Here is a 214,848-nt window from a genome sequence, read left to right as displayed (position 1 = left end):
GAAGGGAGGGGTAAGGGGCGGTTATTATTATATTTATATTTATGTGTGTGTGTGTGTGTGTGTGTGTGTGTGTGTGTGTGTGTGTGTGTGTGTGTGTGTGTGTGTGTGTGTGTGTGTGTGTGTGTGTTTGTTTTTTTTTAATATGAGGAACCGAGTCGGGGAGCTTCTCACTTGGATGACAAACGCACTCCGCCCTCTTCCGACCACAGCAAGCATTAAGCAGGCCTATAAAAGCTGTGAAGAAGCAGCACCAGGATCTGTGCGCTTTCAAAGCCCGTCTTCTTCATCGTCTCATAGGGGCTCCAGAAGCGCCATTGATCCGCGTATGGCCGCTTCTTCTGTCAATCATGGAGCAGTGTTTGGTGGAGCGGAGAAGGAGCTGTCCGGTGCTGAAACAGATGAAGCACTTAAGGAGCTGTCCGGCGCTGAAACAGATAAAGTCACCCTCAGCTGATTTATCAGAATTAAGCACTTAATTTAGATCAACTGATGCAGATTAAGGGTTGTTGTTTTTTTTTTCCTGTTATCAATGAGGGTGAAGCATTATTAAATCCACTTTATCCAATTTGATTTACAATTTTAACCCCCCACCCCCCCCCCCCCCCCCCCCTTTTTTTTTCTTTTTTTTAATCTGCTGATGTCACTGTGGAACAAAATGCTGGATTCAACATTATTCATCATTTCTTAATGTTTCTCATTTAAAAACATCATCTACTTTTCTGCCTCCCGATCCCAAAGCTGAAAGCATCTGACCAATAACTGGAGAAATCTCTGTATGTTTCTGATCGTCACCTACCTCTAAAACCATTTGGATAAGCGGCTCTAATGTTTTGGCGAAGTCTGCAGCTCCACTCAGTGCATAGGGGGCGGAGCTTACATACATACACACACAGAGAGACCCGTTATTTATCTTTTCACTGACAATAATGCAGATAATGCTAAGTCTTGTAATCCAAAATTTTAACAACGTGCTGTTTACCATTGCCCTGTGATGACGCGTGGATTGCCGTCAGGGTTTTTTTTTTTTTTAACTTGCTTTCATGTAATTTAATTCAGTGTTTTCCGTTTTGTTTCAGTGTGGTTTCTGTGCCCTTAGTTATGGGTTATTGTTAGTGGGTTTGTTTTTTTTTTCATTGTTCGAAATATATTGTGAGTATTAGTTCTTGCCTTCAACACCATCATCCCTGATCTCCTCCAAGACAAGCTGTCCCAGATGAACGTGCCAGATCCCATCTGCAGGTGGATCATTGACTTCCTGATGAACAGGAAGCAGCACGTGAGGCTGGGGAAGAATGTCTCGGACTCCCGAACCATCAGCACTGGCACTCCTCAGGGCTGTGTCCTCTCTCCTCTGCTCTTCTCCCTGTATACCAACTGCTGCACCTCTGACCACCAGTCTGTCAAGCTTATTAAGTTTGCAGACGACATGACTCTCATCGGACTTATCTCAGACGGGGACGAGTCGGCCTACAGGATGGAGGTCAAACGTCTGGCGTCCTGGTGCAGCCACAATAACCTGGTACTGAACGCCCAGAAGACAGTGGAGATTATAGTGGACTTTAGGAAGCACACAGCCCCTCTACCCTCCATCATCCTGACTGACACCCCCATCACCACAGTGGACTCTTCTCGCTTCCTGGGAACTACCATCACCCAGGACCTCAAGTGGGAGCCCACCATCACCTCTGTCATCAAAAAGGCCCAGCAGAGGATGTACTTCCTGCGGCAGTTGAAGAAATTCAACTTGCCAGCAAGGACCATGGTGCAGTTCTATACTGCCATCATTGAGTCCATCCTCACCTCCTCCATCACTGTGTGGTACGCTGGAGCCACCACTAGGGACAAACAGAGACTACAGCGCGTTGTGCACTCTGCTGAGAAGGTGATTGGCTGTAACCTCCCATCTCTCCAGGACCTGTACACCTCCAGGACACTGGGGCGTGCAGGTCGGATCACAGCCGACCACTCTCACCCTGGGCACAGACTTTTTGACCCTCTCCCCTCAGGCAGGAGGCTACGGTCCATACGGACCAGAACCTCCCGCCATAAGAACAGTTTCTTCCCCTCTGCTGTTGGACTCATGAACAATTACCCTAAGACTGTTACTACCACCCTCCACAAACGCTGATGACCCTATGTCTATGCACCTGTCTGACTGCACTGATGTACATATTAGTGGAATATAGTCTACATTCTTCTATCTTTTAATTAGTCTCTGCACTGTATATTTTGTAATTTTGTAATATTGTGCTATAGTTATAGCTCTAATATCTCTGTATATTTGCAATTTGTATACTTGTATATTGTCTTATAGTTTTTATACTTATTTGTTTCTTTCTGTAAGCACGAAGTACCGCAGCAATTTCCTAATGCTGTGAACCTGTTCACCCATATGGCAATAAAAACCTTCTGATTCTGATTCTGATTCTGATTGCAACACTGAGTCTTTGTTTCCTCTCTCTATGTTAATTCTAGTGGAGAGTTTTACTTTTTGTGTTTGCTTGAGTTTCTGTTTCTGTCTTGACTTTATGATTCTAGCATCACCAGTGTCCCTTTGTATCTTAGTCAGTGCGAGCTTTCTTTGCTCTGTAGTTAGTCTTGGTTTCTTGACATTTCCTGTTTTACTTTGATAATTTCTTGGGTTACTTAGCACCTCTGCCTCACTTTGAGTTTTATTCTCCATTGTGATTGTCTTGACTGTCTGCATTTCCCCATTTTCCCCAGCTGTCCCCACTTCCTTAATCAGCCTTGTGTATATAAATAGTCCTGTCCTTCCATCAGTATGGGGCACAGCATGTGTCTATCATGCTGTTATGTTTCCAAGTGTGTTACCCTGTATAATCTTTTTGGATTTCTCTTGGTTTCTGGACTTTGTTTATGGCCCAAATAATGGCTCATACCCTCTGCATCCTGCCTTTGGGTCCATATAGATATAGATATAGATAGATATAGATAGATATAGATAGATAGATAGATAGATAGATAGATAGATAGATAGATAGATAGATAGATAGATAGATAGATAGATAGATAGATAGATAGATAGATAGATAGATAGATAGATAGATAGATAGATAGATAGATAGATAGATAGATAGATAGATAGATAGATAAATTATTTTACAGCAGCGGTAAAATAGTACAGTTTCCAATAAATAAACAACAAAGTGAGAGTAGAAATACCACAGGCACAGAGTGCAAAACCATACATGTGATAAAAACAAAATAAATAAAAATATAAAAATGTAAGTAAAGAGTACTACTAAGACTGACATTGTGCGAAAGAGAAGTGCAAATTGCCTTAATAAATAATATGTATACTAGGAATCTGAAAGACCTTTGGAAGAAGATATAACACAGAAATATGTGTGTGGGATCTTATGTCCCCACAAGTGTGTTCACCTGTCACAGAAAGAAGAGTTATTGTACAGTTTTATAGAGAACAGTAGGAATGATTTCTTGAAGCATTCTTTATAGTAGTGGGGTTGAATCAGTCTGAGGGAGAAGGAGTTCTGCCGCCTCAGCAGTGTGGGGTGGAGTGGGTGAGATGGGTTGTCCATGATGGAGAGCAGTTTGTTCAGTGACCTCCTGTCCCTCACTGACTCAAACACCTCCAACTTCTGACCAATGATGGTTGCAGCCTTGTGAATCAATTTGTTGATCCTGTTGGCATCTCTGGCATGATATTGATGGACTTAGTCACAGTTTTTTTTAACCATCTCTTTTGTCTTACTGACATTCAGAAGGAGGTGACCACTGCTGGACCACTCCACAAAGCTCCTCCACCAGCTCTCTGCACTCTGACTCCTGCCCACACTTAATACACCAAACAACTGCAGTGTCATCAGAGAACTTCTGCAGGTGGCATGTTTCACTGTTGTATTGGAATTCTGAGGCGTACAAAGTAAACAAGAATGGAAATGTCACTTGTCACTCTTACAATCCACAATTCAAACCAGTTCCCATAAAATATAGTTTGGTACAAACAACTTCAGTCACTCATTGACAACGTCTAAACAAACACACACACACATTCTCTGTGAGCCCATGCTTACAGCAGGCCTCTTTTCAAAGCAGTATCTTCACATTTACCTGCATTTGATGCATTTAGGAGAAACCTGTAAATTGTAGCTACTTAAGAACTCTAGGGTTCTGCTTCAGTGGGAGGTCATCTGTGTTGTTCCATCACATTCAAATGACAACTAAACAACCAACTGATTGAGCAGAAACCTATGGGGCTGACAAGTAAAGCCAACACTGTCCAAAAACCTTGTTGGCACTCAACCCCTTAAGGCTGCAAGTCCCTAAAGCCTAGTCCCTGGAAAACCCTCTTGAGAAAGAGGCTTACAGTAATGGTCCATTTCTGTCCCTACATGCACAATCTACATTAATGCAGCACCAAGGGCTCATTATTTGGACCACTAATTTCCTTTTTGGGGGCAATTACATGTCTCCAAGCCGTAAAAAGTACACATATTCAAAGTTTCTTTTAGATTTTAATGTTCAACATGAGAATATAATCTTTTCCTGGCCCAAAATTTTAAATGATAAATTCTGACAAGTATTTTCTGTATCTGTCTTTATATCTGTGACACAGTACTGCAGAGTTTAACACTGGTGCCTCATAGCAAAACGATTCTGGAGTTGAACTTCCCTAGGATCTTCATTCTACCTGTGCACCTATCATGCACATCTAAAGGCATGCATGGTATGCATATTCAAAGACATGTCATTTAAATTAGGCATGTAGACACTGTCAAGACAACCTGCTGAACCTACCATGCATGTACAAAGATATGCATGGTAAACATGCAGTAGGAGCACATATGAGATCAGTAAAGTTTTGAAGCTTTGCTTAAGAATAAAAAACACTACACAAATGCCAGTTTATTTTCAAGTGTCTGAATGAATGATAAAAATTATGTAATATGGTATAAATTAATGGGTACCCCTATTTTCAATGTTATACCATTTTTAAAGGACCTTGCATAACATTAAGGTTCAAATTTTTCAACAGATAAGAGAAGTACAGATAAACACTCGGGGGGGGGGGTGACAGCAGCAGTGCCTTAGCAGGTACCAACCCAGTGACAAGCTGTTGCATCACTAAATGTACAATAAGGTACTGTATTTCATGAGAGAATAGGTGAAATTTGGAGGTGTCCCTATATTTTTTGATGATAAAATTAATAAAATAAATAATAATAAAATTGGGCTCCTTTGTGTGTTACTCATGCGAAAGTGCACTAAAGGATGTGGGATTTATCATTTCTTTACTACACAGGAAAAAGAAAAACATGACCAGTTTCATTACTTTATCACCAATCCCTCTTCTTATCAGTTCATGCTCTTACATCCACCCTCTCTCTCTATCTCTGCCTTCCTCCTGGGTGTAGGGCCATGTCACGTCATGCAGTGTGGTCCAGAGGCATCTCGTCTTGAAAGCAGGGCGAGGGAAGACAGGCGTGACGGAGGGTGACAGAGCTGTGCGGTGGCCATGAAGGATGCAGAAAGTTAAAACCTGAAGACCTCTTGGATTGGATTGAGGGGGCTGAGTTCTACTTACAGTACAGCTGCATCCAAGGCTTTTTGCTTGTCTTGTTCTCTGTTGAAATCTTGATATCTGCAAGCAAAGAGCAGGCAACAAGACAATCAGCAGCTGCCATTACAGCACCGCTGCACAGAAAGCACTTGATCCTAAGCAACTGCGTGGTATTCACTCTTTTCCTACAGTGGAAAAAGCAAAAAGAACCACTTTATCCAGTTTATGTGCTGGAGTCCCATTTAAGTGTGTTATTTTCTGTTTGGAGCGTCTTCAAATAAGAATATTCACTGTTCGTATCCTAATAATTGAAGTTAATATGCTCACTAAATGTTGCCCTATCTGCAGCAGTGAGCATAAAGCATATATGTATGTAATTTACTTCCCTTCTATTTCCCTTTAGAAAGTCTCCAGTGGTTTATTATTCAATGCAAAATGCTAAAAATTAATAAAATTAAAACAATAAAAAAATGCTAAACATCAGTCATGATCACATGGATGGTGGTGGTGGTGGTGGTAGCTTTGGTGGACATAACGCTTCCTTTTGAGGTGTGAGCCATCTGCATGGGTTCTTGCTTTTAATGCGCTGCCAGTTGGAGGCCATTATGATGAATATGCCACCAACACCATTTCCTGAAACTGAGAAATTGTGGTGCAGCTTAATTATGGACAGCTTGGAATAATGTGACTTTTGAATGGCATATAAATGAAGTAAAGAAGAGGGGGGAAGAAGAAAGACAGAGATTATTGTAGCAGTTTTCAGACAACTTCACACTGCTTCTGAAATATATGATGGTACTTTGAGGCGCATACTGGCAGTTGTGGCTCAGGAGGTAGAGTCATCCACTAATCGGCTTCTCCAGTCTGCACTTTGAAGTTTCCTGAGGCAAAATACTAAACTCCAGACTGTCCCTGATGCATCCATCGGTGTGTGAGTCTGATAAATAAAGAGCTGTATGAATGTGTGGGTGAAAGGGGCTTGTAGTATAAATTCCTTTGAGTGGTCCATAAGAGCGATAAAGCACAATATAAATGCCACTCTCCATTATCTAACTAGGCAGAGATGATGAGAGTACAAAAATAGAAATTCACGATAGTGACTGGTACACGTTCATGTAACGTTTGTGGCCATCCAGGCAAACAAAAGTCATCTTATCTCTCTGAGAGTTAACCAATAATATCATTAACACACAATAACTAGCAGGATTTCCTTAATTGATTCATTTTAGACAATGCCATGCATTCACCTGCCTCAGTTCTTTGTTGTATAAATTCAACAGGGTGCAATTTTGGTCCATACTGACATGACAGCATCACACAGATGGTATCATCTCATGCAACTCTCCTGTTCCACCGCATCCCAAAGCTGCTCTACTGGAGATCTGGTGACTGTGGAGGCCACCTGAGTACAGTGAACTCATTGTCATGTTCAAGAAGCAAGTATGAGATGATGTGAGCTTTGTGACATGGTGGGTTATCCTGCTGGAAGCAGCCATCAGAAGATGGGTACACTGTAGTCATAAAGGGATGGACATGGTCAGCAACAACACTCAGGTAGGCATTTGCCAAGAAACTATACACCACAATATTACTAGCTACTAGCCTGAACAGCTGCTACAAGGCAGGATGGATCCATCTTCTGTTGTCTAATTATGATGAGCCTGTGACCATGTCTTCACTGAATGCACTGAGTCACTGCCATGTGATTGGCTCATTCGAGATTTACATTAAACATTTGAAAAGGTGAACCTCAAAAAGCACCCAGCGTGTAAAGAAAAGGTAAAGAATTTCAACTGCCCTTTTTTTTTTAATTGTCACACACATTCATGATATAAATGCACATTTGACAGTTTCAGAAACTGTAAAATGTACATATTGTCAGGATTACTAGGATGAAAACAAGGACGTGAACCATCCTGATAAACATGACAAGAAAAAAGATCTTAAAGAACGTTCTCAAAGTGTTGAATTTTGATACAGACAACAGTGACACCCCTAAAATGCTGGACGAGGCACCTTGATGGATGCATACCCCAGTTTTGAGAGAGCATGGAGATGAAGGCGTAACACACATGTCCGGAGAAATCGACAGTGAAGCCAATGCAGACGGTGAAAATGATCATGGATATGGAGTTGAGACTAACATGCCAGAGCGCCATGAAGCTGCTCACACCTGCGGTCACCGAACCAATTGAACAAGTCACCAGTAACGAGCAGTGATCAGCAGGAGGGAGATGGTGAACATCACAGCTGCAATCACGCTAATATTTTTGATTGTGCTGCTCACTACAATGTCATACTGGTCAAAAAAGATTAATTCCTGGTTATAGACTAATAGAGAAGCTGCTCTGCAGCCACCTGAGGTGAACTGAAGACCTATGAGTGTATGAAATTCCATGCTGCCACTGGAGATGACATCTCTGGTGAGGTTCACATCTTGCTTGTGGAAAGAAAATAAATTAAAAGACTGCAGAAGATTTTTGAGAAAGACATCTTTATCATTAAGGGTTAAATTATTTATCTGCCCATATGACAATTAAGAGTCCAGCCAGGATGAAAAGATATCTTTATCTACAAACTGGAGCCTTTTAAAGTCCTCAATGTGTGCCTGGAGTTAATAGCGCTTGGTCTCATCCCAGTGTGCAAAAGCCTCACTGAGAACAACCATCACAGAGGTTCATAATCAGAGAAATACTGCCTATCTTTCCTATTGAATCAGTTAATTTGGGAGTTATCAGCTGCTAGGTCATACACCTCAATCCCCTGCTGTACATGGAGCCATCCATAAATGCTTACAGCTACATATGCCACAAAGAGGACGATTACCACTCCCTTAACCTGGGGTTTGATCAAAATTGGGCCGTAGTAATCCTTACAGAAATTACTCGCTGGTTGCTTCTTCTCTGCGCCAGTGCGCTTATCAAAGTCACCTCCCACGCAGCAGATGCTGTATAGCTCAGAGTGGTTTTCAGGTCTGTCTGATGGGATTTGCTTGCAGGTCAGCCCGTGCCTGTTGCTGGCTTCCTGCCGCCTGTTTAGAACCAGAAAGGCTCCAAAGAAGGTAATGGTGTAGATGTAGCAAAATATATTGGAGGTGCTGGTGTACAAGCAGAAGGACTGCACGGATGTTAAGTCAGACATGACGCCTATGAAGAACTTGAGGACATTAGTCACAGTGGTGATGGTAATGGACATGATAGCTTCTTTGTGAGTGAGAGCCATCCTCTTTGGGACCGGGTTTTTCACAAAACAATACTGGAACTTTTTTTATATATATAAATTTTGTCACTTCTAAGTTAATTATTTGGTCAGTATTGCACTTCCAGCTGAAACCTAAAACTAATCTGTGGAAAGAAAGAAGCCAAGAGTGAATTTTTCTCACCAAGTAAAAGGAAAAAGGAGTTTGCAACAGTGATAACAAACGGCACTCCAATGTAAAGTAGTGGGCCAAAACCAGAGAGAACTGCCAGCACAGCAGCGAAGACGTGAAGACAGCCACCCACACCTTGTTCCTCTCATTGTCCAGCCTGCAAAGGAGGATGGTATTGCATTTAAATCCATGCAGCTGATAAAGATCACAATGAACTGAAAGCAAGGTCCAATTTTTCTAAAGTTTGTCAACCTGAGCAGCCTGAAAGGATCATTGCTGAATGTCTTATCACAAAACCATTTTTTTGTGAATATTCTTCTAAAAAAAGACTGTTGTTTATAGTCACTACATTGGTACTTGGCAGCTGCGGCTTTTCTAGCAGCCTCTTCATGGTTTCCATTTGCCTGTGGGATTCCAAAGTACTTGTAGCTATCCTCAATACCTGCAATGTTGCCTTCTAGTAGTGCCATCCCCTCAGTCCTGACTACCTTCCCTCTCTTTGTTACCATCCTGCTATACTTCACCAGTTCGAAAGACATCCCGATATTGTTGCTGTAGATCCTAATGGTGTGGATCAGGGAACTGATATCTCGTTCACTCCTGGCATAAAGCTTAAAGTCATCCAGGAAGTGGCTGATGTTTGTTGCATTCTGTAGTTGGTATCCATAGCCAGTCTTGTTAATGATCTGGTTGAGGGGGTTCAGGTCTATGCAGAATAGCACTTGACACTTGATGGTAACATGTGCAATTGGCTGAAGGTTGGCCCTTGGTGTAAAATTAATAATTTTGTAAACACAGACAGTTTTTATGTTAACATACCATGGCAGATCATGTTCTAACAATACTGAAAACAAAGTAAGAATTTTATTAAGTGTACAGTGTATTAGGGATTAGCTAAACTTGGTAAATTATAGTAACATGATCAATCTTAGTACAATGAACTGAAAAAGCTGTTTTTTTTTTTTAGTTCATTGTACTAAAATTTATTTGGATTTTGGAAATATAGCAGTTCACCATACTATTTAAGCTAGACAGTATAAAGGTAGAGGCAGCACATGCCTTGCCTATAAATGAAAACTGGAAACACTATTTGGGATACAGCTGGCCTGGCTCTGATAAAGGTAAAAAAAATAATGCTGCCTGTCTGTATCTCTGATGTGCTAAAGCTCAATAACTGAGATCCTGTTTCTTCAGTTGGATCACGAATCAAAGCATAATAGCAAGTACAAAAGGTTTAAGTGAGATATTATTTCACTTTACCTCCAGACAGAAATAGGCCAGCCAGCAGCTTCTCTCTTTGACTAAGATTCTGGCTGCAGTTTCATTTTCAACAACCAAGCACGGCAGTGCTATCAATGCTCTTATTTAACTTTTACCAAACAAAGAGCAAATCTTCACATTTCTTGTAACTATCTTGAACTTTTTCAAGATGCCCTTTAAAACTCAGTGATAAAAAGAACTGAAAACTAAAATATGGTGTAAAAAACTAAAACAATACTACGTAATGAAAAAGAACAGCCAGGTGGTGCTGATAAAATACACTTGATTAACTGATCATCAGCAAGTCTGACCACCTCTATAAAGGCAGATGTTTTGGTAGTTTGCTGATCTGGAGCATTCGGGTGTGTGTTAAAAAATGCCAAGGAGGAAAGATATCAGCGATGACTTTAGGATTATAAAGCCATTTCTAAACAATTTGGAAACAAAACATAATTCAGTGAGAAAGATTATTCAAAAATGGAAAACATTCAAGACCATTGCCAATCTTCCCACCAGTGGACGTCCAGGCACATTAACCTGAAGGTCAGACCGTGCAATGTTCAGAGAAACTGCAAAAAAAACAAAAAAAAACAAGAGCTACATCTCAGACTCTTCAGGCTTCAGTTAACATGTTAAATGTTAAAGTTCATGTGACAGTACAATTAGAAAAAGACTCAACAAATATAGCTTGTTTGGAAGTGTTGCTTACTGAAAGTTGCATCTGAACAAACTACAAGACTTCTGGAACAATGTCCTTTAGACAGACAAATTCAACGTGGAGATGTTTCACCATAATGCACAGCACCATGTTTGGAAAAAAACAAGCACTGCATGTCAGCACAAACACCTCATACCGACTATCAAGCACAGTGGTGGAGGGGCGATGATTTGGGCTTGTTTTGCACCGCATGACCTGGGCACCTTGTAGTCACTGAGTGAGATTAGACTCAAATGTGAGGCCATCTGTCTCACACCTAAAGCTTGGCTGAGATGGAGTCATGCAACATAACAATGACCCAAAGTACAGCAGCAATTCAACAACAGAACAAAAAAAAAAAAAAAATAGAATCAAGGTGGTGCAATGGTCTAGTCAAAATCCAGACCATAACCTGATTGAAGTGCAGTGGTGGGACCTTAAGAGAGCTGTGCATAAATTAATTCCAGTTAACCTCAATGACATGAATCAATGCAGTAAAGAGGAGAGGGGAAAAAAACTACCTCCACAATAATGTGAGAGACTGATAAAATCATACAGGAAAGGATTACTTCACATTATTTCAGATTATTACCGGTAAGGGTGGTTTTCAAGCTACTGAATTAAGGTCTTTACTTAATCTTTCACACACTGCATCTACACTTCACATTAGTTTTTGTTAAATTAATAACAACATGGTGTAATACATCATGTAAAACTTGTTTGCTGTTCACTTCAGTTGTATTTATATCATTTTAAGTCCAGCAAAGAACCAGATTATTTTTATTATGGCCTTAGAATTTAAATAAATTAATGTTTATTGTTTTGTACACTACTGATGTGTTGGTCTCATATTGATAAACGCTGTCTGTACCCTGGATTTTGCCACTCACTGTGCAACAGTCACTGATCACTTCTTACCTCAGGCATAATATCACGGAGAAGGTGATGAACAGGCATAAGTGATGAGGAATAGCGGGAAGCCATCTGTGGTGTGACTGTCAATCTCCTCCTGCTTAGATTTCGAGGTGTAGTAAGACACCTACAAAAGAGCACAGCAGAAGGAAGTCAGCACGAACACTTAAGTCAGAAAAAAAAATGTTTGCATATGGAAGTCATGGCAGCTATTACACCAGTGTGGCAGCTTTGATTTTAACGGACAGTATCCCCTTAAAACCAAATGTTTCGATTTTTTCCTCTGGCTTACAGTGCTAGCCTGTTTCTCCACCTTCACTGTTTTGGATTGAATTGTCCAGTTTTGGAAGACAACTATAGAAATGTCTGCCTTCACTTGAATATAATGGCACTAAGCGGCATCTCTTTACAGAATTCGCGCCATGTTAGTCCAAAAATTAAATCGTCAAACTTAGTTGGGAGTTGTTTTAATATAAGAACTACTTTCTCCCTACTGGCTACACCTGCCAACTAAATGAAATGTGCAACTAGTTAACATTACAGCTGTTTCCAGGTCATAAATGACTCTGTTATAGAGGAATGGTTGGTTGGTGATTATTACAGGTATCCATCGCAGATATTGTAAAATGTCATAATGTCATTAATTATGGTTTTCAGTCAATTTTATGCAAAACTGAGCTAAAAAATTACATTGCAACCAAATTTAGACAATTATTTCCTATTTATTTATTTATATTAACACTAATACTAATGTAAAACCTTGGGTATACATAAGTATAAGTGAGCAAATTATACATTACAGTATGGTAGTGTTAAATATAGATGAACTGATAACTCTGTAATATTTCAATCAGCAAATTCTAACAAAATTGTCATAATCAGGGTGTTTTGTTTGTTGGTATTTAAGATATTCTATCCAGATATGCTGGTAATATTTAGATTAATGAGATTTCTGAAAACTATCACAGTCAAGATAAAACATTTAATCATAGAAAAAAGAACCAACAAATTGTAAAACACAATAAATACTAAAGCCTACAATCTTTAAAGCACATATTTCTGAGGTTATAAATAACCCTACATAACATTCCAGTATCCTTGCCACACCAACCGGCCACTTCCTGTAAAAAAAAACTAGGAAAAGTTGTAGGAGTAGTAGATTGACAAATTCATGGTAGGAAACAACTTACATTTAAAAATATTGAAATGGCACATAAAAATATGACACTGGGGTCACTGCACTCGGTCACCTGAAGATTAAAAAAGTTATTTTACAAATAACAATACAGGAGAAGGGAAACAAACTAAAGAAGCTTCAAGGTAAATTTTTCCAATCAAGACATTCTTCAAGGTGCCAAAATGAAATCATGCAATGACCAAATCTGAAATATTTCTTTAACTCTGCATCTTTGTTTTAGGTTCAAAGAAACAATTGCAATATTTAAAATACACTGGACCTTCTACAAGGCACCCGCGTTCCCTCTCCCCCGCCTTTTTTTTTTTTTTTCCCGGTCTCTTTCAATTTTAATTTTCCATTTTCCATATCTTTCTGTAATCCCTTTGTGGTCTGGACAACAGATGCTCTGCAGGTAGACAGATAGTCCCCTGCTACCCACAGACTGCCAACGTACTGCCAACATGCTACCACCACTGAACTATAATTTCCCCTTGAGGTGTCAAGGGGCAAGTGACGGTCAATTATAGAAATGTGCTGGGAATTTAGCAACACCTGGCCTCTACAAAGTGTGAAAATCCAGGAGGGTCACTTTTACACCTCCAAGCTTGTCTGCCTTGATGTCATTTAACCCCTGTCAGTCAGCTGTCAGCTGGAGCCCTGCCTCCGAGCCGCAGCCCATATCTCATCTCACACAGTTCCATCTCAGGGTCATCGATTTCTCATTCTCTGAGTGAGAAATGGATTCTCTTTCCATCATTACGGGGAGGAGAAGATTTAGGCAGACAGTTGGCAGAAGCCTGATGTAGGCATCAGTTAAATGCAATCTTTTCTTCACCTTGCTTTTTGTCTTTGGAGTTATCAAAGACCATTAACAGTAGACAGACACTGGTGTCTGTTGTTTATCCTCAAGTTTGAAGCAAATCGTAAAGAAGTTGTTCTCATACTCCAAAAACTAACATCTTCAGATGGCAAGTACAAGTTGACACCTTCATTAGCTCCCCTTTTCTTTCCCTCATCTTCCTCACACTTTGTAGAGGTGTGCTGGGTTGTAGATCAAGTCATGGGTAATTAGCTGGGAAACCTCAGGTGAACCGTGATTTTGAGATGTGCTAACTGATTGTTGTGCTCCAGTTTCCAGAAAGATACCATTGATCAAGAACACTTCACTACGCAGCCATATGCTTGATAAGGTAAACACAACAAACACACTTAACATGACTCAGATTGGCCTGGGATAGAAGAACTCTCTTCCACCTGAGCTAACTTTAAATCTTATAAGTCACTTTTACACTTCCACAGTCAATCATGATTACATTTTCTTTACCAAAACACAGGGATCATTAGACATTAATCCAACAAAAGTATTGGTTTAGAAGACAGTGGTCTGAAGTGAACTAAAGCTGAAAATTCAACAACAGTTGTGAAATTTAATTTACTGATTTACAATCATGCATCTGTCTGCCACTTGGAGCCCCTCCATCAACTACCACCCTATCATGGTGGAGAGATGTGTGTGCCCTAGTGTGTGCCCTTGGTATGGCCCCCCAAGACAAACTGGTCCTGGGTGGAGGGCCAGATGAAATCTTTATGGATAGAAAACCAATGGAGCATGGTATATCACCTGGTGGCTGGGCATTAGCGCATCAGACTCAGCTGGGCTCCACATGAAGACAGATGGGCCAGCCTTCCTGTTGACCCACCACCCATTGGTGCGGCAGTGCAGTGCAATGTGGATCTCTATTTTGATAAAGGTTACTAAAACATCATCTGACAAAACCTGACATGCTGAATTTTGCAATATTAGAATCCCATCAATAACCAAAACCAGATGATGATGATGAAAATCCATATCTCTTAAACCCATACAATGTTTATATTAAACTTAATTATTAATGGCTTTCCACCCAAACACTGTCACCAAAGCACTCAGCCAGTTGGCAAGAATTTAGCTCAGATCTTTGCAGTGGTGGGCGATTGTTTTTACCTCTGCTTCAGTACCAACATTTAGTGCCAGAATTATATGCCAACATTTTTTCTTTTTTTTAACATTTTTTAGTTTTGTGTGCCAAGATGGACAAGGATTAACTGTTCCCCCTGTGGGCTTCATCCTTGGCAGAATGGAGAAGACTCTAAAATAGCATTTATTCAGAGAATCAAGGGACAGTAAAATGACACTGAAGCAATGCTAATGACTTTCTGTGGGGATGTTTGAATTACTTTTCTAGAAGAAGTGGAGCTTCAAACAACGAATGACTGTAAAATCTAAAGAGAAAAGGGAAACATTTACATTTTTACACAGATTACACTTAAATATGAGAAGGTCGAGATGACCTGCTGAAGTTCAAACCCAGCATCAGAATGGGGAAGAAAGATGATATAAGTGACTTTGAACGTGGCACGGTTGTTGAAGCCAGATGGGCTTGTCTTAATATTTCAGAGACTGCTGATCCAGTGGGATTTTCCCACACAGCAGTTTCTGTGGTTTAAAGAGAATGGTCATAAAAAGAGACTATCCACTGGGTGGCAGTTCTCTGGACAAAAAAAATGTCTCGTTGGTGTCAGAGGTCAGAAGGGAATGGCCAGACTTCTTGGAGCTGACAGGAAGGCAACAGTAACTCAAAAAAACCACTTGTTACAACCAAGGTATGCAGAAGAGCATCTCTGAATGCACATGTTGAACCCTGAAGCGGCTGAAGCAGGAGGCCACACCGGGTGCCACTTCTGAGGCTACAATTTGCACAGGTTCACCAAAATTGAACACCTTAAGAGTCACAGCCTACCTGAATATTGTTGCTGACCATGTCCATCCCTTTACTGACCACAGTGTACTCATCTTCTGATGGTCACTTCCAGCAGGAAATATATTCAGTATGTTCAGAAATGGTATGAGAACAAAATGAGTGAGTACAAAAGGTACAACATGACTGCATACACCATTTATTTAACCCAAATTTATTAACATATTCATTTATAATTTGGCTTGTAATTAAGCATGCAATATCAAAGCTGGGCACATCTGGGGACGATATGATACAGGACCAATCATCCAAATTGTGCTGTGTTCATGTAAAACATTAAAACAGAGGAAAAATTAAATGTATTAACCAAAGAACAACATCACTGCTGATCTGTCTGACCCGGCCCTTGAAGTTATTCATTTCTTTGCAGCTCTGCTGTTAGTGATTCGTGCAGTGTCTACCCACTTCCTTCACTAATCTTATTCTATTCCCATTTTTAGTCTTCCTCCTCCATTCCTCCATGTATTCTTGTTTTTTTGTTTGTTTTTTTTAAATCCTATTTCCTGAACTGAATAGAGCTGACCACACTCATACAGCACTTCCTCACAAACACCATGGGTTTAAAAAAAAAAAAAAAAAAGATCTGGCAGTGCTGTTGTTTGTTAGGTTATATAAAAATGTATTTCACCATGAAGGAAAGGAGCTAGAAGCAGAGATCTCAGAAGCACAATCCCAAATCAACCCGGTTCACTGGATTTTCTTTCTAAACTCCTGCGATGCATTCATCTCCTCTTCTCTCTTTTCTATTTCCCTTCACTGTTAAAGAGCAGTTTCCATTATGCCACTGGTTCACATTAAGGAGATGGGAACAGGCTGCTACCTGCAATTATCCTTGCTCACACAGCCGTGGGTCACTAGGCACTGAGCAACAGCTGGCTCTCTCTTTCCCTTCACCACTCACACACACACTCACAGTCACACACCTGCACGCCACCCTCCTGTGCCTCCAGACTCCTTCCCACCCATTCTTCACATTCACCTGCCAAGCAGCTTGATTAATAAGGCCGATGCTTACAGCGATGCAAACCACAGACACAGAGGAGAGGGAGAGATAAAGAACAAGCACAAAATCAGTACAAAGAAGCCTCCAGTATGTGAGCATGTACTATGTAATATATTCATGCACAGAAAAGCGATCAGTCATCCTGTAAGCATGGAAGAACAAACACAGCCAAGTGATGGTTAAGGAACAAAACTGACCCTGTTAGGTTTAGGGGGATTGAAAAGCACTGGGAAAAGGTTGGGAACACCAATGCGCATAATCTTGCAGTAACTGTTTTTATACATAGTCCTCTGTCAATGCCTGCCTGAAGTCTAGAACCCATGGGCATCACCAAATTCTGAGTTTCCTCTCTTCAGATGCTGCAGTTCTTTTTTTTTGGCAAATTATTCACTCTCAATGTACGAGTGCAGTAACGATGAGAGAGAGTTGTAACTGTAACTGTCCAAAAACGTACAAAATGAACAACTGCACTTAATGGACAGTGATAAAGCAACCAGAAGAGATGATAAACTTTAGATTCAGAACACCTAATAAGAACTATACACCCACCTGTCATATTAGAGTGCTGACCATATTGTTGCTATTAAAAAAAAAAAAAAAAAAAAAAAAAAAAACCCCCACAAGGTTGCAGAAAACACTTCTCACTTTCTGCAGACAGTGATCCAGATCAGAGGGCATGCTAGCAAAGTGCTTTGTTAAATCCGGCCTGACTTTCCATCTATTTTAACAACTGCAGTCATAAGCAACCCTGGAGATCTATGAAACTTATCTTCCTCTCGCCACGGCTGCTGAGGCAGCACCTGGATTTAAATGACTCAACTGATGGCCACAGAGACAGGATTCATTTCTGAACGCCTGCTGGTATGGATAGTGGCAACAGACAATGCAAAATTACCCACAGACCTGTTTCTGTTCTTTCTCATATGAGAGGCATCTGGAAAAAAGTGTAAACGGTGTAAATCATATAATTTCTATACAACCACCACTTTAACAAGATCACGAGCTGTATGTTCATCATTGTAAGCCCTTTGGACAGTCGCTGTCCAAGGATAAACTTTGAAAGACTTTCATAAGGAAGACTGGAGAAATACTGTTCAAGACCACTTTTAAAAAACTTACAAGAAAGTCTGACTCCTTGGAAGCAAATATATAAAGAAACAAGGGGTGGATCAAGACTTTTGCACAGCACTGTATATGTCAGAAGCTCCATTTTTACTGCTACTGAACTGCTCCAGTTTTACATGGTCAGTACTGGAAAAAGTGCAAATTACTAAGAAAAAGATGACGTGAATAAAACATTGCTTTATGATTAGAAAGCAATTTAACTGTCAGATTTTATTATGGTAGAAATGTGTTGATTAAAGTGAAGATATTGATTTTACAAGATATTTTACTAGTTTATTTGACCTTCCCCCTACAGCTACATCCATATACTGTTAATGAAATGCAGCAGTGGCCAAGAGGTAGACATCCCCATCTAGTGGGCCAGGACTCCAGATTTTGATGAGAAGGACTGTTGCAGTCAATAAAAATGGGCAATAAAGCTGTTTAAATTATGCTCTATTACAGCATAATTTGTGTCAAATATGCGCATTTTTCTCAATTCTGGAGGCTCAGACAGATTTACCATTTTAATTTGTGTTTTAAATGAATTTTCATTATGATGCCTGCTTATTTATTCCCCATTATTGACACGTTTATTAAGATTTTAACTTTTTTTTGTTTTATAATGTGTTCAGTTTGCAGTAAAACTCAAATGCATGAAACAAAGAGGACACATAAAGAGTATTTTTGTATATTTTGACAAACTAAGCTGGAGATCAATAAACGCTGGAATAATTCTACATAACTTTAAGGAAGGAATCCTGTATCATGCTCTCCACCTGCTCTACCAGCACGCTATAATCTGCTTCACAAACACTGTGTTTCCTCCTGGCACTTTCCTTCAGGCATTTTATCATCTCTCTGTGTATTTTTGGGCTGGATGAAGTGAGTCCCAGCTTCGTTAGCTGCTCAATGGGATCCTCTGGAATATTTGGGATTTGTAAAGCTTTGAACACAGCGGGAGCAAATTTCCCATAGTGAGCCGTGGAACAAAACACCACGGGGTACGAGCCATCCTGCAGCCTATCAGCGACGACTTTAGCCACAGCAGTGTGTGTGTCCATGACGTAGCCCGTCTGTGTGTGAACGCTCTGGATGGCGGCCAAGCAGTCATCCTCAGTGCACCAGCCAGCCAGCACTTCCTGCTGTATCCTGCCAAGAAGAGGCTCAGGAACCTGAAAGTGCTGCTGTCTGTCTAAGCGTGTGAACAGGTCCTTGACAAGATGGCTGTTTCCGTCGGAGACGTGGTAGATAAACCTCTCGAGGTTGGAGGACTTTAGGATATCTATAGCGGGGGAGTGGGAGAGCATCAGCAGCCGTCCCCGCAGATCGTACTCGCCTGTAGCGATAAAGTCGGTGATGACCCGGTTGTGGTTGGATGCACAGATGACTTTTCTTATCGGGATACCCATTTGCTTGGCGTACACAGCGGACATGGCATTGCCAAAGTTGCCGGTAGGGATGCAAACATCGATGGGCTCTCCGAATTTGATAACACCGTCTCTGCACAGATCCAGATAGGCCGAGGAATGATAGACCACCTACAAGAAGAGGAAACATCAGAAACAAACATTTGGTGTTTTTGCCTCGTGGAACAAATCACAACAACAAAAACGGAAAACACAATAAAATTTCACTTTACAGAAAAGTTAGAAACAAAGTTTCTTGTTTTTGTACAAGAAACTTTGTGCAAGGTTTTGAGATACTTTCCACAGCGTTGCAATATTTAAACTTAGTTTGAAAAGATGGAAGAGGCGACTGATTATTTTCACACAGCACATTCAGTAGAACGTCAAAACTATAGAACGTGTGAAAGTTATTATCATCATTAAACCTGCAGAACTCGACTCATCTGCATAAAACCACCCAACTGCTGAATCCTAATTTATTCCAGCATGCTTTCAGGGTTCAGAGGGGACATTTTAATAATATGCTGAAAGCATATTGAGAAATAATCATATAAATCATCTCGGTTTTGGACCTCACGTCTAACGTACAGTCAAAAAATTGTAGCTTTTATGAAGGACTGATGATGTATGTTTAATGAAATGATAGCCAGCTGTGTTGTAGCCTTAAATAAATCAACATGTCTTATCACACAGATAATGCCTGATTCATTACAAAAACAAAAGTAGTCCGTCTATTCTGTCACTACAAATCAGCTCTTTAATGGGCCTGGAAGCCTCATTAAATGCCCCAATTACAATGTTGAACATTTAATGACCTGAAAAGTTGACACTCTACAACAGGAGTTCAAGTATAGGGGACCAGATTATGAAAAATATTTTTTAAAATGCACTCAGCACACATTTTTATTTAGTGTTTCTGAAGTGTCCTTTTATAGGATAGGGTCTATGTTGGTAATTGTCATTTTATTTAGTTATTTATTTTTTAACATTGGTGAAGCAGCTGTTATAGTTCTCAATAAAGTTCTAGCTTGCTACGACAGCCGAAACTAAATTGTGGAAATTAAAGGGAAATGCTCCCGACATCCCTTTTCCTATTTCTCTCTTATTCCTTCCAGACTTGGTTGCTTTAATGCACTGTATTGAGGCATCAGTTAATGTAACACACTAGCCCACAATTAATTCAAAATGCTGTGGCCAGGCTTTTAACACACAGCAAAAGGAGAGACCACATTACACCCGACCTTACAGCCTGTCACTGGCAACCTGTTAGTTTTAGAATTGATTTCAAGATTTTACTGCTGGTTTTTAAAGCCCTTACACGGTCAGGCTCCTGCTTTTATCTGTGAGACGCTGACTCCATATGAGCCTGGCTGCTGCCTCTTCTATCGTGGACGTATTAGTAACCCCAAAGGTTTATCTAGTCACTAAAGGTGACAAAGCCTTTCCAGTCCGGGTCCCCCAACTCCCTGCTTGAGGATCTCATGCAGACAAACTCTGCAACCTCTTTTAAATCTCTTCTTAAAGCTTATTTTTATTGATTGGGTTTTTATATCCACCAATTCCTTTTTTTCAATTTTAATTTAATCTATTCTATTTTAATTTAATTTTTTCTATTTTATTTTCCAAGAGTGTATACTGTATGTGCTGATTATTCCTTCTTTCACTCCTTATTTCACTGAATTTCAAATTACTTTTAATTCCATTGTATTTCTAATTTTTTTTCTTTTCGTTTGGTTTTATTATTGTTCTGCACTTTGTAACTTTTGAAAAATGCTATATAAATATAAATAAATAAAATAAATAAAGGTCCAAAGCAGGTGACCAGGTCATCTGGATCCTCAGTGTGTCCTGTGACTGCTGAGCCAAACAGCTGCACGGGCTCTGTGGTTCACACAAATTGTTAACAAAGCTCGCTGTTGGCCTATGGGTTACACTTTGAGAACCTGGCTATACAATTACAAACTAAACTCACTGGATTCTGACTTTCTTTTTGACTCAACATATTTGGTGTTGACCGTTTTAGGCAAAAAACAGACTATAGCATTCAGGCAAGCCAGGAAGTCCAGCTCAGCTGCAATCCTGACATATCAGCTGATCTCAAAGCTGTTGGCTCAGCTCATACCCTCCTACATATTCAATTGGACCAACAAATTTAACATAGGGATGACTATCAAAGCTGCTTTATCCTGTTTAAAGTTACTGCACATTTATAAGTTGCTGTGGAACCCTGTTGCATCCCAGCTCCTCCTTTCATGCTGTTTCTGACTTAATTAAGGCTTAATCTGCTATCATTGATCTGGGCTCTATCCTCTGCAGGGGTCTTACTTCTGCTCCACCAACCTTCGGTTTCCCACATGGAAAGGCTGGGAGGTCCTAGAAGGCCCAAACCCATGTCATGTTCACATCACCAATTCATGTTAAAAACTACTAGCGCAGATGAAAACAACAATGTTATTATGACTGCAGTGGTTCTTACTGAACCTAATTATGAGGGATGTGAGAAACCCCATCAATAATTACAATGCTGTCTATAAAAAAGCTTAATATAAAAATGAATCTTTTCTTGCAGAGCTACTCAGTGATCATCAGCCTACCTGTGGCAACAGCCGTGCCCAGTTGATGGAGTTGGCGGTGCTGAGGACTGTGCCATACTCCACAGCGAGATGCCCCGTCAGCTCCGCTTCTCCAAACATCCTCTTGATGTTTCTCTGGCAGAAATCAAAGTCTGACCGGACACTGACAGCCCTGGCATTGCCCTCCCTGTAGCTCATCATCTGGAGCTTCTGAATCTCACTCACTCCTTCCTCTGGGAAGAACACCAGGACACCAGTGCGGTGTCTGTCAATGCCGCTCAGCCTGCTGAAGCCACTGAGCACTGCGCTGCCAGTGTCTCCAGATGTGGCTACAAGGATGAGGTAGTTGCACATGGGTGGGAGGCAGTAAGCAAAGAGCTGAGGCATCAGCTGTAAAGCGAGATCCTTGAAGGAGGCGGTGGGGCCGTGAAAAAGCTCCTGAACATACTGATTGTGAGTGAGGTGCTTTACAGGTGCAACAGCCTTGCTGGAAAAGTTTGATCCATACGCCTTAAATATCATTGTTCTGAGATCCAATGCAGAGATGTCCAGAGGGTGGATACACTTTTCAAGTAAAACTAATGCTCGCTCTGGGTACGACATCTCAATTAACCTCAGCCATTCACGTGCATCGATCTTTGGGAAGCCATTTTTGGGAACATAGAGCCCTCCATCTGGAGCCAGGCCTTCCACAACCACATCACTAAAGTATGTTTTCTGATTGGACGATCCTGTGCTGTCACACCTGGTTGACACAAATGTTTCCTCATCACTCTTCCAATATCTCTCCACAGCCTTCAGCACCTTGTCCACTATTTCTTCCACTGTGTCTCCTGTTCCACACAACACCCGCACATCGAGCCATTTCTCATAAAACTGTTTCCTGTAAAGCAGAATGTCCTTCATTGATACCCCTGCCTCCTGGCCCACTATCCTGTTCACCTTCATGCTGGTGAGTCTCTGTATGATGTCCTCATTGTCCACATCCAGATAGATGACCAGCCCACTCTGTTTGACATGCTTCATTGCCTCAGCATGAAGAGGGTTAGAGCCTGTCAAGGAAATAACGCACCCAGAGGCTGAGAAGTTACACAAAGCTCGACCTTCTTCCTCCAAGAAACGCTTTCCACCAACTGCTGCCAATTTAGCGGCAACGGGCATCTTCCACGTCATCTCCAAGACATCATCATCAATATCTATGACAGGCAGTCCCAGTTTGTGGGCCACTATCTTCCCCACTGTAGTTTTTCCTGCTCCTGGAGGACCCATGAGCAGGATGTTCTTGTCCCCCAGGTGGGTGGATTTGCTGGAAAGCCATGATTTTTGTGTTGACAGTGGACTCAGGCAGCACCTGGCAGCTCTTACTGAGAGCCGGCTTGCATTCAGTAAACCCATTAATCAGAAAACCCACGAATCAAATGACAACAGCCTTTACACCTGTGAAAAAGAAAATAATTCAGTTCAGTCAGTGGGAGGTCTAAAATTATTATACACTTAAATTTGCAAGCCAGCACATTAGTTTTTCGACCCACTTTAAAAAGCAGCAGATGATCTCGTTTATGAGTTCTTTAATATAAGAAGACACCATTCTGACCTCATTATCTCTAACACTTAGGACATAACTCTTCCTGGCTTTTTTTTTTAACTTTTAAATTTCAATTTATTGCGAGAATTATTTATTTCTCATAATCTATAAAGTTACAAGCCTTATCAGCATCAATAGAAAGCTAGTTTAAGGCATTCAAATTCATTTGCAGTTTTAATTGCTTATCTCATAAGGTTTGATAAAAAATTGTAAGGCTGCGAAAACCTCTCGTGTTATTCGGGACACACACAGATTACCTAAATCAGATTTAAAGAGCGACACACTCACGTGAAACGCTGACTTTCCATGTAGAGTTTGTTGTTTTAGGTCTGTTTCGATACTACCGGTCTCCACTACGGTCAGCCTGGAGGGACAAAATTCTTATTCTCACTGCAAAAAAAAAAAATTATATATATAAACAAAATATACATATATACAAATTCGTTGATTTATTTTTACTATAAACTATTTTTCAACTGTGCGTTGAAGCGCTGAAGCCTTTATTTATTTATTTATTTTGCAATCGTGAAAACCTCCTTGCAAGATTTAACTTTTTGCTGCTTTTAAGTTCGCCTCAGAATCTCGTACTTTAGTCCACTAATCTCAAAATGGACTTTACATGGAAACAGCAATTAGCCCTTGTAATCCTAAAGCAAGAAGGCAAACGTAAAGGGTTAAACAACAAGGCTTGCGATTTAAGGAATTACATGTAACATTTAACATGTTCACTGTTCAAAAATAACAGGATGTAAACCTAAATAAGCCACTTTACGACCGCTCAGGAACGCAACATCTGCTGCTGTTTCCTAGCAACTACACGTTGCCAAACAAATCTTAACTCGGTCGATGTGGAGAATTTAAGGCCTGCAAAAGAAGCTACTGTGCTCATTTAAACATTTAATTATCTATGATGTCTGAAGCTCTTCATCCCCCAGAAAGCGCCTACAATCTTATTCCGGTGGAGGAAACAAAGAAAGAAAAAGCGCCCAGGTAAATACGTGAAGTTAGCCCAAAGTAACTAAAGTTTTTATAGTTTTGTATTTTTCATTTGCTTTCTAATGTGTGCTTTCACATTGTTTCAGATTGTTTTCAGGCTGTGTTTGTTCATTGCTGTTTTGTTTAAATTTTTGTTTTGTTTTATTAAAGGTTTCTTGACATTGATAGTTTTTTCCTGTTTTTTTTTTTTTTTTTTTTGTGTTTTTGTTTTTTAAGATAAGGTATTGAATATTTGTGGAAGTTAAAATTTAATACTATAAATTTAGACTAGGTAGTGACAACAGAACCTCAACTTTAGGAAGGCGTTAGAAAAAAAAAATCCTACAAAAAATAGCAGAATGTATATGTATAGTGTGAAGATGCTTTAGATACAAAGGGAATCTGTGGCTGCAGTTGACGTGAATTGTCTATTATTTCTTTATTTTTCTTCTTTTGTCATGATTAAAGATGTAGCTAATTTAATTTTCCTTACCTGTTGATTGTTGAATCAGGGGTAGATGTCATATAAGCTTTCAGTTTGTTGTGTAACTGAACAGAATAAAGAAAAAATGAAAATTTAATGAAAATTAATTGTGTTGACAAATTTGAATTAAAAATGACTAAAGAAAAGATTCAAAAGAAAAATGTATATTATTTAGTTTTATGAGTACAGTATATAACTTCATTTTTCTTTTATTCTAAAGTCTAGTTTTCATTACTTTTTAATAAAATATTTTAATCTGTGTTTTTTTTGTTTTGTTTTGTTTTGTTTTTTTTCTATTTTGCCTATCAAATGTATTTGAAATTCAGCGATTGTTTGCTCTGATGTGCTGGGGGGCGGGGTTTGTTGTTGCTGTTTGTTCGTTTTAAGGTATGTATCAAAGTTCAGGCCTGCAGTTATACTGGAGAAAAAGCTGATAAAAGAGCCAATAAGGACGATGGGACCTGCCAGAGTGGAGTTGCCGTCTACAGAGAATTTCCTCAAAAAGCATTCAAAAGAGCCCAAACTGCCTGAAAGTGAGTTCACCTATTGGACCATTTTATCAGTACGTGGTTTTGCCTTTAGGCAGTAAATATGAGCTTCTTGGCATTGAATGTTTCAGAGACGCAGAGCTCCAAAGATGTTCATAAAACCTGCTCTTTCACTGAGAGGAAGCCACCAGTCCCCACAAGGAATGACAGACCACTGATGGGAATTCACACCAAGAGGGACTTTTTAAAGGAAACAGCTGTAGTGGTGCCAATGAAGCCGCACCCCACATATGTAGACACCAACAAAGGGCACAAGCAGGTGCTGGAAAACTCGGGGCTTGTCCCAAAGTTCATCATGAAAAAGGTATTTTCCTACAGCTGCTACTCACAGTCTTTCAAATATCAATATAAACAAGTCATGCTAGGATAATGTCATGTTTATATTTGCTGATAAAATATACCCTGTATGCAGGACTATGGTAGAGTACCAGTGTATCTGCAGCAGTACAGCAAAGAAGAGAAGAGGGCTCGAGAGGAGTACGAAAATTTTGTAAAAGGAGAGTGGGAGCAGAGAGCCATGAAACACCTGACAGAGGAGGAGAGACAAACCATCCTGAAGGTGAGTAAACATGTGCAAACTCTTTTATGCATTTAACTTGAAGGTTTAAATAAAGTTCTATTCTATTTTAAACATTACCTAGTTCCATCCACTTGCTAGGTCTGACCTCATTGGCTATTTCTGGATTAAAACGCTCCTTCAGTTTCCAAAAGTTAAACACTGAGGCACCACTTCTTTGAACTCCACTTAAACAGCATTTTGGAGGGTAGTGAAGTCAGCCTAGTTGGCATATAGTGATTTGCAACCTTACATCTAGTTGCTGAGCTATGGTTAGGGTAATAGAAATGCTTTACAGAGGAAAGATGCAGGATGAGGGTTAAATTGTTCTCAATAAAAGTATATGTTGAGGGTTCCTGAGCAAAAACACAAAAACTGAGATCTTTGTCATTTAAGTGACATTTACTGAGTTTATTTATAACAATGTGCTGAACTAAACTTGTATAAAGTACATTTAACCTCAAATTAACCTCAAAATTGGATGTGTGAATACACAAACATTTCTCCAATCAAAATCTAAAATATTTTACAGTCACTAGCTCTGGAGAATTTGACCCTGTAAGCTCTCTGACTGATTACTGCCGTTTACTCAGAAAAAGGCTTGAATATCTACAGTTGCATTATCACACTGTCTGGTGACATTGATGGATTTCCCTCCCCCAAATCCTCCATCCAGAACCTGAAGGAGACCTGGGATAAGCTGCATCACGAGTACCAGGCCCTGCCCCTCATCATCGAGACTTCGTCACAGAGGGCCACCAAGGATCGCCTCGAAAGGGGAATGAAGCAGCTGGAGGATGACATCAGCTTATTCGAGAGGTTCAAAATCATCTACATACCTAAAGATAATTAATCTCAGCAGTGCTCAGATGCAGTGCAATGAGTGTTTTCATCTGTGCCTTCACAAGGAAAATAAAATAGTTATTGCGTTTTGCAGTGTGCTCAGTTTTCTTACAAAGCCTGTACAAAATCAGTTCTTCTATATCTTGTCCATCTAAATTATCTTAGGCTACATTCACATTGTAGGCAAAAGTGGCCCAAATTTTTTTTTTTTTTTCAGAGAAATGCAACTCACATGAATTTCTGCTTTGGGCCACTTCCGTATCTAGTACGGAAATATAAATTTGGTGTATTTTTGCAGAGTCAATCTAAAGTCATATCAGAATTCATGGGAGAGTTTTGTGGATGGGTGCACAAAGATTAACCCTTAATGTAAAGAAGTTTGAAATTATAGCTGCCTGCACTCATGTGCTTCCCTCAGGTGGTTGGATTTTTTTTTTTTTTTAGTTTGGAAGCTGTTTCATGACAGCAGTCAGTGGCTGAGGATGCCGAACCACCCAGGATCCCTCCATTCACTTTTTGCAAAATTTGCTGCTCCTCAGTCATTTATATTTGAAGTCTTCTGAAACTTCGCACAAATACTCTTTGGTTAAGTAGAAGAGATGGATTTTCAATTTTGAACTTCTTTTTTTTTTTTAATGAATTTTAAATTTAAAAAAAAAAATGTTTTAATGAATATTGGAAATTTTGAAGAGAAACAGTGCATTCATCCTTAACTTGAGTGATCGCTTCTCCCTTATTTATTGGCTGAATCTTTTGAAACCTGCTACATCAGGCAAATTTATACAAAATACTGCAAATTTCAGATTAATCATGTACCAACATTTTCTCAGACCTTCTGATTTGTTGCTCATGCTCCAACTGGCACTCATATAGGGCTGTGCAGTTAACTGAAGTTTAATCTCAGAATTTTAACTTCTGGACAGCACAGAAGTGCAGTGGTTAGCACAGTTGCTTCAGAGCAAGGAGGTTTTGGATTTGACTCTACCCGTCACCTGAGGCCTTTCGGTGTGGGTTCTCTCTGGGTTCTCCAGCTTCCTCCCACAGTCCAAAGACATGCTCGTTAAGTTAAATTTGCCATTTGTGTGAATTTTTGTCTGTCTGTTTGTCCTGTGATAGACTGGCGACCTTCACAGGACTAACTAAGTAAATTTTCCAGTCCTGCTCCAGCTCTCGTTCTCCTCCTATGAATAAATGTATCCAGAAGTGAGCCAGTGTCGGGAAGAAAATGTTTCTATTTTTCAAAATTAAAGCATTTAATAGCAAATGAGTCTTTCTTCTCTTCCTTAAAAATGCATTCCCCCAGAAATCAGATTAACATTAACTTACAAACTGAACCAAACGTTTGTGACGCGGCCACAAGCCAGCACAGCATCACATGAAGCTGATTATCCATGTAAGTCTCACGACCAAAACAACGCTTTTCTTTTGCACAAATGACTCAAGCGTGATCGCACGGCCCATGAGGCTGGCCGGGACTCGTCTGGATGCCTTCCCTTCCTACTTTCCCTCTTTGCTTTGTGAGTGGGCGCTGAAAAGAAGGCAACAAAAACAGTAAGTGATGAATTGTTAACAACAGATAAGAGATGTTGCTCAGGAAGTTAGTTCACATTTGAAAAAGTGTTTCTTTATGCTGTACCACCTTTGTTCAGAGGGAGGTAAAAATCAATTAGTTGCTGTAGTGCGTGTGCAGTCAGCTATTTCTGTTTTTCCACTAAAGGTCACTTTCAGGTGGATTCTCCAACAACTTATCCCACAGTGTCAGCACTGCTACAGATGGACAAGGCAGGGATGAAAAGAGGAATTGTGGTATGTTTAACACCAAGTTTAAACAGCTAATTCTAAAGTTTTAACAAATTTCTTTTTTTTTATTTTTAAAAACCTTGGTGTTTGGAGGCTACTGGGGGCTATTATTTTCCTGAACTAATTGCATTTTTTCCTTCAGAATGAACATATGAAGGATTTTTATGCTTTTCAGGCCTTTCGGTACCTGGAAATGTAGGTTTAAAGTTTAGGACAAATCTTCAGTTGGACAGCAGACTAATAACAAAGAAAACCCGGTCACATGTACTTTTTAGACAAGGAGTAGGCTAGGAGAGAGAAACTGTTGAGCGGATGACCCAAGAGAAGTAGAAGAACTTCTAGAAGTACAATACAGTTTATTGATTTGAATGAAAGTCAGTAGAATTAAGAGAATAAATGTATGAACAAGAGGAGGGGCTGGTAGATGCAAGGTGGATGAGTTTACCCATCCAAAGCAAAGGACCGTACACTAGAGAGGTGAAGAAGAGAGTGGAGTGGATGGAGACAAGTATCGGGTGATTTGTGAGAAAAGCATAGCAGCAAGAGTGAAAAGGAACATTTACAAGATGGTAGTGAGACCTGCTGTTACGTATGGTTTGGAGACAGTAGTGCTAACATAAAGAGAGCATATGGAGGTGGCAGAGCTGAAGGTGTTAAAATTTTCTTTGGGAGTTACCAAAATGGACAGGATTAGAAATGAGTACATCAAAGGGACAACTCAGGCTGAAAGAGAAGGAAGGCAGAGATGGTTTGGACATGTGCAGAGGAGGAATAGAGGATATATTGGACAAAGGATGTTGAAGATGGAGCTGCCAGGCAGGGGGGAAAGAAGAAGACCACAGAGAAGATTCATGGATGTAGTGAAGGAAGACATGCAGAGAGTTGGTGTGACAGAAAAGGATGGTAGAGACAAGATGAGATGGAGACAGATGATCTGCTGGGGTAACCCCTAAATGGAGCATCAGAAAGAAGAAGGAGAAGATTTGTGATGTGTTGTGGAGATGGGCCATAAAGGGCTTTAAAAACAAGTATACCATAGACAGTACTGCTTTTTATACTGTCTGTGGGCTGTACTAACAGTAATTTGTCTGTCTTAGATAAAAGATGATTGGCCAGGCTACAGTCTGGACCTGTTCACCTACCCTGAGCACTACCACGACGACATAGAGAGTGTTTACATTCCACACGGAGTAATCATGAACAGGTAAGAAGAACACACACACAATCAGTTTTTAATGTGTGTTCCTGTGAAACAGCTATAAAGAAAAATGATGGTAAAAATTAGATTTTAGTAAAGAAACAAATTGTGTTTCTTGTTTTCTAATCATATGATTATTGCAAAATATACAGTATCAGTCAAAAGGTTTGACACATTCAGAATAACTGCCCAAATAAGTTCCCCAAGGCATTTTGAGAAGGCTGCTGAGTGCTTGTGATACTTTTTTAATTGACCATTGCATCTCATATGAAGAAGTGGGATGTCCTCCTTAGCAAGGCGAGTGGCATTGCTGATGTTGGTATGTGATTATAAGGCTCTGCTGCAAAAATATCACCTGGTTATACTTACGCTCTTGTTACAGTCAAATATTATAAATACAATCTCCTGCCAAATGTTGTAATTTAACTTATATAGCAGCACTTCACAATAATAGCCATTTAAAGGCTTTTTATAATGTATGGTAAAAACCCTCCAATATCACCCCCCAATAACATGTTTCCATGTGAGCATGCACTGAGTGACCGTAGGGAGGAAGAACTCCCTTTAAACAGGAAGTAATCTTCAGTAGAACCAGGCTAAGAGGGGCAGCAATCTCTTAAGAGCATTTGGGGATTGAAGGGAAAGGAAAAAAAAAACAGAGAGGATGGAAAGATGAAGGATAAAACACAAACTCAACAAAGAGCAGAAGCGCATAAATACTTTGTAGTGAAAAAAGGGAGTGGGGGTAAAAAAACTGCTCAGTGCACCACGGGCAGTCTGAGCAGCCAGAATCTATGCCAGCATGACTAAGAGATGGTTCAGGGTCACCCAAACTGGTCCCAAGGGAGAGCAGGCTAAAAGGTGAAGCCTCTGCCTCCTCATTTTAAAGGTTTAACATATGTATCTGCAATGAGACACATGTTAATGTGCTTTTCTATGTACTTTTTCTATGTAAAATTTACATGCTATGTATACTGAATCTCATAAGAACACGAGTGATATTAGTAGTAGTAGTAGTAATATAAGTTTTATAAATATTCTGATTTCTTACAGGACAGAACGTCTGGCTCACTACATCATGGATGACTTTCAGGATGACAACATAATGGTGCTGTGCGTACTGAAGGGAGGCTACAAATTCTGCGCCGATCTGGTGGAGTTCATCAAGATTCTCGGCCGCAATTCCAACAAGTACCTGGAGACGCGGGTGGAGTTCATCCGTCTGAAGAGCTACCTGGTGGGTAGTGCAGGGGAAAAAAAAAAAAAAAAAAAGCAAGTTTCACAAATTCACAACATGTGACATGAGTGCAGCATCCATGCTGCACTCATGTCAGGAACTTTGTGAGGCACATCTTCCTGTGCTTTTTTCTTTAAGTAAATATTACATGATGATGATCAAACTCATTTTTGCTATAGCCCTTCTTCTCTGCACAGACTCACTATCCCATCTTTACCATCCTCTTATGTAACTTTGAGACTTTGGCCTGAGCCACCAGATGTCACTGTTGTTCATGTTTAGTGCAAAACAATCACACAGGGCACCTCAAGGACGATTCAATGTGGAGTGACTGCACAGTTTAGGTCATGAAAATAGCAAACCGCTAATTGGTGCAGCTGTTGCTGCCAAGAAAAACAGCTCATGTCATGATGGAGTCTAACACCTGGAATGGATGAACTGTAGCAGTGGTAGCAATTATATCAACTGTCAGCTAAGTCACTTGTTTGATTTGTTGCAAGCAGCACATCTAAAAGGATCTGATTTGTTTTTAGCTGCATGTGGTCACATTTCTTCACTCCCTTTTGAGCACAAGGGAGGATTCACCGGCTTTCAGGGAGGTTAAAGCAGCTACGAGGACAGCCTGAGTTAGGCGATATTCCACAATGCCAAGACAAGAGCGTTTTTCTTCCCCAGTAGGGCAAGTTTACCAGAATATTGGCAGTTACAGGGCTGCACGAGTTATTTAAATACCAAATTAAGTTCAGTTTATTATAGCTTTATTTAACCCTGTGAGGGCAGTTGAATGCAGCAGCTTGCTGTTGCATTCACCAGAACAGAAGATGAAGACAAAAAGTACAAAACTGGCAACAGTCACATCTAAATATAAAAAACAAAAGTTAGGAGTCCATACAAAAGCATATGCTTGAAAACATCATAAATATTCTTACACTAAAGTTTTTCTGATTCCTGTTTATTGTATTTTGATGTCAGCAACATGGTGTGAAGTAGTGGTTTCTTTGCTGTGACTGTGTTTGAGTGACCATGCATTAAGTCAATCTTGCCGCTCATGATGGAGACATGTGATCTGCCCCCAGGCTGGAATTTTGTCCATGCCACTGCTGCTCTTATCCAAGTGATGCATCTATAGCATCCCAAGTCTAACTTCAAAGCCTTCATTCTTCAAAGCTTTAAGTGCCGTGCTTCCTCAGAGTTCACATCTTTGTTTATGTTAAGGATATTTTATCTCAGAGACTTTGTGAAATATTACTCCCTATCCCTACTTCCCCTGTGCAGTTGTGTTATGTACCACAAAGTTCTTTTTTCAGTGTTGTGCTTGTGTTTGACCAAATGCATAATAGATCATTGTTTCCCAACTTCTTCATCTGAAATTCCCACACTGCCATCTGATGAACTAAAAACCCCTCCAACACCTTCTGTGTTTAAATGAGTTCAACTAAACCTAGTTTACAATTGAAATTTTTTATTAGCTTACTTATTAAACCATCCATAATGATTGGCCTTCTTTTTTTTTTTATCAATTCTTCCTTTACTTTTTACAGCTACTTTGTTTAATAGCTATACATTTCATTAAGCTTAGTGGCCAGCATGAAGCAGTCCTTATTTTGTTTGTACTGTATCAATTTTAGCTACTAATTCATACTATTAGCTAGCATTTTAACTGCTAGTCTATTTAGAAAAAAAATATTTACAGCTTTATATTCATAGTTTAAGCAAATTACTGTATTTGAAATATCTGATTGAATATTTAGAGATGTGCCTTAGAATTTTGGCTTGAAAACCACTGCAATTAATTGTAGTGCAGCATGTATCCCTGGCTGGAAATTACTGTTAAAAACCATCTATTGTAACTGAGTTTTTTGAGTAAAAAAAAAAAAAAAGGGCAAAATTTTGCATTGCAAAATATGAATCAGCTTTTTTTTTCTTCTCCAGAATGACCAATCGACTGAGGACCTGCACATTATAGGATGCCGAGATCTGTCTTTTCTACGTGGAAAGGTGTGTGATTGTAATTAATCAGAACTCCGTGTCAGGGTAATATTTTTATTTCTCCAATCTCATTGTACATTCTGTATAATGACAATAAAGGCATTCTGTTCTATGCTTTTTATAAAGAAACTACCTTAGCCTCAAGAGGGAGCTGTCAGCTAATCTGTCTGGAGGTGGAAATTTTCCCCAAGTGAACAAGGACACACAGTTACATTTTTTAAACTTACCCTTAGACCAGACTACACCCTTATACTCCAACTCTGGAGGCTTGCTCACCACGTCATCCTCTAATCGTTCTCCAGGCTGGCTGTGAATCTGAGATTTTAGGCAAATGAAGGCAAATTCATTGACTGTCTCTCCCTGCTTGAGCTCTGGCAGGGACCGAGGAACCTGTAAGGACACAGTCTATGGCATCATGAGGAATTGCCCCCCAGTCACAGCATTATTCTCTGACATAGGCAGAAGAAATGTTACCAAGTCAGCTGAATTGATGTGCAGATGTGCCAGAATGCATTTGCTTAAAAAAAAGACTGATGTTGAATTCTTTGACGTAAGCTGTCAAAATATACTTTATCTAACATGTATTTTCACTGCAGGTAAGAAGGTCAGAGGGAATAAAAACAGATAATCTGACAGGCACCTTATATAGAAAGCGTAAATCATTAAAAAAAACAGTGCTCTTGTCATAATTCTTCATCTGGATGGAAATGTTACACACAAGCCTCCCACAAGTCTCATACATTATCAAAAAAACTAATTATCAGTCATCATCATTTCCTTAGAGAAATGTTTCTGAGGCACAGCTCCAAGTTGAGTATGGGGTTTTTGTGATACCAGCATAATGTCAGCTCAGTAATGTAAACGTTGTGTTGATAAGTGAGGTGACATGAACAGGTTCTTTGGTTTCCATAACTCGCATGTCAACCAACAGCATTCGTCACCGCTTTTGAAAGTTCCTCATTAAATTCCCTCTCACCCTGTGCTGCTGTCAACTTGTAACATCCACACATCTTATTCCTAGGTCATACTATGATCTGTTGCTTAAGTAAGACCTGGTGAAATGCTATAATTTGGGTTGTCCAGCTCTATATTTTTATTGTGGGTCATTACTAGAGTAGCTTTGCTGGATTCACAGTTCAAAATAATCATTATTTATCTTATACTGTGCCTCTGCCTGAAACAACACATTTTGTCCCCCTTTCCCATCCCTTTAAGGCAACTTTCTTCTGACTGACTGCCACGTGCAAACAGGTAGACTGCAAGGGTTGATGTGCTCAAAGCCAGAACTGTGCCTGAGATGGCCATATTAATGATATCCTCCTTGATTGACATCATAGGGAGAATTTGTGCAGTTTGGTGCATAAGAATCACTCATAACCAATTTAAATTTAGGTTTTTCTCTAGCGTTACCACCAGGTCAGTATTTCATTGATGAACTAATATTTATTCCATCAAGAGGTAATTAAAAAGTTATCATACACTGCCTGGCCAAAAAAAAAAAAGTCGCCAACTGGATTTAACTAAGCAAATAGGTATGAACCTCTTATTGGATAATTACTGCACGGGTGATTATCTTTCTGCTGGCAACAAGTTATTTAACCCCAACTGGTGCAATGAGTTGCTTCTCATTTCTTAAACAACCATGTCGAAAGACACCTCGCATGGTCGTGGAAAAGATGTCAGTCTGTTTGAGAAGGGTCAAATCATTGGCATGCATCAAGCAGAGAAAACATCTAAGGAGATTTCAGAAACTACTAAAATTGGGTTAAGAACTGTCCAACGCATTATTAAAAACTGGAAGGATAGTGGGGACCCATCATCTTTGAGGAAGAAATGTGGCTGGAAAAAATCCTGAATGATCGTGATCGGCGATCACTTAAACGTTTGGTGAAATCAAATCAAAGAAAAACAACAGTATTAAACTATTAAACAGTAGCACATGTTTAATAGTGAAATTAAGAGCATTTCCACATGCACAATGCGAAGGGAACTCAAGGGATTGGGACTGATCAGCTTTGTAGCCATTAATCAGTGAGGCTAATCGGAAAAAAAGGCTAATTTGCAAGGGAGCATAAAGATTGGACTTTGGAGCAGTGGAAGAAGGTCATGTGGTCTGATGAGTCCAGATTTACCCTGTTCCAGAGTGATGGGCACATCAGGGTAAGAAGAGAGGCAGGTGAAGTGATACATCCATCGTGCCGAGTGCCTACTGTACAAGCCTGTGGGGGCAGTGCTATGATCTGGGGTTGCTGCAGTTGGTCAGGTCTGGGTTCAGCAACATTATGTGCTCAAAGAATGAGGTCAGCTGACTACCTGAATATACTGAATGACCAGGTTATTCCATCAATGGATTTTTTCTTCCCTGATGGCACGGTAATATTCCAAGATGACAATGCCAGGATTCATCGAGCTCAAATTGTGAAAGAGTGGTTCTGGGAGCATGAGACATCATTTTCACACGTTGTCCACCACAGAGTCCAGACCTCAACCCCACTGAGAATCTTTGGGATGTGTTGGAGAAGGCTTTGCGCAGTGGTCAGAATCTGCCATCATCACTGCAAGATCTTGGTAAAAAATTAATGCAACACTGGGTGGAAATAAATCTTGTGACATTGCAGAAGCTTATTGAAACAACAGCGAATGCATCGTGTAATCAAAGCTAAATGCAGTCCAACGAAATATTAGTGTGTGACCTTTTTTTTTTTTTTGACCAGGGAGTGTATTTACAGGACAAAATAAGAAAGGTAAAGTTGCAGTTGGTACAAATTGGGAAAATATAGTCCTCCTCCTTCAGGTCTCTTTCAAAAAGCCTCTCCCACCAGACAAGGGTGGCAATGTGACTATTTGCTAAAAGGAGTCAAGCCACAGGAAGAGAACCCCATTTGAATGCACGAAGCTCATCTATTTAAACCATTTAGCCACCCCACCAAAGTCTTGCCTCACAGGTTAGAGTTTCTAAAACCTGAAAGCAGAGCCCTGAGGAGGTACAGACAACTAGTTTCTTCTCAGATCACTTGAATTACAAAATGCTAAAAGGTGGATAGCCTAAAATCTTGTTTGTCTCAACTAGCCTGGACAGTTACTGAATGCTCTCTTTTCTCTCTCTCTCCACTGTAAATTTCCAGTAAAAGCAAAAATGTAAATTAGCAGGTTTTTTGCCTCTCCAAATTACTACCTCCCCCAGTTTTAACGAGGTAAACATTAGATGGAATCACCAAAGTCAAGACTGATTGATTTAATTACAGAAACAAGTCAAAACACCTCATTTAGAGATGCTAGGAGAACTATAAAATCCCAAACAATGATGCCATACACAGTGAAATAATTGCCAGTACACATTTGTTGTCCAACTGGCTCCATAGTTTGCAGCAGGCAGTAAGACAGGTTAGTTATTCTTGAGTTTTTGTGTTCTTTACTTGCGTTATGTAAGAGTGTTCAGGTGTAGACCGGGAACACTGGCCGGGTGCCTGCATTCTCTCCGATCACTCTCCCCAAAACCATAGATACTCCACTGCTCTCACAAAGAGTCCCATATACCCAGCCAAGGGAACCAGAATTCATTTAAAAGCTTGCAGCAAGGAAAGTGTGCTGCTCTGAGGTGACTTTTGCTCACTGTAGACACAGATGTTCATTACTGTGGAGAAGAGAATGAGTCGTCTGTGTTTTTGTTAAGACGCTGAAGATACTGCCAACATTGCTGCTATAGATACCATCTCTAAGAATTTCAAGGACACAACACTGCCTTTATTTTTCCCTGAACAGTATTAAAATTCAAAGGTTCTCTAATCTTTTTCTGTTCTTTTTTTTTCACGATACCAAGAGTGTGCTCATTGTTGAGGTGAGTGTGTGTTTATACATTTTTTTTATTTATGTCAAATGAACCCTTTCAAATTAGCACCATTTTTGCCACCTTTGAGATACCGTTTACTTTCCTTTTGAAAAGCCAGTATCCTTGTTGTGGTTTAGGTCCACACACAGACAAAAAGAACTAATTATTTTCCTCTTCGAGTTCATGTTACAGTTGTAAAGGATTCTGGACTCAAGTCAGAAACACATAAGCACATAGTTACAAGGGCAGTGCATGATAAAAAGGCTGCTCTAATAGCTTCAGATGAAAAAGAAAAAGTTAACAGATAGTTCGGTACAGCTGCTCAAGTTCAACTCAAGTTCAATGTAATCTTAGTCAGTTATACCATGTTTAACCTCTCAAAGGCATGCAACTGAAAACTTGAAGTATTGCCTGTTATAAAACTGGATATTTTCTCTCAGATACCACTCATTAATCACTCATCAATACATTAACCTATTTAACATTATCAGTATTTGTGCAGAAGTCTTGTGCTGCCCCTCATTTCTTTGCATTTTTTTCTAGGAAAATGGGAAATAGGTGTAGATATTTATTGAAAAACGTAAACATAAATGGAAATACAGTATATAAGGCAAGAACAGAGTTTGTACAATTCTAATAAATGTCAATATTTGGTGTCAATACAACCTGAACTCTCTCAAGCAAGCTTTCTTGTAATTTCTTTAAATACTCTTCAGGAATAGTTCTCCAGGCTTCTTGAAGGCCATTCAAAGCTCTTCTTCGGGTGTTGGCTGTTTTTTTGTTCTGTTCTCCATCAAAGTGATTCCAGGCTGCTTCAATATTGAGGTCCGGGCTCTGGGAAGGCCAATCAATGACTGATAGTGTTCCACTGTGTGTTTTTCTATCAAGTATGCTTCTATTGCACTGGCAGTGTGTTTGGTATCATTGTCATAATGAAAAATGAAACAGTTGACAATAAGATGCTTTCCAGATGTTATTGATTTGTGGATCAAAATCTGATGCTACTTTTCTGGGTTTGCAATTCTGTTAATTTTGACAAGATGTCCACTACTGGCTGAAATGCAGCCCCAAATCATGACAGATCTGTTGTGTTTTACAGCTGACTGTAGACAAGACAGATGATCTCATGCCTCTCTCCTGACCTCCTCCAAACATGCAACAATTTAAACCAAAAATTTCTAATTTGGATTCATCATTCTGTGGAGTTCTACCGGAGGTGGGAGTTGAAGATCTCGTGGACTGTGACCTCTGCCAAGGATTCCCAGCGCACCCTCACTGTACATTTAGGTGTGCCAGGTTTGTCCGGCTTCCTCTCCCACTGGTGGTAGAGGGAGCCATCAAGCTGCTGGTAAAGGGTTGAGTGCCCACTCCAGGACAGGGACAAGTTGCTGCCCCTAATGAAAGAGTTTAAGTGTCTTTGGGTCAAGTTCAAGGGAAGAGGGGAGTGGGGAGTGGGAGATTGACAGATGGATTGGGACTATGGCTGCAGTGATACGGACTCTGTACAGGTCTGTATCACTGCAGCCATAGTGATACAGACCTGATACGGACTGTGTACAGGTCCGTTGTAGTGAAGAGAGAGCTGAGCATAAAAGCAAAGCTATCGATTTACCAGTCAATCTACATCCCTACCATCACCTATGATCACGAACTTTGGGTAGTGACTGAAAGAATGACAAGCAGAGGAAATGACCTTTCTCCAAAGGGTGGCTGGCCTCTCACTTAGAGGTGGGGTTAAGAATGGCTTCTTGATAGTCACCCTTCCACTAAGACCATTTCTGATGGGGATTTGGCAAACAGTGGGTGGATCAACTGAAGGACCAGATGCATCTCTCAGATCTCATGTAAGGTCTTTGCTGGATTTTTTCCTTCTTCTTAAGGCTATGACTTTCAGATAGTGTTCATCTGCTGTAGATAGTTTTTAGGCCTGCCACTTCTTCTTTTGTCCACTTGTCTAGTTTCCTCAGATTTTATAAGGACACACTGCACACCATGTTAAGATACACCAGGGTTTTTTTTGCCAATAGCTCTTTGTGAAACACCTTCCTGGTCCAAAGTACTATTTTATGCCTGCCAAACTGTGTTATCTTTGCCATTTTTCATAAATTCAAGCAAAGAAAAATCTTTTTGTGACACGCTGTTCATTAAAAAGTGCCTAAAGTTACAGTTTAAGATTGTTTTTTGTTTCTAAGTTGTCTCAGCATTCTTCTGATGGTTGACTACAAGGACTGGATGCATGAAAAAGCAAACAATTTCCCAAGAAGACCTTCAGAAAGCTTTAAGAACTACTGCTCCAAACCACTTTAAAATACAAGAAAATCTGGCTCCTTGGAAGCAAAATATAAAGAAATGAGTTGTGTCTCAAGACTTTTGCACAGCACTGTATCTTGCTCTTTTGTCTGCTCTCAAATATCCTATGTGCTTTCCTCCTCATCTCTCCTTCTCTTCCTTTGCTCTTCCCTTTCCTCAGGCCATAGTTGACACAGGAAAGACCATGAAGGCCCTTCTGAAGCATGTAGAGACCTTTGAACCCAAGATGGTCAAGGTTGCGGGGTGAGCAGTTTTTTAGTTGTCTGTATTTTCCCCTGTAAAGGAAATGCCAAGTGTGTGACGAGCACGAGAAGATATCACTTGTCCACAGTCACTGCTATCTTCTGTCCGTGGGCTGTTCCTATGCATTCCCAAGATTACAGAAACATGATAAACATCTCTCACACATGGTTCATGTTGAAAGTTTATTTCCTCTGGATTGTGAAAACACTCCAGAAATGTAAATTAAAAAAAAAAAAAAAAATTCAAGTCTGTGTCTTGCCACCATGTTTTTTTGTGCCAATAAACTTCTTTAAATTAAACTGAAAAAAAGTCACATTTTTGATGCTTTAAACATAATTTTACATTTGACGGTAATTAGCTTCATCATTTTATGTGTTTCAGGCTGCTGGTGAAGAGGGTCCCTAACATGGCTGAAAGTCTGACAGACTGTAACTATCCCTTTGGTTTTAATCTTCGTCATACCCACACTGTGCCAGTTTGTTTCATGTATCTTTTTTTCCACGTTTTTTGAAGTTTAGTGGTTTCTGAGCAATTCTGAGCAAGTAGCACTTTGCTCATTATCAGGGATGTGTTCTGACCTGATAGACCTCCCACAGTTAATCTCAAAATAGAAGTGTATATACTCTGCAAGGTGCCTTACCTCATTCATTGTGTTGATAATAGGGGAAGATGCATAAATTGAGACAAGAAGGACTACTTCTGAGTGACCTCCTGGAGTTCAGGGTGTCAGTTTTTGCCCAGTTTACAAATATAGCATTAGGTTATAAATATTATCCACTGGCTACAGTCTTTGTGAAAAGAAAGTAGATTCTCTTTTAATTCTAAGGTTCTACATATCAGGAAATAATAAGTCATCTGGTCTTCAGGTTCTAAAATTATTTAAATACATCCACATGTGAACAACAACACATTACCCCACATCATTATTTATTATACAAAAAATAAGCCAAAATCCTAAAATAGTAGGTGAAAAACTAAGTATACCCCATGTGGTCCAGTTCAGTAACTCTAGGTCTAGCAAAAAATCTAATGCAACACATTCATTTTCATGCAAACCTTAATAACGTACTGCAGATTTTCTCACATCATTGTTAGCTTAACTTTTCAGCTGCAGAGGTGGCCACTTGGTAAAAAAAAAAAAAAGAAAAAGTCAAAGTCACATACCTTTGAAGTTTTCTCTTTTCACCATGGTGTTCTTTTCTGGAATTTAAGCTCTGGGTGTTAGATTTTCATTCTAACACGTGTCACTTGGTTTTCTTGCTCACTTAATCAGATGTGTGGTTTCAGGTGAGATTGTTTCATTAGCACCTATCAGTCATCCACAATAGCTGAGATTTACTTGTTGCAGTTCATAATTAGCTCAAGTAAAGGCCTTAAAATGTGTATTTCTAGCACTTATGTGCAATATCACAGCTACTAGATCCTGGTTTATTCAGAAGACTAAGAAAACATGAAATCTTTGTTTAAAGTTACGCAAATCAGAATACTCTTTAACATTCATGTCTGTGTTTGCATTATCAGACGTTGGTTTTGAAATTCCCAACCGGTTTGTTGTTGGCTATGCCCTGGACTACAATGAATACTTCCGTGACCTGAATGTAAGTCCTGAGTTTGCAGACACTCCAGCATAGCCCACGACCTTTTAAAGAGCCGAGAGAAAGGGATGAAAGAGACGGGAGGGGAGAGTAAACATAGTAAATCAAAGAGATGCTTTCTTCTCCCTGAAACCTAAACTTAACCAACAGGTATCCTCCCTTGAGGAGATTTTACATGTAGGCAAAGTAGCTCAGAGCAGGCAGTTTCTGTCTGTGTTCACAAGGAGGTGTGTGCACTAAACTGTCTCATTCAGGACAGTAGTCACTGAATGATATTGCTAACAGATTTTTTTACATGTAAGATAAAAATGCACTTTTAAGTATGGTATCTATTTTTTCAGCATTTAGACCTGATGAAGCTTTCTCTGAGATTGAATTGGAAACTGCATTAGTATTGTAATCACTTTCATATGTCTTCCAATTTCCAATAAACTGTAAACTGCAGGTTCACTGGGTTGTTTGAGGGCCTGAGCAACATACAGATGGAATTTCTGGCACCATAACCACCTGATCTGATGTACTGCGACGAACTGCTTCCCTTCTCTCTTTCTGTCTCCCCACTTTCCTGTCTATCGTCACTACACCACGATCAACTGAAGATACCCCCCCCCCCCCCCCCCCCCCCCCCCACTATATTACAAACCTCAGATCAGCTCAGAATGGTTTCTTGAACATCACAGTGTGTTCACTGTACTCAAATGGCATCCACAGTCACCAAATCTCAGTCCAATAGAGCAACATTGGCATGTAGTGGAACAGGACATTCTCATCATGTGCAGCTGATAAATCTGCAGCAAATGTTTGATGCAGTCATGTTGATATGGACCAAAATCTCTGAGGAATGTTTCCAGCAAACTGTTGAATCTGTGCCACAAAGAATTAAGGAAGTTCTGATGGTGAAAGGGGGTCCAATCCATTGTTTGCAAGGGGAAGAAGAAGAATATTGGTAGTTAGTGCATTACTGTTGTTTGTTAAGGGTTTTGTACACAGCACCAATGGCAACAGTTATTACCAATATCTAATGTCTAATATCACAGTGCTATGCTTCACACAGTGGTACTAGGCAAGGATGGCTTCTCTGTCCTCTTTTATTTGCCATCGTCATTAAACTTGCTGCAGCTATTCCTCAAATTCAAGGAAAAATACACAGCAGTAGATGAGCCTTTGTGCAGATGATATACCGCTATTCCTCCAAAATTCTTCCTACTCACTATCTGAAACAGTACACTTTATAGAGACTTTATTTAAAATTTCTGAGTAGACTATCATCTGGTCCAAATTTGTTCAGTAATGACACAGTCCAAGTATCATCTATTCTTTTACACATTGTTAAAATCACATATTTAGGCATCACCAAACTGCAACCCACTCTTCAAAACAGTAGAAGGCAACCCTTAATGTGTCTGTACTACCCATGATAAACTACTTATTCCCAATAAGCCCCCATCTCCTTCTTTCAAATCCCTAGACACTATCATCTCCAAATGCTATTACACCATTAAGAACAGGGCATAACATAGTTACTTATGTTAAAAAAAAAGCACTGTTCAGACCTCAAATAATGATGTACATGATGACATTTCATATTTGTTTTAGTTTTATGTAAAGAAGGTTAGTTCCTCTTATGCTTTTCAGCACTCTTTTTTTGTCTGCTAAAGCTTAGCACATGACCCAAAATTTATGACTAATTTTTATTTTCCATTTTTTTTTATATTCATATGCAAGCATATGCATGATATTTTTCTTTATTATGGTCTGCTCACTTTTACAGTGTTAAGAAAACATACAGATTACCAGTTTTAACCAGTCATTTTCTTTAGGCTGTGTCACCTGTGGTTGATATCACAGTTGTCCCTCTATAGGTCTCCTCTCTTTCTTCTTTGCTGCATTCACTTTATTTCGAGCCTGTCTGAAAGCAGTAACTTCAAATCTAAATGAACCTGGCCATTTTTATATCTGTAAAACATGGCCTCAGATTGACCTCTTACCCATGTGAAACACTAAGCTTGACTCCTACAGCCCTGTACAGTATGTGCAGCACGCACTGTTTGTACCATATGGTTGTGTGTGTGGCTCTTGTGCGTGTTTGAGGGGGGTGGTATTCGTTATGAAAGTTTGAAGTCGTGTGACCTGTGGAATGTAGAGGTTAGGATCTCATTATCAGACAGAGTTAAAGCTTGCCCTCTTATCTGTCCTCATCCCACAGAAGAAGTATGAGTTGTATCCCCAGGACACTGAAAGCTAGATTAATGAATGTGTCATATCTTTGGAGATTACTTTCTCCTCTTTTCAAATTTGCAGGTTCTACAGTTTCATACTGCAAATGGAATTTAAAGTTTTTAGACAAGATTGCAAAAGACTGCATGAAAGCATCAGTTTACCATTGAAGCTAATTTTTTTTCTTTCTCTCACCTCTTCTCCTTTCAGCATATCTGTGTCATCAGCAGAACAGGAAAGATGAAGTACAAGATATGAGAAGACATAAAGCCATTAGTTATACACAGTTTTACAGCAACACTCATTTCTCTCCCGTTGCTGTAACAACAAGTTTTTGCGTGACTGTTTAATGAGCTTAAATCTGTGTCTGATAAATAATGTTGGTCTTCATTACAGTTAAGGTGAACTGAACTTCTGGAAAGACACTGTGAAACGGTGTTACATGAATAAAAAGGTGTTTAATTCACTTATTGCCTCATCCTCTCTTTGTAAGTTGCTGAAATGTATACGGGAACAAAGAAAGTGGCAAATAAAAGAAAGACAAGCCGCCCACCAGGACAGGGTGTTGGTGACAGATGGCGAAAGCTTATGGACATTGGCATCCTCGTGCCCGGATGACACCCACAGTACACAGTGGGTACAGCATCTCCACACTGCACTGTCTATTTCTACTTGCTTCTCTCAGTTTTCTTTTTTTTGTGTTTGTTTTCTGTATTTGTGTGTGTGTGTGTGTGTGTGTGTGGGGGGGGGGGGGGGGGGGGGGGGGGGGGGGGGGGTTACTTCCTTTGGACATTTGACCTTCTCCATGCAGGATGATGTATGTGGAGAGTTTGACAGCAGAAGGCTGTTTTTACTTTCACTTGCTGAAAGTTGCAATATCTTTCAGCATAAGACCAGAATACACAAGCCTGAGTTATGAAAGAAATCATTTACTGGCCAGTGGTAGTCCATGTGACTTTATGTGGCTGTGGGTGCTTGAAACTACAAAATTGTAATTGAGTGATGTTTAAAATTCAAATTCTTTAGCTAAAAGAAAAGGTAGTTCGAGATGTTTTCTATATCATTGAACAATTATTTATCAAACCATACGTGGTTAAATCTTTCCCCGACAAATATCCTCCATGTAATAATAAGAAAACAAAAACTAAAATGAGCAAACCCACTCTGGAAATAACAGAAACTAACCTGAATTGAAAGCAAAAGTTCAAAACTAAAGAACAGCAAAAACTAGTCATGAAAACTAGCCCTTAACTAGTCATAGTTGGGGAAATTTGCAGGTGTTATGGAATCAAGCAGTGGTTTATCATGAGTTGTTTTTGATATACACTGGAAAGTCCATGGGAAAGTTAGTAATTAATTTTCAGTTTCTTTTTTAATTTAAGTATGACACATTGTTTGTAAAGCTACGATCACATTAAGGAAAACATTGGTTGGGGACTGCAGCACTGATAAAGTTATTGGAACCATGTGCAGTGAATACCGTTGCAGACCTGGTGGGTGCAACCACTCGTAGTCACTTAAAGTGACTTTGATTTGTCAAGAGGATGATAAAATGGAGTCAGTGTGCAATCAATTTGCAAATGAATAATGGGATCAGAAATTTATATTAAATATTTACACTGAGAGTCCAAGCTGAACCTCATAGATTTGAAAAGTAAGTTCCTTCACAAATACTGATATTTAACTGCAAAATGACAGGCATTCAGCAACCAGAAAATAACCACCTGGCAACTCAATGAGTCGAGTCTCCCACTGCAAAGAGACACATCACAGAAGAGTTGTGCTCATTTCTATTAACCTACTCAAATTGATTGCAGTGTGTTGGGAATCTACCTACATTTAGAAAACAACATTTATTGGACAACAATTTTTTGCAAATGTTCGCCAATCTGAGAGCGATTGCAGCCAGTCTGGGTCAGACTATAATTGTTTGGAGACAAGTTGTCTCCCACCTTGCAACCTCTGTTAGTGATTGAAAATGGTTGCCAAGAAGCTGAACATCCAGTACCCTCAACATTTGGGTAATGAAACTCCTTGCAATCAGCCTTTGACAGCAAAAAAAAAAAAAGGGGGACAACCACCATTTTTTTTCTGGTCTCAAGGAGGTTGCTATTCTATTTTACTTCAGTGTGAGTGATAAGTCACAAATATGAATATTAAGGCTGATGCTGGTTGGTTGGGGTTTCTTGTTTTTGTTGTTGTTTCAAGGTTTACAGTCTGAGCCCCTGATCTCTGGGGAAGAAGGCTCGATCTAAAGCCTCCACATCAAAATACCTGCATTCTGAAGGAACTGTCCTACAAACCAACACACACACAAACTCATACTGAAGTTTTCCAATGATCTGCTGCCATCTTTGAGGTGCCTAAGAGAGTCAATTGTCCGTATCGGCAGACAGACCAGAGCACGCTTCACTTCACAGCAAGCACTTGGGGAGTGTTATCATGTCGCTAAGCACTCTTGATTCTCAATCACCTGAAACTGCAAACAGCCGTCACATCACATAACAGGAATGCATTTATACACAAAAGATGTAAAAAGAGTTCTTACTAACTGGGGTGGCAGCATTCTTAGTTAAAAGAAGATGAAATTATTAGTGTGTTTATGTTTACTCTGAATAGAAGTCTTCATCACTTAATCCTGATAACTTTTGACTGCATTCACTGCTTCATGTAGAGACCACCAAGATGCGAAGTAATTCTTGGCTGGAAATAATATATTACATGGAATTTTTTTTCCCTGATAGTCTTTATGTAGTAATTCCAAAATCAAATGTGTGTTTTTCTCACATTTTAAAAACATGTTTCTAAGCCAAAGGTAATGATCCGGCTCCAACTACAAGGCCTCTCCGCATTAAATGATCTGTTAAATGAGTTGCTATTTGGATAATATGAATGAGTGCAAACAAAGGAGTTCTGGGAGGTTTGGAATACTCAGATTCTGCATTGGAAAATGCTCTCAGGTTTCACATCTTTAGTGGTGAACAGCACCTTGGCTATTATATTTAGAGGAACCCTGGATTTCGTCAGGTTTTATTACTTGTTTGTTAATCTTAAGGTGAGATAAGAAATAGGAAAAACTGACAAATTACACAGCTGTCTGGTTATGTGCTATCTGTGTAGTCTGAGTCACAAAGACCCCCATTGTATGATGTCTGCAACCTCATGTATCCTTATCATAAGACATCAGCACTTGGAGGTAGCTGTTAACTTATCCCAGCGCTAATGCCCCCCGCACTGCCCTGGGAACTTGCAGGCCATTGTCCTTCACCTCCATGCAGAGTTTGGTGAAAGCAGGAAGGGACAAAAAGCCTCGGAGGTTTCACATGCTGCAGCTTTGTAGTGCTTCGTCAAGGGAACAGAGGTTGGGGCTGACCGCAGAAAGTAGGCTGCAGGTAAACTGTGATCAGGACAAAAGGAACAAAACGGGAATTGTGCATTTGAATGGCCTCACTTCTCTGCATCTGACATATGAAGCCTGTGGTTAGAGACAGCCAGCTGGATAGATTTACGTCTCACCAGCACTGCAGACAGGACATATTTATTCCTGATGGCATTATTTGGTTGTTTTACCATTAGAAGAGAGGTTGACATTATAAACTCTCATCTCTGTTAAATATAGAGCCAGCAGTCTGCTAGCTTTGCTCTGCATAGGGAACGAAAGGACTATAAGAATGCATCACAAATAGCTACTAATTGCAGGGACAAATAAATAAAGTACTAGAATTTCACTCAAAAAAACTGGAGCACTAACTTCTTGGAATTTCTGTTAGCACATTTAACCACACAGAAATCAATTTTATATAAGAAGATGATGATGATGATGATAATATTAAAACTCCAGATGACACCAATATTACAGTCATTGCATGGTACACACCAACCTGTCAATAAAAGCAGCCCTGCTCCTAATAATGCACAGATTTAAGAAAATTTAAACAGAAAAGTGCAGTTGTGATCACACGCCTACGATGTCTCTTATTGAAGCTGATGTCTCTCATCTCTCTTGGCTGATTTGGAACACCTTGTGGGGGTGGCTGGGCAAGCCTGAGACGGACCTGGACACGTGGCAGAAGATGGATGGATGGGCAGACAGTTGTGAATTTTGGCTCTGCCACACTGCCTTTATTCTTTCACCCATCAACTTTAGCGTAACATATTTTGAGAAATACAAATATTTGTTTTTTTCTGAGAGTTTGATGAGAAAAATTGTATGTTTGAACCTTTAAATTTCACTAATTGACACAAGTATATTCTTGTGTTTTCATGTGTGCACACTCAACATTTAAAAAGATGATTATGTGCCGGACTGTTTAATTACACAACACATTAATTAGCAAACTTTGGATCTTAATAAATACTGCTTCACTTTTACTGACGTGTCTCGGTACACAAATAGAAAGAACATCCTCTCCGCTGCTCACTCTGTTCCACTCAGTGACTGGTTGTCCAGAGGGCTTGGTGGATTGACTGCTGCTGGGTTCCATCCACTCATCAAACTCAGTGCCAAATCCACTTACACAACCCGGAGTAGGGAGTGATCCTCATCTTCTTAAACTCTCAAACTCTACTACAGCTTAAAAAAAAAAACCTTAATGAAGTTATATATGACGTGTCTGAAGAATGTAGCCTTGCCTGAAGAGTGTTTATGGCTGATGGGTTTTCGAGAACCTGCTTTACACACACTCAGCACGCTATGCTGGAGAGTCATTTCTACCTGTCCTAATCCTAACGCTGCTGGGCTTTGAACTTGGGCTTCATGTGATGTACTAATCCAGCCAAACATTTTGCTGCCACGAGAGAGCTGGTAATCTGCTTTCTGTTGAATGTCTGAGTCAGTCTGACTCTGCAGCGTTTGGCGAGACGGAATCAGCAGTTAAAGTATTTTCAAATGTTTAAACAAAGTTTGAGACTAACAGAAACCCTAGAAAAATGCTGGGGAGGTTGATCTGTTTCAGTGAAATATGAAACAGGTTTCACCTACTCAGATAGAGAACCCTGCAGACTGACTACAAGCTCTCAATGAGCTTTATTCATTGATCCAAAATCCTCTGCTTTTGCCATTCAGAAAAACAGAACTATGTGCGCTCCATGTGTTGTGCGCACATTAGAGACTGCACTGTGGAGGGAAAACCACACATAAACAGAAACTAGTAAAACTCTTTTATAGTTTTCTGAAGAGTTTTTATACACACATGTGTGTCAAAATTGTGGGTTGTTTGTGTGGGAAAATACTCCACCTCCAGCTGAGTTTTGTCTGATGCTGAATCCCACTTGATATTAAATAATGTGGCACGGGTTCAGTAAACAAATTAAATGAATATGAACTTCATTTTCACCATAATGCAAGAGACTCACTTGCATCATTTTAAGTTTCCCATTGTCTGAATGAGGGTGCATCAGCTCTTTAGACAATGGAGATCCACTCTGAAGCCGGGGAAACCTCACCGCAGTATGGGTGAAAAGAGTCCTATTGTCCTATCTTCTATTGTACTGTTGGAGTAGCCTGCAAACAGAACACTGACAGTCTTTGTCTTTGTCCAGATCAGCTGGGCATCCCAGTTTTTTCATACTCTGCAGAGCCCCATGTGGCTGCCATGCCCTACATGTCACCATAATAAAGTTAAGGACACTGCTGCTACAGTTGATTATGGAAAGGCAAATATGTTTCACCAGCTGAAAGTTAGGAGCTCAGCATGTGTGGGCCTCCAGGTTTTTTCCCCTCAGTATTTACAATGATGATCTTGTGATTTCATTTGCTGGCTTTAAAGGCTTAAAAGGCTTATTGACACAGTGTGGGAATAAAGTGCTGATTAGCAAATGACTAGCTGTTTATTCTCTGTGTATAATTGTCATGATTGTTAGTCATCAGTAGTGGAAGACATATTCAGAAAATTTATTGAAGATGCAGGACAGTAAAAAGCATCATCTATCATCTTCAGCGAAGTAAATTTACAAAACGTACTAAAGCATGAATAAAGCACTGAAGGGCTTATGATTGGGCACCACCTTCTTGCAGTTTGTCGGTAATCATGTAGGATATGCTTGCAACTATAAACACAGCATATCCTCTTAAGAAACCACCCTTTTATTTATTTATTTATTTGATTTTCTTTTACAACATTGCATTTAAAGAGATAATAACACAGCATTACGAATGCACGAAGATACATAAGAATATGACAATACTAACATGGTATGAAAATTTAGTTTAAATGAAAAGCTATTATCAGAAAAATATACCAGAAGGTTTAAACGGAGTTTAAATGCTTTCAAAATATAAATTTTAAATACATTTTACTGTACTTTGTACTGTGTATAATTGTGCATGTGACAAATAAATCTTATCTTATATAATTATTTATGTAGTCTGATTTAATATTTTTAATTTGAAAAATTAATTGTACAAATTGATATGTATAAAGTGTATTTCCTCCTCAAAGTGGCGTAAAAACATCCGAATATATGTTCAGTGTAACATAAAAACTATGGTAACAATGTAGCAAATAGTGGTTTTTCAGCCACCAACCAGAATGAACCAGCTTCTACTCTTTACTGAAACTATAATGCAACAAGCCTTTCCATTGGCCCGCTTTAAAATTCCAAATTTAAACCGGTCATCTGATTGGGTTTCCCCCAGCAGGGGGGCAGGCCGAGGGGCGGAGCTTTGTGCTAGTCCGGAGATTCGTCAATCTCTGTACAGATTGTCGCGCCGCCAACCGGGACCACATAGGAGTACACGTTACTTTTTTGTGTCTATTTGGACAAATTTAACATCGAATTGAAGCTCGCAAATGAGAGGAAATGAATGAGGTTTAATTTTCGCCGGGTCTCTCTGACGGAGAAATGCACACTGAAGGGCGTTTTCCGTGTTTTTTCCAGCGTGTTTTTCCTAACAGGTAGTGAGCCTGAGCGCTCAGTCAGTGCAGCTCTGTAAGGAGACTGAATATCCCGCTTTGTAATCTCTTGACAGCCTTTTTAACCCATCTTTGGATCGACGGAAGCTTATCTACTCGCAACAGAAATATGGACTGTGTGTTTTTTGCAAGTATTTTTGGGCGTAGTTTTCTGAATTTGTAACAGGTAGGGTTTTTCTTTATCTCTCTCTCTCTCTCTTTTTTTTTTTTTTTTTTTTTTTTTTTGGTGTTGTTCGCTTTTATGGCAACAACCTGTCGTCCGCCTGGTTAGTATTTGTCAACAGGGACCCGTATTCAGAGCCACAGGGGAGGATTTCTTTGCTTAAAGTGGCTGAAAATAAACAAAATTTTGTATTATTTGCAGCCTTTGTGTCATATAAGAGAGAGAGTGAGCAGCCTTTGGATTTATACATGGAGGCTGATGTATTGCTTTTACACCGCAGTGCCATACGTGGGGTTTGTTGTGCACTTTCCCCCCCATAGAGTTACGAATAACGCTTTTATTTAACGCGTATGCCTCTGCGTATATTTCAAACGTGTCTTTAATTAAAAGTAATCAAATAAAGAAAACAAAACCACTCCTTTATGCACCTGCCACCGCGCACTTTTAGCTCTCCTTTAATTGAACTAGAGCTACATTTTAGACAGGTGCTGATTGATTTTCAACGTTGACGTCTGTGTGCTATGATATCACTGTCATATTACTGATTTAGTAAGAATTTAAGGTGTCACAGAGCCATTTAGAGAGGTGTTACTTTGTAACTACAAATAATAATGCGAGTATGTGACGTTCAGTGGCTGTAGTAATTTTCAAAAGCTTTTCAGAGCAACTTCTTGCACAGCCTGCAAAAGCTTGAGTTTGACTGCATTTTGTTATTATTTGTGTGTAGATTTCAGCAACTGATGGACATGAAGAAGGAAGACGGTGTGGATTAGGTTTTTTTCCCCTCCTTTCTTTTTTTTCTTTCTTTCTATCTTTCTTTGGTTTCATCCCCCTCCTCACCTCCTCAATGTGGGCTCTAAAGGACTTCTTCCCCCTCTGCGGTTTGAAATGAAATGATGGCAGCACGTTGGAGTGATTCACCCCAGGACAATGAGGAGCGTAAACACAGAGCCATAACTCTATGTGGCAAGGTAGGACCCTGGATAGATACACTGTGCTTTAAACGTGTGCAGCTGCAGGATGGTGGCAGTTAATCATATAACTGTTTATTAAGTACATAATAGTTGATTAAGTGCATTTTTCCCCATGTGGAGCATCTGTTTTTGACACAATGTGAGTTCTGTGATGCTGAACTGAGCTGTTGTTGTGCATGTGAAATAACTTGTCATAACTCGTCACCTGAAACCTCCAAAGTACCTAACTTCATCAGCTGTCTCATAAAGGTATCCTCACTTGCAGAAAACGCATGACAGAAGTTATGAAGTGGAGAAACAGCAAGTGTGAGCGTAGCACACAGCACATCTTCCAGTGTTCGGGGTGACAGGGTTCATCTTTTTTTCTTCACTCTCAACTGTTTAAGTGCACAAAGAGAGTTTTATGCTTGCGGCGCTAATCTTACTGGGTCCTTTGTGGGTCTGCATGCCAAACTCTGATAAATGGCACATTGTGGAGCTCATCCTTTTCCTCGTACACGCCAGAACTTCAGTGGTTACATCATCATCATCATCATCATCATCATCCCGGACCAGCTAGGCTTGGAGCATGTCATAACAGCATTGGAGTGGTGGCATGTTTTGGATTAATCCATCATCAGAAAATGGCAACAGTATTCTCTGTGTGTATGTGTGTGTGTGTGGCTGTAATCCTCTTACTGTGTCAGTACTAGCTGAGGATGGACGGCATAAATCTTTGGGAATGGAGTAACTCAGTATCCTAGCAGTGCTGGATTGTTTTTGCAAGTGGTTGATGGGGTTAAAGAGGAGGTGTCTGCTAATGCTTTTTGTACAGAGTGAATCTTAATGAGGGCAGATCAGGCAGGATTGATGTTTGTCAGATGGGAGTGAGCAAAACATTTGCTAAAAGCAGCATTTCCATTACAGTGTATGTGTTGTGGGTAAAAACAAGTTGCCGCAAAGCAAAACCTCTTCCTCGTGTCTCAGCGGTGAACTTTTCCACTCACCCGTTTCTGCGATCTAATAAATGCTTACCATAACATCACTTAACGCTCTCACACGGTGGAAAACTCCAACCGCCACATCCCAGCAAACTCCCAGCTTCTCTTTTTCACTTGAAGTCTGATACTTATTAATTAGCTGAGAACCACAGCTGAAACTCGTAGCATGTTCAGGGACAACACACAGAATCTGCAGGTTGATACAATTGAAATCCAACTCTCCATCACACCTCTACTTCAGTGCAGAAGCTGTGACTCACCTGTGAGTCAGTGCTTGTGTTTAACCTGAATATTTGCAGCCCGGGGCCCGACATGAGTGAGGCAGGTGTTTTTATGCACCTGATGCCTGCCGCAGACAAACACCCTATTTTAAAGCTTCGCTGCTTATGACTGCTGTCCCCCCTGGGGTCTAGTGAGAGCTCTGCCTCTCTTCCCCCTCTAGCTCCCCCTTTCAAACATCTTGGGTTGTTAATGAGGGAGAATTCAAGGGAAACTACCCCACAACACCCCACCCTGCTCCTGCCAAAGCAATGGAAGCAAATGCCGTGGTAATTTAGGCACAGCTGCCCGGGTCATTAGGAGAAAAACACCCCACGTGTATAATGCCTGCCCCTCTCTCTCTCTCTCTCTGTCTGTCTGTCTGTCTGTCTTCACATTCACATTCTCTTTCTTGCTTGACCCGCTGTCACATTCAGGCTAGCAGGGTAGCTATGAAACAGCTGAGGCGTTGTTTACATCTCAGAGAGTTATAATACAAATGTATTGAAAATCAGAAGACTTTGCAATATCTGTTCACTGTGTTTTTTTTGTTTTTTTTTACTACAGAGTTAGAGCCTGTCTGGGTGTTTCTACCATCCTCTTAAATAACCTTTTGTTTGGAGAACAAAAAAACATTTGAGAAGTCAAACCAAGAAGAATATAAGCAGGCTGTTGGTTGCAGCCCATGTGTGCATGCATTATTAAATAATACTGTAATAGATGCTCCAGTCCAAATATTTTCTCCACCATACTGTGTGGCAAATAGATAACAGAGGACAAAGTCAGTTGCTTGTACAGTGAGTCTGTCACCCTGCAGACAGACACATGAAACAATTCTCCACCTGCTGCAGGTTCTGGTTAGCATGACGCTCCAGTTCGCAGTGAATCTCTAGAGCAGAATAACAACCACATTTGCTCAAAGATGGTGGAGTTGGATCACATTCATCCATCGAGTGAGAGACTCGTTGGAAATTCAGAGTTGCCCAGCCTGCGGGAAGGGAGTCATGAGACAGGGCCATGGCTAGCTGGTCAGCTTCCTGTATAATGAATGTAGCTACCCTGACATCTCCCATTGGCTTCTGAATTTTGCATTTTGAAGCCTTAATGTTAGCATTTTAGCCACTGTTACATTGGGAGGTTTTTTTGGAGCCAGAAGTGACCATACTTAAACAAGAGGGTGGAGAGTCAACGTGTCATCAAACTAGGGCAGCAGCGTACACCTATAAAAGGTGAATACCTCTTAATTGAAGGTAAGATTTTGAGCATTTAACATGGGAGTCTGTGGGCATTGACTTGATTTTGTTGCCAGTCTCAAGTGGCCACTGTTGGAACTGCAGTTTTTGGCACTACAGTGCTGGCTTCATTATTGAGCCATAGAGGTTACTGCTGGTTATCAGCAACTGAACTTTCAAAATAAGAGTGAAAGGGTCATCCACTAGCAGATCAGTCACGGATGACTGATCTTTTCCAGGACACATAAGGGGAAAAAAGGAAGAAAGACTAAACTGGCCATTTATATATACTTGGGCCAGCTGCCCAAACAATGGCTATTCTTGGGAAAACTGTATAAACCCTTGGCTGCTTTTCTTTTCTCCCTCTTCATCCCTGAATTTCAGTTTCGTTGTTACTTTCAGAAATAAATCAAGAATTTGTGTTTCCAAGCCCAAAAGAAACTGCAAAATTGTTTATAACGGATTAAAAACGGTTATGAAACTTTGTAGCATATATTGATTACATCCCTCGTACATGTTGGGCAGGATGAGACCAGTGGTGGTGCTCTGAGCAGCGGTGATGCTCTCTTCTTTGCACTAAATATAGCCCCTCCTAATTCTGTATAAACCCCTGTGCTTTTTTCTTCCTCCCCCATCCACATGCTTGTCTTTCACCCGTCCTCTATTCCCACGTGTTTTCTGCGATGCTATATTTAACCCATGGAAAGATGAATGCTGTGAGGGGAAAAATGGAATCACTGTACTGGAATCACTGCCTTTTTTCTCCCGAATGCTGTTACAAGCAGCAAACACATGAATGTTGGTCAGCACGTTATCATTTTAGAGTTCAGGGAATGCAACACTGGTCAATTTCTGTGGAAACTAAGAAGAGCCAAACACATATCCAGCTGGACAGGTCAAAAGAGAACACAGATTTTCAGTGTCACCTCCCAGCCCTAATATGATCTAATCTTTTAAATGTCTAGTCATTTCAAGAGAATATTTACTTGAAAACTAGAGTACAGTGTCTCCATGATGGTTTATCAGTTAAAGCAGCGACAAAACGATTTCGATTTGCATACATCAGAAATGCAAATATGTCACGTGCCGCACATCAGGGTGCTTTCATGTTCTGCAAACAATACACTGACTTAGACATGACCTGGCTTCTGACTTAGCATACAAACACACACACAAACACACACACCCGCGTGCACAGGGAAGGTGTCATGGGAATAACCAGAAGCACGCTCTCTGAAGGATTCTCCCATTTGAGAACGCCACTTCCCCCTCATTCTGGCGGAATGACTGAAAGTGGAGTGTATGTGTGTGTATTTTGGCATCTCTTATCGGAATCATGCTTCCCAGCTATTTTTTTCCTGGAAAAGACAAAAAAGGAAATCTGGACGCATGCTGCACTTGAATCAAGGTCACCCGGGATATGTGTGCATATGTGTGTTGGGCGGCACCCATATCCTTTCCTCTCGAGGAGGGGTGACATTAATGCTCGGTATGGCTCCTCTGCTCGGCCAGGCAGGCTGTAATCATGCTCTATGCTATTTTTCTGTTGGTTACAAGCACAGATAGATGATTGATGGACGGGTGTGTAGGGGGAGAAGGAATGGGTGGGAGCAGGAAGAGGGAAGATGAGAGTTTATCCACTGGAAAAAAAAATACCCCCCTTTCCTCATCCTTTTTTTTTTTTTTTTTTTTTGCCAATTGGCTCAGTGTCACGGCCTCTTCTGCCTGGATGCTCCCGTCCCTTCATAAGGGAGGGCAGAACGAGGATGGTGAGCAGTAGGAGTTTGGGGGGGTTGCAGATGTAGGCAGACAGGCAGAACAGAACCAGTCTAATGCTCAATGAGCCTGAGAAGCTATCTATTACACATGCCCAAGGCACCTCCATCAACACTAGCTCCCCTATCTGGCTCTGTCTTTAGCTCCAAGGCATGACATACACTGCTCAGATGTGTGCTCAGTTTATCTGCATAGCACATTTCTTAAGGCAGTATTCACACTCCTCCTCCTGCATCCTGTCATATTCTACACCCTGCAGGCTTCGTGAGCCACAGATTATGTAATGCACTGTGTAGTGGCTGCTGGTAGATAATGAATATGTGGAGCATGCACATCGGAAAAGGGCACGCATTTCAGATGACCTTTTCTTACATTTATTATTTATTTTGGAGGTGAAGCACATACTGTATAGCAGCGCGTGCGTTAGCAGTGTTTGCTTTTAATCGAGCCTTATGTAACAGGCTGTTATCAGGACACATATCGTAACCTGTGGTGTTAGTGTGGGCTCTGAGGTCTTGGCAGGAAACCACATTATTTCCTGTTAGGATCAGCAGTGGAAATGTGCAAGGGCACTCTGGTGAAGGAATGATTTCATGAATGGATGGCAGAGAAGCCGCTGGAGTTTATTTAATACGGCATTTACAGTGTAATACACCAAACTAAACACAGTTTCTTAATCGCAGTCTGGCAGTTGTTCATAGAAAAATCACTGGATTGGAGCAAAATGACATTGTTAGAAAAGTTGTCAAGTGCAGGTCAGCATGAGTAAATTAATGTTGCGCACAAATGGAATGTTCTTCATCTACTTCACTCACCTGTTGTCACTCTATATGTATTTATACACCACTCTACATTTAATCATTAGTTATTATTAATCTCTGGCTCTCTTCCACAGTGTGTGTTTGGTCGTGTCTCTCTCCCCTCATCCCCAACTGGTCGCATCAGTTGGCTTCCCCTCCCTGAGCCTGGTTCTGCTGAAGGTTCTTCCTGTTAAAAGGGAGTTTTTCCTTTCCACTGTTGCCAAGTTCTTGGCCATAGGGGGTCCATTGATTGTTGGGGTTTTCTCTGTATTACTGTAGGGTCTTTATCCTACAGTATAAAGCACCTTGAGGTGACTGTTGTTGTGATTTGGCACTATATAAATTGAATTCAATTGAATTGAATTAGAATTGAATTATAATGCTAACCGAGTGACACAGGCGAAACAGGTGAGCCGTGCAAGTGGTGCTCTGCACACACATGGTGGGTGAGGGGAGAGACATAACATGGAATTTATTTCTCTCTTCAAGTCTGTACCCAAGTGAGTGCAGTCACAGTTAATCTTGTTCTCATACAGTGATGAATGATTTTGCCCACGCAATTAGTGGACATAAGTGGAAGCACATCAGTGGAACAGGTTTTTATAGTTCTTTTGAGCTATTGTTGAAGGTGCTCAGGCCTGGTAGACCGTCGGGCTTGCAGCATGCTGGCAGAAACCCTTGACTGCAATTATTAAATGGCAAACTAACAGTTAATACTAGAAACATTTCTGAATCAAATCATCTGATAAACTGTTTGCCACAATTAGCAAGTGGGTGCGGCTTTTAGCGCTAGCAAGCGGTCATCAGATATCCTGATGAGACCTAGGTGATGGCCAAAAAAGTCGAGAAAACAAGCGGCCGAAATGAATTTGTCTAGGCTCAGCCTTAGACATGGGGTGAGGAGCTGCAGAGCTCCTGCTCCTACATGTTGAAAGGAGATAGTGAGGTTGTTCAGGATTCCTCCTGGGCATCTGCTTTTGGAGGTTTTCCAGGCACGCCCAACTCGGAGGAGACCCCGGGCTAGACCTAGAACCTGCTGAAGACATTATGATATCATCTGACCTAGGAACGCCTCGAGTTCCCCTGGAGGAACTGGAAAGTGTTGCTGGGGGGAAAGGACATCAGGAATATTCTGCTTAGCCTGCTGCCACCGTGACCTGGCTTTGGATTAGTGAAAGATAATGGATGGATGGGTAATGAGATAGTGGATTGATCAGTTCTTTTTTTTTTTTGCCAGAAAAATATGGAATAATAACAATAAAAAACATCTTGCACTTTATTTAAACAAAAATAGCAATTGTCAACAGGTTCCAGTCTTGTTATTTGCAGTTTTATATGAATGTACATTAGATATAAAGTTTTAAGTCAATAGGTTGACAGATCAAGCAGTTTGATGGCTTAACACTGGGAAAGTGGGCTGTATTTATACAGTGGTTTTCAAGACTTATCGAGCCAAATTCAAAGCCCTTTACACTCGGACTACTCAAATGTGGCACAAATCATAATCACATTATTTTGGTCACCACTGACGTCACGTTTATTTAACACAAAACTCAGTAACTTTTGAAATAACTTAAAAACAAGTTGATTTGTAGTTGTTTTTTCTTGTTTGACTTCTTGAAACTAAGGTTACCAAACAGCTTAATTGGTTGTACCCTTCTTTCCAGTAATGGCACACACACACACACACACACACACACACACACACACACACACACACACACACACACACACACACACACACACACACACACACACACACAGTAATGACACAGTGCCTAAAGACACTTCCACCAACCTTCCTATAGCAGGTTTAGGGACTTGGAGTGAATAAAACTGTTGACTATTATGTGTAATAATGCTTACCCTTCTACACTGATATTAATGACCAAACTCATCCATCTGCCATCTAAATAAGCCTCAGGTCCTTTCGTGACTTGCATGGCGTTCTCTTCCCAGTGGCCTCATCTATTTTCCGTCAGTGAACTGAGGTAACGTGGACATCCGTGGAGCACACGTGTGCTCTGTGTTGTTTTGAATGGGAGGTTGTGTGGCACTGCCTGTGTGAGAGCGCCACGAGATCCATAACTCACAATTGATTGGATTACATTGGCTTCATCGTGGGGGCAGGGCACATGCTTTTGCTCTTTACCAGACTATTCCTGGCTTGTGACGGAGGGAGTTTTGCAGCCACATGGTGCTGCATGATGTCACAGCGGTTTACTGTCTAGATGTTATTCAGACAGTTGTGTGTTAGTAATTCAACATTTTATGCTTTGAATTATTCCAGCATGAGAAAATTTGGATTAACATGATTCTTTAATTTCCAGAAATCTAAAACAAATTCTGCTATTTTTATAAAGAAAACTGGACTGATGGAAAGCCCTCTGTCACACACTGCATGTGGAATATTTTTCAGATACAGTTTGATGTCTTTCAAGAGGTAATTTAGCTTTCTGAAACACTGTCAAGCAATAATGCAGTTCATTAGATTCGCCTGGCCTATATATAGTGGGAACAGTGAGTCCTTGTTGAAGATTTTTGTAGAAGATTTGCTTGTATTAATCCTCAGACTTTGTAAGCATTTTATCATGTTTTGTTCGAAACATAAGATGTAAAAAAATCAGCTTTGATGGGTTTAATTTTGCCAGGAAGTCAGTAGACAGCTGGACGCTTTGACTGACATCATGTTTTGACTTACTTTTCGTGATGTTTTGGCTTATCTCACTGAGCGTCTTGACAGAAGAACCCCTGTGCTTCTTTTTTTAAAGCTAGACATAACCATTTGGAGCCTCCCCTCCCAGGGTAAAGTTAGCTTTAAGTTTAAAGGGGTAGTTCACAGTAAAATCTGATTCCAGCCTGTTGGGCTGTTAAACCATCTACATTGTTTTGGTGTCAATTGCCCAGGTTTGGAGACAGCAGCAGTAAAGATGTCTACCTTCCTTTGAAAATAATTGAACTACCAACCAAAGGAAGCATTCAGTTAGATTGACATTACATCTAAGCTGGAGAAGATGCAATTAATGTTTTATCAAGCTTGTCACTGAACATCAGCCTCTCCGCACAGGTATTTGCCATAGACTGACATCATCCATGGGTTTCATTATTACCATGTTGGCCTTTTGGAACTGAGATGGTATTTAGCTAAAATCAATAAACTTGGTTAGTAAGCTGTATCTATAAAATGTGCAATGCACAAACACATATATCGGCAAATTAATGGGAAGTATCAGACCAATAAAATCACCAGAACTGAAGCACAAACCTTTTAGATGGTCTGTACCACACAGTCAGCTATACTATTTGTCAGATAATTCTATTAAAATCCTGCAAAAGGCACCAACAGCACAAACACATTCAAGAGGTCCAGTTCAGGGAGTTGAGTCAGTTGAGATGAGGCTTAGCACACTGCCTTGACACATGCTGGCCATACTTTAAACCTAATTTTAAGCCATCATAAAATCCAAATTAATTAGTTATGAATACATTCATACATTGTATAATTGTTAAGAAGTATGAAACTATCCATAGAGATAAAAAATATTTTTCATACCAGGCTGTAAACGTACTTTTTAATGGTGTAAATTTTGGCATTTTAACATGGGAGACTGTGGGGATTGATTAGATTTTGAAGCAAGCCTCGAGTGGCCACTTGAGAAACTGTAGTTTCTGGCACTTCCTGTTTCTGCACCGTGACAGGGTTATAGCTAGTGGTTAATCATCCAGCGCTGGGCCTTGCTTGCTGAAGTACCGTTGCGCCAGGCTGAGAATTTTCACTGTTAGCTATTGTCACAGTTAGCTAGTGGCATGGTCATTAGCACTAGCAAGTGGTCATTTGGCACCAAGGAGAGTTCCTACATGAAATTGCTCACAACAAAGTCTGATTTTTTTTTTTTCTTCGACACTTTGAGTCCCACAAGAAAACACCTTTTATTTACATTAGATGAAAGAAAATGTACACATCTCTATATCCCCAAAAGTGGTCACCTACCCAACTGGTCTGTTGATAGTTGCGAGTTCCGGGTTGCTGTCTCTGGTCGAGTGTGGGGACTTGGCTGACCTTTCTGAGTAGACTGTGTGCATAGCCTCCTGACCTGACACAGTCTTGCATCTGCACGATTACTCAAGCGCTCTCACGCTTCTTTTTAAAAATGTGAAAGGAGACAGCACATTACAGTACTGCTGCTGCTGTTGGTGCCAATCCACCCCCCACCCCCCGAGTGTGTGCAGATGTCAGTCAGGAGTGCAGCATTTTCAAATTAGAGCATGACAGTTTTATGGGTTACGCCTGCTGAATTCTGCACACTTTTAATTACAACTCAGCTCAGTCTTTTGGCACCTTCAGAGAAAAAAAAAACAGAAGCTTTTATTAAAAATGTTCGAATATCTTAAATCCCACCTCAGGCTACTCCCTCCTGCTAATAATTGTCGTTATGGCGTTTCTTATTTGAAGTGAGCTTAATGCATCTTCCTAATGAAGCAGGCTCACAGCTAATGTCACAGTCATAACCATCTGGACGTTATAGAGCATCAAAGGAGTGGAAAAAACATAAACAGTCCCAGGCAGTTGTTTAGTGGCATCCAGTATTTTGCAGATTCCGTCCTCTCACATATTAAAATGATTCCCAGTATATTTTTCTCTCTTTCAAAAGCTTGATTTTTTTCAACATTACACAGCAAAGGAAGTCATAAACTGGATGCTCATTTACTTATGAGAGCCAACTTCTGAAGTGGGACTTTGCTCTGTGGTGTTGAGGGCTGCGGCACGCCTCCTGTCTTTTGTCAGGGAGTCTTTCCTCAGCGAACAGTTTTTGCAGAGTAATGAAATAGATAACTCGGGCTGCACAGCGTCCCGCATTGCCGGCAAAGTGCAGCATCAGTCAGGTTTGTGGGTTGAGGCAAAACGCCTACACAGCGCCTCCCTTCTGTACCTTTTGGCAGGATATCTTGAACCCTATTTTGGTGTTACAAGCATTTAATTAAACTTTAGTGTGAGACTGTAGACGAAGATGTGGATCAAGTCAGTGACAGAGACTGTTAAGGAGCGAGCATGAGGAAGGAGGGTAATCGTTTGGTTCTGTCCTGCATTGCGGCCTGATGCATGTAGATTAAGAGTGGTTCTCTGCTGCTGGAAATCTCAGGCTGCCTGTGCCTGGTACCACTGCAGAGACGAGCACCGGGAGGCACAGCCAGCTGGGAAGAGAAACAGCGAGCATCAAAAAGAGCCTACCAAAATGCAGAGGCACATAGCAAGGAGAGGGGCATCCTCCTCCGTTGTCTTTTAGGCGTCTCCACCACCGGTCAGCAATGCCCCCCCCTGCACGTCGTGGACTTTTTTTTTTTTTTTTTTTTTTGCCAGACTGCTGTTAACTCTTTTCTGCCACTCCTCTCTTTTTTTTTTTAATGCTGTCTAAGATAGTCCCCTGAGTTTGTGTGCAGCCCAAATCATTAACATATTGTTCATTAAGAGTGGCTGGGGCGATGGCCACAGCTGACAGGATACCTGCTGGGCTTGCAGATGGGCACATGGACGAACCCTTCTGCTGCTGATTCTCTCTCGCCTCCTTCCTGGCAAGGAGAAGAAGGCGCGACGGTGCCAGCAGGGTGCTGCTGGGCACAGCGGGGTATGGTACACACAGCTGAGGGGCAGGTGTCTGGGCAGCTCGTGTTTCTTCAGTGAAAATGGCTCATCTTAAAGTTCTCGACTGTATGATTAACAACAACTGGAGGTTGATCTGTGATCTGTACTGTGCCTGGAACAATCAGGTCAGTTTTCTCTTTATTTTATTTTTGCAATTCAGGAAGTAGCTTCGTTCTCCTTTTCACATTTTTTTTTTCAGTATTATAACAATAATTTTTCATTATTGCCAACAAACCTGCAGCCATCTTGCTGTAGGACTGTCTCTGTAGCTGTCAGACTAACATAGCTCTCTTACAAGAGTTATTCCTATTGCAGCAGTTATGCAGCAGCAATATTTTGACCTGCAGATATCAGTCACCTCTCCTTACTCTTTTTTTACGAACTCTCTGTCTCTTGTTTCTCTCTTGAGTTCTCCAGGAAAGGCATCCCTGACATTTTGGGTATTAATAGTCGGCATTCATTCAGAAGTGCAGTGTGGAATTGGAGACTGTAGAGTGCTTGTCATGCTGACCTCTGAGTGTCCCTGCTCTTGCAGACCGAGTGCCTCGTGTAACCTCAGGTGGCTCGACGCTAAACTTCATTTTAGGACATCTGTCTTATCAAGTGATTTAACAAGAAACATTCTCAGTCCAGTACAACTTTCTGGAAAGACTGTTGAGGAATAAATAGTTTGAATAATCTAGAAGAGAAATAGTGGCCCAGGGTTAGATAAGTGGTTCAATAAACAGGTGTCAGTCAGTTTTTGGTCAAGTCTAATAGTGTTTATTTTTTGGGTTTTTTTTGCAGTGGTTTACATTTTTTTTTTTTTTTACTGATTTTGTAAATTCAGGTGGAAAGATAATGCAGGCTAATTGGAAAGGTGATATAACCCCAAAATATATCACAATACGTAAGGACAATTGCAGAGGTATTTGTGGTGATATAGAGAAAAAATACTGAACAACGTTTTATTGGTGATTTCAGCTAACAGGCAGCAGCATTTGTTTTATTAAATTCGTTTGATTTATTTATTGGCCTTCTTTTCCAATCAGCTACTGTCACTGGTGACAGACTACCTAATTTATTGGTCCCAGCAGCAGCAGCAGCAGCAGCAGCAGCATTGTGGTGCAATAGTAGTGACACAGTATAATATACGGTCACATAGCACAAGTAGCACAGAAGTAGCCTAAGTATTGTTTAAAGTCAAATTTTTAAGTAAAAGCATAACATGACTGTTTAAAATTTAAGAGTTTAACAGTAACTAAAGTAACTGATTTCTTGCATATTTTGTATTATGCTTTGTTGGAGGTCTCAACTTGTTTAGCTCCATTTTTAGGTGTTGAATTGTTGTCAGAAGCTGACACGATGTTTGAGATTGTGTCATTGTTGTGCGTGCTGGGGAGGGTAAAAACATGGTGTCATTATATCATTGATATTGTGAGATGACACTTTCTTTAATTGTGTAAAAAATGATACCAGCGTGGAGCGTACGATAGGTTTGTGAGCTAACAAGCTGTCTGAAAGCACATGCCAGGTATCTAGCTGCATCTGGCAATGTGTTGCTAGCTCTATCAGCAATTACCGTTAGGCAGCGGCCAGCTGGAAATTTTCAACGTATTGCTCCACACTATTCTGGCTTATTTGTAAATGCAAAAAATGTTTGTGATTAGTGTTCAAAACTGAAGGAATTATTTATTGGACTCAGCAAATTTAGATCAAAGCCTGGCTGCTGAAATCTAGAAGGAATTGTTCTCTTTGAATGTGGATGGGATGTCTAGTATCTAGTCTAGTAAGAGTGTTAAGATTGAAGCCTTTCTATGTTCAGAGAATGATGTAAGCGCAAGTACATTCCAGTATATGAATATGGATGTCTCGTCCATACAGTGCTGTTTTCTGTGTTATCGAGTTTGGATCCATCTTTCTTTATAAGCACAGAAGTCACTTTGGCACCATAACAAACCCTTCATATCTCTGACATGCCTCTTAGGCTTTTTCTCTGGATAATCACACAGACAGCTCATTGTTTCATGCATTTTTCCCCTCTCCCTTTTTTCATTTTGCCATGGAATGCCTGATGTGAGGACTAAAGAAGTCTTGCGGTGTTGAGCAATGTGGCAGCTCTGCTCTCTGGCTTGCCCCTTCCCCTAATTTAATTTTAGCTGCGCTGAAAATTGTTTGCGTCCCAAGCCGAACTGATAGGCCTCTGTTTCCAGAGAGCCGCTGCTGTCCAGGGCGCTGAAAACAGCCTTTGTGTGCCAGTAGCACAGCACCGAGGCTCCATAAAATATTTACAGGCTAACACCTGGTGTGAGACTGTGAGAGAGAAGCCAGGGAATCAGCCACACAGCCACCAATGATGAGGCCCCAGCGCTATTAATATTCAAGTTGAACAAATAATCAAAGACAATCACAAAATTATTACTCAGTAGGGGGGGTTGCATCATTCTAAACAGGTTTGATTTAAATATTTAAACCAATTTTTGAGGAGCCGTCTCTTGTCAGATAAGACTTTAAATTGATGTCCTATATTATTTCTTGTTCCAACATTGCATTTTATCAGACATACATCTAAATAAAGAAGTGAAAGTAAGTTTCTTCAGATACCGGATGGAGTTAAATTAAAGCCGTTAGATCGACTGATAACTTTGAAAACTCCTTCAGCCGCACCCCAATACTGCATCGGATATGTAACTCTGAAACCAATGGCTGACCAGCTGTGTGGTGGTGAATGAGTAGCCGGGCATATAGCCTACTTTTAGCTCTCTTTTTTAAATGTATTACTTAATTTTCCATTTGTGCATGCAGTGTTATCAATATGAAAAACTCCCAAGAGACCATATCCTGAGTCTTTTTACCGCTGCATCATTGACACCCTCATGATGAACATTTAGAAATATCTCTCCAGCAGAACTATGGCTCTTATTTGCTGCTTTTATTCCATAAAATTTTTTTGCCTATAATGCATCTCAAGTCCAGGTAGGAATAGGCCAATTAATCACATTTTATTTTCAAATTACAGTTCTGGGTTCCTGCGGTTGTGTGCTCCTCCTTAAAGCCCATCCTGTTCAGTTCAGCTTGAGCCAAGATGAAGGAAAGAGAGTCTTTGGTTACCAAGAGCTGTCAGAGGATTGAAAAGTTACACCAGTGTTTCTGAAGAAAAATAATCATGATAGTCTGCTGTGGACCTTCTGTGATGGGATTCACAGTGACAAACATCCTGGTTTTATCCAAACTTCCATCTGTATCCCCCACCACCTACATTTATTTTTTTTTCTCTATTTGTTAATTTGTTTTCATTTGAATTAATAGCTCATCTGTCTGATGAGCTTATATCATGGTGTCCAACTATCCATCTGTCCACAGTTCACAAGAATTGCTACTCCTACAGAATTTGGTAAGAATTTAATCATACTTGCACACAATGATCACTTAAGGGGTCTTCGCCCAGATTGAGGTCAAGGTCACACATCAGCCTGTGAATTGTGATGGACTGTGAGCCAGATACTGTAAGCTACACTGATGTCACTGATATTCTGGATATATTTTAGTGCAGTACTAATGTACAAAATCTACAGTAACGTTAATGAGTAATTGTTTAATTGCATTTAATAATTATGATCCAATATTGTTCAAAATAATTACAATTGCAGCTTTTTTTTTTTATCTTGCATAGAAAAACTGATGCTTCACAAATATGTTTCATGCAGCATTGAACTAAAATTATTTCTTTAACCAGATTTGTTAAGTGGGGTTTCATTTTCATTCATGCTTTCATGCAGAACCACGCCCCAAAAGGCCAATTAGGAGACAGAAAGAAACCCTTGATTTTAATTTTCTTTTGTTTTGAGCAAGCACACCTCCTACAGTTAAATCAGAGCTTTGCTGGTGCTGTGTTGTGCTAGTAGCACCTAATAGAGTGGTACTGATATGGTGCTTTCTTAGACTTACTGACCACTCAGTGCTCTGGTAAGGTGTAGCGCCACCTTGAGTTGTTAGCTTCAAGTAGACATGATGATGATGATGATGATAATTTCTTTTGTTAAAACATCAAGACCTCAAACAGCTCACTTTAGTGACCCATAACACTTGATAATAATTTTTTTTAACATATGCAGGTGCACTATTTCACAGACTTGTTATGAGTAAAAACTGTGATGTTTGTTTTTTTGTTTAAGTCTATCTAAATTTGGAGATGAACTAAAAAAGAACTACCTCATACCTCGCATTAATTCTGCTTTGGTTGGTTGGCTACTTCACCTCACTTTGTTCTGAGCAGTACTTTTCTGACATGGCACTGGGGGGTTAAATATGTGTGTATGTGTCAGGGGGCACACTGTCACGACCTTATGCTGTCAAAAAACCTCAAAGAGCAACTAGAATTAATAATTTATAGATGAGGAAAGCAATTATACAGGGCCCTGCATGCATCTGGGTGGGGGGGACCCTGGGGACTGTAACTGGCCCACCTGCTCTGTTGTCTCTGAGGGGTTGGGAGGTGGCTGGCTGGATGTAAGAAATATATGTATATCCTCTCCATCTTTGTTTGAATGCCTCTGGCTCTGAGCTGTACATGTGGGGGGATGGCTTTTCTTGTTGGTGTGTTGGTAGCCATCTCTGACATCCCTGTATTGATGGACCACACCCAAAACCACAGGGAGGGCTTCCCATGTTCCCCACAATGCTTTTGTGGCTGTAAAGAAGTGAGAAGTTAAATTATATAATACTAAGCTACCTATTGATGACTTTTTATTAGTATTCGTTTAGTATTAATGAAAAGATTGTCCTGAACAACAGTTCAAGCTCTTCTTTTCCTGCGGTCTCATTTTTGTGTATATTAATAATAAATTAAATACAATTTTGATTGGTAATTTCAAAGTGTTGTGTATGTTAATGCACTTTCACTACTTCTTGAGGCTGAGTTTTAATTAATTAATGCAGCAGTAAGCTGCAGATTAGTTAATAGCTCTAAACATAATTAAACTGGCATACACTCGCGTAGAAAACCTCTCTTTGGCTTCGTGCGGTCTTGCAGCAAACGCCTTTTCAGCCTCTGATGTGTGTCGGCCCACAGTCGTCTGGTCTTTCTCTCTGTCTGTCTGTCCCTTTCTCTCCTCTCTCCTTCCATCTCCATTTCTCCTTTGTGGAGAGGAATTCCAGGCTGTTGGCCCGCACAATTGCCCATCCATTAGCATATGAAAGCGGCCGAGGGGCAGTGAGATGAGGCGGGAATAAGGGAGGCGAGGGGAGTCATAAAACTTTCAAATCAGTTCCGAGCAGACTTCAGAACTTTAATAAGCCTCATGCTAGCACATGTGCCTCTGTGGCATACATTTCCCTCGGGGAAGTCTTTATTTGTTACTGAAGAAGCACGTAGTTGTCCGCTCTTTCGATTTCCTTCCTGAGGTTTGACTTATGGATGTTGCTCCATGTTGAACTGTTATACTTGACAATTTGAGCATGTCAGTAAAAAAGTGACTATTTTATCTATTCATGTACTTGTTTTCAACCAGAAATGTCCATACACTCATAATGATGTTGCCTGATCCTAACTTATATGGTTGTCTCAGGCATTCCCTGAGTTGAAATCTTAATGTGGAGGATAAAGCTAATGACTTGCTGTTTTCTGAGACTTTTTAGAAGTCTGTCATCAACACTAAAACAAGAAAATCAGTTGAAAATGTGAAAACATTGGCATCTTTGATATTTGATGATTTCTGTGTAATTTCTGTTTCAGATCGTGATACAGATTTGATCTGGTTACCTGGTTTCTGATTGTGATTACAGTCAGTGGTACCTGACAATGCAAAGATCTCAGTTCCAGTATCTAGGCTGCATTCAGCCCCAAGAAAAATTTAGGAAAACATTTAATTAAATTAAAGAGCACTGCCTAAAATCCTGTTGTGTTATGCAAGCATTGCACTACTGGCAGCTGATGCTCTATATTTCCATGTTAATAATGGCGTATTCATATATTTGTTGCTGCAGATTGGGTAATACTTCTGACACTCCCACTAAACAAGAGAAAAACTGAAGTAAACTAAGATCCTGCTGCATAGCATTGCACCACATTTCAAAGAAACATGTTCAACCAAAGATTTTTGATTTGAATGTGCAGTTGTTTTCTGTGGTGGACTGACTGTACTTGGTTTTCATAATACCACTAAAAGAGTGGATGGGAGGGTTGTTGACATTACTGCTAAGAGTGGATTTTCAGACTCATACTCTGTAGATAACATTTTTCATGTCTCTAACTGCCTTAATGTTTATAAACGGAGCTAGAAAAGGAAAAGATTCATATCTGGTAGTAGGCTGTAGCAGTACTGGGGTATAACTGTACACCAGGGTATTTAAATATGTATCATAAGAACAGATTTGTTTTCTTTCTTATTAAACAGATATAAACATCATGTATTGAGATGATGTGTTTTAGTCCAGTGCAGTGCACTTGCCAACACAGGAGTCTCGACTGGAGTCGCAGCAGTCCACTGAGCTCAGAGAGCTGTGAAAGATGTTGGCTTCAAGTGGTAGAAAATTAGAAAATGCTGCTGCCCATGCAAGCCAAAACTGACTAAGTTCTGTCCTTCAAGAAAGTTAATGGCTGAGAGGGTAATATCTTAAACCTGCGCTTAAATAAATAATTAACCAGCATTGAGTACTGTTCAACAAGTGATTTGATTTTCACCGGGAACTAATCAGCTGTTCTTAGAAGATTACCCCCTAACTCCAAGTTGCTCACTGATAATTTTGAACCTCATGTTCATATCCTCCTGGGACCTCATGTCACAAAAAAGTTAAACTGAAAGATACTTTTTCCTTGGTTCTCAGGAGGATATATTATTTTAGGAGGTCATTAGCTTTGCGTTTCTCTTCTCTTTGCACAGTAGCAGCTAATCTCACTGTGTCTCATACCTAGTAACTGGCAGTGCCTTCTTTTTCTTCTTCTTTGATTGTTGTTTAAAGGTGCCTTGCTCTTAGTTGCATTACTACCACCTTCTGGTGGTAGTTGCACATTACATGTTACCGTACCCTGATAAAAATTTGGAGGGAAAAAAAAAAATGCATGTTACCACTGTGTCTGCATGGATTCTCTCCATCTACTCGGACTTCCCCTCACAGTCTAAAGACATGCATGTTAGGTTAATTGGCAATCCTAAATTGGCCACAGGTGTGAATGTGAGTGTGAATAATTGTCTGTCTCGCTATATCAGCCAAAACACTGAATTAGATAAGCAGAAGAAAATGGATGGATGGACAAACAGAGTTTTGTACCTGTTACATCAACATGAGGGGTGTCTCAGTATGTTTTAGATGCTTGTCTTCTCAGCAAGATTGGACGCACTGAGGCATGAAACCATTAGGCAATGCCTCCCACTGAGGCAGGTTAATGTTTACATGCTAGAAATATAAGCTACTTTTGGCTGCTTCCTTATGCACAGGGGATCACCACAGCAGGTAGCGCTGCTTGTTTGATTTGGCAGAGTTTTTACACTGGATGCCCTTCTTGACACAGCCCCAAAGGGATTTGTGTCTCTTCCCAGAACTGAACTAGGGATCTTTTGCTTGTTAGGAAAATGTGTAAACCACTACACTATGGAGTCACTAGGTTAATGTTTACATACAAAGATTTTCTTACAAGCAGCACTCACTGGAGGCACACGTTTTAGTTCAGTTGCACTGAACACAGAAGACAGCTAAACCTAGTAACATCAAATAGTTCCTGACGTAACAGAAAATGATGAATCCGCTTGTACTTTTTTTGCTCTCATACAAAATTAGGTCGCGTTTGATGCTAAGAAAGGAAACATTTGCCTGCTTTGGTGACTGTTGTGTCACTGCTGCTGCATCCATCTGCATGTGGCTGTAAATTTGAGCCATACTGATTTCGAGTCCCCAGCAGCTATAGTGAAAAGCGTCGTGAATAGAATGCTGATTCACCTCATACTGCCACAGTAACCCCCCTCATTCACTCCCCCTCTGCACGCAACCACACACACATAATCCTACCGACATATGTACTTAGTGCTGCTGTAAAAACAAACAGTGCTGCTGTTTGTACAGGCCTGTCTGTAGAGCTGAACACATTAACAATACCACCAAGCACATCGTCTTTGAGAGGATAGACCCATTTCTTCTTTCACTTTAATCAAACACAGCACAGTCTCCTACAGGCAGAGTGAAGGATGTGAATCGGACGTGGCTGGATGCTGCTGAGTCTCCTTGGCCTGGATGATGAAAAACCTGCTTGGAAAAGATGCAGCTCTCTTTGGTGCAATGCAGACAGGGCTGGGAGGAGCATTGCCAGTGGGTGGAGCTGTGTGAACGTGCATGTATGTGTGATCGTGTGATTGTGGGAATGTGTTGTTTTTGTTTACACGTCCCTTTTGCCCGCCCCCCTCAGGATTTCTTGAGGTGATGTTGTAAATATCACCCATATGTTGAAGAGGAAATGTTGATTGTGCTGATTTTTATTCGTGCAGGTTTCTGTAAATCAGCCTATTAAGAGCAGTTACATCATACAAGATGGGCAGAGGAGGGGCAATAATCCATCTGACAGAGAATCTATAGATCGCTGGTGTGTGTCGGTCACCCTCTCCATGAAACGCTTGTCCCCTCAGTGTCTCATCTATCTAAGGTGGATTGATGAAACACTTGAGAATATTTTCCTCTCTGTATGTAATTTAAAACATTAAAACCCCCACCATGTCCTCCTCTCTTCCTCCATAAAATGGTGTGCCCAGCATATTTTCCTGTTTTCCTCACACAGCCCTGAGGCATTGCAGTAAAATAAGCGCTAATTGGCTGCCGGTTCAATGCTAGAGCATGTGATTGGCAGGCAACACAAACAGTGCAGGCTTTACAGTGATAATGATGCCCTCTGTCCCCTATCAGTCAGCCTGTGAGCACAGCTTTGTTCTCATGCTGATGAGATGATACTGCATTAGCATTCAGAGCAGTTCCACACCTATGGTCCTTTGATAGCATGTCTGAGATTGGCTGAGCCCTGATTTATTAATCAGCAGTGATGAATTAGAACCAAAACCAATCTGACAGTGTCATAGGGGAGGTCGCAAGAGGAAGATGGGGCTAAATTTGCTATTTTGGTGGCCCCTGAAATCTATTTCACTGCCATTGTTTGTCTTCATCATGCAAACGACATCCATCTGTTTCTCTCTCTCTCTCTGCATTTTCTTTTCTTTTTTAAAGAGGCCTGTGCATGCCAGAGAGGGTGGCTCACTGGTTGACTGTGTGTTTACTGTGGCGATGGAGAATGCAGTGGACACTCCCTCTCTGTAATATGGGGCCCACAGATGATTAGAAAACCGTCTGATGGAAGCAGACAAAAGGAATGGAAGTGCAAAGGGAAAGAGACACAAAATTAATGATTGAGATCCTGAAGTTGCTGTGAGGAGCATCGAGAAGGGGCAACAATAAAGGACCGGAGATGGAGTGAAAGAGTTGAAAAGCATGAGGCTTGATTGTTTCCAGCTGGGTCTGGGTGTGGCCATCATGGCCTGGAGACCTGCTGCGTTTACTTCTGCTCCTTCACAGTCCCTGACCCTTCTGCCAAATGGTTTCTCTGTGTGTTGTTTTGTTGCTGCAGATGATCCTGCACGTGTTTGACTCAATAGTGATTCAATTCTGCTGTTGTGTGACATTATTTCTCATTGAAATAGTTAAATTGGGGGTATTTATGTGCAGATTGTAAACATGTAGCAGCAGTGTTTGACTGCAGTCGGTGCCAATTCCTTGACAGGAGGATTTTCTGAAATGTAAGGAACCCCAGGGTGTCCAAATATGTGTCTGCAGGCTGTAAATCAAACTGGATGCTGCTGTGACATGTTTTATTGTCTGTTCAGGGTCAGTTGAGGTAAAAAGTGAAGGTTGCAACTTTGTCAGCACTTCCTGTCCTGTCAGGTTACTGTGAATTCTCATTGTCATCACTGTTGTCTTTCTTTCATGACAGGGTGAAAAACTATTATGTGGACACGAATAATGTAACCTTTTATATGAGGTGGTGTTTCCCACCCATAGACTTGGCTGGGCCTTTGAGGTATACTACTGGCTGCCCAAGTAGATTTTGCAAATCATTTGATCATTCTCAGGCCATGGTTCTCAGGTGGAAAAGGGTGGAATGCCCGCTCTAGGTCACGGAATAGTTGCTGCACCAAGTGGAGAGGTTAAGTATCTCAGGGTCTTGTTCACGAGTGAGGGGAAAGTGGATTGGGAGATCGATAAATGGATCAGTGCGGTGTAAGCAGTGATGAAGACAGTGTACCTGTTTGCTGTGGTGGAGGAAGAGCTGAAGTGCAGCTGGTGAGGGTCGTCCTCATTTTGCATTGGACTGTCTTTAACCAGAGCATGCTGGTCATTTAATCAAATTTTTAATTTCAATTAGGAATTTGGTGTCACTTCACCTCTGAGCTTTATTTTTATTTTTTTTTTCCATTATTTGAATTTATTTTTTGTTTTTTGTAAGTGCACCCCTGTCACTTACGGCTGCATGCTTAGTCTCCTACTTAAAGCTGTTATTTGTTGTTTAGTTCAGCTCCAGGCAAAATGGCTAGAATAGAACCTTCAGTTAATAAGATCATTTTAGAGGGGAAAAAAAAACCTCACAAAGTTTCTGTAGGTGAACCTGTTGAGGGACTATTAAAGGTTACCCTCAGCTTCCTTTGTCTTTGGATTGCTTAGGGTCTCTCACCCAGCCAGCTGGCCATCACCTTTGGCTTTCTGTTGCTTGCACCTTGGCTACTATGCATGTCTCCTCTGCTGTTGCCTGGGCCTCTCTTTGCCCCTGTCCGCATGCCAGCAGGGACAAACAACTGCTCACTGCTTTACAGTCAAAAACTTTTAACTCCCAACCACATAACCCTGTCTCCCACACCACCCTTACCCCCCACTTTTTTTTTTTAGAAATTTGAATTGTCTTTAAAGTTCAATAAAATTTCCTATAAAAATACATGTTTTTCAGTTAAGTAAAAGCATGGTGCTTTTTTTAAAGTTAATAACTAACCAATATTATAAATTTTTTACCAATAATTGAGCAGCAGGTGGAGAATCAGTTCATGTGCTTCTACATCAAGTTCACCAAGGCTAAAGTGCACAATAAGGCCTACTGCCACTTCCTGCATTTCCAGATGATGGAGCAAATATCCATCCAAGAAATGAGAAATTTACCAGTGAGGCAGCTGATTATTGCTCTGTAGTATGTTGTGACAAATGATATATGGTTTTATTCATTAATTTATTTTAAAAATGCATGGGTGCATTTCATCCTGCTACCGCCATAAATGCGGTCTAAATCTGTGGGAAACATTCATGAGGAATGTTTTCACTGGAGTGGAAAATCCTTTGATTTTCTGTGTTTCAGCTTCCAGAAAAGCAAAGAAACACCTGCAGCTTCATTGTTTCATTATTCGTTGATAATTGCATGGAGACACTGTGTACTGATAGGATGAAAAAAAAAGAAAAAGAAAGCCAAACATCCAAACAGTTACGGGAAGACAACAGGCAGCCAGATGGACGGTAAAAAGGCCCCCATTAGTGAAAACATGGCTTGAATTGACTTATATTAGGCAAACTAAATTAGAAAGCATGGATTCAGTTAAATAACATAATGGTAGACTTAAAACAGTTGCTTTTGTGATCACTATGATGGATAGCCTGTGACACAGGGATGTGGGGTGGTCAGTTTTGTTGCTGTGAGCAGGATTTAGTTTTGGAAAGATAATGAAAGTGTCACTGACAAGCCATACAGCCACAGCGGTTATGAAAACACCGCTTTTAAACCAAAGTATTCATCTCTCACCGCACAATCCTCCTCTGGCAGCCTTTGGTGCAGATCTTGGTCGTGTGGTTTTTCCTCCTCTCTCATCGCTTCATTATTCAATTAAGCTGTAAAACACATGTTAAGCTTGACATTAACCGCACGGAGGAGCCCCTATTGGGACGAGAGCAGTAAAGCTCAACCGTGGGCTCTTATATCATGCTCCAGCGGCTGCGATTAGACTCTCGGCCTGGTTTCCATTTGGACTAGGGTGATGCTGCTCGACGGGTGCTGCTAGTAAATGCTCGTTGCTTGGAGGGTGCAGAAAGCCAGGTTGGCAGGTTTTGGATGAGGAGCAGATGGGCAGGTAGAAAAACTAAAGACAGAGGTTCAGCCTAAGTAAAAGGAGAATTTTGGCTTCTATTAATGGAGGTTGATGGGTATAATCCTGAGCACTGAATGTGCAGAAACTATTGTGTAGAGGCTAACGGGGTCAGGCAAGAGTAGGGCTCAGAGCTGTGATTCTGGTGCAGAGATGCTCCCATTCAGCCGGCTCATCAGTCCCAGAGGGGGCATCCATCCATCAGCTGAGCTCGGGGCCCCTTCGTCTCAGATTTGATTGATCGCTGTTGACTGGCACTAATGGACATGAGACTGCTCACACATGTGTGAGTCAAATACCCTAATGGATGCACAGGCACACAGAGAGCATGCTGAGTATCCCATACACATTTTTATAAATTTAAACACCTCTTAGACACACTTATTCTCAGTCTTTCTACAGTCTTTGCATTCCACTGGCCATATCTCACTGAAGGCCCCAACTGCTTTTAATCAGCCGGGTCACGAGGCACTCCAGATGGGCCTCAGCGTTGGGTGGGACCGCCGCGGACGTGGTGGAGAAGGAGGAGGGGGGATTTCAGCTTGTAATAGTCAACATACTTCTGCCCCCTCTCCTCAGCATTCCCTCCCGTCCCTTATTGCGTCATCCTCCTCAGAGACCTATGTTGGACAGCACGCACTACACTGGCCCTGCCGTCTTCAGCTCATGTATTTCTAAGGCTCACACTTTTCCAGCGGTTTAAAAGCAAACATTTTCCATCATCAGACTGCATGTTCCGAGTGTTTTGAAAGGAGCACTGTGTGCTTTTGGAGAGCATCATCACAGGATGTGCTTTTATAGCCTCAGCAATGATGTAGGTGTACATTGAGATGTAGTTGCTGAGTTCACTGGGTACAGAATATCTTGATTTTGAAGACAGAATATTTGCAGAATGTGCCTTAAATCTCTTTAGCGGCTTAATCAGAGTAGAAATAAGAGCTTGTGGATGCTGCACATCATTTTTTGTTCAGCATTTGACTAAGAAAGTTGGTAAGGAGATTTTGTGAAGGAAAGTACAACCAGTTCAGAAGATCAGCAGTCAAAAGGTAGATGAATGAATGATTCTCCTGACAGGTGTAATACTTACTTTCCTTCTAGCAGACCAGCCAAAACAACACAATGATAGCACGTAAACACAGTGAGTAATTTTATCCATTCAGTTGGTTAACTACCACAATAGCTGGTCTTTGTCAGGGTATCATTATACGGTCTCGGGTTTTTATTCGTGCTTTGACAGTATGACTGTTACCTGGATACTGTAGTACTAATCTCCCCTTTCCTCTCTCCCTCGATGTTGAGGTCTCACCTTACGGCGACTGACATTGTCTCATTCTCAGTTCAGGCCTCGCCACACACACACTGGGTGAAGGTCACAACACATCCATACTACAGGAAACGTCTGGAATGGTCACACATGGGTTGTTTCTCAAAGCTCACCCCCAGGAGAGCAGTTCCTAAACTCTTACCCAGAATGTGGTTTAGATTTAGAAAATGTGGTATGACATTGAGCTCAGCAGCTACCACAGGACACCAAACTGACAGGCAGAGAAAGAAGCTTTGGCACGCTGTAGACTTTATTTGGGCCCTTTTTGTAGCGTCCACCACAAATGTGGAAATATAAGCCATCACAGCTTATCTGCCTGACATCCTTCTCACTCACAGCAGCAATCATTGCGTTTCACTTATACTAATAGTTGCCAACTTAATAGTTGCCAACTTAGCAAATTGTCACTAGAATTTCCTAGTTTTTACACCCCTTCAGTGGATTTCTTTTGTCTGAAGATGCTTTCTCTCTCTCTCTTTGTGTCTCTCTGTTGTGTTTACTGGGTGACTGAGCAGCGGGTTTCAGACTTAAGCTGTGCACAGTAAGGTGCCGTTTACACGAGACCGTTTTCATTTTGAAACGGCGTCGTTTTGATGCGTTTCGGCCTTGCGTTTACACGACAACGGTGCCGTTTTGATGCGTTTCGCCCTTCTGTTTACACGACAACAGAGTGAAAACGATGTGTTTCGGAAACGGGGTCCAGAGTGGAGCGTTTCAGAAATGCACCGGCTTGCGTTCTCATGTAAACACTTGAAACCAGGGTGATTTGAAAACGCTCGACTCGCACATGCGCACTATGGTCGACGGCCACAGTTTTTCGCGCACGCGCAAATTGATAACCTCCAACCTCATCGTCAGTCCACACAAAACCTCACATTGGCCGTTTTGTAAGTAATGAACAATTTGCTGCACTACCTACTGTCACTCCACGCATGCGCGTCTTGCATAAACAAACTTTGCAAAGAGAAAACCAACGCCAACTTGTGGCCTGGCATGGGAACTACATCGTTTTCATTGTTTCCATCGTTTCACATGTCATCGTGTAAACACGGATCGTTTCTGAAATGCCATCGTGTAAACGAAAGGCTGAAACGCATCAAAACGACACCATTTCCAGTGAAAACGGCTTTGTGTAAATGGCACCTTAGATACCCTGTGTCACTTCTAATTTTTTAAGCGCTAATTTTACATGTAAATACAGTCTACAGTGCAGCACATCCATTGTTTTTATTTTCTTGGGTTAAAATAGACCTTTGTGGGGACACTGCACAAGCATGAAAGGTCCACATGTAATTAAGGCAGAGTCTGTGTTACCTGATTTAATAGAAGTCTTTGCATTTTCTTGTAATTTTTTTGGACATCTAATAGACAAAGATGTATTTTGAGCTTGAGTAAACTGGTATCTGGCACTGCCCTGAAATGACAAAGCCATGTAGCTGCTGTCTAATTATGGCAGGTGCAAACAAGGAAGCCAGGTGACAGCCTTGTAGGATGACAAAGTCTGCTGAGACAGAAGGTCAGAGTGGATGGATTGGTTGTAACGTGTATAAAGCAGTAATACACGCACTGACTACTAGGGTTTAATATTTTTCCCGAAAATGACATGAATCAAATCCCGGGAAATGACGAGCCATTTCCCGGGAATCCCGGGAAAAAGTTTATTTATTTTTTTATTTTAATTAGGCCTTCTGTAGCCTGTGTAGGCCTTAACCTATTGTGATATTGTAGAGGTAGCTTTCCAGCTATGTCCTGTTATGCCCAGTAGGGGGTAACGTCGGCTTGATTAACGCAATAAAACCTACATCTCGACATTTGAGTGCTCGAGCTATGCGGTGTTGTATCGTTCCTCAACACTCCCTTTACAAATATAATTCGAATATTCCTCCATTGTACATGGAATTATACCAAGATATTTTACAACTGCTGGTGCAAAACAATACGGTTCATCTCCACAGCACTGATAAAGGCTCAGCCACGCTGTCGTGGCGACATCTGTTGCGCTATATCTCCACCAGTGGAATGCTGTAATAGTCATTGAAAAGTTAACTACTGTACTACACTATAATATGGCATAACACAGGGCCTTGAGTAATGCACTACGACTTGGTCATTGCCATTCTGGCAACAGCAAATTTATAACACCGTGTCTGAGGGTTAAAGTAGGTTCGCTGTGAATCGTCTATTGAAAAACTGGCCAATCCTTATAGCCTAAAAAATATACATTTTACTCAACTCCATTTTAAAAGCGAAATATGTTAAAGCAATCTATTTCATGATCATTTCTTCACCCATTAGGCCCGTATCCTAATTCATGATTGTTAGTAAGCGGCTGCAAACGAGGAAAAGAAACACTCGAAGTTAAACAGATATTTCTTTATTGTTCAGGGCAGGCATATTTTATAGGCTATATAATGCAATATAACAATATATAATAATATGAAATTATATAATACAAAATACCTTAGGGTAAACACATTGCCTACGATTTCAACAAATTAAAGAGGAAAAAAGTACAACTGTGTAATACCTCTATTAAAACGCTTGAGATGAAGGCTGAAGCCTTAAACGGAGGCTGAACGTGCCTGAAATGAAGAGTAATGCTTTTCGCATTAAACGAACCCTTCTCTCAATATTTCCTTAAATTTAACATTCTGAAGCTTTCTTTTCTTTCTGAAAGTCAAATCGACGCGCGCGACTTTTTTCCCGGTTTCCCGTCTAACGTTTCCCGGGAAACGGGAAATTGTTCTGATCGCATTTCCCGGGAATCCCGGATCCCGGGATTAAACCCTACTGACTACTCTAGATCCTAAAGGAGGAGTAAAGGTGAGATGAAATCAGACAATTGCTTGTAAGTAAACAAAGTCAGCATTTATTCAACAACCAAATAGAGTACCAAAATTAATAATTTCTTTATTTTCCTGTAACCCTGTAATGATCTTATTAACTGAAGCTCTTGTAGTTCAGCCCTTATACTTTATATATTCACTATGTATTGTCTTTTAAATCCCTCTTTACATTTGTTTCAGTCTTTTACTCAAAAAAAGAGGATCCAAAAATGGATTATAAAATGTCCATAAAATACTTTAAAAAATAGCTCAGAGCTCCAAAAGATACAAAACTACCCGGGTAGTATGATTTTGTGCACAATGTTTCAAGCTTATCTGTCTGTGATGAGGGCTGGAATATGAATGGGTCCACTGTGGAGATGTTTTAGGGCATCCAGTAAGTCTGTGACTCCCCGACACAGTCGTAGCTCCACGTTTGACCAGTCCCAACTTGAATCAGGTAAACAAAAAAACCAACCTGCATAAGCAGGGGAACATTAACATCAATAGAAAATAATAACACCAGATCTGGTAAAACTCATTCACAACTGCAATAATCTATGCAGCAGCTTACAGGTCATTACATAGTGCCATACTACTGCATCACATATCACACACAGCACTAGCATGTCACACGGTAGTGAAGAAATCAAAAGAACTTGACAAATCCTTGATCTTCGGTACCTCTTTGGACCAGGTATATCATCAAACTCAAAAACTACCACTCTGATAACCAGTGTTAATTTTGACAGCAAATTTTGATTTAGTTTTAGTCACAGTCTTTTGACGAAAATGTAATTTAGTTTTAGTCATAATTTAGGCATCTGAATAGTTTTAGTTTTAGTCTAGTTTTAGTCGACGAAAATATCCTAAGAATATAGTCGACTAAATCTACAGTCGATTTAGTCGACTAAAATATAAAGGGTGTAAAATGTAAATGCTTTTTCTTCAGTTCCCTTGAATTAGTCATTATACACACTTACACAAAATTAAACGTTATGCTATATTATTAATAATATTAACATTAGCGTTTCACCTGCTTCCCACACACCTGATTATTAATACCACCTTACTGAGATAATACGAGCGTTTTAGAGCAGGACACGCTCTGAAAGGTACAGGGCAGTGTTCAGGACTAAGATTAGGAAAAGCTAATCTACCGTGGTGTGGAGATTTTCTCTAAACACAAACGCTAAACTGGGAAAAACACTTTACCCTGCATGACATTAAAATGCTTACCTTTGCATGGAGATCTGGGTGACTGGTTTGCAGATGTTTAAGGTTTTTACCCAAGATAGTTGCCCCACATGGTTTACACATTGTTTTGTTTGTCACAGCATCAAAGGACAAATGTGTCCATACATCGGCTTTTCTCTTTCTCCCTGCTGACATTGTTTACATAACTTAGTTCTATTGGAAGGAATGACAAATAGCAGGATAGTTTGGTCTTCCCGGGTTTAGAGCAAATTTGTGCATCTGTGCATTTGATTGGATGTTTTCCTAACTTGTCTCGCCCTGTCACAAAATTAAATCAGTTCTGATTGGATTTCGTCCCCGCCAAGCATTTTCATCTCGTTTTCATTCATTGACGAAAGTGTCAATTAATTTTGTTATCGTTTTCGTCATTTTAGGTACTTTTTATTTAGTTATCGTCATGAAAAAAAGGTTCGTCGATGAAAACTATGACGAAAATTATGACGAAAATATTTCGTCAACGAAATTAACAATGCTGATAACATTTTGTTTCACAACGATGTCTTCTCTCTGTACACAGTGCTCTCTTTCGTCAGTAATGCATTGGTCTGACATTTTTTTTCAAGATGGCGGTAAGTGTGTCAGTAGCACATATATCCCATCTACTGGTGAAACACAGGTACTATACCATGAAACAAAGAAAATATTTTAGACCTATAATGCATCAACTTAGGTGGGTTACATCGTCAACAAATGTTTGACTAGAAAAAGAAAGATCACTCCCGACCACAGACAATTGTTTTCTTACCTTGAACAAAATTGTAATGGTAAAAAAGGACATCTAACCTTATGGAATAAAACAGTACAATGTTGTGGTGCTTATACTTGTTGCCTTTTGGCCCTTTGGTTGGAGAATGCAGCTTCAGCTTTTGCAACCAGTTTATTGCAGTGAAGTCCTGAGGCAGCAGAGCCTGCCACTATTCCTGATGTGATTGGTGGAACATTCCTGTCAGCGGGATTGACTGGGTGAGGTTTACTCTGTTTAGCAGCTGATCTTGGTTCTCCTAAAGGGATTAGGAGTTGCTACGTGTACAGGGTAGCTCTTAGACATCCTTTGACGGCTGCTACTGTTACTTAAAGTTATCTGTGGCTGTATGGCTGCCAGTCACCTGCTGGATTGGGCCATTCCAATTTAGACTTTCAAGGTGCTAAATTAATGAGGTCTGGATTTAACTGAACCCCTGCTGCTTTCCCTTTGTATATCTTTACACTTCTGCCTTGAGAGCTATTTGATTGTGACTTTTTTGCCCTTTGAGCAAACCACAGCTCTCTTAGGCCCCGTTTCCACAACGCCGTCGTTGATGCGTTTCAGCCTTCCGTTTACACAATAGTGTTTCAGAAACGATCTGTGTTTACACGATGACACGTGAAATGATGAAAACGATGTAGTTGCCATGCCAGGCCACAAGTTGGCGTTGGTTTTCTCTTTGCAAAGTTTGTTTATGCAAGACGCGCATGCGTGGAGTGACACAATAGGAAGCGCGGCAAATTGTTCATTATTTACAAAACGGCCAATGTGAGAGGTTTTGTGTGGACTGACGATGAGGTTGGATCGCTGGAGCACACAATGCTGAATTACAAAACGGTAAAAACGCAAGAAAAGCATAAGAAGCACTCGTGAATCCGCGCGTACTGTTTATCAATTTGCGCATGCGCGGAAAACTGTGGCCGTTGCAACCATAGTGCGCATGTGCGAGTCACCCATTTTCAAGTCACCCCGGTTTCAAGCGTTTACACGAGAACGCCAAGCCGGTGCGTTTCTGAAATGCTCCACTCTGGACCCTGTTTCCGAAACACATTGTTTTCACTCCGCTGTCGTGTAAACGGAAAGACGAAGCGCATCATTTTGAAATGGTGTCGTGTAAACGGGGCCTTAGTAGCACCACTTGGCAAGTTGGTTCCTACTTTAAAGACATTAAACGTACTATTGATAGGATCTGAACTACTTTCTCTGCTATCTGAAGGGGCTTTTCCCTGCTATTTTCCCTTGTTTTTTTCCAAAGACAAGCCTTAAACAAGATTTTTCCCCCATGTCATTTCAGATGGATTAACAGCTTCCTGGAAGCTTTTTTTTTTAATGCTCACATTAATGTAACGAACTGTTTTCAACTCGGGTCCATCCAATTTCTGGACAAAAGAGGCCACAACAGTGACCTGCTCAACCTGTGCATAGGGAAAAACAAGAGAGGAAGTACTCGGGCTAATAGTTAGCAGCAGCTGTACTTTCTAAAGAAGACCAAGGGGATCATGGATGGCTACATTCTTGCAGATAGATGGAAAAAAATCCATCCATCCATCCATCCATCCATCCATCCATCCATCCAATCCGTCACTTATTCAGGTCCAGGTTCCTCAACCCTCCTATCCCTAGCCACCTCGTCCTCCAGCCCAAGCCAGCTAATTTCTCTATGGTGTCCTGGGTCTGCCCCAGAGCCTCCTGTAGGTCGGACATGCCCGAAACTCCTGTCTTCAGGAGGCATCCTAAACAGAACCACCTCAGATGGTGCCTTTCAATGGGGAGGAGTAGCGGCTCTACTCTGAGCCCCTCCCAAATGATCGGTGCTTACCCGGTCTCTAAGGTTGAGGCCAGACACTCTTCGGAGGAAGGGTATCTGGGCTCCACAGACAATGGCAGGGAAAACACAAGGGTGAAAGGCAAGTGGATACATTTACAACCTGAAAGGATAACAGTTCTGTCTCTTTGGTGGCCAGGATAGACCTGATAAGTCTTGATGGTTCTGAAGAATTAACCAATCATACTATTAAAACTGGAAGCACTCAGAGAGCGCAAACCTCTGCCAAAGCCATAGGGTCACAGACGCTGTAATACGTGTATCTAAATACTGTGAAATAATCTTTCATCTTTCCCAGACAACAATAACCCCCTATCTCGCAATAGTGAAGAATCCATAAAAAAATTCCTGGATCCAGATCGTGATCCGGATCACCACCAAAATTTAATCACTTCTTCCTCTTGTCATTTCCAACCACTCCACAAAATTTCATCGATATCCGTTCATAACTTTTGGAGTAATCCTGCTGACAAACAAACAGACAGACAGACAAACGAACAAACCAATGCGACTGAAAACGTAACCTCCTTGGCAGAGGTAAAAACACCATTTGTAATTAAAATATGAAGGAAATCATTCATCTTTTATCAAGTAGTATCAGAAACACTGTAAGTTTGCGAAATAAACAAAGACTCTGCCTCAAGGCCTACCACCTTGTCTGAAGCAGTGCCTTTGTCTTTCTAGATCTCCATTAAGTGTGTTGTCTGGTGCTGCTCTCACATAACCCTTGACCTTTAGCCCTAACCTTGAAACCTAACTCCATTTTACATGCCAGTAAAAGCTCAGTGTGTGTGTGTGTGTGTGTAGCTACTCGGCTTTCAGCACTGTTTTCGCTTTAGTTTTAATACGTGTGAAAGCTGCACAAGAGTCCTCTCTGTCTCCTGTAGAAATCACCCGCCAGCAGATTAGAAACAGATTTAATACTAAATCACTTAACCCCCATCATGGACTTCTTTTTGTACATAAGACACACACACACACACACACACACACACACACACACACACACACACACACACACACACACACACACACACACACACACACCCCTCCTCCCATTGTGGTGGCACAAGCAAGTGGCAGTCAGTGTAGTTTGCTGGTAAAGCCATCTGGCCTTCAATCTGGACTTGCAGTAGCACCAACAGCCCTTTCTCTTTCCCTTTTACAGTAGCACATAAGCTCACACATGCCTTATCCCAGTACAAACAATAGATGTTGCTGAGTCACAGTTTTGGATACCTTTTATTCATATGGACATGCTATTGTTTGTATTGTTGGGAAGTTCTTTCATATTCTTGGTACAAGTTTTGTTTTCCTTTCTCTAAGTCTGCTGGCTTGCCATTGATAGAAGCCCTTTCTTTGGGAACGGTTTATGTTCATTTGTATATATTTGTACACATTATTTATGCATGGCATGTTTGGCTTAATTTTTTATGGTTGCTGCAAGCAGAGTTTTCTTTGAGGGGAGATAGTTAATAAGCACAGAGGAGGAGTTTAAAAATTTACTGTGCCTGCACTGGTTGTAAATTATCATGCTGTTGACACAAGAAAAACACCTGAAATAATGCTCACAAACAAATTCACAAAAAATGTCAGTTTCTAAATAACTGAGCATCAGTGAATGCTGTTATAAGCTTTATTTGGAAGTTGGACTAAGTCACTCATTTTGGGTTTTACTGCATAGCAAATAAAAAACAAATCATTAAAAAAATCATTAGCCAACAAGCAAGCAGTTTCTCAGACCATCACCCCTTGTCACATCTGTTGCTTTGCAACCAAGATGGTGAAGGTAGAAATGCTCATCTCGAGGCAGAGGCCTCCACCTTTTATACTGTCTGTGAACCAGTGGAACACAGCTGATATCACAATAGCGATGCCAGCTTTCTCAACAAAAATGGTAACATGGATAATGACCTAAAGTACTTCCATACCTGACTCTTGCTTCCTTTGTTTTCAATGAGTCAGGGTGGAACTAGTGTGGTAGCTGCACCTAGTCACCATCTTCCATTTTCCTGTACTTGTGGGCATTCTTCTTCTTCTTCTTTATCTTCATCTTCTTCTTTATCTTCTTCATCTTCTTCTTCTTCTTCTTTAGCATGCACGGATAGATAGGAACACTTACAGGCATATACTGCCTCAGTCAGTTCCAGAAGAACTGTGTCCTTGGTACATACACTGCCTAAGGTGCCTACAGAACTTAAAGAAACAAGTAATGTAATGTGTTTAGAATTTTGGTATTGTAAGATGTCATATTGGTTCTGGTGACATCCCTATTCTGTCTACATCATTAACATTAAAATGGTGCAATTTCTTATTGAAACTATGATATATTCTGTAATAGGAACCGAATAAAAGAAATGTGTTCAATAAAAACAAGATTTTGGCTTTAGATTATGACACTTGGAGTGGGTGGAAAATTGACTTGGTTGCAAATGTTTTTCACCTTTGAAAATTTCATGTGGCTAGCTACTGTATTTGTGAAGTTATGAGGGCTTAAAAATGCTGGAAAAAATAAGGCAGATTAAAAATGTGATACATATTTTGAGCCCCCATAAAGTTTTCATAGAATGAAGGTAAAATTTTGCACGGGTTAATTAAATACATTCAAGTACAGAAATCATCCGTTTCTTAGGGGGCCAGGTGGGAAGTTCTTCAGAATTATCCATACATCATTATTATAAACTCTGGACATGTTTAATATGAGCACCCATGACAAAGACTTAACAGGTTAGAATTGTGTGTGATTTTTTAAGTGGTTCCTGTAAAAGGTTACTTATCAATCAGCATGGTCTCATTTACTCCAGATTAAGAAAATACAGCCAGACAAACACACAGAGCACTGATTTGTTGGCACTGCGGCTTCAGCGTTTCAGCACTTCTGGACAAACATGGGAGGAAAACATTCCAGTGAATAATGGCTTGAGCTGCTCTGTGCTGTAGGGAGAGAGGTGGAGAGCTAAATAGTCTTTTCTTCAGCTCATCTGGCCCAGGTCCTTATTACATAACTGGGTTTTGTTGGACACGCTCACAGAATAGAACAGGTCTAAGAAAAGCAGTAGCTGTAAAGCGCCTGTGATGTCAGCCCTTTAAAGGGGATGCTGTATGTAACACTACATTGAAAGAATACTTTGATCCAGTATTTGAGTGATGGCCTTTTTTGAATGAAATGGCTTTGGACTTGGGAGGATGCAAGATGTTGGTCAATAATTCACATGTGCTTGTTAAAACCCAGACGGACATCAAATAGCATCAGCTAGGGAACTGTTCTCAGCCAGGTGACGTCAGCACTCAGCTGAAAGACGACATTCTTGTCTCCACAGCTAATACAGGACATTACTGTTTGGCCACACCTGCCCCGCCCCTTGCAAATCCCATGTCTGTCTCTGTGTCTGCTGCAGGTCATATGAACCCTCTTGAACTCCACCTCGAGCAGTAGTGCTGGCTGACGTTAGGAACAGCTATGCACCGGCCAAACCATTTTTCAGATGAGTCCATCATCTCTTGGGACTCTTAGTTTATCTGCAATCCTTTATTTCACCCTGAATTCATGACCTCATCTCACTGATGTCTCCTGGCACTCCTTTTCCTTCTGAAGACACTAGCTTGGAGCAACCAGTTTCTGCACCGTTCCCACCATTTTTCCCAGCTGCTTCTGTCACATCCTCATTCAACAACAACAACAACGACTGCTGGCATGTGGTGTTCGTTGGTGTCTTTTTTGGTGACTTTCTTTTGTAACTTGGTGCACGCTGCACTGCCGGGTTGGTGGCACAAGTGGCCAAGTTTGTCTGTTTCTATGTGCATTGCAATGATATATCAATGCTGGACCACAGAGTTTCTTAGATGGCGCAGTAGGAAAAGATGAGGCATTCCGGAGAAAACTGTGGAAAAAACCTCTGATTGCTTTGTTTCCTATTTTGACTTCTCCTTTTCCCGTATGAATGGTTACAGAGCTGTTCTGATGTCACAGTTCACACAACCAATGACCAACACATCAGACATAAACTTATACCACATGGCTATTTCTACTTTCCCACACAGTATGTGGTAGTGCGGGCAGAATGTGCTCAGTTGTCTAACAGTATTTCAGGTGCATCTTGTGCCGCTCAGGAAACAAAAATTTGGCGAAGCTGCTGCTTTTTTCCACAATCGAGTATTAATTTTCACAGTCAAATATCTAATTTGTTTTGACATTTGATTCTATAAGTAACTCTAGAATATTTGTTGACAGCTTTAATGTTGATCTACCATAAATCAGACCCGCATACTGTGCCTCCAAACGAGCTCAGAAGGAATGCTTTTCCCTGCACCAGCACGCAAGAAGCTAATAATACAGATACATCTGTATTAAACTGTGAAATTAAACTGTGATTCTGTCCCAGTGATCCTGTTTATTTTATTTTTTTTAGTACATGACACTCACTACAGCACATGTCCAAAGTGTTTTTTTTTTCTTAAGTGACACAGGCTCATGTGCCGCGTCAGACTGTAACCATGCAGCAACTGTGGTTTTGCAGAGCCCATTTAGCGAAACACCACTGTGGTCCTTTTGATTGAATGGAATATGATGTCACTGAGTGAGTTGCTGGGCGTGCATGTCAACGTCTAAATTGATGAAGCCTCTGCGGCTAAACTCAGCGGTCTGATGAAGTGTAGCAAAGGGTGCCTGGAGAAGACGGGGAGTTCATAGGACACACCCGTTGGCAGAAAAGTGTGGGATGAAAGGAAGCAGATAAAGGAGGAGGGGAGATCTGCAGTACTGTATGTTCTCCAAGTCAGGCCATGTGTTCACAGGGAAAGCACCATGGTGTTTTCCAAAGACCATCATTCCTTTCTCAGACACTCTCGGCTTCCACACTCACATTTTCTTTAACTCTTCCTCTCTGTTTTCCTTATACTCTGCCTCAGCATTCTCCATCACACAGTCTCTCACTCTCTTAATAGTGGTGTAATTTACAGCTCTTGGTCAGCCTTGGGCTGTGTGTGTGTTTTTTAAAGGGCGTGTCCCCCAACCCTCATCAGTGTTGGCTCCAGTGCAGGGTGCCTCTTGCCATAACCAGTACCAGATCTGTCTCATACCAAATCTGTTACAGTCCACTAAATGCGTCTGCAGAAATGCAGTGACATTAGTATTACAGATTAAAATATCTTTTATGTGTCAGTGTAAACTTACCAGAACAAAACATAAGCTAAATACCCTTAAATGTTTTGTTACCAGGACTCATCTGTTAGTGAAAACAAGTCCCTCGGCTGTTATTTTCATTATTAGATTATTAGGTAATCAGTTAAATGTTAAATTTGCAAAATTACCGGTAATAGGATTTAAATCTCAAGTATAATTTTGAATTCCAATGATTATAAAAACAAGATAATTAGGATAAAATGATGACATTTTGCATGCATTTCTGTTATGAAGCTCTTACACCTTTATAGAGGTAAACTACAGCCCAGACTCAGTGAGGTCTGTCTCATGGTATGTAGGTGAACTTATGGAAAGCGGTCTTAGTCTCCGAACACCAACTGTCAGTTGGCTGACAGTTTTGGCTCTCCATCGCTGTACTGGTTGCTGTTGCCTGAGAGTCTTTTTGCCCCCATCTGAACCTGCAGACATCCTGCAATATAGCCTGCAAGCCAGCTTGGGGCCAACAAGGTGTGGCTGTTGCATTTGCAAGTCAGGTTACACAGTCACAACAGCAGGAACAGTCGTGCATTTTATTTGATAAAACTGGAGTTAAGTACTGTTTTTCATACTTTACAGACCCATCCAGTGAGCTGGATTGCATCCGTTGGCAGATCAGTTTGACACTCCTGCTTTAGCAAGTGAATTTAAATTGTGTTTGAAACGATATATTAAAAATATCACGGTTGGTTACATTTAAAAGGAAACATGAAAAACTCATATTAGGAAGCCAAAAGCATGAAAATTATTGAGACAATCCTGTATGCAGGCTCATTCCTGTTCTGCAGAGCTGTGTGTCAGTCCTCTCTAAAGTAGATGGCTCTCAGCAGTAATAATTGTAATCAAGAGAATAGTTGCTGCTGCTTTGGCTGCAGCTTTCTGCAGCATGCTGCACAAGAGAGAAGTAAACATGAGACATTACCAGACATGCTCAAAGTGTTCATATCAAGATGAATATTTCATATTCTGTTATGTAGTAAAGCATATTTTTAGAGCTTGGCAGCATCTCTCCAGTCGCTTATGAATTTTGAATGGCAGCTTTGAATATTTTACCAGTCGACCAGAATAGCCAGTCGACCAGAATATGACAGGTTTGGTATTTCCTGAGCGGTGTGCTGATAGATGTTGGTGTTGTGCTGTTTAGCGCTGCCTTGTTTTTTCATCATTTTCTTGTAGAAATTAAGTACTGTGTGGATGGTAACACGTGATATGATTTGCTCTAAAATAAATAATAGATTAATTGTAGATTGACTGTAAAGCGTGTGATGATTAGGGCTGAAAAGAATATCAGATTAATCCATTAGCTGATCAACAGTAAAAACGATTTGGTAACTTTTTGATTAGCAATAGCTGTTGCAGTCAAAAGTGAAATATTCATTGGCTCTAGATTTGCTGTTACTCTTCCTGTGTGATTGTAAATTGAATAAACAGTCTGGACACAGGATGTACCAATTAAATTCTGGGCTTCTACAAATACCAGTTTTAGTATATTGTAATTTGGTTACTCAGTGTTCATTTCTGCACATTTATTTTATTTATGTTGTTTATTCCCCACATTGTGTGCCAGAATAACAAATACATTTTCAAGTCTTTCAGTTCTCTGTTATACTGTAAAAGTGATAAGGTTGCCCACATACACTCACACTTTGGTACACGTTGGTGTTGAAAACATTCCTCAGAGATTTTGGTATATTGACTTGATAGCATCACACAGTTGCTGCAGATTTACTGGCTGAACACCCATGATGCGAATTTCCCATTCCGCCACATCCCAGAGGTGCTCTATTGGATTGCGATCTGGTGACTGTGGAGGCCTTTTGAGTACAGCGACCTCATTGCCATGCTGAAAAACAACTGTTTGAGATGATTATGAAATTTGTGACATGGTGTGGATACAGCCATCAGAAAAGGAATGGACATAGTCAGCAAGACCAGCTTATATGGCACCAGCAACCATACTATTTGACAATTAACAGTTGAACAGGTGTACCTAACAAAGTAGCAGTTGGCTTTAGGTCGATATTTGCTATTTTATTTGCCACAGTGATGACGAACACGCGTGTAAAATTGTGTTTAAAAACCCCTGTAATCCCTCCTTTAATTATTAAAGTACTTTTAAAAAGGTGCTAAGTCGGGTATTCTGCTCCCATTCTCACAGGCTGTTGTCAGCCCTGTGCTAATCCTGCGTGGTTTATGTGTCATTATACACCACATGAACTCCTGCTGCACCAGTTAAACCACAGTGACAGCCTGCACTATATTGTCTTTGCTTTAATGAATCAACATTTTATTAAATTAGTTTTTTTATGCTGAGCCAAATGTGTCCGTCTGGCTGTTTTCCCTCCATGTGCTGTCACCCATTACACCGTTATTATGCATCCGTCAGGCATGCGTTTGGAGTGAGTGGCACCCTCCACCCCTCTCCTCCCTCTAGCAGTACAGCCTCAAACCTCAGCTTTGGGAATTTCAAGCTCACCTTACACCGTTGCTATATGGGCTCTTTATGAAGCGTACTCGGGCAAACGGAAGTGTTACAGCTTCTTAAAGGAGCCTTTCAGACGTCTGGAAAGCCAGAGTTTACATTCAGGGCGGACAGCTTAGGCTAAGCACCATATTCCCGCATTTTTGTTTGACTCAGGTGTTTGTCTGCACGTGTCAGTGGCTGATTGATGATGTCTGTGCTCACTTTCCAGATGCGGGTGGTTATGGCAGTCTGGATGAATAGTGGTGTCTTATGTATAGTGAATCCTGTTTCATTTTTGTCTTTTTGGCCTCTAAAGCTTAAACAGACCCTATAGAATCGCATTCACTCTCAAATCCTAGCATGTTAAATATGACCCAGTCACATCACGCTGCTCCCACAGTTAATCCCTGGTCATTTAGGCAGCATCTGCTGCTGTTGTAGAGTCATTTTCACCATTGCCACGCTAGACAGTTAATATATATTTCTTAAACAGAGCTCTTCACATCAGGTTAATCAATACTGGTTGTAATTGTACTCAAAATAGAACAAAGCGGATATGTGTGACGTGGTGCATTATTCTGTATTATTCTTTGTCCTCCAGTGGGTCACGAGGGGTAGTCCCTGGTGGGATTGGAAGAGAGCCAGGGTAAAACCTGGACACGTTGCCAGTAATAATATTTATTTATTTTCAGGGATTTTGAGAATCATATGGTTTGAGCACCATCTGTCACAAACTCACTTACAGAATGGTAGTTGTTAGGGATTAATGGACCACTTGTTTTCACCATGAATGGATATCCAGTCTTTCCACAATTCATCCACCTTTTAGTCGTTTTATTAGCAAATGATGCTTGTGTTGGATTTTATGGAAAACAAGCAATTTGAACCTGTGAATATTTTTTATTATTAATCACTACAAGCATATTCTGGACATTTATTTACAACCAGAACCTTTTTTTTCTTTTCATTTGAAGTCCAAGAGTAGTATGAGTTCTGCTGAACACTCAGATTTGAGCAGATTTTCCCTGAAGCAAAACACTATTGTCTTACACTGATTTAGCCTTTTTATTCGCTCTTTAATAGTTTTTGGCTACATAGGAAGTCCTGAAAAATTGGCCATTGTCCACAGAGGCAGTCAGCCGACTAACCAGTGGGTCCCAGTGTGCTCATTTTAGCCCTTTTTTTTATTGGGCATGAACTTGTTAGAATCATCTCCTTCTCGGTGCTCAGCTTCTGAAAATTTTCCTAACCCTAAACTAAAAAAATGTTAAAGTACAGCTTTTAGAAACCCACTTCATTCTTTAATCTGGAGATGCACTGAGTCAGCTTCTTTCTATTCATATCTGCTATGATAATATAACACAGAAACATGGTTGTCAGAATCTGTAGATTCATACTTTCTGGGAACTTATTACTGCAGTATTGTGTATGACTTGCAGCTGGAGGTAAGAGGCTCAGAAGAGAGCTTTGACACACACGTCATCGGCTTCCAGCTGTGTGCAGTTGGTAGACTTGTGTGTCCTTCTGTATTTTGTGTGAAGCTTGTCGTGAACACTGAAAAGTGCTGAAGGTGCCAGCTAGAGTCAGAGTCTGTTTGCCTTTATTGTTTTATAGCTTTTAATGCAACCATGTGACATGACTAAAACACATATTTCGATAGCCCTGGTTGTCCTGAAAATAAGGATGCATATGGCTTGACTGTGTCTTACACGGTTGAGGTAACACAATCATTTACACACAAGGAATTCAGAAGAGCCAAAAATAGGAACAAAATGTCTGAGATATCAGAGGGTTAAGCAGGGCCATCTCAGACCTGCGTTACTTGCATAGGAGCAGTGTCGTGAAGGCTGGTGAGTTGATACATGTTGACCCAGTGAGCCAGACTTCAAACAAGGGTTTATCGCGCATCTCTCTGTCAGTCTGAAAGGAGCGTTTCTGTGTCTTCATTAGCACTCTGTGATGATCTGGGCCTCTTTGTCATCTCACCTCTCCTGAACCAGATGGTTTCTCCCTGAGGGAAACGGAACGAAAAGGAGAGATGCAATAATTAAACATCGACAGTGATTTTTCTTTCTCATTCGAGAGGTGTGGGTCAGGCTGTCATCAGAAACATATTTGCTGCTTTTCTTGCTGTGTGAGAGCAGCTGCTGAGGAGTGAATGTGCAGGCTACTGAATGCTTGATTGGCAGAAGCATTTGTCTGAAGGTGTCTGGGGACCACTGGAGACAATTGTACAGATCAAGCAGGGCTCCTTCACTGGGGAGCTTGGTAATACTCCTCCACCACACACACACACACACACAAACACACCCAGGCTTTTGTCTTGAACTGTTATTTTTTCCGTGAGTGTCCGACACACACTCCTCACTGCAGCCGCCTTGAAGGAAATCCCCTCTATTTTTTTCTTTTCTGCTTGAAGTTTGAGGCTGCCGTGCGATTTCTTCTCTGCTCCACACACATGGTCTCCATAGCAAACTGTAGATTTTGATCATTGTTTTTGCTAGTGGAAGAGAAGTGATGCAGTGACTCATAAATATGTCGTGGGCATAATGCACAGGGAGTCAGACTGGTAGCGTTTGAGATGTTGCGTCATGGCTTATGTTTGAGTTGGATGCTTTTTAACATGAAAAGAAAGCTTGTGCCAACTTCCTCCTCACGACCAAAGCATGCATGAGAAAAGGGCGACGTGTTGTTAGTGGATTTTTTTTTTCTTAGCTTGAGGTCTTTTATTGTAGATTGAAAATTGATTGCAAATGTGTCCATTTTTAGTGGTCATGGACATGATTGCCAGATTTTTTTTTTTTTCATGTCAGTAAGTGCAGGTTTGTAGGTGATATATTTTAATAGGAAGTAAATTTTGTGTGTGTGTGTGTGTGTGTGTGTGTGTGTGGGGGGGGGGGGGGGGGGGTCACCATGGCAAACAAGGAAACAAAGCTTTGAAAGACGTAGCTACTCTTGTATTTGAACCCAAACCAGGATCTTTTTTCAAAATCTAACCAACTTGTTTTTAATACCTAAATGTAACCAAGCAACAAATTTTTGATTAATAACTTTATTAAAAATAATAGAAATGAAATGCGTGGAAATCTGTGACATAAATGACTTTAACTTGGGTCTCTGGTGTGAGTGGCGAAATGAGTCACTCCATCACTGACTCCTCTGACCTCCAAATGCGGATTTTTTTTTAACTTCTAAAAGTGGAAAATATGACTCTTCTGTTCATAGACACAAATAAGTACAGTAAAAGTGGACTGATAAGAGTTGTGTTCAGGGGCAGAAAAATAATGTTGAGGAACACAAAAAACTATAATTTTTGAACCATAAATCACGAGATTAAAGGCCGTAGCTATTTCATGAGCTGTTCTGAGTCTGCATTGGTGAACCAGTCTAAAGTCTTAAGTCATTCAGTTCACTTTTATATAAGATGAATAAAAGTATCAAATACTCCTCATAATTTATATGGGAAGCTGGGATCAGCAAATCTTTACCAACAGCAGTTTGCAAATCACAGCATGCCATTTAAACACAGTAGGTTAACTTGTCTGCATTAAGATATGCCACAAATGATCTTGTGTAATGCTAAAGGCCTTCAGCATCAACATACCAGAATTAACACCTTTCACATGTGGAACATGTCCGTCCAACTCCAGCGTCTGTCAGCTGAGGCCTCCTCCCTAATCAAAATGGAAAAACTGTAATGGGTGTGTTAAAATCTATAGATCTTGACCTGAAGCCCAGCAGCATTCTTGTGCTCACATCACAGGCTGCTCAATATGGCAATAATGTGAATATAGGTATGTGCATGCCAAGTTCAACTATGTTATTGGATCAGTACAAAGTACCAAGGTTGAAATGATATAATGTGCTGCTAATAAGTGCTTTTTATGTTTATGTTTGGCTAATATAGATCGCACATAGAGAGAGGCATCTGTGGCCGAAGTAACAAGCAGATTTTCTTTGGTTGACGACAGCCATGCATACACATGTAATGCAACAGAATATATTGAACATCAGCATCAGCAGTGTATAAAAGCAGAACTGATGTGTTGGAAAATGGTGATAACAGCGTGCAGTGCCCTCAACCACTGGGTGACTTCTTTCAATCACAAACTGATAGCAGACTGATTCCTTCTTGGCTTTTTGTCACCATTATGATGCACTGAAATCGCTTTGAAGACAGCATCCAGCTGCAAATAGTCAGAGACCTGGTTCCCGTCTTCGAAGCATCAAAGTTTATTACCCACCTCACAATATCTTTTTGTCTAAAAAAAAATGAAGAATCAATTATCTAATCCTTTCCATATTACATGATGCACAAACAATTACTTTATATTTTTGTGCAAGCTTCTGCAATTGTATTTTCTTATTTAACTCACTTAAGTAAAATTTCAGATTTTTATTGCTTTAAACAGACTGTTGATAATCTTACTATGACTTCTTTCGCTTTCTTTTCTTTTCATTATTTACTATCCCTCCCCTTCAGGAGAAAGTGGCTGGCTGTGCATGTACACCAAACCTCTGTCCTTTCTGGCAGATGAGAGTGCAGTAAAATTATATTATAACCCCTCATACACTCAGATTTAGGCACTTATCTGAGCTTAAAACAAGATCAGTATGCTTGGATATCTGCCTGATCAGCTAAACAGCTTGTTACCTTACCACAGTAGTCACTTGCAGGGTTCATACCCCCTCTATACCCCTCTGCGGGTGTTATGAAGAAGGGCTTTATGGGTGTGCAGCAGTGTGGGTGCATAGTAGGAGCAGTCTGTCCCCTGGCCCTCATTAGCCAGTCCTTTGTTACAGTAAGCCATACCTCGCGGAGCCCAGATGCAGCATGTCCAGATTAGATCTTACACCCGCCAGGAGTCCTGAAAAGCCACCCCTGAATCGAGCCTAATCCTCCTGCAAGACTTTCTCTTTTTTTTCTGGCTCTCTGCACCACACACAGACACAAAAAAGCACACATTCATAGCAGCAGATACATAGTCAGTCTCTCACACACACACACACACACACACACACACACACACACACACACACACACACACACACACACACACACACACACACCAATTGGAGACTTCAAAATTACTTATTGTAGTTTTTGGAACCCAGTCGGTGCCTTGTGTCTTTAATCCCCATCCAGAGATCCTGTCAGCTGCGTACAGACCACAGGCCTTTTTCCCTTTGTTATACAAATAAGAGCTGCAGATAATCATCTAATAAATCCGAGACTCCAGGATTTGAGTAGTCTAAAATGAAGCAGCGTTGCGTTTCCATTGTGTTGTGTCCTTGAGAAAAATAAGCATCTGACATGAGTTTAACAACTGAGGAAACACAACTTTGGCTGTTAGATTTTGAGGATATTTCTGCGGTAAGAGTTGGCATACTTCTTTACAAATAAAAGAACAGGATCAGCTCCAGCTTGTTTTAGCCAGTCCAAATCCAAAAACCAAACTGGACTTGGTCTGGTCTGCTCTGGTATGTAAGCACACCACTAATGTGATTTCATCTTAAAGACTCACAAGTGGTCTTAAAAATCCCACACCAGTCCCTAAAAAGCTTGGTTATTTCTCCATCTATGTCTTTATTTCACCACAGCTGCAGTCTTTAGGTTGTCTTTGGCCTTACAAGTGATGTGTGAAGCCACAAGGCCATTTGTAGAATTATCAGCATGGGGGACCAATGCCTAATTTCTACCAGTGTGGAGCCTTTTTAGAACAGGCCCACATTTCAGCAATATATAGAACTCAGTGTTATGTAACCGAGACCGGGCTTAACTTTTCACCACTCAGGGTTGCCAAAATAACAGCAAAGTTCTTGTGGTAGTTGTAACCACTTGTGCCAGTTACTTCTTTTCAATAACACAATGCCAGTGCTGGTTCCAGTTTCAGTGCTTTTTGACAACCAGTCTAAGATGGCAGTAGATGATTAGATTAGATTGTACCCTGCAAATCTAAAGACAACTACAGCTGTCAAAAAGGCCAGGGTAAACTCTGCAATGTGAAACCAACATCACAAGTATGCCACTACTATGCACAGTTTTTTTTAGAGAGTTTGACTTGGGGGCGATCTTTGGAGAACAATTGAACAGTATTTTTGGTTGAAATGCCCATCCCTGAACCAAACATTTCAAACCTGATGGAAGTTGGAGCAACTTTCATGGCCAGTCAACCAAAATGAATGAAACCTGCTGACTCTTTAGTTTTGTTAAGAAATTTGTGCTGGCATTGTGGCACAGCCCTGAGTCTTTTTTCAGCTTCAGAGCAGGCTCTAGAAAAAGAAAAAAAAAAAAGGACGTGAATGGTTCCAACCTTTGCACGTTGGAACCATTCACCAATTTTCTTGAACTGTGCCAGATCAAATTTTCTGTAGAATGGATGGATGCATGGAAATGGTTTAAGAGTAGGCAACAGCAAAGCTCATCTCTACAAGACCAAGCTGCAGTGTGTTGAGTTTAGGCAACAACAAACCCTCCATCTGATGGTCAGTTATTCACAGTGCCACCCTGCACACCCACCGGCAGAATTTCGCAACCATCCTTGACCACCCTCAGGCTGTTTCTAAAAGCTGGTCCAGGCTGGGGTTATTTGTTATTGCTGCTTTTCTTGGGTTGACAGCGTTGGACAATTTACACATTTGTGTTGTCTCGTAAATTTCTTCAAAGCATTTTCCTGATTGGTGTTAAAGAGCTGTTTTATTGTGTGTTTGAACATGGCCAGCATCCCATTTACCTTTTGTTGAGCTTCTCTGTTTAATAAACTGAATACATTTAGAAGCACAAGAGTGCTTCTATTTGGGGGGAGAAAATGCAAGAAGTTTACTTAGACTTTGTTATTTACAGTTGTTGACTTTCATTTTATTCCATGTTCTTAATTCCATTGTCCTTGTAAACCAACAAAAACATAGATAAATTCATAGGCTGTGAACTAGACAAAAGCCATTATGGGCTTCATAGTGTTAATGTATGTAAGATTTTTGGGTTTTTTTTTTGCAGGATTACAATGGAAAGGTAACCATTCACACTCACATTCACACCTATGGGCTATTTATGCCACATTTCCACTAGTACCTATTCAGCGCGGCTTGACTCGACTCTGTACGGTTTGTGGGCTTTTCCATTAGGTCCTGGTACCAGGTACTTTTTTAGTACCCACTCAGCCGGGGTTCCAAGCAATCCGAAAATGTGACAAAGACCAGCATGCCACTGATTGACCAGGGAGTGTTGCCGCTAGCTCAGTCACGAGAGTGACTCCTTCACCAAAATCAACTGCACCATTTTTAAAACCTGACAGCAAGAAAATGGAGGCACGCAAACCACTGGGAGGCTCAGTTGAGTGCCCAGACTGACGGTTTGCAGCGCTAGTTTTGCAACAAGACAGCCATCTGAAACACACACACACCATACATATTTTAATACTTAACAATTATAACCTTCATCCATTAAATCATTGTACGGGGGGACATGTGCATAATGACTATAGCAAACTGACATTAGCTGCCATTAGGCTGCCTGTATCTCATCCATTGTTGTGTTGTGTTTTGAGTCACATACAGATTATGTCAAGAGACTCCACCCACATTGAGGTGGTACTCAGTTGCAATGGAAACAAAACAAGACCATGTTGAGTCGACTCGTACTGAGTAGGTACTAGTGGAAACACAGCATTAGAATCACCAATTAGCCTAATCCCACTAAGTGCAAGCCTTTGAATTGTGGGAGGAAACCAAATTACCTGGGGAAAACATGCAAACAGCTTTTTCTGAGGCGCAGTGTAAATATTTTGATTTATTTTGAACTATAAATCATGCAGAACTACTCTAATAGAATCCAAGAATAAACATGTATAGCTGGAAATGAGCATATCAGGTCATTTTACTGTCCACATAAACAACATTTGTAAAAAAAAACAAACCCCAAAACAAGTATGGCTGCTCAACATAAACAAGCTGGGAATGAGAACACTATAAAGACCCCTCTTCAAATTTACACTGCTGTAATGCTAAGGATATATGAAAGTTGTCATGTAATATCCTTAAACATGACACTTAAATCCTATTTTCTAACTAATTTTCACCAATTTCTGTGAAACACAACAGCTAAACTCTGTAAAAGTCACTTCCTGAGGCTGGAGAAGAGAATCTGTAACCATAACTGTACAACAACACACAAAAAGAACAATTATGCAGTTATTTAAACAGCTATAATGGATTATTTGAGTGGAGGAATGCAAGGGCTGCACCAAAGCTCAGTAAAGGATAGGTATGCAGAGCTATAAAATGTGTCCCCTTTAAGTCCAGTCTGTGGCAAATCAACACCTTCTGTGTTTGTTAACATCAAAAGAAGTCAGGAGAAATGAGATGGACATCCAGCTTCGAGGCTCAAATCAGTGTTGATTGCTTTTCTGCCAGATCAGACACACACAAACCGTGAAATCACACTGAGAACACCCATTTCCAGTGGATGGCATTGTTGTGGTCAGGTATATTGCTGGGGTAACGGCATAATATTTCTGTATGGCGTGTCTAGTTCTTTCTGTTTGCATGGCAGCGAGTGTAATTCCCAGCCAACAAAATTCATTTTTCTTATCATGTGTTTTAGATTTACAGAAATTCAGATACATATGATGTGATTTGAAACCCTGAACAGTCTGAGATGCATTAGTAGAGGTAAGAAGTCTTGTTTGACTTGAACCACAAGTGGTAACTCGTGACTTTTTCCTCATGTATGTAACACACTGTATGGATCTTGTACATAGCCATTCTTGTGAGATTTAATCCTTGTTTTGGCTTCCTCAAGTCAAGTGTCTTAGCTGGCTGTGTTTGGCGACTTCTATTTCTGCCGTCTTTTCCATACCGCATACCGCACGCTATATTGAGCTGAGTGAATGTGGTAACAAGATGCTCATAACCAAACGCTGCGAAAGAACATTCCACGACTGGGTTCCTAATGTTGTTTTCATGGTCGCTGCTGTCTCGGGTGGCAAATATTCCTCAGAATCAAAATAGACTGGTATTTACACTTTCTCTCTCGTTCGAAATGACTTTACAAACCATGCCGGCTGTTGACTGACATGCATTAGCTGTTGCTGGAAGTGAATTGCTAATTTGTCCAGCTAATGCCTCACTCTGGAGACATACTAGGCTATTAAAGATGGATCCACTTTGTGTAAAACAGACTTATTGAGCGTTGGGATCCTGAAGTTGCTGCTGGAGCGGCACAAATGCTCCAGAGAGCGCTCTGATGAAAAATGTGATTAAATATTAAATTGATGTTTTGGCCCTGCTCTCTTCCGAAGAGATTTACTAAAAGGTATGAGAGCTGAGGTCATCCCAGACATCTCACTGCTCCTAAAATAAAAGCAGTTGCCAAGCCTCCGTGGAGTCTGAGAGGTGTTCCCTTGGGGGAATATGGAGGCAATGGCAGTAGGGTGGCAAAGTTTAGATTTGAGACTCTAATTGAGAACAAATTATTCTGGCCAAAGAGGAGGGGTATCAGTGTCATGCTCAAGGTCATTTGGGGGTATTATGGGATGCAGTTAATGTTGAAAAGCTCAAATGCAGTTAGTGGTTGTATCAGTTGTTTCACCTTGTGTCTGCAGACAGAAATATCAGTGTGCATGCAAAAAGACATCACAGGTAAAAGCAGATAATTCTTTGTGACATAAGACCTCAAATTGTGTTTATGAGGCATTCGTTTTGTCTACATGATTTTATTATGTGCTAAGAATGCCACACAGATGTTCCAAATGACTTCCTACTTCAAGACCTCAAGTCAAGTAATAATGGATTACGCGGCAACCTGAGAGTCTCTGGTTCGATTCCAGCCCAGTCTGACTGCATTTCATTCCCTGCTGTTTTCCCCCCACTTTTTCTGAGGAAGCAGCTGCAATGATAACACTGTAAACCAATCTAAGTTTCCCACAAACCTTTTACAACCCATTTCCTGCCATGAGTTGAAAGCTATATAATAAGAGATGGGAGCAAGATCCATGCTTTTTGTTTTGTGTAAAAATTAATTCTGAAGTTATAAAATGGAAATCTTCTAAATATACTGTCTTTTAGAAATTACATTTCATCTCTGTGTTTCCCCAGATTGTATTTCTTTGCTTATGTAATAGTAGTAACAAAAATATAGCACTAAAAAAGATGTATTTTGCTTTTTACATTTTCGGTAATGTATTTGCTTTGCAATAGTGGATGTTCTTATTAAACATGGCCAGAATTTAAAATAACAAGATCAGTTTATACAAGGAAACACTGAGCCAAAAGCTCAAGCTTCAGACTGCACTAAACACTATGGTTCAGACAGTTTTTTTATCCTTTTGCCCAATATAAAGCAGGAGGATATTGTCATCGTACTGTCGATCTGTCTGGGCGTCTGTCCGTGAGGTTTTACCTGTCTGGTCTATAGACTCCAAAACCACAAGGAAATTGAGCCATGAATTTTGGCTTACCTGTTTTTTACTCTTCAAATATGTGCAACACTGTGTTCATATTCCTGGATGTTTAGTTTCTACACTTTGGTTGTATTTATCTGAAGTGGAGCTTAACAACATGGAAGATTTCAGGCTGCTAATGCTATGATAATATATGCTAATGACATGCAGCCTCTTTGTCATGCCTGATTGGCTTAGCTTAATCATGTGATTTTATTGTGCTGTGTGATTGGCTATGTCTGCTTGACCAGTATTGATTGAAATGGATAAAGTGGGGATTCCCCATATCTAACAACTGGCCTAGGGGATCCCAAATCTATAGGTAAAGAACCTATCTATTTATAGTAACATCAGTTCTAGGTTGCAGCTTTATTGATTAGCCTGTGATATAAAATTCTGATTGGCTGAGCATTGTCTATCATGTTGGTCAGGAAAAACTCTATGACTCATCATTGATCAGTATTAAAGACATACCTACTGCTCAGCAATATTGCTCAAATGCAAACAACATGGTTGCATTATATTTTGTACACGGTTGCCTTACGATTATACTGATCTTATACATAATGTATTGATATCAGTAGATTATGTAGTATGGCTGCATTATGTAGTCATATTCCTGTACACACATGAGTACAACTAACCCTTAAATAATCCCTGATAATCTTAAAATCTATTAACTTTATTCCAGCGTCTGTCTGCAAAAATGGGTCAAAAGCCTAACAAGTACATAGCTGCAGATTAGCTTTCCTTCTGTAGCTATGCTTAACAGTACGGTTTCTGTTAAACAAGCAAATAAATAAAGGGGAAATATGCAGCAGTCACTGTGTGTTTGTGCAACTTCTGGTATTCTCTCCGACCACCATGTGTGCCACCCAGGCATTAGTGCTTTGTAGTTGCCAGATGAGCTGCAGGCATGCAAAGGTGGGTGGATTATTATTAGTACATTTTTGTGGGTTATAGATCTCTCCAGACTGTATACTTCCTTATCTGCCTTAGGCCCACTTGACTTCTACCTTGAAGTTATTCCTGTCTCCTGTCAGATAACTTGAAAAACTTTCTGAAAGTTCTTCATATTTTTTTTCTTACCTTTGACTTGTGTGTATCTCTTGTTTTATCCTTTCATTTGTTCTTATGATTTATTGATTAGCCTCGGCACGTGTCAGTGCACGCGCGAGTTGGCAAGCACAAAACAACTAAAAGTTTCAAGGGTTAGCTGTGGAAGAGGAGAGTGAGAAAGGGAGATGAAGGAGACTGGAAAGGAGGAGAATTCACTTCAGGCCGCCTGAATGTGTGTGTGCATACTTTAAGGAGAGTTTTGTGTGGCAAGTGGGTGGTGCGTCAGTTTGTCGGCCTGGGCTCTCTGCAGTGTGCTCAGCCGCTGTGCTCTCCTCTCGGCTGAGTGGAAACACCATGTATCTCTTGGACGCTTATAGGAACAGCCTTGTTTCTCCAGACTGAGAGCAGAACAGACCGAGGAAGAGCGACGCAGGAAAACGAGCTCTGCCAGAAATTTGGAGTAGAATATCCAGAAGAAAAGAAGAGGTAAAAAATACAGAAACAGGGGCATTTTTTGAGGGTAGTTTTCATCTATTCGGTCTTGGCTATGCCATGCTGGCCCAGAGGAACGGGCTCCCTTCAGGCTGTAAGCCAGCTCACCTGAAGGATCACCCTGACCTGCGGGATGTCGATGTGAATGCTCAGGGATGCTGCTCCCTCTCTCCTTCCCCATCATCCGGAGGATGCCCCTGGGCTCGGCTAGCTGGTGTGGATGGCTGCTTGTCAGAGCCGTACTGTCTTTGGTTCCAGCTTTTGGCAAGAGCCTACTGGGGAGAAGTGGAATTGGGGCTCACCAGTCCCAACCGCAGCGTGTCCTGGGCTCGGCTTCGAGAAGCCTCCAGGAAGAACTGCATCCGATCTCGGGTAAGGAGTGGGCACTTGTGCATGAGAGATGGAGGGCATCCTGGAAATCTGAGATTGTGAGGAATGGAGCTGTATTTGTACTGGGGAATACCCCGACTCCCTAAAAAATGCGTTTAAGGCATATCTGGCAGAGGCATATAGGTTTACATAGGAAGCATCTGAGTGGGGAGGAGAAGTTAGGGGCACCTACACACTTTGTTGTGCTGTCTGAGGAATTTTGTGTGCGTCATCCTGTTCCCCAACAGCAGGGTAGTCCTGTTTCACTGACTGATATCTCTGGTAATGTGAGTGTGTCTGTGTGTGTTTGGGTTAGGTTTTGTTTATTGTTATTGGTCCCTAGAGTGGATTCAGAGTGACACTGTCAGGGTACAATATTGTTTTTGGTTCCATCTGTAGATCATATTTTCAGGATTTTTTTTCTTAACTAAAAGCACGACAGCAGCCATTCTTTAATTTCCGTGGAGTGGACTAAACCTTAGTGGAATGAAGTCAACCATTGCTCTGCCAGATTAGGGAATTAAAGGCATATTTTCCTATGATAGAGTGAATAAGGGTGACTAATGTTAAAGCCTGTGGGGAGAAAAGTTTGGAAAGAAAAGGGAAGAGAGCATGAAAGCTGCAGAGGAGTAACCTCGGGGTGACTCACGGTAAAAAAAAAAAGAAAAGCAAAGCTGAGTTCACAAGTAATGCCATTCAAATTCAGTCAAACTTGTCATCTCATATACATAAAGAAGCAGGGACAGGGACATGCAAATGTACTTTGCTGGAGGCTTTGGTACCATCTGGGAACACACACATCAAACCTATAACATGCACATAATGGTGACTGTTTTGATGAACAGATTGCATGCATAATTATCAGGTAATTGTGTCTGTGAGCTTGTTTGGAACAGATTTATAGTATTGTACAATTTGAATACTGAGGCAGCAATAGTTTCCCTTCTTCCCTACTTCTCTTTTTGTATAATTCAATGTGTTAGAGAAGTATAGAGAGGAAGCTAAAGTGTCTGTAGCTTAGCCATAGGCATTTAAGATTAACAGCTCAGCTATTGCATAATGCGACTTTAAATTTTAAGCATGAAATCAAAACAAACAGCTGAGTTGCACTGCGTCAGCTCCTTTCCCTCTTCTCCTCTAGTTACTTTATGGACTGTGGCTTACTTCCAGCTTCACACCACTGGGTATTGGTGGTGATTTCACCAGTCATGCCATTAGGCCCACGCCCATCCCACTCTCTGGAGGCTTCTACATCTGCTTCTCTCAGGCAGACAGGCAGGGGAGAGGGGTGGAAAGACGAGCCAGAGAAACAATGTCTTTGTTTTGGATCCATACCTAAACTGTATTTTGGTAGGAGAAGAGGCTGTGGAGAGAACTGGCTGAGGCTGAAACTCTTGGCAGGTTCCCGTAGCCTGGAGCGACTATGGTAGTGTTAGCAATAACCGCTAACGCACACCCTGTGGTGCAGTGGTTCAGTACATCGTTACTTTGGTGATGGATGTGACAGGAGTCTTGCTGCCCAGTCAGCAGCAGGAAAGATTGGTGATGCAGTCATACTGAACTGCTGTGATCGAGATTATGAAAGACTTCCTATTACTAGAACACGGTACAATGTTAGTACTGTTGTGAAGGTTACAAAAATAGTTTTGCAAAATAAAAATTATGCTTGGACGGGGTGTCCCATCCTTTCATCCTTTCTTAGTTGGTTTAAACACACCAGTGGAGAACTCCCTTACTGAAGAGTGAGACTATTTCCTCTTCCATCAGCACTTTCTTAGTGGTGTTGGGGGAAGAGCAGTGGGCAGAACACTTAAGAAAGGTGGAGGCTCGTGGCAGAACTCTAATGTTTAGCTGTTCTCCTGTATCCTGTCTCAACATGAAGGGAGAGTGCTGCAGAGATGCACCAACTCCAGGTCTCTGCATCTCATTCAGTGGGAGTAAGGGGAGAATAATGGACAGAGAAAGAATGGACCTCCATCTCTTTCATTTCATTGACAGAGGCGGGAGTGCAAGCAAAAAGGACTGTACGAATGTTTTCTCATGGTCTTGGTTGTCCAACGCCCTGATCTGAACTGTAAAACACCCGAGTCCAATCGAGAGTCTGCTGCATGGATAAGATGAGAAATAAATTTGCTCACCTCTCCAGTATGTTGCAATATTTCTGAAACCAAATCTTGCTTTTCAGTGCTCCATGGTTACTTTGCTATGCAGGCGCAGGACCTGCATAGCATGCTAATACAGTTTCTAGTCTGAAACTCTCAAGAACTCGCAAGAACTCTCGCATCAGAGGAAATGATGCTGTATCAGATAGGCATCTCCTGCAGACTAGAAATAAGGTTAGAGGTTCCAAAACAGCATGATGAGATAATGATAAGATAATTTGCCTTATTTCCTTCCTTTGATGTGGCTGTTCATAATACACAGTATTGATGCAGCCCTACTCTTTATTACACGCTGACTCAATACTTTGGTTTTGATTAAGCTGAAACAGAAAAACACACTACTCATAATTTCCCAGTAATTTTCTCAGTGCTCAAAAGACTTTATTGTTTCAGTTAATAGTCCAAAGTTGAAAGAAGGGTTAAGGAATAACAATAAACTGATTAATTATCGAATAATTAAATAATAACTTTGGCTTTATTAAATTTTCTGAGGGATTTGCTGCATGTTAATCAGATCTTTATACATGCATGTTGGCTTTTTTTCTTAAAAGTACTGTTTGCTCACAAATTGATCACATTTCATAACTGTGCGACCCTAAATCTAGAAGTCCAGATGTGACTAACTGCACGGCCTCTGTGCACATGTGTGTGTGTGTGTGTGTGTGTGTGTATTTTTCATTTTTATCTTCCAAAAATGAACAGAGCCTGGAGTGACTCACTATAATGTCATCTTGGCTACAGGTGCCATTTAAGACCAACTCAGTGTGACAAGTTTTTTTTTTTCCTTAAACAACATTTAAAGTGAGAGTTTTGCAGCTGCCCCATGTGTTACGTAGGCCTAACTGTAGTGTTATGCAACATGAGAGCTGCCAGCTTTTAAAAAGTTGTTTTTTATCTCGTGCTGGTCACAGTAGGTATGTAGAAGATAAGTCTGTCATCACACAAGTATGCCAAATAGCCCTGCAAATCCTCGAATGTGCAATAACTGAAGCCATATGTACTGTATGGGTTTGTGGAGGTTGGGGAAGTAGAAAAAGGCTGAAATGACAGTCCTGATTATTTTGACAGATACTGTGATCTCTGACATTAACCACATCTCAAGAAAACTTTTTTTTTTTTTTACTGTTTTTAGTCAAAATTTGAACAGTTTTAAACAAAAACATGTGTGAGAAATGAGGCTCGCTGGACGTCTTAATCAACAGCTTTCTGAGAGTTTGCCGAATTTCTCACCATTTTGGCATATCACATTGACATTTGATATTCAAGATATTTTAGTTTTACTGTTGATAGCAGTAAAAGCCAGTGGATGTTTTGAGCTCTGGGGTTGCAAAATGCATGTGAAGTCAAAGTACAGAAAACAACACCAAAAATGATCCTATTATGAATTTCAGGTGCTGTGGTGGAAGTGGGGGCATAATCATAAAAATATGTAGCTGCTTTACTTCCCACAGATGTTATATTACAGATGTTTGAATGTTAAATCATCCGCTCCAATGGTGTTAATCTTCCAAAGTGTTTGTGATGATGTTCAGCAGTCTCTTTTTTTTCAGGTGGCAGTTATTTATGAAGTATCACTTAACATGAAAACACACTGAACTAACAGTGAACCCTCTTGTTGACTCTATCTTTCTGTTTCTGCAACCATAAAATGACCCTGTGTTATTCAGCTGGAACAACCTGCTCCTCTGTGATACCTGTGAAGAATCGCCAACAAGGGATTTCTTGTGTTTTTACATCAAGTTGATGAATAAGATCTGTGCATAGCCACGGGTCTTTTTTTTTAAGTGAAAACACACTTTTCTTTGTTTTATCAAAACCACTTTACTTTCCACAATTACCAGGGGTGTTGCTAGTGGAGTGAGTGCTCTTTTATGTGGCTCTGAGTTTGTTCTCACATGGAAACAGCAGATTTCATGTCTGATAGCATCGCTCTGGAGCAGTGCAACCTTTACAGCAGTGATTTCTGCACATTTTTAGGGGTGAGGTTATTATGATCAGTTGTTTCACTACTTTCACACCCTCATTCAGGCTATACATGGATGAGATATCACAAAATTACAAACTTTGCACTGACTGGCTGCTGCTCACAAACAGAAGGTTTGCAGCAGGTGCACTTAAGTGCTCATAAGCAAGAGTGGAAAAAACAGTCTGAGAGTGTATAGAGCAGCCTGAAGCCCGAGCACGAGGTCCACTGGGACTACTTGAACATATGCTGACCTCATTTTTTGAAGCTTTGACCACGTTTCATAGGAGCATTCACCACTGTAAAGAAAGAACGGAAAAGCAGAATATGTAAGCCACTTAGGTTAGCACAAAGCTGTGCGCAGTGGTAATAACAAATGACCCCACAGGAATCTCTCACTGGAAGTCAATTTGATCATAGAGAATTGGACGGCAAAGATATACTGACCAAACATTGATACTGGCTGACTGACATTTGTTGACTGATACTGAAAAAGTTGATATTTATCTGTTGTGGCACATCACTCCTGCCTGTTCAAAGATGATGCGATGGAAAGAATTTAACGCAGCTCAGTTCTTAGAATGAAAATTCCTCTTTGCCCAGGAATCTGAATAAATAACTCAAAAGAAAGAAATAACAGTGGTATCGGCATCAGCATTCTTATTTTAATCATCATATAAAGCCAGAAATTCAGTGCTACCTCATAGGGTCATCTTTAGAAAAAAATGAAACCTAAATTATTTGACTAACCTAACTCTCACTTCTTGCTATCTCTGTACAAGAATACTAATAAGTAAAATGTCACACTAGTGTTTTAAAAACCTCCATTCTTGTTTCCACGTGCTGTTTCTGTTATGAAGATGAACACTCACATTCCTGTTTGTTTTCCGTCTTTTCAGGCCAAGCAGAAGGATGGGCGGGATCAGAGCGAGGCGTCGGCCTCCGCTTCACCCGGGGTGGACGAGGAACCTTTTTCCTGGCCGGGGCCCAAGATGCTTCGCCTGCGCCGAACCTCCCAGGGCTTCGGCTTCACACTGCGACACTTTATCGTCTACCCGCCCGAGTCTGCCGTCCACAACTCACTAAAGGTGACTGAATCTCTCTGGTGACAGAAATATAACACAACAAAACGAGCTTCGTGGCAAATTATGCAATTTAGAGTCTAGTAATTTATCTTGTATGGAAATGTTCTCAAAATTTGAGCTAGGAAACATCCACATATTTCCAAATTTTAGCTGAATCACTTGATGTAAGTTTGAAGCCAGAGGGATCTCCCTTATTTTAAGATAAAAAAATGTCTCCATAAAAGGTTATTGATTGAGGAAATTGACAATCTGATCTCAGACTCTTGGCATGTTTGAGATATGATACTTAAACCTTAAATAGATTTTTTTGGGGCTGAAATACATCTTTTTTAGCCTGTGTTACACTGCATTTTTAAACTTTGAAAGTCTCTAAACTTTGAACTTCAGCTTCAAAGTCTTTGTCCTTTTACTCGTTTTTCCATTAATGCTTCTTGTCCTACTGGTCAATGTTCTAGACTGAAGTCTTAAAATGTGACATTGATTAGATGGCTTGTATCCACACTGATTAGTGATCATTAAATCTACATGACATAAGAAGAAAAATTTAATCACATTTCCAACTTTTAGCTGCTGTTTGAACATGGCCAAGAAAAGACAGTGAAGTTTGAGCTACACAGTCATATGAAAAAGAAAGCACACCCTCTTTAAATTCTAAGGTTTTACATATCAGTAGATAAAAAGTATCTTAAATTTAGGTAAATAAAACCTCAGAAGAACAACATGTTGTCTCACACTGTGTTGTTATTTATTGATCAAAGTAGTGGAACGTAGAAAGATTATTCACAAGTGGGAAACATTTGGGGTATGGTTAAGGTTAGGATGATTTAAACCTCAGAGGGTTAATCTTGTTCAGATTCATAAAACTGTCCGATTTCATGATAATAGCAACATTTAATCATCCATTAGACTAGCGCCCACATCTCTGCTGGCAACTCAGCTAATGTTAGTGGATAAACAAATGTTGGACTCTAGAATAATCTAACGTTTACCTGTAAATGTACATAAGCTTTAAAAAATCCGTTGTTGAATTTTTTTCTGTCTTCCAAGCCATAAAAGTGTTCCAACCGGAAGTCGGGTAAGGGGAAAAATAGTCAACAGTGTCTAAAATAATAATTGGGAAAGATAGTGTCCATAAACTGCACACTAAAAATAAAGCAGACATATTTGATACTGACTTTTGTCACTTTTCCAGTGTGAACTCAAAAAGCTGCTTGGAAATAGCTTGCAGTCCGGCATCTGCTTTTGTAAGAGCATTATGGAAAACTGGAAGCTCTGCCATCACTGACACCAGCCTCACAGCGTTTTAGTTAAACTCTAATGTTAATGTGCCAGTGTAGTGTTAGCTATGTTCAGCAGCAGGGGTTTTTATCCATGCCTCACTTCTTTGATCCCACCTAGGAACTCTGCCAGCCGTCCTCTGAATAACATCAGCACCAATCTGCCCTTTGTTATTAATCCAGTCATTGCAGTGCTTCCGGCTCTGAATGGGCACAGTCTAACATGGGCTAAAGGCCTTTGGCTGCACACGATAGGTCTCCTTTAATGGGAAAATGCACCAGTGTTTTGAGTCCACTCTCTCAAAGCTTATCATAGCCTCCCTCTTATTAGTTTTCGCAAGTGATAATTCTGGATAAGTTGCGTTTACTTTTCTCTGAAGTGTATTTTGACAACCTCTTGTGTTTGCACAGAAGGATTTCCTACAAAGTCAGCATAGCATGTTCTGTTTATAGCTTTTGGCTTTGGTTCTGAATGTTGAAAGTGAAACTGTGGCACGACAGTTAGGATTTTCAGACATTTGTGAAACCAGAGAGATAGACAGATTCTCCCAGAGGTCTTCTTGGGTATCACATGGTTGTTTTGGGCACTTTAAAGTCCAGTCTGGGCCTGTTTGTGGTTTTCTGTGATCTTGCTGTAATATTTCCGGTATGGAACTGACATTAGAAAGAGAAACTCAAGCCAGTAAAGTCTTCTCCCACATTTGGCAATTAGCACCTTTCTCCCTGTTCTTTTAGTTATGTTGGTGTAAAGAATTACAAGCTTTTGCTTTTTCTCTGGCTTTTAACTCACTGAAGAAGCATTCAGACTGAAACCTTAACTTTCGCTCAGGTCACACTGGTTGTAGACGATAATGAGCTCTTCTATTACACAACCCCAGCTGAAAAGAGGACCATTGAAAAAGGTCCTCATCCCTGTACATCCATCACTTCTTCTCATTGTAATTACTTTTAGGGCCTTGGATTGGAGCTCTTGACTAATCGCAGTGTGAGGATATTGGGGTTAGCTTGACGAGGGTCAGGCCGTCTTAAGGAAAGCCTTGGGAGAGCAGGGTGACTTAGAGGGTACATGCAGAACATATGTGTCACTGAGCAGAGGTGGATTAAAGCAGGAATGTGTGGGCTCTGAAAGAAATTATGGTTTTATGTGTTAAGTAGATGGAAAAACACAAACATGGTTATGAATTGGCTTTTGTTTACTGCAAACTGTCGCGAGAATTGTTGCTTTATTCACAGATGTGTGTTGAATCATCTAAATAATTGTTATTTTGATCATAAATTTGTCTGCAGTTTTGAAATTGATGGTTTAATCTTTATTTTTCTTTGATGAATCATGAATGTTTCTGATTGTTGTGGTAGCCAACGTAAACACTGTCATCTTGTGGTGTAGTGGTAATAGGCTGGTTTAAATTTATCAGTTGTTCGCCCCTTTATTTTGGTGTCTTAAATTGTTCATAAACCCTCAAACTGTTCCATTTAGAATGAGATTAAAAAGTGAAAAGCAGCAATTTTTGACTTTTCAGAGGTTTAACATAGAAAATATGTTTGCATGAGTTTATTCATGATTAATAAAGAACCTTCATGAGCATAAAGCTGCGTACACACTGGAAGCAATTCCCTTGTCGAACATCGCTTTGAAGGCTCCCATTGCCTAGGTGACTCTATAATGTATTTACTACTAAGTTATATGTCAATCAACAGTATTCTTCACTCTCATTGGTAGTCACTTCAGTCGCTCACCTGGAAGTTGAGAAAAGTTTATCTTGGGTCCCGCCCACTTTCTGTGGCGGGCGGTTATTTCGCCTGTAGTCACTTGAAGCAGCAGAGTTGCATGTACTCTCTGCAGCCTCTGGCTGCCGCATCACTGCGAATGGCTTCCAGTGTGTGCAAGATGTGCAAGATGTGCCTGTGTGCCGATTTCAGCTCCCAGTTGTATCATAGTAAGATTTGTTTTTGTTTTTCACAAGTAGTCTGTTTTTTGTAACTTTCAGTTATGGAAACTTTTCTGTGTGAATGTGGGGTTTAGTGATATGTTACAGTTTTCCAAACAGCCACCATAAGTCCAACAACCGCTGTTTGCTGCAACCTTTTTGTGCACCACAACCCTCATGTCATCTGTGTACACATCTCCATTCTAGGGCAGCAGAACAAAAACAGAGGCGCACCATCATATGGTGGTAATCAGCTCTGTGTTCTACTATTTTATGCAATAAAATAGTAGAACATAAGTTGAACTCTCAAGAAAGCACTAAATTAGCTAAATAAAATAAAAAAACAAGTAAAAAAATAACATCTTAGACACTCAGCATTAGATATATGCTAATATTATCCAACCTTAGTGGATGGGTATTGATGATTGGGATGATAAATTATCTGCATTAGTGCTTGTTATTGAAGAAATGTTTTCTTTGTATTTCTAACTGAAATGTTGTGCATATATGTCACACATCTGATGCTTATTTTCTCTTTTCTCTACCAGGATGAAGAAAATGGCAGCAGAGGTGAGTGAAAAAAGATCTAATTCTGCATGCATGTGCGGTGTGAGCTGGACCTCAGGTGTTATGAACACACAAACCATTTATTTCAGCTCTCTGTCACAAGCTCCCTTAAATGATTAGCTAATTAGGATTGACAGCCCATTATTCTATTGTGTTCTTGTTTTGTGTGGATAGAAATTAATGCCTTTTCAAGTCTTTTGCTGGAGCATCACATTAACACTGGGAGATGAGTCTCATTGAGTGCCTTATAAAAGCACAGTTTTCACCCAGGAATGGTTGTACATCATTGAGGAAAACAATATGTTAAAGGTGAGGGTGTCTTTGCAGCATGCTGTGAAGCAAACCAGCAGCTTTGTGCTGCACTTTGGCGTTTCAAGTCCTCTTCAGAGTGGCAGGCAGAGCTGCCTGTGCTGTTGGCTTGGCAAGGCCTCAGCATTCCTCGGAGCATCCGGCTTGTCATTCCAGTCCCTCAGTATGCTGCTCACGTCTGCAGCCCAGCATGAATGCAGCAGGGTCGCTCTGCTGCTCTTCATCAAAAGCCTTCCTAAGCAGGCCATGTCTGTATATAGAAACACAATGCTTGTTTACATGGTCTCCTATTATTACACACAGACGGGACAGCAACAGCTCTCTCTTAAAGAAATAATCCAAAGCATTTTTATTACAGCACATATCTGCCCCTTGTTTGTGCTTTTAAAGGATCTAAGAGATCAGTTTATTTAGTCTTCTGTATTTGCCCATCTACTGTTTTCTTTTAAAAACAAAGCTGTATATTTGTGGACTGAAATAAACAGAGAAAATTGAGATGATAACCACAGTTAGGTGTTTGTTTAGCTTGTAATGACCTTAAAGCTTTGCCAGGCGTGTTTCAGTAAATCATTAAGGCATGAGCGGAAAGGGAAAGTGAAAAATTCAGGGTTAAAGGAGGGTAAGGCTTTTTATAAATATGACTCTTAAATCCCTCTCAGTGGGAAACTGTGAGATTCCTGTAAGTGTCCTTCATCATCCCTCTTTGCCCGTAGTGTCACATTCCTCATGCTACCCCCTCCCTACCCAGTTTAACCTCTACTTTACTTTTACTTTTCTTTACTTTATTACATTTAGCAGACGCCTTTATCCAAAGCGACTTACAATAATATTAAAAGCCAAAACAAAATAAAACATTAAAAGAGTTAAACATTAAAAAAAACAATGGCACATTAAAAATGTATGTCTATACACATAAAAAGTAAATGTCTAGTTAGTGCAGGTATTCTCCAAAAAGCTCAGTTTTTAGGAGTTTTTTTAAAAACAGCGAGGGACTCAGGCAGTTTGTTCCACTATCTGGGAACTATGGAGCAGAACAGTCTGGATTGCTTTGGGTGGATGCTGGTAAAGCAAGGCGACATTCAGTGGAGGAGCATAAAGGCCGAGATGGAACATAGGCCTTTAGGAGCATGCTCCCCATTTAAAGCCTTCAGTCCTGAGAAGAGGAGCCCCTCGGGGAATAAGTGTTTGCACATTTTTTGCTTTCGCATGAATTTAGCTTCAAAGCAGACTGCTTGAGTGTTTTTAATTTTTTAATTTTTAGAACTGAAGAAGCCTCTTGGATATGAGGTGAAACATCTTCAAAATTTTAAGAAGTCCAGTCACCTTTTTTTCAAGCTCTTGAGACTATCGTGACCTGTCTGAGAATCTCCACAGACACAATTTATGTTAAAACTCACTCGATGGAGAATAATGATTCTAGTCTCGAGAGCCTCTCTCCCACTGAGCAGGAAGTCTCTTGGCTCCATTTCAGCCTCTCATACTAAATTCCTTTTTGCCTCTCAGAGGGCAGTGTTGATGATGCTTAAAGGTCCTAGACATATGATATCAGAAACATCAGGGACCCCCCTGCAAGACCTCCACATTAAGTGTATAATGACTCATAAAATATGAATGTGATGTTTTTTGTAGTTACATATTTAGAGGCAATTTACAGATAAAAATCCACAGTCTGAGAAAAATAATTATTATTATTTGTAGAACTCACCCTCCTTCTCTGTTCTGTTTTAACCCACTATATCCAAGGTCTGTTCATCCGATGAACAGCAGTCATTTTAACAGAGTAGTATACTAATTTAAAAGTGAAGATGCCGCGTGTTTGTGTTTGTTTGTGGGTTTGAGTTCTTGTTGACATGTTTGAATGCTTCACATGAGCAGGCCGGGCAGACAGAGCAGCCTTTGATGGTCCTGTTTTAGAGCCAGTACTCTGCTGGATGAGATGAAAGAACCAAAGGTAGAAAGCTTTTAAGCTGACTGAAAAATTGCTTCTTGACATGGAGCTGGATATTTGAATGATAAAAGCTGACTATATTCATATGGTAGAGGAGATTGGCAGTTAATTAACGTTGTTTATGTGTGTCACCAGATACTCTATGTTGAAGTGTCTTGAGGCGAGATGCTGAACTCCATACTGCTTTGGACGGAAGCACCCAAATAGTTATTAGATGTTGTTAGTTGTTGTGTTAGAAGTATGTTTACATTTTACACAAAGTCTTACAAAAAGTGGCATTCAGCAACAGACAGGTTTGATAAAATGATACTGAATCCCAGCTGTAGTTAGATCTAAAGGCTAACTTGATAAGCTATAATATTCAACATCTCCCCTTGTCTAGGTTTTTGCAGCTTGGAGGCAGCAGCTAATGAAGCAAACTCACCACAGTCAGGATGTCTGTGGATTCTGAAAATGTAAGGTCCTAATTTGGCTCAATTTGAATATTTTTTAAATAGAAGAGCTTAAAAATGCCACAGACATTGCTACAAAACTACATGCTACAAGGATAAATTAGATTTATGCATCACTTTCTTGCATTCTTCAGTCTTCATAAAGAATGGGTCTGGTAAACCAGCCCCTGATGGAGCTTTATAATGAGTTTTGGTGAGTCTCTTGTCCCACAGATATCCTCCAACTGCAGCTGGTAGTCCTTTTACGCCTCAGTCACACAGGCCTAGAGCCGGATCAATGACCAACTGTCAATCACCGGTCGCTAGGGAAAAGTGTGTATTCCTCAACCGGCTCGCGAGTAGTTACTGGATGTTGTTGGCAAAGGCCAGTCACACAAGTCTAAAGACCAGTTAATGACACCTTAGCAACCACTGGTTTCTAGGAAAAAAAGTGTGCATCCTGAGCGCAGTTGGCGAGTGGTTGCTGGAAGTTGCTGGCAATCATCAGTGTGAAATCAATGGCAAAGAGGTATATTGTGCTGCACCAAAAACCTGCTTGTGATTGCTTTGGTCCCTGGCAGATTGCCACGGTCGCCCGTATTTTGCACAGAAGACGCGGATTTGTCTGCAAACGCTCACGAGCTACTTGCCAAGCAGTATTGTAAAGTTTCTCTAAGCTTATATAGTAGCTAACATTAAAGTACTATACAATCTTTTCCAGAAGGTGGTGTTTCCCTGTTTTGTGGATAAGTTGTGACTGAAAGTTCATTCTTGACCTCATTTCACTTTAAATGAATTTGCTGTCTGTCATAAAACAACAGACACTGAGAGACCTGAGAACTGGGAGTGCAATACAAAGACGTTTGTTTAAACTTCTAGACATTTGGCTTTGGTGTTATTTCTTACTGATGTGTACAAATTGTTGTTGTTGCTATGTGACAACCGCTGATCACTATCATAGCAAATGACATACGCTCCAAAACACTCGCATCATCGAAAAACCATGTGAAACCCAGACAGATAATACGTCCCATGTGCTCGGATGTTTTAATGTTTTTCAAAAAAAAAAAGTTGCATTCAGCTCGAGTCAGGTCTGTGAGGTTCACTGCGGCCTCCCCACCGCGCTGCACTGTAGTTTATTTGCTTGACTTCGGGCCAGCGTGTGTGATGAGTCTGTTGATGTTTAGGGGAGGAGGGGGCTGACCGCATGTCGAATAGCTGGGTGTTGCCACTGGAAACACTTCAAACTTCTAGAAAGCAGAAACATACACACTAATGGAGATAGAGAGATATGTAAACCCTGACGTACAGAGACATAAAAACAACATGGATATCCTTACCGTGCCTGTCTCAAATGTGGATGTTTATTTCCTTTCACGGCGGTTGTGTACATACCAAGCGGCTGTTATCCCAAATCTTCCTCTCTATCTCACTTCCTCTCTTCTTCCCTCCCTCTCCTGCCTGTCTCTCCCTTTCCTGTATGTCTTTTCTCGTCAGCTGTGTATTTTAGCGAGCTGTCGAAGAGTGAAATCCAAATATGAATGTGTCCAATGCTCATGAAAGTGCACAGCGAGAGAAACAACATAAAAATTTTTCCATCTGTTCAAATATTTGTTTTTCATTCGATGTGAAACTCTCTTCTCTGCAGCTTTACCCCCCTTTCTTTAAAAGTCAGATTTCAGATTGTTCCCATAAAGTCTGCACAGGGAATGTAATGCAGCACAAGCAAACAGAATTCCCCTGGATTCTCCAGTGAGCTTTTGATGCCCCACCTTTTTTAGCAAAGCTCCATCCAAAGTTTTGTCTTTTCGCCCCCTTTTTGCTTCTCAAACTGCCTTTCTTGTGGTTGTTCTTTTTCTTTCGTTTCTCTTTCGTTCTCTGTTTTCTGAATTCCCACAGTGACTTCTTCCCTCCACAAATTTAGTTTCTTTTTAATAGCATGCTTTCCTCTCATGTCTTACTTGATCCAAGTTGAGCTCTCAATTTGTGTTTTTCTACAAGCCTGTATGAGTAATGGTAACTCTGACATGTTACTCATATTATTTACACCCACCTACACAGACAATGTGACATTAAGAATCGGGAGATTAAAAACAAGGCAGATGTCCAAGCTTTAGTACTGTTAAGCTTGATAGCTTTATAATACTAGTAATATAATACCACCCTAATGTGGCCCTTTCCAGAATTAGAACTACATGTTGCTGTGACAACAAATGTATGACAGCAAATTAGGGCTACCGAAGATTTTAAAAAACAAAAAATAACAATAATGGCTCTGCAAAGGGGACATAAAATTCAGGAAAAAAAGCAGAACTTTCAAGATTAAAGTCATCATTGTATGAGAATAAAAACCCACCAGATTTGCCACTTTTTTCTTAAATTTATTACTTAAATCTTGAACATTTTGTTTGTGGGACAGCCCCCACTTTTTTTTTTGTTTGTTTTTTAATCCTTCAGCAGCCATGCAATTGTAATTTGCAATGGATAATGGCTCTGCAAATGAAATGCACAGGGTTGTAATTGTATCTAGGTAATTCATAGTGCTAATACAATAACCATTAGTCTGCCTCTGTGGTCTGTTTGCTCATTTTTATAGCTGCGACAGTATGTGTACTGAAACATTGCCCCTTTCCTGCAGTTTCACTAAAAGTAACTGTTGGCCAAGATTTATCAGGTCCAAGTCCAACATAAACAGCTTGGTTTCACTCGTGATTGTAGAGCAATGCACACACACCAGCTTACAATTATAAATCCAACCCGGCATCACTCACTACATTGTCACCTCTGCAAGGATTCAACACACTTCTGTAAATATAACTTTACTGTGACTGTATAGCTTTCTGCTGCTACGAAGAACAAACAGAGCAACTGATCTACAGGCTAATCATTTCTACCTGGCAAACAGCTTTTCCTGAAGAGGCTGGTCCTAAAATCAGAATCTCATTAAAACAATCTTAAATATGCGCTTAAGCTTAATATAGACTTCTTTGTTGAATCTATGTAGTGCCTACTTGGGGTGCTTATGCAGTTGGCTAATGCTGTTGCCAGCATTTATATTTGTCCATGATATGTCCAGCGTTCCTCTGCAATTTTGCCACCACAGCACTAGTTGGCACTGGGGTTTCTCCCTTCAGGTCGATCCATTCTCTAAATATCATCTTTGGTTTGTTAACTACACCTTAATGGAGTAAAGGTATTATTAAACTGAACGAATCAAGTAATCATTGATGACATGGTAGCTCTTCCTGCAATTCTGAATTGGACAAACGTGCCTGTAAAATTGCATGTTTCCATAAAAAGAAGAGCAGAACAAACCCGTTACCACCTACATGAATAGTGCCTTCCTTGAACGTAGCCCTTCCTTAGACTTTGGCTTTGGTATTTTGATTACAGAAGGGTGACGAAAGCATCCATCCAGACTACAGGCCCATGAACACAGCATCAACATATGGACCAATTAGAAGCTTGACAGGCCTGGTTATTGTTGTTGCAAGCTGCAACTGGAAAATTGCTGTTAAGGGGACAAGTTTAGCTCATTTTCTTAGAGGCAGGAGGCAGCATTTTAGGCTAAAATCACCCCATCTGTCTCCAGATGTTTGTCACTTGTTCCCTCACTTAAACTTGAACTCCCTCGGTGGACAGTTTGGTTTGCTTCACAGAAAGAAAACAAAATACCGAATTATTTTTTTTTTCTTTTTACTGTGGATGTCAGTGTAATGTCAGTACATATCCTCTTTCCCCGTGGTGGATTGTGGTATTTGTGATTCTTAGAAAAAAAAAAAAAAGGTGATGGAAAGTACTCCACCACCTTCCTGCCCTGGTGGGAAAAACACCAGGCATGTTTGTGTGTAAATCTGATGTGATGAGTGGACACATGCACACAGTACTGTTAGGCATGTGTTTCTGCAGCGGGATATCTCCCAGGTTAGGAATGCTGGAGTCCTGGAAGTGACTTATTTTGTAACGATCCCAGAGCTGTGGGAGTCCAGCCCTGCTGGGTGTTACACATACATATTAGGTTACATTTTTTTTCTCTACATGCTGTATTGATGAGATCATTACTTAGATACTAAATAGCAGTAGTATTGTACATCGTGGCCAAATTTACTTTACACAAAGTGGTATTTGAGATATTTTGGAATCTGTTTGACAAATGTGATACTTCAAGATCTCTGTATTATCCCTTATGCTCAGTTGTCATTATTCATAACAAACTAAATAAGGAGTTTAAGTCCTGTAGTAATAGGTGGTTGTAAATGTTGCAGAGAGGTAGATTTGTAACCCTTGTCTCTGACTTTATACACCTGTCGCTATGGGACTGAAAACACCTGATTTCAAGGATTAAGAGGTGTGGCCCAATATTTTTGTCCATGTAGTGTATCTGGTGTGTCAGGCACTTCACTTTTAAGAGCTTCTTTATCAGCAACAACAACAAAACAAATTTTAGTTGAAGAGAGCTCAGTGTCAGTGTGTCGACCTCTCAAAAGCTGGCCACAGAGGTAGTCTGTGTCTCCTAATGATTCTTTTGCTATTTGACTACAACACATGGTTAAGGTCTACCTAAATAGAGATTAAAACCTAACGGTAATCCTAAATTTAGGAGAGTTTGTCTCACTTCTTTTATCATAAGATTGGTTAGGAGACTGACTTTTCCTAGTGAAAACCACATGCCGTAACCTGACGTACACCTCCCAAGGAATGTCTCATCAACTCAGCTTCCAATGACTTTTTCTTCTACTGTATGCATTTCTGGCTTTTTCTGCCCCCATTTTTCTAATAGTTTGAAGAGAGAGTTTGGATCAACTTAAAGAGAGAAACATCCCCCACCAATCAATGTCTTGGTGAAATGGCAGAGATTTGCTGGCAAACCAGAACAAGTATAAATACTGACCACAGTGTCGGACACCTGTATGGGCTCAACACGGATTCAAGGCAGGAGTATAAATTCAGCCTAAGACATCATCAGTGATGATGCCAATCCTAACCCTATGTTCTGGAGAAAAGGAAAATTACCTTTTATGGAATTTAAAAAAAATATTTTTTAATGTGTTGACATACCACAAGATGTAAAAAACATGCTCAATTTTATGGTTTTATTTGGAGAGATTTCTAACTTGTAGGAGGAGATAGAAGCTGACCAATCACGGCTCATTTGCGCTCCTCACAAGCCACAGCATCAGTCAACTTTCAACATCTTTTAACAGTTTTCCATTCTGGCCTCGAAAATACAGCAACACTCTGGCCTGTGTGGAGGTGCCGCAAATACAAGTGACTCAATCCTGCGTTAACTTGAATTGTGATGACAGGGGCTTCAAGATGTATTGACATGCCCTGCTCCAGTGTGTGTTTATGTTTCTGTCAAAAACCTGTGGCTGTTAACAAAATGCAGCGTTTAGTGAAATAAGACCGGCCCTTCTGATATTGGCAGCTACAAGTCACCGTGTCATTGTTGATGCAGTTTATGAGGATGTGGGTTTGTTAAGTATTTCAGAGAGGTCAGGGCTCGGGTACACAGGTGTTTCAGCAGAGTTTAGGCTTTCATGGTAGAGTTGTGTTTGGACTGGTCTGTGTGAACTGTGTATGTTGTTTCTTTATGGAAACTGAAGAACCAAAGGCAGAGTTACAGTATTTATTTTCATGATCTTCTGCTTTTAAACAATTCAGTTTCTTTGAGCACATGCTTGGCCATAAAACAAGCTGTGCTTTTGAAGGAAGTTGGAGTTTATGGATTTATGTAAAGTGTACTTGTGCTTTGACCTTTCCGCACCAATGGGGGGGGGGACCTCCTTGTGTCAGGATCATGTGCCTCCCATTTTCATATTTCCCCACTGGAGCAGACCTGGCACAGATAACCATCTAAACTCCAACACAGACCCTCTTATTAGTGTTTGAAATGCTTGCAAATGCGAGAGTGACACAAGTGATAGAGAACAGCGAGATGGACAGGGGAGGTACTACGCAAGGGTTAATGCAGTGAGTGGGCAGTGGGCCCGGCCCTCTGTAGAATAACATTATCTAACCCAAAACAACGGGGGAGCGGGGAGCTGGCCCACACAACCAGGCCCAGCTGTGCAGACAGAGACCAACGCCAGACCAGAGCTTGTTGAGGCCAGAAAGCTGCGCTGAAGCTTTTGACCGTAAACTTCTAGATTTGGCCATAAATATGAAGAAAAAAAATATTATTTTTGGTTTGAACACACAAGTGATATTTGAGCTGATATCTGTTTATTTATCAGCAAACATACAGATAAATATTGTTGCACTTACTGTAAGCTATAACACTGATGTAATGAATACAAAGCCTCTATCTGGAACTAATTTGCAGCATCAATTATGCATTTGAATCTAAGTTCAAACAGTTAAGCAAATGATAAAACTGATTCAAGCCAAAAACAACAGATGAAACAGACTGTGAACACATGTATATATATGCACGTATGTCTGCTTTCCTGTACTTCATGACTTTTTTTTAATTGTGGAGGAAACAAACAAAAATGAATGGTATTTGGTATTTGGAGACTTTCTTACCAGTGCCGAAAGACCTTGATAAGAAGCTGTCTGAGGTTTTAAATGGATAAAGATGTGTCAACATTGCGTTTCAGTTTTAAATTATTGTTTTGTGGAACTGAAAGTGGACTTGAAAGAATTTCTTATTTAATCAAGTCGACCAATTGGGAGATAATCATACACTGGTAATGGATTTATCATTTAAAGACCTTTTTTTAAGCAAACAGGCTAAACCCATTTGATGTTTTCCTTTGCCTAGATAAACAGAATACCTGAAATCTTATAAAAATGCAGTTCTTCTAATGGCAACTTGAGGCTGGCTTGTTTATTTCATACTTTTTTTCAAAAACTCAACCATTTAAGTTGTATAAGGACTTAAAGCATGGCTGATTTGAGCCTACCCCCCTCCATTGAACTCAGGGTTCAGGATCTTGTCCAAGGATGCTTTGGCATGCAGACTGGAACAGCGCCAACATTCCCATTAGTAGATGACCTGCCCTACCTCCTGAGCCACAGCCACCCCAATTTTGAATTATGGACTAACCAAACTAGCTAGCCAGGATTAGTGTCAGCTGAAACAGGTGATGATATGGTGGCTACTTCCATCTTTTATGTACAGTCTGTGATTTATACACACTACTTGGACAAAAGTATCAGGCCACACAGTCTTTTAATATTTGAGGTCGGGTGATTTCTGACCCATTGCCGCAGGTGTATAAAGTCAAGCAGTCTGTCTTTACAATCATTTATAAAAAAATGGGTCATTCTAAAGAGCTCACTGAATTTTGGGTGTGGTCCTGTAGATGTTATAATTGCAACAAGTCAGTTAATATAATTTCTTTCATCTTAGGTGTTTCCATGGCCGAGCAGCTCCCATAGTCCCATAGTCTACATAGTGTATATACCTATGCTGGAAGCTTACATATTGCCATGCTGACTTTGGTAAATATCTGTGTAAATTTATGTCCCACAGTTTGCTTCATGTTTACTATGACATCATTTGTGAAACCGTTTTCCACCAAAGAGTTGCTGCAATTATTCAGCTGTGGTTCTGTGTTTCAGATGAGCTGAAGTAATTTTGAAGTGGACTGATGTATTTCAATAATCCACATAATAGTTTCTGCTATGGTAAGACAGTTGGGAGCATTAAAACTATCTTAAGCTTTCCCTATTTAATCCTGTTCATCCATCTGCAGTGCGTGGAAACTTCCACAATCCAATTTCTGCTGCAGAGCTGAAGCCCAGTGAGGTTGACATGGGAGTGGGAACCTGCTTAGTACACACTAGGAGGGGAGAGGGAGGGGAGTATTTCTTAACATCTGTAGCTACAGCATTTGTCGTTCACATCCTAAAATGCATCTGTAATGCCACATGTGCTGAAAAACAGCCACACTGCAGCATGTCAAGGTTTTCATAGCTGTTTAGTCACCAGGTACTCCAATGACATCATACCAGTATGAAGTATGAAAGGCTGCTCTTAACAGTTTTACACTATACCTGAATGATGAGTCATTTTACAACCTCTGCTGCCTTCTGCTGGATCAGAAACAATCCTGCAGCTGCTCTCAGTCGTTTAACATTGACATCAGAGTGGTAAACTGACTTTTGGATAAATGAAGCTTGCATATGAAACTTTTGATATTTTAGTTTCTTGAATTGTAATCTAACCATGGTTGAGATGATTATAGTGTCTTTGTGAGGTTTAAATAAACCCAAATGTTGCATATTATTTGCTGAAGTTTTTCATTTGAATACATTTCATCATACAAATAATCTGTGAGTCAAACCTTTGGTGTCGTGAATGTTAATTTTCTGCAGTAACACATTCAGCCACACGAGGGAGGTAGTGGCAAAAACACTGAATATGCTGACTTGCAGGGAAAGTGGACATCTAAGGTGACACACTTGCATTACAGCAGCCTCTGTTGGAAACATTTTTGTGTTTTCTCTCAGCAGGAATTAAACATTATATGCATCTAGTCTGGATATAGTCATGATTTTAGAGAAAAAAAGGGCATAATGTTACAAGGTTGGATCCCAGACCAACATGTGTAAATTCAATAAATGTTTCCTCACCTTTGAAGTTTCTGTTTAGCAACAAACTGAACCAACATCTGCTCCAGTCCAACTGTTCAGAGCTCTACAGAACACTCAATGTCTGACTAATCTCTGGCTAGTAAATGCATGAAGCTGCTGTGTGAACTCAAAGCAGGGAACAGTCATCAGCGTTCCCTTAGGGAAGAACAGTGGGATGTAGGACTTCCTAAAAGCCAGTGGGCTCTAAAATGCAGCTGATGTTAACTAAGATTGTGACCCCACCCACCTTTTGGCTTGTTTGCATGTGGCCACGTCAGTATCCTGTGACCTCTCCTTGCCGTCCTAAGTCAGTTAAAGGACAGGAACTGACGCACAGTGTTTGGGTGTCAAGATATATTTTGAGATAAGCAAATATTTTCTGTGCAGTTTAATTAGTTTAATTTTAAAGAAGTATTTGCGTAGCGAGCATCCGTCAGTAATTCTGATAAGGAAGTCGGTGTGTGTTGATTTTAAAAATGCAAGGATCAGAACTGAAAATGAGGCACCTTTCAGGAGAGACCTGACCTTGGGCTTTAAGGAAAGTTAAAAGTCTCAGTGAAAGTGCATACAACACTGGAAGGCTTTTCTCATTGACCAAACAGCTGACTGAGAGAATAAATGGCAGATTCATTAACAAATATAATAACTGTGAGCAGCAGGTTTGCTGCAGAGTTAGTAGGGTGGTGATCAAACATCCAAATGTAAATCATTTTTTCCAAATGTGTAGTTCTGATGAGATTTTTATTACTTCTGAATCTGCCAACTTTATTCAGCATATAATTTTATATTTTTGTAAGCCGTTTTCCTGCCTACAAAGGCTTTTGTCAACCTCCACAAAGATTTTGACCTTCCCATAAAGGAAAATGTAAATATGTTCACTTTTCTTTGAAGTACAGTTTCATTTTCTCAATTTTTTTGTTAATCAGATGGCCAAAAATTACAGGAAAATGCACAGACTTTATCTCTCTGGCCTAACTAAACTCTATATTGACAATGGTATTGGGCTATATATCTTAATCTTTGAATTTTCAGTCCCATTACAGCAGGTGTATAATATCAAGTACCTAGCTATGCAGTCTGCCTTTACAAACATTTGTGAAAGAATGGTTCTTTCTAAGAGCAGTAGTGTGGTACGGTAATAGGATGCCACTGTTGCAACAAGTCAGTTCTTGAACTTTATTTGCTCCTAGATATTTCACAGGCAGCTGTAAGTGGTGTTACTGCAAAGTGGAAGCATTTAGGAACCACAAAAACTCAGCCACCAAGTGACAGACCACATAAAGTTACAGAGCAGGGTCACTGAGGGCTGAGGCGTGTGTAAAAGTAACACTCTGCTGACTGAATAGCTGCAGAGTTCCAAACGTCCTCATTAACATCAGCACAAAAACTGTGCACTGGGAGCTTCATGGCATGGGTTCCCATGGCTGAAGAACTGCTGTAGGTGAGTAGGTGGCCTACACACCTGTGTGTATGTGTCATACTTATATGTACAGTCACCCTCCAAAAGCCCACTGAGACAGAAAAAAAAATAAAATAAATTCTGCAACTCATCAACTACCAACAGTCCAAAATCCACAGACAGTTTCTTTTCTATACTTTTCTATCAATGGAGAAAGTAAAACAGCAAATCTTAATTTTTAAAGTAAAAACACGATTTGGACTTCATGTTTTTACTTCAAGCTGTATGCAGGAAATGAAGTGTTGTTTCAGGGCATCAAATGGAAAATGTGGAATAATCAGGGAAGCCTGCAGAAGATTGCAAGCTGTTATATTTTCCCAGTGCAGGTTGGCCTAGTTATGGCTCTGCTGCTCTTTCTAACTGTGTGACCAATCGCCATTGTGCTCTCTCTCTCGCTCTTCCTCTCTCTCGTTACCAGGGAGACAGAGGAACCGTCTGGAGCCAATGGACACCATTTTCGTCAAGCAAGTGAAGGAGGGAGGCCCCGCCCACGGAGCTGGACTCTGTACAGGTACACACAAACACACACGAGCACATAGGCACGTTAACACATACACACAGTGTAATAACCGGTAGATCTTATGATTAACTCCGTCTGTCTCATATCTGACCTCAAAGTGCTGCTTTATGCCAAGATTTCTTCATGTCTGTACTGTAGGTAACTCACTTCCTTGTAAACTGCCAGGCAAAACAGATATGAGGTTACAAAATAACAGATGGTTCCTTCGTGGGGGGGTTGGACAAAGTGTAATATGCACACTGTCATTCCTGACCTCTTCTTAAATTTGTTTTTGTACATCTCCCACTTTCTCTCTTGTCTTATTAAAACATGAATCAGTTCTAATTTTAATCAGCAAAGATAAAAATACTCCTTTTCGGTAAAAGTATGAATCAGCTCCTGCTCTTTACAGTTTGCCTGGGATAGGGGTGATGTCTTATTGCTGCCAGAGTTATTGCCAGGTTAGCACTTCGTTTTACAGGAAATGTAAAACGGCCAGGACAAGCCCTCTAAGCTGCCTGCCTTTATCTGTTCGCTCTTCTCCTGGGACAAGCGAGTGCGGTGTTTTCCCACAATTATCCAGTTTCTCTCCTAAACTCACATCACGTCTCTTCCTGTATGATGGCCATCTTCAAAAACCTTGAATGGAGATAGGTCCTAACATGGGGTCTTTACATACATAAACATCTGCTGGCATTACTATTCTCCTTTTGATCTGAACACAGATGTGTGTTTGAGCTGGAACGAGTCACTCCATTGTGGTTTCTTTGGTCAATAATCACGTTGTGATTTCAGATCATTTTTCAGAGCACAAACACGTGTTGCTCTTCCATTTATTCTTTTTCTCTTCTGTCCAGGCGATCGGATAGTGAAGGTGAATGGAGAGAGCATCATTGGAAAGACGTACTCACAAGTCATAGCCTTGATCCAGAACAGGTAGGATTGCACGTTTAATGTTATGATTCATATTAAGGAGAGAATGACTCAGAAGATCTAATCTTTTTGTAAATATTTTTGGGAAAGGAGACAGAGATATTGTGAAACATGTACATTTTTGCAGAGAGCATTTCCTTATCAGAAAAAGCTGAAATGCATTCACATGCACGTGTTAGATTTCAGCTATTAAAAGATGCACAGACATGTGACAAAAGAGCACCAACATAAAGCTTCTTAGTAAGGTGCTGGGACACGACGTGCCACCAGCACCAGATAGGATATACTGAACTCTGGTTCATTTTCCCCCTTGGTGCAGTTTGTTTGTGCGGCTCTCTGGTGCAGACCAAAACAGCTCCACCCAGGCCCTTTTGGTTAAGGAGGTGGTCTGTATTTTATTAACTCTGTTTATGGTGAAAATGTGATCTGACCTCGATCTGGCCCACCTACCAGGTGTATGCTGTGAATTTAAGTAGACAGGTATGTTTTGCATTCTGTCTACTTAAACTCAAGGTGTGTAAAGTATGCAAACCTTGGCAGCCATAAATTAAACCAAGGGCTCACTTAGATGGGCAATGATGTACGTTTCCCTATTGATGACTACATTTGTCAGCTCCTTCCTGTATTTATTTTTGTTCCCCCTCCTCAAATACATGACTGAAGGTTCTCTCGTGGTTTTTAGTGATGCGTTTTGTTGCACTTGGAGTTTTCTCTGTGTGAAAAGAAACCAAACCACAGGAAAAGTTTACAAACTTATCAACTGATTCAGAGTAAACCAACTATAGATGGGAAAATGCCAGTTTCTGTTATTCTGTAGCAACACCATTATGATTTTGATGATAGTTACGCAGAATTCATGGTCCTGCATTTGTGTTTGTTTTCATACCTTTTTGGTTGTGCATATTGAACCATATTGAACCAGTGCAAATGCTCTGAAGATACGCTTGCATGCAGTTCTCCAAAAAGCCAACCATGCATAGCCTGATGGCGACAGTGCTGTGTGTATGTAGAATGCTGAATGGTTGAAGAAGAACAGGAAAGGGAATGATAGCAGATTTTACCATAGAGAGGAGGGAATGTGCAGAAAAGAACAAGGATCTAAAAAGCAGCACAGGTGTGTTTTTAACATTCAGTTTCATTTCATTCTTAAAGACCATTTCCAGTGTCTGCATCCTCATGCACTTTGAGACATTTTCCTACTCAGCCCATGACAGCTTCCTGGCAGACATTTTGATATTTATGCACACTTTATGTTGCTCAAAGGCACTTCCTCACATTAATGGTGCTGTGATGCTAAACACAGGGTTGTAATGGATCCCTTAATAAAAAATATTAGAGAAAATGAGTGAACTGTAAAAAAGAGGAAGGCAGAATTTGCTTTATTAAACATAGTTCATTCATTACCTTTTTTTTATGATGATGATTTGGCAAAAACAAGTAAACTGAGTATTCTGATTTCCTCGATCAAGTGATCAATTCAGACAGATCTAACCGTTGCTGCCATTCAAATGCATGCGAACTCACACTCCACTACTACTGCTGTACACACAGATGATTTAGATCTGTGAAGATTTAGTGCTTAAGGTAGACATTCAGGATTGGGCTTACCAACAACACACACAGAAATAAGAGTAGCCCTTTTTGGCTCTTCCTCCTGGTGACAGCTACAGCAGATCTGAGTCTTCAAAGCTCTGTGATGGCATCGTAATCTAATGGGCCCAAAATCTCCCATAGATGTTCAGTTGGGTTGAGATCTCATAAATGTGAAGACAAATTATTCAGTGACCCTTTATGTCCTGTTGATGTGGGCTGGCCCAAGTTATAATCATGGAAGAGACCAAACCAAACCAGGAAAATGTCCCTCACTGCAGCAGTTAAGGGTCTACTTTTCCCTAATATGTCACTTGGCCAGCTCTCATGAAAAATGTTTAAGTGTCCTTAGTTTGAGCACTGTGTTATAACTGTTCCTCCCTCTCTCTGTGTGTACCGTCCATCAGTGATGCCTTGCTGGAACTATGTGTGATGCCAAAGGATGAGGACATTTTGCAGCTGGTAAGCATTTGTTCTTCAGTAAATACCACAAGTGCACAAACAACTAAACAGATAATTCCTAGTTATAAACTGGAGAGCAGCCTTTAACACTTTAGGATTAGGTCATGAATGGCTGCTATAATTAAATTTCAGTTATATTGACATTAAAATGTCTATTTCTTCATTTCATCTATGGCCCCGTATGTGTGCAGGCATAATGATACTCAACCTGTTAATCTTGTGAAATGAGATGAAATGAATAAATAGTCACCTTTGTTCTACTAAAAAAAAAGGTTCTAGCAGCACAGATGAACCCTTTTAACATTTCTGGTATGTGTTAAACAAACCAGATACAGTATGTTACCTGGTCACTCTCATGATGAACTTTGGCCAGAAACAGGCCAGCTGCTTGTCTTGTGTTTCCAGGCATTATGCTAAGCTAAGCTAGAGAGGTCTGTTCTTAAAGGATAATTCTGGTTTATGTCTTTCTACCTGCACCATATTTGCTTTAATATGGCTTCCTCCTCCTCTGTTATAGGCATTCTGATTTTTAAAATTAACTTTATTTTTAAAAATAAATGGGTTGCAGTGGTTAGCACTGTTGCCTCACAGCAAGAAGGCCATAGATTTAAATCCGCCACCTGGTCTGCGTGGGTTTTCTCCGGGTTCTCTCACAGTCTAAAGACATGCAGTTAGTGGGGTTAGGTTAATAGGTGATTCTAAATTGCCCATCGGTGTGAATGTGAGTGTGAAGGGTTGTCTCTCTGTGTTAGCCCTGCAACAGGCTGGCGACCTGTACAGGGTGTACCCTAACTCTCGCCCTGTGGCAGCTGGGATACACTCTAGCCACCCCACGACCCTGAATTGGATAAGCAGAAGCGAATGGATGGTTTTCACAAATTAGTTTGTCTGCTGTGCGTGTTGCTTGTGATTATATCAAACAGTGTGCTATACACAGTAACTTGAGCTAACGTGTGTAGCAATATACAAAAGCATTACCTGGATTTTTGCACCTGGTCTCCCAGCTCAATTAACAAATGTATGACTCAGTGAGGAATTTTTTTAAATCCAACAAGAGTCACATTTATCATCCCTTTCAAAATACAGACAAGATCATTCTTGAAATTTGCTTTTAGATCTGTTTTGAGTTTCTCTTCACTGTTCAGCAGCAGTCAATGAAAACTATACTTGTCAGGTTATTCTTGCAATCAGGCATAAGTGTGTGTGTGTGTGTGTGTGTGTGTGTGTGTGTGTGTGTGTGTGTGTGTGTGTGTGTGTGTGTGTGTGTGTGTGTGTGTGTGTGTTTTCATTTAAACTGAAAAGGGTTTTTTTTTTTTACCAATTCTTGCATGTATCCAAATGGTTGCTCCAGACTGCCAGTTTTGGTGTCCAGACTCCAAAACAGATGATTAAAATGATTCATGTAAGAGTAACTTAAAAAAAAAAAAAAAGCACCACAGAGCTTTTGCTACTTGCTATAAAATATGCTGTTTTGTTTAACCTTCTCAGGGCTAAGTTGTCTTAACCCTAACTCTAAAGTGGGTTAAATCTATGTTGTAGGTGCATTGCAAACCCTTTTGAAACCCTATGCCATAACTTGCGCCAAAATCTGAGGTGCACCTCCCTAGAAACTAACAATACATCACACCAGCGCAGCCTGCTGCGATTGTGATTGGCCTGTTAAGTGTCGTTATTTCCCCCTGTCCATTTCTGGCTAGCTCCTCTTCTGTTGCCATTTTTCAAATCGGCTGGAAGAAAATGGATCCATTCAAATGGAGAAAGACTGGCGCCAACAAGTGTTTTGGTGGCGCAACAGCACTGGCCACTTTCATAGGTTATGTAGTAGGCTCTACATGGATTCAGTGCAGAAGTGTAAGTCATGCATAACCCTAGATAATGAGAATATGCAATTTTGTTATTTTTTATTTAATTGTTCTTCTAGTCTTGACAATTAGAGAACAAAGAAAATAATCATTCTAGCTGACATGTATCAAAATCTATTTGCATTTTTATCCAAAAGAGCCCATTTTGCCTTTCTCCAAAATGAAGGGTTAGGTACCTACATTAATGGGAAATACACCAAGCTTGAGGTTAATATTTATCTTCTTATTCATGTCTTTAAAGAAAACAAATAAGCATATTTCCAAAAAATTTGACCGTTAAGAGAAAATGTCCTGTGATGAGAACTTTCAATTGTCAACTTCTAATTATGGCTAGCTAGAGTCAAGATGGTTGCAGAAAATGCAGGCTGCAGTTTGCAGTCACATGATTAATCCACAGCAGAACAACTGTAGCACTGAGTCAATGTTTAACCACCCACTCTATGTAATTTTTTATAAGGCTTAAGGCTTTTTATGATCCTTAAGGTTTGTATTGATTGTCCCATGTGGGTGGGCTAGTTGTCAAAAATCTGACCTTAAGCTGGCAGTAAAACCAGCAAATAAGAACGCCGCCTAATCCAGTTTCGCGCTACAGCTCCATGAGTGATGGCGTATGCTGCAAACAGCCAGCATACGCCATCAGTCAGGGTCCAGAGCACCGCAGACGATAACAGCACCAAGCCATGTCAAACCAGTCGCCACACGTTTCTCACCTCTGTTTGGGAAAATGACTGTAGAAGCAGAGAGCTGAGTCAGATCCCACTGTGTTGCTAAATTCCTCACATAGCTTGTTAGTTTGGCCTCAGCTCACCAAAAAGCCACAGAAAGTTGCTTTTGGCCTTTTGGAATGAATCAGAGTGCTCACAAGGGATTCAAAGGAAGCAATTAGCTGTTTCTCCTCACTGAGGAAACAACAATCAGAGGTAATTTCACCGTTTTAATGTACAGTTTGTAACAATCTGACCTATTTAAAATGTTATCCAGATCCATATGGAGAATACATGAAATTTTTGGTATTCCCGTGGAGCTTGTATTGAGAACATTCTATCTAATATTGTTTTAATAGGAGGCATGAAGTGGCATATGCAAAAACACAAGGATCAGTAAACATGTATGTGTCTCTTTTTAAATGTCTGTTTTGGGAGATAGTGAGCCCTAAGCGGAGGGAGTGCAGCTGCAGTCAGCTGACTACCCTCAGTGCTCTGTTTACTTGGCGGAAGCTGGTGGAGATCGGGCAAGCAAGCGTGCTCACCCAAAAGAGAAAAAATTATGACAGAGCAGTGTCTAACAGATCAGAGGGGAGACGAGGAAAGAGGCAAGTGTGGAGAGAGTGTAACACACAAGTGCGGCGAAATGCTCCAGGAGCCGGAGGGGAAGGGGAAAGGGAAGAGAGGGGAGGTACCACAGCGAGCAGGTGAGAGTGACAGAGCAAAGGGAAGAAATGCAGAGTATGTAGAAGGAGAAAAAGCCAGCAGAATGCATTTGCCGGTGTGTTCTGACAGCGACTATACTGTGTGGTAGAGGCGGAGGAGGGTGAGGGGACGAAATAATGGGGACAAACAGGAACTTGGGAAGGCATTCAGGTCTAAGGCAAACACCAAATGTGCGACGGTACTCTTTTACATTCTTATTTTTCCACTTTGACTGAGTGCAATGCCTCTTATCAGCCCTCCTACAGCGAGAAGCATTTTTAGTCCTTGTTGAAGTCCATCGCTGGTACTTCTTTACCTCTTTATTCTTACCTGTTTACTTCTCTTTATTTCCTTTTTTCTCTCTGCTTGCCATTCTCTAACCTGTGGACTGCAGTTTTCCAGGGATATCACTGCTCTGGTAAGAAGGGAAACCATACTAACTTACCACTTTCCATCATCCCTTATGACAGGTTTTACCATGTCTAAAGCTTGTGTTTGCACTAGTAGGATATGGTAAACCCCTTTTTTCCCGAAGAGCAGGTTAAAGGAAAGGTGTGTTTAAAGGATAAACAAATGCTCTGGAATCATCTATCAACAGAGCTTATAAATATCTGTTTTCCACAATGAGGAAATTGGTTTCTGTGTGATTGAATGTAGATTCAGAGGGAGGTACCAGCAGCTGATGTAGTCCTGTTACTGTTATTACAGCTGTAATCTGACACCTCAGGTAGAGTGCAATCGATTAAAGTCCAACACCGCAACTCTCTCCCTTTCATTTTCTCAAGAGTTTCTGTGCTAAAAGGATTTGGAACTACAGCGTGTTCAATATGGAGCCAGGAGTTTTTTTCTGAAGCCATCTGTGGCAAAACACAAAGTGTTTTGCTTTAACTTTTTATCACGGAAAGTACCTTACTCGCTTCAATGACAGTAGAGTTGTGAAGCCATGCTGACAGAAGTAGCGTTTGCTGCTAACAGCAGACAGAGGAGACCCCCGTTCACCCTCTCCTCATGCCTCAGGGCACACTCTCCGGTACCAAAGGTGGGTAAGCCCCTGCCAGATTAATCCTCACTCTGGCTCTGTGGTTTTATTCTGGGTTTTCCAGCTTTCTTTCTTTAATTATTGGCCTCTCTTGCAGCCTCTTTTTCCCACTTATCCACATGTGTTTCTTTTACAAAGAATTTTAGGCTGTAACATTTGTTTGCCGACTCCTAGTTAAAGGATTGAGAAACTCCCTGAAGAGCTGTGGTTGATTTGAAGAAATGGCATGCTGTTCATTTATTGGTATAGAGAGAATCAATTCAGTTGTCCCATCTGTCACGTACAGTGTGCTGTGGGCATGCAGCAGCAGTGTTTGTCTTCCTGATAATCTCGTCAGCTCATACAGAGACTCCTGTCAATAAATGACACTCGTGGATTACAAGCCTTTCTTTAGTTTTGTAACTTGCGGTGCAAAGGTAGTATTTCAAATATAACATATACAATATAATGGCAGTAGAGGAGCAAGGTGAAATATTGTTGTAAATGCATCTTTAGCAATAGTGCTTTAGAAATGAGATGATAGGGTAAAAACAGACACCCCACTTTTTTATTGGATATTTTTGGAAATGCATCTGCATCAGTTATTTTGTGTCAAGATTAGCTCTCTAGCACTCCCTGCTCATGTCTTTTAGGAAAGTTTAATATATCCGTTCCCTTGTTAGGATGATCTCTCCGGATATAATGGGATCGGTTTAGCTCTTAAACCTCTCTGAAACCGAAGTGACATAATGTCCTATAATCTCTTGCAGGCGTATTCCCAGGATGCATACCTCAAAGGAAATGAGGCATACAGCGGAAATGCCCAGAACATCCCAGAGCCCCCTCCCATATGCTACCCTCGGATAGAAGTCAAGGCTGTGGGCATGGCTCAATCATCAGAGCCTGCCACTGTCACCGAGACTCCCAGAGGGCCGGTTCAGGGACCAGGAAGGCGAGGGGGTGCTGCAGAGAAGAGCTATCGAATGGAAATCCCTGTTCCTCCGTCTCCTCCGCCCCAGCAGACGTCAAAGTCTCAAACAGTGGTTTGCGTCTGTAATGAGAATGTGAGGACAGTACCCCCTGATCCAATTGAAAGGGGCTCTCGGGTGGCTCGGGCTGGACCCAGCCACAGGACAGAGGAAAACCGGTATGGTCCTACAGCAGATTCTGGCTCAGCCCGACCCAGACCCCTTATTGCCTCAGTACCTGGGGGTGCTCAGTTACAGTACCCCTCCTCCCACACTACAGAAACTCCAGTCTATTCCCCTTCCTCAAATTCTAGACCTGGAATTTATCCTGACACCTTATCTCCACCTGGACGGGCCTCACAGGACACATTTTCTACTGCCATCTCACCCAGCGTCAACCACTTCTCACCCTCTCCCACAGTTCCTTCCACTTCCCCACACCAGAACATTGACTGGAGAAACTACACCACCTATAAGGACTATATTGATGCCAAAAGGCTGCACACTTATGGCTGCCGCACCATCCAGGAACGCTTGGACAGCTTGCGTGCAGCATCCAATTCTAGTTCTGCCTATACCCAGCAACGCACAGCATCTCCTCCCGTTGGCAGTCAGAGAGGGACAGTGGAATCACAGGTTAGACGCAGGAGTGCATCCAATGAACGTGGGGTGGATGTAGGTAGTCAGGGTGCTGCAGTGAAAGCTCCATTACGCAGCGCCTCCCAGGAGAGACTAGGAGGCGGTGCAGAGAAGACGATAACGACTAGGAACTGGCCTCGTAGTGCTTCCCAGGATGCTCTGCCTTTCTCAACCCCCACAGGAGTCACCAAACCTCGTGCCCGGTCTTGTGATTACCTGGGTCAGCATCCTGGAGAGGTAGGTGGCCTTCTCTCTGGAGACAGGGTGGGACTAGAGGATAGGCTTCAGCTGGGCCGGGGAGAGGAAGCCAGGGCTAGCAGGCAAGGACCCGGCCTGAGGGCTTTACCTCATCTAAACAGGAGTCTCACTGGACAAGAGGAAGAAGGGCGAGGATTTTCAAACTCGCCTTTAACCGCTCCTGTGTTTGCTAAAGTTACGACAGAGTCTGCACTACCATCAAGGACAGATGGCATCATAATGAGGCCATCTCGTCTGCCTGTCAAAAATGCCATCTCAGACCCCTCACCTGCCTTAGCTTCCACTAAACCCACGGACCCTCTTAAAGACCAAAGAGCTAACATTATGGGCAACCATCTGGGCTACCCCTCCCCTTTACACCTGCAGCTCAGGTGTAGGGCTGACAGTCTGAAAATAGAGAGCAGGCCAGAGGCGGGGCTAGCAGCCAGATCCTCCTCTTGCTCTGGTCCTTCTTCTAAACTGCCAATACAGAGACAACTACAAAGTGGAGGCAGTTCCTTGACCAGTAATGGAGCTGTTACCCAAAAGCCAAATGTCAAAGAAACCTCTAGTTCCACAAATGCCCTTTTACGGACTAATGGCAGTCTAGCAGAGGGGCTTGAAGGACCTGATGCTACCGTTGTGGTCCTGAGAAGGGACAAAAATTCTGGAACTGCTCACGTTCGCCCGCCGTCATATGTTATAGCTGTTAACGACAACCGGGGAGGATTGACTCATAAGTCAGCACCCTTAGTGAAGGCAGGCTCTGCAGATGCAGCGATGTGCTGGACTTCTAGTGACAGCTGCAGGGAGATGCATCTAAGAAGGTTTGGAGACACACGGCAAAAGTCTGGCTCCAACAACTTGGATGACTCCTTGGATTCAATCCCGTTCATAGGTAAGACAGCATTTACCTTCAAACCTTTCTGTAGCAATAAATTTGACATGAGAGCAGTCTGTTTTGTCTAAATAACACTGTAATATATTATCACACATAGTCAGGACCAGACTGGAATTTCTTTGTAGCCTCAAGCATCAGAAACTTTTCATCAGATCCTCAGCTACAATCTTCGTTTACTTATTATTTAAACTCTACTTCCTGATACAGAACCCAGAAGCAGAAAATTCAGACTGTAGTTTATTTAGGGACAGTTCAGGGAAGTTTAGTTGGGAAAAGGACAAAATTAAGCATAGTGTTAGTGCAGGTGTGTTCACAGTCCAGGCAGATCAGCTGATTTGGCTGATTTTGGTGCTCCTTTCTATATGAGGGTCTTGCTGCTACTCCCCCTGCCTTAGGTTTTCCATACCAGCATGTATCATTGAAGGCTGGAAAGGTGTAAGAATGGAGCCACAACAACAAATACAAATAACTGCAGGTGTAAAAAAAGTTTTCTTTTGACTAAAGTGACTGAAATAATTAAGTTTTTTTTTTTTTTTAATGAAAAGAGGCTTTACAGAAAAGACATGCTTACATTCCTCAGTCTAAGATGTTGAAATAGTATATGCATGAAAAGACAGAGTCTAGATAAAGGGATTAGTACTGTAAAGTTTAAATATTACTCAGCCATGCATGACAAGTGGGCATTCATATTGTTGGTTAGATAGAATTTTCCAGTGAAAATACAATCAGTGGTTTAACATGCTCTTATAGATCAAGTATTCATACGAGTACAGTCACTTTTATTGAGAAACTTGTGACGTTTTGGATGACCTGTTGAGTTCACACTGTAGTGTGCTACAGTTTTACAGGGTTTTTTTATAAAATGTTTAAAAAATCTGTAACACCCAGTGATACGTCCTCATGTATGTTTTGGATATGTTCTTAAATGATTAAAAGTCCCCCAAAAAATCACTCAAAGCAATAAATTCAAGTGCACATAATTTCTCTAGTGAGCAGTCAGAAACCCATGTGTTAAATCACAATGACATCAAATGAATAGTGGGAATCATATTTTCAAGTCTTGACATGACACTCCCATCTCAGAATCTGCAATTTAAGGTGGCATGGGTGGATATTTTCCAGTAGTACATAAATGTAGTCATACTTTTAATATGTTTAGAAGGAACTCTTAAAAAAACTTTACTATTGAACCCAAATAATAATTTAAAAAAAAGATCAGATCAATCCAGACTTTTCTTTTTGTTTCAGTAGCATTTCATAAGAAAAATGCATTCAAAATCAAGTCTAAACTTGTCTTTTGTTGCCCCACTTTTTGTACTACAAGGAAATCTATTGTGTCCAAATGTCATCATGGCTATACTATTGTATAATCAAGTAGGGGAATTCCCCGGAAAGTTTTTTCAGTGTGAATAAAAATGAATCCACTTAACCTGTGTTGTGGTGGCATGAAGTGCCTTTTACAGAACGCTGTTCACGACGGAAATTGCAATCAGAGAAAAACATGTTCTGCTGGTATTAAGGGAATGTTTCTGTTTGGCATTTCTAGCACGAGACGGTGTAGTTGTGCAGGGTGTGTGACAACGTGACACTATACTGCCAGCAAGCATGACATACTCAAACAACCCTTCAGCATCTGAAAGGGCAGTATAGAAAAAGTGCAGTCACACTGGGTGCACACAGACACACACACTACACACTCGCAGAGCTGCTCTCCAAGTCAATAAACACACACACACTCCCTGAAACATCTCATGTTTCCACCAGTGTTGCATAGAGACAGAAACCTAAGCACATCGTCCTAATGGACTATGACATAGCGGAGAAATGAGAGCATTCCTGCAGCAATCTGTCTCAATTACGTTTCATAGTACGCTTCCAAACAATAAGTGGAACTGCTATCAGCCTGCCAATTTTTTTTTTTTTTTTGCAAGGAACTGAATGTAACTTACTACTAGAAAAACATGCAATATGTCACGTCCGCTCATGTTTATGATGATTTTTGTGTTTTTTCTCAAGAACTGAACGCATTGACGGGCTGAGAGCTGCATTTACATGTTGAGGTGTTTATAAAATGAAGTTATTGAGTAATGTCTGAAGCATCTTCTGTCTTTTCAAATCTCTGCCAACTTTAGACAAGCTTGAACTTGACCTTGCGTCCGTAGTTGTGTCTTCATTGATGACTCATTACCATCCATGGAGTGCAGCTCTTGTGTCTGCCTGGTGTCCTAGAACCTGCAGGGATTAATCATATCTTCTTCCAGCACTGCTTCACAGAAGCAGCCCTCAGATCTCATGTTCTAGTCCACTGCATTTTGATCTAGATCAGATGGAGGTTTTGGTGCTATAGCAGTGATGTGCCTTAAATCAGAACAATGTCTTTTTTTTTTTCTTTTTTTTTTTCCTATTTTGATCAGGTGGTAGTGTCGGTCTGTTGTGTAGTAAGCAACAACTTGGAGCTAGTTTAACTTAGAATAGAGGGTGGGAACAGGGAAAGGTTGAGTTGCACCAAAGATAACAAAATCTACCTACAAGCAACTTTGAAGCTTATTAATTTACTGTTTACATGTTGTTTACTCAATGTGAAGCATCTGGACTGTTTCCTGGCTTCTTGCATTAAGTTTCCTGGGGTCTGTGCCAAGAACCTCAAGCAAGAGATGCCAAAAAATCAAAAGTCCGCAAGTCATAATTTTGGACAAGATCTAAGTTACTTGGATCTGCTGTGTTCAGACTTCATGCTAAGCTACGCTAACTGACTCCAGTGTGTAAATTCATCCTGTCCTATTAAGAAACCCAGAGGGTAGTGTGTTTATTTGTCCCGCTTCCTCTCACTTTAAATTACTCCAAGCCACTACAGACTTGCCCCAAACAGTGTGTTTATTTGGCAGGTCTGCTTTGTGTTTGTGAGTTCAGTATTTTGAAGTTCAAACATTTATTTTGAAACTCAGTACTACAGTGGATTTTCAAGCAAGAAGGGGAAGAAGATGAGTTGAGCCTTGTTTAATCTACTAGCTTTAGTTCAGATAGGACACAAAATTGAGCTCAGCCTGCAGTCCTATCACTTGATAACAGCTCAAAGCCAGGCCACGTTAGCTTATAGCCTTCTGTGCATCCAATTGCATAGAAACCATACAGGGTGCACTATTACATTATTATATAACAGCTTAAGCCTACCCATAGTTACGGTGCATCTGCAAGCTACTTTGCAACCTTTCTGCACCTCAGCTCCTCTTTTTTTGTTCTGTTTTTATCAGCGTCAAAGCTGTAGAGGGAGGTCTCTCTCTGCCTTCAGCTTTATATGTATGGAAATGGAAAGGAAGGCAGGGAGCTGCAGGAATGTAATCGGAGTATAACCAAAATGCAACCCCCTATTGCAAAGAGATGTGTTGCAGACAAATTCCACTCATTGGTGCAGACTGTCTCACTCAAACCTGTCACCAATCTGTCTGTAAGTGATTGCATTCAGTCTAAGCAGGACCGCAGTTATTTGGAGGCAGATTACCTCCCACCAGGCAACCTGTGCTATTGCCTTGCAATCAAAAGGGGTTGCCCAAACTACTTGCAGTTGGTCGAGCCCCTAAATTTGGAGTGCGCTCATATTCTGAACTTTATGGTAAATATATTGAAACAGATGTGAAAGGTTAATGAGTTTATGCTGTCATTTCCACACGAAAAACATATAAAACCATGTGAAAGTCATGCCTGAAGAGAGGTTCTATGAAAACTTTATTGTACCCACAGAAACCAAATACACTTATATTTATTGTACTGATGTGAAGAAAACCCAGTGAACATATAGTCCAAAATGTGCACAGTACACAGTGTTCTTCTTTTGTTCAAAGCCAAATCCATCTGAAAGTTACATCCCTCCAAAATAAATTGGAATTGTACGTGTCAAACCTCGCTGGCTGCCACCGTCTTCCCAGAAACAGAGTTAGAGGTACTGTATATAAACAAGTGATTAAAGCTAATGGGCATCTGGCTTGCTTGCAGAAATGAGGTTTGCAGTGTCATGGGAGATGTCTTTGTGACTTGAGGAGAGAGAGAAAGAGATTTCACAGCAGTAATCTGTAACCTACTAACGAGGACATCAGATGTTCGTGTTAAATGGTGCCATTGAAAGTAAATGCTTTGCAATGAAATTTAGTCTTTTTGATCTTTTTGTTGTTTCTTTTTAACCATTTATCTTTTGCATTAAGGGCACTTCTCATAAAGTTAAATAACAGTGACAGTTATGTTTCTTGAGATGAATTTTATAGGACTTATGATTTGAAAAGTCCTCATGCCATCATGACCTGGTAAGTCTGAAGTCCTGCTGTGAATCATTTCCTTGTGCTCTGCTCTGCATTATTATAAAGAGCGTTTTTAGAAGCATTATTCACTGTGTGGTCTCACCTGCCTTTATCTAACCATATTCACCATATTCCCTGATAAGATTCATTTCTGCACCTAGTTGTTCATGGTACAAGTCTCCTAATTTGTTTTTAGGGTTTGCCGCCTTTCAGATATTGCATATCAGACATTATGACAGTCTCAGCCTGTGATGATGTAATGCACCCTGACTGTACTTCATCTGTGTTTTTAAAGGGAAAGGTTTGTAGCAGCTTATCTGGACATAAAAGCTTATCAGCTGACTTACTGACTGAGTCTCTGTCTGCATCATGTAGCTTTCACTTCATGTGTCCCTATCGCTGCTTTTTATTGCTGACTGCTGCAATGTTTATTCAAGTTGAGGCAGCAGACAAGTAGACCTTGGTTAATGCTGCTTTAATTTTTAATATGATGGCTCCTGTAGCAGTTAATGGGTCGATTGATTTCAAAGGTGTGGAGTGATGAGGTTTAGCATCAGTAGATTAACTATGTAAAGACAGCACATGCTTTGATCACTTGTCATGGTGAGAGAATTTATGGTTTGTCGCAGCTCTCTTTCCTTTAAGTGACGGCCTCAGCTTATCTGCACACTTTAAAGCTATCTACTATTAATGGTATTCACTCTCTTGTGGTTGGGCAACTTCTGTCATACACAGGAAGAGACTCGTGTATTTGTATGTGTTTATCTAATTCTTTTTTATGCCTCAAACAGCTTGCTAAGATCTAGAAATATTTTTTTTTTAGATTTCCACTCGTGCTGACGTCTCTGCCCCAGTACATTTCAGTGAAAAACTGAAATTATTAATGATTTCTTTGCAAGTTTGACTCTCTGCAAAGCTGGCCAATTCTGATCTGCAGACAATATGTTTAATACCCCTCCTCTACCAGGTGAGCTACCAGGATGCCTACAATACAAACCCCATGGACAGGATTCTAATAGAAATGACAGAACAGCGACTGTGGTTACACACACACGTTTTTTTCATTCTGATTAACCCCTTAACTGGCAGCAAATAAAATCACCTGAAACAACTACATAACACCCTCTGGTTATTATTGGCTCTGAACAACCCATTTCATAGCCTATTAATCGGCTGCGTCTGGTCCGCGGGCCGAATGAAGTGCATTTATATGGCAGGCTAGACCCGCCCATTTTGACTGACACCTCATTCGGCCAATAATGTTAAGAAATGGGTTTCCCAGAGCCAATAATACTCAGAGGGCGTCACGTAGCTTTGTCAGGTGATTTGGTGCAGCCAGTTACATGATTGGCCGAATGACGTGTCAATAAAAATGGGAGGGTCTAGCCTGCCATATAAAAGGGACTACAAACGGCCCGTCACCGGGCCCTTGCCAGTTAAGGGGTTAAAGTCAGTCCGAGTTAAGGTTCTCGGTCAGGTGTGGTGTTAAGTGCATAAAAATGATGAATGCATCCTTATCTCTTTAGCTTGTGTTCAGTCAGACCTCTGAATATGTGTTAATGTCAGCTGTTGTGTTGCTCTTTCATTTCTCATTTCTTTCACTCTAAAGAAGGCTATATTTTTGAACATCTACATAGAGCAGTGCAGCTTGGAAACTGTCCTTCTCAAACCAGTTGAAGTGTTCATGTGACGTGCTCATCTTGCCTTGCTGAACTCAGTTTCCTCATTTCTGTCCTCAGATGAACCTTCCAGTCCGAGCATCGACCTGGATAGCGCGCACATCCCCGCCTCGGCTGTGATATCTGGGACGCCCATCATCACCACCATCCCAGCCAGCCCCCCTTCTCCGTCCCCTCTCATTCGACGCCAGCTGTCACATGACCAAGGTGTGTTTTCCATATCAAAGTGTTAGTCGACTGCTGAATTTGACACAATGGGTTAGGGACAGTTTCAAATAATTATATGATCCTCTTTTAATAGATTCTCTCCGTCTTACAATTATTGAGTCAGATTCTGGTACTAAAACTGAGCGGTCCAAGTCGTACGATGAAGGCCTTGATAACTACCGGGAAGAAGGCAGAGGGTAAGATGCTATCACAACAGTGTCATCACACAGAGCAATGTAGGATTAACTAGGGGAAATGTACATTCATTCTCATTTTTAGCTCTGGTCCAGTACACTTTCAAACTGACTTATTAAAGCCTAAGTTCCACCAAGATTGTCATGATTGACAGCTAATTTTTCTACAGGTCACTCTGATATATTAAAACTTTGAAAAATAGCTGCAACTCAGTCTTATGTAACAGGACAGCACAAAAAGAGGCATGCTTTAGCAGAATATTTAGGGTGGAGTAGTCAATGCATTTTCTATTATTCTTTAATAAGTTAGACTGAAAGGGGTGCAAATATACACAAGCAAAATATACCTCTGGTTGAACTCCAGTACAGGTCCATCACTAGTGTGCAGATCCAGTTTTGACCGATCACTTGTACGTTCACATTCCTGGACAGTTTATTGGCAGTTTATGGATTTATTGATCTTATCTTTTAAATTCCCCACATTCCTGTGATTGATACGTTTTTCTTTTACACAACAAGAGAACTCACTGGACTTTACTTCAGTGTGAAGAGAACCTCTCATTTTTTTTTTCCAGCTGTTATTTCAGTTCTGATTTACTCTAAACCAGCAGAGAATTAACACATTTCTGCAGACCTGCAGTAGCAGCTTTAATTATTTGCTGTGGAAAAGTACTTTAAAAATAAACTTTAATGCAACTTAATAAAATTGTCGGCAGCTGTAGTTTTAAACAGTCTCACACACATCTCCTAATACTTTCTGCTTTTCTTCTGTCTAGGAGGTCCTTGATACCTGGTCTGAAAAGTCTCAGGAAGGTGAGTTTTTCTGTAATTTCACTGCCAGATGTTCTGTTTGTCTGAGTTTCCTGCTCAGGGGTTTACGTGCCCTTCTGTTCACACTCACGAGATAACTTCTCCCGCTGAAATATGAACATATTATGCAAAACAGAGAGAGCTGTGGGAGCTGCGTCAGGCTGCTTTTGTAAATGATTGACTCAAAAGGAGACTTGAATTGACTTCATCTCACTGGTGCACTTTAGAGTTAGAAGCCTTGACTCCTCCAAAACCTTTCAGGCTTTCACGTGCTTGCATTGTTTTCAGGCTGTGGACAGGTCATCAGACGATTCGGGTTCAAGGAGAGATTCCTCTTCAGACGTGTTCTGTGACGCCACCAAGGAGGGTTTGCTTCATTTCAAGCAGCTTCACACAGATAAGGGCAAGGTGTGCACCGTTTCTGTGTAGACTTCAAACAGAGCCACAGAAAGCATGCTACACACACCTGCACATCCACTGACCTAGTTCCTTCTTGATGATACCTTCTGTATTTTCTCTGCTGTTTGCTTCACTTGCTTAAGCAGTTTCTATTTTGTTGCGCCATAAGAGGTATTTTTATTGTCCTCAAGGCACCGATCACAGCAAGAGCCGTGTTTTTAAGATGACTGAAAATACAATGGTAGTTGAATTCCAGCCGTTTCGCTTTGTAAACTGTTCTCTTCTTCACTGTGTATTTCTGCAGCGTGTCGGAGGCGGCATGCGGCCATGGAAACAGATGTACGCCGTGTTGAGAGGCCACTACCTCTGCCTATACAAAGACAAAAAGGAAGGTCAAGCGCACGCCAACTGCCAAGCAGTGGATGAGCCCTTGCCGATCAGCATCAAGTCCTGCCTGATTGACATCTCCTACAGCGACACGAAGCGCAAGAACGTGCTGAGGCTGACCACGTCAGACTGCGAGTACCTGTTCCAGGCTGAGGATCGAGAGGACATGCTGGCCTGGATCCGAGTGATACAGGAGAACAGCAACCTGGATGAGGAGGTACGAGTCTCGGATTCAAACTGTTATACAGCTGTTATACAAATAACAGTCACAAGACACACAGATTTGTGAGTAGATATATTAAGCTAAAGTTCAGCTGTTTGAATTAAGTGCAGCGATTTTGCTCGTCTCCTCGGGAGCAAAAAAACACTGAAAGAATTTTAAAAATGTTGATTTCAAATGTGATAAAGTCATAAAAAGAGATAACCGATGTTATTATGTTTGTCACGGCTTGACTAAGTGGTTTGGCATTTTCCATTAGGATTTTACATAATTTGGCTGCTTGCAGCTCTGTAGTTCTCTTTTAGCATTTCCTTAGGCCTTTCATGCACATTAGCTTTTATCTCCTTTGATTGAGCAAGGCCTTTTTAACATGTAACCTTCCAGGGAGGCAAGTTTAGACATTTTTCTCAACACAACGTTGTCTGATAAACAACTTATTTACTGTTGAAATTTAATGTGCAGTGCATGGTTTACAGGCTGATATAACTGTTGCAAAATGAGAGAATTTTAGGGGTTTAAAGCGCAGATAAACAGGAATTTGTTTATGATTGGTATGACAGAAAACAGCTTCACAGCTCCCAGATTCAGAGTTGTTCTCCTTAATCAGAAGAGCTGTGGTACATTTTCTGCCACTACACATCAATAAAAATATTTTTACTCCTATTATAAAAATTTTAGTGTCAACTAATCAGTTAATGACTCATAAGCTATCGCCTTCTCTCACAAACAGCGCTGCTCTCATAACACATCATTTTCAGTGATCATTTTATCTTTTCTAAAAGCCACTGAATGCAGCATTTCTACATCAGTTTTATCAAAATTCATGCCTCCCCTTAGTACTTCCTCATATGTGCATTTACTTGGTTCTTAAATTGTGCTTTTTCCACATTCCTTCGATTGTAAACATTCATGTGATTCTTGATACTTTCGGCTGCTCCTTTATTTCCCAGGGGAGTCAGCGCAGTGGATGGGTCTGCATATTTGATTTGGCACATATTTTGTGCCGGTTGTTCTTCCTCTTACATTTACATTTTAGTTGCACAAGGACAGGAAAGTAGCTGAATCTTATGTGATCATCTGTAGATGTCTGACAGCAGAACCTAAGGCTTTACTGTGTGAATTTCTTCTTTGGTCTTCTTTGTAACATTTGTGCAAATAAAACCTGGACCACGAATGAATCAGAGAAGTTTTAGGGTTGGTGACTACTTGGATAGTATTGTTTTAAGCCTAAATTCCCCCAAATTGCTCAGGTTCGAACTTCTCACATAGCTGCAGGTTATATAATGATCTGTTATAGCCTGTAAGGCAGAGGTGAAGGACACAACTGCTATTTATTATCATGTCTCATATCGTGCCCCGCCATTTCTTCCTTCCCTTTTTTCTTCTTCCTTTTTCAGAATGCCGACTTCACCAGCCATGACCTCATCAGCAGGAAGATCAAAGAGTACAACACCTTGATGAGGTAAGGGCGTGGTTGGAGAGGTGAGGTTCATATAGCTGATTGGAAAGCTCTGAATGTTTGTGTCTGTGTCTGTGACTCATGCAGCCCGACCGGCAGCAAGACAGAGCCGTCCCCCAGACCCTCACGCCAGTCGCTAAGGCAGACACTGCTGGGAGGGAAAGGAGAGACCAAAGCGACAAGTCCGCAGTCACCCAAAGCTGAGCAGGAGAGGAAGAACATGCACAAAGGTACAAAAAAGAAAAAGACTAACATGTCTGATAAATTAGGCAATAAACTACTAATACTTCCTCCATTTATCATGTATAAGCAGTATATAAGCGTTTAATATACTCTTTAGTAAACAGACTCCATCCACAACCCTGAATTGGTTAAGTGCTCCTTAAAACACGTTGTTTTTAAAGGAAAGGCCTTGAATTGTCTTAATTTCACTTTTGATGGGTCTAAAATGCTTTCAGTCATGCCATCATGAGAATTTTGAGTACACAATGACTCTATTTTTGCAGCCTCTACATATTTAGATAAGGCAGTGTGACCGCATTGTAATGTGATGTTTTGTAGTTTGAATTAACTATTATAGGCTGATTTATACGGATAAAAATTATTAAAGTTTTTGGGAAATGGCTTGAAAATAAAGATCACAAAGCAAATGCCTGGAAATGCTTACCAAGCAAACTGCTCTTTGTGTTGAAGGTGTTTTGAGGATGATGGAAAGTTTTGCTTGGAGTATTATACTTCTAGAAGTAATAACTTTTTGTTTTGCTGTTAATGCTACTTTAATGCAAAGTACACATTCAATGAGATGTGGCTCGAGAGCAACACACTTAGAGCTTCCTTGATTCTTGTTGAAAGTAATAAATCTGAAGACTGCTGCACCTGGTGCCTGAAACTGCTCAGCGCAGGAACTTGGAGTACAAAAGGTATTAGAGTGGCATGTAAAGGCCACAAGAAAACAACCAGTATAGTTCTGTTTTTGTATCTGGAGCATGACAGTCTTGAGCGTAATCCACTCTGTGCTAAACAAATCCAGCATCTTAACATCATCAAAATATTTTGACAGCATTTGGATCCAGACCAACAATAAAAGCAAAGTGCCCAGGACTTTACACACAGTAGCTAAACATCAGTTCTTAATATGGCAGTATAGGTCTTATATACTAGGTGTATATATATATATATATATATATATATATATATATATATATATATATATATATATATATATATATATATATATATATATATATATATATATATATATATATATATAGGTCTTAAGCTGTCTTTACAGTTGTCTTAAATGTAGCTTTTTAGACACATTGTAATTAAAGTGTCACCAGCAGAGGCCCCTGTTTATGGTTTCCTCTGTGTGCAGATGATACCAGCCCTCCCAAGGATAAAGGAACGTGGCGGAAGAGCATCCCAGGACTGATGAGGAAACCTTTTGAGAAGAAGCCATCTCCTGGAGTCACATTTGGAGTGCGACTGGATGACTGTCCTCCTGCACAGAACAACAAGGTGCAGCCTGGTTTCATTAAGTACATTTTTAAACAAAGTTTGTTCTGTCATTGACTGGCCTTTAAACACATTCCCCTTTCCTCTGCGTTCCAGTTTGTGCCTCTGATTGTGGAGGTTTGCTGCAAGCTGGTGGAAGAAAGGGGGCTGGAGTACACGGGCATCTACAGAGTTCCTGGAAACAACGCTGCGATCTCCAACATGCAGGAGGAGCTCAATAACAAGGGCATGAATGATATCGACATTCAAGACGATGTGAGTGTGCTTTCATCGATCTGCTGTTGCTTTAATTAAACTCTCCTTGAAGTGCATTTCCCTAATGGCCTTCATGTGACAATGGAGTATTTTTAACAGCTGCAGAGTGCCAGGTCTCTTCTCTGCATCTTTGTACTCCGGCCAGTGATGTGTTTTAACAATCTTTAAAATATCAGATCCATATATCACAGAAGAGGGTAATCTTGTATTCCTGGATCACCAACACTTCAAAAAAACTAAAAGGGATGCAGCAGTGATAGCTGCAGAGTACCATAATGCATATTTTTCCAAATTAGCCTTTTACTAACTTACTTCTTTTCATGCAGAAATGGAGGGACCTCAATGTGATCAGCAGTTTACTGAAGTCATTCTTTCGTAAACTCCCTGAGCCGTTGTTCACCAATGGTAAGCTGGTGCTGCCTGCCATCTAGTGGTCAAAAATGAGAACTGTAGTCTGGAAAAGTACTCTTACGTCTTCTTTTTGCTTCCTGCAGAGAGGTACACAGACTTTATAGAGGCCAACAGGACAGACGACCCAGTGGAGAGACTCAAAGTGCTGAAGAGGCTGGTGAGTAGAAGTAGTTTTTTAACATTAGACCTCATAAAATTCATATGAAATGCAGTAAAGATGCAAGAAACTAAGACATAAGACATTAAATTTTTGTTTTGTGTAACTGCTCTTTTTCTTACAGCTTCATGAGTTACCGGATCATCATTACGAGACCCTCAAGTTCCTCTCAGCTCACCTGAAAACAGTTGCAGAAAACTCAGAGAAAAATAAGGTATTTGTTGTTCTTGGCATTGTGCCTTTGAGTATAATTTATAGAGACAGTTCATCCCAGGATCTTCACATAATTTTTCCTTTGGCCTGTAGTCTTATTTAACCAAATATGTAGTCTGAGTTGCTCAGTTTTGGAAATATCTACCTTCTTTTGAATTTAATAGAACTGGAATGTTTACATCCTAGCTGCACGCTCCATTATGTTTAACAGAAGGCTGACATCTCTACAGATAACATTTCCAAAGCTTTCCAAAATAGCATAGATGGACAAATAACACTAAGAGGAAGGATATGCAAATTCAATTTTGTGACAAACCACTCCTTTGACTTTTAAAATAAACTTTTTTATATATCAGATGGAGCCGAGGAACCTCGCTATCGTGTTCGGCCCCACTCTGGTGCGCACCACCGAGGACAACATGACCCACATGGTGACGCACATGCCCGACCAGTACAAAATAGTGGAGACCCTCATTCAAAATGTGAGTATCATTGTTGGCTCACTGTGTGCACATAAAAACTTTTTTCTCATGTTTATTTTCTCTCTTGCAGTATGACTGGTTCTTCACTGAAGATGGAAATGGAGATCCAGTGGTGGGTACAGGCATCACTGCCAATAAAATTTTCTTCCAGCTTTCTAACCTAAAATATTAAGAGAAAAAAGTCCATTTTGGTGAAGTGAGTTGGCAAATACATAATCAACCACTCAAATGGTGTATAATATGAAAGAAGTGAATTAATCAATCTTCACTCAATGAAACCAGAAACTTTGCAGTGCAGAAATCACAGGATTGGTGTTACTAACCACTCTCTTAGGAAGGAGGGGAGCAACATAAAACCAGATGGACATGGCTCAGCCAAGGTATTTATTGCTTAGAGGTTTTCCAAAGGTGAAGAAAAGAGGCACACTACAAGGGAAAAGAGGGCCTGTGGGTGCTGCTAAATCAAAGTAGATGTAGTGGTTCTTTCCTGCCACCAAAGGTTGCTGGTGCCAATCTGGGGCTGTAGGAGGTGATTTTCAGTTTTCAGAATCTGTCCACCATGATTTTCCTAAAAGAAACAAGCCCAGCTTTGTAATGCTGGATAACGCTCAGTTGGTTGTCAAATTGGTTGAAATGTGCAACCTCGTCAGTGGAGGGAAGATATAAAAAGGCAACTATTTTACTTTTACAAGGAACTGCGAAAAAGAAACAAAAACAATGCAGCTATGCTTCCTACCCAAACTGAAACCCAGTAGTACTAACACCCCTACTTCTACTATGTTAAACAGCGATTAATTCAGTGTGTGTAAAGCTACTTTCACATGCAGCTTTGAACCTTTCTAGGCAGGTAGATTGGATATGAAATTGTCTCTTAGCTGCCAAATCCTGTCAAAGTTGTATAAACCAAACTGAGTATTTCCAATCGTCAGAACATGTCGGAATCATCTGCTGTGTGCTACATGTGGGAAAGGACAATTTCAGAAAATTTCCCAACATGATTCTCCTGATGTTACTCAGAGTTCATGTTTGAAAATGGGTTTCAAGTAACTAACTAATCCCAATTAGGGCTCGCAGCCACCCCGAGTGATGATCACCTGAACGTGGCCGTCAAGTCAAACTGCTTTTTTAATGGTGGTTGAGTGAAAAAAATTAACAAATGAGTGAAAAAACGTTTTAGCTTTTATGATGGAAGATTTCCCTAAAACATCCCCTTGAATCAGATCATTAATGTCTCCTTTCAGACTCTGTCCCAGGAGGAGAGCGCGGTGGAGTCGCAGCCCGTCCCCAACATCGACCACCTGCTCACCAACATCGGCCGTACAGGCACATCGCAGGGTGAAGTATCAGGTAACACGCTGCCTTTTGGCAGGCCAACTCTGTGGTGGGTTAACCTTTCTCTACCCTTTCACTGCTGAGCACTGTGGTCGGGCGGGGGGGGGGGTTGTATTTAAGGCTAGAAACAAATGTTGATGACGCTGCTTCTTCCCCAGGCCAAGCTTCCCCTTTTGCTTCTTTGGCTGTTGCCATTAGGTAGAATGGCTAACATAGAGTCCAAACAACGTGTTCTCATCCTGAGAAGTCACATAATGCCATTTTGTCAGATGCTGAAGGCGTCTTTTGGCCCTGTTTTTAATAGTCCTACGCATTAGAAGGTTGGTAGGGGTGGCAGTGTCAGACGTTGGAAACTTACCAGCAATGAGACCATGGTTCACTTCCTGTTTGAGTCTTTGATGGGTTGTCCTTAGACACCTTGTGAGAGACACGCAAGCAGCTTTGACAAAACGGCATCATTTGACAGCCTGGGAATGAGAAATGCCTGTGTGGGTTTCAGTAGGCAGTTTATTTGCATCCCTGAAAGGATGCAACTAATTGTCTCACTCCTTCATTTGCTTTAATCTACTCCTCCTTCTCGATATATGCTAGCATTTTTAAGCAGTTCATGGATATCCATTTTCTTTTTAACCAACTTTATGCCCTTTAATACCCCCCCTTTTGGTCAAACTTCCCCCTTTCCCCTGTTTTCCCTGCCTACTCTTGCACTAATACGGCATGTTCTTTGGCACGTCAGAAACAGATGTTTTTACAGTAAAAGGCGACCTCTGTCCTCTGTCTCTAGTGAGGCTCTGTCGGGTGTCCTAACGGCTTTCCCAGCATTCACACATACTGATCTTGACACAGGCCAAGTGGGAGGAGTCTATCACACCATGATGTCACTGATGGATTCTATAATGTCCGTGATGGACAGCTGGAACTGTAGGAAGAAGGAGGATTGTTGCCCGCAGTGTAGCTGCCTAGTCTGCAGGAACCCACAGCTCTTTTAAGAAATGCCAAAGAAAGAGAGAAAAAAAAATGTTAATGAAAGAAAGCGTGATGAAAAGGGGAAGTGAAGCGGCAACACGGTACTGTACGGTGTCCGGTTTTCTATCAGAGTATACCTAATACAGGCCGGTGCTACTGTCTGAAAGGCTCTCCGCTGTCTCTCCTCACTGTCTCGCAAGCTTGCCAACAGGAGAGATAGCATGGTATGGTTTCTACATCACCGGTCAGTGTGCACCTGCATATTGTGCCTCCATCTGTATTGTAAGGGGTGTATAGGGGGGCTTGGCTATGTCACACAAACACAAATTTTAGCTAAGGGATGCTATGAGTGACAGATTCCACAGCAGGTGAGGACTGATTATAGGTTTTCCTTGCTGACACTCTCATTCTCATGTAGTGTCCTCTGTTCTCATATAGCTAGCCCCTCTGTGACCCCACGTCACCTTTATGTTTTTATTCTTTGGTTTCTTCCATAGATGTTTTCTGTCATCACTGTGCCACTGTGTCTGAGAGCTCACATCACCTCACATTGCTTCATTGGTAAAATCGATTTTGTACAGGCCTGTCTGTAGCATTGGGTATCAAACATGTAGCTGTATTGACAGAAATGGGTCAGCAGCACTGAAGCTTAACCATATTTGATATTTTTAAAAACATTTTCAGAAAGGTTGACGGTTACAAGAATTAAATAAAACCTAGATGGGGAAAAGGGCTGGCACATTAGAATGTCATTGCACAATTAGTAGGGCCAAAAGGCTTCAGGATAATATTATTGCAATATCTATGGAAATTTAGAAAACAAATACATTCATATCATTCAAATGTATATTTAACTTTGTTTATTGTGTGGACTTAAACCTCTTCACCTCTTCGTGGTCTAACAGTTGTAAACTGAAGAACCAAGTGTTTCGTAACCTAAAGAAACCTTTTAAAGCCAGCTGGGTGATCTGAAAAATGGCAGAAATCACAGAGCTACAATGGTGGGACAGTGCATCGACAATGGCGTGTAGAGGTGACACACACAAAGCATGTGAGTTGTGGCTTCTTCTGTTACAAGAGAAGCATTTTGTTCATATTTGTGCAGCCCAAAAAAAAGTGTTAGAAAGTATCAGTGTAACACCTCAGGTGTGGCCACAACCAATGATTCTTTTAAGTAGATGTTACCACAGGATCACGTCTTCATACCAGGATAACAAATCAGTCGCCATCCTTGTGTTGCATGGCATATCATCTGCCCCGCTGCTGCTGTTCATTGCTGAAGTTGCACTCAGAATCACTGAGAGAAGTTTTGATGGAAGTTACCGTCAACATCTTCTGTGGCTCTCCTGACTCTCTTTGTGTAGTAGATCTACCTTGACTTGATGTTTGGGTGCGAGTTGGGAAGCAAGGTCACATACGGACGTGGACCTGAGTGTAACGCAGAGCTCATCTGTCCCTGTGTGCGGCATGGCTCGTTGTCTGCTCATGTGTGTGCGGTCACTTCTCATTGGTCTCGTCTGGTGTTTTTTTTTTTTTTTTTTTCTCATGCTTCTTCTCATCAACATGGTTCTTCTCCTTTGTTTCCTCTCAGACTCATTTCCACATGTCGCACCTCCTCTTCTGTGTGCTCACCTGTGTTGTAAAATCATCTAACGTGTCCCTCTTTTTCTCTTTTACCTACAGATTCACCAACTAGTGACTCAGCTAAATCAAAGGTGAGTGTGTGTCTCCAGGGCCTGATGGTGTGGGATGACAGGAGGTAGGAAGAGACCAGCATCATATAATCTTACCGCAGCTTTGACTTCAGGCATTTTACCTAAGTTACAGCAGCATCTGCCATGGCGATGATTTTGGCTACTTTTTCTGCTTTTCTGCCTCATTCCCCAACAGTGGAAAATGTTCTAGAATAAACATAAGTTCAGCAGCAAATTCTGCAGTATCCTCTTTAGGAACCAGACGTGGTGCTGGGCTTTGTGTCCTTTATGGTCCAAAGACAGCCTTTCAGATATTGAGGAACATTAAAAATGCAAAGAATCAGCAAAACACTGTAAACATTAAACTTTAAAAAAAAAAAAGGATTTGTTCTGTTTTGAATAAAAAAAAAAAATACACTGTTGCTGTTATGTCACAGTGTGCAGGGGTTGTGTACTTGAAGTAACCTACAGACCTCACTGTGAACACTGGGCCTCATTCATAAATGTTAAAGTTCATACCACTGTGGACAAACAGGATCATGCGGTCCCGGTCTTCCACCTATTTCTTTGTTTATCGTCTAATCATGGCTCGCGGGATTCCACATCTGTTATTGCAGCCCAATCCTCTGTATTTAGCTGAGGATACACATCAGAAAGGTGTGCCGTTTTTGGCTTTCACCTCATTTTTCTTTAAGTTATTAATTCATGAAAGTCTTTCTTTTTTTGTTTTGCTTTAGTAACCAGGCGTCTGTTTTGGATCAATTGCTTTCTCAGTCATTTCTGGGAAAGTCTTTGTCCTTATGTTTTCAAATAATGGGCATCCACCTGTTGTTATAGAAAGTATAGAATTCATGATCAATCTGATGGTAAATGCGTCGGCATGCGTATTATTTCTCTTCACAAATAACTGAATGAGGCCCATAGTTTATTCTCAGTGCTGTGACCACCATACCTTAAATTCCCCTTACGTTCACAGTGTTGGTGAGGAAGCAGACATCTCAGTAAAAGCAAAAATATTTCCGTGATTAGACTGAACAATTTGGGGGGATGGAGCCATATCATGCCTTTCATGCCATTGAGCAAACTTTAAAGGTTTAAAATCTTTCATAGACGTCCGTCTCGAGGACACAGTGTTGTGGCTGAGAAGCTTGGGAGTGTGCAACAGCTTGTTAGGATGTAGGAGAAAAAAAAAGAAAGGCAGGTGCTTTTCATCATTGCACTGCTGTTCCCTGGCTGCTCCTCTTCAGCTTCACACCAGTCATGGCAGAGTTCAGCCGTGCTTTGGTTCATGCTGTGCTACTGCTTCTCCTGCTTCTGCTTTAAAGCTGGCATGAAACAATACTGTGCTCCCTGTTTATGACGCTGCTAATGTCCCTCTTTCTGTCTACTTGTCTGTCTGGTGCTTCATGGGAACAGGTGGAGTACAGACTTGAGGCAGGGGGGGTGGGGTTAAAGGTTTTTGTGTCATCTTTTGTGTTTCTAAGAATCGGCAATGCTCATTTCGTTGTTCTTCTGCTCTCTGCAGGGTTCCTGGGGCTCAGGGAAGGATCAGTGCAGCCGAGAGCTCCTGGTCTCCTCCATCTTTGCTGCAGCCAGTCGCAAAAGAAAGAAGTCAAAGGAGAAGCCGCAGCCTAGCAGCTCAGATGATGATCTGGATTCTGTGTTCCTTAAGAAGGAAGTCCCAGGCCAGAAGCCAAACCACCAGACTGAGGCACAGAGCGAGTCTCGTCCTAGCCCCAACACCAAACCCAACACGAAGCAGCAAGCACGGACAGAAGAGAGGAAGGAGAATGGGAGAACCATGGAGATCACACCTAAAGCTAAGAGAGAGCACAGAAACTCCTTATTCCTGAGGGAGAAGATTCCCCCCAGACGCTCCTCATCCTCACCTTCACCTTCCCCAAAGATTTCCAGCTCTCCCAACATCAGCTACCAAACAGCTCCTCAGGGAAAAACTTCATTATCAGACCCTCTGTCCCAGCTGGATGAAAACACCTCAGACCTCGGGACCATGAGTTCTGGAGCCTCAGTGCCACGATCGAGACCAAAAAAGTGGACTGCAGGAGTGTCCCCTGATCTACCAGCAGGAGTTGGACTGGGAGCAGGTGCAGGAGCGTCCGCTGGTGCAGAGGTGAGCTCCATCACCTCTGACTATTCCACCACTTCCTCTATCACGTTCCTGACCGGAGCGGAGTCGAGCGCTCTCAGCCCAGAGCTTCAGGGTGGCGAGGAGGCAGATGATGAGCGCAGCGAGCTAATCAGCGAGGGACGACCAATGGAGACAGACAGCGAGAGCGACTTTCCAGTTTTTGCTCCAGGAGGTGGCAGCAGCCAATCCACACCCTGCCCAGCGCAGAGTCAGGAAAAGACTGAGGCAAGCGGGGGTGGTGCAGCTGCCGGGGGCACCTCACCAAAATTGGAAGCACGGCGGCTCTTCCCAACACATCGCATGATCGAGTGTGACACCCTCTCCAGAAGGTGGTCCCTCAAACAGAAAACAGACAGTGAATCGTCAGTGGAGGGGGCTGGTGGCAGCGGGGAGCGCAGCGAGGGCAAGGCGGAGTCTTCCACTCGGTTGTCTCGAGTCCTGGAAGTGATGAAAAAGGGCCGATCCACGAGCAGCCTCAGCTCATCTTCACGCAGCGAGTCAGAGCGTCCTGAACCAACCTGGCACCTTAAGATCACTGAGCGGCTAAAGTTTAGGCTACGAACATCCGCTGATGACATGTTTACCCAGAAGAACCGATCTGACAGCCGCAGTAAGAAGAAGAACATCCGCCGGAGGCACACCATGGGCGGGCAGAGAGATTTTGCGGAGCTGGCGGTCATCAACGACTGGAGGGAGCAGGGCGGGGTTGACCAGGCAGCTGAACTGTCAGCTCTGGACCGCCTCAAGCCCAGATGCTCCTCTCAGGACTTGTCCATCCGGGACTGGATCACGAGGGAGCAGTGCAGAAGCTCCGAGCCGAGCGTCGAGGTCGCACCCAAAGCCGTGCCTGAGGATGATCACCCAGAAACGCATGAAGATGTTGCTGCCGAAAGAGCTCCTCCGCCTTCTGACTCCGCGGGGGCTCAGCCCCCAGTTGGGGAGCACATGAACGGCAGTGGGCTGCAAAGCAAAAATAAAGGCTCTCTCGGGGATGACGCTCACCCACACAAACTCTCTGGAGTGCAAGTTGTCCGCTCACGGTTCTACCAGTATCTGTGACACGGAAAACAAAAAACAAAACCAGAATGAATGTGTACGTGTATGAATGTGGATATTTTAGCTAAGGTTACTGCACAATATTTTTTCTACAAAGTATACTTTATGTATCTACTGTACATACTTGTTATGATTGTTACTGGAATAAAACTGAAGAGATGTTTAATGTGTGTAGCTCTTGACTTGTCGGCCATACTGGAACAGACATGGAGACAAAACACGGACGTTCTCCTGCAGGATCGAACCCAACGAGCGCGAGAATGTGACTTTAATAGGACACAGTGACAAATAAAAGGGTCAACTTGAGTATTATTGAAGAATGGAGCAGGAAGCCTTTTTTATAAGGAATCATGATCAGTTCTTCCTCTTCTGACCGGTATGAAGAATGTATTACTCTTTTTGGACTAACACGAGTTGCTTGTGACAATATGTTTTTTTTTCAAATCGACATGTCTGTGTTTTTCTCGCCTGTACTTGAAGTATGTGGAAGTAACCGAGGGCTGCTTTCTGAGCTGGGTGCTGTGGGAAGTTTGTTTTTGTTTTGTTTGTTTTTTTCACAGCACAATCACAACAGCCAGATATTAGCTTGAGGAACTGGAGGATTATTATAGTTTTATGAAATAAAAGACTGAGAAAACAGTAATGAAATGCTGATACTACAGTATGTAATGCTTGGTACAGTAGTTTTGTCAAGTTATTGTCCAAAACGTGAGTTTTTACATATGAGAAAAGTGCCTCTTTTATTTGTCCTTTTTTTTTTTTTAAACTCTTTTTATGGATGGTTGGCAACATGAGGAGGGTCGTATTTAGGAGGGAATAACCTCACAGGCATTCCAGATTTTATCCTGTTTTTAGTTAAACTCTCAGCAGCATCGGAGCAACATCAGATTTTTATCAAGGTAATGTTTCAGTATAGTTTTATTTCATTTTTCCACCCCTCTGGGTTTTGCAGTAAAATGGCATTGGCGCATAAAAGCTGGGAGAAAATTTAATGTTTGAAACTGCATGAGACAATGTTTGCTGAAGAGTGAACATCTTGCCCCATGTACAGAAAAACATGGGCGCAACACCTCCTCCCCTCAACAAACACTGGAAATAAATAATCTTTATTTAGACGCTTGTCTCTTTGGTGTCATTGTTTTATTCCCGGAAACATCTGGGAAGAATAGACAAGACTGATCTCAGTCAGTACCCAAACACAAATATATTTATTACAATAAATCTCATGTTTTGATCAAAGTGATGTGTTGCTCTTTAGATTTGCATGCTTGCATCATAGTGAAATAATAAAACATCCTGATTTAAATCATAACAATCGTGACAGTTGTAATCCAACCTGAGCATCAAAGCTGAGGAATGCACATTGATCATTTGGCTTTTTTTCTTTCTTTTTTAAAGAGATGTAAAACTGATGGTATTAAAGACAAATGTTTATTTTGATGCCTTCGGGATACAAAATTATGCTGTATTTTAAGCAGTTTAAATAAAAAATCTAAGATGCCTGCAGATCAAGGAAATGGTATGAGTCACAGAAAGCTGCAAAAATAAGCAAACCGGAAATAATCGACTCAACAAGGTGTGAGCTGGTGCAGAATATTAAATCGATCACTTTTTTTTTTTTTTACACAATGAATCCCCAGAAAGGGGGGGAGGGGGCATTATCAGTAAATTAACAAAATTTACTGAAAATCTGCAATTTTACACATTTACAATTTAAGCCCAAAGTGTCGTGCTGACACATTAATTTTATTTAATACAACAGCTTAACTTTATCATCACCCAGCTAACCCTCTCTGCCTCGCCCATCGGAGTGATGTAGTGATGGGTCGGTCGCGAACGATCCGGCTCTAAGAGCCGGCTCTTTGAAGTGAACGACGGGAGCCGGCTCCCGAGAGTGAGCCGTTTCTTTTTTCTTTTCATTCGTTTCCTTTTTTTTTTTCTTTTTTTTTTTTTGTGGAAGCCGCACGTGATTGGTTAAGATGATTGGTAGCATATGATCGTATCATATGATAGCAAAAACTGGAAACATTTTAACTTAATACCTCCAAACATGTGCAATGAGAAACAGCGTACTTCAAAAGTACCGGCATTTGGGGACTTCCGGTCTCAAATACCATAATACCACTACATGACTGTGAAGTGCAATTTCTGAGCTTTCAGGAACCGTTTGAATTTTTTCGATAGCAGGAATGGTCGGAGTTACGGTGAAAAGCCAGCTGATCAAGTTCCTTGGACCAGCTGACTCTGCGGTGAGAGGCTACCTCTTAATCAGCTGTTTGCGGCTTGTAAGGTCAGGAAACCCACGATTCAGCAGCGATCGCCTGGCGGTAAAGGATTATTCTGATAGAGTAGACTGCAAATTTAAAATTTAATATTGAGCAGGCTGCACAAACAACCTACATAGGTATGCTGTATACGAATTGTTCATCCCTCAGTGTAATTAGAAGAACAAAACAGGGCCGGTCATCAGGCAGGAGAACAGGATCAACTCCTCAAAGGCCCTTTGTGTTTCTGATTTCCAATCTTTTGTTTTATAATTTGTATTTGGAGCACTCTATTATATGTTGAGTATATAAAGAAATGTTTGATATAGGCCTAATGTATGCTTTTACATTAGTAATTCATTTTACACTTTTTTTAAAAAATTAAAATCTAAGGAGCCATTTGGGAGCCGAAAGAGCCGGCTCTTCTTTGGGAGCCGAGCCTAAAGAGCCAGCTCTCTGAAAAGAGCCGGAATTCCCATCACTACAGTGATGTAACGTAAAGGTGAGTCCGTGTGTATCTGGAGAGCTCGAGACATTCTGCAAGCCTCCACCTGACACCTACGCACAGCTCAGGTAAGAAAACTTTATTTACGTCATTGAATAAAATAAATAAAATCCACCAGACTGAACCCGGAAATGTGTTCTTATTTGTTTGGTAATTTTATTCTAGTTTTATATAAAAAAAAAAAAAACAAAAAAAAAAAAAAAACAACAACATTAAACGCACTATTTGCTTCAGTATGAACTTGTTTGTGTTTGGTTTCATCCTCTGTTGCCTCAGATCAGAATTTACTGTGATATCTCACTGATTTTAATATTATTCTTAAATCCCGTCTGTATTATATTTTCGGATTGCTGTTGCATAGCGCTGAAAATAAGCAGCACCTGAGTCCCACACGGAGTTGTTACGTGAAACCAGAAGGACAGGTGTATGGAGAGAAAATTGACTCAAAATATCTGTGTGTCTGTAATGCAGGATTTGTGCGTAACCTGCTGGATTTGTAAGTTTTTGTAATACACGATTCACCTGATACACACGCACAAAACTAAAGTTGCACACGAATGACCTGATACACACGCACAAAACGGCGGTTACGAGTGCACAAAGTTTTTGAGACACATTTCACGCTTCCGGTGAGCTCCCAGATTCGTGCGTAACTTGGTGCGTTTAATGCTAGTACAAAGCTGGGTCATCTGAGTTTTGTTCTGGGTCTAGTGTTTTTTTCCCGCTGAACTTATTTCACTCTATACTTGTGCCGAAGTGGAAAAGACGATTTTCTGTGGAAGATGAGATACCTCAGCTTCCTTTAGTTATAACACATACACCTACATCTATTTTTTAATATTCTAATACTATTTACATATGCATTTGTGAGCTGTACAAATGTAATTATTTGGTTAAAAGAAACGACCACTAGGTGGTGCAATGCTTCTCTGGCTCGGAAAACAGCCAGTCAAACTCTGAGAGGCATTTAGTTTAGTTTTGTGCGTGTGTATCAGGTGATTCGTGTATTACAAAAAATTACAAATCCAGCAAGTCACGCACAAATCCTGCATTACAGACACACAGATATTTGAGTCACGCACAAATCCTGCATTACAGACACACAGATATTTGAGTCACGCACAAATCCTGCATTACAGACACACAGATATTTGAGTCACGCACAAATCCTGCATTACAGACACACGGATATTTTGAGTCACGCACAAATCCTGCATTACAGACACACAGATATTTGAGTCACGCACAAATCCTGCATTACAGACACACAGATATTTGAGTCACGCACAAATCCTGCATTACAGACACACGGATATTTTGAGTCAATTTTCTCTCCATACAGGTGTGGTAACATCTGAGTAGCTCAGAGTTGAAGAGCTTTCTCACATGTCAGAACCCCCCCCCCCCCCCCCCCCCCCCCCCCCCCCCCCCACAGGACGTGAAGAAACAACAGCCATGATGTTTTGAGTTGAAACAATACCTTGAACTTAAAATAGGGCTGGCATCTACTCTCGTCTAACACTAGGTTAAACCACCTTGAGTCAGTGCAGCACCCGATCTGCACTCAGTCTAACATGAGTCATTCCTACATTATTCTAGCAGAGTTTATGTACCAACCAGCAATACTTGGTGTCGAGGACCGCACTAAAACCGGTAAAATACTGCGACTTAGTGGTCGAACCTTTCATTACATTTCGGAGATTATTATGCGCACAAGTAGAGTGGAGCCGCTTCTTCTCCACAGGGAAAGGAGCCGAGGTGAGGTGTTTGGGGCATGTTCTACCGCAGAGATCCTCAAGTCCAGGCCTTGAGGGTAGTCCTGCAGGTATTAGATGGGCCCCTGATCCAACACACCTAAATCAAATGGCTGAATTGCCTCCTCAGTATGCAGTCAAGTTCTCCAGAGTCCTGCTAATGACTTCTATATTTGACTCAGGTGTGTTGAAGCAGAGGCACATCTAAAAGTTGCAGTCGAGGCCTGGACTTGAGGATCACTGCTCAACAGGGAGGAGGCCCCCCAGTAGGGTGTAGGTATTATGGTACAATGCAAAGTTACATAAAAAAAATAATGCTAGATAATTATGAATAAATAACTATTTATCTACAGCTTCTGTTTGGTCCTCAGTTAATATTTTACCATCCTCTGTTGAAAAAGAACAACAAATGAAAGCAAATTAGAAGCACATGAAAATAATGCATCTAAAAGACTTCATTAAAGGCCAGCAATTTCAGCTAAAACCAATAACTAATTACAACAGTTAATAAGATTTATGTTAAAAATATGAAATATGATTTTTGTAATGAAAAATGTAAATAGGCTAACTTGTGCAACTGTTATTTGCATTCACTATCAGAGTGCTTTACAATAGGTGTAGATTGTGCAGCACTTGTGTTAGCTCAGCTGTTCACATGAGGCTTCATAATTTATAGTCATTAGCTCTGGTCAGGTATGGAGCCATTTCCAAGGCTGTGGGATTCCAGTGAACCACAGTGAGCGGCGTTATCCACAAATGGAGAAAACTTGGAACATCAGTGAACCTTTCCATGAGGGGCCAGCCTACCAAAATTACTCCAAGAGCACATTGATGAGTCATCTAAGAGGTCACAAAAGAACCTAGAACAACATCTAAAGAACTACAAAAGAACTCATTTGCCTCAGTTAAGGTCAGAGTTCATAAATCAAAAATAAGAAGTAGATTGGGCAAAAATGACATCTGAGGTGAACCATTTAAGTGTGATAAATATGCAAAAAAAAAAAAAAAAGAAATCAGCAAGGGGGCAAATAGTTTTTAACAGCACTGTAAGCCCTGCTGTAATGAAAAGGCAGTGAACTTTATGTGCACCACTTGTACAGCGTAATGTCTGTAATCTCCCCTGATCTCCAGAAGGAACCATGTCTCCTGTCTACCTTCTCGTCATGCTGGTCCCTGTGATCTCGGCTCAGACTTTTCATTGGGGTTGCTGTCCTACTCCAAAGGTGCAGCCCAACTTCAGCCTCCCACAGGTGAGCACAAACATAACAACATGTGTGCACAGAGTTAATAAAGAACCGTACAGAACTAATTGGCGTCTTTGTTTACAGTACCTGGGTAAGTGGTATGAGATCGAGAAGCTGCCCGCTTCTTTTGCCAGAGGACAGTGCATCCAAGCAAATTATTCCATGAGGAAAGATGGGACCATCCGTGTGTTGAACTCTCAGGTTGAGTAAGTAGTGAGGAGTAAAGAGTAATTGCAGTTTGCATCATGTGATTTAAATAGTAGTACAGTTTAATTAAGAAAAAGTAGTAATAATACACAGTGCTACTGCAGAAGTGTTAGAATGGACAGACATAACACAGACGTGGCACCAAGAAAAAGACAGGAGGAAGAGCTGGAGGTGGCAGAGGTGAAGATGTTGAGGTTACCTGAGGTTAAGTACTTATTGTTCATGCAGATTTTATGTTTGGATTACACAGTAATTACTGATCTTTGAAGAGAACGCCCCTTTAATTGTAGCAGCTGATAACCTAGGAATAAATGTTCCCTATTTTACAGGAAAGCTTGCTAATTTCTCTCCTAGATCCCACAAATCTTTATCTACAGTACAGTAACACATAAATATCACGTTTTGTATTATGGGTAAGAATTTTTCACGTAGTAAACTCGTTTAAATCTTTCCTTACTATTTATTGCTCCAGTGTAGTTTGGTTTTTACATCTAATCTAATCAGTTTAGCTTCATATTTACCATGTCAAACAACCCAGCACACCTTTATCCCAGCAACAATGATTGGCTCTTTTTTTTTTTTTTCCCCTGAAGAGAGCTTTCTAACCTTTTGTTTGTTGTGAGGTTTTGTTTGACTTGTTCTGGGTGTGGCTTCAAGGTATGCACAAAGCATTTGTCTTCAGAAGAATTGAATGAGAAGAAAGAAGAAAAAAAGTCACATCTTGACCTCAAATAGCCGCCGTAAGGCTCGGTGGTGGCGCACCTCATGTGTTGTTTGCCAGTTATGGCACAGGCAGCATGCAAAATTGATTGCCGACAGAAGTGTGCATGACATGAAGTGATAGAAAAGTTCCTGTAATGGGTTGAAGGAATAGATAATTAGCTTCATGAACTCATACAGTGTTTGTTTGTCTCAGGGATGGGGTAAGGAAGTTTTTAGAGGGGACAGCTGTGGTTCCACACCCACAAGAACCAGCCAAACTTGGAGTCAGCTTCTCATATTGTAAGTATTTGTCTTATCATCTCTCTTAAATAATAATAATTTGTTGTTGTTTTTTTCAAACACTGTTCTACTCTGTCATCATTAAAGTTACTTTTTGTATCGCTTCTGTTGGACTTTACAGAGCGTATCTGAGCTGAGCCTATCCAGACTCATCCTCACTAAATGTGCATTTAGAATAACCATCATTTTATATTTTGTAGCGTTGTTGGCATAAATCAGTATCCAGTATTGTGCTCCTTTTGGATTGCAGAAGATGTTTTTGTTTCTCTCAGAATCAGTCACACTAACACTCCTGACAAATTTCATGTCTGACTTCTCAGAAACTATTTATAGATGTTATGTTTCAATTTTTTTTTAATGTCACTTGTTGCCATTGATTTATAGTAATGCCAATGGCTCCGATCTAAAGACTGCTTTAGATCCCTGCCATCAAATTGCTAGCTATTCATTTTTCCTATTCAGGAAAAATTGGGGATGCAGCTTTCCCAGCATATGGCCCCAAATTCTGGAACAACCTACCTCAACATATCAGGGAAGCAAACTTTCAAGAAACTTTAAAAAAAAAAAATACACCTTTGCAATGTGACATATCATTAGTGCTTCTACTTAATGAATGTAGATTGATTTACCTTCAGTCTCAGCTCCCTCTTTACCACAACAGACTGGTGTTACTGCAGCTCCACTCCCTCCTTTATTACAACAACCGTCCAATCCCCACTAAACTCAGTGTGGGCAGAACGCTGCACCCCCTTCTTGGCTTATATGACAGTTTGTCAGAATCTCTTTGAGGCTGGCTGAAAGCTTTGTTCCACGGCCTCACACAGCTTCTCCCGCACTTGAGTTATTGCTTCCAGAGACCAACAAAGCTGCGCTTTCATTGGCCTGCCACTACCTTACAGCTGCCTCCCATGTCCCACAAGCTAAGCTCAGCAGGTCACCTGTTTCAACTTGATGGCTTCCAGAGATGTGATGTTCCATGATCCTAAAGTCAGTTCAAGCACTCGAGGTCTGCACATTTGATCATTGTGGTGAGATCCACGATGAGGGATTAATGTGTGACTCTTGGAGGGACATTGTCTGTGAATTTCAACCACTGAAGTTGCTGTTTGGTCCAGACTGACAAGAAAACTGCTTAACACATTGTTGTAACATTTTCTAGATGTTTTCATGCTTAACTGAGATTAAATCCTGTTGTTTGGTGATAATTATTTAAAATCATGCCCTTTATCATTAGAATCCAGACATTTCATTTCAGGTTACTGTAAGTAATGTATCACTTAATTTTACTTCAAAGGAAATACCTTAAATTTGTTAATCTATCCAAGTATCTCGGCTACATTGGAAATCCTGGCATGGCTTTCTGTATTTGTGTATGTAAACAGAGGATCAAAAAGTTCCCCACAGAAACAGTCTCTGTCTGCACACACTGAAAGCTTGTGATGCTTATTTTCATACAGTGCCACAATACTTTACTTTAATTTTAACTTAAAACACTTTGCAAACTCTTATTTTTCTCCCTGTGTCTGTGATTTTTGTTACCAGTTACACCCTATGGGCCATACTGGGTTCTGGAGACTAACTACACCAACTACACCATCGTGTACTCCTGCACAGACATTCTGCGCATATTCCATTTTAACTACGCCTGGATTCTTGCACGGTCGCCCTCCCTGCCTCCAGAGATGGTGCATTATGCCAAACAGTTGCTGACTGATAATGGAATCGATATTTCTAAGATGACTCCGACATATCAGAACTGCGGGGATATCTAAGAACTGACACACGTTGATTCATTAAAGAAGGTGTTTTGCTTTTTGTAGAATGACTTCATCTCTTACCAGCTGCTAAATTGCAGCATATCTGTTACTCTGTCCCTGCCTTTTATTCACTCTTCCAAGAAATTTTGAAATAAAGTTCGTTTAGTAATGCAAGGAAATGTATTGTACTTATTCTTGCAAAGAATGGACAGATGAGATGTTTGTCGATAATGCACGGCACCATGTTTGGTGAAAACTAAGCACAGCAGATCAACACAGCACATCACATCTCATACCAGCTGGTGATGATTTGGTCTTGTCTGGCAGTCAGAGGACCTGGGACTCTTACAGTCATTGAGTCAGCTGTGAATTCTTCTGTATACCAAAGTATCCTAGAGTCAAATGTGAGGCCATCTGTCCGACTGCTAAATCTTGGCCAAAACTGGGTCCTGCAGCAGTGACAATGATCCCAACCACAGCAGCAAATCTGCTGAAGTGTTGCAATGATCCAGTCAAAGTCCAGGCCTCAGCCTGACTGAAATGCTGTGGTGGGAGCTGTGCATAAATGAATGCCCAATAACTTGCAAAGAAGGGTGGCCCAAAATTCCTGCATGAAGATGTGAGAGACTGATAAAGTCAAGCAGAAAGTTGTTCAAGGATTTTTTTATTGTCATTTGCATCACATTCGCATGCAGTGGAATAAAATTCGATCCACAGATCCCAGTGTTGCTCATGTAATAGTTACGACAGTTTTTCAAGCATATTAAAGAAAAACAAATATAAGTAATAATAATACACAAAATTAAAAGGTTCTAAAGGTGGTTCTGGAAGTTACTAAATTACAGGATGTACTTTGTTTTCACGTGACTGCACAGAGTCACATGGAAGATTTGTTTCTTCACAATGCTGGAATGTGCTTATGATGACATATACATGATGCAATGTGAAATGAACTGTTTATAAAATATTTGTCGAGAGAGCTCACACTCTTGGTTTCTGACAACTGTACAAAGTTCAGACAGCTTATTTAGCAGTGTTAGCGTTTTTTCTCTGCAGTTTTTGTCCTCTGCTGTCCTAAACAGGAATTTGCAATTTATTTTTTAACAGCTTTTTTCTTTAATATTATTATTATGAGTGTTATCATATGATGCTTATCATATGATGGAGCAGGTCCCTGGAGGCTTTTATGTGAAACCAGAAGAACAAGTGTGGCAGCACTTTGCTGTGCAAAGATACAAAGGCCACCCACAGAGGTGGAATTTCAGGTAATTCATTCATTCATTTTAAAATTAAATGGAGAAAAAACATTATTAACAATTACAGTCAAGCAAATGTTGTTCATCAAGACTTCATACAATAAGTCTGCTGAATAACTGCTTCTGTTATCAAACCCTTAGGTAATTAAAATGATGATATTGTTGCCTGCAAACAACCACTCTAATTTTAACAACTAAGACCAGACAGTTATTGATAAAATTAGTAATTATTCACATATAACTTTGCTTTGATCCTCGATGTTTTGCCATTCTTTACTCAGAAACATAAATAACTAGAAGCACTCGGAGAGCGCAAACCTACGCTAAGGCCATAGGGTCACTGACGCTGTAATACGTGTATCTAAATACTGTGAAATAATCTTTCATCTTTCCCAGACAACAATAACCCCCTATCCCGCAATAGTGAAGAATCCATAAAAAAATTCCTGGATCCAGATCGTGATCCAGATCACCGCCAAAATTTAATCACTTCTTCCTCTTGTCATTTCCAACCACTCCACAAAATTTCATCGAAATCCGTTCATAACTTGTGGAGTAATCCTGCTGACAAACTGACAAACAGACAAACAAACCAACGTGACCGAAAACATAACCTCCTTAGTGGAGGTAATAATAATAATAAAAAATTAGACCTATAAAGGAAAGAGTACATCCAAAAAGAAACATCAAGAAATGCCACCCAGTTGAAATTTTCCCCAATTTTAAGAAAAGTAAAATAAATAAATAAAAATGTAAAATAAATAAATGCCACAAAATTCTAATGTTTCAATAAAAAAAAAATATGAACCCCTGGTTCACCAGCACAGATTCATTATCATAGTCTCAACTCAACCGACACAAGTGTTGCACAAATTTAACATTGTTCAGTTTGTTGCTTGCGTACAGTCTATTATTCCTCTGATCCGCTCATTTACAGTAGCATCACAATCAAGGACACTGCATATCATCGAAGAACCTGTTGAATGACATGTTTCTTGTATTGGTGTGCCAAGTGTTACGCAATCAGCACAAACCCCACCTTGTTAAAAAGGCAGTAGACACAGTGGATGAGCTTTAGGCTGTAACACTTGTGAAGCATAAGTTGTGTGATTTCCCCTGATCTCCCGAAGGAACCATGTCTGCTGTGTACCTTCTCGTCCTGCTGATCCCTGTGGCCTCGGCTCAGACTTTTCACTGGGGTCGCTGTCCCACTCCGAAGGTGCAGTCCAATTTCAGTCTTCAGCCGGTGAGCACAAACAGAACAATATGTTTTGTTTACTGTATGTTTACTCAGCAAACAAAGAGCTGTATAGAACTAATGGCTTTGTATTTACAGTACATGGGAAAGTGGTATGAGATTGAAAAGCTGCCTGCTCACTTTGAAATAGGAGAGTGCATCCAGGCAAACTATTCCATGAGGGAAAATGAGACCGTCCAAGTGTTGAACTCCCAGGTGTTCACCCTCAGGAACAAGTAAGTATTGATGACTGGACATAATGCTTACCTAGCAGTTCATGGTGTCTCTTTAGATTTTGTTTTGGTTTTTTTTTGCCTGCTGCTGTGACAGATTAGAAGAGACTGATGCCACTTTCGTGTCTGTGTGGTAGATAAACAGCAGTCTGCACTCTGAGAAATGAGAGAAAAGGGATTCCTTCTTTCTGATTTGTTATGTTGTTTGAACAAACAAATACACAAATTGTACACATATTTGTGTGTCTCAGGAATGGCAGCAGGTGGTTCATAGAGGGGACAGCCAAGGTTGTGGACCCACAAGAACCAGCCAAGTTAAGAGTCAAATTTGCATCTTGTAAGTCCCCGTCTTATCATCTGCTTAAACTTGTTTTTCTTTTTGTTTTCTTTCATTTTCTTCAAAAATTTTCTCCTTTGGATCTGTTTTTATTTTTGTCTTGTAAGGAGGATTAAGCTCATATAATCATGATAGGAATTAATGAACAGGTAGTAAAATAACACTTTGGCTCACTTATAGCAGTTCAAGTATTTCAGTGATACCAAATTTTGTCTCACTGTTCACTGAGCTTATCTGAACTGATCCTGCTTAGAGACAAAAATGAAATTTAGAATAACTCCAGCTGACAAAGCTGCCTTAAACATTTATGCATTAATTCCTTAATGCATAAATGTCAGTGACGTTTATGCATCTGTATTTATTCTGCTTTAGTCACGCCAGTCTCACTGAACGAGACCTGTCAGTTCAGTCCATAAACTGTATATTAAAGATGGAAGTAGCCATTATGATGTGTAGTATTATTTTAAACCCTCAAGGCTGGCATTTAAGTCAATGTTTAAAAATTATTTTAGCAGATGCTACCATACATGGACAAAAGTGCAGATAGAAGAAGAAGAAGAAAGAGCTTTATTTGTCACATACATTTACATGCAGTGAAATTCATTCTCTGCATTTAACCCATCACACACATGGAGTATGTAGTACACACAGCACAGCATGGAGCAGGGGGCAGCCAAAGGGCGCCCGGGGAGCAACCTGGGGGGGTGGGCTTGCTCAGGGACCCACAGTGATGCCAACCCGAGGATTTGAACCAGGGTCCTCTCAGTGACGAACCCTCTTCTTCTCCTCTAGGCCACCACTCCAGATACAGATACAGGAGTCAACTCCAGTACTGACTGTATACCTTGTTTGGCAAGATGCATCAATTATTCAATGTGATATTTAACTGGATGTTGATTCTAGTAGGGATTAAAAGACAAAATGTGCTTACGGGAGAAACTGAATGGTCAGCTCTTTAGATTTTCTTTTAGTTCAACCAAATCCTGAATAAGACAAAACTATCAAACACATGTCAAAGCCTCAATCTTGTGGTAATTCTACATGACTTTAAGTCTTTAAAGATTTTAAACTGACATGAGTTACATAAAAATTCTAAAGAGACAAAAATAACCAATTTTAATTTGTCCAATACTTCAGTTGAAGAATAAATAACCTGCGATTATTAGTATATTAGCATGCCAACAGTTGCATTTATCTTAAAGTACTGTGACACCAAATATAGCATCACAATCCTGACTTGTTTATTCAAGTGATATCCTGTCTTATCAGTATGCAGATGATACTGTAATTATATCTGTATAAATATGAAAGAAAATATTTTTTTCTTTAATCAAAGTATGTGTTGCTCAAAAATCCTGCCCAAAGAAAGGCGCAAATATGCCTGCGTCAAACACAGTTATTTAATGAAAACATCTCTCGTTTTCTCTGAACAACCTGAAAACTTTTCCTTATTTTTAGTCAGAAAAAATTTAGTCGGAAAAAAAATTCACTGTGATTCATCACATATTGATAGTCGCATCATATTATGTTGCATCAGTTTTTTTGTGTAAATTAATTTATACTCATGGAAAATGGGATAGTTGTCTTAATTCTTTCTGTGTGTCTGTGATCTTTGCTCTCAGTTCTTCCCTACTCTCCATACTGGGTTTTGTCAACTGACTACAACAGCTATTCCATCGTGTACTCCTGCACAAACATCTTTAAGATATTCCATGTCAACTTTGCCTGGATTTTGTCACGGTCGCCCACCCTGCCTGCAGTGATGGTGGATTATGCCAAAAAGCTGCTGATTGAAGAAGGAATCGACATTTCCAAGATGACGCACACAGATCAGAGCTGCAGGGTATAAGTGAAGATGCTCATTCTTTGCAGGAGTTTTGCTTTATGAAGAGTTCTCCTCAAATCTGTCTTTATCTGCATTACTCTGTCATCTTTTGATTTTTTGCATCTTTTCAGGACTATTTTAATACACTAAAGTCAAAAATATGTTGGTTCTTTAAAATGGGTAACATATAACTCCAGATATTAATTATCTGATTAACAGAGCACTATTACTTAGTTACAATAATCACAGAAACAAGCTGTTCTTGTGGATGGAAAAATATTTGTAAAGATTCTGTATAAAGTAAAGTTGCATCCATTAAACAGTTGTTTGGTCTCTTTTCATTCTAACGCTCATGAATCTGGTGAACATACATATATGTAATCCTGGTTCATAGTGAAGTGATAGAAGAAATGTTGTAGTTTTAGCTATTAATAGCATTTTAAGATACAACTCGGCTTGATCATTCAGGATTTTATAAACCATGTTACCAAAAGTATTTACTTGTCTGGCTTCGTAGGGGAGGGGGGGGTCCTTAAGTTTTAGGAGTGTTCATGGAAATTTCTGACAATTCTTCCAGGAGTGCATTTGTGAGGTCAGACACTGATGTTGCACAAAATGGCCTGACTCACAGTCGCTGCTCTAATTCATCCCAAAGATGTTCTGTCAGGTTGAGGTCAGGACTCTGTGCAGGCCAGTCAAGTTCCTCATCAAACTCACTCACCCATGTCTTTATGGACCTGGACCGCACAGATGTGCAGTCATGTTGGAACAGGACGGGGCCATCCCCAAACTGTTCTCACAAAGTTGGGAGCATGAAATGTCCAAACTGTCTTGGTATGCTGAAGCATTAAAAGTTCCTTTCACTGGAACTAAGGGGCCGAGCCCAACTCCTGAAAAACAACCCCACACCATAACCCCCCCTTCGCCAAACTTTACACTTGGCACAATGCAGTCAGACAAGTACAGTTTTCCTGGCAACCACCAAACCCAGACTTGTTCTTCAGATTGCCAGATGGAGAAGCGTCATTCCTCACTCCAGAGCACACATCTCCACTGCTCTAGAGTCTAACGGTGGTGTGCTTAGCAACACTGCGTCTGATGCTTTGTATTGCACTTGGTGATGGTTACACACTGTTCTTGAGCTAATCAGAAAGCCACATAAAGTTTGGAGATCTGTAGAGATTGAGTCTGATGAAAATTGGCAACCTCTGTGCACTACCCCAACCCCACTCTGTGATTTTATGTGGCCCACCAAAACATGGTTGAGTTCTTGTTGTTCCCAACAACAACAAGAGCAGTTCACTGTGGAATATTTAGTAGTGAGGAAATTTCAGGACTGGGTGAGTGAATACTTTTGGCAATATACTTTATGTGAAGAGAAGGATTTTAAATTCAGTTCTGGATTTAACATTAAAGAGAAGCTATCACGGGCGACATATGGTCTTTATTTTAGTCCCTGTTGGCCTGTGCCAAATGCATGAACTAGTTTTTCAGTATCACTCTAAGACTTTCTAATTTCACCACTATGGTACAGATAGAAGACATTTCGACATTTTATGCAAGTCAAAAGAAATATTCTTGTTAAAAATTTTAGGGAACGTCAACAAAGACAGGAAGTAATTAATAATAAGTCATTAATAGTCATTAATATTTAGAACCTTTATTTGTTCCAATCTATACGTAACAGCTTTAATCAACTTGTATCTCTTCACTAAATGTCTCTAGTCTGTACCTATAAATCATCTCTTCAGAAGAAAAATATATGCAATTTAGATAAGGAATGTAGTTTAATGTTGTTAGGCTGCTCATTTAATGAAGTCCTATTGTAACGCTCTAAACTGTTCTTCCCCAGTAATTTGCAGTCACGTAGGAGTGCAAATACCAATGTATGACTGCAACGTGCTAGCGTCTACTGTTATGTTAAACATGCTTGGTTTGCAGAGGGAGTGACAGAGGCAAGAGATTACAATTAATCTCTTCTTTCAGGGAGAGAAAATCACAAAAACAAAAACATCACACTGACACAGCTACAAGAATGAGAGCAGTTTAATTGTGTGCCTTTTCTTTACAAACAGCAGGGTTGTGTGTGTGTATGTTGTGTATTGTTGCCTGGCTCTGTGTTCATAGGTGGATTTCTTTGTGTGCTTTGTGACCGCTGACCTCTGTGTGTTTGTACCTCTGATCCACTGACTTCCATTCACTGAACATGTGAAGACCTTGTCCAGTGGGTTCGGCTCTCACTACAGTATTATATCACTTCCTGTTCTAATGCACAGTGGTGTTTTGTGTAGCGTAATCTCTGTAGCTCGATTAAGTATAAATCTTTAGTAACGACTCATTTCTCAGTGTAATTTTCATGTGCTTTATCCAAAGCCCTCTCTGCTGAATTGCCTGTAAATTATATTCATAGTATTCACTTATGTCTCTATTCCACTAGTACCTACTTAAGAAAGAACAAACTGCACCAAAGATTGAAACATGTAGAATATTAAACATTAGCTCTCTCTCTTTTAAGTCCCTGTTAGAGCGCGTCCCCACCATTCCCCTCTGACCATCAACGGTGCTGCTGTGGAGAGGATGAGCAGCACTAATTTCTGGGTGTACATGTCACAGGGAACCTCTGTGGACCCTCAACACCACTTATCTGGCCAAGAAGGCTCACCAGCACCTCTACTTTCTCCCAGCCCCCATCATGTGTACTTTCTACAGCGGCATGATCGAGAACACCTGCCTCACCTAAAAAGCCCTCTGTATTGCTGTGGACCCCACCCACCTGTCAGACACCCTCTTCAGCCAGCTACAATCAGGGAGGAGACTACAGAGTCTCCGGGCCAGGACAAGCAGACTAATGGACAGCTTCATACACCAGGCAGTCAGAGCACTCAACTCCCTCCCTGCACTCAACTTATTTCTTAATTTTAGCATTTTATATACACTTTGTTCTTCCATTACTGTACAAATCCACATTTAGATGTATGTTTACACCATTCCACCTCAAGTCTGAGATTAAGGCAATTTCGATCCTCTGCATATTCTGCTCATATGTGGTATTGACAATAAAGAAACTTTGACTTTGACTAGTAAATTATTTAATAATTGATCAGCATATTGATTTATTCTGCCTTATAGAAACCTGCCTACAGCAGTTTCAATCAACATCTTTAAGCCATACTGTCAGAATCCTTGAAGCACAGGCTGAGGAGGAGGAGTAGGAGCAATCTTCCACTCCAGCTTATTAATCAACCAAAGGCCCTAGCAGAGTTTTAATTCATTTGAAAGATTGACTCTTAGCCTTGTCCATCCTAATTGGAAAACTCAAAAAACAGTTTTATTTGTTATCTATTGTCCACCTGGCCCTTACTCAGAGTCTCTACCTGATTTCTCAGATTTTTTTTTTGTCCGATTTACTATCATGTGGCTGGTAAATGAGACAAAAAAAAAATCTGTGCTAAAAATGACAGCCTCAACACTCACATTTAGAGCTGGTATATAGTATCTTCAGATGTTTTGACAAATTATTCAAATTAATCAAATCAAACTACATAATGATGAAGTAACATTAACACATGGGGTCTGAATAAACATCACAGTGATGTTTTTATAATGTTGGCATGTGCACATGACAGCTGCTATGTAACAGGAGATGACTCATGCTGTTCAAGCAATGTAACCTGAAGGATAACTTTTGTTTGTCTGGGGAACTCATATACTCAGTTTCTACCAGACTCAGACCTTCATCTGTAAGCAGTTTAGGTAAGAAACCTTTAATAGTTTCAATTAAAGAGAAGTGCATCAAACTACGCTGTCTAATGTTATTCAGTTAGATATACTTTAACTCATGAGTTAAAATATATCTAACTGCAGAACCGGACTTAAATGTGGTTTATTTGGGAAATGATAGGAAATAATAATTAAACTGGGGATGGAGCAGGGTGACACACAGCATAGTTAGATTGATGACAACACCACCAAGAAGCAGGGAAACACACAGGGCTTAAATACAAACACAGGATAACAAGATGATCGGGAACAGGTGGTGAGCACAGCTGTAGGAAATCATAACAGACGAGACCAGGAAGTAAAATTAAACACAGAACGCAAGAGACAAGGACTGACAAAGTAACACAAGAAACAACTGAATACTAAGACAGAGACATGACACAACACTGGGAATAAAACTGAATACAAAAACACACGAGGCAAGGGACTTACACACAGAGGGACAAAACAGCAAACTGAGAAACACAACAGAAGTCTCTCAAATGAAAACAGAAAAAAATGATGTGACTGCTGAACAGATGCGGCACCCGCATGTGATAGAAAACTGCTGTGAAACTGTAAGTACCAGTGTAAGGAAGCACTCAACAATCGTAAACAAGGGGAAATTTTCAGACATTTCTTCCTGCCTCACAAAACCAATTAATCCATGACCGCCACAACTACCATTTTACAGCTGGGTAGAAAACAACTGAAGTGTCAATCATTACAGACAGATAACTGATGCACATGAACTCACTCACTTTATGTTTGAAAGTGATAGACGATTCATAGTTGAATCAATAGATAACTATTTTAATTAAAACTTTGTAACTTCCATTTGTGTTTCTCAGAATTGATGATAGGTGGTCCATAGAAGGGACAGCCAAGGTTATGGAGCCACAAGAACGAGCCAAACTTGGAGACAATTTCTCACCTTTTAAGTACTTTTCTTATCATCGGTCTTTATATCTTTATAGATATTGTTTTTTTCCTTCTCACTCATTTTCATTTTCTTGTCATTACTTTACCTTTTGCTTTGCTTCTTAGTCTCATGAGGTTAACTATGCTCTTAAAACATTTTGCCTTCAATCTTCGCTAAGCTCATCTGAACCCAACTTGGTTGAACACACAACAACACACACATACATTAGAATAATGATAGCATCAGCTGATATGTGATGTGAAAGCCTTGTATCAGCATGATGTGTTCTGCAATATGCTGATGTATTCTGAGACAAGGTTCATGTCTGACCTTGCAGGAAGAACTTGTACATGTTAAGTTTCCAGCAGGACTATATCACAAGATCACGAGATCACTGAAAGTCACACATTCCAAGCTGTTGGCATCATCAAGAGATTCTTTCCATAAAAAGTTATGAGTAGAATATGTTGACAGAGGACAGCGTTGGCAGAATTCAGTGCCTACAAGTAACAAGCCTGCCTTGTCGCTGGCATTGTGAACCAAACTTGTGCTTGTACAGATACTAAAAAGCAGTAAAACCCTTACATCAGTGTGTGTTCTGCTTTTTCTGGATCACAGTAGCTCTTTGTGAACCTCTCAGCCAGTTTAAGTCACTTCGTACCTCTGACACTTTTAAGTGTTCATGTTTGATCTTCCAGGAATAATTTGTACATGTAAAGTTTCTAGAGTCCCCCCCCCGCCCTCCCCGCCCATCCCGTTGGCTGCACCTTGAAATTCTTTTTATAAAGGTTATGAAGAGAATCTGTGACAGAGGGCAGCCTTAGCAGAGTTTGTTACCAATGAGGGATAAGTCTAGCTTGTTGCTGGCAATGCTATTCAAACTTGTGATTGTACAGGTACAGAATAGGCAACTACGAGGGGCCCGATACTCCAAACTCGCAAAAGCACACCTGACAAAAAGACCTGATGGACAGGATCAAATTCTTTTAAAGTCTACAAACACATGTAGACTGGTTGGGCAATTTCCCATGGACACTTGCGTGTCCTCAAGAGAGTAAAGAGGTGGTTCGGTGTTCTGTAGTCAAGACCAAACACACATTTTTGCACCTAAATCTGAAATTTGACTAATGGGTGGATTCTCCTCTCCAGCAGTACATCGTTCATCGCGGGTGCCTAACCAGTGATGGCCAGTCACAATGATGGGCGAGCCCTCCACCTCATCCCCAGGTTCTGTTTCCTTTATCTAAGGCATGTCCATGGGGTTTAGCAGATCCTTGAGGCACTCCTTCCACCACCCAACTGTTAATTTAAATTAAAATGATACTTTATTTATCTGGCAACCTGAAAGGAAATCTTTTTCTAAAAACTTTATTTCATTTCTTGCCAACATTTCAACAAAACCAAAGGAGCTATTTGCCTTTACTGATACAGAGAGGAAAGAGCAAAAACACAAAAATATCTGAACAGATAGAAGTGAAGTGATGGATATGAAACTCTCAGAAAAGGATTAGTTTCAGCATATTGCATGTGATTTTCTCACTTTCTCTGCTAGAGTTGAGAATATGAAAGTTCCCTTGATCTAAGGTGAGGGATATGTCTCCAGATGTTTGTTAAATAATAAATAAAATAAAATGTTAAATCAGATGTCAGTGCTGATATGAATGCAGCACTGACACAATATAAATATTCACCTCTTAACACACTGACAGCATTTTTACAGTGGATGAATGTGAGTGTTACGAACCTGCCTTATGCTGTCCAAGTGATGTAAGGCTGTGACTTTCCAAATACTGAACATATGTAAAAGACTTCTAATATCTGTACACAGCTTTAATATATTTTTTTAATTACTTAAAATAATTAGAAGCATGCCAAATTGCTGAAGTTTATTTTTGCAGTATTTCCTGCAGTATGAACTAGTTTTATAATTCGTTTGAACCTCTTTTGTTTTGCTATAACTACTTGAACATGTTTCTCTTGATTTTCTCGTTTGGCCAGTGTTTGAGAAGTGTTATTCAGTCAGCAAATATGTGTGCACAAACTCTACTTTATTAAAGAGGAAGTGGACATAAAGGATGAGCTGCGGGAAAAACGCAAGTGTAACAAAACATCGGCTGTGTACCATCCCCTCCTGATGGTTCCTGTGTCCTCAGTTCAGACTTTTCACTGAGGTCCCTGTCATACTCTGAAGGTTCACTCTTCAACCAGCGGACACAAACAGAAAGATAGATACAAAGTAAATGAAGATCTATAAAGAACTAATGGCTTTCATTTGTTGACAGTATCTTTTTTCAAACATGAACGGTCTGTTTAAGGTCATCCCAAAGCATCTCAATCTGATTTAAGTCCAGACTTTGATTAGGCCACTCCAAAACCTTCACTTTATTGTTCTTTTTCTTTTTTTTCTTTTGCATTCAGAGGTGGATTTCATATCATTTTCCTCTTGCATACCCCAAGTGATCTTAAGCTTCAGGGCCTGAATTGATGGCTGGATATTCTCCTTTCTGGTAGAGAGCAGAATTCATGGTTTCATTAATTATAGGACGTCGTCCTGAAGCAGCAAAGCAGCATCAGATGGCCACCACCATGTTTGACTATATGATGTTCTTTTTATAATATGCTGTGTTAGTTTTATGCTTCTTGTAACCTTCAAAAAGTTCAACTTTTGCCTCATCAGTCCACAGGATTATTTCCCCAAAAGTTTTGAGGATCATCAAGATATTTTTTTGATAAATGTGAGTCAAGCCTTTGTGTTCCTTTTGGTTAGCAGTGGTTTCCTCCCATGGATGCCATTTTTGCCCAGTCTCTTATTGTTGAATCATGAGCTCTGACCTTAACTGAGCCAAGTGAGCCCTGCAGTTCTTTAGATGTTCTTTTGTAACCTACCGGATGAGTCATCAATATTTTGACAAGTTGGCCACTCCTGGAAAAGTTCACCACAGTTCAAAGTTTTCTCCATTTGTTGACAATGGCTCTCACTGTCATTTGGATTACAAAGCCTTAGAAATGGCTTTGTAATGTAACCCTTTTCATACTGATAGATGTCAATGATGTTGTTTCTCAGCCGTTCCCTTACATTGTGGCACGATGTGTTGCTTTTGAGCTCTCTTAACTTATTTCACTTTTTCAGGCAGGTTCACCAGGATGTAGCTGAGGAAATTGAACTCAGCATTCCAAAAATTTTTTTCTTCACACAGGGCCACATCGCTTTGGATATCTTTATCCCATGCAACTGTATTTTCCATTTACTTGGGTTATCTTTGACTGTTATTGAAATTTCTTTGATGATCTCAAACATTTAAGTGTAACAAATATGCAGAAAGCTGAGAGGCCAAATACTTTCTCGTGGCACTGCACATATATCAGAGCAGGAGAAAACGAGAGAAAGATGAGATGCTGTGATAGAGATAATTTCCCTCATTTCACATGGGGTTTGAATAAAATTAAAAAAAAGAAATGAAAATGAAAAATATTCAACCCTCATCCATGTGACAGCATTTCATAATAGAAGAATGTACCTGTGATTAGTGCTAAGCAGCTGCCCAGTGCTGTGTGACGTGATGTGAAGGCCAGCCTGTGTTTTTCCAGGAAGTCTATATAAAGGGTTTATCCAGAGAACTCACGCACTCAGTTTCTACCAGCCTCAGACCTTCACCTGACATCTGTGCACAGCTCAGGTAGGATCTTAAATTACTCTAGTTAAAGGGAAGCACATTAAACTGCACTGGAAAGCGTGATTTTTTTTTTTTTTTTTTTTTTTTGAGAATGTTGAATCTTTTTAAGTCCTGTATTAATGTTTCACCTGTTTTATATATATGTTTCATATATATTTTTTAGCATTGTGCAAAATCAGAATCAAAATCAGAATTTTATATATATATATATATATATATATATATATATATATATATATATATATTTTTTTTTTTTTTTTTTTTTTTTTTTTTTTTTTATTTGACTTGGCTTTTAAAACCAAATGGAAAGCTTGAGCAGACACACTGGATGAGCTGACATAACTGCAACTCTCACTAACATAATTTCTGCAATTACTCCTTTATCTTCTGAAGGAACAAAGATGTCTGCCGTCTACCTTCTCCTCCTGCTGCTCCCTGTGATCTCAGCGCAGACCTTTCACTGGGGTCCCTGCCCTACTCCGAACGTTCAGTCCAACTTCACCCTTGAATGGGTGAGCACAAACAGAAAGGTGTTTGCATACAGAGTGAAGAAAGTTTAGTGCAGAACTAACAGCTTGTCTTTGATTACAGTACATGGGTGAGTGGTATGAGATTGAGAAGCTGCCTGATATTATTGGAAGAGGAGTGTGCATCAAGGAGAACTACACCTTGGGAGGAGATGGGATAATTCAAGTGTTGTACTCTCAGGTGTGGGACCCCCAGAACTAGTAAGTAGTGGGGGTACAGATTGATGGATTGACTGGAATGTACTCTTGATTTCCATTTTTCCTCTTTAACTTCAGTTTTCCTCTCTGCCTGCTGATGTGACAGGTTAATTATTAGGTGTCTGGACTGATACTACTCATTTGTAAATGTGGTATTTATCAGAATGTATTGCTCCTGGTAGTAGTCCAACACAGAAAAGACTTAAAAATTCAACAGGATTGTCGTAAACTTTCGTTACTACGTGTGTATTTCCAAAACAAAGTGCCATTCTTCACTTCTAAGAAACAAAAAAAGTAATAAAAAGAAAAGCATACCAAGCATACCTTTGTTCCAGCCACAATGATGAATATCTCTGCAGGGTGGAACCGTAACCTTTACTTCTGGTGACAGTTTGTTTTGACATGTTCAGGGTGTTGATTTAATGTTTGTACAAGCATTTTTTGTTCTGAAGTATCATATCTGTAGGAAAACAAAGTAATAGAATTTATGTTGACCAAAGGCTCAGTGGTGGCGCACCTCAAGTGATTTTCTTTTTTAAATACAAGCAAACAAACTGTAGAAAGAGCTGTGTGATGATAAGAGGTGGTACACAAGAGATTCATCTTGCTGATTCATGCTGAATGAATAGGTAATTAGCTTGAGGAAATTTTTATACACATATTTGTCTCTCAGTAAGGACAAGAGGTGGTTTCTGGAGGAGACGGCTGTGGTTATGGACCCACAAGAACCAGCCAAGCTTGGAGTCAACTTATTGTCTTGTAAGTAGCTCTCTTATCATCAAACATACACTGTTTTAGCCGTCTTTCAACACCATGACATTATGTCAATAACATATTAGCATAATATCTTGTTACATTATTCATTTGAACATTTTCTTTCTGTTTCTGATCTTTGTTCCCAGTTCTTCCCTACATGCCATACTGGGTTCTGTCCACCGACTACACCAACTACGCCATCGCGTACTCCTGCAAAGACGTTTTTGGAGCATTTCATTTCGACTTTGCCTGGATTCTTGCACGGACGCCCTCTTTGCCTCCACTGTTGGTGCAATCCGCCAAACAGTTGCTGACAAGTCAAGGAATCGGCATTTCCAAGATGACTCCCACAGATCAGAGCTGCAAGCATTAGAAAGAGCTGATGGAGATGTTCAGTTATTGAAGGAGGTGTTTTGCTCTCTGAAGGTTTCTTACTTGATTTCTTATGTCTGTGATTTTTTTTTTTTACATCAGACAACATTGTTGAAAATTTCTTGTTGTCATGTTATTCACAGATATTAAAATATTTTGCACTTAAATAATCAGCTCATTTAGTAAATAACTAGTAGCTATCATTGTAAGCAAATATCATTATGTGCTTATCCCATCATGCTCCAAACATTCATCATAGTCTTGTCTCTGCACCTCAAATCTAAGTGCTGTGATACAGATATAATAACTCTGTGTTAGCTGCTTAACAATTGGAACCTATATCAGCAAAACATGTTTGCTTCAGATATTAATAATTCACCAAACAAAGCAATGTTTGCATATTGCAAGTCTCATTGTGTATCTTTCATTACTTGTAATGATCAATTTAACAAACTGTTTTTGGTGATGGTGATGACATTAAAGATGCTTTCATTAAACAGCTGTTTGGTTTCTATTTATTTTAACTGTCTTTAATCTGAGGAACATGCAGTATCAGAGGGAAATAAAGGGAAATAAAGGATGTATCAGAGGGGTCTGCCGTCTACCTTCTGAACATGCAGTATCAGAGGGAAATAAAGGATGGAGGAATGTTATATTTTTAGTTAAGTAATAGTATTTCAAAGGATATATGGCTATGGTAAAGAGGGAGGAACAGTCTCAAAAAAAGTGTAGCTAAAGAGGCGTCTGTATTGATTTCTCTAGGTGTGTTGTCTATAAACCATCCAAAGATGGTGAAGAGTAGCATTTATATAATTTCCCTTATTCTAAGATGACATCTTCAGATCTTTGTCAGAAAATTCATATAAATCAAATGAAAATGATAAAGAAATAATTTAGTTCAGAGTTTCAGAGTTTAGTTCTGAGATACATTAACACAGTGGCGCCTGAATGAATGAAGAGATTCATCCCTTCTCATAGCGAGAGCATTTTCACCATGCAAGAATGTGCGCATGATGACAATTAGTTAAAGAGCTGCTCCATCACCGTCCGAGTGACGTAACGTGAGGGCTGAAGTGTGTTTGTCTGCTCAGAGAGTGACAGAGACCTCAGCCTCCAACCTCCACCTGACACAAGTACACAGCTCAGGTAAGAAAGCTGTAATTAATTAAAGGGAAGTTTGGCAAACATCTTGAAGATGAAGATTTATGTTTTTTTAACCATTGTGTACATTGTTACTGTAATAACTGTCATCTCCTGAAGGAACAATGTCTTGTGTCTGCCTTCTCCTCCTGCTGGTCCCGGTGATATCAGCTCAGACTTATCACTGGGGTCCCTGCCCTACTCCAAAGGTGCAGCCCAACTTCAACCTACAGCTGGTGAGTACAAACAGAAACACATGCACCCGTGGTCTGGCTTCCCTTCACTGGCTTTCAGTGAAATTCAGAATTCATCTTTTATTTATTTCAAATCTAAAGGTATCACGCTTCTGAGGTTTTAGCTCCTAAACATCAGGAGATTCTTTGTTGTAAGGTGAAGGTGAACATTTATCTTTAATGTGTGAACCTGTGAAGCACTTTGTAACTCTGAGTTTTAAAAAGTGCTACACAGATAAAGAGACTATTAGTTGTACAGAACTGATGTCTTGCCTTTGGTTGTTACAGTATCTGGGTAAGTGGTATGAGATTGAGAAGCTGCCTGCTCCCTTTGCAAGAGGAAAATGCATCGAGATAAACTATTCTATTAGGAGAGATGGGACCATCCAGCTGATGACCTCTCAGATCTAGTAAGTTCTTATTGTTGGTTTATTTGATTGCACATTTTTTCTGCAGCTTCCATTTAAGGAATACGGATGCAATTGATAAGCTTGATATTACTGTCATCTGTATGGGCGATATGGTGCTGGAGAAAGAAGACGTTCCATTTATGCCAGCATAAAAACTGCTGCCTTTGGACTGAATCAGAAGCAACATTTTGTTTCGTACCAGTTCCTTATAGCTGAGTAAATGCCATGTTTTAACCTGTGTGTAAAACATGTATCTACATAACCCCTGGCTTGAAAAACTGAAGACAGTGTAAAAATGTTTTAAATCTACATCTTTTCTTATGACCAACAATATGCAGTTCCTCTTGTTGGGAAAAGATATCTGACTGTACCGAAGGCCACAAGATAAGTTCCCAGCTTCTTGTTTGATTTAAGGCAGCACGGTGACTTATTGTTCTCTCCAGAAGCTTGAGTTTGTATGTTAGGTGCATAGATAAGCATGCTAGCTTCTCTGTCTTGGCCCATGAAACTCTTGTCTTAAGCTGCATTGACACAAAAAGCTACTGGCAGTGACGTGGCAACCACTGACTGTAGAAAGTCAGTGACTTTTGGTGACTACGGGTGAAAAACTTTTCTCAACTTGAGGCAAGTGATTGAAGCATCTACCAATGATAGCACAGTATACTGCTGATTGACATAAGAGAGGGTAATAAAAATATCACAGGGTTATCCAGGCAACCGGAACCATGAATGGCTGCTATAATAAGCAACCATCAGCTTAAAGTGCTGCATGATGAGTGACTCACTCCCTGTGTGGACCCAGTTTATGAGATTGTTTAAAAAAGCTGCACTTCCTGGTTAAATTATTATTTAAAATAAATCCTCAATAAACATTGAATTAATATTTAAAATAAATCCTCAACAAACATTTTCTTACTGAGTTTCTGGTCGAAAACTTGTGTTTCAAGTCCTCTTTAATATAGCATGATTTGCATTTTGTAAATTACAGTCCCATTTAAAGTAAAACAGATCAAAATAGATAAATTACACTGAGTTGCTATAGCATGAGTCTGCAGTCTCCTTGGATCCTCAGTCAGATTATAGACTGTATATAAAAGATGGTGTTAGTTTAGTCCTGTCATGAAGCCTGAAGTTGTGCATTTTTGCTGTTGCCATTTTGTTGTTTTGAAACTGGACTTGATGAAGGAGGGCAGACTTGACTGTAAAACAGAGAACACAGCATGCTCACTGGCTAACAACTTCAGATTGACAGCAAATTACTAATGAGTGTATCATGGATAACTTATGGCTCTCATAAGGACCATCATTACAAATTTAACCTCATGTTTATACAGTATGACTTGAAACTAGCGTCATCAGGTCATCAGGAAAGTTTTAAGAGTGGGGCAGAGAGGCAAGGCAGGTTTCCAGTAAATACTCTTTTAGTTAAGCATGTTTTGTACCAGCCAAAACTAGCATAGCAGTTAATACTAGCCAGCTAGCTAGTGCCAAAAAAATGACTCGAGGTTCTGTTTCTCAAGGTTTGTTGTGGTGGTGTGTTTATTAAATATTCTGTTATACGATGGGCTTGCCAGCCCAGGGAGTAGGTCTGGGAAGGTAAGCCAACCCTGGACCATTGAAGAGGCACAGCATTTATACTCACATAGATTTCATGTCACACATATCACACACCTTCTTGTGTATGATATATGTGATATGCAATCTATGTGGATGAGATAACAATCAGATGTGGGTGTTAAACAGAGGCAAAAGGTATATGTCATCAAGAGTCTGAAAGACAATAATGGAGTGTGACAAGATCAAAGACTAAGGCATAAACAAATAAAACAAAGGTGATCGGCTCTAAAGGTCAAACATTCCTGGCGTGGGGAACTGCCTACTGGTTACATGTACTGTAATCAGGAAGCAAACAATTCAGAAAATAGTGCATCTGTCTCAATATTCTTCATCACTAGCTAGCTTGGTGAGGAAGACACATCCATTAATTAAGTTAATCAGTTTGAAATCTTTATTTACATATTTTTGCATCTCAGTAAAGATAAGAAGAGGTATGCAGAAGGGACGGGTGTGGTTCCAGACCCACGAGAACCAGCCAAACTTGGAGTGAGCTTCTCATATTGTAAGTATTTGTTATCCTTATTTTGACAAATATTTGCTAGCTTGCCATAAAATGTTATACTGTAACAGTATTCCTGCTTCACTGAGGTCAAATCCTACAGAGTCTGCTGAGCCCTTAAAATTAGAAGTTGACATTTGGATCCAATACTTCAGTTGACAATAAAATAATCTGAGATTGTGAGTATATTGGCCTGCTGATATTAGCATTTGGCTTAAAGCGCTATGATACAGCACAGCTTCACTGTCAGGACCGCAGGCCGTCCCGTTTGTTTGAATCCTGTTTCAACTTGATGTTTTACATTTGTAATTAGAGCCCAACCACTTTATCAGTGGGGCGATACTATCAGCTGGTATTGGCTGATCTATCGGTATTGTCATTTTTAATGGCCGATAAATAAAATCAGTTTGCAACTTCCCTGTTTGTAACACATTTTTGAAAGCGACACAACAACCAACGCATCACAGAAGAGTCGGGTCCATGACAAATATTAGGGAAGCTTGTTATGCTTCATGTGTCTCAACAAGAAAAACTATCAGTGTATATTTAAATCACCAAATATCAATATCAAAAATTCTGTATTGTTCAGGCTCTATTTATAATACTAAACATTAAGTTTATGTTTTAGTTTTATTCTGAAAATCAATTTATAAACTCTTAATTTCCTCTGTTTGCTCCCAGTCACTCCTTATGTGCCATACTGGGTTCTGACCACCGACTACACCAGCTTGTCCGTCGTGTACTCCTGCACAGACGTGCTCCGCATATTCCATTTCAAGTACAGCTGGATTCTTGCACGGTCGCCATATCTGCCTCCAGAGACTGTGCATTACGCCGAGCAGCTGCTAATTGACGAAGGAATCGACATTTACAGGATGACTCACACAGATCAGAACTGCAAGGATAAATAGCAGCGTTCAGTTGATGAACGGCCTCTTCCTCTCTTATGAACTCAGCATACCTCAATATATCTGTATTACACTACTGATGTCATTTGGTGTTTTAGAAGAGCCCTAAATTTTAAATAAAATGATCACTGAGTTAAAGTGTTACAACTGTATTAAGGATTTCATTAACCTGTTTAATAATTTCAAATAAAATAGCATGATGTACTTTGATTTTCATGATGTTTTCATCATCCTCAAATCCTCAAGTGTTATTAAAAACACATAAAAAGCATTAATAAAAATGTTTTTATAAATCTGTATTAACTGCTCATTTTAAACCAATGTGATGTTGAAGAGGGGACCCAAATGTAGGATGTGGAGGCAGACAAAAAGTACAAAACAGGAAACACAGTAGTATTCTCTGAACGTCATAATGTTTGCATATCGACACTATGCACATATCATTTTTCATAGTCAAGCTGTGTCTTTGGTGATGACAAAAAAGGTCCTGTATATATTTACAGTTTCTCTCATAGACCATTATTTAAATACTTTTCATTACAGTCATCATTAATATAGGGAACATATTGTTTTTGCTCACAGTGAAGTGAAGGGGAAATCGCCTGGCTGGGTTATGTGCACATGTTTGTTTAAGTGTGTGTTTGGAGATTGACTGCCTCTTCCTCCTCTGAGCTCCTCACACCACAGACCTCAGTGAACCAGCAGAAGATCAGCAGCATCTCACTGCACGGCTTCACAGGACATTCACAGGTAAACAGCTGCAGACTCTGATTCCGTTTTCAGAAAATTACTTGTAAATATAATATTATATTATATATTGTGAATAGTTTGGTGTATTCTTAACCTTATTTATTGTTTGGAAATTTCTGTTGCTGCATAGACAAAAACAAAAACAAAAAAAAACCTACAGCACTGGTGGGCATTTTCTGCATTTAGGAGGGGACCATGAAGCTGCTGGTGTGGCTCAGTATTGTTTTCTGCCTCTGTGCCTGTCACCTCAGTGGTGAGTTTTTCTTTTTTTTAATCCACAAAAAATATAGTCTTTTGAACTGAAGAGTTGGTTTGCTGTAGCTAAAGTTTAATTTACTCATACAGAGCAAACATTATTAAGTTGTAAGACCATGTTTGATATATGTACATGTAGAAATGATGGTGAAAACAGCTGTGAATCATGTGATATGACAGTTCTGCATATAGGGTGCATTTGTTTTGTGTACAAAGAGGACTCTGTCTGAGTTGCCACGATGAATTCCTTCTGGTTCAAGCTGTTTGTGCATATATGTGTGTGTGTGTGTGTGTGTGTGTGTGTGTGCGCACGCACGCGCAACTAGTCAACAAAAATATTGGAGGAGGGAGCAGGTATTTGTATTCCCCTGGGAAAAAGCTCACTTTTCCAGACCTGAATCCCATCTCTGTGCTGGGAAAACCAAGGAATGCTTGAAATGTTAACTTTTTCCTTCTTCTTCTCTTCCTTCCCCCTTCCCCCTTCCTCCTCCATCTCCTCACTACAGAGGCCAGAGTCATCCCAGAAGGAGGTAACACTTCAAACTTCTTTTAGACATCTTCATACTATAGAAAAAAGCTCAATAAGCTCTACATAAGAGATGAAAATTCAGTACTCTAGCAGAAATATTTGTCCTTTTTATTTTCCATAATTCCTCATGAATCTACTATACTGTAGATAACAATATATGACATAAAATGTCTAATAAATGGAAAGTTAATAGCTTGCTTCTCACATTCAAATAAATATTAGAACATAATGTTAGTCATACATAACTTTTTTCACGAGTGTTGTGGAAATCTTTTGAGACCAGCCTCACCAGCTTTTTATAGAGATAAAGTTTATTGCAATAAGCTCGGCTGCACACATGTAAAGTCACTGTCCAACCTGAAGTCCACTGTGATAACAGGAAACATTCATACAAAGGAAAGCCATTCATGTGCATTGGAATTTTCTGCTCTCTGAGTACAAGAATACAAAGGAGAAAAGGCATGTGAACTATGCTGGGCCTTAATGTCTCCATGCATATGCTGAGTCATTATTTTCTCACATATGAACTCCAACAGAGGTGAGTGACCTCTGAGAGTGACCCTACCTAAGAAAAGAATTTCAGTGATTTAACCCTTGCTCATGAATAGGGAAAAGACAACATTCAATCAGAATCCTGAACAACCTGACTGAATTAGACCACTTTTAATACTATATTTTTGTGTCCAGTGTGTCATTTCTGTTTAAAATAATCTCTTCAATTCATGACTTGTGGAAGTTTATTCTACAAACCATCCATCCATCCATCCATCCATCCATCCATCCATCCATCCATCCATTTACTTCCACTTATAAAAAAAACAAACTAATACGCATATCAGAAATCTAGTAGATAAACCTATCATTTTAAATAACATTATTACTTTTAACTGACATTTCTTGCAAGCACACCACCTGATTTTTGCAACTATTTTTCATTTTTAACAGGCTTCTACTTGGACACCTCAATTAAAAGTTGCGTTTGGCAGTGGCAGCACTTTGCTGCCAAATACAAAGGTTAAGCACCTTGATGTGATTTTAAAACAAAATAAAATAAAGATTTTTATGATAAGTTAATGTTTTCCATTAAATGATCTTGGCACATCTTGTTATTATTTTCCTGTGTTTTGCTGTCAAAATGAAGATGATACATTGAGGATTACCTAATGCAGATACAATTGTTGTGTGAGTGAGTTGGTACAGCAGCAAAACACTTTACTGATCTAAATACCAGCTGGAAATGAAACAAACACAAATAAGAACCACATTTTCCATTCATTATGTTAAACAAGTCAACAAAGGCAACCCCTACAGATGGCTGTGGTTCACTTTGTCTTCTGTGGAAAATAGATAGACATTGCTCCTCTTTCCACACACATAATTTACATATTCATACGTGGAGAAACTCTGCCTATCATATATCACTTTTACAGTGACAGCTAAAAACATCCGCTGCTTTTCTGAATGTGTTTCAAAGACTGTACATTTTAATCCAGGCTTAATGACAATCAAAAACTATTATTATTGCTAACCATCATCAGTAAATCCCTTACATGATATGCTCTGTAACAGCATATCAGTGTCTGAGACTGGATTCACCCTGTCCTTCCTGACATGCTCCATGTCTTTCAGTGCCTTATGATGAACCACCAGCTGTTCCCTACTGGCCCTACTCCACTTCTGACTTCTGGAACTACATTGAATACTTCAGATCCATTGGAGCCTACAGCCACATCAACGAAATGGCCCGGGCCTTCTTCGCCCATCAGCCCATAGGAGACACTCTGGGATATGAGACCAATGCAGGACATGAACACTAAGGGAGATGGCAGGACCTGGGGGGGGGGGGGGGGATAACATGAATAAAAAAAATATTATAGGAAAAAAAGGACAACATTGTAAAACTGAACATATAGAATAGAATTAGAATGAAATAGCCCTATATAGCTTTCTATAATATTGTCATATAGTGTGCCACAAATAAATAAACATCCTACAAACATGTAATGAAGTTTGAGAAATCATCTTTTTTATATTCTTAAAAATCAGTTTCCTTCTATTATGTTTTTGTTATTTTTCCTTAAAAAAGAGGCTTTCAATAAGAAGAAATTATTAAATGATTTTATTTTTCACAATTCCACACCACTTTGTTGTGGACATGATTATTTACAATGGCAGTATTTACATAATCAGAGACTGTGGAGATCTAAGTTTATCTATTTTATCTATAAATTCATTGTAACTAACAGAAATATGACAGAAATACATACGTAAGAAATTACCATTATATTGTGGGTAATATTATAATAATCTCCATATTTTGCGGAGGGCGGACCGAAAGGACAAGTCAGCAGCGAAGTCCGGGCACAAATTACTGTTGCACACGGTTGTTTGGTTTACCACTGGCCAGTTAGCATCGCTAGCTACAAACGCAGAACTTCTCCTTTAACTATTAGCGGCTGAACAGTTAGCGCGACAAAATGAAACCTGCAGTGGATGAGATGTTCCCCGAAGGAGCTGGTCCTTACGTGGATCTGGACGAGGTAGGTTCACGGATTTGGAGCTGTAACTTAACAGGCGCCCAGACATGCTAATGCTAGCTAACTCGGTATGTTTGAAATGACATGAAACGGAAGCGATAAAACTTTAAAGTGGAGAGCTTTATTAGGAACAGTTGGGTTAGAAAAGGGGAAGGCTGTAGAAGAAATATGCTTGTTTTGCGTTTTTGTAGCAGGAATACATTCATCTAGCTAGTTTTAGTATTATTTATCTGTTTACATTTAGTTGCCTTAATGACGTTAAAGTTTGGGTTATAAAGTTGTCTTGAAAGAAGCACCTGAGCCCCATTAAGTGTATGCAGGTGTTGCTGGCAGACATGCAGACTTTCTTCTTTACACAAATAGCATGTGGCAGGAAGCCCAACGTTTTACACTTAATCAGAGGCAAAACCAGGAATAACAAACTGCACTTGAAGACATCGCCATGCTGTTATTTATCAGACCAGCATCTTGTCACCTGTACTATTATCTGTCTTTACACCATACCTTTGCAGCACCATCTTCTGATCAACAAAGAACATTAAAATGTACATACATTCAGTCCATGTGTTGATCATGTGTTTAATTTGGCCTAGATTGCCTCTTTCATTACTGCAATTTACTCCCCTTAGTTGTAATAATATTAGCAATAATGTGTGTTTTAGAGGGCACTTTTAAAGGTTACAAAGTTCTCTGCAAGGCCAGCAAAATAAAACGCAACAAATGATTGCTATGTTCAGCATGGGAAATACACGTTTATCATACACGTAAGCATCCAGCACTTATTATAGAAGTCTTTGTAGTAAAGATCTGCTTGTTGGGCTTCAGAGTAATTCAGTGTTTGAATCCACTGGCCAACCAGGGATTTTCTGTGTGCAGTTTCTCTCTTGGTACTCCAGCTTTCTCCCACGCTCCAAAGACATGCATGGTAGTTTAATCAGAGATTTTAAATAAACGTGAGAGTGAGACAGAGTGGTGACCTGTGCTGGGTGCAGCAGACTTCTCGGCCTGTGACAGCTGGGACAGGTTTCAGCTGCACACAACCCTAAAATATTTCAATATCTTTATTTAAATTAACTTATTTTTATTTTATTGTAATTATTTTAATTTCAGATACGTTTTTATATCATTAAGATACTATGTCATTAAAATAGTGGCAGAAACAAGCTTCCATAACATACACTGCTGTGTGTGTGTGTGTGATTTTCTCATGCTATATAAGTGGGTGTACTGCTGTGTGTTTGCAGGCAGGGGGCAGCAGTGGCCTACTCATGGACCTGGCAGCCAACGAAAAAGCTGTTCACTCAGATTTCTTTAATGGTAAGGCACAGGTTTCTGCATCTCTTCCCAAATAAATTTCATGAGGATTAAATTTAATTCACTGAATTAATTTAATGAGGTTAGAGCTTACAGAGTTGGGCTGGAATTAAACAGAAATCTTGTTTTCATATGGAAGCGGTAAGCTGCGATTCCTTAATTTGTCTCATGAGTCAAACAAATCTGATTAAGCCACATGGTATAATGCACCAGAAATACAAAAAAAAAAAAAAATGTATTTGTCTATTTAATGATCACATCCAATAGAAAAAATTGTGAAGCGAACAAGTAAAAAAAGTCTCCAGTTTGTAAATGTGTTGAGTTTAAGTGTGATTGTGTTTACTGGCAGAAAGGAAGTTTCTTTAATTGAAACCTGCTAAATATGTCTACATTTCTGATTGGACAGCCAGATATTTTGTCTGTTCAAAGCTTTCATTTAAAGTTTAAAATAAACAGAATAAAAGTTTAACTTTAGGTACAACTCAAGCACACATAAAAAGCCAGCAAATAAACCTGATAGGTTCCAGAATTATTATATGGCTGAGAAACCCCTAAACCTGTTATCCATTTTCTTCCTTTAACCACATTATCTTCTCACATTAACCCTCAGAAATCCCATTGTTCCCCTGTAAACACCGGTTTATGTGCAAACACAGGCACAGAAGACACACTATAAAACACCAAGCAAATCTGTTTTGTGTCTTGCGGCGCTGGCTGCCGGTGGAACAATTTTGGCTCAGCAGCACATGACCTAGATAGAAAAGAGCTGATTGTTAAAGAGAGCGGGAGGGAAATGGGAGAGAAAGAGGATGGTAAAGTGAGTTTATAGCTGCTGTCAGACTGAAACTCAGCGGGACACCTCGCCAGTCAGCTGCTTTAAAGCACACACACATCGGCACTCATCACCTGGATAGTTAACACTGTTAGAACTGGGTCCCCTCAACCCAATAATCTATGTATTTAAAGTACTGTTACACTGTGGATATCATCATTTTAAAGCCCTTATTTAAAGTTGTTGGGGTTTTTTTTCCCAGTAACTGAAGAAGGGGGTGTGCTTACTTTGAGTAGGTGAAGGGCCACAGAACAGATAATCATATTTAGCCCTTCAATGCCAAGTGGCTCATATTTGATACATGAGTTTATGTGAGTTTTTAAGACTTCTACATCATCAGTTAATTTTTTTTATGTATATAAATCACAAAAAATGCAGAATATAGCAAATATGAAACAATTTATTTCATTTGGAGCAAGAAGAGTACTGTAGTTCAACAAATCAAACAGTGCATTCTAAGAAATAAAGAAATAAAAAATAAATACTACAATACAATGTATCTCTAAAGTTATGTAGAGAAAAAAAAGGAAATGTAATTGTCCAGCACCGTATGGATTCACACAATTTGTTGACTGTCCTACCAGAGAAAACAAAACCCAATATCAAAGCTTACAGAGCTACTGTCTTACCATCACTTGGCATGTAAGCAGTTACCACAGGAGAAGCCATCCTGAACAACTCTGATCAGCCACTTTACAACATCTTTATGGAACAAAAAAACATCAGTACTGAAAGACTCCTCTCTCTGTTCTAAAACTGATAGATACAGAAAATCATTCATACCCACAGTCATTAGGGTTTTAAATTCTCATACAGAACAGAGCGTGTCAGTTGTCATATAGGGGCAGTGTCAAAAATATGTTGCACAGCTGGTCTGTGAGCTTCTCTCGCTTGTGCTGCTATTGGTCCATCGGCCAGCCACAGAGCAGAGTGAAGTTATAACATACAACGAACTGAAGTGAAAGTGTACAAAGTGTTAAAAATAATACAAAGTGTCCACTGCAGCCATTGTCTGTTATTTTCATAATGTATTTTTTTTATCGCTTTTCCCATGTGTGGTGAACTCCACTGTTGCTCCCTTCCCTGTTTCTGCACAGCATCATCCATGTCTAGTAACATGCAGTTGAGATTTTGGAGGACTGCACAGGAGCATGTTTGTCGCGGTTGAAAACCCCTCTCTGGGCAAATACCTCCACAAACAGACACAATTGCAGTACCATAAATTAAGTATAATTCTATAAAGTTGGACAGTTCATCATGGCAGTTTATGGGGACAGCCACTACTGGCTACTAGAAGAACTGCAGTTTTTGACAGTTCTGTGTTTTGTTTTGTTTTTAGCCCAGGGGGATATATTACGAAGCAAGATTAATGAGTTAGCGAGCTATTAGATCACCATGGTAACTTATGCTGAACACATAACCTGCTTTTGAGCAGGTTATGTGTTCAGAGTCTCGGCTTAAAATCATTTGGAAGCGCCACTTTTTCACGGGCAGTTTTCTGAACCTTGGGCCATATTTTGCTGATGTCGGAACTAATGGCTGAAATAACATTGCTCACAGACTACAAACTAAATAAAACGATGAGCAAAATAAAATATGAAGTAAATCAGGTGATCTAGCACAGAGAAAAACACAGTGCACGTGCAGCCTAGTGGTTAGTGATCCATATTTTCATTCATGAATAAGCAAACAGGCAAAGTTGATACAGAATTACTAGCGACCTCTGATCTATTCTGCTCCTGGTGATGTCTGTTATTTTAAGTAGAGAAGCAGTGATTTAAAAAAAAAATGCAACCAATATCTTTTCTAGTGCTCTTAATGCTGTTAATGAAAGAGCGACAGTGCATACGCCGTTCATTAGTACCCGAGTCCCAGATCCAAAGAGGCAAAGCACTAATCACTATCTGCACAGTGGGCGTTTACACATCATCCTAATTAAAATGGAGTCGTTAATTGTTATGGAAGTTTGCCTTTACTCTTACAAGGTCAGTGAGTACTGGTTCTGTTTATAGAAGTTGGGTGATCGTGCAGAACTGCAGTTTTATTTCAGAGACTGCCCTTTAACGGGGCTTTTTTTTTTTTTTTGAAGACAGTGAGGCATTCAAAGAAGCTTTGACTTTTATACCATGATTTTACACCACTAAAAGTCATTACAGGTAACCAAAGGGCAAACTGTTCCTCATTACTGAAAGCCGTGCACGGTAACACTAGAGCACACTGCTTCATTTTGGCCCCAAAAGATCCTGTTCAAACTCCAATGATTGACTGGATGAAAAATTAGAAATGTGCCATTTTAACCATGGCACCCATTGATTTGTTAGATCCTCCACTATTGTGTCATTTTCATGTTAGTCAGCATGTTAGAGCCAGCCAGCACACTTTGGGACATTTTGAACAATGGAACAAGTGCTTTGTGTCAAAGTGCATTAAAAAGTCTCAGGAGAACTGCGTAATGACTTCTAATAAAATCATCTGTAGTGATTGGGACATCATGCTGCCAGCTCTCCAGATGTGAAATAATTTTGGCTCTTTATTTATTTTTTTTATTTTTTAACCTCTAGGGCAGCAACTAACAATTTTTCTCATTAATTTGTTTTTCCATTACATCATCGATTAATAAAAATCATCCTTTGGCCAATTATTTGTTCCTCTTTCTTCTGTAGTTCCAAGTCAAAATATTCAGATTATTTCCATCATTCAACCCAACACCCATATCCCAAGATACTAGATATCACAAAAACCACCAAAACCACCATGCACCAAAAACCCCTTTGTGATTGCTTTGTCACTAGCAGATTGCCAACTGGTTGGGGAACACCTATCGACCTGTGTTTGCTAGACAGTCGCCAACCAGTCTCTAGGTCTGTGTGACTGGAGATAATTGCTTATATATGTAGGTGGTGCACAAACAATTTCTTTAACTGTGCTTTAATTGTGGCCAAATGCAGTCACGCACACACATACAAAACCCCCCAAAAGGCACACCCAAGATAAAAGTGTGTACACAGCAGCATGAAATGTGAGAGCTTTGCAGGAGTATATTTTTGAAACGGGATACATTTTAACCTCCTTGTCTTTGTTCTCCTTTTACTTTTGCAGATTTTGAGGATCTGTTTGATGATGATGACCTGCAGTGAAGACAGCGGCTGAACACCTGTTTGATTCAGTTAAACATGTATATAAAAAACATCTTTACAAGTCTCTTATTTGTACAGCCTCCCTTGGATAAATCACTCAGCCCAATATTGAAATAAAGCCTTTTTGTTTGTACAAAAAAAAGGTCTTGGTGAACCAGGTGTCACAATTCTGAGAATCCCTTACATTCCAGCTGAAGAGAAAATTATGAGTATGGTTTTGGTGTCATCTTGTTTGAATCTGCTCCCGCCTGGATTGTAGGCTTGTTTCATCTGAGAACCACCTGTTAGCAGACATAATTACATATGAGATACAGTGTTAACGTGACCACTCAATGATCAGCTGGGGCACGATGGGACAGGAATAGAGCTGGAAAAATGTGGAAATGCTAAAAGAACAGAGGGCAAATAAAGACCCAAGAAATAAAAAAAAGGCAGTTTACAATAAGCCTACAACTATACAGGAGCAGGAAGGTATTATAAATAGAAAAGATGTAAAAATAGCTGTTCATGCTTGTTCGTCTGCTTTTTAAGGATTGACTATACTTTTAAAAAAAGTGTTAACTCAGACGTTTCTTCCTATACTCATCACTGTAATAGAACCACTGTTAGCGCAGCATTTTTCTGTCAACTTCTGTTTTTCACTCACTTTGCTTTCAGTTGTAGTGATTCTTAAAACAGGCCACTGAAAGAAAACTCTTCTTCATGTCCTCCCTATGAGGGTAGACTTAAGTGTTGTGTTAAATGACAGTTACACAGGGGATACTGTGAATGAAACAAATTTAATGTAACGAGTAGATTACATTACCAGATAAATTGCAGCAGCATTTTCTGACATACAGTCGACAAAAAGAAAGTTACCACAGGACTCTATGCAGGCCTGTGAAAAACTAACTACACCCTTATGCTTCTAGAAGAATTAAGAGGGTAGGTAGCAGCCAGGTGCTGCTAATCAAATGCAATTGATTAACTGATCATCAGTAAATATGAGCAACTCTCTAAAAAGTCTTGGCAGTTTGTTAACAGAATACCACAATCTTCTGAGTGGATGCCTCAGCAAATTCAGTTGGTGGAAGGGTGATGATTTGGGACTTGACTAGCAGCCACAGGACCCGGGCACCTTAAAGTCACTGAGTCGACCGTGAGCTCATCTGTATATCAAAGTACTCGGAGAGGCCATCTGTCTGACAGCTAGAGAAACACTGGGTCATATAACAGGACAATGATCCCAAGCAGCAAATCTACAACAGAATAGCTGAAGAAGAAAAGAATCAGTGTTGCAATGGCTCAGCCCTCAACTTGACAGAAATGCTGTGGTGTGGCTAATGCCTGGGATTGAATTAAAGCAACGCTTTAAAGAAGAGAGGACCAAAATTCCTCCACAGTGACTTGAGAGACAGAAAAAGTCATACAGAAAACAGTTACTTTATTGCTGCTTGGTGGTTCTACAAGCTATTATTATTATTCTACAAGGACTTTCACTTATGTCCAGTGGTAACTGCACTAAAATCCTCTGCCTGAAATTTAGACTTTGGCTATTTTTCAAGTGATCATTTAAGCACAGCATTCATATGGAAGCAATTTTCCTAAATGTAACTCTTCCATAAATGTTTATTCTCTTTCTAGAATAAGACAATGTTTTAAAACTGATTTTGTCTTCAAAATCTTATTTTAGACCAAATCACATTTGATGTGAAAATATTGTTTTAGTCAAAAAAAAAAAAAAAACATTACCATAAAACAATAAAATCCCTCTGCAGCTGTCCGGGATATAAACCTGATAACATTACTATTATTACTACTATTGCATCATGTATCTCAGCTTTTCCACTAAAATTACTCTGCGTGTGTGCGTGTACCTGTGTGTCTGAGGGGGCTGGCATGCCTGAACACAGTTAAACTGAGGAGGAAACTGTAGATTATCAAATTCCTCATGTGTGGACCAGCTGTGCGTGCATGTTGTGTGTGTTCAGACAGAAGCTGTGGTTTGGCCCTCTGAAAAATGCTTATGTGGCACCTCAACGCCCCTTCATTTTACAGCCCTGTGTTTTCTTACCTCTGCCCCCCCTGTGGTTTTTACCTTAGTTTACAGAGGTTATTGTTGCATGTCAGAAACAGATGTGATTTCTTATGTTTAGTACAGGTAAACAATCAGTCATTAAGTGTCTTAAATTAACAATTTGAAGCATCTTCATTTCACCCAGTACTCCACGTCTCCATCCTTACTCCTAGTTCTCCCACCTTCTCTCTTTTTCTGTCTTTAATTATGGTGCCTCCAATTGGCTGAAAGTTTCAGCCAATCAGGCATCTTGTTAGCGTGGCCCTTGACCCCCTCAGGTGGTCCTGATGTGCTTTTTTGTGCGTGTCAGAGATGATGGTCTCAGTTTAAAACGTTGCTGGATCCTTTTGTCAGGGCAGTCTGTAAGAAGAGCTGCAGGAACAGGGTGTACGTGGAGTCCCTCGCATACCCATAAACACCCCCCAACGTACATACCTGGTGGACCGAGCTTCATTTGAGTCCACTTTGGATCGTCTGGAAGGACACCCTGAAGTAAAATAACCACAGGTAAGAGACCAAACAGTGAAGTCTGTGTTTACTTTTGGTAGAGTCAGGTACTTTCCAAGGTTTTAAATTCAGGCCGAAGTGAAGTTTGTCTGCTGAAAAACACCTGGTTCTGTTTTACTATGACAAACCAGTAGCTTGAACCCAGCCAGGACCCGCTGTGGCAACATGTTTGTTTAAAGAGATCAGCTCCTTGGAGAAGTGACCCCCCCAGGCTGGGGTCACTCATCCAACTCTTCAGCAGCACAGGCTGTGATTCGAGTGGAGACTTTTAATAGAGAGTGGCTAAAATATTATACTGGTACTGTGGCTGGCTGTACCTTATTTTTGCAGCCAATATATATGTGTGTGTGTGTAAAATATAAAAGCAAGTATAAAGGTAGATTTTAAGGCACAGAAAGGATCAAAGCGATAGGGGTTTTGAAGACTGTGTTTTTAGTGTTAGCAGGAGAAGAGGTCCAGTCATGGCTGAAAGGAGACGAACTAGTTTGTCCGGCGTGTTGATCGCTGCTCTGCTGGCTGTGATGCTGCTGCCTGGTGAGTACCCAGCAGAGATCAGACATTATCAAATAACAAGATCAGAATTGTCAGCTATACATGATATCATAGCGAGATATAGAGGTGATGACAGGTGTCTAAACTATAATGTTAGTAGCAATACCACACTGTACATATATGTTACTGCAGCTGTAATTAACATTAAGATTAAAATCTCCATCACAAGAACATAATCAGAAGATGCTAAATTAAGAAGCACAATAAATGAAATAATTCTTGAAAACATTTGCATGAATCATAAAAGCAAAGCTTCAAGATCTCCATGAGGAGTTAAAGACAGTTTGGAGGTTATTCCACTTGACCAGTGCATCCCTGAGACCAAATCCCTCAAGGTTAGTGTCATTGTTAGTATCTCAAGTTAAAATGTTACTGCTGAAAAGATGAAGCTGTGTATGTATTATATACATTGCCTGGTATTAAAGTAGGACTGCAACAAATATTTTCTTCATCAAACAGTTGTATTGTAAAATGCCTCCAACAGCGATAAAATGATCAGACTTGCAAATCTAAGGATAATCCCTTTGTAATGGTATTAAAGGCACAAAAGCACTAAAATCTCACATTGCAAAATCAGCAACCATTCATATCTTTCATCAGAACAAATTTACCAATATCTTAAACTCTCATCTAATACAGTGGATACCCCTTGAATTCATTCAGTGCCTAATAAAGCCGCAGCCTGCGAACTGTAACAAATTACAACCACGTGTCTGCAACTCATAAACTCATCTGAATGCAGCAGGCTTCAGCAACTTTCAAACACTTTTCCACCTCCTCTGTGAAGCAAAATCACCTAAAAAAAAAAATGCAGCATCTCTACAAGACACGGCCGCTCTGATAGATAAGCATACTGAAAGTTTTCAGTGCTGAGGTGGGGCCTTTTAGAGTAAGAAAATCCCAGACAGACTGCAGATTCTGGTGAATGCTCAGTCGTCACACTGAATTTGTTCTTGAATACAGTACTTGAGCAAATGTGAGACCATTCGTGTCCTAACTGATGGCTACTCTAAGAAGAAAAAAAGAACAGAGATGACAAAAAAACATGTTTCCGGCTTTACAGGTCGAAAAACTGAACGAAAAGAAAATCATTAGGTAAGGAGTCAACTTTACTGTGGGCAAGAATGAGTCATTCATGTCCACAATGATGACAAATGTGAGCCACTGCTGCTTAATGCTTTTGTTAAATAAAATAGTCATAATTCAGAGCCTTACCTTTTACATTTAAGTTGACATACAGTAATTTTACACCATTCAAGCACATAACTGGATAAAGGCCAGCATAATGTTGATAAAGCTATTCAGAGCCACAGGACATAACTTTAAGGCCTTCTTTTCAAAGGGGCGCGGTACTGATTTACACATTTCTGATTTCAGTTTAGCAGCTTTATTTCGTTTCTGCTTTTCCTTTTCTTTCTCATGACAGACCTTATTGTTAACTCTTCTTGAAAATACAGCACAAGTCAAAAGTTTGGACCCATTCATACGAATGAGTGTGCCCAAACCTTTGGTGCTGTACATTTACCCTGAGTTACTGCTTCATGTCAAAGCTAAAGGTGAGTTGCTCTGCCTCTGACAAGTTCATGAGCAGCACCACTGCTACAACTCAGCCGGGTTTCGCATATATCCTATAACACGCCTGTGATGCTCATATATCACCAGCAGTGTTTCAACATGGAGACAGGTTGCTCCTCTGCCACCTGTTTCCAGTTTGTTCTTGATTTGATTGGCATGTTTACAGAGGTGGAAGGCTCTGCTTATACCCCGTCTTTCTTTTAAAATCGGTTTGAAAAAGTTATGCTGTCTGATGGTTAAAAGGGGGAAAAATGTACTGTAATAAAGAGGAGGAGGAGGAGTTTCAGTCATCAGTAAAAAAAAAAAAAAAAAATTAGTACCTGTCAGCATCACCTCCTCTCTGCCCTTTTTAAGTGCTGCTGTTTCCAGATGTGCCAGCAGTTTTTTTTTACAGGCTTGTAAAAAAAAGGAAAAAAAGAGAAAGAAATAGAGCGGATATACTGAGGCAGCATCCTTCAGCCCACCCTCCTCCTCCTCCTCTTCCTCGTAAACATCACCTTGGGTCACCTTCACTTCTCCTTTAATTCTGTTTTGTACTTTAGATCCATACCTTTAGTTGTCACACTTATTCTTTGACCTCACATGTGACAGTGTTTATCCAGTCTTCTGATTACGCCAATCCAAAAAAACCCCCAAACAACTGTTTTACTGTTTTTTCCACTTAAAACACGCGCCACATAACCCTGATTTATCCCCTGTGGATCCCTTTAAACCTGTCATCTGTTCCTCTCTTCTTCTTCCTCCTTCCTCTCCTTCTGTGAGGGATTAACGCCTTCTCCCTGCAGAGATGAAAGAAACCCAGAGTGGAGCTGAATGTGCTGTTCCCTCAGCTGTGAGGGGGGGGGGGGGGGGGCAAACAATGCACATGTGTGCATGTATGTCCATACAGATACACATGGCTCTTTGAAAGCACAGCATGGGGTTCTGTGTTACAGGAACCCCTATAAAAATCTACAAAGAACCGCAGTAACCAGTGCTTCAGGCAGAGCCAATTACCCCAGCCCTATTTAATGAATAATATCAGCCCGTAAGCATTTGAGGTTTAATGACATATTATTGCTTGTATATTAGATAAATTAGATTAGAAAGAATCAGCGATTTTGACCTTAACAACATCTGTTTTTGCTTTTCTCTTTTTGTAGCATTCTTGTCTGCTGGACCAGTTGTGCAAAAGCCCAAAGGAGATGGTAAATATGTGGCTTTCACCTTTAAAAGTACTTAAACATGTGTTTGTTTCTAAAGAGTGCACAGTGGCCGTGAAAGTTTTTGAGTCCACGGAAGAGGTTTCTGATTGGAAAGTAATGCTCAAATTTATCAGTTCCACCTCACCTGGCTTCCGTGTAGCTTCAACACTTAACCCCGCGATTGAGATCTAATGCGAGATGGCAGTTATTTTCTTGGCAAATAAAAAAAAAAAATAAGAGGGCTTGATGGGGTTTGAGTCCTTGGATGCTTTGTTGCAAACTTTAAAAGCCACTGCACAGTCCTTGAGTTTGATGTCTGAGTGAAATTGGAGGCCTTGGCTCAGCAGTGCCTTTCCCATCTCCTGCCCTCAGCAGGGGAAAGTATCCATGAGAAAGCAGCTGCTGCAGCGGCGCACAGGAGGCTTATCCGAAACCGCAGGAACATCAGCTGGTACAAACAGCACTCTGACTTCTGGGCATGGTACAAGTACTTTACTGACAACGGCAACCAGGAGGCAGTGAGTGAACACTTTGTTTTCTACATTTACTATGCCACATGAAAGTTTCGATGTGACGCTCCGAGTTTACAATACAAAGCATTAGTCTTCAGTGTTGACAAGCTGTTAATGAGATATGTTTTACTAGATTTTAAAGCTTACAGGGGCTGGGATTCGGGATGCAGGACCAAGCAGAAAGGCAACACAGGGCAGCTCACGAGTCATACTTATTAATCATCATCTTAAACCTGGGTATATCACTGATAACAGAAAAATTAATCCTGCACACATAAACTTAGAAAATGGTGCATTTAGTGGCTAAAGAGCCAGAAACTGCAGAGATGAGTTAGTATAGATCAAATTAAGAACTAAAAGACAGCAAATATTGGACATCAAACTTAAAACGCTGGCATGTAAAAAAGCCTCACCGGACGAGACTGATGTTTGTACTTCACAAGACAAAAAAAAAAAGAAAAAAGAAAGAATTCAGGTTTAAAGTCTATAAAAGTAATAAGTCTGCTGAAATGTCTACACCCCAAATCCTTGCTTTCAGTATGTTCCCAATAATCAGTCACAGTCTGGTACATAGGAGGGGGTTTTTAGCCTCTGTATGCTTTGTTCAGATCTCCACAGGACCTCATTCTTTCTGAACCGTCTGCTGTACGCCCCCCCCGAAGTTGGACATTCAGAGAGTGACAGTTCTCCCCATTAAAAAAAAAAAAATCTGATTCTGGGTACAGTCTTTCCTTTCTTGTTGTTACATATCATCAGATCAGCTTATCGATAAACCCCTCCTCCCCTCAGATTCAGGAGATGGATCGCATCTTCCTCACCTATCTCCAGAACAAGAACCGCGCAGAGGGACGTCGCTCCTACAAGGCCTACTTGAGCCACCTGGGAGATATCTACAAGTCCTGTGCTGATTCTGAGAACCCCAACTGCATGGCTTCCTACATGAGCAGGGGCAATCCAAAATCGGAACCCCCCAAACCTGCCCCAGTAAAAACCTGTAACCCCACCAAGGATCCCTATTGCATGTACATGGCTTTAGCCCAGGGAAAGAGCCCCTACATGCCATTGGTGCTCCCAGCTGCCACCCCTGCTCCTCAGTACGTCCGCTCTGTTCCTCCAACCAAGGACCCTCAGTTTGGGTACTACTACTACTCTCCATCCACAATGCCTTTCCTTACCATGGTATGCTATAGCTTTTCTCTCTCTCTCTCTCTCTCTCTCTCTGTGTATTTTTTTTTCATTATTTTATTATTTATTGCAACATTTGTATAATGGCATGCAAAATTGTTTACAACAGAAAAACTGACAGGAATATTACTGTATACATTTTATGTTATTTAAGAGACAGTTCTAGTTAAAAGCGATATTATTACACCTGAAAGCCCCTATGGGTAAAATTTGCAACCCTGTATCTTTGTTGCCCCTTGTGGATGCATTTAGCAGGTGCAGTAACTTTATTCCTTACAAATGTTCTCGATGAGAATATTTGTATCCATGTAAAAATATGTATCCTTCTATATCATGCTTCAGGAGCAGAAGGCAGAGCTGCTGCGTATCTGTCCCTCTGATGATGTGGAGTGTCTGCAGTACCATCTGAGAGCTGCTTATGGGTATTCTGCTGGCCCCCGTCCTTCATATGCCCACCTTGGCTGTGACCCCAAGAAAGATCCTACCTGCAAAATGACGCAGAAAGCTCCTGCTGGTCTCTACATGCAGTATCCCAGCTGTGATCCACTGCGGGACCCCATGTGTGCATATTCTGCCTCCAATACGGTACATCTTATTTGTCATATTGAGTTGCTTCAACAGATTTTAACTAGCTTTCTGCATTTCTATATTTTAATTTGACTCTGTCCCTACAGGCTCCCCATGCTGGCCCAGGATCCTGCAACCCTCTTTCTGAAGAAGGCTGTAACCCTCTTACCGCCACCAGATTTTCCACTCCCCCAGAGTCATACAAAAGTGAGGAAAGAGAACAGGCTGCCGCTATCCACGCTGCCCCTCCTGCTGAGCAGTATGATCCCTATGCCATGTATAGGGATTCTTATTCTAATCCTAACAGAGTCACTGATCCTTATGCTATGTACCGCCAGGCTAGTACCCCAGCTTCTCCTCCAGCTACTGACCTATATGCTATACTACGCCAATACATGGCCCAAACTCACACCAATGACCCATATGCTCCACCTATGGGGGCTGTTCCCGAGTCTAACTCCAATGATCCTTACTCTGCTATGCGTGATACAGCAGGTGCCATGCAGCGCCACAGTCCTCCATCCTCCAGGCAGCAGCAGCAGCACCCTTATTCCTATCCGACTTATGAGGAACCTGCCCAAGAGGAGCGCCACCCTCTGGGTCCCCCAGGTAAAACCAAAGAGGGCTATGACTGCTTCATTGGCTATGACCGTGAATGCTATCCCGTGAAGCCCAGCGCCCCTCGCTCTGGAGTTCACCGTCGCATTCCTTATCCTGCTGAGGCCTATGAGCCCCACCTGAAAGCTGACGGCACCCGCGACGGTGTCCTGGAGCCTTCAAACCCACACTGTGACCCTGAGTATGACCGTGACTGCCGCCTGCGTCGCTATGAACCCGAGCAGCCTCAAAGCCAGCCTGAACGTCACACAGAGCAGGATTACAACCAGGCGGCAGCCGAGAGAGAGCAGGCCAACCAGGACCAGAACGAAGCAGAGCCCTACCAGAGCGGCCAGGAGGAGAGTCACACTCCCTACCAGCCTCTCTCGCAGGGCATGCCCAGCCTCCAGGACATACTGAGGCGCTATGGAGACCGCTATCCTGAGCAGGATGATCACAGAGCTTATGCAGACAACTACCGCAAGAAGTAACCATGCTAACACACGCAAACGCATGCAGATGGACATGAATGCACAGTCCCTGCGTTCTTGTAATTAAGCCCTTGAACGCCTCACCAGTTCTAACTGGACCAGATGTGGGACACAGGTGATTTAGATGGACCCAGAGAGCAAGTACATGCATGTACATCTCAAACACAGCTTCTTGCTCTGGGAGCCTGCTAAAAACTTTGTTGGAATGCCTTCCTATAACTTTAGTTGCTTCAGGCCTTGATTTATTGCTTTTTTACTTCCCACCTTTAAATCTCCTCTATGCATTCAAGTGTGTAATGACCTCTCAACTCTCAGCTTTGCTTCTGTATCTGTGCATTTTAAAGTGAAATATTGTTTTTTTGCTTTTTGACACTGATGGATTGTCTTATTTCATTTTAATTGTTCTAATAAAAAATATAGAAACATGTTTGTTTTTTAAAAAAGATTCACTACCCAATGACATGCTGATATACTCTGGGACCAACTGATCCATAAAGAAAGCAAAAACATATTTAAGGTATTTAGGGGTTAAATCTTTTGACATAAAAGTTGAAACAGAGTTTTAAGAAAATAATTGAAGTGTGCTCCACTTGGCATTTCTTTCGTATGAATGTGAAGGAAAATACAAAACACTGACTTGTATTATAGGTTGAGGTTCAAAATCTCCGGATTCTTTGGCAACTTAAAGCAAACTTTCATTAGACTCTGAATCTCTCAGGTATTACAGGCTGTCTGCTAAACTGCTGAACAGAAATATACATCTGGTCCAGCTGGCACTGGGTTAGAGGTTGGGTAGACACTGGACAGACCATCAATGCAATGCATTCAATACAGTTTCAACAAAATCAAATTGAATTCAATTTTACTTTATTTAAATAGTGCCAAATGACAACAATCACCTCAAAGTGGTTTATATTGTAAGGTAAACACCCTACAGTAATTACAGAGAAAACCCGGCAATCAAAACAATCCCCTATGAGCACGCACTTGGCAACAGTGGGAAGCAAAAAATCCCTTTTAACAGGAAGAAACCTCTGGGAGAACCAGCTCAGGGAGGGGCAGTCTTCTGCTGCACGTGGTTGGGAGTGAGTGGAGGAAGAGAGCCAGATATTAATAACTAATAATTGAATACAGAGTGGTGTATAAACACAGAGTGAAAACTGGTGAATGAAAAGGAAATACTCAGTGCATCATGTGAACCCGCTGGGAGCAGTGATGGTTATAAAGTCTTACAGCTGCTGGGAGGAAGGATCTGCAGTAACACTCCTTTGTGCATTTGGGGTGCAACAGTCTGTCACTGAAGGAGCTCTCCAGTTCAGTAAAAACTTCATGCATGGGGTGGGAGATCTTGTCCATCATTGATGTTAATTTGGTCAGAGTCTTTCTGTCTCCCACCACCTGCACTGGGTCGAGAGGACATCCTAGGACAGAGCTGGCCTTCTTGATGAGCTTATCTAACTGCTTCCTCTCAGTTGCAGATAAGCTGCTGCTCCAACATACTGCTGCATAGAAGATGGCTGATGCTACTACAGAGTCGTAGAAGGTCTTCAGGAGTGCCCCCTGCACTCCAAAAGACCTCAGCCTTCTCAGCAGGTAGAGTCTGCTCTGACCCTTCCTGTAAAGCGCATCAGTGTCGTGAGCCCAGTCCAGTTTATTGTTCAGGTGAACACCCAGGTACTTATAAGAGTCCACTATCTCAATGTCCACTCCCTGGATGTTCAGTGGTGTCAGTGTGGTGGGTCTCCGCCTGCGGAAATCCACCACCAGCTTGATCAGGAGGTGTTTCCGCTGGCACCAATCCACAAAGTCCTGAGTCCACTGTCTGTACTCTGCGTCATCCTCATCTGTGATGAGGCCAACTACGGCAGAGTTGTCAGAGAACGTCTGCAGATGGCAGCGTGAGGAGCTGATGGAGAAGTCTGCAGTGTAGAGGGTGAAGAGCAACGGTGCCAGCACAGTTCCCTGTGGGGCCCCCGTATTGCAGACCAGCCTGTCAGAGACACAGCCATGTGTCCTCACGTATTGTGGGCGGTCAGAACTATGCCTTAATTCTAGCAGCACACTGAGAATTCTAATAACAAAGCTAGTGTTAAAGAAAGATCAAATTAAGAATTGTCACAACAAAGGAAAGAATTCTACCAACACACTGAGAATTCTAAGCTCAAAGTCAGTATTCAAAGACCATATTCAGAATTGTGAGAACAATGTCTTAATTCTAGAAGGACACTGAGAATTCTAATATCAAATACTGGCTTTGAGCTTAGAATTCTCAATGTGTTGGTAGAATTCTGACTTTGTTCTCACAGTTCTATATCTTTGTCATTTTAGAAAACTGGTTGGCTCATCAGAATTCTGATTTTAACCTCTGAATTCTCAGTTTAATTTTAGAACTCTCAATTTCTTTGAATTTTTACTCTTAAAATGTTCGCTGTCTCATTAGAATTCTCAGTGTGCTGCTAGAATTAAGGCATAGTTCTCACAATTCTGAATATGATCTTTGAATACTGGCTTTGGGCTTAGAATTCTCAGTGTGGTGGTAGAATTCTTTCCTTTGTTCTGACAATTCTTAATTTGATCTTTCTTTAATACTAGCTTTGATATTAGAATTCTCAGTGTGCTGCTAGAATTAAGACATTGTTCTCACAATTCTGAACATGATCTTTGAATACTGGCTTTGAGCTTAGAATTCTCAATGTGTTGGTAGAATTCTGGCTTTGTTCTCACAGTTCTATTTCTTTATCAGTTTAGAAAACTGGTTGTGTCATCAGAATTCTGATTTTAAGCTCTGAATTCTTAGTTTAATTTTAGAACTCTAACTTTCATTGAATTTTTATGCTTAAAATGTTTACTGTCTCATTAGAATTCTCAATATGTTGGTAGAATTCTTACTTTGTTCTGACAATTCTTAATTTGATCTTTCTTTAATACTAGCTCGGTTCTTCGTATTTATCAATAACAGAATTACACAGCGAGAGAATTTCCTTGAGAGCAGAGGAGAGATGCTGTGTGATGGCTGATTGCAAATGGATTAAAAAAAGAACAACACTATAGTGGGTGTCTGAGGAAACTGTCTAACTAACGGAACCAAACTGAAAAGGAGTAGTTCAAGCTTCTTGATGATGTTGTGTATTTTATTTTATTTTAGTCTTGAAGTTGTTTCATACTTTTGTGCATCCAGATTCATTGTTTTACTCATTTATTGTCTTATTCCCTTTGAGTTCAGCACGAAAGAAGCTTTATTTTGTTATCAGTAACTGAATTCCTTGTCCATCAGTGTTATAGCTTCTCAGAGGCCTTCAGCAGAGACATTAAAGGTCAATTATTCTAGGTCAAGCATTAACTTGCTGCACAGCCGTGAATGCACTCAGCAGAGATGTAACAGAATGCCAGAAAATATATCAAACAAAAATATTTTTTTCTTCACTCTATTAAAGTTTTCACTTTAAAAAATGAAAGAGCAGAACTTTTCTCTGAAAATAATAAGGTGAATTTATAGTCATGCAATTGTGTTTTTCCTCCTTAATGTATTCTTAACAGTGTTCGCAGTAAATAAGCACTCCAGCGATGAGGTGGCTGACCCTGATCCAGCTTTACCAGTGCATGCAAAAAAATTAGCATGTTGAATTGGGTGGTGTTATAATCAGCTATGCAGAATATTATCATTTTCTTTTAATTGTCCCAGACGATGAATCATCCTCTGCAAAGCTCTTGACACTGAAGTAAAACTCAAAAGTGTATGATTTATAAATGATTATGTATGATTTATAAATGCCTAACAGGTAATTATTATGAACAAATTGGATTCTTTTAATGTGACAGATAACAAGGTTCTTAAATCCTTCTAGCAGATAAAAATTAGCAGTGACGCTGTCTGTCCCTGGAGACTTGTTCCAGGCTATCTTCATGACCACTGAATCCAGTTTAAACTCAGAGTCACATAACTCTTTAAAGAGGTCCTCAGTGCACATGGTGTATTTGTCAAAGAAAACATCAGCATCATCTGCAGAATAATAAAATTATAAAAAGAGTACAATGTGGAATAGAAATCAAAGACTTCTTTTCGATAGTCCTTAAATCTTCGCATTCAGCACCATTTATCAGCAGGCTTGTGATTACATTTCTCTGCTGTCTATATTCATCCAGATTACATCTTACCAGCCCCAATCATTTGGCTCTTGACCTTATAAACGCCCTTGGGATTTCTCAAGATAAAGGTCGTCTAATTTCTGCAGTCTGTAACTCCATCTGTTTATTTTTCTCCTGTATGTTAAGTTTTTCTTTACTCCAACATACAGTAATTTCCTAGAGTAGATTACTTTCATATTCTCATTTATTCCTGTTTAGTTCTTTACAGAATTTTATAGTAAATTCTCTGATCTTAAAATAAATAAATTGTGTATATTACTAACAAATGAGTAATTGATTTAAATATCTCTAATTATCTATCTAAACTTTTCACAGTATTCATCCCTATTTAATAGGCTGGCATTAAATTTCTATTAAATATCTCCAGCTTCTAGACACTTTCCTTGCTGATCAGATAAGGGTGGTTTGGAGATTTTAGATTGTGAGTTATTTCTCAGAATATCATCACTCACCAATAATCAATCCTTGATTTGCTCTCTGCATTAGGTTTACAGCATTAGTAATTTTTGATTAGTTGTCTTCCACTTTAAGAGGCATCAAAGGTTGCTGGTTTTTCATTGCGCAGTGAAGTTGTTCTCATTCAGAGTCCCTGAGTACAGTTTCCTAACCAATCAATTCGGTATCACCACATCATCATCCCGCGCCGTTGTCCAAGCTCAACTGTTTGCTTTTCATCAGTATTCAGAAAGGATATGGAGCATTGTTTTAAATTGCTTGTTGATTCAGCAAATCAAAGGGCTATCAAAACTTTAAATTTATGAACCACTTATAACTTTATTCTTTAATGTAGATAACCCCTGGCTCACTTGGTTCATTTGTTTGTTTTTATGTTCTTCTATACTGTTCACTGTATACTTGTATTTGTGAAACTTAATAAATTCCTTTAAAAGAAAAAGTTTGCTTTTCAAAAGGTTGAACATCACTGGTTGCTGATTATAGATTTATAGATATAGATTTTGCTAACTCCTCTTAATTGGAGAGGAAAGTGAAATGTCAAAAAAGTAACTTCAAAGGCCAAATTGTCTTATATTTTTGACATCAAATCACGGGCTAGAAGTAGTGGCGGGGCCGGAAGTGGCCCGCAGGCCAGGAGTTTGAAATCGCTGACAATTTTTTTTTTGTTCACCCCAAGTAAAAAATGTTACGTGTCACAATGTGAAAACACTGTGGGGAGGGGAAGAGCAAAATGTGCCTGCTCTGTGCTGTGACAGGAGCAGCACTTAAACAGTCAGCTCGCATCTTTGATGAAACCGCAGCGCTGCATACAGGAGAGAAACTGAAGCTAAAGTATCAATCTCATTACACTGGTATTGATCAACATCAATATCAACATTGGTATCGATATTATCAATATTTGGATTGATCCGCCCACCACTACTGTTCAGTTCTGTGCGGAAGACGATGTGAGGCAAACTTTAATTGAATGACCACGTAAACACTGGCACATTTCTCATTGTGTGTGCATGCAATAGAAAGTGATCATCAGCCTCCCGCTCCTGAGAAATTCAGATTTCCTGCATATAGACCGAACAACAACAAAAGCCCAGACTCTGATTACAAACATAGGTTTGCACCACTCTGATTTGCTGTCTGTTGCTCAGAGCACACAAAAACACACACGCACTGAAGTTGGGACTCCCTCTTGTGTTTGCTGATGTACAGGAGGAGACTCCACTGATGCTGTCAACAAGTCCAAGCTGATTATTTGTTGAAGACTAATAATAGATTGTGCTGTCAAGCCAATTACCAGCTATCCTCAACACCCTCTATCCTGTCACCAGCTGTTAATGTGGAATTTGCAACAGAACAGGACAGAAAGCCTTTACTGTCGTTGCATTTAGGATATGACATTGGGAGTGCCACATACTGAAATTACAATATTAAAACATTTATATTAAGCACATAAAAGGATTTGTGCACAATATGAAAGCTGTACCATAAAGTGTCAGAGATGACAGATTTTGCAGTCCACAGCTATTAGTAAAATATAAATAAATATAATAATAAATAATAATAACATAAATTTTCTAATAGGAAAAACGGTCAGTGGAGTGAGCAAAGCTCTTAGCCAGAGACTGAGGGTTGGGGAGGGCCTCGATGAGGACTGGCGACAGCTTCCAAGCCAGACAGATCCCCAAAGAAGTCCCCTCCAGAAAGCAGTGATTACTGAGCATTGGGAAGATCTTGGAGCTAGCTTCTTAAACTAGAATATTGACAATGGGCTGCTTAAATTGTTTGATTTATTTTGTGTGAGGGAGAAGGTGAGATGATCCTCGGAAATTATGTGAAGGAGCAGCAATTGGAATCAAATTCGGTTGATGAGGAGGTAAACTGAGAAAGAAAACGAGCAGGACCCTGGATTCGAGTTTGTGCCAGTGTAACGATGCCGATTGAGAAAAGCAGCTCCAAGCTGTCCCGCTGGTGGACAGAGTGCTGAGAGTGAGGCTGTTAATAATGGCATCTTGGGATAAGCTGGTGGGCTCTGCATAGCTGAGGTTTGGATCATGAATATGTATTCAGCGCTGAGCAGGAATTAGTGAGAAATATATTGAGAACATTACTGTGAAAGTGTGTGAGAGTGCACTATGACTATTTGTGTATGTTGATTGAGACTGTAAAGGCCTCAGGGAATAACTGTTCAACTTTATTGAACTGGCACACTCATTTTTAATAGAGCATGTTTTCTTACATGGATTGGGGTGAATAGTTATGGTTTGGCAGAAGATTACTCTACAGAAGATTATTTTTTTAAGAGCAAGGATGACAAAAAAAGTCACGTTTCATGTTCTGAAATGTGGATAGTGCCTCGCATTCAACTGCACAACTAACACTCCAGAAAATGAATGATGATAAGTGATATTTTCTTTCCACCGATGAAAGCCAAGATATGCAGCTGAAATACACACACACACACACACACACACACACACACACACACACACACACACACACACACACACACACACACACACACACACACACACACACACACAAACACAGGTCTTTCACCTGATGGACAGCTAGAAATGAATAGAAATGTCAGCATGCTGCATCACCTAAAATAAAAAAAAGGTGTTATATCTCTCACCTTGCATACAGAGCTGGTAACTAGTGCCAGGTAGAAAGAAACATTAGGGGGTTCACTTCTGCTTTCCAATTAGTGACCCAAAGCGCGAATGAGGGAGAAAAATGGGTGAAAGGTAGAGAAAGACCAAGAAAAGGAGAGGAGAGAAGGAAGGTGATGACAGCGTGCGAAAAAAGACGGCCACAGGTGTGTGGCTAAAAAGGCTGAGTTCACAGCGCCTGGAAGTGCAAAAATATTCCCGCCCACATCACCAATTAGAATCCGAAGGAGAGATATTCTGTATTCCTGTATTGAACTGTCAGCCTTCCTCCTTCCTTCATCCAAGCTGTAGAAGTATGTCATACAAAAACATCCTCAGACTTAGCACTGGTGGTCGATAAAGGTCACACATGACTTAGTGCCCTTTTAAATCTTGGTTGAACAAAGAAAGCCCCTAATTACTCTTTTCTGATAACTTACTGTTCAGCTGTACAGTACATTAAATTATAGATCCTTACATGGTGACAAGTTATGCCACAAGTTATGTGCACGTAATTAGACTGATTCTTTTAAGCAGCATGGGCAGTTTTATTGGAATGCTCATTTAAAATAAGCAGTGATTTTTGTGGTACAGTATCATGTTGTGTTGTTGTGCACTGTCTAATTATTTGTTTCAAAGCCACAGTTGGCATGTGGCTCAAGCTGCAAGTGTGTGATTGTGTTTAATCCTTTAAGCCCAATGCTTAAAAAAAAAAAAAAGACAAAAAGAAGCAAAAGCATCTCCTGAGGAGAACAGAACAGAATATATGTGATATGAAAAACTTAATCATTCATCATTGGGAGTCGTATTTGTGAATTTACCTTTTAAACACACTCACTCACTGATTAGCTGCACCTTGCTTGCAGGGGTTAAAGTGGCCTGAAGTGATCCGGAACGGCATTGTGCCACCTTCAGTTAATGAGCAATTAAATCTGATAGGCAGGTTAATGCATATTACATAAATGGAATAATGTTTTTTTTTAAGTGCCAGGTAATTTCAAATGCAGCATTTCAAATACCTCGACAAAGATCAGCAAACATACAAACTGTTTCTGTACAGTTTGTCACAAAATGTGTGTGTGAGCTAAATGTTTAGTTGCCGTGTTTCCCAGGGAGAAAAAAAAGTTAGTGTGCTCTGATGGGTGGGGAAAGATTTAAGACAGACGGGACATGAGTGGAACATGAGGTGTTGCTGAATTTTGACTAATTTTGTGTCATTTAATGGTTACATGGAAATCCTGTAAGTTTGGTGCAGTTTAGAGCAAACTAAACTGGTTAATTTGTATGATTGTGGTGACCTTTATAGTAATGCACTATGTCTGGTGCAGAGCAGGCCATGGTGTTCATAGTCAGTGTTAGGTTATATCAAGGGTAACAGATATCAATATACACTGCTCACAAAACATTTAAAGGAACACTTCGAAAACACATCAGATCTCAATGGGAAAAAAAATCATGCTGCATATCTACACTGATATGGACTGAATAATGTGTTAGGAATTAAAGGATGCCACAGGATGTTTGGTGGAAATGAAAATTATCAATTTACAGAGGGCTGAATTCAAAGACACCCCAAAAATCTAAATGAAAAAATGATGCAACAGGCTAGTCCATTTTGCTGAAATTTCATTGCAGCAACTCAAACTGGTACTCAGTAGTTTGAATGGCCCGATGTGACAATGTTGGGGCATGCTCCTAAGGAGACGATGGATGGTCTTCTGGGGGACCTCCGCCCAGATCTTGACCAGGGCATCACTGAGCTCCTGGAAAGTCTGAGGTGCAACCTGGCAGCATTGGATGGACTGAAACATAATGTCACAGAGGTGTTCTATTGGATTTAGTTCAGGTGAGCATGGGTCAGTCAATGGTATCACTTCCTTCATCCTCCAGGAACTGCCTGCAAAGTCTCACCACATAAGGCCAGACATTGCCATGCACCACGAGACACCCAGGACCCACTGTACCAGAGTAGGGTCTGACACTGGGTCCAAGGATTCTGTGCCTTCAGGGTGCTGTTGCCTAGCATGTAGTGGTCTGTGCATCCCTCCAAAGATATGCCTCCCCAGACCCACCACCAAAACCTGTCATGCTGAACAATGTTACAGACTGCATAACATTCTCTGTGGCTTTTCCAGACGCTTTCACATCTGTCACACATGCTCAGGGTAAACCTGCTCTCATCTGTAAAAAGCACTGGATTCCAGTGGTGGACCTGCCAATTGCTTCTGGCAATGACACACATTGACATGTCCTCCTGGAGAAGTTGGACTATCTGTGCAGCCTCTGTAGGGTCCAGGTAATGTCTCGTGCAACCAGTAGTGACACTGACCCTAGGCAAATGCAAAACAATAGAAAAAAACAAACAAAAAAGATGAAGAGAAAAAAATGTCAGTGGCCTCCACCTGTAAAACATTCCTGTTTTGGGGGGTTGTCTCATTGTTGCCATCTGTTGTTAATTTCATTAACACCAAAGCAGCTGAAACTGATTGACAACTCCCTCTGCTACTTACTGACCAGATCAATATCCCAGAAGTTTAATTGATTTGATGCTATACTCTAATTTAAAAAATGTTCCTTTATTTTCCTTCTTTTTTTTTTTTAGGAGTTTACATTTAGGGTGATGATGCTAATTAGAATCACTCAAACTACACTTTATACTAGTTTTATAGTGTCCAGTGGCTAGAAATCAGATATGCTGTGGCTCACACAGCTGCTGCAGATTTAATCTCTGATTCCACCACATCCCAAAGGTGTTCTATTGGATTGAGACCTGATGACTGTGGATTCCATCTGAGCACAGTGAGCTCACTGTCATGTTCAAGGGACCAGTTTGAGGCGATTTAAGCTTTGTGACATGGCACACTGTTGTGCTAGAAGCAGCCATCAGAAGCTACACTGTGGTCATAAACCTGTTTTGGGAGAGACCAGTGGGTATGAACTAAAACAGGAAAAATCAAAATAAGCTCAAAGTCACTAAATCTGTGAAGTGGTGGGGCAGAACATTCATTATGAATGGCATCTTTGACATACAAAATCACACAGTCTATTGTTACCTTGACAAATTACATTTATTCATATAGGACCAAATCATTCACCTTTCCTTTGAAAATGTGCTCAGATTAGTAGGTCAGTAGGAGCTGCATAGTAAAATAAACAACCTTGTGCCCTATAGATGAAAGTGACCTGGTGAAATACAGTAAGTCTCCTTAATTTCTGTCATTGATGGCCATGGTTACATTTTCATAATGCATGCAGGCACGATACAGGAGCATCTAGGGCAGAAAAGAAAAGAAGGCACCTTACAGTCCATAAAGTTGATGCCATACATTATAGAACGTGAAGGAGTCCTACTGTATGTTTGCATCATCACTGTGTCCTACAACCAGATAAAGAAGTCAGAGCAAGGCAGAGTCAGCGTTTTCCAGAGGCAGATTACACAGGCCCTATAGCTCCGGGATTATACTCATGAAGAAGCCACAATGTTAATACCAAAGGGATTTAAAGGAAAAAAATTGCCCAGCATGCTATTCAGTGTTCTTGTTCATTTCTTGTCCCCAGTTTTGCCAAGCTTTCTAGCATCTTGAATTTGCTTCTGTCCTTGGTTAAGGTCATTAGGACGCTGCCCTCTTCGAGAGAGTGGATTTTTTTTTTAACACCCTGTTTTTCCTGATTGCCAAAATTCAAGACAGTGAACATCACTGTTGGTGAAAACCTGTGCTTTCAAGGTCAGGAATTAACATACTGTAAGCTGTTTAGACATGAATAAATGTAACACCAGTAGCTGCTCATTTTGATTGTACCGTTTGTTTGCAGTGGAGGCACTGGATCATTTCCCTTTATAGTTCAGTCATTAAGGTTCTCCGTGTTCCCTGGGGAAACAGAAATTGTTCTAACAAGGACGAGGAAGAGAAACAGAAAGGGAAATGCAGTGTGGGGTTGTCTTATCATTGTGAAGCAGGGTCGCTCAGTGACTAAACACCATGAACTAATTTCATACCAAATTTACATGAAAATTGCTATTAATTAGCTGGAGATATTAGGTATGTTGGAAACAATTATTCGATCCACATGCAGACATTATTATGGAAATGTATTTTCTCTTCTGCTCCTTGTGTGAGGCTGTGAGTTGGCACTTTTAAAAAACTAGTTTTTCAAGGCCAGATGTGTCTGTGTGTGTGCCCCACTCAAAAGTTTCCCCTTTTGTTTCCTCTGATTTGTTGGATTCTGTGTTGTGCAATGCTCGAGGGCCATGGCTCTTAGAGGCGAGTGGCACGGAGCGGTCGCATGGCGACAACTGGCGACAGGTTGCCACAACAACAATTGGTGTGATAGATGTCCCAGCCTTCTATTGTCGTCTTGGCAATGCTGTGGAGTTTGTCTTACTATCCTTCACCATGAGCGCTCATTCATCATCCTGCAGCTCAGAGCGGGCACATCCCTCGCCAACGGCAAATCTGATTAATATTTAATCACTTTTTAAAGCATTGCCAGACGTGTGTGTGTGTGTGCTGTTGTCCCCCCCGATCTTGGCTTTCTCAGTTGTGAACAAAATAACATTTGCTCCACTTCCCACTGCGTGCCACCTCTGACACATTTAAAGTAATGAAACACTCTGGAAATTAAATCTGAAGGGCCATCAAAGTGGGGAAGCCACCAGCCCAGCGTGATAGTCCATTCTAATAAAATTTGTCTGAATATGTAAGCGTGTGTGTCTCATGTCTGCCAGCCTGCCTCTTTCTGTGTACATCCTCCAAAGTTTCCACATTTGAACATGAAGTTTCGCCATCTGGAGCATCGACGCCTCAGGTTTGTGCGTGCGTGCAGATCAGAAGGGGAGAGCAGCTGTTTGAAGCCGCAACAGATGGCTGCTGCTCTTCTCTCCTGAAGCCCATTGCATCTAACCCTTTGAGAAAATAGACCTTGACATCAGAGACAATAAGATCAGTGAGTAAAAGCATTTTTCTTTTGTTTGGTGTAGATTGTAAAAGCTGTCATTTTCTGTCATAAATATGCCCCTCACAGCCTTTTAGTACTAAATTAAATATAAGGTAGTTTAGCACACGTAGTTAATGAAATCATCCAGTAAACTTGTTTTTTCATCTTTAAATCTGAAGAATAAAATGTGCGAAAATACAGGGAACTACAGGGGTGTCAATACTTGATGTAATATTTAATACAAATAGCCTGTTTGACTTATCATTAATGAAACAGACTCATAAAGCATGTAAGTTTTTAATGAGTATTGTAGCTGTTTTTCAGTATGTGGAGCCAAACATTCGGACTCCCAGCACTTCTTCAACTGCTTGGAATTAATTTTGCTCTTTTCATTTCATTTAAGTTTCAGCCTGCTCTTCCCATCTTTTGATGTCACCGCATTATCTAGCTTTGTGTCATATACATCGTCCCTTTCTATCAAAATCCTCACTATGAAAGTTTACTTCAGCAGCATCACTTTTTTTTTTCCACACAGGTTCCCGCTGTTTCATTTCTTCTCAGCTGTCACTAGTCATTTAAGGGTGTGTCTGTCCAGGGTCAGATACCCCCTTTGACCTCTCGATGTCTCCCGTTAACTTCTGATCTCTTCGCTGGCTGCATCATTACACCATGGCACAGATGCTCAAATCCATGTTCTTCCTCACTTTCTTTAGATTCCTACACTGCTCGAAGTTTTTCTCCTCATCAGCAAACTTCAGTTAGCGTTACCACCCCTGCATTAGTGACACAATTCGAGGATTGCCGCACCATCTTTCTCACATGAAGTAAAACATCTGCCATCTGCTTCTCACCCTCATTACTGAGTACGTTTCATGACAGAGAAACACACACCCAACATTAAAACATAACACAGCAAGACTGTGTGTGTGTGTGTGTGTGTGTGTGTGTGTATACCTAGGCCTGTCGCCTTATTTGTTCTGTTTTCTTCCCTCCTTTTTTTCCCCCCTTTCTTCCTCCCTCTCTCTCTTCTACTTCTCACTCTTTTCTTCCTGCTTGTCAGACCTGGCAGTCATATTTTGTGGACAATAAACAGAATGAATGAATAAAAGAAATGACAAAAAAGTGTAGCCTATAGAGAACTTATAGAGTTCTTCTTGTGAAAGCAAATATGTTTGGTACAATAATGCATTCGGATCATGATTACGTCTGCAAAAACTGCCAGACATGACAGGCTTTAAAAATAAA

The 214,848-nt window shown here is 40.5% G+C and overlaps 12 protein-coding genes across 17 annotated transcripts; 10 read left to right on the top strand and 2 right to left on the bottom strand.

Annotated features, from left to right (window-relative positions):
• Positions 1–7,394: 7,394 nt before the first annotated feature.
• LOC115799948 (patched domain-containing protein 3) lies at positions 7,395–17,043 on the bottom strand. The gene is given in 9 exon segments (XM_030757237.1): positions 7,395–7,578; positions 7,580–7,760; positions 7,763–8,215; positions 8,218–8,803; positions 8,863–9,029; positions 9,032–9,069; positions 11,788–11,821; positions 11,824–11,908; positions 16,957–17,043. Coding segments are annotated over 9 exon segments (1,815 nt in total).
• Positions 17,044–17,380: 337 nt separating this feature from the next.
• On the bottom strand, positions 17,381–24,224 carry thnsl1 (threonine synthase like 1). Its single transcript, XM_030756795.1, has 4 exons — positions 24,185–24,224; positions 23,719–23,820; positions 21,867–23,282; positions 17,381–19,404 (listed from the first exon to the last, which is right to left on the bottom strand). The coding sequence occupies exons 3-4, from the start codon at positions 23,238–23,240 to the stop codon at positions 18,601–18,603; spliced, it is 2,178 nt and encodes a 725-aa protein (XP_030612655.1). The 5' UTR covers positions 23,241–23,282; positions 23,719–23,820; positions 24,185–24,224; the 3' UTR covers positions 17,381–18,600.
• Positions 24,225–24,230: 6 nt separating this feature from the next.
• enkur (enkurin, TRPC channel interacting protein) lies at positions 24,231–26,925 on the top strand. Its single transcript, XM_030756796.1, has 5 exons — positions 24,231–24,420; positions 25,277–25,422; positions 25,509–25,741; positions 25,850–25,996; positions 26,670–26,925. Exons 1-5 carry the CDS (start codon positions 24,338–24,340, stop codon positions 26,844–26,846), a joined length of 786 nt encoding a protein of 261 aa, XP_030612656.1. The 5' UTR covers positions 24,231–24,337; the 3' UTR covers positions 26,847–26,925.
• A 1,329-nt stretch (positions 26,926–28,254) lies between these two features.
• prtfdc1a (phosphoribosyl transferase domain containing 1a) lies at positions 28,255–43,720 on the top strand. Its single transcript, XM_030756544.1, has 10 exons — positions 28,255–28,387; positions 28,554–28,642; positions 29,734–29,840; positions 30,888–31,071; positions 33,004–33,069; positions 36,881–36,898; positions 39,360–39,442; positions 39,824–39,870; positions 40,964–41,040; positions 43,465–43,720. Exons 2-10 carry the CDS (start codon positions 28,610–28,612, stop codon positions 43,510–43,512), a joined length of 663 nt encoding a protein of 220 aa, XP_030612404.1. The 5' UTR covers positions 28,255–28,387; positions 28,554–28,609; the 3' UTR covers positions 43,513–43,720.
• A 6,245-nt stretch (positions 43,721–49,965) lies between these two features.
• arhgap21a (Rho GTPase activating protein 21a) lies at positions 49,966–155,317 on the top strand. 4 transcript variants are annotated; one of them, XM_030756257.1, is made up of 26 exons: positions 49,966–50,334; positions 51,059–51,302; positions 107,123–107,311; positions 111,062–111,083; positions 124,229–124,321; positions 125,167–125,245; positions 127,240–127,294; positions 130,960–130,983; positions 132,354–134,325; positions 140,357–140,503; positions 140,598–140,700; positions 141,474–141,510; positions 141,796–141,915; positions 142,211–142,510; positions 143,911–143,975; positions 144,060–144,202; positions 145,348–145,490; positions 145,584–145,742; positions 146,069–146,147; positions 146,237–146,310; positions 146,435–146,524; positions 146,880–147,005; positions 147,076–147,117; positions 148,247–148,352; positions 150,987–151,018; positions 152,523–155,317. In XM_030756257.1, the coding sequence occupies exons 2-26, from the start codon at positions 51,225–51,227 to the stop codon at positions 154,203–154,205; spliced, it is 5,961 nt and encodes a 1,986-aa protein (XP_030612117.1). In that variant the 5' UTR covers positions 49,966–50,334; positions 51,059–51,224; the 3' UTR covers positions 154,206–155,317. The 4 variants fall into 4 exon arrangements, with proteins under 4 accessions (XP_030612117.1, XP_030612116.1, XP_030612113.1 ...); XM_030756256.1 differs by lacking the exons at positions 49,966–50,334; positions 51,059–51,302 and adding an exon at positions 101,584–102,101 and having other exon boundaries at positions 140,628–140,700; XM_030756253.1 differs by lacking the exons at positions 49,966–50,334; positions 51,059–51,302 and adding an exon at positions 101,584–102,101.
• A 1,638-nt stretch (positions 155,318–156,955) lies between these two features.
• Positions 156,956–163,094, top strand: LOC115799672 (apolipoprotein D-like). 2 transcript variants are annotated; one of them, XM_030756920.1, is made up of 6 exons: positions 156,994–157,039; positions 158,908–158,998; positions 159,857–159,975; positions 160,054–160,175; positions 161,093–161,178; positions 162,721–163,094. In XM_030756920.1, exons 3-6 carry the CDS (start codon positions 159,865–159,867, stop codon positions 162,948–162,950), a joined length of 549 nt encoding a protein of 182 aa, XP_030612780.1. In that variant the 5' UTR covers positions 156,994–157,039; positions 158,908–158,998; positions 159,857–159,864; the 3' UTR covers positions 162,951–163,094. The 2 variants fall into 2 exon arrangements, with proteins under 2 accessions (XP_030612779.1, XP_030612780.1); XM_030756919.1 differs by lacking the exon at positions 158,908–158,998 and having other exon boundaries at positions 156,956–157,039.
• Positions 163,095–165,244: 2,150 nt separating this feature from the next.
• On the top strand, positions 165,245–168,080 carry LOC115799704 (apolipoprotein D-like). The gene is made up of 4 exons (XM_030756975.1): positions 165,245–165,437; positions 165,528–165,664; positions 165,913–165,998; positions 167,621–168,080. Exons 1-4 carry the CDS (start codon positions 165,327–165,329, stop codon positions 167,845–167,847), a joined length of 561 nt encoding a protein of 186 aa, XP_030612835.1. The 5' UTR covers positions 165,245–165,326; the 3' UTR covers positions 167,848–168,080.
• Positions 168,081–176,092: 8,012 nt separating this feature from the next.
• On the top strand, positions 176,093–178,528 carry LOC115799664 (apolipoprotein D-like). The gene is made up of 5 exons (XM_030756912.1): positions 176,093–176,181; positions 176,572–176,690; positions 176,770–176,906; positions 177,577–177,662; positions 177,806–178,528. Exons 2-5 carry the CDS (start codon positions 176,580–176,582, stop codon positions 178,030–178,032), a joined length of 561 nt encoding a protein of 186 aa, XP_030612772.1. The 5' UTR covers positions 176,093–176,181; positions 176,572–176,579; the 3' UTR covers positions 178,033–178,528.
• Positions 178,529–179,120: 592 nt separating this feature from the next.
• Positions 179,121–183,061, top strand: apodb (apolipoprotein Db). The gene is made up of 5 exons (XM_030756935.1): positions 179,121–179,177; positions 179,292–179,407; positions 179,693–179,814; positions 181,848–181,933; positions 182,612–183,061. The coding sequence occupies exons 2-5, from the start codon at positions 179,297–179,299 to the stop codon at positions 182,839–182,841; spliced, it is 549 nt and encodes a 182-aa protein (XP_030612795.1). The 5' UTR covers positions 179,121–179,177; positions 179,292–179,296; the 3' UTR covers positions 182,842–183,061.
• Positions 183,062–183,471: 410 nt separating this feature from the next.
• otos (otospiralin) lies at positions 183,472–186,376 on the top strand. 2 transcript variants are annotated; one of them, XM_030757139.1, is made up of 4 exons: positions 183,472–183,588; positions 183,719–183,841; positions 184,350–184,373; positions 186,002–186,376. In XM_030757139.1, the coding sequence occupies exons 2-4, from the start codon at positions 183,784–183,786 to the stop codon at positions 186,187–186,189; spliced, it is 270 nt and encodes an 89-aa protein (XP_030612999.1). In that variant the 5' UTR covers positions 183,472–183,588; positions 183,719–183,783; the 3' UTR covers positions 186,190–186,376. The 2 variants fall into 2 exon arrangements, with proteins under 2 accessions (XP_030612999.1, XP_030613000.1); XM_030757140.1 differs by having other exon boundaries at positions 183,496–183,588; positions 183,775–183,841.
• Positions 186,377–186,733: 357 nt separating this feature from the next.
• cops9 (COP9 signalosome subunit 9) lies at positions 186,734–192,334 on the top strand. The gene is made up of 3 exons (XM_030756968.1): positions 186,734–186,912; positions 188,154–188,226; positions 192,155–192,334. Exons 1-3 carry the CDS (start codon positions 186,850–186,852, stop codon positions 192,190–192,192), a joined length of 174 nt encoding a protein of 57 aa, XP_030612828.1. The 5' UTR covers positions 186,734–186,849; the 3' UTR covers positions 192,193–192,334.
• Positions 192,335–194,596: 2,262 nt separating this feature from the next.
• On the top strand, positions 194,597–201,809 carry and1 (actinodin1). Its single transcript, XM_030756865.1, has 7 exons — positions 194,597–194,755; positions 195,192–195,289; positions 198,025–198,069; positions 198,439–198,584; positions 199,368–199,757; positions 200,106–200,348; positions 200,438–201,809. Exons 2-7 carry the CDS (start codon positions 195,217–195,219, stop codon positions 201,416–201,418), a joined length of 1,878 nt encoding a protein of 625 aa, XP_030612725.1. The 5' UTR covers positions 194,597–194,755; positions 195,192–195,216; the 3' UTR covers positions 201,419–201,809.
• The last annotated feature ends 13,039 nt before the right edge of the window (positions 201,810–214,848 follow it).

This window comes from Archocentrus centrarchus, chromosome 20, assembly GCF_007364275.1.
Source record: "Archocentrus centrarchus isolate MPI-CPG fArcCen1 chromosome 20, fArcCen1, whole genome shotgun sequence".
Classification (NCBI taxonomy): domain Eukaryota; kingdom Metazoa; phylum Chordata; class Actinopteri; order Cichliformes; family Cichlidae; genus Archocentrus; species Archocentrus centrarchus.
Note: the sequence above shows the minus strand (reverse complement) of the source record. Positions and strands in the feature narration are given on the sequence as shown.

Excerpts from the sequence above, each read along its gene's own strand:
- thnsl1 (XM_030756795.1), bottom strand. The coding sequence starts at position 23,240 with ATGGGTTTACTGAATGCAAGCCGGCTCTCAGTAAGAGCTGCCAGGTGC. Across the intron at positions 19,405-21,866 it reads GGGCACGGCTGTTGCCACAG|GTGGTCTATCATTCCTCGGC; the intron begins GTAGGCTGATGA and ends CTCTTCTTGTAG.
- enkur (XM_030756796.1), top strand. The coding sequence starts at position 24,338 with ATGATGTCTGAAGCTCTTCATCCCCCAGAAAGCGCCTACAATCTTATT. Across the intron at positions 25,742-25,849 it reads CAAAGTTCATCATGAAAAAG|GACTATGGTAGAGTACCAGT; the intron begins GTATTTTCCTAC and ends CCCTGTATGCAG. Across the intron at positions 25,997-26,669 it reads AGAGACAAACCATCCTGAAG|AACCTGAAGGAGACCTGGGA; the intron begins GTGAGTAAACAT and ends TCCTCCATCCAG.
- prtfdc1a (XM_030756544.1), top strand. The coding sequence starts at position 28,610 with ATGGACAAGGCAGGGATGAAAAGAGGAATTGTG. Across the intron at positions 28,643-29,733 it reads GGATGAAAAGAGGAATTGTG|ATAAAAGATGATTGGCCAGG; the intron begins GTATGTTTAACA and ends TGTCTGTCTTAG. Across the intron at positions 39,871-40,963 it reads GGCTGAAAGTCTGACAGACT|ACGTTGGTTTTGAAATTCCC; the intron begins GTAACTATCCCT and ends TTGCATTATCAG.
- arhgap21a (XM_030756253.1), top strand. The coding sequence starts at position 101,790 with ATGCTGGCCCAGAGGAACGGGCTCCCTTCAGGCTGTAAGCCAGCTCAC. Across the intron at positions 125,246-127,239 it reads ATAGCCTTGATCCAGAACAG|TGATGCCTTGCTGGAACTAT; the intron begins GTAGGATTGCAC and ends ACCGTCCATCAG. Across the intron at positions 148,353-150,986 it reads ATCGCAGGGTGAAGTATCAG|ATTCACCAACTAGTGACTCA; the intron begins GTAACACGCTGC and ends TTTTACCTACAG.
- LOC115799672 (XM_030756919.1), top strand. The coding sequence starts at position 159,865 with ATGTCTCCTGTCTACCTTCTCGTCATGCTGGTCCCTGTGATCTCGGCT. Across the intron at positions 159,976-160,053 it reads CCAACTTCAGCCTCCCACAG|TACCTGGGTAAGTGGTATGA; the intron begins GTGAGCACAAAC and ends CTTTGTTTACAG. Across the intron at positions 161,179-162,720 it reads TGGAGTCAGCTTCTCATATT|TTACACCCTATGGGCCATAC; the intron begins GTAAGTATTTGT and ends TTTTGTTACCAG.
- LOC115799704 (XM_030756975.1), top strand. The coding sequence starts at position 165,327 with ATGTCTGCTGTGTACCTTCTCGTCCTGCTGATCCCTGTGGCCTCGGCT. Across the intron at positions 165,665-165,912 it reads GTGTTCACCCTCAGGAACAA|GAATGGCAGCAGGTGGTTCA; the intron begins GTAAGTATTGAT and ends TGTGTGTCTCAG. Across the intron at positions 165,999-167,620 it reads AAGAGTCAAATTTGCATCTT|TTCTTCCCTACTCTCCATAC; the intron begins GTAAGTCCCCGT and ends CTTTGCTCTCAG.
- LOC115799664 (XM_030756912.1), top strand. The coding sequence starts at position 176,580 with ATGTCTGCCGTCTACCTTCTCCTCCTGCTGCTCCCTGTGATCTCAGCG. Across the intron at positions 176,691-176,769 it reads CCAACTTCACCCTTGAATGG|TACATGGGTGAGTGGTATGA; the intron begins GTGAGCACAAAC and ends CTTTGATTACAG. Across the intron at positions 177,663-177,805 it reads TGGAGTCAACTTATTGTCTT|TTCTTCCCTACATGCCATAC; the intron begins GTAAGTAGCTCT and ends CTTTGTTCCCAG.
- apodb (XM_030756935.1), top strand. The coding sequence starts at position 179,297 with ATGTCTTGTGTCTGCCTTCTCCTCCTGCTGGTCCCGGTGATATCAGCT. Across the intron at positions 179,815-181,847 it reads CTGATGACCTCTCAGATCTA|TAAAGATAAGAAGAGGTATG; the intron begins GTAAGTTCTTAT and ends TTTGCATCTCAG. Across the intron at positions 181,934-182,611 it reads TGGAGTGAGCTTCTCATATT|TCACTCCTTATGTGCCATAC; the intron begins GTAAGTATTTGT and ends GTTTGCTCCCAG.
- otos (XM_030757139.1), top strand. The coding sequence starts at position 183,784 with ATGAAGCTGCTGGTGTGGCTCAGTATTGTTTTCTGCCTCTGTGCCTGT. Across the intron at positions 183,842-184,349 it reads CTGTGCCTGTCACCTCAGTG|AGGCCAGAGTCATCCCAGAA; the intron begins GTGAGTTTTTCT and ends TCCTCACTACAG. Across the intron at positions 184,374-186,001 it reads CAGAGTCATCCCAGAAGGAG|TGCCTTATGATGAACCACCA; the intron begins GTAACACTTCAA and ends CATGTCTTTCAG.
- cops9 (XM_030756968.1), top strand. The coding sequence starts at position 186,850 with ATGAAACCTGCAGTGGATGAGATGTTCCCCGAAGGAGCTGGTCCTTAC. Across the intron at positions 186,913-188,153 it reads CTTACGTGGATCTGGACGAG|GCAGGGGGCAGCAGTGGCCT; the intron begins GTAGGTTCACGG and ends GTGTGTTTGCAG. Across the intron at positions 188,227-192,154 it reads TCACTCAGATTTCTTTAATG|ATTTTGAGGATCTGTTTGAT; the intron begins GTAAGGCACAGG and ends TTACTTTTGCAG.
- and1 (XM_030756865.1), top strand. The coding sequence starts at position 195,217 with ATGGCTGAAAGGAGACGAACTAGTTTGTCCGGCGTGTTGATCGCTGCT. Across the intron at positions 198,070-198,438 it reads GCAAAAGCCCAAAGGAGATG|CAGGGGAAAGTATCCATGAG; the intron begins GTAAATATGTGG and ends TCCTGCCCTCAG. Across the intron at positions 198,585-199,367 it reads ACAACGGCAACCAGGAGGCA|ATTCAGGAGATGGATCGCAT; the intron begins GTGAGTGAACAC and ends TCCTCCCCTCAG.